Source organism: Aedes albopictus, chromosome 3, assembly GCF_035046485.1.
Source record: "Aedes albopictus strain Foshan chromosome 3, AalbF5, whole genome shotgun sequence".
In the NCBI taxonomy this organism is placed as follows: Eukaryota; Metazoa; Arthropoda; class Insecta; order Diptera; family Culicidae; genus Aedes; species Aedes albopictus.
This window is the reverse complement of record NC_085138.1, coordinates 146,738,975-146,980,788: the sequence shown is the minus strand read 5'-3', so window position 1 is coordinate 146,980,788 and position 241,814 is coordinate 146,738,975. Positions and strand designations below refer to the sequence as shown.

Genomic DNA, 241,814 nt, shown 5'->3' with positions numbered 1-241,814 from the left:
TGTTCATAGAACAAAGCTGAGAAGCAGGTCTTGTCCCAGTAGGGATATTTCGTTAAGAAGAAGAACAGAGGAAACGAGGTAGCTGCAAAATCAAGCTCTTATGTAATGTGACCACTATATAGATATTTTTAAAATGTACACAATTGACTGCGTACCGCCTCACAGTGGGATCATTCTGAAAAAAGACGATCAAAACCTCTAAGAGCCGTTAGATGACATTTTAGCATATAGGTGTCTTTGGAAGATATGTTCAGAAAAATCTTCTCTATTTTTATGCATATTCACTGTATGGTAAAACTGTAGGGTGAACCCGAGCAAAAAAATATTTTTTCAAATTATTTTTTTAGAGGGTAGATGTCTTCAGCAAAGTTGTAGAACAAGTAATTTCAAGTCACTTTGCTGAAGACACCATATAGATTGGACTTCATTTTTTGGGAGAAAATATGAAAGTTTAAAAAACAACCTCAAAATCAGTTTTTTGAACTTTTCCATGATTATATCGTAAAATTTTAACGTGATATGTTCTACAAGTTTGTAGGTACTGCTGAAATACACTATATTGCCGAAGACACCAACTCTGTAAAATTGAAAATTGCTCCAGTAAAGCAATTTTTTTGAAATTTTTTCACTATTTTCACTATTGAATATTTTTTGAATAGGCACTTTTTGGCAGCCGTGCTATCAAAATTTCAATGCTTTATCATGTCCAGAATAGACCAAAAGTAATTTAACAATCGGGTCTGATAAGACACTTTCATTTCTGATGCTATTTTATTAGTCATTTTTCAAAGAAAATATTCACAAATTTTATACAAATCATTTAATACAAACTGAATACTATTTGTTAAAATATTTGTTAATCAAAATAGTATTCTTGTTGAAATAGTCTATATTTCTAACACTGTGGTTGACTTAACATTGAATACCCGACAAAAAATATCGCCTTTTTAATTTTTAGATGAGTTAAAAACTCACTGTTGAATATTTTTTGAGTAGGCACTTTTTGGCAGCCGTGCTGTCAAAATTTCTATGGTTCATTATGTCCAGAATAGACTAAAATTTACTTAACAATCGAGTCTGATTAGGCTCTTTGATATCTGAAGCTATTTTAATAGTAATTTTCAAAGAAAATATTCACAAATCCCATACAACCTTTCGATATTATTTTTAGCTCATCAGAGTAGTAATTCTGAATAAAAAAAAACAAGTTAAATAAATGTAGACTATTTCAACTGTCAGTGTCATTTATTTTTAACTACAAATTTTGAAAGAGGGAAAAGCCTCTTTGAGTGATTTCTTCATCTACGAAATCATTCTCAAAAAGGCACAAACTATCTTTTCAAAAAATCGTTATAATATAAACTTAAAACTAAAGGCTCCTCCGGAAAAGTATCCATAATCGAGCCGTGATCTTGATTCGGATTTGTCAAGGAATTTCGAAAATCATGGACAGGAATCGACCTAATGGACGCAGTTCTTGAAAACTGGAAAAAATAAATATTAAAGAGTATCAAACAGCATAACCAATTTCAATAAAATATCTGTGAAGAATTTTCATCATGACGTAAGATTTACAACCTAGAATATCTCTTACAGATACTGGCTATTTCAATGTGATGTAACAATGTTTCATTCGTTTTATTTTATTTTTTTTTTATTTTCAACACAAAACTTGTAGAGCCATTCATTATATTTTCGTCTTTTTAGTTTTTCAACCGAAGTTATAATGTTAACATAGCAAATGAAAAAAAATATTATCATTGTTTAAGTTGATTAATTAATGTATGTATTTTAACATAAACAAATGCATTGGGAATTACAATAAAAAATTACAGAAAAAACACAGTTTTTAACTGGTATTAAAAACTCATTAAAAATTTTAGAAGCGATATTTGTTGTCGTATATTCAATGTAAAGTCAACCACAGTGTTAGAAATGTAGACTATTTTAACAAGAATATTATTTGGATTAACAAGTCAGGCCAAACATGTCTAAAGGTCCAATCTGCAGAAGAGAGGCTCTCTTTGGTTTCTCTCTCTTTCGTTAATATCTCAGCTGTTTATTTGTATTTTGATTGCCTCCTTGCATTGAACGTTGGTCAAAACAATCGTCTTTTGATTTGTACTGCAAAAATAGTTGAAAAGTGTACCTTTACATTGCAATAATTGAAAGAGAAAGTAAACAAAGAGAGCCTCTCAAATGCAGATAGGACCTATTGAAATGTTTGGCCTGAAATATTAATGACGAAAAGTTTTCGTGAGTTTTCCGTTTGTATTAATTGATTTGTATAAAATTTGTGAATATTTTCTTTGAAAAATGACTAATAAAATAGCATCAGAAATCAAAGTGCCTTATCAGACCCGATTGTTAAATTACTTTTGGTCTATTCTGGACATGATAAAGCATTTAAATTTTGATAGCACGGCTGCCAAAAAGTGCCTATTCAAAAAATATTCAATAGTGAAAATAGTGAAAAAATTTCAAAAAAATTGGTTTACTGAAGCAATTTTCAATTTTACAGAGTTGGTGTCTTCGGCAAGATAGTGTATTCCAGTAGTACCTACAAACTTGTAGAACATATCACGTTGAAATTTTACGATATAATCATGAAAAGTTCAAAAAACTGATTTTGAGGTTGTTTTTTAAACTTTCATATTTTCTCCCAAAAAATGAAGTCCAAACTATATGGTGTCTTCAGCAAAGATACTTGAAATTACTTGTTCTACAACTTTGCTGAAGACATCTACCCTTTAAAAAAATATTTTGAAAAAATATTTTTTTGCTCGGGTTCACCCTACAGTTTTACCATACAGTGAATATGCATAAAAATAGAGACGATATTTCTGAACACATCTTCCATAGACACCTATATGCTAAAATGTCATCTAACGACTCCTAGAGGTTTTGATCGTCTTTTTTCAGAATGATCCCACTGTGCGCCTTCCATCTATCAACGTCCTTGATGTTTTCAAATTTGATAATGGGCTTCCGCAAAAACAGGTTGCCTGTGGATCATTATTCAAAATATATGAAATCCACTTGCTCATACAATAGAATTATTTTGACATCAATCACGATACCAAACATATGATTCTGTCTGGTTCGCAAGTTTGTTGCACACGTCGAAGAGAAAAACGATTCTCTACAGCTGACTGGATTTGTATGTGGTTTATTTTCGTACCGTTCTGTTTTTCTTTCTTCCCTTAAAAATCCCTAAACGGTTAAGTGTAGTTGTTCGAGCATAGATTCCCGTCCAAACACAAACGCGTGCGTCTTCATCTACTAGTAGAGCAGAGCCCTTCACAATTAGATAAAGGCCGGCCACTATACACACATTCCTACGCTTTTCGAAGGGTAAAGTTATTCATTTCGTTTCAGATATTTCTCTGTAAGAAGGTATGTGGTGCGCATAAAGTGGCTCACACGCTGCTTCATATATGTAATATCTACCATGCGTCGAAGTAGAATTTTTCTCGTCTCTTACGAGCGGCAAAGCTATCTTCTGTGTAGCAAGTTGCGTTACGTTACACGTGGAGTGTGGAGGGCGGGGTTGTTATACACAGTCTATTAAGACGATATGAACAAACCACGTTACAGTAGCAGTTACTCGGTAGAGTTGGCCGTGGCGTAAAGGTCATTCGAGTCAAACTGATAATTGTTTTGTTCTATTTGTTTCCGTTGTTGGGGAATCCAATCAGAAGTTGTCATGCAAATATGCTAAAGTTATTCTGAGGAGAACAGGGTAAATTAGGCTGAATCTTGAGTAAATACCAAAAATATTTTATAACTGCTCATACACGAAACTGCATATCAACCCAAATGTAAATCATTTGACGCAATCCTGAAGTCGAACTTGTGCCACGACATAACAGTAATTAAAAATTTACCACTGTATTGCACCTAACATCCAAAAATCTGCAAACCCAAGTTAAACGATGATCTTCCACTTACAAGTAATGTACGTATAAACACTGGCTTTAACAGTTATAATTACAGATTGTAATGGACGAGCGAATGCATCATCAATTCCTCCCTTTACCCACATCAACCAGCATTGTGACCATGGCGAACTATGGCAATCAATCGACTATTGTTTTTTACGCAACCAAATGCTTTCTAGGCTGGTAGTGTTAGGGTGGGTGTATCAACTATAGCACTACCTAAGGAAAACTATTTATACAAAAACAACGAAAAGACCAACGAATGTCATCAACAATTTAAAGGACAGCTTAGTTTCCATACTTTACTGGAAAAATATAGAAACGGAGCCAAAACTACTTTTAGTATTGATAACAGCGTGTGCCAATGATAGGAACCCTGTACCAGTTATGGTTACATTTTATAACTTCGGTTCCTTTTCGCGCTATTTGCATGCATTCCTTATGGGGTTAGCCATAACTGGTACACTATGGCGAAGAAGCGTGCAAGGAAGCCGAAATTTTAAGGAAAACGATTTGTTTCTACCATGATTTGAGGAAAATGTGGAATTTAAATGAGTGCGACTATCTTTTGTGAACGTGATCTGTTGTTCACAAAATTTTTCTTGTTGATTTACATCGTTAAAGGATGAAAATTAACTATGGCGAATAATTGGTACTATAGCCATAATTGGTACACTTACCCTATTAGCAAACAAAAATAACACATTTTTTTCAAAATTGTATGACACTGATACCTACAGCTCAAAGTCAAGAATGGAAAAAATGTTTTAAGCCTTTATAAAAACTCATTATCATGATCACAACTTTCCTCATTAGCATTATCATCAATTATCACCCAATCCAAAACAATCCTCTAACGAGTTTACCTTTTGCATCTCGCACCCTTTTGCCACTGATTAGACAACAGTCGCGAATCAATTGGCAAAATACCGTTCCGTTATCAAGTGCAGCGCAATGATTGTGTGATCGTTCAGATTCACGTTCAGTGTGATCGAATGAGAGAGAAAGAGACAAATCAAGTGCCAATTTGTTCTATTAGGCAAACGGGCGGTACGTTCTCTTGCAGTTCCAGCAGTACACCTCCAACATCGCCGTTTTCTCTGATACCGACTGATTGATGTGCATGGGGATGTAATTATCAGCAAGTAGCATGCAGATAGTCATGCCTTATAGAACAGTAACGTGATCATTTGAATGCGAAATGTAGACCGAGTCTACGTGACAAATGACGTTGACTGGTTTGATGAAACAATTTGCGTGAAACTTATTGCACTGCAAAATTGAGTCCGATGTTCGAGTGTCATTTAACAGCTTTCGGCATGTCTCCGATAGACATCCGCAATGCAATACCAAGTAACACAGCTCACGGTTACCAGTCTTACTACTTACTTTCAGTCCTGAGCACCCATGGTGGTGCAGAGGGCCGAATTGAAAGATCTCCATCAGGGGCAATGAGTTAACTACATCGGCTGTTTTCCTACTATCCGCTGTCCTACTAGCTTCTATGCGCGAAAAATCGCTAAAAGTAAATCGCAAAAATATTGTATGGCGAATAGCATCTAAAGGCAAATTTATCGAAGTGGAATACATTATTCGAAAAAATATTTGGTAGTGGTTGTGCACAATGGTGACTACTATTAAGCCTACCAAATTTTTTTTCAGTAAAAGCTTTCTATTTCAAGTAATTGAAGTTTAGATGCTTTTCACCATACAAAATAAAATTGATTTACTCCTGCTGATCAACTGTGGGTGTGCGCCAAGCGGGTAGTCCATTGCCAGCCATCGCCTTGACCTGTGGCCAGGTAAAATTTCTGTCGACTTGCTTGATTGGTTGCGCCGCCATGAGCCTCCGGGTCTGCCTCTGCTGCGATGTCCTACTGAGTTCCAATCTAACGCATGTTTGCAGATTTGGTTCCCGTCCCTGCGTAGAATGTGCCCGACCCACCTCCACTTTCGCTCCCGAATTTCTGTCGGTATGATATTCGACGAGGCAGCTCCACGTTGGAGGTCCAATTGTGAGGCCACCATGCACGAATTATATACCGCTGAAATGTATCGATGAAGACCTGCAGCCGTTGAGTATTCTCTACTGATACGCACCAAGTTTCGCTGGCGTATAACAAGCAGCACAGATTTCACGTTAGAGTTGAAAATTTCGGTTGGTGATTGTTTTTCCATACATATTTTTAAACTCGCAAAGGCAGCCGTCGCCTTCTTGATCCGTGGACCTATGTCGATCTTGGTCCTACCATCACTACCCCTTGGCCTTTACTACCAAGATATTGAAATGAAAGCTTTCAACATTTTCCACTGCTTGCCCAGCTACCGTGAACCTGGAAGGGTTGACTATGTTAGCATCCAACGATTTGGTCTTGTTGACGTTGATGGTGTTCGGGCTCGTTTGGAAGTTAGCCATCAATGTTACTTCTTTTCCGATCAGCCTAGATAGCTGTGTAGTGTCCGTAGCGGTTGTCTAAATTGGCTAAGAATAACACTACGGACCGCCTGATCCAGTGGTAAGAGTCCACTAAACAGGTGACCCCTAATTCATGGTGTTATGCGGCTTTATGCTTACAGTGCCAAGGAATGAATAGTTAGGGGGGTCTAATAAAAACCTAACCATCTTTTGTGCTGTGATTGTGTACAGTGTAATCCTGTCTAGTTTGGGTAGTGGCTACGACTAGGAAACCTCAGATCAATTTTCAGCGTAAGAAGCGTGCGTAGTCCAAGTGGCTCTACTTCAAAAAGTTCATTTTCGTACCCAGTTTTGCTTCTTCGTTCGTCGTAATGCCGCCGATTTTGATGACGTGTACGCTCTCAAAACCTTGTATAGCTGTTTTGTGCGTAGTGTACTCGAATATGCTGTGCCGGTATGGGCACCATATCATGAAACTCAGATACAACGTTTAGAAAGAGTTCAACGCAGTTTTTTGAGGTTTGCGCTAAGAAGGCTTCCATGGAATGACCCGCGGAGACTACCACAATACGAACAACGATGTCAGCTGATACGACTGGAAACTCTTTGTGAAAGACGTAAGGGAGCATCCATTAAGTACGTCACGCTATATTAGGGAATTTTCGACCTCCCCTCCTCCCCCTTCATACGGGTTTTACCTACACATAATACATTGCTTGTCACTCTTTCAAGCCCCCCCAAACCCCCCCCCCCCCCCTACGACCATTACATACTTAATGGATGGCCCCTAAGCTCCTACAGATATTTTATGTGATCGTTTAGACTGTCCAGATCTTCTGCATCAAGTCAATTTCTATGCTCCGGCTCGTCGTTTACGTCACCGACAATTGTTCTGGGTTGCTCGGCATTCCACAGCGTATGGTCAGCATCACCCGTTTGAGAGATGTGTTTACTTATTAAACAGTGTACCATTTTTTGATTTTAATTTAACTAGAACGAGTTTCAAAACTAGGATTAGGCAATTAATTTAAGTAACCAAACAATCTGTACAGCTATAGCTGAAGATGAAGTTAACCCTCTAATACCCAAATTTTTGATTTTGATCTAAATATCATTTTTCGTCATCTAAAATCGATTTAAACATGTTTTGGAAGATGATTCTTTTCAATTCTCGATTTCGTGAATTTCAGTTTTTGATTTTTCTAGTTTTTATTTTTGAACATCCCCACACTTTTATATTTTTCCTGGAAGCCAATTTGGGGAACGGATTTTTTGAGATGAAAACATTTTGAGATTTTATGATTATTGTCGAAATATAATTATTTTAAATTTTTTTCACAGAAAATTTTATTTTCCGTGTAATTTTAAGGAAAATAATTTTAGAGTGTATTCGATTTCCTAAAACTATTAAACAAGGATAGAATGATTTGGGAAAAATTTAAAATATGTTAATTGTAGCGATTTAATACAAAATAAACAATGACTTCTAAAGGGTGACTAAAACAACAATTTTTCAATGATTTTTAAAAAATATAAAAACGCTTTAAAATACACCAAAAACCATTTTAAGATATACAGAACAGTCCTAAATATCCGCCAAAAATATAAAAAAAATGATTTTCCACGAAACAAAATTTACAAAAATGCTCAAACTATACCCCGTCTAAAGGCGGGATTGGGTATTAGAGGGTTAATAAATAAAAATAAATAGATGAAATGTTGTGCCTCGAGCATACTATATTTTAGAGTAACGTTAACCCTTTATAAGGCCGAGAGAACCAGGCACGGAATCCACTCGTTCTACATTGGAATATAAAGTACATGTGGTGTAATGAACAAAAACGTTTTTATTTTCAAAAAATTCGATGGTCGATTTTGTATGAAAAAAATTGGTCTAAATTTCAACTTTTTGTCAACAAAGTTGAAAATGTTGTAATTTTGTGATGCGTTAATCAATCATGCTGATTTTTTGACTGGTTATTGCCCTAATATTCATGAGTTACTTGTGTGGATTTGAGCTCGATTGGTCAATTATTTTGGAAGTTATGGCAATTTTAGTACATGTCCATTTATTATAGTACATTTTTTCAAAAGGCTGAGTTTCTAAAAATAATAAAGCAATCAAGTTGAAATTTTGTCCACAAGTAAAAGGAACATAGGCCTTTTATTTCTCATCATGCGATTTTCAATTCGCTCACCATAACAGAATTTCGAGCTTATAAACCTTCATGCACTCAAAAATGGATGTTTTTGGAGAGACACTTTGTTCTAAAAAAGCCCATTCATATTTGTTATGGCTCAAAAAAATCATGAGTGTTCACAAAGACCTAATGTGCCCATCAGTTAAAACAGAAGTTGTAAAAATTTTCTAAACGAACAGAAAAAAATATGTGTATAAGGTGGCAATATAGTTGCCACTGCCTTATAAAGGGTTAACAGTATAGACTGTTTCAGAAATTATAAATAGGGGGATTAGGGGCATAATGGACACCCGGGGCGAAATGGACACCCCTGTTTTTACCGAAACCGTTGACTTTTATGTAAAACTTTCAATGCATAAGTGTAAAGGAACAAGTCATTGTTCTATTTTTGAAAAGTATCGTTTATATTCCTTCAAAATAATCAAAATATCATTGAAATTGAAGTATGTTTTTCATATGGTGGATTTCTTATAATTTCGAAGCAGCAGCAAATAAGGTATTACGAGTGATTGAGTGTGTCCACCATACAAATAAGTGAATTGTTAGCTTATCTACATGTATACGTAGATTTAGCAATGGATGAAGTATTATATTTCTGATCAGAACACACTGAAAATAGCAATTTCAATGTTGTAGTCTATTCGGGGCGAAATGAACACTGGCAATTATGAATGGATGTACGCGCGTTGCATACTGTTAGGCGTTTTAAAGAGTTTGAAAATATTCAATCCGATTATGTCAGCCTAAAATTTATTTTATTAACTTTGAAGTTATGTAAACTCGTCTAAGATGGAGTATTATATCTGTGGTATTGATCTCCGTTGGCAAATTACTTAACTGGTCGATATTCTCAAAGATACAGCATAAAATATGCAGGGGTGTCCATTATGCCCCGATGGGTGTCCATTTCGCCCCGTACCTTTCCTGCCAGCCCCAAAAAACACACGGTTTTCAATTCATTATTTCTGCACAATAATGACATTGTAGCAGCTGTAAATGATTGAAATACGTAGGAAACAAGTTAAAGTTGTAAGCCAACTGATAATATGTCAAGTTTTTGTCTGTTATACAGCCCTAACATACTCATTTGCTTAGGGTGTCCATTATGCCCCTAATCCCCCTACACTAACGATTAACTGCCATTTCAATTTGAGCAGAATATCCAAAAAAGTTACTTCTAGCTCTTATAGTAAACATGATAACGAAGCAAATAATACCAATTTTGTGGATGTTTCTGGTAAAAGTTAAAAAATAGGGCTCTGTAAACTAGATGATTAAAATTTGAAGTTGCACAAAGTCGTCAAAAAACGTAGCATAGTAGAAAAGAAAAGAATCACACAGGTAAAATATTTAATTTCCAAACACAATAAAAATTGCTGTATCGATAATTAAAGATATTTCTCGATTGGTAAGAGTAATTTTTACTGGAATATTCAATCAAGAACCACCATTACGGGCCTTCTCAATACAATTTTTTTTGTTTCAAATTTCTCAACAACACCAGTAGCAACAAATGCTAAGCAAACGAATATCGTAATTACTGCATTCGTTTTTATGGTATGACAAGCTTTGGCATCTGGAGGATCGAATGAGCTGAAAAAAATAAGTTTGTTTAGATTAAATGCGTTCAGGAAAGCTAAGAAACTGTATGGTACTTCTTATGTTCCATAGAAAACCTTCAAAAATAAGAAACTTGATCTCCGAAAAAATGTTGTGGAAATGCCTTTATCGATTTTTTCCAAATTTTGATCAAAACAACTTGTTGAGAAAGCGAATGTGACAAAAATTTAGATAATTTTTGGTATTTAGTGATCAAAAATGTTGAAATCATCAAAAAACACCTTTGTGCAAATGCAAATTTGAAAAATTAAGTTATTTGTTAGAGAACTCGTCTGGTCTTTACAATATCAAGACAGTTGAAAGGAAATATAAAAATATAGAGTACAATTTGCTATACTCTGAAAGAAGTTGGTACAAATCATAAAAACAGTTCATTTAATTTAATAAACAAAGTGTATTTATAATTTCTGAAACAGTCTATACGTTTCAACCTTTTCTTATGCTCTCGTTGCGCTGATGCGTTCATTCCATCTTCTAGGGTTGAAATAGGAAGTTCATCACCTTTCCCTTTCCCAATTCCCATTCCTTATTCCATTCTCTCCAGGTAAATGATGAAATAGGTTTATATGTATAGCGAAGGCACAATTGCCCCAAATGGAGGATAACGTGCCTCTGGGAGCCGGCCTTCTGATACCTGATATGTCGATCTTGGGTCCTACCATCGCCATCCTTTGGCTACCAAGATATTGAAAGCTTTCAACATTTTTCACTGCTTGCCCAGCTACCGCACGGAAACTAACCATAGGGAGTTTGGTGAAAACCATTCCTACACCATACAGTGTACCAGCTACAATAATGTATATTGTAATGAAATGGTTCGCAGATTGTAGCTACTATACATTTACATTAGATTTTTATGTAACAATTTATTATACTGTTTTTCTTACGTTTGAATAATTCACTTTTCCGAAACATTATTTTTCCGTGCATTTTTAATTATTTATTCAGTTTTAGATTTTTTCCGTGCTTTGTTTTGTTGATGTTTGTGACTTTTTTTATACAAAGGAAAGGAAAGAAAAAAGTGAATAAGTTGAAACATCAATTTAAAGTCAATTAAATGCTGAACTGCAGATCCAAGAGATATGACGGGCTAGGTATGTAGAGTGCGATGAGAGGAATACGATTGACGAACTTTATCTTTGACGTAGAGCCATCTTTAACATATGGACTGGACTGAATACTGAAAGAAATTCTAATATAGGTTCGTCAGTGGATTCGCTTTTTAACCTAACTCATACTTAAATCGAACTTGACAGTTTTCTCATGAGTTGTTATGTATTTCCCCGTGTATTTCAAACTTTGGTCAAACTGGAGCCTCAATATTGCAATAACGGTTAACCACGCTGTAGTGATACTTATGTACCTCGTCACCCACTTCATGCAACTACATTAGTGGTCTAATAACGCGCTCGGCATAGTTCCATCATGCCGCTCAAAGTGTTGCCACAAATAATGCTTAGTTTGCGAAACCCGGTTATCTGTCTGGTGGGGCATGGGAGCCTAAGCTTCAACTGTTAATGCAATCAGAGACTACTCAGACCTCGACTCAGACTTAGACGTGGGCGATCCAATATATGAAGGGTTATCCAAAACGCTCTGGATAATTCCCAAAGCGCATTCTCATAATGCTAGTAAGCCTAAGATACCATTAACAGGAGGAAAATGACAAGATAATATAACATTTAATGGTTTATGTAATGTAAAACAATACAACATAACAAAAGAGAACCATTCCAAACCATTTAAATAAATGTATAATCAGTAGTGAAATTACAATTAAAAACAATATATTTACGGTACATTTTATTGTTTGAAACCATACGTGTACCATACAATGTACGGTTTATTAAAACCCACGTATCAGTATTTATAACAATTCATTTACAATATAATGTATGGTTTTGCAAAAAAATATATATGGAGAAAAAATATGTTTTTATATTGTTACGATACTTAACAACCCGTATAGTATATTGTAAAAATCTTATTTACAATTTACTGTATGGTGTCTACATTACATTTTATTGTTTTTGTATTTTTATTTTTACAGTGGTGTCTATTGTAAAAATATGGTTTTAAATAGTACTGTTACAATACAACGTTCGATTTTTCTACTGTATTTTTTATTCGGGCGTGAATCTGGAAGGGTTGGCTGTGTTTACATCCAACGATTTGGTCTTGTTAACGTAGATGGTGAGACCTGTCGCCGAAGAGCGATCGGCAAGATCATCGAGCTTACTCTGCATATCAAAGCGCTCGATGCGGGCTGCCACAGCACCCCACGATTGAGTTTACGATCAATCACACCTACCGGGATCTCGTCGATTACGATGAGGAATAGTAGCAGTGATAGGATACATCCTTGCCTCACTGCAGCAACGAAAAATCGTAAAATTTCCTTTACGTAATTAATGGACAGCCCCTTATCCTTTGTCATCCTTTGTGTCGAAGGATAAGCAATAGCGTGGTTCAAAAAATCATGTTTGCTCCACACCGCTTATTCGATTCCTAACCAGATTATATGCCTTCTCACAAAATTTGAGCTCATTTGGTTGAAAATTGAGACTGCACAAGCCTGTCAAAGTTTGTATGGGAATTACTATGGGAAAACGATTTTTTTCATTCAATCGACCGTAGCATTTCCACAAATGCCCTATTGGGTTAGTCGACCCTTGGTAATACTAGGCTACTCTATCAGCTACAACTTTGCCGAAGACCGCATTCAAATCGGACGCCTCATTAATTAGTTATCGATTTGTATCCAACTGGGCAAACTTTAGCTATGATCCTCCAGCTTCCCAGCAGGCAACATTGCTGCATATGGCGCCGAAGATAGCACACTGAAATCATGGCTACTATGTTCCACTGCAGAATGCAGTGATGCCCACCGAATAATTTAACCATCATGAGTAAAGATTTCGATTCTGGATAAAAATCGGTAACTAATTAATGAGGCGTCCGATTTGAATGCGGTCTTCGGCAAAGTTGTAGCTGATAGAGTAGCCTAGTATTACCAAGGGTCGACTAACCCAATAGGGCATTTGTGGAAATGCTACGGTCGATTGAATGAAAAACATCGTTTTCCCATAGTAATTCCCATACAAACTTTGACAGGCTTGTGCAGTCTCAATTTTCAACCAAATGAGCTCAAATTTTGTGAGAAGGCATATAATCTGGTTAGGAATCGAATAAGCGGTGTGGAGCAAAAACGATTTTTTGAACCACGCTAATAAGCAACATAAGGCGGAATTATTACGAAACTGATTACACTCATTCGAAGAGGGTATTCTGCTTAGAGGGTTCGAAAAGTCGGTACAAGATCGTTGCCTTTGGTTGAATCATTTCGTAATCTTTCATTTTCAGTTTCTGTAACGGTTTTTGGGTTTCAAGAACAGTAAATTGTTGGCATAAGCTTCCCTATCCACCGTGGTGGGGCTGCCTCCTTCCGGTTGAGGTGCATTTCATACTCAGCCACTGGATGACAGAACAGACGCTGTTCGAGCCGCACCTCCTTGATGAACAGACGCTTGGGACCAGAGCTATGTTGGACGCTCTCCTTATCAACTCACCGTTTTGCAGCACAGGAATGAGTGATCGAGGAGGTGCAAAAGTTGCTTGATCGTTAATGGAGTCAGTGGTGTACCTGATCCCCCCCCCCGTATTTTGCCACTCACCTCGTTAATGCACAGCTCTGGCGGCGCAGACCATTTTTCTGGTGCTACTCATGGGATCAGCGGGGAGCAGTAGGGAGCTGTGCAATTAATGCCAGCATTGGTTCCATAAACAAAAAAAAAAACAAACAAATAAACGGTAGCCAAGTAAGACCGTGTGAAACTCATGGAAACTGCAGCAGCGGCTGAATCCGCGAAGACAAAGGTAACAAGGTTTACCTAGACGAAGGCCGGGTAGCCCAAAGGGTGCGGCGGAAGCACGTATATGACATCCCTATTCCCACCCAATAGGATTGTTTGCAGCCAACATCAATTGGGTTCCCCCATTGAAAATGCATTTGAGTTCCCTAAACATTGGTACAAGATGCGGGAATCGAAAACGTAACGTCATCGCACCCTGGTGGGCGGAAGCGTCTGCTTTTGTGGCGCGCGAGGAGCTACCGGGAGGTGCCCGCAAGGCTAAGCGGTTATTAATCCCGAAAGGCGACAATAATGCTGATAAGTCGGACCCTAGCCAGGCGTTCCGGAAAGCTGGGAAGGGTGGACCTGAGAAGGCTGGCCCGTCCAGGATTCAAGAGAACAAAGGGTTTCCACCATTGATAGGCCCTCTAGCAACTATAAAGTAGGGCGAGTTAGGGGAGAACCCTCATTGGACCATAGTTGAGCTGAAGAGGAAGAAAGAGAAACTAACAGATGTGTAGGAACGTAGGTGTTTAGCGTAGGTATACTAAACCTAGGAGGCGCAGGAGTGTACGTGCCAATTGCGAGGAGGGCAACGCGCTTGTCATCAAGACCGAACAGTCTAAGTACTCGGACGTATTGAAGGCGATGCGAAGCGAAGCCAAGTTTGTGGATCTGGAAGTCGACGTGCGCAGTATACGGCGACTGCTTTGTTGGGCAGTTTCTGAGTGGGGGACGGATATTGCCATTATAGCGGCGGACCCATACCGAGAACCCGCCGGCAACGGCAATTGAGTAGCGGATAGATCATTGGCGTAGCTAGGGGGGGTTCCAGGGGTGCCTGGCACCCCCTAGAACAAATTTGGCACCCCCTAGAATCTTTTCTTGACAGACACCTAATCTAATCTAATCTAATCTAATCTAATACAAACGCAGCCAGTACGAGAAAGCATCCTGGAAAGTAATTAGATAAGATTAGGCCCAATTACTTTTCTTGTCAATATTGAGGCTTGCAGCATATCAAAGATATGTCACAAGCGTCAAAGCGGCCAGGCCTACTGCGTTGTATTTGCCGCAAAGATGATTCTTCGAAGTGCCTCGAGTTTTGAACGTTTGTTCTTTCGTCGAAACAATTCTCGAATCTACAGGGGAGGAAGGATGCGTGGACATACCGTACCAAACGCTCCAGATGTTAGTATGATATAAGATATATACAAATGTACATTGAATGTCAAATAATGAATATAGGAAAGATCTCGCCTATTTGCTTTTCCAATCCGTTTTGGAGTCTCCGACTTTGAGTGTCTTGTTGTTCCTCACGATGAGCCTTGAATAGTTTTCATTTGTTTATATTCGTACCATTACAGTTATTCCTGGCAAAATCTTGGATAATGTTCACGTTTTCTTCTTATAACTCCATCCACTTTCTTAAAAATGCACGAGACATTTCGGAGTGACTGGCCATTGTCGAACCAAAATGATTCAAGAAACAAAACACTGACAAAAACAAATTTTCCTCTGCTCCCCACTTCTTCAAAACCGGCACGTATTTAGTATATGACCCTTGTTATGAAAATAATCAATTTCACAAAAATCCTCCTATCAGTGTGGAATTCTCCAAACAACTATTTGAGTTGGCAGCTATCTTCATTGAAAAAAAAACTTTTCTGCTGATGCGGCACTAAGAAAATGTACCACAACTTTGCGAGAAGCCACTGAATTCGGATGGTGTATCACCGACCGAAAAACCAGCGGATCGATAAATGCTGGCTACTGATAAAACGCAAATTCTGATTCCGAGTCACTTTTAACACACTTTTCATTGAAAACCCTCCGGATGGCGTAACACTACTAACCGTTTTCAATTGGCGGCCGATTCGCGAGACCGAAGAAAAACGTGACAGACGACGTGTCTCTTTTCTTGACAGACACCTAAAATTTAAAACTTAACATAATAATTCTAATATTTTTTAATGGTACATTTCAACAAAACTTAAGCACACTCAGAATTACTTAAATACTTGCTGTACGTTTTGGCGTTTAGGATATTCAGGCCAAACATTTCTATAGGTCCTAAGTGCATATAAGAGGCTCTCTTTAAGTCATCTCTCTTTCGATTATAACGTGCTTGTATTTATAAAATTTGATTTACTTCTTGCATCGGAAGGTAGATTAAACACTCCTTTGCCGATCTTTACATCCCAAATTGTCAAAATGTTCACAGTGACATCGAAATAATTTAAAGAGAACCGGAACAAAGAGAGCCTCTATTTTGCAGATTGGACCTTTAGATAATTGTCAAAATTTGAGATTTTTCGATGCACTCTATGAAATTTTATAGCATGTTGAACTTTATTGTGAGAGAAAAAAAAGTTGCCTATCCCAAACATTTTGGCCACCCCCTGTATTAGAAATTTCTGCAGAGATTGGTCCAGCATTTTCTCCTAGGAATTCTTAGGAAATTCTCGGAATTCTTCTAGGGATTCCTCTAAAAAATTCTATTGGGACTCCTTCAGGAATTTCTTGAGGGATTATTCAAGACAATCTTCCTGGGATCCTTTCAGAAGTTTCTCCGGTGATTCTTTCAGAAATTCCTTCAGAGATTTTATTCAGATATTCTTCCAGAAATTTCTCATGGAATTCCTCCAGGAGCCTATATTGGCCTTCCTCCGGGAATTGTGGCTAGGATTCCTCAAGCAACTCCTGCTGCGATTCTTGCAGAAATTTCTCTTAGAACTCCTCCAGAAATTCTCAATGGTACCTTCAGGTATTCTACTAAGGAAGTTCCAGAAATTCTTCCGGAAAATCTCCCTTGGATTTTTCTAAAAATCCCTTCGGTGATTCTTCCAGATATTTCTTCAAGGATTTATCCAGGACTTCCTCCAGAGTTTCTTCCAGAAATTCCAAATTCCAGAAATACTCTCTCCATGAAGTTCTATTGCCCTTCCTCCATGAATTCCAGCTGGAATTTTTCAAGCAATTCCCATTAGAACTCCTTCAGAAATACTTCTAGGGAATTCTCCTGGCATACTTACTTGCTGCAATACTTTCGGGAAATCCTCCTGAGATTTCCAGGCATCCTCCAGGCATTTTAGGGGAACTACTTTTAGGATACCCCCGGTATTCCTGATTCTAAGAATTCCTCCAGATATTCCAGCTGGGATTCCTCAAGCTATTCCTGCGGTTATTCCAGCTATTCTTCCTCCAGAAATTCTAACTGTGGAACTTTAGAAATTATGCTACGGATTCTTCTAGAGCTTTCTCCTGTTTTTTTTTTGCCGGGATCTTTCCAGGCAAACTTCCTGGAATTCTTGCGGAAATTTCTTTGATTGTTCTACCACGGATTTCTCCAAGCACTCATCCAGGAATTCCTTCAGAGATTTTATCCAAAGATTACTCCAGAAATTCCTGCATAAACTCCTTTGGCCTTCCTTCAAGGATGCCTCAAACAATTTTCCTGCGGTTCTTCCTGCAATTCCTCCATAAATTCTTACTAGAATACGTCCAGAAATTCTTCTAGTGATCCCTATACGAATTTATCCTAGCATTGTAATTGAAATTTTTCCGGAAAATCTTCCTGAGATTCCTTTAAAAATTCCTTCTGCGATTCAATCAGGGCCTTCGTTATAAATTCTTTCAAAATACTTTTATCGGTTTTTTTTTTTTTTTTTTTTTTTTTTTTTTTTAATAATGTTTATTAGTATCTCAATCAATTTTTACATTCTTCAACTTAATCTAGGTGTTCTGTGTATTATAACACACTATCATCCTAATTTGGTGAAATAAATTTAAGCTATTATCAATACTAATTAATAACATATTACATTTCATTTGCTGTAGCAGTTAAGATTTTTTGCAGGCTTTATTTTTCACCTGCGTGTCAGAAATACATTTCAACTTATCCTAACCCTAACCCACCTTAAACTAATTATACAAAGAGCTAATCGTAGCAATAGAAGACTGCAACGATTTTTGACGAAAGTTGGCAATGATTTTAGTTGACATCTGTTCCAATGTTTCAATATTAGAAATTTGATGCAACTCATTAGTGCTATACCAGGGAGGCAACTTCAGAATCATTTTCAAAATTTTATTTTGATTCCTCTGAAGTTGCTTCTTTCTGGTATTGCAACAGCTCGACCATATTGGGACAGCGTACAACATGGCCGGTCTGAAAATTTGTTTATAAATCAAAAATTTGTTTTTGCGACAAAGTTTTGATTTTCTATTAATAAGTGGGTATAAACACTTAATGTATTTATTGCACTTAGTTTGAATACTTTCTATGTGGTTTTTAAAAGTTAAGTTTTTATCTAGTAAGAGCCCTAGATACTTAACTTCTTCCGACCAATTTATTGGAGTTCCCCTCATAGTGACAACATGTCTACTTGAGGGTTTCAAATAAAGAGCTCTTGGCTTATGTGGGAATATGATAAGTTGAGTTTTGGAAGCATTTGGAGAAATCTTCCATTTGTGCAAATAAGAAGAAAAAATATCTAAACTTTTTTGCAATCTACTACAAATGACACGCAAACTTCGCCCCTTGGCTGAGATTCCTGTGTCATCTGCAAATAATGATTTTTGACATCCCTGTGGCAAATCAGGTAAGTCGGAGGTAAAAATATTGTATAAGACTGGTCCCAGTATGCTGCCTTGTGGAACACCAGCTCTTACAGGTAATCTATCTGACTTGGAATTTTGATAATTTACCTGAAGTGTTCGATCCGATAAATAGTTTTGAATAATTTTAATAATGTATAGTGGAAAATTAAAATGTTTCAATTTTACGATCAAGCCTTCGTGCCAAACACTATCGAATGCTTTTTCTATGTCAAGAAGTGCTACACCAGTGGAGTAACCTTCAGATTTATTGGAACGAATGAAATTCGTTACCCGTAAAAGTTGATGAGTAGTCGAATGACCATGGCGGAATCCGAACTGCTCATTGGCAAAAATAGAATTTTCATCGATATGAATCATCATTCTATTTAAAATAAGTTTTTCAAAAAGTTTACTGATAGATGACAGTAAGCTAATTGGACGATAACTAGAAGCTTCGGCAGGATTTTTGTCAGGCTTCAAAATTGGAACAACTTTAGCATTTTTCCATTTTTCAGGAAAATATGCTAACTGAAAACATTTGTTAAATATATTAACCAAAAATGATAAGCAACTTTCTGGAAGTTTTTTGATGAGAATATAGAAAATTCCGTCATCACCCGGAGCTTTCATATTCTTAAACTTCTTCATAATAGATCTCACTTCGTCCAAATCAGTGCCCAATGAATTGTCGAAAATGTTCTCATGATTGAGAATGTTTTCGAATTCGCGGGCAACCTGATGTTCTATTGGACTAGTGAGACCTATACTGAAATTATGCGCACTTTCAAACTGTTTGGCAAGTTTTTGTGCTTTTTCAGAATTAGTTAATAATATTTTGTTATCCTCTTTCAGCGCAGGAATAGGCTTCTGAGGTTTTTTCAAAATTTTTGTCAATTTCCAAAACGGCTTAGAGCCGGGGTTTAATTGAGAAACTTTATTTGCAAAATTTTTGTTTCTCAATTCGGTGAAACGTTTTTTAATTTCCTTCTGAAGATCCTGCCAGATTACTTTCAAAGCAGGATCTCGAGTTCGTTGGAATTGTCTTCTTCTCACGTTTTTAAGACGGATCAGAAGTTTCAGATCGTCGTCAATAATAACTGAGTCGAATTTGACTTCACACTTTGGTATTGATGCGTTTCTAGCTTCGACTATAGTACTAGTCAAAGTTTCGAGGGCATTGTCAATATCAAAATGTGTTTCCAATGAAACATTAACATCTAAATGGCTATCGATGTATGTTTTATATGTATCCCAGTCAGCTCTGTGATAATTGAAAGTAGAGCTGATGGGATTAAAAATCGCTTCATGGGAAATTTGAAATGTTACAGGAAGATGATCAGAATCAAAGTCAGCATGAGTAATCAATTGGCTACAATGCTGACTTGAGTCAGTTAAGACCAAATCAATTGTTGAGGGATTTCTAGCAGAAGAAAAACAAGTGGGGCTATCGGGATATAGAATAGAAAAATATCCTGAAGAGCACTGATCAAATAAAATCCTGCCGTTTGAATTGGACTGAAGATTATTCCACGAGCGGTGTTTTGCATTAAAATCACCAATTATGAAAAATTTGGACCTGTTGCGAGTTAATTTTCGCAAATCAGATTTAAGAAAATCTATTTGCTGGCCAGTGCATTGAAAAGGCAAGTAGGCCGCAATGAAAGTATGTTTACCAAAATTTGTTTCAACAGAAACACCCAAAGTTTCAAAAACTTTGGTTTCGAATGATGAAAAAATTTGGTGCTTGATGCGCCTGTCGACGATGATAGCAACTCCACCACATGCTCCATCTAGGCGATCATTTCTATAAATATAATAGTTTGGGTTTCGTTTGATTGAAGACCCAGGTTTTAGATAAGTTTCAGTAATAACTGCAATATGCACATTATTAACTGTTAAAAAATGGAATAGCTCATCCTCTTTACCATTTAGAGAACGAGCATTCCAATTTAAAATGTTCAAAAATTTATTTGGATCCATTACCAAAACGTAATCCAATTACTATTTTATTTGTAAATTTAACTCCAACTTGGACTGCTTCAGCCATAGTTTGAGTTTTGAACATTGCATCAATCATTTGTTGCAATTGTTCAGATAAAAAGTCAAAATCGGAAGCAGACATGCCTGAATCACGTGCATTTTCCGTATTTGATGTTTGGTGATAGGAATTATTTGAATTTTGTTTACCCGCAGCCACATGGGCATAGGTAGCTCGATTCGTTTGAACAAAATTAGAAATATTACTCACTCCACTGCTGGAGGGTAGATTATTCGCTCGAAGGTTTGTTTGGTGGTTAACTACCTCCGGCGAATAGGTACGAGCGGTATGAAAATTATTCAACCGATCGTTGATGGAAGAATTTGTGTTGTTAGAAATTCTACCTGCAGAGTTTCGGGTACGACTAGCGTTCCCATTCATCTGCCGGGCACGTGATTCGACAACTTTTTTGCGGATAGGGCAATCCCAAAAGTTTGACTTATGGTTGCCACCGCAATTCGTACATTTAAACTTTTTGGTATCTTCCCTTACCGGACAGTTGTCCTTGGCGTGAGAAGAACCTCCACAAATCATGCATTTAGCATCCATGTGGCAATGTTTCGTTCCGTGCCCCCAACCTTGGCACTGACGGCACTGAGTTGGGTTCTGGAAATTTCCCCCAGGCTTACGAAAATGTTCCCATGTCACTTGGACAAGAAACATTTTCTTCGCCTTTTCCAAATATTTCAAGTTATTTAGATCACTTTTGTTGAAGTGAACTAAATAAAATTCTTGAGAGATACCCTGCCGAGGATTCTCAGAGCGGGTTCTCTTTTTCATTTTTATTACTTGGACTGGAGTGAATCCAAGTAATAAGTTGAGTTCAGTTTTGATCTCATCAGGTGATTTGTCATCACTAGAGAGACCTTTTAATACGACTTTGAACAAGCGTGCAGACCTGTCGTCGTATGTGAAAAATTTATGCTTCTTCTCAGTAAGGTACTTGAGAAGAAGATCCCGATCTTTCAGGGTTTCCGGCAATACGCGGCAGTCTCCTTTTCTGGCAATTTGGAAGGAAACCTTGATCCCCCTTATGGAGTTCAAGATCTCCTGCCTAAAACCAGCAAATTCACAGACGCTGACCACGATTGGCGGCACCCGTTGTTTTTTAGCAGAAATTGAAGTACCTGGGCTAGAGGCATCCTCAATTTGCTGTTCCGAAAAATTGTTCAGCGTTTCATAAGGATTACCCAAGTAACAATTTTACTTTTGTGGCAATCCTGAAGTAATTTCGAAGATAGAATCATAAAACTTAGCAATAAAGCTCTTTGTTCTGCAAATCTCAGATAAAATAGGTATAAAACATCCATAAGACTAATCTGGCCCACTCTTCAGGAGATCTTCAAAGCTGCTTTTGAAGACTGCTTTGAAACTAGTTGTATTTATGTACATGCGCTGATGATTGATTATAAGAACTTCATTAAACTTTAACAAGAATATCTTGAGGCATGTTGTTCTTTTAGCTGTCTTTCTCAAAAGTGTCAACAGTGCATAATAAATGAAATCTTTTACCTAAGCATTATGCAGATGCAAACAAGTTTTGTTTCATGGATGAAATATTAATTGAACTGCGAATTAATTTTCATCAAATTGAAATGGATAAATCATTTAAATTGCCTGACAGATCACTGATGACAGGGAATCGAAATTTTCCGTGCCATACCCACTTTTTCGTTGATATGCCACCCAAAACATACGAAAATTACAAAGCGCCTCAAAAATAATATCAATCATTAATATACGAAGACATAAATTTCCTTTAAAAACAAAAGGCTACGCCACTTTTTCAATTCTTTCTAAGCATGGCTGCCGTTCCAAGCGAACAAAACTCATGCAGCCGCCATCAATTGTTATTACCTTCAATCCAAACCCCCTCAAAACAATGATGGAACCAAGTCACCTTGCATGAACGCTACAGCCTTTATTGAAGATTGTTTTTACTAGTTATGATCTTAAGGCAGATTTGTTCGCCTTAAATGAAACTTATTCGTTTTATACAAGAGTAACAGCCTTTGACAATTGTTTGTTTACGTTTTCGATGCTAGAAAGTTGTCTCGGTACATTTCGCGGTGTTTCGCGTCAAGATGTGCCAATTCTATTTTGTTTCCCTGTATTTTTGCTATTAATAATGAAGTGCAACTTACTACAATTACACTATTTGGCATAAGCTTGAGCAGAGTCACAGTAAGTACCCATTTCATTTCCGATTCGCATAGCTATGGCCTGTGTGAGAAACTGGTTGAAGGCAGGACGACAGCAGCCAGCTACTCGCATTTTTGATTGGCCGTAAAATCATTATTTCGTTGACATGATTACTTTTTAGCACAAGAATGGCTAAATTATCAGTGAGCAAACATGTTTATGTGTTTATATTTGCATGAGAACGCGGTTTTTCAACCAATTTGTTACATTCATTATTTGGATTGAAAATTAGTTCGTTGTTTTATCATTATTTCGCTTAGTTCTTGTTCCAGAGTAATGGCTCTAGCTCAAGAATAGAAGGCTTCAAGAAGTTTTTAAAGGAGGATTGGCCAGATGAAATGCACTTGAATAAACGAAGCATAAACTTTTAATAAAATATGTTGATGTTATGTGTTGAAAATAACTTCAAATACGCCTTAAAACTTATTATAAGATTTAATGCTCTTGTAAATTCAGTTGTTTTATGCGCAAATTTCAAAATTAACTTGAAGACAACTTAAAAACCGCAAACGAACGAAGATTGTTTTCTCTTGATAAAAACAACTATAAATGTTTCATGACTTGGTCATGCTGTGATAAAGCTTCCATAAAAATAATCAAATCAAAAAGGAATTGAAATTGTTACTTGGGTACTCATTTCAACGAAATTTTCATCCGAAACAATTGTTTTTGTAGAAGGAAGCGGAGAAGCTGAAAGTTCTCCTTTCCTTCTAACTTTGCCGCGTTTAGCGACAGTTTTGAAACCGACTTTTTTGGAAGGAAGCGGTGAATTCAAGGATTCACCCTTCCTTTTGTTCGATGATGCAACCATGATTTAATTTGAAGCGACCTTCCAGGAGGTTTTTTCCCTAATCGGTGTCCAAGTAGGATTACCACCGTTTCACGGAATTTGACTTCCGTAAACGGGTCCAACGAATAATCGAAGGCACGGGTCCAGGCAAGGATCGAAAAGGAATCAGTAGGTATAAATTTAGCGCTGAAAAGTGCTATTGTGGGTAGTACTGAGAAGTACTGTTGAATTGCTTTAGGTAGTAAAACTTCCTGCAGCAGAGAGAGCTTACGTCCGCACAGCACAAGAGTACGATGCGAACTGGCGACTTTTATCGGTTCTTGCAGGGACTTCTCTAGGTATTCCAAGGATTTTTTGTTTGGATTCTCCCAGGCATTTCCTGTGTAGTTTCCTCCAGCAATTACTCCTAGGATTTATGCTGAGATTTCTACAATGATACATCCCAGAATCCTGCAAATAATACCTCTTGAGATTTTTCCTGTGATTTCTTCAGAAGCTTTCCGGTGATTCCTCCAGGAATTTTTAACCAAGGATTCTCTCATAAGTTTCTCATGCTCTTCCTCCAGGAATTTCAGCTGGATTTCTCAAGATATTCCTGCTGTGGTTTTTCCAGCAATTCCTCCAAGGACTCCTCCTGAAATACTTACTGAAATACCTCACGGAATTCTTCTGGGGATTCTTCAGAGAATTTCTCCAGGGATTCCTCCAAAACCTTGCTGAGATTATTCAAGGCAATTTTCATAGGAGCATTGCCTTCAGTGTTTCTTCCTGGAAATCTTAAAGGATTTTTTCCTGGGATTTCTCCAAATATTTATCATTGGATTCCTCCAGGAACCCCTCTTGACTTTCATCCAGGAACTCCTCCTGGGATTCCATAAGCGATTACTGCTGCCTCTAATGTGTCAGCAATGCTTCCTAGGTCTCCTCCAGAAATTCTTATTGTGATACCTGCAGGAACCCCTCTAGGGATTTCTTCTGGTATTCTTGCTGGGATTCTTTTAGGCAATTTTCCTTGGATACTTTCAGAAATGTTTTTGATTCTTCCAGGGATTTTTCTAAGGACTCATCCCGGAGATCCTCTAGAGTTTTTATTCATGGATTGCTCTAGCAATTAATCATGATATTACTCCTGGAACTCCTCTTCAAGGAATTCCAGCTGAAGAAATTCCAACATAAATCTCTACAGAATTCCCTAAACGAATTTCGGGAATAGTTGGAATTTCCTGAGAAATTCCAGGAGGTATTACTGGAAAAATCTCTAGTGAAATCGTTTAGGGATGTACGGGAAAAACTTATAATTAATTAGAAGCACAGAGACGAGACGCGACATGGGACAAGACATAACACTTATCGTTCTTACAATCATCAAGAAAAGATTAAAATTGCCGGTTTCGGGCGTGATCTAGCCCATCTACAGGACAATGTCCGACTGATCGCATTGATTTTTGTACGTTGTTCGAACACGAGTTCATCTCGGGACCCATGCTTTACTTCCCTTCCGAAGGAAGAACTCACATTGTTTTGTAAGTTTGTCGGGAGTGGGATTCGATCCCAGGTCCACGGCGTGATAGTCAAATGATCTTACCATCACACCAGGTCCACTCCACAACTTCGAAAGTTCTAAGGTAATTTTGATGGAAATTTTTCCAGTAATTTCTTTTGGAATTTGTCGGAAGTTTTCCGTGAATTTCATAGGATTTTCTTCAAGCAAGCCCAGTTTAGAATTTCTGATTTTTCAATTCAGCAATTTTCGGAAGCAATAGATAGAACTAGCATTAAATCATAAAGAATTGCAAAAGTAATCACGATGAAATTGCCTGAGAAATTTGCAAAACAACTGGAAAAAATTGCTAAAATAATTTCAGAAGAATAGCTATTGAAATTATAAAAAAAAACTACAGAAAATAAATAAATAAAATTCCAATGAAACTACCACAACAATTAAAAAGAATGGGCTAAACATCTATAGATAAAAAAAAAATCGTTCAAAGTAGTTGCAAAGGAATTCATTACCGGTGGAATTCCTAAAGAAAACATCAAGGCTTTTTTTTAATTGGCTGAATGCAATCACAAAATAAATTGCCGAAATATATTCTTTAAAAAATAACACAAACATTCACAAAAAAATTTCGTAGAAATCCTCAAAGAATTTTCCGAAATCATCAAAGGAGTTCCTGAATAAAATTTTGAAAGAATTCCAAAAGTAATTGCCGTAGTATCACCGTGACAGAATTTTTGAAGAACCATTAAAGATTTATTTTTTTCAAATAATGCAAGTAATATCGGGATTGCCGAAGGTATTCCAAAACTATCTGCTGCAGGAATTCCTTAAATAATTACAGAAGAAATCTAAAAGAAATTTTCTAAAGAATTTTTATTACAATTATTGGAGCGATTTATAAAAGAATTTTCCAATAAATTTTCAAAGTTATTGCCGATAAAATTTTCAAAAGATGCGTGAAAGGTGTTTAGTGTCAATTTCTAAACATATTATCAAATAAATTCTTAAAGATTTTTTCGAAGGGGATCCAAAGTTATTTCCGAAGAAATTTGCCAAATCCAAAGGAATTTCTGAGAGATTTGCAAAAGAAGTCTAGAGACGAAGCCAAGGGCTGAAAGTCTCTTTAATAAAGACAAATCAATCAATCAATCAAAAGAAGTCTTAGTTGAAATAAATTGCAAAACAATTTCTAAAATACAAATTCCATGTACCTATTATACGCAATCAAGTTTCCAAACCTCACATCAGTACAACGATTTGGATTTTCAAAAAAAAAAAACAGTTCTTTAAAATATAGCGCGTTTAAGTTTACGATCTATTTTTTTCCGCGACGCAGTATATCATTATACTAAGAAATTGAGGGTGGATCGGTACTTCCTTTTACAAATCACGCCGAGGACCTGGGATCGAATCCCACTCCCGACAAACTCGCAAAATGTGAGTTCTTCCTTAGGAAGGGAAGTAAAGCGTGGGTCCCGAGATGAACTAGCCTAGGGCTAAAAATCTCGTTAATACAGATAAAAAAAAATACTTCCTTTTACAAAAAAAAAAGCAAAATAACCTAGAAGCCACTGAAACTGGCACCCCCTAGGCACCCCCTAGGAAGAAATCCTAGATACGCCAATGGGATAGATCCGGACAAATTGTGGTAATATGGGCCGACGAGTAGATACCCGTCCAGGAGTTTGTGTCTACTACCTATGAGAGCTTCGAGGTCGGCAAAATAAACGAGGTCTTCTTCTGTAGCTATTATACGCATCCGCGGTGGTCGATGACAATGCCTAGGCAAGTCCACTCTAGAAATGGGAGACCACCGGCTTACTGGGGGCGACGGATTCAATTCCCAGCCGGTCCAGGAATTTTTCGCAACGGAAATTGCCTTGACTTCCTTGGGCACAGAGTAGTTGTAAAACAGGTTTTTTCCCTGTTGGAAGGTTACGTCAAGAAGAAGAAAATTTGCTCAACATGAAACTTTAAGCCTGTAACTTGATATATTTCGACTATCACTTGCAAGGGCGATACACCTCTACTTTCAATGGAAAGCATTTCTCATCCGGAACTTCCTGTCCAACGACTAAGGAAACATCACCTGGAAAAAGAATACCATACAATGAAACATGGATTAATATTTAAGCTACGACAGAATGTAATACCTTGAGGGCAGGCACTCAGTGCAACCAACAAGTCCATGTCGGCAATGAATTCAATAAAATCTCCCATCCTGGCGGGACTTGGCTTGCAGAAATATTGTTGAGTATCCTGAAAAATACAAATCTTTCACAAATTATACTTGTGAACATACTATGATGTCACAGCAGCACTATCTAACCCTAGTAAATCCCGTGCACATAAAGATATTCCACACATCGTGCACATCCGACTCCAACAAGCCAAATTCCTTGACAGCTTCCGTGAGGTAACTGTGGCAACTCCCAACGCGATCCCTTCCCGTTATCAGCTAGTACGTGTAGTCGTCACAGCGCGTCCCAATCACGTCATGCAGCGCTCCACCGTCCTTATCGATGCCGTAATCAGCGAGCGAATCCGTCACAAAGGTTGCCATCGGACGCAAGTACGGAAAACTGCTCCACAGCCGGTCATATGTCTTCAGGTGCGATGCGTGCAGTTGTCGTGTTTTTCCCGAGTAGAAGCGTTCCTTTGGGTTGTGCAGATTCCAGAAGTTCATATCTCCCACCTGGGAACCTTCGTTGAGGGTGACTCGGCACAGGTCACCGGCCAGCAGTTTCCATGCTCGGCCGGATTTTTTCGGTACTATCAGCTCTTGCACCAGGGAGCCAGCCAAGGCCGAGGACCGCCGGGTTTGGCACCATTCCGGAGACACCACCGACGCAGGTGCTTTGTTGTAGCAGATTGTAGGTTCGTAATCGTTGAAAGTGCGTTTCATGGCTGTGGCTACTCTAGCGCTGCTGGCTCTTCTGTGCAGAACTGTCCCTGTCGAAGTGATAAGAACAACTGAATGGTTTGAAGAGTGTGTCTAGTCAATCGAACTTGATTAGTCATTGTGCATTGCTTCCCGATTAATACTCATATGGGCGGTTTTGTGCAAAAGCGGAATAAGTACAAAAAGCAACTCACGCTATGTCTGAACCAGCAGATTAAAAAAAATTGAATGTACATCGGGTTTCTTTCCATAAAACATCAGTATTCAAGCTATATTTTCATTTGCAGAAGGTTTCAAAATATTCTATCGGTGAAATTGACCGAAAATGAGGATTTCAAGCAAATTTGTATGAAAAACAGTCAAAAAGAGGGAAAAATCAAAATTTCCCCGATAGAATATTTTGAAACCTTCTGCAAATGAAAATATAACTTGAATTCTGATGTTTTATGGAAAGAAACCCGATGTACATTCAATTTTTATAATCTGTTGTGAACGATTGTTGGCCATTCCTTATCCGAACGTAGAGACACAAATCGGCTGATGACTGCACGAATACAGTTTGCTTGAACACATCGTCGATCGCTTTGTTCCAGACCCGTTCCAGAAGCGCAAACTTCTGGCTAGTGTCACTACGTCCATACTAAGGTATGGCGGCCCAGCGTGGGGTACTGCGCTAAGTACTGAATCAAAGATATCCGATTAACTGAATGCTACCGTCATATGCTGGAAACTACTTACAGGCTGTGTGTCTGAGGGTGGCGAGCGCGTACCATACCGTGTCACACGACGAGCTCTGCGTCATCACTGGTATGGTGCCTATCTGCATCCTTATCAGGGAGAACACGGCGTGATTTGAAATGCGTGGCACAAGAGGCATACGTAGGACTGCCAGGATGGCCTCTGTGGTCAAATGACAGCGCACGTGGGACAGTTCCACCAAAGGAATGTGGACCCATAGGTTGATACCGAGAGTAGATAATGGGCGCCATGGGGAAGTAACATTCCACCTGACACCGGTTCTTTCAGGGCATGGCTGCTTCCGACAGTATCTACACCGTTTCGGGCATGCGGATTCTCACGAATACCCTGTTTGTGCCGGTTTAGAGGAAACGGTGGAACATGCTTTGTTCGTGTGCCCGCGTTTTCGCACAATGCGTTATAGCATGCTTGCCAAATGCGGAAAGGACACAACTCCGGGCAATCTTGTAAAGAGGATGTATGTGTAGAAATGAGTTTGACTGGAACGCCGGTTCAACGGCTATCACCCATAACGTATGGGAGCTACAGAGGAGGTGGCGCGTGGACTCGGAGAATGGCTAGTTCAGATGCGATACAAGAGGTGGTCCAGGGGTTCGAAGACGGCTTCGTAGGTCATACCGATGCCCTACGGTCGAAATCGATCCTTACAGCGATTCAGTGACCGTGGAGAGGAAGTCCTGGTGGCGTTGCTGTCGTGTCGTCGGTTTACTGGGTTGGATCCGAGCCCGCGGTTGGAAAGGGGTCCCCGGCAAGGGCCGGGGCAGGTGGAGACCCTGCTGTCAGCAACCTTCTGGTGCATCTGATAGGTCCAGAAGAGTAGTGACAGCCTTTCTTGCGGACAATTCAGATCGGGTTGCACGTAGGCATCAGTTCTTGATGTCTGCAAAACAGTTGGGCGCGGGCGGGGTTGACCCTGCCCGCCTTCCGAGGACAAAGTGGTGAGGGCCACTTGGGAAACTAGCAAAGCGCCAGCATGCTACCGTAATGGACTCTCCAAAGCGAGTCATCGCTGTTCGTTGCTGCAGGCTACCTTGAATATGGCGACCATAGGAATGTGTTGGTCGAGGAGAGAGTAGTTCTGGCTTTTACATTTGTTGTAGCAGACGGTCTTAACCCCACACTACCCTAACCTTCCTGTTAGGGTGTCTGTTGAGCAGATTCTCCCCCTATAGTTTAAATGGAAAAAAGAGCCGTGCCGCTTGTTCGAGCCCATACAGACTCCACTCGAGGTGAAACACACCAGCGGGGTTGTCGGTCTAGTACCCAGGAGGCTGCTTCATAAAGACCTTTTCATTCAACTTACCATGCAAGTAGGCCACACGGGCGAAGACCTCGTCTTAGTCGCATCCGAAGTTTTGTGAAAAACCGGGCTTTATACCGCACGACGTTGCCAGTTTGATCCTCCTTGAGCTTGAAACCCCACTTGCAACCAACCTTCTTGCGGCAACGTGATGATGTCCCACGTATCGTTTTCCGTCAGGGAACGGATTTCCTCGTCCATCGCTGTCTTCCAGAATACACTTTCCGGACTGACCATTGCTTCTTCGTAGCCTCGTGGTTCCGAACGCGAAACCATGCCAATCGTTTCGCGGTAGCGCACTGGAGGCATACCCTTGGTTTGATGGATCGATCTCCGGGAAACGCAGCGCCTTCATCCACCATAGATTTGTCTGCAGTTTTGTAACCGTAATTTTCATCGTCCAGGTGATCATTATTGCTGTCCAAATCATCCAACGGGTCTTGATTGACCGCCGGCGTAGCTTCGACTTCGACTGGCCTTGATACAAGCTCGAAATCAGCGACATTTTCCGCTTCCTGATGTCTACTGATGCTGACGCTCTCGGCCTGCTCAAGACTGACTGATGACCACCTGGTCGATGCTGGTCGATGGAAGATTCTTCGTTTTTCAGTATTTTTTGAGTTGGATACCAAAATATGACATTTTTTTTCAAATATCTCGGAAACCAATGGAGATATCGCAATTTTGAGCATAAATTTGGTCCAATTGGGTTCTAGAATCACCAATTTAGTCTAGAAAAAATAAGTTTGAAAATAAAATTTGAAATGTTTTTTGAAAGTTTGTTCTAGCAAAAATTTCACTTGAACCCTTTGCGCCACCCCTAAATATCAACCGAAATCGCTCATTTTTGTACAGCTCACTTATTTCGGCTAGTAGATCACTTTCCACTTGGGAAATCATATATCGGAGAGATTTTTTGAAATTAGCCCCACCCTAATGGAAGAAGGTGTATGATCTGTGGTCCGTGTGGTATCCTGATGTTTGTGTATGTCAGACTGCGAGGCAGTTGAGTTGAGTACCTGAACGAAGAAGGGTGTACGTAAAAACAGAGAGGATCTTGTAAGTGTTTTCCAGTGGATTTTGTCCGGTTTTGGTGATCCTAGGTACCACTGAACCAGTGGACATCACATTGGCGATCCTGCCATGATATTGGCAAGTGTTTTGTGGTGCAAAAACATTAAAAAACACGAATTTCCAAAGCCAAAAACATGCTGAATTGTGTATTGAAAATGAGTACCTAGAAGTTTTCAGTTTTGCAGAGGGTAAGATGGATACGGCAAAGTTGCCAGTAAAAATAATTTGTGTGAATATGGAATGAAAACCTTGCGCAGAGTTTAAGCTCATTGCCAAGTTTTTAAATGTTGCGTCGGGTTAAGCCCATGGCCAACATATGTATTGCGTCGAGTATAGCTCATGGCCAATACGATAGAAACAAAGAAATGAATGCTTGAGTAGAGTATCGGCTCATTGCCAAGCATTTGATATGTTGCGTCGGGTCAAGCCCATGGCCAACATATGTATTGCGCCGAGTGAAGCTCATGGCCAATGCAGTAATTAAAACAATAACGCTCATGTTAAAGCAAAATACTAAACATTTTGGAAGTAGAGTGAGAAAAACGAAGACCAAACCATGAATTGAGTCAATTCTGACTCAAGGACAATTCAAAAATGATTGCAAGGAAGCGCTTGAGTAGAGTCCCAGCTCATTACCAAGCATTCAATCAGTTCATTATGTTGAAGCTAAGACCATAAAATGTGTAATGCATCGAAAAAAAAAACCTTAAAACAGCAACAAGATGTTACTATAGATGACGCGATTTAACCACCTGAATTTTTGGGAGCACTGTCACGGTTTTGGAACTATGCAAGTGTGAGTCACCTCATCATCGCATGTTCTCGAGTGCTGCGTCGTGGTAGTGGGGATGTTTTGTTTTGACTACTCCCGTTCGCCAGTTGTTGGTTGGGTTTCGTTCGTTGCCGTCGCAGTTGGAAAAAAAATCGAAGTGTGCGAAAATCTTATCGGAATTCGATTTCGCATGCTGCATTGGAGTTCGTGCTTCGGCTCACTAATCGTCAGTCGGTCAAATGATGAGAAATAACGGCAGATTTTTAGTAACTAAACTGTTGGGTGTGTGTTTGCCGGGGTGGGTAAGTTAACAGTAGGGAGAGTGCGTGACCATCCAGCCATCGAGCAGAGATAGAGAAAGCTGAGTGGGTGGTAATGATTAGGTACACGACGACTGTGACACGGTGCTCATTTCTGTGGTGGCTTGTTTGTGTAAATGGAAACACACTGTGTAGGTATTACTAGCGCGGTACGATGTGTGCGTTTGTTGACTCCTGGAGGAGATACATACTTGGATACATAGGGTAAGTGCACCAGCTTTTACTGAGGACTTACAAATTGTACATCATTTACTAAAAGTATTTTCAGTAACCGTAAATATTGGAATGGATGCAGTGATAGTCAAACACTTTGAATTTTTTCAATCAAATCAAATCAAAGCAACAACATGATAAACTCTTTTGATTATTTATGATTAAATATATTTAAAGTTAAAATGCCAAGAAGGTTTTCTCAGATTCCTATATTGATGATCTTATTGGAGGTTTTGTGTAAGAATATTATGAAAAATCATGAATTTCTGGAAGTACAGTTATTCTTAGTTTACTACCGAAATCGTGCAGTTTTTAAACACTATTATAGACGGTGGTATCACATTTCCCGGAATGCCATCTCCCGGAATGCCATTTCCCGGAGTAACATTTCCCGGAATGACACATTTCCCGGTATGCCATTTTCCGGAGTGACATTTCCCGGAGTGACATTTCCCGGAATGATACTCGATCATTAGGGCTGAAGTATGTTAAGCCAAGGTACATCAGAACGAAAGTGTCAATAGGCCGAATAGGTCATTATAGGTCTTATGACTTTTGTGGTGAGTTGCGTGTTATCTTCTTGGCAGTTGAACTGGCAATGAATTCAATCATAATTCTCAGCCAACTTGATTAGCACAAAAACACCACATACCTATCCTTTTCATTATAATTGAAAGAGCTTTTAATCAAGCTTTTAATATATAAAATGGTGGATATTAATTCTATCGTGCCGTCATGATTGTCCGTGAGGGAATTTGATTGGCATGTCCTCATTGGACCAACCATCCGGTTGTCCGTGAAGGACTTCGTTTGTCGTGCTCTCATCGGACCAACAAGCCGGTTGTCCGTGATAAATCGAAGATGTTTTAGTCGAAAGCCCTCAGACCTCCACCATGGCAAAGTACATACAAAAAAAAACAAATGCAACTAACCCATCATCATGTACTTCATTTTGAAGCAAACTACCACAGCTTTACAAGGACGGCCACTGGGCAGCCTAATGGAATGGTTTTATTTTGAAACTGTATACACCTCGAAAGAACAGCCTATTTTTAAAAGAAGGAAAAATCTCTGATGGGAGAGTTAGTAGAGTGGTCGCCAATAGTACAGTATAGCAGCCGAGTTGAATTGTTTGATTATCATAAATGCATATACATACTACCGTCCCTACACAGTTATGGATCACACACAGTAACGGTTCACTTTTGATGTTTAAAGTCGAATATCTTGCTACTAACTCTCTCATCAGAATTTTTTTTCCTTCTTTTAAAGATAGGCTGTTCTTTCATATGTATACAGCATTAGCACTTCATTTAATTAGGATGCTATGATGCTGTAATATTGACCACATCACAAACTCTCCCATCAGAGATTTTTCCTTCTTTTGAAAATAGGCTGTTCTTCCAAGGTGCACATACCTCGAGCACATATCGAAATCAAACTATTCGACTAGGCTGCCCAATGTCCGTCCTTAGAATTTAAGTCATTCAGCTAAGGGGCTAGCTCCCTAATGACTTAAAACACAATTTCGCAAAAATAGTGATTCCGGGAAATGTCACTCCGGGATATGGTATTCCGGGAAATGGCATTCCGGGAAAATGATCATTCCGGGAAGTGGCATTCCGGGAAAATGATCATTCCGGGAAATGTGTCATTATGGCAAATGTCATTCCGGGAAATGTCACTCCGGGAAATGGCATTCCGGGAAGTGGCATTCCGGGAAATGTGATACCACCTTATAGACTAATAGTACCCTCAAGGGTACTGTACAAGATAGCTGTGACAAGTAATGACATAAGTCGTTTTTCATTTTCATCTTAAAAAAAAATAACAATAGTTTTGAGATTTGAGGCTCTTTTGTTTTGAATGTAAATTATTTATACCCCTTGCGCTTTCAAATTGTGAAAGTTTTAGAATTCCTCATCATTTCCTTTTTTTTCAAGTGGGCAGAGGGAGAGTGAGAATGAATACCTGGTAGTTTTTCAAATATTGCAATATTATATTAAAATCTTTGTTATTAGTTTGCACAAAGTATACTCGATGCTAATCCATAAGCATGAGCATAGATGATCGCACAATTCGTAGTTGCTACTCCGTATTTGACCGGAGCCATCGAAATTGCAAAGAGAACCATTGAATGGGGCTTGCTATACTCGATGCCGATTCAAAGTGTTCAAATATTTTCTGCAAGGGGAGGATGTGGTATCCTGATGTTTGTGTATGTCAGACTGCGAGGCAGTTGAGTTGAGTACCTGAACGAAGAAGGGTGTACGTAAAAACAGAGAGGATCTTGTAAGTGTTTTCCAGTGGATTTTGTCCGGTTTTGGTGATCCTAGGTACCACTGAACCAGAGGACATCACAGTCCGGTGAGTAAATACCCAACGAACGTTATCTTCAAGGACGTCGGGCTCACTTTCTTCCCCTTTTGCTTTGGGGTGTGGACGTGCGCAGCACTACCGAAGACCTTCAGATGCGCCACATTCGGCTTCCTTCCGTGTCAGTGCTCCAACAACTCGACTTCGAAGATAAAATATTCTGCACATGGTTCTATAAATATACGGCAGTACTTACCATCCCAGTCCAGTCGAAAAGCATTCGACTCATTTCGACCAGATACCGGTTCTTCCTCTCGGCGACGCAATTCTGCTGAGGAGAGTAACTTACAGTGAATTGTGCCCGAATACCTTCTTGCCTGTAGAACTTTCTCAGCGCACTTCCGGTGCATTCGTACAAGGCGCAAAACCTACTCTGCCGTAATTCTGCAAAGTGACGTAAGCGCCATTCAAAACTTTTTTTTTGGTATATTATATATAATATCTGGTGTAAGAATGACACTGTGGTATTCCTGCTGTATTAGAATACAAGATCTAGTCGTAATCAATCATCTATGGAAAGAAACTTAGAGAATGAGCAAGAGCTTTATGCCTAATGACCAAAAAACGGACCAAAACTATCAATGCCACTTACGTCACTTTGCAGAATTACGGCAGTACTGTAGTCGTCGATGATAGTCATGAAATATCGGCACCCTGACACCGACACGTTTTTACGGTGCCGCAAACATGGATGTGCACGAGGTCGAGCACAATAGTGGATTTCCTTTTCACCGATTTCGGAAACGATTTCCGACTCATCGCCGATGCCACACGTGTTGGCAGTCCACGTTGTGGTGATCCTTCGGAGCCATCGTCTTTCATTATGCTCGCCTTGTAGAGTCCACCGGCTTTGATCGCAGCCGCTGCTAGTTGGCCACCGACGAGAATCGGGCACTCTAACTCATCAAATATCACAGCACTTCTCTCAACGAGCTTGGATACAGAGAGGAGGTTGATTTCCAAGCTTGGAACGTGTAGGAAGTTTGTTTCCTAGCTTGGTACGTTGCCTAGGGTTACAGTGGTTGTTTTTCCGTCGTCATGGTAACACAGAAACCACCCTCAGCCGACGCCATCCACCTTCGCAATTCTTATTCCTCGAACAATTGGCCTTCAATCTTCCACTGGCACACATTGGATAACTGACACTGAGGAAGATTACAAGTGGTAGTAAAAATACGCGTTTCTGTCAAAGGATAAGCAACATATGGCGGAATTAAAAGGTACGAAACTGATTATACTCATTTGAAGAGGGTATTCTGCTTAGAGGGTTCGAAAAGTCGGTACAAGATGGCCTTCAATGCTGAATCCCCCGGTCCGTGGTGTCGTTTTGTCGTTTCATCCAACAGCTTGCTTTTGACCAGCTCCAATTTTAACTCGTCATCGGAACGGCTCTCGAGAGCCGTCGAAGGAATCCGGTAGGCTCGTCAGCACCAGTGCAACCATCAGTGGTTCACCCAGGTCCAGTCCAGCGCACGACAGCTTTCCAAACAGCTCTTCCAGCTCGAACAAATGGTTCTGCATATCGTCCCCGTCCTTGTACGTTTTGTTGTAGATTATCTGAAGGGCCGCAATTTTCGAACAGAGGTACGTCTTCTGGTAGTGCTTCTGGATGTTTTCTCATGATTCCTTGGCCGTCTTCGCATCACAAATCAGGGGGCGTTGCTGGTCCTCCACCAGAAGCGCAATCGTTGTCGCTCTGGCTTTTCCTCTCTTCTGTAGGGTCTAGCTCGACTCCAACGTAAGATTCAATAAACCAAGATCAGTAGATTAACAGACAATACCTAATTCTTCAACTACTTGCGCTCTGAAACAGCGTCTTTATCTCACCACATCTCAGCCGATTCTCCTTTCCTAGATGATTTCCGATTACTATGACCGATTCTTCTCGTTGTCCCTAACAACGAGCAGTGTCTCGAAACACCGAAGCAAATCATCTACTCATTATTTTATAATAACATTCTCAATTTCTTACACCTTCCAGGCGTCCGTCAGGGGCTCCGGGACTTCGTCCTCGATGTACTTCCACATGTTCTATCGAGTTTGCAACATTTCCGCCTTGAATTTCCATACCGATTAGTTGGAATTGTTCAGCCTCATAATTGATACCTTTCTTTCTTCCTTGAAGCTTCTGGAATCTTCCACGCTGCGTTTGCTTCGGACCCATATCCTATAGGGTATTTGGAGGTTTGACTGAACTGGTTAACGGTTTACTTTAGACTTATTTATTTCATGCTAATGACAAGTACATAATAGATTGCTACGATTCGTAATATCTTCGACCGGGATTGCTCTTTTCACATCAGCACGTTGTTATTTTCTGAGAATAATATCTTTAATTTACTACTGAAGCATCGTTATCACATCATATCTAACTTTTTTTAGGCTCAATTAAATCTCATGCAATTTTCAAGTATCAAGTTTGAGGATGTTCCAAACTCAATTTCTATAGATAGTACTCTTAGGGCCAATTTCTTCACCTCGGCTTAACTGGTAAGCCAGGCTTACCCATATAGTTAAACCTGGTTTAACGCTTAAGCCAAGGTGAAGAAATCGGCCCTTAGATATTTAAATTCTCATTCAATCAAACCAATATCACGCAGTGATCGTCAGTACTTCACCTCTACTCAAGAAAATGGCAACACTCTGTAGTTTTAGTCATCATTTTCTAGCCAAGGCTCAAACCTTCGCTACTATAAAACTCAAATTCGCCCGATATGAGCCTCTGTACGAATTTGCCCTGTCCTGCTCACTCCCACAGAAAATTTGAAAACATCGCGCACAGTAAAAGTCACATTTGACTTTTACTGTGCGCGCTGTTTTCAAATTTTCTGTAAGAGTGAGCAGTACACCAGATTCGTGCAGAGGCTCATGTACCGAGCAATAATCATTCGTCTTTTAGTCAGGGGTAGCAGATTGTAATGTATGACTTGCAGTTATAAGAGATGAGTGATTAATCATTTTTAAATGTAGAATTTAAAATCAATCGGTCACTGATAAAACTATTATATTTTTAAACTGATAATATATATCAGAACAAAGAACAACACATTTTAGAAAATACATTCTAAGAAGTAATTGTATTTTTTACTTATGTGAATCGATTGTGTTTCATGTTACCAATTATATTTCTTAATGTGCTGTTTATTACATTAAAATATATGGTTTTCAGATATTGATTATATGTAATAAATGTTTGGAGTATTGGTTTTATAAACATGAAATCAATAAAATTCCCTAATATCTAAATAAATCAAAAGGCCTAACATGCTTCCACCAGGCATCACTGCTATGCCCCCAGTACTAAACATCATCAGCTCTAGCGAGCGGTTGTCAACTCAGCAGTCCAAAATATCTACGTGTTCGGCAAGCTGTAAAGTGGTGTGCACTGCTGGCTGGCGGCGCGGTGACAAGACAGTTCGCTATCCCGTCCCGACGAAGAAAACGACCCGCCTGCAAGTGGATGTGATGTTGTGAGTGCGTGCGAGAACGATCCGAAAGTAGTGAAAGTGGCGAAAGAATTTTTCCCCTGCATCAAAAATTCGCGCTCCAGAGTCCTGACGCTCGTGTGCAACCAGCCGAGGGAAGCAACGTAGGATCTAGAAGCGGCCACTACACGACGACGACGACGACGACTAGGACGATCAGATCATGGCATCCCGCGGTGGCCCAATGGTGATCGGCACCGACGGTGCCGACTTCGAGCACAGGCAACGTGTGGCCGCTCATTACCAAATCAGGTGAAATATTCTTTTTTGCTTCTCTTCATTGCACCAGCCTAGGGTCTGGGGACTTCTGCGTGAGATGTGGGGTAAGCGCATCTTAGATCGAATGTTGATCAGCCATCTAGATCGATTCAAACCAGGGTCGCATCGCTAGAAATGGTTCAGGATCGGTTCAGTGAATGGTTCAATTCAGCAAATTGCTCGAATAAAAATAGACAAGCCAGCCAGCCAGCCGATCAATGAAATTTGTGAGGAAGATATTTTTGCATAAGTGTCGTATTACGAGAGTGACAGTATCGTTAATGCATATAAATATTGGTAGTTATGTTATGCGGCGAGGAATGTATATGTAGCTATGTACATTTTATAGCAAGTACAAACGAAGCGTAGCCAGCTGTCATGTTGCTATATTTTTTCGCCGGCTTACAAATACCACCGCTACCCAGTTTTGGTCGCACGTGTGCGGCATATGCTTTAGTATGAGTTTGTATATTTCTCTCTGATAATGTTTGGATGTCGGTTTGGCTGTGAGTAACAGTTAAATCATCGTTTTGTTTACAACGCAGACGAATTGGTATACGCAAACCAGATATAGCGCGAAGCATAAACATGATGTGGCTTTGCCTATGTAGGATTGCACATGTTGTCAATATATACTATTTTATTTGAAATTTGATTTGGTCAATGTGTAAGCGAAATTAAATGCAAATCAATGTGCCTGATATGTTGAACAATAAATAAATAAAGCCTGTATCCACAATAATTAGGAATGGTAAATACCGTAATCCGGGGTCAAATTGATCACTTTAAAACAACTTTTGCGGATAACATCAGTGACAATTCAAATATTGCCAAAAAAAACCATGTGACACAATTTTGTTCAACAAATTTTAACTTTAAGTTAAATTACTTCAAAAATTTAAAAATTGGAAATGCCACTTTGGGGCGAAATTGATCAGTATACAATTAAGCATCGGTTGGAAAGGAAAATCTGGCGTACGATTTGCATAGGTCGAATCTACATAGGAATCACAGCAAACATACGACCTATTCAAATCGAACGCCAGAAATATCCTTCTCCGCTTAATTTTGCTCTTCTAAAACCGAATAACGCGTTTAAAATCTTACAACTAGTGAATATCATACTTTAAATGCAAAATTAAATTTTGAAATTTCCCCTTAAACGCCTAAAGGTAGGCAATTTTTTTTATATAAGTAATTTATATCACAATAAATGACTATTTCATCATAAAATGATTTTTTTTAACTATTTAATGTTCTGATTAGCTACATAACTTCCCAACCAAGGCTCCAAAAAAATGTTAAAACAGAGACTTTACGGGATGTCCTATTAGCAATCGATTGTTTAGTAGCAATGATTTCAGCAAAATGAGAAATACATTGCAAATTCATCAGAAAAATAAAGCAAAACTAACTTTTTATCTAAAAAATAAAAGTCTACATTCATCTCTAGATATCTACGAACCAGACGACGTAAAAAGTTTAAGATCATTACGACGCTTAAGAGTTCGTAGTATGAGATTACAATATAGTACCCGAATGATCAATTTGACCCCGGTTTACGGTACGTTCGAAATTATGCAAAGTATACATCAAAATTGCAATACTTTTTGTTGTAGCACTGCAACAGTAGAACGTGATCAAATGAATTTTGTACAACTATTTTAGCTTGTAACGCTATAGATTTCGAAAAATTGTCGGAGAGCAATGGCTGAAAATTCGAACTTAAACTTCTTAATATGCATTTTTGCATCGGCAATCACTATTAACAATTTTATGGGCAAAACATGTATTGGAATTAACCGTTTAAACACTTTAGACAGCATTTAGAGCGAACCCTTTATTGTTCCGATTGTGCTGTTGAAAGTACTTTTGAAATTATCATGCAATTTTGCTGGCATAGTAGATTCATAATGAAGTATCTTCTTTAAAAAAATCGTACAAAAAGGCAGAGACATTCAAAAGTTATGAATAAATATACATTGCATATGTGGAGCGGACCTGGTGTGATGGTTAGAACACTTGACTATCACGCCGAGGACCTAGGATCGAATCCCACTCCCGACAAACTTGCAAAATGTGAGTTCTTTCTTCGGAAGGGAAATAAAGCGTGGGTCCCGAGATAAACTAGCCTACACTGCAAAATATTTTTGCTGGTAATCAGCAAACTTTGCTGATTTTTGGTGTGCTGATTGCATTCAGCAATACAAATTACTGAATATCAGCAATTATTTTTCAACTTGCTGAACCATCCAGCAGTTTTGACAGTTGATTAGCAAAGTTGTGCTGAAATTCAGCAAAAATGTTGCTGAAACTCAGCAATTTCTTTTGCTGATTTTTGGCGTGCTGGAAGCATTTCAAAAATTTTGGTGTGTAGGGCTAAAAATCTCGTTAATACAGATAAAAAAAAAAATACATTGCATATGAAAATCATGCATTATTGTCAACATCTTCTTTGTTAGAGCAGGCCCGAATGTGCTAATCAAAATAAATTTGGGCCCGAAATATGTCTCCTGACATTTGATATAGGCGTGCCTATTTTTCACAATTGAAAAATAACATTTTCACTAATGCTCACCCACATCTTAACTTTCAAATCAGTTTTCCGAAAAATTGCAATAATTTTCATTTGAAGTATTATAATAGCTTACACACATAATTTTGATTACCGAGTTCGGTAATTTTTTGACGAGATTAAAACTGCTGAGCACCGAACTCGTTCAGCAAAAATGCATTGTTTACCTTTTCCATACGATTTTGACAGTTGTTTTACTGAGCCTCAGTAAAATCGATTACCGAAACTACCGAGATCGTACTGCTGTTATAATCTCGTCAAAAAAGTACCGAACAGACAATTCAGAAATAAGTGTGTACAAATTTCCAGTGTAGCGGAAATGAACCATCCAAAATGCTTGAATTAATCTCTTTTTGCCTCCAGTTTGCCAAATTGAGCACTAACAATAATTATAATCAGACATCAAAGTGTTTTAATCAAAATTTTGACCTATTTTATTGATCAATAGGAAGCAATCAGTGAAGTACTAGATTGAAAGTAGTGAGCTGGATTTTTGTATGGTGAGATGATCAGTTCTCCATTTCTGTAATGAAATGGTACAAACAGCATAGGTTATATGATTTCTTGACTAATTTGATGCTATTTGAGCACAAGTTTGGGTAACTGTGTAGTTGTATTATTTATTTCTTGCATCTTCAACAACACAGTTACCCATACTTTTGCTCAAACAACATTAAATTAGGCAAGAATCCATATAACCCATGCTGTTTGCACCATTTCATTGCAGAAATGGAGAACTGATCATCTCACCATACAAAAATCCAGCTCACTACTTTCAATCTAGTACTTCACTGATTGCTTCCTATTGAAGAGTTCAGGCGTATTTCTGTGTCCAGGTTTTCGTGGATACATGCTTTAATAGGTCTCCAGTTAGCCTAGTGGTTAAGGCTATAGAACGCCAATCCGGAGACGGCGGGCTCGATTCCCGTTCCGGTCGGGAAAATTTTCTCGACTCCCTGGGCATAGTGTATCATTGTACTTGCCTCACAATATACAAATTCATGCAATGACAGGCAAAGGAAGCCCTTCAATTAGTAACTGTGGAAGTGCTCGAAGAACACTAAGTTGAAGAGAGGCAGGCCAAGTCCCAGTGGGGACCTAGAGCCAAAAAGAAGAAGAAGATGCTTTAATACAATTTTTGTTTTTCAATTATACAGTTCGCTATTTGTTGCAATGAAGTGTTTGATTGGTGTTTGATGAAATTTAAAACTAAGGTCGACTTTTTGATTCGATTTTGTCAGCCTTTTTTGAGCGAAGAAAATAGAAGTGTGTGGCACTCAGCATGGCTCTTCTATAATCAATATCAATTCAGTCATTCGCATACTTGCCGATGTACTGAAGGACCACGTTTTCGGCATCGTACCGCTGCAGTAGGGGTGTTGGACAGGATCAACAATGGTTCGAACGCTTAGAGGTAACGACGTCAAGAACATCATAGCCTATGATTCATAGGAGATTAAACGCTCAGGAAGGCCAAGAGGAGGAATTCAGACCGATGATTTAAAAGTTCAACGCCCACCAGCTGTCAAACGAAAACGGCCTACGACTCATCGATTTCGCCGCCTCCAAGAACATGGCCATACGTAGCATCTTTTTTTCAACACAGCCTCCCTTATCGTTACACCTGGAGTTACACCACAGCACAGCAGCCAGAATCGCAAATCGACCACGTTCTGATTGACGGACGGCACTTCTCCGACATTATCGACGTCAGGACCTATCGTGGCGCCAACATCGACTCCGACGACTATCTGATGGTGGTCAAAATGCGCCCAAAATTTTCCTTTCTTAATAATTTACGGTACCGGCAACCGCCACGGTAGGTATAACCTTGAGCAACTGAAGCAACCAGATGTCGCCTCAGCATACGTGCAGAATCTCGAGGCCGCGTTGCCAGACGAGGGTGAACTTTATGTGGCTCCTCTAAAGGACTGTTGGAGAACAGTATAAGCAGCCATCAACGACGCAGCCGAGAGCACCATCGGGTACGTGGAAAGAGTAAAGATGAAGCGAATGGGTCGACGCGGAGATTAGAGCGGTTTTGGAGGAAATGAATGCAGCACGGGCGGTAATGCTGCAGCAAGGAATCCGGCAGAACGTGGAATGTTACAAACAGAAGCGAAAGCAGCAGACCCGCCTCTTTCGGGGGAAAAAGCATCGCCTGGAAGAAGCGAAGTGCGAAGAAATGGAACTGCTGTGCCGTTCCCAAGAAACACGGAAATTCTACGAGAAGCTCAACGCATTCCGCAACGGCTTCGTGCCGCGAGCCGAAATATGCAGGGATATGGACGGAGGCCTCTTGATCAAAACCTGGTGAGGATGGTATCGCAGCTGAATTCATAAGATATGGGCCCAGAAAAATTGGTCCCCTATCTGCACCAGCTGGATCTGGTATACCGAACAGCTACTGGAGGAATGGAAGGAAAGGGTAATCTGCCCCATTCACAAGAAAGGCGACCATTTGGAACGTGAAAACTTCAGAGCGATCACTGTTATGAATACTGCCCACTAAGTGCTATCCCAGATCACCTTCCGTCGCCTGTCACCTAATACAAATGAGTTCGTGGGAAGTAATCAAGCCGCCTTCATCGACGGTCGGTCGACAACGGACCAGAAATGCCATGAATACCAGGTCTCAACGCATCACCTGTTCATCGAGTTCAAATTGGCATACGACAGTATCGACCGCGCAGAGAATCATGGACGAAAACGGCTTTCCTCGGAAGGTGACCAGACTATTAAAGCAACGATATAAGGTGTGCAAAACTGCGTAAGGGTTTCGGGTGAACTATCCATTTCATTCGAATCTCACCGGGGACTAAGACAAGGTGATGGACTCTCATGCCTACTCAACATCGCTCTGAAAGGTATGATACGACGAGCCGGGCTCAACAGTCGGGGAACGATTTTCTAAAAATCCGGTTAATTTGTGTGCTTTGCGGACGACATGGACATTATTGCCAGAACATTTGGACGATGGCAGAGCTGTACACCCGCCTGAAACGTGAAGCAGCAAAGGTCGGACTGGTGATGAATACGTCAAAAACAAAGGACATCATGGTAGGCAGAACCGAACAGGACCGGTTCAGTCTAGGTAGTAATGTCACGATAGACGCTAATACCAGCGGCGTCATGGTCGCGATTTTTTCCGCAGTCAAGTTCGCGGATTGGGAACAATGCTCGGTATCCAATTACGTAACTTATTCGCGATTTCGAAGATGCAGAATGTGCGTGAAGGTAGAAAAAACGAGAGGGAAATATTTTTTGCTTTTTTTCACACACATTCTGACAGTTCCTTACGAGGTTATTCATTAGTGCGACAAAGAGTTGGAATCTTTTCAACTGCGTAGTCGCGAATTTCTGGTCCTTTACTGTCAGATCGGCGTAACACGCTAAATATAACTTTCATAAAATGCAATCTACACAGAAAAAAAAAATACACGGTAATGAATTTTATTGGGTACCGAACTGGACACACAAAATTTAATGGTTTTCTTTGGTACATCGGGGTTTTGAAATTAATCTGTGCTAATACCTTCGAGGTGGCAAAGGAATTCGTCTACCTAGGGTTCTTACTGACGGCTGACAAAAATGTGAGTCGAGAAATTTTAAGGCGAGCACGTGCTACAGAAGAAGCTGCGGTCTGAAAAGATTTACCCCCGCACCAAACGTACCATGTTCAAAACGCTTTTCAGACCGGTGGTCCTCTACGAATACATAACATGGACCATGCTCAAAGAGAACCTGCAAGCACTCGGGGTTTTCGAGCGACGCGTGCTAAGGACGATCTTCTGTGGTGTGCATGAGAACAGTATGTGGCGGCAAAGGATGAATCATGTGCTCCCGGCACGTTACGGCCATCCCAGCATCCGGAAGGTAACCACAGTGTATCACCCTTTGTCGGACTTTTCACAGGGCAGAGCTGTCATGATGCCCAGATGTCAAAAAGGGATTTAAAAAATCTCTTTAATAGTTATTTATGTAACGAGTTGCAAAAAGATGATGTTTTCAGCACGAGTACGAAGAGTGCTGAAAAAATCGAGTTTTGCTACGAGTTCCATACAAAATTTCATGCAATGATTTTTTTCATAATGCAACTCATTTGAGTTGTATAATGTTCATAATGCAACTCAAATGAATTGCATTATGAACATTATACAACTATTTTTCATTATGCAACTTATTTCAGTTGCATAATGAGCCAGTTCGTAAAAATTGGCCATTGTGATACCAAAATGAATTATATAAAATGTAAATTGTGATACTGAATTGCATAAAATTTATTTAGGTATAAAAATAAGTTTCTAAAAATCTGGAAAAAAATATAGTGGCTCAGAAAAATGTGCTCTTTCGTATAAAATAAAAAAAAATCAATATTTTTTTCAAAATTTGAAAACCCAGTTTCAAAATATCTTTTCATTTTTTTTCAGCGCACTCAACAAGGCCCGGTTAAAATACTGCATTTTCTTCCACTACCTGCTGTTCTTCGTAATGCTAGTCAAACTGTCCGCCGACATTCTAGACCGTTTGGATATATTTATCCTGGAAATTGAGGAACTTCAGATTCCCCAACCGCTCTGGTGGGAATACTTCTGGTGTCTGTCCGTTTTCCTGTCCTACTTTGGCCTGACGGCAGCTCGCCGCAATCGGATAAACGACATGAAGAAGTACATGGTTGGTATCAGCACCGTTGCCTTCGTTCCGCTGTTGTACTGCCTCATCTACTACCTGAACGACGTGAGTGAGTACATCAGCTTGGAGAAGGGCACCGAGCTGGAAGACACGGACATCTTCGTCTGGCAGGTAATTGTTAGTACCAATTTGCAACCTCACTAGCCTTTCTGTAGATCCCACTAATCGGACTTCAAAACTCTGCTCTTATAATCCTTGCACTACTGCTGCTTTGTTGTGTGTTGTGTGTTGTTATACTTGCTTTCTCGCACATCTAGGGCTACCCGTATGGACTGTTGTGGTACGGATTCGTCCTGCTGGCTCTGCAGGTGCATTTCTTCTCGCTGTACTTCGCCTGGAACCTAATCAAGGCTTGGAGAGCACGCGGAACTTTGAGGAAGGAGCAGTAAACAGGGAAGGCCATCGGTTGCAGGAATTCAACATTGAAAGACAATATTCTTCGACAACAATGTAATGTGCTTCGAAGCGAACAATACATACTTTTTCATGTCAGTTTCACTACTCAAAACATTACGGTAGAAAGATCATTCTCTTAAACTACATAGCGAACTCAATAACTCTGCCCCTCAGATTAGTAATATCAAGAAATTTTTTGTAGATGTATGGGAATATGCTATTTAGCTTAGCTAAATTTCTTATTGGCATATTTGAAAGAACAGAGTTGACACAAAAAAATCACAAAAGCTAGTTTTCAATTTATTGAAACTTTACAGATTAGATACTTCACAAAAAAGACTCCGGTGTGAAAAGTTATTCAAAATTAGAAAAGTGAACCACTCGCCCTCTTTACACTAGCCGAAAATACTGAAACGAACGAATGTTAAGTCTGTCTTAGGCCTTCTACAGAGTAAAACTAATTTTGACATTTTTTTTTTATTTAACGTATAGAATTATTTTTTAGAACTCGTGATTTGAACTTAAATAAGTTGTACGGAGTTTTTCATTATTTTCTACGATGACAAAACAATGCAATATAGCCATTACTGACAACGCTCAAACAAATGAATCCTGAAAAGAGCTTACCAAAGTTGGGTCACTGCCGGAAAAAAAAGTGCTCCAACTAGAACACAAACGGACTAAAGCAGCTGATAGCGAGGACTAAAACGATCCCACAGACAGGAAGAGTTCACCGAAGCGCAGCCCCGTGGTGCGCCTGATGGATATATTTTCACAACAAAACGCAAAAGAAAGAGGCGACATTATATTCTACTGGAAGGCAGGAAACATGCTCGAAGCAAGAGGAAACCAAACGGAAAATGTTAAAATGATATTTATTGTGAGTAATGTTATTCAAGTAATGTTCTTATGATTGAAGTAGAAAACTTAAAAATCGTTAAGAGGGAGGACAAATAAAGTTGTTGTAATGAAACAGAACTTTATTGAACTTTTGAGAGAACTCCAAAGCAGCGGATTTTCTGGACAGTCAAGTGTTCAATAGCTGATAAAAAATATGATGGATCCCTGTTGTACTCTTCCTCAACGTGGTAGCAGTATCAGTCCTAACTCAAATGAGAATTTCTTAACCATCAACAATCCCAAAGGTTTGGTTAGGATGTCATCCGTCATATTTTTTTGTAGCACAGCATTTCAGGTCGGTCTTCCCAGATGCACCCAGGTCCTTTGTGTAATGCAGTTCAGTATCGATGTGTTTCGGTAGTCGTGAGAGACGGAATCCAAACAGCTTTTGTAATCCTCTTACTGGGACTGACTGGATTTACGGTAACTCTGGTGTTTTTTCGGCTTTCAGTCACAGAAAAAGCATTGATTATTCTAAATCATTGCCTACGTTTCGATCCTGTGGTAAGGAACTTCATCAGGGCTTGATATGAATCAACTTGTGAAGATCGTGTTGATCACACGGAGCATTGTCGTTTTCATGAGGGTTGAATATCGCACTTGTAACATTGGACCAACTAGTACCCTGGTTGAGATGGTAGGTGGGTGGTACGTTTAACCGTTCGAGTCGCAACACTTGACACTTTGGGAATTAAAGTTCTGTTCTTGTTTACCGGATTAGAGTTACCTCTATATTACTGTAGCATTGAGTTGTGACTGATCCATTTCGTCCAACAACTATTGTAGCCTCACTGCCTGATGAACAGCCTGCGGTGTAGTTATTGCGACATTTGTACCCATTTAGACTCGGCCGAAACTCATTATCATCACAGTCGAATTTCGCACACGACTTCGCAGCGGCTGGCATACACAAGTTCGGTTGAGTTCATGACAGGGGCGTCGGATGCACAACAGGTAAACAAAATTAGTTTGATTAGTGTGAAGTTTCGCTGGGAAATGATGATTCAGTGGATTCTCAAATAATCACAGTAGTCTAAACATTAATGAGAAACCCAATATGTACTCTGCCTCCATCTGCCTTAACAAGGCAAAGCATCCCTGATTTCAGCTCGTCCTTGATACTATCGCTTTTCAGGAATCCGCTGCAAGACTTTTTATGAGCGGTATCACCCTGAGACGAGACTCGCGAAGACGGTCTTCTTTTTCTCCACTTTGTTATTTTTTTCTTCTTCCTATCTGTGTTGACATTATGTTTTGGGCTGGTGGTTCAAACACGTACGTGACCGCATCACCTCACATGCAGTGTGACTGAATCCCATTCACGCACAAAATCATGTTGAGGTGAAATTTTGAATCGCCAACAATCGCCAAGCAAAGTAATCATTGGAATATTTTGTTTTGAATTTATTTTTGACAGTACAGGAGAAGAAAATGCTGCTCGGAGTGAATTTTGGCTTCAGAATTTATCTCGGATAGCAATACTTTACTCGTTTTAGGTAACGTAATCAAACGGGCTACAACTGACAGCTCAGTTGGGCTGCACTTGACGTTGCTTTTTTTCCTCTTCGCGAGTCTCGTCTCAGGTATCACCCGCCCAATTGGCGTCACAGCTGTTCGTTCGTTTTTCGTTCCCAATCCTAATTAGATCAATCCAATACAGTGACGATTCGTTCGTTGAGAGCTCGATAGTTGGACTGTCTCGATGGTTGAATGTTCACTGGTTGGGGCAAAACCCAACTAAAAAGCACTGTCAATGTCAAAATAGATGTCAAAACGAGTTTGACGTCTGACCGCTGTCGCATCACAGCACCTGTATATAAAACGTTTGCGCAAGTATGTGAGTGTTCCGTGACGTATTTCTCGTCACTTGCGTGTGTCTAGAGCATTTTGATCAGTTGTCAGTTGCCCCAACGAACGAACACGATTCGCTAATCGATGCGTAGTCGTGACTCAACCAGCGAATCCGGACTGTAATCCGTAGTCAATAGTAGAGATCCAGTAACGGACAAATCTTTTAGCCTCCATCCATCACGGAGACAATGCAGTTCATTCACCGATTCAGGATATCTACACAAACGGTCAGAAAATTCACACAAAACTGAGCTAAACTGGAACAGCTCAAAAAATGAGTAAATTACATTTCCAGCGATAGCGCTGGCCAAAGTGCGTAAATCTCATCAGTTTAAGTCGTATAATATTCTTGCCGATATAAAGAATGTTATACAGCTTAAATTGGTTGGAATTTTGCACTTGGGCCAGCGCTATCGATGGAAATGCAATTGCTTCCACGGGTCAAGCGATGACAAAGACCGCCAGCTAAGAGTTGTGTGCTTAGCTGGTAGTGCAGCCTGGGCACTGTTGTCCTTCTGACTTTAGCTAGGTGCGGCTCAAACAGCGTCGGTTCTGGCATCCAGCTGTTGAGTAAGAAACGCTGCACCACGCCCAGCTAGATCCAAGGTGGTAGCCCCATCAGCGTGGTCGTCCCAGTGTTGGTTGGGACGTTAAACAGAACTGGCACGATGGCCCTCCGGCGAGACAGGAGTGTTGGCGTAGGCCCAATAAGCCACCCGTAAAAATCCCCATTGCGAATAACATAGGAGAAAATACGACTCGATACAATCGACAAAGACCCACGCGACGAAATAAGGACTACGATTGGAAACTTGGAACATGGAATTGCAAGTCACTAGGTTTCGCAGGATGTGACAGGATAATCTACGACGAAGTACATCCCCGCAACTTCGACATCGTGGCGTTGCAGGAACTCTGTTGGACTGGACAGAAAGTGTGGAAAAGCGGGCATCGAGCGGCTACCTTCTACCAAAGCTGTGGCACCACCAATGAACTGGGAACAGGGTTTATAGTGTTGTGCAAGATGCGACAACGTGTGATCGGGTGGCAGCCGATCAACGCAAGGATGTGCATGTTGAGAGTTAAGGGCCGTTTCTTCAACTACAGCATCATCAACGTGCACTGCCCACACGAAGGGAGACCTGATGACGACAAAGAAGCGTTCTACGCGCAGTTAGAGCAAACATACGATGGTTGCTCGCCGCGTGACGTGAAAATCGTTGTCGGCGACATGAACGCACAGGTAGGAAAAGAGGAAATGTACAGACCGGTAATCGGGCGAAACAGCCTGCACGTCGTATCGAATGATAACGGCCAGCGATGCGTAAACTTTGCAGCCTCCCGTGGTATGGTAGTTCGAAGCACCTTCTTCCCCCGCAAAGATATCAACAAAGCCACCTGGAGATCACCCGACCATCAAACAGAAAACCAAATCGACCACGATCTAATCGACGGAAAATTCTTCTCAGATATAACCAACGTCCGCACATACCGCAGTGCGAATATAGACTCGGATCACTACTTAGTCGCTGTATGCATGCACTCAAAACTTTCGACAATTATCACCACGTGTCGAAGTCGAACGCCGCGGCTCAACATCGAGCAACTTCGTAACGTAGAAGTGGCTCAAGACTACGCGCAGCAGTTAGCAGTGGCCCTACCAACGGAAGAGCAGCTTGGCGCAGCTACACTTGAAGATGGCTGGAGGGACATCCGATCCGCCATAGGTAGTACCTCGGCTACAGCACTAGGCTTCGCGACTCTGAATCACAGAAACGACAGGTACGACGGCGAATGTGAACAGTTGAAAAACGAGAAGAATGCAGCATGGGCGAGAATGCTGCAACACCGTACGAGAGCGAATGAGGCACGTTACAAACAGGCGCGGAACAGGCAGAACTCAGTCTTCCGGATGAAGAAGCACTAGCAGGAAGAACGAGATCGCGAAGCGATGGAAGAGCTGTACCGCGCTAAGGACACACGAAAGTTCTACGAGAAGCTGAACCGCTCGCGCAGAGGCTTTGTGCCACAAGCCGACATGTGCCGAGATAATCACGGGAATATTCTCACGAGCGAGCGTTAGGTGGTCGAGTGGTGGCGGCAGCATTACGATGAGCATCTCAATGGCGACGTTGCAAGTACCGAAGGTGGCGTGGTAACAGATCTAGGAGTATGTGCACAGGACGAAAGACTTCCGGCCCCTGACCTTCAAGAGATTGAGGAGGAGGTTGGCCGGTTGAAAAACAACAAAGCCGCTGGAGCAGATCAACTACCAAGCGAGCTTCTAAAATACGGTGGAGAAGGACTGGTGAGAGCACTACACTGGGTCATTACCAAGATTTGGGAGGAGGAAGTATTACCGGAGGAATGGATGGAAGGTATCGTGTGTCCCATCTACAGAAAGGGCGACAAGTTGGATTGCGGGAACTACCGCGCGATCACACTACTGAGCGCTGCCTACAAGATACTCTCTCAAATTTTATGCCGCCGTCTATCACCGATTGCAAGAGAGTTTGTGGGGCAATATCAGGCTGGATTTATGGGTGAACGCGCTACAACGGACCAGATGTTCGCCATCCGCCAGGTGTTGCAGAAATGCCGCGAATACAACGTGCCCACACATCACTTGTTCATCGATTTCAAATCGGCGTATGATACAATCGATCGAGAACAGCTATGGCAGATTATGCACGAATACGGATTCCCGGATAAACTGATACGGTTGATCAAGGCGACGATGGATCGAGTGATGTGCGTAGTTCGAGTATCAGGGACACTCTCGAGTCCCTTCGAATCTCGTAGAGGGTTACGGCAAGGTGATGGTCTTTCGTGCTTACTGTTCAACATTGCTTTGGAAGGTGTAATAAGAAGAGCGGGGATAAACACGAGTGGGACGATTTTCACGAAGTCCGTTCAGCTGCTTGGTTTCGCCGATGATATTGATATTATTGCTCGTAAATTTGAGACGATGGCGGAAACGTACATCCGACTAAAGAGTGAAGCCAGGCGAATCGGACTAGTCATTAATGTGTCGAAGACAAAGTACATGATGGCAAAGGGCTCCAGGGAGGAATCACCGCGCCCGCCACCCCGAATTCATATCGACGGTGATGAAATCGAGGCGGTTGAAGAATTCGTGTACTTGGGCTCACTGGTGACCGACGACAACGACACCAGCAGAGAAATTCAGAGGCGCATTGTGGCAGGAAATCGTGCCTACTTTGGACTCCGCAGAACTCTACGATCGAATAAAGTTCGCCGTAACACGAAGTTAACCATCTACAAAACGTTGATTAGACCGGTCGTCCTCTATGGGCACGAAACATGGACCCTACGTGCAGAGGACCAACGCGCCCTTGGAGTTTTCGAACGGAAGGTGTTGCGTACCATCTACGGCGGAGTGCAGATGGAAGACGGGACTTGGAGAAGGCGAATGAACCACGAGCTGCATCAGCTGCTGGGAGAATCAACCATCGTCCATACCGCGAAAATCGGGAGGCTTCGGTGGGCGGGTCACGTCATCAGGATGTCGGATAGCAACCCGACTAAAATGGTTCTCGAGAGTCATCCGACCGGTACAAGAAGACGTGGAGCGCAGCGAGGTAGGTGGGTCGACCAAGTGGAGGACGATCTGCGGACCCTACGCAGAGTGCGGAACTGGAGACAAACAGCCATGGACCGAGTGGAATGGAGGCGGCTACTATGTACAGCAGAGGCCACCCCGGCCTTAGCCTGACCGCTGCTGCTGCTGCCCTTTTCAAATGGAGGTACCCAAATGAACCAGTGACATATTGTAGAATCCAGCACTGTTTTTCGTGATCCAGATTCCCAAGATTCAGTTGATACCGTCGAGTTGTCGCCGAAGAGCTTCTCGTGCTTTCTTGATCCTCTCACAGGTAACTGACACGTCTACATGTGTATACAAGTAGAAATACGACTACATGTGTATACAAGGGAAATGTGACCTGTTTCAGTACATTACATGCATAGTAAGTATTATTTACTCTTGTGGAGTCTGCTGACCTGGCGGAACCACGAATCCTTGTGGCTACCGCATGTGAATCACTTCATTCAACGTCATATATAAATACGATACGCGGTTCTGATATTCTGAAACTTCATCTGTCCACCTGTGGTCAATAATACACGGAAAGGCGACTGCATGGCAACGTACGCCGAAACTTTCTCGTAGTCTCAACCGTACCGTTACCCGAACCTTTAGGTGTCGGGTCAAGCCTTGAGCCGATCAACGTTAACGTACCGGCATCATCCAGCTTCTTTTAAGATAACAACCTTACTCCTGATCATGTTGCAGCCTTCCGGAAGGACTACTTGGAGAAATCTCATCGAGAATTTCCCATCAGACTTTTGTGAAGGAATTCCAAAAGATTTTTTTTTTGCTTTCTCCATGGATTCCTCCAAAAGTTCTCCTTGGCATTTCTTCAAGAGTTCCTTCAGGAATTCCTTTAGGTAATCCTCTAGAAATGTCCACCGGGATTCTAACACAAATTTATTCTGTGATTTGTATGATTTCCACAAGCATTTTTCAAAGATTTTTACACAAAATCCGCTTGGAAAATCCCCAAGAATGCCTGATGGGTTTCTTCCAAAAAATCCTCATGTGCTACCTCCAGAGACTTTCCCAAGGATTCCTCTAGGAATTCCTTTTGAAATTCATCCATCAACTCCCCTGCGATTACCTCTCTTAAAAAGTCCAATTATTTTCCAATTTAAGTCCAATTATAATCCCTGCTTTAAATTTTCGTTGGATAACACTTGAAATACTGCCAGGACTTACCCAGGCATTCCTCCAAGAAGTCTTGCTGAGATTCGTGAAGCAATTCCTGCTGGAATTCCTCCAGGAAAACCTGAAAGAGTTCTTAGCGTTAGCGTAGTTACGGTATACTTTGTAGATTGGATACTAACAACATTCATGTACTTTACATGTGTTTACTTGGTTAAAATTTAATCTTTTGGAAGCCGGCAATCAAAAGAGATTTTTTTCTATTTATTGTTTAAATAATTATGTTTCTGCTCAGTGAGAGGCCAAAGCAGATCCGATCCCTCCAGGGTCAACGGAACATTACAATAAATGTTTGAAACGCGTGAAACAACAGTTGTCGATCCGAGAAAAAAATCTTCAATTGACATAAAAAAAAACGCGAAAACTATAAAAAATTATAAAAAAAATCACGTAAAACGATGTTTTGTCGTCCCGAATGCAGGGTTGCCCGCTTGTACATCTGAAATAGAAAATAGTGTTAAATGGTGATAGGCTCACAACAGTTACATAATTTTCGGAAATAAATCTCTCTAGACATAGACAAAAAGGGCCCATATAGCCGAGGTGGTAAACGCACGGGTATTCAGCATGACCATGCTGAGGGTGACGGGTTCGATTCCCAGTCGGTCCAGGATCTTTTCGGAAAGGAAATTTCCTTGACTTCCTTGGGCATAGAGTATCTTCGTGCCTGCCATACGATATACGCATGCAAAATGATCATTGGCAGAGGAAGCTCCCAGTTAATAACTGTGGATGTGCTCATAGAACACTAAGCTGAGAAGCAAGCTTTGTCACAATGAGGACGTTACACCAAGAAGAGAGAGAGAGACATAGACAAAAAATTACCTGAATCCTCCTGAAACAAATGGTTTATTAACAATGAAAATAATAATACAAAAAAAGTAGAACAAGTTGTGATCTTGGAATTTTCCTGAATTTAAATTAACAAAGCTAAAAAAATACAAGATCAACACTTGTTATGGTAGATCTTACGACGTAACGCACCATTATAAGGTGATCTACCCACGTTACTGGACCAGGAAAACCTGAAAGAGTTCTTGAGCAATTACTGCAGATAAACCATCTGGAAATGTTTGAGAAATCTCAGCAAGAATGCTTGGAGAAATCGTGGCAGTAGTTCATGAATGAAACCCAGCAAGAATTGCTGGAGGTATTCCGAGAGGTATTCCTAGTGGAATCCTTGAAGACATTTTTAAAGAAACCACCGGAGGAATTTACCGAAGAATCCTTGGTGAAATCTATAGAGGAATCCCAGCAGAACCCCATCAGGCATTCCTGGAGAAATTTCAAGAGCAATCACTTTTGGAATTCCTCTAGAGATGCTTGCCCGGGTTCCTCCCCAAATTTATTCTATAGAATAGAAAATTCTGGAGGAGTCATATATGATTTTCTCCTTCCAGCTATGCTATTCTTCAGAGCTATGCTTCCAGTTATGCTTTCTTCAGAGTTTTTCTTTACGGATTTCCCGCTCTTTGTAATTCAATAATTACTGCTGGGTTTCCTTCAAGAAATCCTACTAGAATTTCATCGGGAATTCAGAGATTCCAAATTAAGTAAGGGTTTTTTTTTCAACACAAACGAACATTGATCAAAAAAATGATCATTGATCAATGCTAGCTCAAATCAACAAAATCAAAAATTATATTAAAAAGCCTATTTAAACATGTATTGAAGTTTCACAATACTTTTTGGAGTAGCTTAACATACACTCAGAGGACCAGTACTTGTTTTAAAAATATAAAATATATAACGCTTGCTTTAACAAGAGAATTATTCAAGAAAGATCGAAAATTTTGATCAATGTTACCCCGGATTATGGTATTCATCCTACGTGATCAAGATCAAGAAAATTTCTTTCAAATTTAAATACGCCACCATTATTTGTGAATTCATTTATCTATTCCACTGACAAAATCAACATTGTACTCTTAATAATAGCTGTTCCTTTTTCATTACGTAGTTTTGAGATCGTAATACAACTTATAGTTTACCAACGCTTATTTAGATTGAGATTAGTGGTCGAATTTTATTTCACTCCATTAAGCATCAATATGGTAACAAATTTATATGGTATTTTAAGATTTGGGTTAAATCATTAGGTTGGAAATGAACACAACAGATGTATGGAGTTTAAAGCGGTCGTGAATGTCTTGTAAATTGGGCGTTATTACTGAATGTGCTGTTTTTTGTAGTGATCTGGAAATCTGTCATATCCCGAAAGTTTCCTTTGAGCTTATATGTAGCACTAGCATGACCCGTACTCATCCATCCACGTCTCATAACGCGCGACATCGTTGGCCGACACCGACTTGCGCGTTTTGGCCATCGCATCCTGGAAGTCCTGTGCCGTAACCGGTAGGTCCACCTCCTCTCTTCGGATCATCTTAATTTCCGACGGCGTCAGACCGTTGATGTGCCTCCGCATTGCCATCATGGCGGCATCGCTGGAAACGGAATCATTCTCTGTAAAAATGCTACTTTGTATTTGGTGGAAATCTAGGTACCTACCGACAAACATTGGCGATGTCCGAACCGGTATAACCTCGTAACTGGTCAGCTATGGTTTCGGTTTCCAAATCGGGTGACATGTTGACACCCTTCAGGCAAAGTTCCAGCAGGGCCTTTCTAGTGTTGTCGTTGGGAAGACCGATGTAGACTCGCTTCTCGAATCGTCTCCGGAAGGCTTCATCGATGTCCCACGGGTGGTTGGTTGCCGCCAGGACCATGATGATTTTTTCATCACTGGAAAAAAAATAATTCGATGCATACCAATTAGGAGCGATACTTCACAAAATACTCTATAGCTAAGCCGGTTAACACCCTGGTTTTTTGCAGGGTCTTCGATAATGTAAATATCTTTACTTAAACTAATAACCATCTTAGCGCCAACGAACGATGAACCCTTGAAGGATAAATTCTATGAGAACCACACCCGGTCAACGGGCGTCCATTACCGGACGTCATAGATGCGAGTACCTGTACGTGTGAAGACCTGCCAGATTTAGTTTATGCGGTCGGGCACGATAATCCAGCATAACGAGTTCAAGAAATGATACAACAATACGTTTATATATCAAATGACCGACAAGGCCGAAGATGATGCTGCACAGCAATATACCATCAGAATTGTGTCTCAGTTACTGCAGGGCCACTCTAGATAAGAAGTCCATAAGCTTTCTCCATCCGAAAACTTCTCCAGGGCTTCTCTTCTTGAATAAGCCACCCCTCTCCCCCCTCCAAGGCTTTTCCAGAGGAGAAGCCCTATAAAATAAGAGGATAAGCCCTCCAAGACTTCTACAGAAGAGAAATCCTTGGGTGATACTGTACAAAAGAAGTTCTCCTCCAAAGAAAAGGAGAAGTTTTCCTTTTTTTCAAAGAATCCTACAAATCTTCACTGGGGAATAAGTAATCCAAGGAATTTCTAGAAGAAAAGCCCTCCAAGAAAGCTTTCCAAACCTTCTGCAGAGAAAAATCCTTCAATGATCCTGTTTTCAAGAAATGTCAGCCGGAGGGGCTTCTCTAGATGAGTAGTCCACAAGTATTCTCTATAAAAAAAAGTTCTCTAGAGATTATATGGAGGAGTAATCCTCCGGGCTTTTTCTAGAGAAGTAATCCTCCAAATCGTCACTAGAAGAGAAGTTACCCTGTGAATTCCTAGAGGAGAAGCCCTCAAGCAACTTTAGGGGGCTTTCTATGTTTTATCTAGAGAGAAATTCTCCAGAGATTCTTCAATGGAGCAGTCGACGATCGAAGGATGCCGCCAGGCAACAAATGCTAGTAGTTGAGACCTGGCTCAACAGAATGCTATGCAACGTGAAAGAGTATAAGAGAAATTAAATCATCGCAGCAAAAAAAACGACAGCACGAAGATAGTGTAATTGATTACTAAAGCACTTTAATGAATGCATTAATCGGAACGATATGCGGTGGTTTTGTTCAATTTTCAATGGTACGCGGTACAAAACTATACCAGTACCCACCATGTGCAATGGTTGAAAAGGTATTTTGCAGACACTACAGGCAGCCAAAGGGAAGGAGCTTATCGAAGATTTGTTAAACGGTATCACATGGGGTATCAACAAAGATGTTACCAGGAACAATATTAACACCCGTCATCAAGGTGAAGCATTGGAACCATTAACATTGGATAAGGCTCAGAAGAGCTTAAATGAACTGAAAAACAGTACGGTTGTTTGAAAGGACAATAACCCGGTTGTATTTATGAAGCGTAGAAGTGAGTAGCTACATCAATCAGCCCACCACATTCTAGTGAATATTATTATTATATAGATCTTCGGAAATTCTTCCAGGCATTCCTTCAGAAATTCCTCCAAAGAGACTTCCAGAAAGATTTCCAAATCGAATTCTTTCAGAAAATCTGGCGTTCAATAAGAGCTTATCGAGGAAGTGTGTAAGAAAACCATCCTTGCTTGCTTGGATTGCGTTAGGAATTTCTCCATGATTTTCTTCCGATATTTCTTAAGAGCATATCTTCCGGGGGATTTTATAAGGAAATTCATTCAACAACCGTTCTCAAAGATTTTTCGGAGAGTTCCTTCGTAAATTTTTCCAGAGATTTCTCCAGAAAATCCTGCAGTGAGGATCTCAAAAGGTTTCGCAAATATTTGTTCAAAAGTTAGTCCATGAATTTATTTAGGTGTTTCTCCACAGATTCCGTTAGAATCTGATATTTCTTCACAGATTCCGTTAGAAAAACATCAATATTTTTTTTAACAAATCTTTTAAGGGACCTTATAGTAAATTTTTCAGAGAATCCTTGAGAGGTTCCTCCAGAACTCTTTCAAGAGAATCTCTTTGATAATTGTCTACAGATTTCTTCAGAAATTCCTCTTACTATTCCTTTTTAAAAATTCATCCTCGGATTTTCATAGAAAACCTTCTATGGAATTATATTGAAATTTGTCTAAGGATTCTTTCAGAAATTAGTCTGAGGATTTCTCTAAATATTTCATCAAGCTTTCTGTTAGAAAATCATCTAAAAATTCCTTAAAAATTCCTCCACGGATTCTTTCGAAAGATGATGTTCAAGGTTTTTTCATCATTCCTATATGGATTCTTTCACAACTTTCTGGAGGAATTATGTTAGAAAACCTTGCTTGGATTACTCCAGCAGCTCCTTCAAGAATTTCACAGAGTTTCCTTCGGAAATTATACTAGAAATTCCTTCAGAATGTTGTCCAAGGATTGCTTTTTAAACACTTTCATAGATTTCCTCAGTTATTTCTCCAAGGATATTTTTAGAGAATTCTCAACAGAATAATTAAAAAATCTTGCCAAAGGTTCTCTTTGACGATTTTTTAGGAATTACTTCAGAAATTCCCCTGAATATTTCTTAGGGAATTCTTCCTGAGATATCATTAAAAAATCTTAGATAATTTCCTTTTGCAATTCGCTTCTTTCATAAAAATGTCAAAGTATTCCTTCAGAAAAGTTTTCTAAGAGTTTATTAGAGAATTCCTTTCTAAAATAATTCCGACATTTCTCTGAAAATTCCTTCTAAAAGATTCCTCTGAGAGTTCCTTCGGAAATTCTTCCAGCGATTTCTCCAGAAATTTCTCCAGAGAGACATTCGGGAAGTTTTCGAAATACATGTTCAGAAAATTGTCTTAGAATATTTCAGGATATTCCTCCTAGGATTCCATTAGAATTTCAGAAAAAAAAACTCCATGTTTTTTTTTGTATCAAATGCCTTAAGTATTTTTTTATGGATTCCTTTGGAAAATCTTCCTAGGATTCGTACTGAAATTCCTTTGAAAATTCCTTTGGAAATTCTTCCATGTATATCTTTCTTATCTTCCATGGGTTCCTACAAAAAATCATCCAGCATTTCATGCAGGAAATTGGAAACTTGGAATTCATTCAGAAACTTCTTCAAAAATTCATTTAAAATCTCTTCCGAAGATTCCTTTAAAAATAGCTTCAAAACTGACTTCAGACATTTTCATTATACAATTTCAGTTTTGCTTTTTAGCATTTCCTACAGGGTTTATTTTTCAGAAAATCTTGTGCAGAGATTTTTCAATAACTCTCCCTTGGATGCCTTCACAAATTTATCAGAAAATCTGTCATGGCTTGCTTCAGAAATGCTTCTAGTTTATTTTGGAACTCCTTCCAGGGATTCCCCAAGAAATTTCTGCAAGGATTATTTAAGAAAAAAATACAGAGATTTCATCAAAGGAAATTAAAAAAAATCCTCCTTTTTTAATCTTTCCAGGGCAGGGGTTCTTTTGGAAAATCAACCAGGGATTTGTTGAGAAAGTCCTCAGAAATTTTTCTTTAGAAATTTTTCCAAGGATTCCTTGAGAAAAACCTCTAAGAGTTCATAACAAAAAAAAATATATATAAAAAAAATTCTAGTGATTCCTTTAGAAATCCTCAAAAATTTTGCTTTATTTTATCCTTTGAAAAATCTTCCATAGATTTCTTTAAAAATTGCTCCATTGAGAAAATCCTCCATGAATCCTTTCAGAAAATCTTCCTCGAATTCCTACAGAGATTTAAAAAACATCCATAGCTTCATATAATTCTGTATGAACTTCCCCAGAAGTTACACCAAAGTTTGCTTCAAAAATTCCTCTAAAGATTCCTCCAAAAATGACTCCTGTAGAAAGCCTTCCATGGATTTCCTCAGAAATTGCAGCGTGATTTTTTTTCAGAAACCCCTACAGGAACTAATCCGAAAAATCTTCCACGCATGCCTCCAAGAACTCATCCAGTGATTCCTAAAAAAACAGAAAATCTGATTTCCTTCAGAAATTTCTACAAGGATTCCTTTAAAAGCTCTTCCAAAGATTCCTTTGGAAAATTGTCTTCAGAAATTTACATTGAACAATTCCAGTACTGCTTAATAACTTCCTATATTCTGTTTTTTTTTTTAAGAAAACCCTTTAAAGCTTTCTTCAATAATCCTCACATGAATTCCTACACAAATTTCTCAGAATATATTCCATGGTTTGCTTAATAAATTCCTCCATAAACACATTCAAAAATTTCTCTAGAGTTTTTTTAAGTTCTTCTAGAGCTCCCCCAGAAATTTCTCCAAAGAATATTTTAGAAAAAAAAAACCAACGATTTCCTATGAATCCTCTATGTATTTTTAAGAAAATCGTAATAAGATATCAGGAGTCTCTGAAGAGGACTTGGTCAGAAAGTCGCCTGAAAATTTTATTTATAAATTTATTCAGTGATTCCTCAAGAAAAACTTCTAGGGATTCATTAAGAAATCCTTCACAAGGTATTTCTTAGATTTCTTAAAAAATTACAGCATTCTTTAGAAAATCCCAGAAATCCTTTCAGAAAATTCTCCTCGAATTGCTTCTAAAATTGTCACAGAGATATTTGAAAAAAATCATTCATTGCTTCATATTTTTTCTATGAACTTACTCAAAAATTTCACCAGAGTTTGCTTCCGAAATTCTTCTACAGATTCCTCATGGACTTCTCTAGAAAGCCTTCCATTGATTTCCTCAGAAATTCCTTCGTGGATTTGTTCAGAAATCTCTCAAGGTATTCATTCAAAATATCTTTCACAGATTCCTTCAAAAATTTATCTAGTGATTTGCTGCAGAAAATCAGAAATTCAAACTTCCTTTATAAACTTCTCCAAGTATTCCTTCAAAAGCGCTTCGAAACATTTCTTTGGAAATTGCTCCAAAATTGTCTTCAGAAATTTACATTGAGCAATTCCAATATTGCATAAAAATTTCCTCCAAAGATGTTTGAGAGAATCTTATTCAAAGATTTTTCAAAAAATCCCACATGTATTCCTTAACAAATTTATCAGCAAATGTTTCATGGCTTGCTACAGAAATTGCTCCATAAATATCGTCAAACTTCCAAAATAAACTCTGTAGGTGTTTACCTACAGAGTTCATTTTGGAAGTTTTTCTTAAGATTGCCCAAGAAATTTGATAGATTTTCATAGATTTCCTCAGGGGAAACCTCAATGGATTTTTAAGAAAAACCTCATAAAATATCTTGAGAAATCTCTTTAAGGGTTCTTTTTAAAAATCTTCCCAGGATTTATTCTGAATGTCCTCTGAAAATTTACTCTACATTTTTTTTCCAGGAATTCCTGGAGAAAAATCTCTAGGGACTCGTTAAGAAAATGCATTCAGAAATTTTGTCAAAAAAACTTCGAGTAATTCCTTTAAAAATCCACAAAAGTTTTATTTTTTTTTCCTAAAAAATTTTTCATTCTTTCTTAAAAATTGCTCCATAGATTTATTGAGGAATCCTTTCAGAAAATCTTCCTTGAATTCCTTCAGAAATCTCTACAGAGATATTTAAACATACATCAATTGCTTCATATATTTCTCTATGGACTGCCTCAGAATTTCTACCAGAGTGGGCTTCAGAAATTCCTCTACAGATTATTGCTTGGACTTCTCTAAAAAGTCTTCCATTGATTTCCTCAGAAATTCTATCATGGATTTTTGTTTTCAGAAATCTTGTGCAGAGATTTCTTTAATAATGCCCACATGCATTCCTTAACCAATTTCTCAGAAAATCTTTCATGACTTGCTTCAGAAATTCAATAAAAAATACTTCAAGAACCCCTCCAGAGTTTCGATAGAAAGTTCTTCTAGAGATTCCCCAAGAAATTTCTCCAAGGATTATTTTTGAAAATCTGCCATAAATTTCGTAACAGAAAAGCTCCATGGATGTTTAGGAAAATGTTCAAGAGATTCCTTTGGAAATCTCTCCGAGGGTTCTTTTGGAAAATCTACCAGGGAATTTCAGAAATTCCTCTAAGAATTCCTTTTGAAATTCTTACGCGGATTTCCATAGATTCGTATTGAAATTCCTTCAAGGTTTCCTTTAGAAACTCTTTCTGGAATAGCTCAAGAATATTTTCAAGGGATTCTCTGGGAAATTTGTTCAGAGATTCTTCCAAAAAATCTTCTAGAGATTTCATAATAAATTATACAAAGATTTAAATTTCTAGAAAATCTTTCAGAGATTTCTACAGAAAACGCTCCATGAACTACAGGAAACCCTTTCAGCAAATGTACCTCAACTTTATTCAGAAGTTTCTACAGAGCTTTTTGGAAAAAAAAATTTATTACTTCGTAACTCCTCTACAGATTCCTCCAGAAATTTCTCTAGAGAGTCTTCCATGGAGTTCCGCAGAAATACCTCCATGGATTGTTCAGAAATCTCTTCAGGGATTCATCAGGGAAATCTTCCACGGATTCTTTCAGAAATTCTTCCAGTTATTCCTCCAGAAAATCAGAAATTATAAAATCTAAATTCTCCAAGAATCCATTCCAAAAAAAAGCTCTTCCAAAGATTTCTTTAGAAATTGCTTCAAAATTTCCTTCAGAATTTTCGAAACACTTTTTTCGGTGGGAAAATTCTCCAATATTTCCTTCAGAAATTCTTTCAGGAATCCCTATAGAAACTGCTCCAAGAAATTTCTCGGGTATTCCTTCAAAAAATATCTAGGATTTCGAATTCTTTCAATTTCCAGGGTAGAGATTCTTTCAAAGATTCTTGCAAAATTTAAACCAGCTGTTTCTAGAGAAATACTTCTAGAGTGTCTTTCCGGAATGCATAGAGCTACTTCTTCACGAACTCCTTCAGAAATTCCTTCGTGAATTTCTCCAGGGAATCTATTGGAAATTCTCCTGTTCCAGGAATTCTCCCAGAAATTTCTGAACTCTTACCGATATTATTTTGGGAGTATTATTAGTTATTCCTTCGTTTTTCTCAGAAATTTCTCCAAGAATGCCTCCAAGGATACATTCAAGAGTTTTCCCAAGGTTTTGTTGTTTCAGGAATAATTTCATAGAAATTTCTTCAGTAAATAAGTTTTTCAAGAGATTTTGCTGGGTATATAAGAGAAATGGCTTATTCGTGTGCTCCTCCAGAGATAACTGCAGAAATACGTTCACGAATATCTCAAGTAATTGAATAAGATAATCATCTAGCAATTTCTTCAGGACTTCTTTTAAAAAAATGCTAAAGAGTAATTTCTCCAGGGCCTTGTAGGGGTTTCCAAGGAAATTCCTCTAGGTATTCTTCAGGAATTTCTCCCGGGATTGCTAGTGTAGAATGAGCTTTAAGTTAAAATACACGTTATTGGATATCAAAAAAAATCCCGGGATTCTATCGGATAATCGTTGAGGAACTCTCTCAAAATTTTCTCCAGGGATTTTAACAAGAATTAAACAAGGGATTTCTCCAAGCGTTCTTTCAAAAGTTTTACCACGTAATCCTTCTGCGATTACTCCAGAGATTGCGTCAGACATATCTCCAGAGACTTTTTCAAAAAATATTCTCAGGAATTGCATCAAGGATTTCTTTTGATTTTTTTTCTATGGATTTTTTAGATATCTTCTAGGGGTATCTGCAAACAAAACTTCCAGGAATTCCTTAATATTTTTTCCAAGAATTTCTCTAGGAATTTCTTCAGAAATTCTTTTGAGAATTCCTTCAGAAATTACATCAAGAGTTCCTTCTGAACCATATCCTGAAATTTTTCAAAAATATTTCTCTAGGAATTATTTCAGATAGGGTCTGGGACCATTTGGGCAGGAGCACCTATTTTGGGCACTTGTGTCTATAAATCAGACAATTTAGAACCGATTGACTTGATTTTTGAGACACGATCAAATACGCACAGTATCTAGCTATGTGCAACAATTCAAGTCAATCGGTTTGGAATTGACTGAGTTATAGCAGTCCTGCCCAAATGGTCCCAGACCCTATTTCTTTTCAATTCAATGTGGGTGTCAAAGATTAAAAACCATGGGTAGTCTTCACTTATTTTGCCTAACCTTGCAACATCTTGCAAATGCAAACAAAATTCTCGGATTCTTCCGATGGCCTTCTAGGGGTGGACGTTAAAGGATGCAAACACAATTGCTTTCTGAGTGTTTGAGCGTAAACTACTGCGGGTAATTCTCGGTGGGAATCTATTGAATGTGACGCAAACGCATGGTATCAAGTGTATCAAATAAGCGAATATTATGAAACTTTTAAAATACGGAAGATATCTTTGGTTTGGTATTTAGTATGAATCAACTTTTATGAAATATCTTACTTGGCAGCATTCAATCCGTCCATCTGTATGAGCAACTCCGCCTTGAAACGCCGGCTAGCCTCGTGCTCGGAATCGTTTCCCCGGCAGGCACACAGCGAATCGATTTCATCAATGAAAATCGTACTGGGAGCGTAGAACCGCGCCATTTCAAACAGCAATCGCACGAGCTTTTCGCTCTCTCCGCGATACTTGGACGTCAGGGTGCTCGACGATACGTTGAAAAACGTTGTGCCGCATTCCGTCGCTACGGCCTTCGCCAGCATGGTTTTCCCCGTTCCAGGCGGTCCCACCATCAGAACACCCTTCCAGGGGCGTCGGATTCCGCGGAAGAAATCCGGCAAGATAACTGGAAGCACTACCGCCTCCTGAAGAATTGCCTTCGCTTCATTCAAACCGGCCACATCATTCCACTGAACATTCGGGTTCTTCTGTAGCATGTCCTTTTCCAGCGTATCCACCAGATGCGTTTCATATCCAATAGGCGAGAATATCTTGGACTTGTCGATCCGTTTCACCGGCGAGTGCTGCTGTTGCGGGGAGTTCTCTTCCACCGATGTGGCTTCTTGGTCGTCTGATCCTCCGCCTTCCTCTGAGGAAGATTTTTTCGGGCGTTCCTTGATCTTCGAAGTGGCCAGCTTTCGCGCTCGGATTCGTTCTACCGATCGGCTTTTGCGCAACGAGGACTTCTGGCCGCTGGTTCTACTGCTTCGCCGTTCCGTCGGCGTCGCATTGGTTGAGCTAGTGTACCCGACACTGTGTTGGTGCGTAAGCGATGAGGTACTGTTGTGGTGATTGGAGTTATTGATTGAAGGCAGTGTTGGTTGCAGTTCTGGGTCCCGACGGCGAAGCGAGGAAATCCAGCGGGAGTCCGTTGCCGTTGGAGGTGAGGCGGCGTTGGAAGCCATAGCGGCATGGCGAGGGTTTGGGTGAACTTCTGGAAAGATAAATATGATAAGAAGAGTTGAGGTAAAAACGTTATAGTATAGCCAAGATATTAGGGGAGACTAAGGAGACTTGATCCCTTTTTCTAAATTTACCTGAATCTTCAAGAAAAAACACAAAACTAGATCCGATTTCCGTACAAAATCTATTATCTATTACAAGTTAATACACAACAGAAGGCCTCTAAATTATGGTTAAAGTTGTCAAAACTGTGTTTTATGGAGACATGTCTTATGATGTATTTTTCAAAAATGGGTGACACTTGATCCCCCTTTGAGCACATGGTTTATTTAAAGGGAAAATCATTCCAGAGTCTTCCTATTCATTTTCTTTTCAAGTTTTCTTGTATTTTCGATGCATTTGGAGTGTTTGAAATTGTAAGATTTCCTTAAATTTTTAAGGATATGCCGTATTTTCAAAATGGGGAGACTTGATCCCCCTTTTCTTGGTTTGTACTAAAGTTATAATTATCTGACACATTTTATCGTTGAATAGACTAGAATTCCAAGTAAATAGAAGCTTCCGAATAGAATTTTATTTTTCACATGTATAATGTGTGTGTAATCCTCGAGGGATCAAGTCTCCCCATGTCACTGTTGTCTATACTAAGCTGAATTAATTGAAATATGTTAACAACAGCCTTATTTGGATAAATAAGTTTGAAAATATTCTATTTAAACTATGTGCTGTGAAATTTTGACACGATTTGGTTTAATTATCACAAAGTTATTGAGATTTTTCCGAATCGCCTAAAAGATTTCTGAAGGACTGAAAACAAACCATCTGCCGTTATAAAATAATGCAATGTACAATCGAAATCACTTGTAGCCAAAACATAGTCGTTTGTCCAGGAGTAGTTTTGGAAAAATTATGCTAGAAGAAAAATGTTTTTAATTCCGAGCAAATATGGGGGGAACAAGTCTCCCCAGGGATCAAGTCTCCTCAGTCTCCCCTATAAATACTAGACACAAACGCCAGTGAATATCTTAATTTCGGTTAAAATTCACATTGCAAAGTTTAAAAAAAAATTAAGGGAAAATTAAGTCTATTTTGACAAGCTTGTTGCTAAGAACTAAACAAATTGACCGCGAAAAAAAAATTCATTCAAACTTCCTTAAGTGTTCCAGGAATTCTTATAGTGCATTGTAGAAAACCGCATAAAGGTTCTATAGACATTCTATTGGAAATTATTTCTGAAACTGCTCATTGTATTAATGGAAATTGCTTCATAGGAATTTCGCCAGAATTTTCAGTATTACAATATTCAATTATTCTACCAACCACAAATTTATTAATTATTGTTGAATTATTTCTATTGATCATTTTTTTTATCACAAATACTTTCTGGATATTTCGTTGTAGTATTTCGTTATTCCAAGAATATTTCGTTGTAAAATGCTTCAGACATACCAAAGAGTTCCAGAAAAGTAATTTCAAATAAGGCTGCTACAAATATTTATTTCACTTTTTGTCCCACCATGCTTTCATGCTTTGGCTGGTCGAGGGGGGGAATAAATATAATAAAGTATTTAATCAGAAAAATAATAAAAACTCATCGTATTTGTTAAAGAATTTTCAGCAAGACCCGATTTTTTGATAAATATTTTTTATCTGCCCCCTCAAAAAGCAAAATTCTGCCAAACAAACATTTTTGAAGGGGGGGGGTGCAAAAAGTCAAAATAAAATTTGTATCAGTCTAAGATACTCTAAAATACTCTAATGTCACAAAAGTTCAGCTTATTGGACGCAGTGGCTTAAATTCCCCAACAGGGGAGGAAAAAAAAAGATACTCTAAGAATTACATATTCATTTTCCCCAAACTGGTCTTATTCAGAAATAAGATAGAAATTTCTTCACAGCTGTTGAAAAGTTATTTGGCCCTAATTAAAATGTTGAATAAAAAGTGGATTTTTTTCAATCTTAGAAAAATCATAATTTGTGAAAATTTTAACGTTCTACAAACTTTATATAAAAATCTATTTTGAATAGATTCATTCAACAATATTGAAAATTAGATGAAAATTAAAAAAGTTGTGACTTAAGGCAATTAAATTGAAAGCATCTTTTTATTATTCGAGAATTCATTTATTAAGCCACTTAAATTATATGTAACATTTTCTAGCTTAGATGGCGCAACCCGTACGATCGGGGCGTTGATCGCTGACGGTCACAGATAGTCGCTGGAGGTGGTACTGACGGTGGACTTTAGATTCGCCGGGTACAGCTCGTCGTAGTCCGTGGGGACTCCTGCCGCTTCAACGTCGTCCTGAATCTCAGAAGTATTAACGTATGTAGGATCATCATCTTCTGGCCAATCTCGGTCAACTCACCCAGAAGACCCATATTTTCAGAACTTCTGGAAAAGAGCGTGGCCTGCAGTGATAGGATACTCGACCCGAGCAAAGGCGGATAACAAAGTGATATCACTTTGATAATAAACTGTGTTATCGGTGTTATCGTTTTGTTATTTTTATTATGATCTTTTTCAATTGATGATAACCAGATGATAACAAATTTAGTTATCGATAATTTTGGTCTATCGCGATACCTTATAAATACTAAACGATAACAAAATATGTTATCTGTTTCCAAACGCATATTTCAAAGCTTTCCCAAAACTGAGAGTCTGATGAAGCTCGATTTTTTTTAAAATAGATTCCGCTTCCCACCCAATGCGACTGTTGTACGAAAGCGTAGCCTTTTATCGGGGCTATCGGCTGCGACTGACAATCACTCGATCAGGGTTCAAGACCCGCCTGGGTGCAATAGTTGACAACATTGGTTGTAAATTATAAGACACTTTGAAGAAATAATGAATTGTAAACCATGTGTTTTTCAGGGCTGGCAGGAAAAGTACGGGGCGGAATGGACACCCCTGCATATTTTATGCTAATTTTTAGTAACATCGACCAGTTAAGTAATTTGTCTACGGAGATCAAATACTCCATAATACTCCATCTTAAACGAGTTTACATAACATCAAAGGAAATTAAATGAACTTTAGGGTAAAATAATAGGATTGTTTTTTATTCAAAACTCTCTAAAACACCCAACAGTATGCAATGCACGTACATCCATTCGTAATTGCCAGTGTTCATTTCGCCCCTAATCGATTACAACATGAAAATTGCTATTTTAAGAAAATTTTTATCAAAAATAAAATACTTCATCCATTGCTAAATCATCGTATACATGTAGATAAGGTAACAATTCACTTGTTTTTTAGTGGACACACTCGAAAACGCGTAATATCTTATTTGATGCTGCTTCGAAATTATAAGAATTTTACGTTTGTAAAAACATATTTCAATTTCAATGATATTTTGGTTGTTCTGGAGCAATATAAATGGTACTTTTGAAAAATAAAACCATGACTTGTTCCTTTACGCTTATGCATTAAAAGTTTTACATAAAAGTCAACGATTTCGGCAGAAACAGGGGTGCCCATTTCGCCCCGGGTGTCCATTATGCCCCTAATCCCCCTAAGTGACAATTAGGTCCATTTTGAGCTGAGCATATCAAAACAGTCAATTTTCCGGATATTTTTAATATTATTTTTATGTGATAAGGAAAATTATACTAAATCGGCAAAAACTGGATTGATTTTGAAACTCCATACATTTTATATAGAATGAAAAATTGATGGAAAACTTTGAAGCTCATTCACTCGAAAATAGGTTTTTGTAACATACACCCCTTTACTTCTAGCCCTAATTTTTGATAAATAAAATTTTCTTTCTACTGTGTACACATTCATCACATAGTCCCATGAATTGCCTAAAATATTGTCGTACACACCTCATCAATCGCACAAACTGTTTCTAAGATTATCTGTATTTGTCAATGGATTTTTGTTCAAGTTTTTCTCAAACATGAGGCTAGGATCAATATGACGGACTGATTATGAAAATTGTCAATAAAAATGCTAAAATAAAACACAAATAAAACATACAAACAAAGATACCATCCAATTTGTGAAGTTGCTCTAAAAAATATTACGAATTTTGACCCTTTCTCCCCACCAAAAATTGATTCAGGTATTACTTGAGTTCCCTGTAAAAATTGCTTCAGCCTTCATTCAGAAATACATTCAGGAGTTTTTCTGATAATTTTTCCACGAATCCTTGCCGAAATTTTTCAAGGAGTTTCCAAAAAAAAATCCATTTGTAACTTCAGAAATTCCTCGTTCGGATAATTCAATTGAGGAACACATCGTAAAATATTTCGAAAACGCTCCAAGTTTAATTTTTGAAGAAACTTCAAAAGAAAGTCCAGAAGAAACACAAAGTGGATTTGTAGAAGAAACTCTAGAAAATTCAAGTAACAACTACATACTACAGATGTTTCTAGAAAAACACATAGATAAAGTTTTGAAGGAATTGCCAGAAAAACTATTGCAAAAATCCTTGAAAAATTCCCGAGGGGGAATTATCTACTAGAACTTGTGTAGGCATATCTGCAATAACTCCTGGAGGCATCCTTGCATTAACTACTTGAGAAATTTCTGAAGTTAACTCTGCATGATTCTTTAGAAAAAAAAAAACTCCTGAATGAATCCCTGCAGCAACTTTCGGAGTAGTTCGTGGAAGAATTTCTAAAGCAAGTAGAGCCTGGGACCATTTGGCAGGGGGGCCTATTTTGGGCACTTGCTGCTATAACACAGTCAATTTTGATCAAATTCGCATGATTTTTTGGGACACAGTGAGATACGTACAGTATCTAGCCATGTACAGAAATTCAAGTCCATTGCTTTGAAATGATTGAGTTAAGGTACCCCGGGGCAAGTGAGAATCCGGGGCAAGTGAGACCTACGGCTATAATTTTATCTATTTTTTTTATTTTTAAGGCAAACATTCTTCATGGAAAACATAGGTATCACACCAACGGATACTTTGAATTCAAAAATTGTTATTGTTCCCACCATAAAGAGACCATATATGTTATTGTTGTTCATATGTATTTTTCAATTCACTTAGTGAGATTTCCGTACTCTACTATATTCGTCGTTTAAAAATAGGATAACAAATGAAGTAAAACTTTTTCGATTGCAGGATAATATTTGAAGTGCTTCCAGGTTATTTTAATCGAGAAAGCTGTAATTTATTATCATCTATTACCTTTAGTTAACTGCTCTCACTTGCATTTCAGCATCTGGGGCAAGTGAGACCTATGAGAGTAAACAAACACATTTTCATAGTTTGATCTCGCTTTCTTCAGCCTAAGTCGAAATTCCACAAAAGTGAAGTAAACATCGGTGCCTTAAGTAATCAATCGTTGAATTATACTTAATTACTTCTGTTCTGATGATGAGGCTATTGTTTAAAATGATTAAGTCTTGGAAATAACATATTTTTTTTCCAAACCATCTATTTTTCATATTTTCGTCTAAGCAAATTCCATTATTTTATCGTTTTTCGCTGCATAATGAGTTTTTGTGAATGTTAAGGAATTGGCCATATGTACAGTATAAAAAAAATGGAAAACGACTTATTCTAAGTTCACGATTAAAAAGTCTTTTAATGATTTAATGATCGTAAAATTATGTAAGCGAAAACATAACATCTGTGAATCTTGAAAAACCTTTTGGCGAGATACATCAACTACGTAATATGAATAACAAGTTTGAAAATCTTTCGGCATTTAACTTTATGGTGCTTTTTGTATAAATGAAATCTATTTGTTTTGCACGAGCTGCTAGAGTTCAATCATTTTTTTTTTCTCAGTGATTCGTTATTATATGTGTTACGTAATTTATGCACGATACCACAAAATTCTTCCAACATAAATCGCTAAACGTAGTTATTCGCTTAAGATATTTATAATTTATGCTACCTTACATACAGGGTGTTAGGTTCCTGAGTGCAAACTTTTTAAAGGGTGAAAGAGGACCATAAATGGTGCAAAAAATTGTTCTACGCATATGGTCAAATCTCAACCGTTACGTAGTTATTGAACTCCCCATGTTTTTGACTCTTATTGCCTTAACTAGCTATAACTTTAAAACGGTCAAACTTATTGCACTTTTTTAACCCTTATTCGAAAGATTATTAAATTTTCTATCAAATGGCATCTTTGAACCGATCGGTTCAGTTAAATAACTAAGTTTTCTAGATCAAATAGCCTAAAAGTTGTGTGTTTTAATTTGTTTTTGTCAATTATCTTTGAAAAATGCGTAATAATTTAAAATTCTTTCTTTGGCAAAGTTGTGGCCCCTGTTTTACTCTACAATTTGTTTTTTGACATCGAACTTCTATCTCTTATCGTTTTCTTGAAATTTTGATTTAAACGACGCATTTCAGATCAGAAATTTGCAATCGTCATGGTAAGCACTTTTTTGCGCATTGTGCTGCACATTTAAATCAAAATTGCAAGAAAACGATAAGAGTTAGAAGTTTGGCGTCAAAAAACAAATTGTAGAGTGGAACAGGGGCCACAACTTTCCCAAAGAAAGAATTTTAATTTATTACGTATGTTTTAAAGATAATGGACATAAACAAATAAAAACACGCTATTTTTAGCTATTTTGCTCTAGAAAACTTAGTTATTTAGCTAAACCAATGGGTTCAAAGATGCCATTTGATAGAAAATTCAATAATCTTTCGAATAAGAGTAAGAAAACTGCGATAAGTTTGACCATTTAAAAGTTATAGCCAGTTAAGGCAATAAGAGTCAAAAACATGGGGAGTCCAATAACTACGTAACGGTTGAGATTTGACCATATGCGTAGAACAATTTTTTTCATCATTTATGATCCTCTATCACCCTTTAAAAAGTTTGCACTCATGAACCTAACACCCTGTATATGCAGCAACTATACTAAGCCATTTGTACAAAAATTCCAAATAGGTCCCACTTGCCCCGTGATACGGAGTAAATGAAGATCTGCTCCAATTTTCATTATATGCATAATATACAGAATGTAAAATAATTGAAACAGTTTTAATGCCCGTTAATAAGAAGAAATATACCAACAATGTCTTTTAGAATCATTGGAATTATAAAATTATTTATGTTTAGATTTTTATGGCTTGACAAAACCAAACTAGCATTTTTTAGGTCCCACTTGCCCCGGGGTACCTTATAGCAGCAAGTGGCCAAAATAAAACCCCCTGTCCAAATGGTGGAGCAATTGCTGATGAAACTCCATCTTGAATTAATTCCCAGAATTATTGCATAAAGAAAACCTGCAGCAATATTAACGAATTATTGGGATAATTTCTGAAGAAAATCCTATAGGAATGGGGCACGTTCGGTGTAGTACTAGATTTGTAGTAATGAGCTGAATTTTAGTATGGTGAGAAGGTCAATTCTGCGTTTCTGCAATCAAATGGTCCAAAAAGCGTGGGTATTATGATTCCTTGCCTAATTTGATGCTGTTTGAGCAAAACTTCGAATAACTATGTCGTTTATGTTGCAAGAAATGGAGAAAACAACAACACTGTTACCCAAAGTTTTGCTCAAACAGCATCAAATTAGGCAAGGAAACATAATACCCACGCTTTTTGGACCATTTCATTGCAGAAACGCAGAATTGACCTTCTCACCATACTAAAATTCAGCTCATTACTACAAATCTAGTACTTCACCGATCTGTCCTATTCCTGCAGTAACTTTCATAAAGATTAGTAGCAAAGTTTAGTATTAAGGGTGAAGACATTTGAAAAGTTCATCTGATATTCCTACTTGGGGGTTCCAGGCATAATAGTTAAAATGTGCCAAAATGTACAGTGCACCTAGGAGCTAGCTAAGCAAGATTCCCAATCTAGGCAAATTGAAATCTTTCTAGATTTTCCGCAGCAAAACACCAACGTCGCATTACTCAACCCTCGGTCCTTGAAAAAGTAGCACAAGTAATCAAAACAAACCAACAACATTCAAATGTACGAATGGTTGTTTGAATTAATGGAGTAAGAAATTAAGAAATTGGGGTTAATGTTATCGAAGCCAAAAGGTGGAAAATTCTGTCTCAAGAACACTCCAACACACTGTGGTACATTGCTTACGGCCAGTTAATTTAGGTAATTGGGTCAACGACGACGACGTCTGTGAAATCTTAGCAGATAGATGTAAATTAACCCTCCTTTCGACCCCATACAAATTCGCCACGCACACAACACTCGAATAACACACACAGTACCCTCACCCTGTAAGCCCGCTGTAGAAGTAGCATAATCAGTATGCTGACCTTGTGTGGGAATTTTATTCTTATGCAGGTTGACACGTATCGAGCCGCCACCGCCACTAGCGCCGAGTCCTCCCGGACCACAGCTGGCCGCCACGTTGGACGTGCTGGTTGCCTTCTTAACACCTCCACCAATTATGGGACCTCCCATTCTTCCGCCGTGGCCACCCATTCGCGATCCACTTTCGACGCCCATCGGGGCACCTCCCGGGCCGTCGCCGTTCGAGCCAGATATCCTTGACGGCCGATGGGTGGTGGTAATTTTGGTGAACGCAAACGGCGCTAAATTATCCAGTATCAGCGTGTCCATCATCCGGGCCATATGCTGGAAACTGGACGTGGAAGGTTGCGAGCTGCAAAAGAAAGGAGAACAAAGCAATTTTTGAAATAATGGCTTCTAGGCAGGCAGTCGAGCGGGAAATTGGAATGATTTTGGCCGGAGGACACCTCACACGTTATGCTAAATAAGGAATCATTTGGGAAGAGACTTGTTTCTGTAGTAGGGCCTAAAAATAAATTTGGTGATACAAATTTCAAGAAATATTTTTTAGACACTGGTCATAGTTTCATGGATATAACATCATCTCTGACCATAAAAACATTCAATTTCAGTGTTTGTAAATCAATACTGTATTTTAATAAATTCAATGATATTTTAATGTTTCTTTCAGTTAATGAGCAAAGATGATCTACAATTCGTAGTTGCAACTCCGTGATTGACCAGAACAATCGAAATTGCACAAGGAACCAACAAGCAACATTTTTATCGCTTCAATATTAGGCCTGCACCAGAACTACAAGATTAATTTACAGATATTACAGACTCCAGGAGTCTTCATGAAAACGCATTGGCAAAATTACCCCAACTTCTTCTAGTATGTAAAGAAAAAAAAAACTCGGAATTATCTCACCCAGTTCCATGTCGAGGGATGATCGCAACCACTCCTTAACTCTTTCAACTTTCTGCAAAACTGTTTGCTGTCAAGTGTACATCCATTTTTATCACTTCACTAGGAAGGACAATGTGCACCTGCCCCAAACACGCGTCATTTTTCACTTTTTCCTTGAAACAATTCCACCCGATCGCGATCCTAACCGCTTCTGCTCCGAACACGCGTCATTTTTTACTTTTTCCTTCGAACAATGCAATGCGACCGAGATCCCCATCGTAACTCTGTATTCCAACATTTCATGACATGGGAGAATAACATTCCTTGTAGGTCGGGGCCCGTGGCGCAAGTGGTCACACGTTTGCCTCATAAGTAGATGGTCATGGGTTCGATCCCAGCCCCAGCACTTTCGTCAGATGCTCTTTCCCCTCTGAGAGTAGGTAACACTGACTCTCTTTTGAGCCCATGGCTCAAACGGACCCGGTTACTTGGATATCGGTGAACGGCAACTCATAATTGACCCACAATCGGACTGGAAAAGGAACAAGAGCCACACATCAACATCCTCGTGCTCATCATTCTACCACGAACAGGGTAGAAAAGTGGCAGCAGCGCATAGGCAACCAGTTCGATATAGTAGAATTAGAATAGAATACTTGTAGGTGCTGTACAAAGTATTGTTAGTGCAGCTGCCAATTGGAATCGCTCACGTAGTGCTCTGGTGGACAAAAGAGCTATAAATTAGGTTGAGTGGTTGAAAAATAAAAAAAAATACACATTCCTTGAAACTTTCACAAACAAACAACACAAACAAACAATTCACAACAACATAAAACGAGCTCACTAAAAAAAAGCCAATCATATCGGCACACACAAGGGAGAAACTTCTCACTTGCTCGAGTCTCTTCTTCGCGCTTTTAATGTTTCATTCAATAAATACATAAATTCTAAAATCTTGCAATATCCTAGAGATCTCCTTGGAATCTCAGATTAAAAAACTACACAGATAAAAATAATGAGGTTTACACGTCATGTAAACTTCATTTTAGTCATATAAACTTAGTGTTATGATGGTTTACATGATATATCATGTATATTTGTGTTATATGTCATGTAAACTTTCAGAGTCATGCTGAATTACATGACATATAATGGAAGTTTACATGATATTTCATGAACTTCTGCGATATCCCATGCTCCAGTTATGTGCATCATATGTCACAGAATTTTACACTCTTTTTTCGATCTGTGTACAATCTTTGTGGATTTTTTTCCAAAAAAAATCAAGAAAAAAATAAGGATTTTTTTATAAGAAGAATCCTCCAAATACTTGGTCATAAATTCCTCCAGCGTTTTTTTTTGTCAGGAAGTATTCCAGGTAATTTTAAGGAGTTCCTTCAGAAATTCTTAAAGGGTTTTCTTTAGAAAACTTATAGTTACCTTTAGGTTTACTCACCAAAGTTTTCAAAAAAATTGCACAAGGAATTAATTTAATTACTCCTTTAAAAAACCTTGACTGTGTTTCTTTCGCAATTGTTCCATGGATTTCTTCAGATAATCCTTCAGAAATTGCTTTAAGAAAGTCCTCTACGGATTCCTTTTCAAAATTCTTTTAGAACATCTTCCATGGATTGCTGCACAAATTCTCTCAGAAGATTCTCCAGACGGTTTTTACAAAAATTCCTTTACATAAGCATCCATCGATTTTCTCAGAAATTCCTCTTTAGCTCCAAGAATTTCTCCACGGTTTCTATAGAAATTTCTACAGGAATTTCGATACAAATATCTCATTTTTTTCTAAATATCCTTACAGAAACTTATCTAGGCGTATTTTTTCAGACATTCTTGCAGGAATTCCTCCAGGAATACGTCCACCAACTGCTCCAGAAAGTATTGAAAGTCTTCAAGAATTTTATTGAAGAACATTTCATGGAATTTTCAAGAAAATATCAGAAAACTCTTCTATACATTTTATTAACAATGAAGTTTCTCCTGGAATGTCTTCAGAAAACTTTTCAGAAATTTCTGCATGGATATCTTAAAAAAATTTGGAGCTCTTCAGATATTTCTCTAAAGATTCATTCAAGTGTACATTGTAAGATTTCTACAGGGATTCTACTGGAGATTTCTTTACAAATTCTTCCAGGAGTTCTTCCAAAAATTCTCACTCGGATTCCTTCTGAAATTCTTTTGGGTATTCTTTCGAAAATATCTACGTAGACTGCTCAAGAACTTAGCGTATTTTTCAGTAAATCAGCAAGGAATTTCTTCAAAAGTTCTTCCGTGGATTTTTTCTGATTTTTCTTCAAAAACCCTACAGCGATTTTTTCGGAAATTTTCAGTAAGGTTTTTTCTACAAATATCTCCTGAGATTGCTCCAGAGATTCGTACAGGAATTGCTTCAAATTTTCCTCCACAGATTTTTTTTCAAAGTGTCTCTCAAAAAAACCCCTGGTGTTCAAGATGAATTCATGGAGAAAAATTGTTAAAGCAATTTCTGAAGTTATCTTTGCAGAAACTTCAGCAGAACATGTGAAGAAACTACTAAAGATACATCCTGAATTTATTTAAAAAAAAACTGATGGAGAAACTCTACAAGTTATTCCAGAGAAAATAGCTAGATAAATAAATGGAGAGATGCCTGGAGAAATTTCTGCAGGCATCTATTAACAATGTCTACACAAAATTGCCAGAATTCCTTCACAAAATTGCAGGCAAAGTACTGATAGATTTCTCGAAGGAATTCCTCCTTATATCTCGGGAGAAATTTAGAAAAACTTTTGGAAATGCCTCTGGAGAAATTCTTAGAAGAATTTGTATGCGATTTTTGCAATTCTGCAGAGACGCATTATTTTTTAATGATTTTTTGAATCGAATCATTGAAAGAAAATAAGAGAAATTGGAAAACCCCTTTGCCTATTCATGTAAAAATTTCTTTAGAAACCGGAAGAAATTTTGAGAATATTCTGAATAAATCCGTGGCCATCTCTGCAATAAAACTTATGGAGAAACGCCAGAAGGAATTTCAGAAGAGTCTCTAAGTAATTTTTTGCAGGGAATTTTGTAATTTTAACCTGATAGAATCTTTAAATATATGAAGTAATACCGGAAGAAATCTCAGGAAAAAATCAAACATTAATTTCTGAAAAATTACTGGAAAATTTCGGAAACTCTTAAAGAAAAAGTTAGATGAATTAATGAAAAAAAAATCTGAATATTTGTGAAAGAAAATCTCTTAGAATTGCATCTTTTGCAGAAATTTATGAAGAGTTACCTGGAGAAACCACCGAACAAATTCCTAGAAGCATTTCTGGAGAAATCCCAACAAAAAACTCCTGGAGTAAATTCTGATAAAATGCCAAAATCATTTTTTTTTTATAAATTATTGAAAAACATGTGAAAGAATACATGCAAATACTTCTGTAGCAATAATCATTGAAGGAATTCATCATAAATCCCTGAAAGAATCCCAGGAGGATTTTTTGAAGGAATTTCGGAAGAAAAAACGTCAAAATGAATCTGTTGCATGATCTTTTGAAAAATTTCTTTTAAAAAAAACTCCTGAAGAAGACCCTATAAAAATTCCTGGGAAACTCCTGAAAGATTATCTAAAGGAATCCCAGAAAAAAATTTTCAAAGAAACACATGGACAGTCTCAAAAATTCAAGGAAAATTTTGAACAAAAAAAACAGAAAAATCTCCAAAGGAAGTTCTGCTGGTAATCGTGAAAAAAAAATTCTAAACATTTTCAAAGAAATCTGGTAAAACAATTCATGGAGGGGTTTCCCCGGAATAATTCTTGTTTAGGTAAAGCTTGAGTAAGCTTGATTTTATAGTCGTGCGATGCGCTTAAGCTACTTAAAACAGCCATGTTCTTAAATTGTGGGTCGCCAAATTAGGGTCGCCATCTCGGATATACGGACTACGGGCATCTTCTCCATACAAAATATACCCATATTGCATGATTTTACAGCCCAACAATCCCTAATATAGTCGCCTTTTTAATTGTAGGTCACCACCTTGGATTTCAGGTCGCCATCTTGCATTTTGGAAATCTACTTTGGACTCCGCAGAACTCTTCGATCGAATAAAGTTCGCCGTAACACGAAGTTAACCATCTACAAAACGTTGATTAGACCGGTCGTCCTCTATGGGCACGAAACATGGACCCTACGTGCAGAGGACCAACGCGCCCTTGGAGTTTTTGAACGAAAGGTGTTGCGTACCATCTACGACGGAGTGCAGATGGAAGACGGAACTTGGAGAAGGCGAATGAACCACGAGCTGCATCAGCTGCTGGGAGAACCAACCATCGTTCATACCGCGAAAATCGGGAGGCTACGGTGGGCGGGTCAAGTCATCAGGATGTCGGATAGCAACCCGACTAAAATGGTTCTCGAGAGTCATCCGACCGGTATAAGAAGACGTGGAGCGCAGCGAGCTAGGTGGGTCGACCAAGTGGAGGACGATCTGCGGACCCTACGCAGAGTGCGGAACTGGAGACAAACAGCCATGGACCGAGTGGAATGGAGACGGCTACTATGAACAGCAGAGGCCATCCCGGCCTTAGCCTGACCGGTAAGTAAGTAAGCATCTTGCATTTTGGGCCGACATGGTGAATCTTCTGATCTCCATTGATAAATTCCGCAAAAAAAAATCGACAACTCTGCTCAAGGTTATAAAAATCGGCGCAATTTGATGTGTCCTATAATGGGGTTTGGTTCAGTTTTATATAACCAGTTCAACCGGTGCTGATCCAGATCACTAAAACGACCATAGCTCCGGAACGCCTTTACCGATCCGGACGATTTTTAATAGCAGATGCACAGTGGGAAAAAATAGGTATAATACACGAATAAATTCAATATATCTCGGAGTGGATGGATACGAATGAATTTTTGACGCAAACTGCAAAAATCTCAACAGTTTCAGATAAGCAGGTCAACACGATGCTGGAAATCAGTTTAGTGAGCTCGTTTTACCCCGCTCTCTCTCTCACACACACACCTTTTTAAAAAAATCCTCATCTATTCCCGACTGGCGTGCAAAATAAATGACTCATTTAACTCGTATTTGCGTAAAAACTTCCGTAGAATCGTCAATTCTACGTAAGGTTGATCCTGCTCTCACAGATTGCGTTCCACTCCGGGCGGAGATGCATGTGAAAGTTTAATGAAATAGGGGGTATCAGGGTTATTTGAAGATATTTCAATTTTTGAGGCCGTGCGGTGAGCCAAACCAGTTCCATTCGATACTACGGAAGTATTTACACATACACCAATTAAAAATTTTTTTTTTTTTGCACTTCAGGAGTTTTTCAATAAGGCGAAAAAGAGAGAAGGTTGGGTAAAACGGGCCCGATACACTGATTTCCAGTATTGTGCGGCTAATAACACCATCCTTATATGAAACTGTAGATATTTTTGCAGTTTGTGTCAAAAATTCATTCGAATCCATCCACTCCGAGCAGAGATATTGAGTATATATTCGCGTTTCATACCTATTTTTCCCATTGCGCAATGGGGTGAAATTCTCGTTCTATTCCTGCTAAAATGGGAAGTGACTTGGAAATGAGCCAATGGGAAGTGACTTAGAAATGACTTTTTTGCACACCGACATACATAACATACACACACAGATTGTGCGATATTTGCCAGAAAACCGTTCGCCAGAAAACCATTCGCCAGAATGACAAACGCCAGAAAACCATTTGCCAGATTGTACCATTTGCCAGAATACTATTTGCCCGAAAGTACCATTTGCCAGAATGTACCAATCCCCAGAATTTAATATTAAATATTAAATTCTGGGGATTGGTACATTCTGGCAAATGATACTTTCGGGCAAATAGAAATTTTCTTCATTTCCTAAGAAATAATTTCAGTCCATTAACATAAAAAATGTCGCCAGTTACAATCTTTCACAAAAATTTGATATGTTCACTGCTAGGATGATCTCTTGATTTGTTTCGATAAAGGACGACTAGGGCTAGAACAACGAAAACAACTGGAAATGATTCACCGGTAGTTATTGAACAAAGAGAAAATCGATGAAGAGAAATCGATCGTTACAGATACGCCTGTATGATACTGAGCGCGAGACTTCGATGTAACTAGGCTATAAGTGCATAGGTCCACAAACGCAGATTGGTCAATGGATAGAATGGTGATAACGAATCGCAATTCAGTGATTCAGTGAGGAACGGTTTCTTAAATTTGTTCGCTTTTCCAATAATTAGCTGATACTTCAATAATAGGGGTACTCACTAAACAGATTAAATTGCTGCGTAAGCCATGATTTTCTGCTTATTTGAAATGTTTCATGATTTTGCGAGTGAAACAATCAAAGATTGCCTTGGTGGTCGCGACGTTTAATCAGTTTAATCAGTTTACGCTGTTAAGTGAATCCCCCTAATATTAATATTTCCGTATTGTTTTACCGCAATCAACAATTAATGTCAAAATCTAGTCTTACTAACTAAGAAGAACAGCCTATGTTTAAAAGAAGGCAACATTCACTAGTTGAACATCAACGGTTTCGATGCAAAAAAAACTAGTTTTCTACAACTAAACTATTCTCTCCCCAATTAATCATGGTGCTGAACCCTTTTTGCATGCAGATATACGATGTATTTAGAGCAATCATTACTTTATATGCAACTTTAAGGTTGATTTAAAATGGAAATGTTACATTATAACATCAAATTAAGATTATACTGGTATAATCTTAGTTCAGTCGCATAATTGCCAAATCAACCTGAAATGTTCATGTAAAGTATGATTGTTCTAAATATACCGTATATCTGCATGCAATAAGGCTTCAGCACCGTGGTTACTTGGCTAGTTCAAATAGTAAAAAAGACACGGACAACGTCTTCAGCTTTCGGCTGTACACAGACTGTTTTAAACTTAACACTAGACAACGGACAACGGAGCATGCACTAATGGAAACGGGAAAGAAACTATTCTCACGAAAAGTTTCAACGCCCGAAGCGGGAATCGAACCCTCACCCCATAGCATGGTGCGATTATAAGCTTGGTGACTCTAACCGCACGGCTACGAGGCTCCACAAATAGTGAATTTTTCCTTCTTCTAAACACAGGCTGTTCTTTCTAGTTTCATTGTAAGACTAGTTTTTGGCATAAATTATTGATTATGTTAGAACCATAATGCAATATTGGTATTGCGGAACTAATAGTTAAATTATTGAAAAAAAAATAACGGATCTTAAACCCGCTTAATGTTCTTATATTTAAAAGAAGGAAAGATTTAACAGCATAAAAGGAGAAAACAACAAAATATAGCCATTCAGCAAAATAACTTTTTGACCAAATGACATTCAACCCAACGGACTTCAGACGAATGCCCTAACACCATTGATATTAAGATTATGCAACAGTAGGGGTCTCCAGTTAGCCTGGTGGTTAAGGCTATGGATCGCCAATCCAGAGACGGCGGGTTCGATTCCCGTTCCAGTCGGGAAAATTTTCTCGACTCCTTGGGCATAGTGTATCATTGTACTTGCCTCACAATATACAAATTCATGCAATGGCAGGCAAAGAAAGCCCATCAATTAATAACCGTGGAAGTGCTCAAAGAACACTAAGTTGAAGCGAGGCAGGCCAAGTCCCAGTGGGGACGTCGAGCCATAAAAAAGAAAAAAGAAAAAAAAATGCAACAGTAGCCGGAGCGCCATTAGCCATAATACCAAAGCCCAAATATGTTAAGCTCACATGTTACAATTACCGTGATAAGGGAATATATTGGTTAGAAATGGCGCAAATAAACTAAGAAGTTCATTTAGAAGGAACAGCAGATGATTAAAAGAAGGAAAAAACTCTGCTGGAATTATTAGAATTTATTTTTTCAAGAACAAGCTTTTTATAGCATTTGATCAAGTGATATTCGGCCTAATGGTTATGGCTTTCGGGCAGTGACAGTCAGGCTAATGGTAAAGGTAAAACCGTCATTTAAGTTATTAATTCTGTGTATTTTACTCGTTGCTTCCAAAAGGTGTGTGATCAACAATTCCGGGTAATTTTGCTGTTTGGCACAAAAATTATTATTTAAAGAGATCATGTTATTGTCAAAAAAAGGCTTAAAAATACTTTCAATTAAAAGCAGGGAATCTTTGAAAAATATAAGTAAAGCCAAAAATTCCATATCAGTAAAAGCTGGGAAGAACATCCTATGTGTTGAGGAAAGGAAAATCTTTGATGAGTATTGATCAAATTTCGTCAAAATAATATTTGATCAATTGGATCCACATCATGATCAACTTGTCCACAAGACAAATTTGTGGAAATGTTCTAATTGAAAAAATAAGCTGTTGTGCCAAATATAATATTTGGATAACATAAAAGATTTAATGTATTGTGAAGTTTGAAAGGTTTGAATTCACATCATTTTTTTGTTTCAGCGTGATTTGCCTTTCTTCAAACTATAGGCTTTTCTTTAAAAGTTACTCTAAAATCATTTCTTGTTCGCTCTTACATCAATTCCGATAATTTATTTAACTTTCCCATATAAATTTGAGCAAAATTTAAATTTTACGTTTTTACAATCGTTATTGTGGGCTAATCGATCCCAAACAAATAAAAAACACGATTTTTTTTCAATAAGAATTTTTAAATTATCATTAGACTGGGAACACTTCTGGATTGAGAGCTATGTAAAATTTCTGGGAAATGGTACTTTCTGGGGAACGATACATTCTGGCAAATGTTTTTCTGAGAAATGGTTCTTTCTGGCAAACGGTTTTCTGGGAAATGGTATTTTCTGGCAAATGTCTTTCTGGTCAATGGCATTCTGGCGAATGGTTTTCTGGCAAATATCGCACAATCCACACACATACATAACGAAGCTATGCTGCATGGATCTCACATATGCAAAGTATAATTTTTTACTGTGTGTGAATCTTGGAAATTGTAGCTAAAATACAAGCATTTTATTTGCTTTGTAAAGAATCGTGTTGTAATGATCGATGAATAATAGTTTGGTATCTAATCTTAATCTAAGTTTAATAGAAGATGCATGTTTTAAATGAATGTGGAGCTGGTGGAATTAAGAATCTCTTCATTGGAAGTTTAAAATAATGGTCTGCAATAAGGGATTGTTGGTGACAGTAGTGCGCTAATGTTAGCATCCAGGAAGGACTCTTGTGCTAACCTTTGAATAGCCCTATTTATTTTCTGAACATGCTCACTCGTGAAAGTTTCCCAGTATTCCTCCAATTTTATCCTGAGGCCTGATCAAAATCACAGTTAGCATGAAATACTGATTGACTAAGTCGGTTAAGATCAAATCAAGTGGATCTGTTGAAATAGCGCACTGTTTAATAAGTAAAAATCAAAATACAGCCATATTAATTTCGTTGTTTTATCGATATTCATGTACAGTGTACTATGCCCACCATAAAAAACAAACGAAGTGTCCTCGATTAAACATTTTCCGCTACCAACATACATTTAGTCCCAGCACACCTTTGTCGTTGAAAGAAAATTCCCCCAAGAATTGTTCATTGGCACACATCACGCACCACCTAAACCGGATCGATATAGGATCATAAATTATACCGCTCTTCCAGAAGTCAACAAATAACTTCAGCGTCTTGCTATTTTAGACACAGCAACAAGTAGTTGCAGAAGTAGTGGAAATGGTGCACCTTTTTGCCTTTTGCATTTCCTATAATGTATAGTTAGTGTGTCAATGGGTCCGTAACCAGAAATATTTCACGGGGTAGCGACCTTGCAGCACGTGCTGCAGCATACCATACGTTTGTTGTGACTAACGTAGCGCAATAAATCTAGCATCTGCTGCATGCATGCATACATGCATGCATGGCCGGAATGCAGTTCATAAAGAATGTATTTTTGGATGGGAAGCAATATTTATACAAATGGGAGATTGGAAGAGTGTAGTTCACTTTCTTTTATTTCTGTTAGTTCCGATCAAAAATTAAGAGGTTGAAGCTTAGGAGAAAATTTTTGTGATCTCCTATGCAACACTTAATAACAATAATGTACTTCATGAATTTGGCAAAAAATATCCACTCTACAGAATTTCTCTCAAAGCCATGAATTTCAGTTAACAAAGCATTGCTTCCAGCATAGGGTACTGAGCCACTTGGGAACTGGCTGGTATTTTGAACAGTTTTTCGTCAGTCGACACAAAACCAACTGAATTGAAATTTCGCACACGGCTAGATACTATACGTATCTCACTGCGATCCAAAAATTATGTCAAATAGCTTGAAATTGACTGAGTTACAGGGGATGGCCAAAATGCTCGGGATAGGCAACTTTTTTTTCTCTCACAAAAAAGTTCAACATGCTGTAACTCTTCATAGAGTGCGTCAAATATTCTCAAATTTTGACTGTTATTATATGTGCATCATTGGTACACATTTGAGCTCGATTGATTAATCTTTCGCAAAGTTATAACCGTTCTGGTAGAACACTATTTTTTAGACTACTAATTTTTGAGCTGTCATATCTCGGAGACCAGTGAACTGAAATGAATGAAATTTAGAACTTCTATCCACAATATATTAATGCTTGAAAATCATTTAAAACATGAGTACTTTTTAAACGTTGAAAAAAGTTATGATGGATTGACACTTTTTTGATCTTTTTCGAAAAAATGCATTTTTTGCCTTTCTCGTACACTAATGGTGATAAGCTCCATCGTAGTTAATACGCGTTTTAATCTGGATTTCGTAAAATCCAGGATTAAAATTGATACCTTGTTTGATAAGCACCAAAGTCGGATACTACAGCACAGAACGCAGCCACTTTTGAAAACTCGCAGAAATGTGAGAAAGTATGCGTGTGCGAAGGTCTGCTGAAAAAGAACGTCAAAAATAATATTTTTCTCTGTTGTGGTTCCTAAATTTTGTCAACAAACATCTTTAGCCAGATTTTGTGAGGAGTTAATCCGTAGTTTTACTTGAAAATTTAATCATTTTCACTAGTCACAGTAGTTTTTAGCAGTCAGCGATGTGTTTTGGGAACCTCAGCGAGCAGGAAGAGAGACGATATGAGCGGCGAGGTAGGTAATGCATGAAATTACGGAGATAAGAAAAGGTCTCCATATTCACACTCGTTCCGATTCCAGCTACGAGAAATCTTCCATATTCCGAAGTTTGCCACAAGAGTTTACCACGATGAAGGAATCTAACCATCTGAAGCTTTCGGATTGCATTTGTCTGCAAAACGTGAAAGTGGCTATCGATCGCAGACGATGGAATTGTGATGCAGTTTCCCACCCGAAACAATCAATCCAAACGGAGCAACCATTCCGCTGTGATGTGTATTACCGCATGAATTCACTAGCACGAAAGGACACTTCAACTTCCCGCCCAGGTAGCATCACCCCTGAATAATGCTAGATCAATAAGTGCCATTTACACTTATCAATAAGTTGATTCAACCAAGAGGTTCAATCTTTCCTTCAACTTCATCAAGAAGCACAATTTGATGGAAATATTGCTAAATGTATTGCATGCATTTTAATTGAGGAAAGCATGGATGATAATGTTGAATCTTGATGTAAATACTGACCAACCTGCAAAAGCGAGGATTGAGGCTGGTGATCATATCCTCAATATTTCCCCTCCGAAAGATTGATCCAACCCCCGCTATCATCCAGTTTGACCAAACCATCAAGATCATCCAAGTCCGTCAAACTTTCCCCTGGAGTTGTTTTATTCGATCAATCCAGCAGGGTAAAAGAGTCAGCAGATTGAGCGAAGACCATTCCATCAGTGAGGAAGAGATAGCAATTCACCAACATTCAGCGCGTGGTTTACGGCGTTCATGGTGGCCAGCTCAATTGAATTTTATGGAATGCTTTGGAAGCAAATTTTTAGAAATAAATAAAGTGTCACGTTTTTGCATTGTAAATAAAATAAAGACTTGATCATTATAAAAGTGCAAATTTCGATATTTCACTTGCTTATTCAATTCCATTAAAGATTATGAAAAAATAATGTTTTGATAATTTTTTTATTTACCACGTCATATTCGATTTTTTGTAAGCATTCATTAAGAGTTTATGAATGCTTACAAAAAATTGAACCCAATCTCTCGGATAAGTATGATGAATTGGTAAGTGGATCTATTTACTAATTCATCATGCTATTTTTCCTAATTTCTTGAGAAGGTTGATGTTTTTTAATTTCTAACACAAGTTATGAACTTCTACCGGTGAACCAAAATACTTCATACAAAATGGAGCTTAAACAATAAGTATTAACAGTTAGGTTCGAACTTCAACCTGTAAATTTGGACATCACTCAAAGGGGCTTTTCCCTCTTACAAAATTTAAAGTTAAAAATAAATATACCGCATTTAGTTCACTACTGGACTGCGAACTACGACTTTATAAGTGCGAAAACGTAAATAAAAGTGCGCGATTGCATCAAATCAAGTTGATGTCTTCGCCGCACTATTTCTTCAATCTATGGAGAACAAGTGCTCTGAAGACACCGAGTTGATTTGATGCAATCGCGCACTTTTATTAGCGTTTTCGCACTCGTGAAAACTAGTGCGATAGTCCAGTGGTGAACTAAATGCGCTATAAATAAATAAATAATAGTTAGGTTCGAACAAGTTTTGATTTTTGCTAATGTCATAGTAAATATGTAAAGCAGTAGAGGTTTGAAAAACAAAGGCTGATAAGAGGTTATTGCCATATTGATTTGTTTGTTTCGGCTATAATTGAAAATGTTTGCTTTATCCGTTATTAACAGGTTTATCTATAGCTAGATTGATTACTGCACTATGATTAAATTATATGCCTTGAGAGTGACTGTGTGTATTATTGGCAGTGCTTCTCTCTTTGCCATAAGAGTTTTTTGTCGTCCAAATATCTTGAAACTTAGTTGTAAACAGTTTGATTGGCAAAGATGTGACGCCAACTTTCAGTTCATCAGACTTTAGATAACACCCCATGACGAAAAGAATAAAGCTGTCGAAAATATGCTGAGTTTTCTAGCATTTTATACTAAAGGCACTAGAAAATCGCATATACGTCAGTGGAAATTAAAAATGTGATATAAAACATAATGAACCAATATTAAATATTAAACATTATTCCTAAATAATCTAATGAAAATTTACGATGCGCAACTTGTGCTTGAAAATGTTTATTTGGCAGTGCTTTCTTGTTTCCTTTATTCCACCATTCCATCAATTATTTCTTTCTCAAGGATTATTGATGAAATCACGAGGATCAAACCAAGTATCAATCCAATATCTTCGACATTACCCCTTTCCAGAGAGACAGATCAAGCCGAGGCTCGAGCAGAGAGAAAATCTCCCGGCAGTATGAGAGAAGTTAATGCATAAAGAGAAAAAAAACAAGTATCCGTGAATGCTTATCATACGTGCACAGCTAGCAAAGCAAAGCCTTTTATTGAATCAATGCGTCGTCGGTGGGTGTGCGGTTGATTTTCAGTCCTACCAATCCCAAAGCCAATAATGCGGAAGATCATGTATACAATGCATTTCTGTCACATTTTTATTTATGTTTTTTAAATGAATTTTCTATTCATATTAATTCTTCTTCTAACCATTTCTACATAATCAAACATTTTACATATTTTTTTATTACGAAAAGTTTTTGGACAGCCCATGGGATGGGACTCGAAACACCTTCAGTGCCGTCTTGCTGAATTACCTTTATATTTCGACATTACACAAAATTACTACTGAAGGGTGTTATTTGTCAGAAGGGGGTATTTCTAATTTATAGGTAACGCAGCTAAGCATGTTACCACCATAATGTGCAAATTATTAATTAACTGGTGTTAGAGACCGCCAGTGCACCAGTAATTTTTAGCAAAGTTCGGTGGGACACGAACCGAGTTAGAAGATTACACAAAAAATGTTGTGAACTGTTTATTATCATTAATGCATTGTAATAGTTGGGTTCATTACATTTACCTCTGCATAAATTACTTTACATAAACTTTGCATAAATTTACTACATTACTTCTGCATAAATTGTTTTTTTTTTTGTTCGATGATTTATTACATCTGAATTCAGTTTTTTTTTGTATATTATATTTAGCTATTGAAATTTATTTAAATTTAAAAAAATACGGCAACACGGCAGAATGCTCTGCAATGATGACGCTCTCGTTCACGCGCTGCTGCATTGAAAGAATGATAGGTTGATCTGGAGGGGAAATATTGAACCAATCAATTGATCCATGGAATAATTTGACCCATGGTTTGAACAATCTTCGAGAGGATTGATGTAACAATTTTGAAGGTGGGGAAATATTGTAGAGAAAATTGAAGAAAAATGCGCTATGGAGGGGAAATATTGCTGTGTGGTTGATCAAACGGAAGATAGGGGAAAAGTTTAATGATTGATGTCAATCTATTTTTGAACAATATTATACATTCAATGCATCCATAAAACGGCCAACTATTGATCAATATATGCACCGTGTGACTGGCGCTATAGAGTTAAAGATATTCACAACTGTAGCAGTATAAGGAAATTATATCGGAAGAGTTCTCGCGACTTTAGAGAAAGGATATATAAGCATTTTTTATGAAATCAAAGGATTTTTTTTTTTTTACTTTATAAAATGTGTTTATTTCTTGTTGTATTTTGTGTAAAACTATATAAAATTTAGATAGTTACAATTCAACTCTTAAATAGAAATCTAATTCGCTAATATCTACTGCATTATCACAGCTCATGATAAAGGAGACATATTTTATGAAGAGTTTGAGAATTTCAATTTTGTTCCTATTTGTTATTCCATTCAATACAGGATAAATTAATTCATCGTATGAGAGCCGCCGGTTATTACCGACGATCGTCGCCAAAACTCTCTGAAGATGCGTCCAAGCGGCAGTCACACGTCGGCAATCACTCAACTTGTGTTTGAGTGTTTCCACCGCTATATTGCAATGCAGACACTGCTCACTATCGCAACGTCGTATGGTGTACCACAGTTGCCGGTGCTCCAGCTTCCCATTGACGAGCAGGTACCATTTGCTACGCTCAGCCGAAGTCATTTCTCTGCTGCCTACGTTGAGCCAAACACGCTTCCAGTTGATGGCTGGGTGGTGTAGTTCTACTTTCGGTCGGTCGGTCTGGTCGATGAAGTAACTGTGGATTAGATCGGAGGAGGGGGATTGTTGGATTTGGATAGGCAAACGGTGGTATGTTTGCAGGATCAGTTTTAGGCAAGGAAGATCTGCTGGTGGTGGGGGAGGATTTGCTTGGGAGAGAAAGGATTGATAATAGGGAATGGAACCGATCTCCTGGGTGTGGCGGTTGATCAATAAAGCCTTTGCTTTGAAACCAGGGAGTTGCAGCTTTAACCCTCCTTGGTCTTTGGGTCTCGCCAGTTGTTGAATTGGGACGCGGGCTGGCTGTCCTCGCCACAGAAACGATCCAATAGTGGCGGTCATTTTTGCAGTATGCACGTTGTACTGCGGAAGTACGGAAGACAAATACCATACTTTGGATGTAATGAAGGTGTTGAGAAGAATCACCTTCTGATGAAGGGTTAGAGTGCGCAGCGAATACATCCAAATCTGTTGCGCCACCTTTCCTACCATTGAGTCCCAATTAATGGTGATCATACGACGGATAGAGTTGGTGAATCTCACACCCAAAATTTTTATTTCGTCTTCCGTTCTCAACCAGTCCACATTGATCGGATTCCCATTGACGAAACCGACATCGATGGACGTAGTTTTTCGGAGGTTCAATACTGCTCCGGAAACTCTACCGAAGCGTACGAATAAGTCACGCATCGCATGAACCTTCTGTGCCGATGTGGTGATAACGCTGATGTCATCAGCGTATGCGACAACCAAGTCTCCACCACATTCTCGCTCCAGAGCCGCCAATAAGGGGTGTAGGTACAACACAAACAGGTGCATCGAGATCGGGTCGCCTTGTCGTACCGAACGCTGGATGGGAAACGATGTCGTCAGATGCCCGTTTATCAGCAGGCGAGAAGACGAGAGAGCCGAGATCCGTGAGAGAAGGTCTACCAGCTGAGGATTGAACCCGAGGGACCGCATGTTGCCAAACAGAAATGAGTGCCTTACCCGATCGAACGCATGGTCGAAGTCATAGCTCACGAGTTTCCCCACTTGCTTCCGCGCCGCCAGTTGAGCGATCCTATCCTTCAGCGCCAACGTCGCCTGGAAAATGTTGTTGTCCCCGTTGGAGCATTTTTGGGCGCTGCTGAGAATTCGGTGTTCTCTCATTACATTCTCCAGTCGAGATTTCAAAACACGAGAGAGTAGCTTGTAGTCGTAGTTGAGAAGGGAGATGGGGCGGTAGGAACCGACAGTGTCGCCAGATCCCCGCTTCTTGACTAGAACAATTATTCCATCGACGAACCTTGTTGGAAAATTGGATGCTAGGGCCTCATTGAGGACCAGGTTTAGCTCTCGGTGGACGATATTAAAGGCACGAAGGTAGAATTCTTTCGGAATTCCATCCGGTCCTGGGGATTTTTTCGATGCGCTCGTTTTGATTGCCATCAAAATTTCTGCAGTGGTGATCGGCTCCATGCAAGCGTCATTCATTGCATCATTTTCTGGAACAATCCGGCCGCACTGAAAATCATCAGGCGGCTCGCCTTCCCTTTCTGGCTCCGAATACAGCTCGGAGAAATAGCGTAGCATGTGGTCTTGGATGGTGCGAGAGTCATTGATCACCTCGCCTTGTTCAACATCTAGTCGCGCTATCGTTGTACGTTTCCGTCTTCGATCGCCCAGCTGAAACACAGAGAGCGGCTCTCCAGCCACGATCGGCGTGTTTATATGTACGAAGGCTTGAGTGAATCTTCGCTGAAGCGCTAACATTTCTCCCTTTAGTCGGTTGATGGTTGACAACATTGCCGGGTTCTGGTAGAAGCCATCGTATGCTCGCCGCAGCTGGTTGTGGAGAGCTTGCTGGGCATGGTGAAATTCGTCGAACGTTTGTTTTGACTGCCAGCGAAAAAAACTGGCGATTTTTGGCTTACCATGTTCGAGCCACCAGTCCATCCAGCTACGATAGTTTCGCTTTTGACGCGTCCAAAACTGCCATCGAATCTGGAGTTCTCCTAGCGCTTCTTCGGTAAGGAGATGTGGCCGCAGAGACCAAAACCCACGTCCTGGTGCTGGGCCTAGATCGGGAAGACATAGACGTGACGTCACGGCCATGTGATCGGTGAATGAGCAGGCGTGCGTGTGGATGTTTCGCAGCTGCTGACACAGACCACCGGAGACGTAGATGCGGTCCAGTCGAGAGGATGAGTTGGCAGTAATGAAAGTGTGGCCAGCTTCTCTTGAGCGGAGTTTCAGCCACACATCATGCAGCTGCAGTTGCTGTAGGGTGGCTTGGAGAGACGGACTCATGTTGTACCCCGTCGCATCGCATTGTCGCACCACGCTGTTGAAGTCTCCCGCAAGAATTGTATTCTCAGTGGGATGCCGAAGGTAGAATGCCAGCGTGTTGTTAAAAAACCTCTCCCGTTGGGCGCGTAAAGCCGAGCCGGACGGAGCGTAGACACAACAGAGAGTAGTGTTCTGTACGCGTACAGCTACAAGACGGCCATCCAAACTTTTCTCCACATGCGAGAATTGGATGTGTTCTTTTAAAGCGATAGCCGTTCCTCTTCTTGAGTGGTCAACGTTGGCGATTACGTTGAAGCCCGGCAGCGAGAGCTGCTCGTTTTCCACTTCCTGAATGAACAGAATATCCAGATCCATGGTTCGGATAAACGTTCGGAACGCTTCGAGTTTTGTCGTGTTCGTGATTGTGTTCACGTTTACCGTCGCGATATTGTAGCTAGTGAAGAGGGCGATTTAAGAGAGAAGGTCGATTGTGTTGTCGTCGTCGTCGCAGCGCATTTTTTTCGCTTGCTTGTGCGATCGTTTGCTGGATGTGGAAGAATCGGTTTCGTTGCCGTCCGTTTTTTTCTGCTGTCCCGTTTTGCTACGAGTAACTCTCGTCCATTGGTCGCCTTCCTGTTCACCTTGCTGACCGTTCGTTGTTGCCGAGGAGTCGTTGACTCCAGCCGGCGGGGGCATTGAACCGCTCGATGATGGCACGACGGCGGTTTGTGGTTGTTGTGGTGGCTTTCCACTCGGCTTCAAAGCGACGATTTTCGGAGGGAGCATTTGCTTGGCTGCGACAGTCTTGGGGCGTGTTGACTGTGGATTCTTGGTCACGTCAGCGTACGAAGCGTTGTTCGCTGCCAGCTTTTGGACTAGCAGCTTTTTGTTCTGTACACACGATACACCGTTGTGCACAAACTCGCTACAGTACCGACATGTTTGGTGCTGGCCATAATACGTGAGATGGGTCGATTCAGAGTCGATCGTGACGTACGAGGCAATGTTCCTCTTCACGATCATTCGTACGACACGAACACCGGTAGGTAGCCCGGCGAACAGATGTTTCTCGTCCCACAACTCCTCGCGTATGGACAACACCTCGCCGTAGGCACCGAGGAATTTGACGATTTTCTCATTCGTTACGTCCTCTGAGAGGTTGAAGAGCTTCACTTCCACCGCCCCGTCTTCCATCTCCAAATGAAGCTTGTATACCTTCCCATCCACTGTCAGCTCGTGTTTGTCGTCGTTATCGTCGACGATTTTCTGTGCCACCTCTAGGCAAGTGGTCTTGACGAACGCGATGCCGAGGTTGCGGCTGTATTGAATCCGCAATACCTCCCCGCGCTTCAGGCCCAGCGTCGCACCAACAAACTGGTGGACCTCTTCGGACGATGGCTTCTTCGGCACATTCGCATAGTCAATGCGAAATGTGTTTTCGCGTCGTTTTATCGCGGACATCACACGCGACGGCAATAAAACGCCCACGAAACTAGCGATATATTTCACTCACGGAAACACGCTTTCCCGAGAAAACTACTATATGCCGGCGATTGGCTTCCGCAGACGACTACCGTGCTCAAACGCGTCTGATCGGCTCGGAAGTTGAGCGCTAACTAAATCAAAGGATAGGAATTTGCCTAAATAAACAAACACTTTCTGATTCCTTCTTTTTTTTATTATTTGATACTACAGTTCTTCTTCCTGGAAAAATGCGTTACTCTCGTGTCAACAGTACTGATCATCTTCTGGAGCTCACCGGTGGTACAGGCGGTAGAAATGAAGACTCGTCCGTCTTCTTCGACGCTACATCGGCCGATCTGTCTGCTTCCTCACGTTGTTAATCTTCCACACTACACCGCTGACGATCTCAATACCTGATATGTCCAGAAATCACTTCTCCAATCTCCGAATCGGCCATCTCAATGTCCGAGGACTCGAAAATCACATTGACGGCGTAAAAGTATTGCTAAATAGTAACCAATACCACATTTTTGCGGTTACAGAAACCAAACTCAAGACATCTAGTCCAGCAGGTCCAATACGCATCCCAGCGTATAATTTTGTCAAGCACTCATTGCCATGCGGAAGGGGTCGAGGAACTAGAACCTGCGGTGGGATAGGAATTTATGTCCGAAAGGGCTTAAAAGCCAAACCTATTCTTAAATCAAGCTTCGACCCAACGATACCATTAGCTCAGAGGATCGAGTTTCTTGCTGTTCAAGTTAACATCAACCAGTCGAATATTTGCATAGTTGCTTTCTATAACCCGCTCTGCTCCAATCCCTGTTTCAGTCAAGTATACGAAAAGATTCTCATTGATCTGCTTGACTTTGGCTTCGACAGATTGTTCATCGTGGGGGATTTCAATATCAACATTAAGTCATGCCAACCAACAGCAAACTTAGCAGCTCTCTCTCGCGTTAACTCTACGTTCAACTTGACAATCCTCCCAACCGGTCCCACGCGCATTACGGAAAATTCTACAACGACAATAGATCTGCTTATCACTGACTCTCCTGAGACTGTGATCAAATCGAATACATCTACCGGTAACACAATTTCCGATCATGAGGTAGTCTATTTGCTGACCAACATAAGGATGCAGAGAACAAATCCTCAGACCATTCGCGTGAGAAACATGCAGGCCATTGACTCCCTGCAACTACAAGCCGATTTCCAAGCAAAAGACCTGCGGCAGTTCTACGCTGCTCCGGACCCTACAACGAAAACCGAACTGCTGACCATGGAACTTAAGTGTCTGCTCGAGCGCCATGCTCCAGAACGTTCAATCGTTGTACGCGATGAGCAAACCCCTTGGATGTCCAACGAAATAAAAAGAGCGATTGAACTGAGGAATATGGCGTACACTCTATACTCCCGTAACCCCAATAGAGTGCGCGGCGATAATCAATGGCTCGATTACACCAGACTGAGAGATAGGGCAAACTCCCTTATTTTTGCAGCTAAGAAGCGGTATGCAGAGCGACACTTCGACCATAACTTGCCAGCCAAAAAGTTGTGGTGCAACCTGCGTAGAGAAGGGATACACAACGCAAAGAAAAACACCCCTGCAGAGGAGATCAACGCAGAAGAACTCAATCTCTTCTTTAGTGAAGGGCACAGACAACTGCCACGTGAAGACCAGCCCGGTAGCCAAGCCGAACCAGCACATCGTACTGAAGTAGATCATGGAGGACCAGAATTCAGCTTTCGTCATACGAACGTCGACGATGTCTGCCGTAAGATCTTCGATATTCATAGCAACGCAACTGGCTCAGACGAAATTCCGATTTCTTTCATCAAACTTCTCTGTCCCTTCATACTACCTGCACTCTGTCACCTCTTCAACACAATAATTGACGCAAAAAGGTTTCCTTCCAGTTGGAAGAAGGCAATCATTACGCCTATCCCTAAGGTTGCCAACCCTACACAACCCAAAGACTATCGCCCTATTAGTGTACTACCCGCAATCTCGAAGGTACTTGAAAAAATCTTGCTGGCTCAAATCACTGATCACCTTGAAAACCCAAATGCTCCATTGCTCGCTGAATACCAATCCGGATATCGTAAGGGATACAGCACGACCACAGCACTAGCGAAAGTCGTTCACGATATTTACGAGGGCTTCGGTAAAAATCACTGCACCGTTATGGTTTTAGTTGATTTCTCTTTGGCTTTCAACTGCGTGAGCCATAGGATTCTAGAAGCAAAGCTGCGCAACGAGTTTCGCTTTTCACAAGCTGCTTGTAGTTTGATCTCTGCGTTCCTTGGACACCGAAAGCAATCAGTGCGTTCAGCGAATGGTTTGTCGGCTGAATATGACGTTCCTGATGGTACTCCACAAGGGTCATCTTTAAGCGCGATGTTGTTCAGCTTGTACATCAACAGCCTGCCGTTGTCCTTAAAGTGCAGCTATCACCTCTACGCCGACGATCTTCAGGTGTACATTTCCGGACCTGCGGCAGACATTGACGTACTTGTGCAATGCATCAATGAGGACCTTCAAGCGATAACCAATTGGGCCAACATCAACAAGCTCGCCCCTAATCCGAAGAAAACTCAAGCAATTGTCTTCACGAAAACAGGAAGCGTAATCCCCCAGTCCGACATTACATTCTGTGGCGAAACAGTACCGCTATCCAACAAGGTGACCAACCTCGGATTGCTGCTCGACCATAACTTGCGGTGGTCTCCCCATGTGAACGACGTAGTCATGAAGACATTCAACATTTTGCGTACCTTTCGTCGGTTCGCTGCAGTTCTTTCATTACCGACACGAAAAAAGTTAGTACATGCAATAGTGGTACCCATATTCACATATGCTGATGTTGTGTACTACCCCGGACTCGCTGCCAACCTCAAAGCTCAACTACATCGATGCTATAAAGCTGCTATACGGTTTGTATTTAATCTCCGGCGTCGAGACAGTACGACGACTGTACGAAACTCGATTCTGGGTCACGATCTTCCATTCAACTACCAGCTACGTATCTGCACGTTTATGAGGCAGGCATACTACGGTAATCAACCCGGTTACATCCTTCAACACCTTCAGCGAGGACAACAAGAGCGTACTCGCTGCTTTATCATCCCGAGGCACACATCATCAAGTGGTAAAAGTCTGCTGGTGTATGGGTCAACCTGTTGGAACGGTTTGCCTCTCGACACGAAACAGAAACCAACTTTAACATCATTTAAAACAGCTATGAAAAGTTTAATTTAAGTAGTTATTGACTTACTTGTAATCTACATTTAGAAATTTGCCTATTCACTTTTGTATTGTCAAACTCGTAATTCTGTTAATTTATTACTCTGTCACAATGTTTAATATCCAAACTGAAATTTCCTTGACCTTATATATGGTACATCCAATAGGTTATCGTTATGAATAAATAAAACAATTACAATTACAATAGATAAGGCGAATGTGTTCTAACACCTTGCCTACCTTAATTCCTTGATACTGCAGTTCCGAGCGCATAGAATAGCGCTATCTTCATCGCTTTTGGGCGATTCCTCTAGTTTTCCTTAACGTTTAGGGATCTCAGGGCCATTTCAATTATGTGCGCACTGGTGGCCCACAAAACCGTCGACCATCACTTGATTCCCAACTGAATTTGTATTGATTTCGCAATTCTGTTTTCCGACATTTGCACTACGTGACCAGCCTACTGAAGTCGACCGCATTCTATGTGTTTCACAATATTCGCTTTTTTGTACATTTGTCCGACACCGTAAAGGCCTCAAGTTTCTGAAGTATATTGAAAACATTCCTAAAGTATTTTTTTCATCTTCGAAGGCTTCGAATGTCATACAAATTGAAAGATATTTCCAAAAAGATTTATCGAAAAAAAAACCCTCCAGAGTAGCTACATACTTTTTCGATCAAATTTTTGCAGAAGTTAGTCCAATTTTTTTTGTAAATCTACAAATTTAAATTTGTAGATAATTAACAATAACATAACCTGTTACCTGTCCCTATTAACAGAACGGTTGTCGTTCGACTGCCCCAGATCGGAAGGAATAGAGCCAAGTGTCATGATTACCTAGTTGAATTGTGGTAAAGGATAGCGTAATGTCGTTGGACTGAAAAATATGATGGTTATCGAAGTGTTTATAAATCTTCAATATTGACCGAAATCCTCAAGAAATTTCCTCTGGGATTACTCAATGAGTTTCCTCAGCGATTCCTCAAGAAATTTCCACAGAGAATCCTCAAGGAATTCCCTCAGGGATTCCTTATAAAGTTTGCTAAGAGAATATTTGAGGAATTTCCTCAGGGATCTTTCAAGATATTTTCTCAGCGATTCCTTAAGACATTTACTCAGAGAATCGTCAAGAAATTTCCTCAGGGATCACTCAAGGGATTTCCTCAGGGAATTCATAAGGAATTCCCTCAGGGAATCCTCAAGAAATTTCTTCAGAGAACCGTCAGAAAATTCCCACAGGGCTTTCTTCAAATCAAATCCTCATTGATTTCTCTAGGAATTTCCTCTGGGAATCGTCAGGGAATTCTTTCAGGGCATTTCCTCAGCATTACTAATTTAAGAATAGAAATGTAGAAATTTCCTAAGGGATCACGCAAGAAACTTCCTCAGGGATTTCAAGAATAACTTCTTTAGGGATTCCTTAGGATATTTCCTCAGGGTTTCCTCAAGAAATTTCCTCAGGAATTACTCAAGGAATTTCCTCAGTGATTCTTCAAGAATCTTCAAGAAACTACCTCTGTGAATTCTCAAGAAATTTCCTCAGATAATCCTCAAAGTATTTCCACAGAGAATAAACAAGAGATTATCTCAGCGATTTCTTAAGGAATTTCCTCAGAGAATCCTCAAAGAATTTCCTCAAGGAATCCTCAAGAAATTTCCTCTGGGGTTACTCAAGAAATTTTCTGAAAAAAATTTAAAGGAATTCCTCAAGAAATTTCTTCAGGGATTCCTCGAGAAATTTCCTCAGGAATTACTCAAGGAATTTCCTCAGAGAATCCTAAAGAAATTTTCTAAGGGATTACTCAAGGAATCTCCATAGGGATTCTGCATAAAATTTCCTCAAAAAATCCTTAAGGAATTTCCTCAGGAATTCCTCAAGAAATTTCCTCAGACAAACTTCAAGAAACTCCCTCTGTAAATACTCGAGAAATTTCCTCATAGAATCCTCAAAGAATTTCCTCAGAAAATAATCAAAAGATTAGAATTCCTCACGAAATTTCTTCAAGGATTACTCAAGGAGTGTTCTCAGAGAATCATTTAAGAATTACCTCAGGGATTACTCAAGGAAATTCCTCAGAAAAACCTCAAGAAATTTCCTAAGGGATTACTCAAGGAATTTTCTCAGCGATCCAGCATGAAATTTCCTCAGAGAATCCTCAAGGAATTTCCTCATGGGTTTTACAAGAAATTTCCTCAGACTATTTCCAAGAAATTCCCTCTGGGAATCCTCAAGATATTTCCACAGGAAAAACTCAAGGAATTTTCTCAAAAAATTTCCTAAGGGATAACACAAGGAATTTCCTCAATAATGCCCCATGAAATTTCCTCAGAAAACCCTCAGGTTATTTCCTCAGAAAATACTAAAGAAATTTCTTCAGGAATTCCTCGAGAAATTTCCGTAGGGATTCTTTAAGAAAATTTCCTCAGGGATTACACACGGAATTTTCTCAGAGAATCCTCAAGACATTTCCTAAGGTATTACTCAAAATTTCTCAGGGATTCCGCATGAAATTTCTTCAGAGAATCCTCAATGAATATCCTCAGGGATTTCTCAAATTATTTCATCAGGATTTTCTCTAATAATTTCTTCAGCGATTCCTCGAGAAATTTCCTCAGGGATTACTCAAGGAATTTCCTCAGGAATTGCCCAAGGTATTTTCTCAGACAATCTTCAAGAAACTCTCTCTGTGAATCCTCAAGAAATATCCTCAGAGAATTCTCAAAGATTTCCTCAGAAAATAATCAAGAGAATATCTCAGATAATCCTTAAGGAATTTCCTCAGATAATCCTCGAAGAATTCCCTCAAAGAATCCTCAAGAATTTTCCTCTGGGTTAGTCAAGAAATTTTCTGAAAAAATCTGCAAGGAATTCCTCAAAAAATTTCTTCAGCAATTACTGAAGGAGTTTTCTCAGAGAATCCTTTAGGAATTACCTCAGGGATTACTCAAGCAATTTCCTCAGAAAATCCTCAAGAAATTTCCTAAGGGATCACACAAGTAATTTCCTCAAAGAATCCTCAAGGAATTTCCGCAGGGATTCCTCAAGAAATTCCCACATGAATAACTAAAGAAATTTTCCAGGAGTTCCTGGAGGAATCCTTGAAGGAGTTCCTGAAGGAATCCTTGAAGGAGTTCCTGAAGGAATCCTTGAAGGAGTTCCTGAAGGAATCCTTGAAGGAGTTCCTGAAGGAATCCTTGAAGGAGTTCCTGAAGGAATCCTTGAAGGAGTTCCTGAAGGAATCCTTGAAGGAGTTCCTGAAGGAATCCTTGAAGGAGTTCCTGAAGGAATCCTTGAAGGAGTTCCTGAAGGAATCCTTGAAGGAGTTCCTGAAGGAATCCTTGAAGGAGTTCCTGAAGGAATCCTTGAAGGAGTTCCTGAAGGAATCCTTGAAGGAGTTCCTGAAGGAATCCTTGAAGGAGTTCCTGAAGGAATCCTTGAAGGAGTTCCTGAAGGAATCCTTGAAGGAGTTTCTGAAGGAATCTCTGGAGGAGTTCCTGAAGGAATCTCTGGAGGAGTTCCTGAAGGAATCTCTGGAGGAGTTCCTGAAGGAATCTCTGGAGGAGTTCCTGAAGGAATCTCTGGAGGAGTTCCTGAAGGAATCTCTGGAGGAGTTCCTGAAGGAATCTCTGGAGGAGTTCCTGAAGGAATCTCTGGAGGAGTTCCTGAAGGAATCTCTGGAGGAGTTCCTGAAGGAATCTCTGGAGGAGTTCCTGAAGGAATCTCTGGAGGAGTTCCTGAAGGAATCTCTGGAGGAGTTCCTGAAGGAATCTCTGGAGGAGCTCCTGAAGGAATCTCTGGAGGAGTTCCTGAAGGAATCTCTGGAGGAGTTCCTGAAGGAATCTCTGGAGGAGTTCCTGAAGGAATCTCTGGAGGAGTTCCTGAAGGAATCTCTGGAGGAGTTCCTGAAGGAATCTCTGGAGGAGTTCCTGAAGGAATCTCTGGAGGAGTTCCTGAAGGAATCTCTGGAGGAGTTCCTGAAGGAATCTCTGGAGGAGTTCCTGAAGGAATCTCTGGAGGAGTTCCTGAAGGAATCTCTGGAGGAGTTCCTGAAGGAATCTCTGGAGGAGTTCCTGAAGGAATCTCTGGAGGAGTTCCTGAAGGAATCTCTGGAGGAGTTCCTGAAGGAATCTCTGGAGGAGTTCCTGAAGGAATCTCTGGAGGAGTTCCTGAAGGAATCTCTGGAGGAGTTCCTGAAGGAATCTCTGGAGGAGTTCCTGAAGGAATCTCTGGAGGAGTTCCTGAAGGAATCTCTGAAGGAGTTCCTGAAGGAATCTCTGAAGGAGTTCCTGAAGGAATCTCTGAAGGAGTTCCTGAAGGAATCTCTGAAGGAGTTCCTGAAGGAATCCCTGAAGGAGTTCCTGAAGGAATCCCTGAAGGAGTTCCTGAAGGAATCCCTGAAGGAGTTCCTGAAGGAATCCCTGAAGGAGTTCCTGAAGGAATCCCTGAAGGAGTTCCTGAAGGAATCCCTGAAGGAGTTCCTGAAGGAATCCCTGAAGGAGTTCCTGAAGGAATCCCTGAAGGAGTTCCTGAAGGAATCCCTGAAGGAGTTCCTGAAGGAATCCCTGAAGGAGTTCCTGAAGGAATCCCTGAAGGAGTTCCTGAAGGAATCCCTGAAGGAGTTCCTGAAGGAATCCCTGAAGGAGTTCCTGAAGGAATCCCTGAAGGAGTTCCTGAAGGAATCCCTGAAGGAGTTCCTGAAGGAATCCCTGAAGGAGTTCCTGAAGGAATCCCTGAAGGAGTTCCTGAAGGAATCCCTGAAGGAGTTCCTGAAGGAATCCCTGAAGGAGTTCCTGAAGGAATCCCTGAAGGAGTTCCTGAAGGAATCCCTGAAGGAGTTCCTGAAGGAATCCCTGAAGGAGTTCCTGAAGGAATCCCTGAAGGAGTTCCTGAAGGAATCCCTGAAGGAGTTCCTGAAGGAATCCCTGAAGGAGTTCCTGAAGGAATCCCTGAAGGAGTTCCTGAAGGAATCCCTGAAGGAGTTCCTGAAGGAATCCCTGAAGGAGTTCCTGAAGGAATCCCTGAAGGAGTTCCTGAAGGAATCCCTGAAGGAGTTCCTGAAGGAATCCCTGAGGAGGACTTCCTGAAGGAATCCCTGAAGGACTTCCTGAAGGAATCCCTGAAGGAGTTCCTGAAGGAATCCCTGAAGGAGTTCCTGAAGGAATCCCTGAAGGAGTTCCTGAAGGAATCCCTGAAGGAGTTCCTGAAGGAATCCCTGAAGGAGTTCCTGAAGGAATCCCTGAAGGAGTTCCTGAAGGAATCCCTGAAGGAGTTCCTGAAGGAATCCCTGAAGGAGTTCCTGAAGGAATCCCTGAAGGAGTTCCTGAAGGAATCCCTGAAGGAGTTCCTGAAGGAATCCCTGAAAGAGTTCCTGAAGGAATCCCTGAAGGAGTTCCTGAAGGAATCCCTGAAGGAGTTCCTGAAGGAATCCCTGAAGGAGTTCCTGAAGGAATCCCTGAAGGAGTTCCTGAAGGAATCCCTGAGGAGGACTTCCTGAAGGAATCCCTGAAGGACTTCCTGAAGGAATCCCTGAAGGACTTCCTGAAGGAATCCCTGAAGGACTTCCTGAAGGAATCCCTGAAGGACTTCCTGAAGGAATCCCTGAAGGACTTCCTGAAGGAATCCCTGAAGGACTTCCTGAAGGAATCCCTGAAGGACTTCCTGAAGGAATCCCTGAAGGACTTCCTGAAGGAATCCCTGAAGGACTTCCTGAAGGAATCCCTGAAGGACTTCCTGAAGGAATCCCTGAAGGACTTCCTGAAGGAATCCCTGAAGGACTTCCTGAAGGAATCCCTGAAGGACTTCCTGAAGGAATCCCTGAAGGACTTCCTGAAGGAATCCCTGAAGGACTTCCTGAAGGAATCCCTGAAGGACTTCCTGAAGGAATCCCTGAAGGACTTCCTGAAGGAATCCCTGAAGGACTTCCTGAAGGAATCCCTGAAGGACTTCCTGAAGGAATCCCTGAAGGACTTCCTGAAGGAATCCCTGAAGGACTTCCTGAAGGAATCCCTGAAGGACTTCCTGAAGGAATCCCTGAAGGACTTCCTGAAGGAATCCCTGAAGGACTTCCTGAAGGAATCCCTGAAGGACTTCCTGAAGGAATCCCTGAAGGACTTCCTGAAGGAATCCCTGAAGGACTTCCTGAAGGAATCCCTGAAGGACTTCCTGAAGGAATCCCTGAAGGGCTTCCTGAAGGAATCCCTGAAGGACTTCCTGAAGGAATCCCTGAAGGACTTCCTGAAGGAATCCCTGAAGGACTTCCTGAAGGAATCCCTGAAGGAATCCCTGAAGGACTTCCTGAAGGAATCCCTGAAGGACTTCCTGAAGGAATCCCTGAAGGACTTCCTGAAGGAATCCCTGAAGGACTTCCTGAAGGAATCCCTGAAGGACTTCCTGAAGGAATCCCTGAAGGACTTCCTGAAGGAATCCCTGAAGGACTTCCTGAAGGAATCCCTGAAGGACTTCCTGAAGGAATCCCTGAAGGACTTCCTGAAGGAATCCCTGAAGGACTTCCTGAAGGAATCCCTGAAGGACTTCCTGAAGGAATCCCTGAAGGACTTCCTGAAGGAATCCCTGAAGGACTTCCTGAAGGAATCCCTGAAGGACTTCCTGAAGGAATCCCTGAAGGACTTCCTGAAGGAATCCCTGAAGGACTTCCTGAAGGAATCCCTGAAGGACTTCCTGAAGGAATCCCTTAAGGACTTCCTGAAGGAATCCCTGAAGGACTTCCTGAAGGAATCCCTGAAGGAGTTCCTGAAGGAATCCCTGAAGGAGTTCCTGGAGGATTCCCTGAATGAGTTCCTGGAGCAATTCCTGTTGAAGTTCCTGAAGGAATCTCTGGAGGAGTTCCTGAAGGAATCTCTGGAGGAGTTCCTGAAGGAATCTCTGGAGGAGTTCCTGAAGGAATCTCTGGAGGAGTTCCTGAAGGAATCTCTGGAGGAGTTCCTGAAGGAATCTCTGGAGGAGTTCCTGAAGGAATCTCTGGAGGAGTTCCTGAAGGAATCTCTGGAGGAGTTCCTGAAGGAATCTCTGGAGGAGTTCCTGAAAGAATCTCTGGAGGAGTTCCTGAAGGAGGGTATCTCTGAAGGAGTTCCTGAAGGAATCTCTGAAGGAGTTCCTAAGGGTATCTCTGAAGGAGTTCCTGAAGGAATCTCTGAAGGAGTTCCTGAAGGAATCTCTGAAGGAGTTCCTGAAGGAATCTCTGAAGGAGTTCCTGAAGGAATCTCTGAAGGAGTTCCTGAAGGAATCTCTGAAGGAGTTCCTGAAGGAATCTCTGAAGGAGTTCCTGAAGGAATCTCTGAAGGAGTTCCTGAAGGAATCTCTGAAGGAGTTCCTGAAGGAATCTCTGAAGGAGTTCCTGAAGTAATCTGTAAAGGAGTTCCTGGAGGATTCTCTGGAGGAGTTCCTGAAGGAATCTCTGGAGGAGTTCCTGAAGGAATCTCTGGAGGAGTTCCTGAAGGAATCTCTGGAGGAGTTCCTGAAGGAATCTCTGGAGGAGTTCCTGAAGGAATCTCTGGAGGAGTTCCTGAAGGAATCTCTGGAGGAGTTCCTGAAGGAATCTCTGGAGGAGTTCCTGAAGGAATCTCTGGAGGAGTTCCTGAAGGAATCTCTGGAGGAGTTCCTGAAGGAATCTCTGGAGGAGTTCCTGAAGGAATCTCTGGAGGAGTTCCTGAAGGAATCTCTGGAGGAGTTCCTGAAGGAATCTCTGGAGGAGTTCCTGAAGGAATCTCTGGAGGAGTTCCTGAAGGAATCTCTGGAGGAGTTCCTGAAGGAATCTCTGGAGGAATTCCTGAAGGAATCTCTGGAGGAGTTCCTGAAGGAATCTCTGGAGGAGTTCCTGAAGGAATCTCTGAAGGAGTTCCTGAAGGAATCTCTGGAGGAGTTCCTGAAGGAATCTCTGAAGGAGTTCCTGAAGGAATCTCTGAAGGAGTTCCTGAAGGAATCTCTGAAGGAGTTCCTGAAGGAATCTCTGAAGGAGTTCCTGAAGGAATCTCTGAAGGAGTTCCTGAAGGAATCTCTGAAAGAGTTCCTGAAGGAATCTCTGAAAGAGTTCCTGAAGGAATCTCTGAAAGAGTTCCTGAAGGAATCTCTGAAAGAGTTCCTGAAGGAATCTCTGAAAGAGTTCCTGAAGGAATCTCTGAAAGAGTTCCTGAAGGAATCTCTGAAGGAGTTCCTAAGGGTATCTCTGAAGGAGTTCCTGAAGGAATCTCTGAAGGAGTTCCTAAGGGTATCTCTGAAGGAGTTCCTGAAGGAATCTCTGAAGGAGTTCCTGAAGGAATCTCTGAAGGAGTTCCTGAAGGAATCTCTGAAGGAGTTCCTGAAGGAATCTCTGAAGGAGTTCCTGAAGGAATCTCTGAAGGAGTTCCTGAAGGAATCTCTGAAGGAGTTCCTGAAGGAATCTCTGAAGGAGTTCCTGAAGGAATCTCTGAAGGAGTTCCTGAAGGAATCTCTGAAGGAGTTCCTGAAGGAATCTCTGAAGGAGTTCCTGAAGGAATCTCTGAAGGAGTTCCTGAAGGAATCTCTGAAGGAGTTCCTGAAGGAATCTCTGAAGGAGTTCCTGAAGGAATCTCTGAAGGAGTTCCTGAAGGAATCTCTGAAGGAGTTCCTGAAGGAATCTCTGAAGGAGTTCCTGAAGGAATCTCTGAAGGAGTTCCTGAAGGAATCTCTGAAGGAGTTCCTGAAGGAATCTCTGAAGGAGTTCCTGAAGGAATCTCTGAAGGAGTTCCTGAAGGAATCTCTGAAGGAGTTCCTGAAGGAATCTCTGAAGGAGTTCCTGAAGGAATCTCTGAAGGAGTTCCTGAAGGAATCTCTGAAGGAGTTCCTGAAGGAATCTCTGAGGGAGTTCCTGAAGTAATCTGTAAAGGAGTTCCTGGAGGATTCTCTGAGGAAATTCCTTTTGCAATCCCTCAGCAAATTTCTTAAGAAATCCCTGCGGAAACTCCTTGAGTAATCCCTTAGGAAATTTCTTGAGGATTTTCTGAGGAAATTGCTTGAGTAATCCCTGAGGTAATTCCTCAAGGAGTTTTCTCAGAGAATCCTTGAGGAATTACCTCAGGGATTACTCAAGCAATTTCCTCAGAAAATCCTCAAGAAATTTCCTAAGGGATTACACAAGAAATTTCCTCAGAGAATCCTCAAGGTATTTCCACAGGGATTCCTCAAGGAATTTTCACAGGGATTCCTCAAGAAATTTCCACAGGAATAACTCATGCAATTTTCTCAAAAAAAATCCATAGGGATTTCAATAGAAATTTCCTCAGAGAATCCTCAGGTTATTTCCTCAGAGATTATTAACCCTCTAATACCCAATCCCGCCTTTAGACGGGGTATAGTTTGAGCATTTTTGTAATTTTTGTTTCGTGGCAAATCATTTTTTTTTATATTTTTGGCTGAAATTTAGGACTGTTCTGTATATCTCAAAATGGTTTTTGGTGCATTTAAAAGCGTATTGACATTTTTTAAAAATCATTGAAAAATTGATGTTTTAGTCACCATTTAGAAGTCATTGTTTATTTTGTATTAAATCGCTACAATTAACATATTTTAAATTTTTCCCAAATCATTCTATCCTTGTTTAATAGTTTAAGCGAATCGAATATACTCTAAAATTATTTTCCTTAAATATACACGGAAAATAAAATTTTCTGTGAAAAAAATTTAAAATAATAATTGAAATAATTGAAATAATTGAAATATAATAACCATAAAATCTCAAAATGTTTTTATCTCAAAAAATCCGTTCCCCAAGGGAACGTTCAAAAATTACGTCCAACATTTAGGGGAGGGGGGGGGTCTAGAAAAGTGTGACAGTACGTGTATCGGGTATAGGAAAAGTGCGTGACAGAGGGGGGAGGGGGGGGTCTAGAAATCCCAAAAAAAGATGGACGTAATATTTGAATCTTCCCCAAATTGGCTTCCAGGAAAAATATAAAAGTGTGGAGATGTTCAAAAATAAAAATTAGAAAAATCAAAAACTGAAATTCACGAAATCGAGAATTGAAAAGAATCATCTTCCAAAACATGCTTAAATCGATTTTAGATGACGAAAAATGATATTTAGATCAAAATCAAAAATTTGGGTGGTATTAGAGGGTTAAATAAATTTCTTCAGGTATTCCTCGAGAAATTTCCTTAGGGATTCTTCAAGAAAATTTCCTCAGGGATTATACACGGAAATTCTTCAGAGAATCCTTAAGAAATTTCCGCAGCGATTTCTCAAGAAATTTCCTCAGGGATTTCTCAAGTAATTTCTTCAGGGATTTCTCAAAGAATCCCCTCAAGGATTCCTCGAGAAATTTTCTCAGGGATTACACAAGGAATTTTTTTTAGAGTTAACAAATTTCCTAAGGGATTATTCAAGGAATTTCTTCAGGAAATTCGCATGAGATTTCCCTCGAGATTACCTCAGAGAATCCTCAAGAAATTTTCTACGGAATTGCTCATGGAATTTCTTCAGGTACTCCGCATGAAATTTCCTCAGAGAACCCTCAAGGAATTACCGCAGGGATTCCTCAAGAAATTCCTTAAGGGATTGCACAAGGAATTCCCTCATATAATCCTCAAGAAATTTCCTAAGTTATTGCTCACGGAATTTCCTTATGAATTTCGCATGAAATTTCCTCAGAGAATCCTCCAGAAATTCATTCAGGGATTTATTAAATAATTTCTTCAGGAATTCCTCAAGGAATTCCCCCAAGGATTCCTCGAGAAATTTCCTCAGGGATTACACAAGGAACTTCCTCAGAGAATCCTAAAGAAATTTCCTAAGGGATCAAGCAATTTTCTTAGGGATTCCGCATGAAATTTCCTCAGGAAATTCCTTCAGAGATTCCTTCAGGAACTCCTTCAGAGATTCCTTCAGGAACTCCTTCAGAGATTCCTTCAGGAACTCCTTCAGAGATTCCTTCAGGAACTCCTTCAGAGATTCCTTCAGGAACTCCTTCAGAGATTTCTTCAGGAACTTCTTCAGAGATTCCTTCAGGAACTCCTTCAGAGATTCCTTCGGGAACTCCTACAGGGATTGCTCCAGGAACTCATTCGGGGAATCCTCCAGGAACTCCTTCAGGGATTAGTGGGAGTTCGGCTTTGCAGTCTAAAGTTGTCTAGAACGACCGTTTAGGATTCGTCCCTACGTTTCGGCAATTGTTGGTGCCTTCTTCAGGGGAAAAATCATGAATATCGTTCACCGTCTAATGTCTTTGCTAATAGTGTTGTCGTGTTATGTTGTGGTAGGTTGTATATATGATTCGTTTTTGTGTTAAATTTGTCCATTTACTTAATATAATCACTGTTTTAATTTTTGCACTTTTGGATGGATCAGCTTTTTTCTTTAACTGTAGGGTTATTTTTATATTTCAAGGAGTTCCTCAGGAAATTCCAATAGGAAATCCGTCTAAAATACCTCAAGGAGTTCCGCCGTAAATTTCTTAAGGATTTCCGTAGCAAATTCCCCAAATAATTACTCCGGAAATTTATCAAGGAGTTCGTCAAGGAATTCGTCCCGTAATTCTTCCAGGAATTTCTCAGGAAATTCCTCAAGGAATTCCTCTGGAAATTCCTCAAGGAATTCCGCCAGAAATTCCTCAAGTTCCTCAAGGAGATTTCTCAAGGAATACCTCTGGAAATTTCTCGACAAATTCGTCCGAAAATTCCTCAAGCAAATCCGCTGGAAATTCCTCAAGCAAATCCGCCGGAAATTCTTCAAGGAATTCCACTTGAAACTCCTCAAGGAATTTCACTGGAAATTCCTCAAGGAATTTCACTGGAAATTCCTGAAGCAATTCCTGGAAAAAATGCCGGAAATTCCTCAAGGAATTACACCGCAAATTCTTCAAAAAATTTCAAAGGAAATTCCTCAAGAAATGTCACCGGAAATTCCTCAAGGAATTCCGCCGGAAATTCCTCACGGATTTACTCTGGAAATTCTTCAAGCAATTCCGCTGGAAATTCTTCAAGGAGTTCCGCAGGAAATTCCTGGAAGAAATTCCGCCGGAAATTCCTCAAGAAATTTGACCGGAAATCCCTCAATGAATTCGTCCGGATATTTTTCCAAGATTTCCTCCGGAAATTTCCTTAAGAATTCCTGGAAGAATTTCCGGACGAATTCCTTGAGGAATTTCCGGATTTTTTTCCAGGAATTGCTAAAGGAATTGCTTCGGAAATATGCGGCGGAATTCCTTGAGGAATTTCCGTAGGAATTCCCGGAAAAATTCCTTTAGAAGTTCCTCGGAGCAATTCCTTCAGGAATTCATGGAGGAATTCCCGATGCAATCCTTGAGGAATTTCAGGTGAAACTCCTTGAGGAATTTACAGAGAAATTCTTTGAGGCATTTCGAATGAAATTCTTTGAGGTTTTTTTTTTCTTTTCTTTTTTATGGCTCTACGTTCCCACTGGGACTTGGCCTGCCTCTCTCCAACTTAGTGTTCTTTTGAGCATTTCCACAGTTATTAATTGGAGGGCTTTCTTTGCCAGCCATTGCATGAATTAGTATATTGTGAGGCAAGCACAATGATACACTATGCCCAGGGAGTCGAGAAAATTTTCCCGACCGGAACGGGAATCGAACCCGCCATCTCCGCATTGGCGATCCATAGCCTTAACCACTAGGCTAACTGGAGATCCCAAATTCCTTGAGGTATTTCCAGTGAAATTCCTTGAGGAATTTTCGGTGGAATTTCTTGAGGAATTTCCGGTGAAATTTCTTGATAAATTTACGGTAAAATTCCTTGAGGAATTTCCGGTGAAATTCCTTGAGGAATTTTCAGTGAAATTCCTTGAGGAATTACCGGCGAAATTCCTGGAGGAATTTCCGGTGAAATTCCTTGAGGAATTTCCGGTGACATTTCTTGAGAAATTTCCGGTGAAATTCCTTGAAGAATTTTCACAAAAATTCCTTGAGGAATTTCCACAGAAATTCTTTGAGGAATTTCCACAGAAATTGCTTGAGGAAATTCAAGTGAAAATCCTTGAGGAATTTGTAGCGATTTTTTTTTGAGGAATTTCAAGTGGAATTTCTTAAGGAATTTCCAGTGGATTTCCTTGCGTATCCTTTGTGAAATTTTCGGACGAATTTCTCGAGGATTTTTCTGAGGAATTTCCGGCCAAATTCCTTGAGGAATTTCCGGCGGATTTCCTTGAGGAATGTCCGGCAAAAATGCTATGAGAAATTTCCTGGGGAATTCCTGGAAGAATTTCCCGATGGATTTCTTGAGGAATTTCCAGAGGAATTTCTTGAGAAATTTCCGGAGGAATTCCATGTGGAATTTGTTGAGGAATTTCCGGAGGAATTCCTTGACTATTTTGCAGAGGAACTCTCTGGGAATTAGCGGCGGAATTCTTTTACGAATTTCTGGTGGAATTTTCGGAGGAATTCCTTGATGATTTTCTGGAAGAATTCCTTGAGGAATTTTCTTAGGAATTCCTTGAGGAATTTTCGGAAGCTTTCCTGAAAGAATTTTGGAGGAATTCCTGGAAGCATTTCTAGAGGAATTCCTGGAGAAATTCCTAGAAGACCAGGAGGAATTCCTAGAAGACCAGGAGGAATTTCCGGAGGAGTTTGTTGAGGAATTTCCGGCAGAATTTCTGGAGGAATTTCCGGAGGATATCCGGGAAGGAGACCTGAAGGAATTTGTCAAAGAAAAAACTTGAGTAATTCCCGGAGAATTCCTTGAGGGGTTCCGGAGGAATTCATTAAGGAATTTCCGGAAGAATTTTTGGGAGGGATCTTCAAAGGAAATCCATGAGGAATTTCCGGAGGAGTTCCTGGAAGAATTCCGGGAGGTTTTTGCGGAGAAATTCCTGGAGGATTTTGCAGAGGAAATCCTGGGGAATTTTCTGGATGAGTTCCTGGAGAATTTTCCGGAGGAATTTCTGGAGGAATTCTTGGAGGAATTTCCGCAGGAATTCTTTGAGAAATTTGTGGAAGAAAAACTTGAGTAGTTCCCGGATAAATTCCTCGAAGAGCTTCCGGAGGAATTTCCGTAGGGATTCGTTAAGGTATTTCCAGAAGAATTTTTGGAAGAAAAACTGGAGGAATTGCCGGAGGAATTTGAGGTACAAATCCGTAAGGCATTTCTGGAAGAAATCTGGAAGGAATCCCTGGAAGAATTTTTTGAGGTATTCCCGGATTTCTCTGTGAAGAAAGTTCATATAGTTATCTCTGAGAAAATTTCTTGATGATTCCCCGGGGAAATTCGTTGCGGATTCTCTGACTAAATTCTTGAAGTAATCTCTGAAGGCATTTTTTGAGGAATACTTGAGCAAATTTCTTCAGTTATTCCTGAGGAAATTCCTTGGGAATTCACTAGGGACATTTCTTGAGGTATCCCCGAGTTTATTTCTGCGTAATCCCTTGAGGAATTTTCGGAGATATTCCTTGAGGAATTTTCGTATGAATTCTCGGAAGAATTTCTTTAGGAAGTCCTGGAGGAATTTTAGGAGGAATTCATTTAGGAATTCCTGAATGAATTTCTGGAGGAATTTCCGAAAGAGTTCCTGGAACAATTTCCGGAAGAATTCCTAAAACATTTCTGGAGGAATTCCTAGGGGAATTTCCGGGGGAGTTTGTTGAGGAATTTCTGGAGGAGTTCCTTGAGGAGTTTCTGGAGGAATTGCTGGAACAATTTCCGAAGGAATTGCTGAGGATTTTTCTGGGGAACTCCTGGAGGATTTTCCGGAGGAATTCGTGAAGGATTTTCAGAGAAATGCCTTAAGGAATCACTGTAGGAATTCCTGGACGGATTCCTGGAGGAATTTCTTGAGTAATTGTCGAAGGAATTCCTTGCGGATTTTCGGAGGAACATTCGGTGGAGATCCTTGAGGAATTTCCGGAGGAGTTCCTGGAGGAATTTCTGGAGAAATTCTGTGAGGTTTTTGCGGAAAAATTGCTGGAGAATTTCCCTGGGAAATTCTTGGGGAATTTTCCGGAGGAATTCCTAGAGGATTTTCCGTAGGAATTCCTTGAAGGAATGCAAGGAGAAATCACCGCAGAAATTACTGGAGGAATTCTAGGAGAAATGAAGGAATCTGTGGAGCAATTTTAGGCGGAATCCCCGAAGGAGTTCCTGCAGGAATCCACAAAGAAATTTCTGAAGGAATCCTCGATGCAATTCCTAGAGCATCTTTAAATATAACCCGGAAGAGTTTCGCAAATTTGCGTATCTGGAAAATTTGCTGAAAAAATCTACAGAAATCCTCGACTAAGTTCCTAAAGGAATCCTCGAAGGAGAAATCATCGAAAGAACTCCTGGAGGAATCGAAATTACTGCTGTAGGAATTTTGAATGCATTTTTTGAAGGCATCCCCGAAAGAATTCCTTGAAGCGAAAAAATAGAGAAATTTTGGAAACATTTCCTAGATAAGGTATTCCTGCAAGAATCCTACGAGAGACTGAAAAATAAAACTCCTGAAGAAATTCATGGAGAAGTCTGCGAATGAATGCCCAAAACATCTTGGAGTACTGCACGACGAAATTCCCGGAGAAATCCGCGAGAAAATTTCTGAATTCTCCGAGGGAATTCCCGGAGGAATACTGCAGCAATTTTTGCGGGAACCCAGATCAGAAATATGTCCGAAAAGGAGGCATCTCCGAAGGGAAATTTACAGAAATCCGGGCGAGATCCCCGAAAAAAGAACTATCACTCTTGGTTGAATTTTTACTAGAATTCTTGACATTTTCTGCTCAAAACTGCCACTTAACAAAATCTTTTGCATTGCGAGCAATATTATTATGGAATCACCTATCAACTTCCTGCAAACAAGGCACCGTTCCTTCGAAAATATCGCTGCAGTAGGATGTCTGCTATTCACGGTGGCGACTGGAGGGAGCAAGCGATCACCTGCACAAGTTTTCTACCACATGATTTCTTTGTAGCCGCGGCCGTTCTTTTCTTCAAGACACTTTCAAAGGGAGTGGCCTTCCTGGTTCCAGATCATCTCGTCCATAGTTCGAATCAATAAAACGGCGCGGGGAAGTTCTCCGGAATGCATGCTGCAGCTGAAGAGATTTTCTGCTGTTTGTTTTATTTGTTTTGTTTTGTTTATCTTTGACGTTTCTTCATGTGATTCCAGTGGTGTGAGTGTTGATTTCTCTCTGGTATGCAACAGCACGCAGCCATTTTTCTTAATCCGAGATTTAATTTTAGTGCGCCGAAATCGGCGCACTAAAGTTAAATCTCAGATTAAAATCAAGGATAATACCGTTTGGTGCTTAGAAAAATCGAGGATAATACGTGATTGGCGTCTAAGACGCCGTGGAGCTTACCGCCATAAGTGTACTGGAAAGGCTATATGTTCACTCCAAAAATGACTTTTTGATAGAAGGCCCTGAGGGTCAAATCACATATACCAATCGACTCAGCTCGACGAATTGAGGTGATGTCTGTGTGTGTGTATGTGTGTGTGTGTATGTGTGTGCGTGTGTGTGTGTCTGTATGTGTGTGTACAAAAAAACTCACATCACTTTTTGGCAGTAAACCTCATCCGATTTCAATGACCGACGGTTCATTCGACGCGGAATCTGGTCCCATTGTTTCCTATTGAAAATGGTTCGGATCGGTTCAGCCGTTCCGGAGATATGGCCATTTAGGTGTTCCGGAACGGTACCCCAGGAAGGGACCAGATATGAAAATGCATCAAACCTATGCATGCGACACATCAAACCACGACATTTTCGATAACCTGATGAGCGGTAAGCAGAAAAATAGTCTAAGACCATATCTGAACCGGTAGTGTTCCGGAACCGGTTCCGGGTGTCCCACCGGAAGTAGCAAATATCAAAGTGAACCAAACCCATGCATGAGACACATCAAACCACGGCATTTTCAATAACCTGATGAGCGGTAAGCAGGAAAATAGTCTCAGACCATATCTGAACCGGTAGTGTTCCCGAACCGGTTCTGGGCGTCCCGCTGGAAGTGGTCAAATATACAATTGTACCAAATCCATGCAAGCGACACATCAAACCACGGCATTTTAGATGACCTGATGGACAATGAGCAGGAAAATCATCTCAGACCATATCTGAACCGGTAGTGTTCCCGAACCGGTTCTAGGCGTTCCACTGGACGTGATCAAAAATACAATTGAACCAAACCCATGCATGCGACACATCAAACCACGGCATTTTCGATAACCTGATGAGCGGTAAGCAGGAAAATAGTCTCAGATCATATCTGAATCGGTAGTGTTCCGAAACCGGTTCTAGGCGTCCCGCTGGAAGTGGCCAAATATACAATTGAACCAAAACCATACATGCGACACATCAAACCACGGCATTTTCGATGACCTGATGGACAATGAGCAGGAAAACAATCTCAGACCATATCTGAACCAGTAGTGTCCCGGAACCCGTTCCGGGGTTCCCGCCGAAGTGGTCAAATCTGAAAGAGAAACAAACCCGTACATGCGGCTTTTTAGATTACCTAATGAACGGCCAGCAAGTGTTTCGGAATCGGTTTTGAGTGGCCGGGAGAGGCCGAATGTAAAAGTAAACCAAATCCAGGCATGTGACACATCAAATCGTGGCTTTTGCGATAACCTGATGAACAGTTAGCTAGAAAATAGCCTTACGTCACACTAAAGACAACTGGTAGTGTTCCGGAATTGGTTCCGAGAGTCCCGTCGAAATTGTCAAACCCTGCATGTGACACTTTCAATTTGCAGCGTTTTTGGTTAACCGATGAACAGTTAACAAGACAATAATGTTAGACCATATTTGGTTCAGCCGGTAGTTACCCGGAATCAGATCCGGGTAATAAAATGTAAAATTTAACCAAACCCATGGATGCGGTACATCAAATCACGACCAGTCTTGTAAACATTCGACACTTTTTACTACCTTCATTTCGTTGCCGCAGTCGGGTGTCAGTCAGCTTTGTTACATTCGTGCGCTATCGTTACCTCTTACCTACACACAACACGAGCAGTAGAACGAAGATCAAAAGAAAGGGTTAAATCGATGTCATCTGACACGATGACATGTGTCTAATTCTAGCTTTACGCATAGATTTTCAGCCAATTCCGATTATGTATGTTAATATTAGTTTATTATTACATGTTGCATTGAATACGACACACAGATGGGCAACATAGCTCTTATTATGGAAGAAGACAGGAATAACAAAAGCCGAACCGTCTCCCGAAGCCGCTATCGTGGTGAAGTGCATTCGTTTGACATTTTTGTTTCGAACAGTAGTTTGATTGCTTGTGTTGCGAATGTCGGAGACAAAGGAGGCCGAATATCGACGAAAAGGTTCAAATGACTGTGATCTCTAACAAGACTGATCACGACTTATCGACAACCTGATGGAAAAATAGGGTCAGACTACATTAGATTCCCGGTAGTGTTGCGGGTTCAGCTGTGGCTTCGGAAGTGGTTAGAAGTAAAAGTGAAGCAAACCCATTCATGCGATATATCAAATCGCGGTGATTAGGTAAAGGTGAATAAATAGCAATAAAATATTCTCAGACCATAATTGGGACAACCGGTAGTGTCATGGTCCATGACTCATGGAATCAGATCCGGCTATCCCACCGGAAATTACCAAATATAAAAATGAACCAAACCCATACATACGACACATCAGATCGCAGATTTTTTGATAATCTAATAAACGGTTAGCAAGAAAATAGCCTTAGATCACATTAGAGACTAGCTGTTGTGTAGCAGAACCAACGTTCATGTGAAAAATTAAATCGTGGCTTTGTTTAATGACCTGATAAACATTAGGTATGAACAACAGTGACGAATAGGTCTAAGTACTCATATATGAGAACAAAATATAGACAAAACTAAAGCGATCTCATCAAATCGTACCATTTCAGATTCCTAAGGTGTAAATTTATAGCAGTATGGGTCAACGTTGAATGGAAAAATAAGAATTTGATCGCGCCAACAGAAGATGGTGACTGTTTTAAGGAATTTTGAGCTCTAAAAATATGTAAAATAAGTGTATTTGGTATGGGAAATATGTTCGGAGTCCACCAGAGTATCCAAGATAGCGGTCCAAAGTCCAAGATAATTGCCCAGTATTCAAGTTAGTGCCTATTTTATAGGATTTTTAATTCTTGCATTATGGGCATATTTTGTATGAAAATATGTCCAGAATTCAAAATTTTTAATCAGAAAACCCAAGTTGTGCGCTGTTTCACAAGGTCTGCAATATGACTATAGTTTGAATGGGGAAGAATGCCGGTCTTCGCCCAAAACTGATAACCAGAAAATCATGCCAAAATTCAATACGGCGACTATTTTATGTAATTTTGAGTGCAAAGTCCAAAAATGAATACCAGAACATCCAAGATGGTGTCTCAATGTTCAAGATGGCGGTTAGTTTAGTTGGGGTAGATATCCGGAGTCATAAAATGATGACCGGAAAATCTAAAATGACGTTTCCAAATTTTGCGGCGTGGTCATGATTTGGTTTGAGTTTTGGATCGTTGTCTTGTATTTTCTGAATATTGGATGGTATGCTAATTTAAAATGTATCCATATTGGGTAGATTTAGCAAGCAGTTTTCATTTTGTATTTATGTCAATGTCATCAACATGTCGCTCGAGTTTTGTTGAAAGGATATTTTAAAGCACGAGAAAGGCACCATCACCGCTAGGTGGATTGATTAGGGTTTTTTAACATCAATGTCATAAAATTTTATTTTTAATATCCAAAGATTTTCTACTTCTGTTCATAAGATATCTATAAAAAGATATATTAGAGCATATTTGGATTGAAGGAAGAACACATTTAGTAATGTTTGTGCAGTACAGTAAATTTCACTCATTTTCCTCTAAATGGGTGAAAATGTCAAACTATCATAACTTTTTTCAACGTTTAAAAAATGTCTATGTTCTGATGAATTTTCAAGCACTACATATTATATTGATGATAATCGCTCAAAATTTTATTCAATTCGGTTCACTGGTCTCCGAGATATGACAGTTCAAAAATTGATACATAGTCTTAAAAACAGTGTTTAACTAGATCGGTTATAACTTCGCGAAAGATTTACCGATCGAGCTCAATTTTGTACCACTGATGCACCTATTATATGTCAAAATTTGAGAATATTCGATGCACTCTATGAAAAGTTACACCATGTTGAACTTTTTTGTGAGAGAAAAAAAGTTGCCTATCCCAAACATTTTGGCCTCCCCCTGTATATCCAGAAAGTGCCCAAAATAGAAGCCCTGCCGAGAGGGTTCAACTTCCCTATTTAATTTTTTAGTACAGTCATACCTCGATATAACGCAACTGCAATTTTATTTTCGTTACGTTATATCGAAGTTACGTTATATCGAAGCAAAAAATTTTTTTCATGAATATCGTTTTAAATACATATTTTGAAAAGAAAATTACCAAAAAGATTATGTTAATCACCCAACAGTGATTTCCTGCCTTTCTTATATATTTTTTTCATCATTGAATTTTATATATTTTTACATAATTCGAATACTTAGCATATCTTAATTCATAAAAATGAGTTTGAAGTTCCTTTGAGGCAACAAAACCCAAGAACGGATGAACCGATCAGCATGACTCTTGCACGGTTCGGTTCGTATTCGTGGTGGCTGTGTTTATATGTACAAAAAGTTACGAAAATCAACTAAAAAAGTAAGAAAATTGATAAAGTACTGATTTTTCATGAATTGGGAAGGAAATCAACACGATCGAAATGAAACCAATCTAGAGTGCGGTGCTATTTTGAGCTCAACAGTTGTCAAACCACCACAAGACGACAAGACAAATTTTGCCGGGACAGCTAGTCTCTTTATATTTTACTATTTAAGCCAATGTCACAAATATCAAGATTCTTCTCCTTTTTTGCATCTAGACCTGATCAAACGTCAAGCGTTATCTATTGATGTGATTATAAGTAAGACATCTATGTGACGCAGGCAAAATTATAATCCGATGATGCCTCCAGGAATTCCTCTCGGGATTCCTCTGGAAATAATTCGGGAATTCACCCAGGAGTTCCTGGTTGAGTACCTCATGAAATACCTCATGTGATTCATCTTGAAGTTCTCTAAGGATATTTATCCAAGGATCCTTCAATCTTCTATGATTCCTCCATGAATTCTTACTGAATTTTATATCTGCTATGATATATTTAGGAACGCCTGCCTTAATTGCTTCAGATGTTCTTGATATGATTCCTCCACGTGGTTTCTCAAGGGATTTCTGTAGGATTCCCCAAAGAGATTTGCTTTTCAAGATTTAATCTGTCCAAGATTTTTCCAAGGCTTAATTGTGTCGTTCCTCTTAAAATTTCTACTAGGATTTCCCCAGTAACTCCTGCAAGGATCCTCCAAAAAGTTACAATATTTCAACTATTCCTGTTCGAAGAGTCCCAAGTGACACATTTGTTGCAGAAGACTCACGGCGGCGCAGGTTTTGTTGCGCAGGAGCCACTGTGACTTACTTCTAACAAATGAATTCTTACTTGCTGGAAGTAAATCGCAGTGACTTCTTCTTCTTTATGGCTCGTCGTCCCCAATGGGACTTGGCCTGCCTCATTTCAACTTAATGTTCTTTGAGCACTTCCACAGTTATTAATTGAAGGGCTTTCTTTGCCTGCCATTGCATGAATTCGTACATTGTGTGGCAAGTACAATGATACACTATGCCCAGGGAGTCGAGAAAATTTTCCCGACCTGAACGGGAATCGAACCCGCCGTCTCCGGATTGGCGATCCATGGAATACTGCACGAATTTATTCTGGACTGCTTACTCTCACACGAAATCTGACGTTTGAGAGGTGTCGGCACCGCTCAAACGTCAAATTTTCTGTGAGAGTAAGCAGGCCAGCATAAATTCGTGCAGTGGACCATAGCCTTAACCACTAGGCTAACTGGAGACAGTGACTTCTGCGCCATAAAAACCTGCGCCGCTGTGACTCTTCTAAGACAAGTGTGTTACTTTGGGTATTCGCCAAGATTCACCCAGGTATTCTTGCTGCAACTCATCCAGCACAATGACGAAGTTTCCAAAAGATTTCCTCTTCAGATCCCGCTAGAAAAACTTCTGTGATTTCTCCAGAAGTTTCTCCAGTAATTCCTTGGAAATTTCCTTCTGAGATACAGAAGTAATTCTTTAAAAAAATATTGCAAGGATTTCCCCAAGAATAACAGATAGACTTCCACTAGAAATTTCTTCAAAGATTCCTCCAAATATTTCTTATTTGTTTTTTCCAGGAATTCTTCCTGGAATGCAGCGCGGATTTTTTTAAAATTACTTCAGGAATTCAACCTGAGTTTTTTTCCATGGATTCTCACTGTGACCTTTTTTGAAAATCCAACTAGGATTCCACCAGTGCACAAATTTCTCCAGAAGTTCCTGCTGAGATTCCTTATGTAATTAAGGACTGCCCCTGAATGTTACCAGGAATAACTGTGTTTATTGCGGTAGAAATTCCTCCGAGGATAAAGCACGATTTTTTTTCCAGGCATTCCTCCAGGAGTTCCACCATTTATTCAGGAATGTCTTTAGAAATTCCTTCAAGAGTTCTTCTGAGGATTTCTTCGCGAATTTCTCCAGTGATTTCTCAAGAAGTACCTCCAGAGAATTTCTCTAGTGATTTTCTGCAAAATTTACTCTAAGACAAAGCGGACCGTTACTGGCGTTCTTACACCCAGTATCACACGAAATCGAGTTCACTACCAATGCTGTCTACTGTCATCTCGTTTGGAGTTTAAAGGCTATGTTCCAGTAGGGATGTAATGTCAATAATGAGTAGAAGATGTAATGTTTGTTCCGTGAAAAGCTATATAACATTTCTTATCAACAGTAATACCGAAAAATCTTATAAAACTTTGAAATTTGTCATATAACCCATAACTGGATAGCAGGCTTGGTTCCAGGAGGGGTGTAACATCATATAGACAATTTTGTAAATCACTCTACTTATTTAAATAGTGAAAAGTTGCATCCAAAAAAAAAAGTTACGTTATATCGAGGTAAAAGTTACGTTATATCGAGTTACGTTATATCGAGGTTACGTTATATCGAGGTTACGTTATATCGAGGTATGTGTATTTTGCTGACAATAATATCGCTATGATTTTTTTCAGAATTTTTTTTTATTTTATTTTATTGATTTCCAAGAATTCACATCGTCCATAATACACCGCGGAATTTAAGAGTAGGCACTGTAACCTCTTTAGCCATGCGGCTTTCAAATTTTGCGTAGCCTTAAGGATTAGAAAAGGTGGGAGATTGATTTTGCGTGTTGAACTGCGAAAGAATGTGTTGATAATTAAATGGTCAATGTTATTTACCTTTGCGTATTTTCACACAAAATGAACAAGTTTGAATTTTCAGTGAACCATTTATGATAGTTCTTCTTGTGATTCTTGTTTTTGTGTCTTCTATTGGAAGCTTGGTCAATAATAATTTCAAAAATAGAAGGAAAAATTTTGTATCAACTTCTTTCCTGCTAATAGAAATCAAATAGGGTAGAAGCATCAGTTTTGACCAGTCAGGTGTTCAGCCAGTTGCAACCTAAATCGAAATAAATTTATTTTTTACTTGATGATTTTGTGGCTATATCGGTCTCTTTCTACTCATAGTATAAGGGAGTAGAGATCAAAGTGGATAATGTGGATATTTTTTACGGGTAGAACCTAATATGATTTGATGATTATAGCTGTGAAACCCATAGATTTTTATTGAAAAATGGGAGGAAAAAATAATTTTCCTTAAAAAATCAGCTCCCATTTATCTATTTCGGCCAGGGTGCTTCTATTTGGCCACTCCCATAAGAAAATACACGTGATTGACCAAAATATAAAACAAAGTTGAAAATATGGCCAATATAGCCGAAGCGGTAAACGCACGGGTATTCATCATGACCATGCTGAGGGTGACGGGTTCAATTCCCGGTCGGTCCAGGATCTTTTCGTAAAGGAAATTTCCTTGACTTCCTTGGGCATAGAGTATCTTCGTGCCTGCCACACGATATACACATGCAAAATGGTCATTGGCAGAGGAATCTCTCAGTTAATAACTGTGGAAGTGCTCATAGAACTCTAGCTGAGAAGCAGGCTTTGTCCCAGTGAGGACGTTACGCCAAGAAGAAGAATAAGAAGAAGAATATGGCCAAAACTGATGCTGAGCATCTATTTTGGCCAGTGCCATTTTTAATGCAAAAACCAAGTTTTAGCTTGATTTCTGTATTTTTCCTTCAAAATATAGATTGAAACCTTTCATTTGACACATTGGTAGTGATAATAAGATTATTAACTATTTTTAAAAAAATGATTGCCCTTTGACAGGCCAAAACCGGTGCTCGCACCCTATATCAAAAACAACAAAAAAGAACCGTGACGTTTCTTCGTTTGATCACGAAAAGTATCAGTTCTTATTGGCACCATGAGTGTGCATCTTTCTCTGCAGAGTAAGATTTGAATTTGCCGTAATCCTGATTTGTAATTATGGCAAAACTGGATTTATTTTTTTAATTTTTGATATTTCAATAAATAATTAAAAATAAATAAATGGAGCAACATTTTCAAATCTAGTGAGGTATTCTATTTTTTTTCCTGGTGGAAAATGTTATTCTGTGAAACTGAAAAACATTTTCCACCAGGAAAAATCAGAAAATACCTTGTTTGGAAAATAAGTAATAAAATAACAATTTAATAAAAAATCAAACCACAAAAAATGAGGAAATGCATCCAGTTCCGCCTTATTTTCAATATATAGGAAAAAATGTGAAACAATCAAGAACTTATATTGTTACCAAATATACTATATTTTGATGATTTTGTGGCTATATCGGTCTCTTTCTACTCATAGTATAAGGGAGTAGAGATCAAAGTGGATAATGAAAATGATGGATATGATAGAATTCGCTAGGTAGCGAACAAGTGTGAAAGTTTTATAGAAGGTGAAATTAGGCAAGTAGGCCATGTATTGAACGAATACATCGAATGCGTGAAACTTCTGCCAGGCCGCACGGCGGTGCTTTTAAACAGATCGGCTTGGTTGGTAGTTCATACCACCTTACCAAGACTGGCAAAAGTTTCAGGCACCCGACTACCTATGTATTGTTCTGTTTTCATCACAAATTCTATCGATCGGTAGCTTTTTCGGAATTCGCACTCCGTTCATAAGGGTATGCCTATATCGCGGCGTGTTCTTCCTATTAGCTTTTTCGATCTTATTGGATAGGACACTTTTCTTTTTAAGCCAAACTTTTAATATCGTATTCTGATTTATCGACCGTAATTTATTTATAACTTGATGATTTTGTGGCTATATCGGTCTCTTTCTACTCAAATATACTATATTAATAATATAACTCACTTCCAGCTATTTCTAGCGACCCTTTATCCTGTGCTTGTGGCGCCACTTGTTACGAACGTGGTAACTATTACACTCTAAAAACGTATGCCTAAACGTACCTTCTGTCAAAATGTCATTCATAAAATCGGCTCGTAAACTGGACTATTATGCAGGGCCGCACCACCAACCCCCTGAAGAAAGCGTTAGTTCTTGAAGCCGCCGCCTTTGGTGGGGCGCCACGGGTTTATTTACGAAATTTCAGTCTGCTGGCCAATCTGCAACGTGCGGATGCGAACTTTGTCGTACGAAGATAAATTCGTGATCTAGAAATGATTATTTACACATGTTGTTCAATGCATTTAGTGAACTATGTTAAATTTACAAGACGCACACATTTAGCCCATGTAAAACAACGCTAAAGCCAATTAAATGTGAATTTCGCGCCTGCTCCAACAGAAAAAATCATTATGTTTTCAGCTTTATGCAACCGCCCATTCAAATTAGCACCACGTCCAGCACCAAATTGTTAGCTTAAATCCAGTTGTATGTGGATAATCATGACAGCCGTTTTATGGGGTTGCGCACCACGGGTGTTCCAGGAGGTTTCAAGGGATCCTACGGGCATTCCAGAGGCGTTCGAGGGGGCCCCACGGGGTCTTAGAGGGTTTCATGAGCGTTCCAAGCGGTTTCCGTGGGGTTTTAGAGGTTATTGCGATTTCAAGGATATTTCATGGAGATTTCAAATGGCTCCAAGAGCATTTCAAGGATGTTCCATATGGTTTCATGAGCGTGCCATATAGTTTTCAAGAGATCCCAGAGGCATTCAGGAGTGTTTTAGGTCCTGGAATTTCAGGGACGTTCCAGGATGTTCCAACGGTTTTCAGGAGCATTCCAGGGATTTTCAACAGGTTTCAGGAGTGCTCTCGGAAGTTTCCGAGGGTTTCAGGGGTTTTCCATGTGGTTTTAGGGTTTTCCATGAGCGCTCACCTCGGTTTGACTGGTAAGCCAGGCTTACCCATACAGTTAAACCTGGCTTAACGCTTAAGCCAGGGTGAAGAAATCGCCCCTTAGCCTAGTGGTTAAGGCAATGGATCGCCAATCCGGAGATGGCGGGTTCGATTCCCGTTTCGATCGTGAAAATTTTCTCGACTCCCTGGGCATAGTGTATCATTGTACTTGCCTCACAATATACAAATTCATGCAATGGCAGGCAAAGAAAGCCCTTCAATTAATAAGTGTGGAAGTGCTCAAAAAACACTAAGTTGAAGCGAGGCGTAGAGCCATAAAGAAGAAGAAGAAAAAGAAGAAGAAATAAGAAGAATATAAACATTAAATGTGTTCCAGCGGGTTTCATGAGCGTACCATGGAGTCTGAGGAACGTCTCAGAGTGTTCAAATAGGTTTCAGGGGGTTCCATGAGCACTTCAGGTATTTTTAAGAGATTTCAACGGCGTTACATAGAGTTTCGGGGGATTCCAGGGGATTTCTAGTGTTTTCTGGTGTTCCTAAGCGGTTCAGGGGTGTTTCAGGCGGTGGCAGGGGCGTTCCATGGGGTTACAGTTACGTTCAAGGGTATTTCAGCGGGTTTCATAGAGTTTCAAGAGCATTCCAGAGTTTGTCAGTGGCTACCAGGTAGTTTCAGGGGCGTTCCAGGGGTGTTGACGGGGTTTCAGGGGTTTCTAAGGGCATAACATGTAGTTTCGCCAATTAGGGAAATGTTCCGGTTGATTGAATGAGAACCCCCGTTTTCCCATAGTAATTCCCGCATGAACTATACTGCCGTGAATAGCATATCAGTTCCATCTTTGCTGGTTTTCCTATGCAAATGGGACAAATATGCGATTCACGGCAGTATAGAGCGCAATCTCCATTTTCAACCAAATAAGTTCAAAATTTGGGAGGCATAGATGTGGTTACAAATCGAACAAGTGGTGTGGAGTAAAACGATTTTTTGAATCACGCTAATGCGGCCCAGCCTGTAAGATGCCATTTTCAAACTTTTACCGTTTTCATTGACAATTAGTCTTATTTGCTAGGCATTCAAAGTGGTAACAGCAACTAAACATAAACAATATTGGCTTGATACTCCAGCAGAAGTATTCAAAAGATGATTCGTAAAATGGAAGTGATGCTAATAGTCCATCTGCCATAGGGTAAGATGCCATTCAATGACGACATTTCAGACCGCATTCTCCTCTTCTGTTACGCAATTTTACAGACACCGCCACCTCCCACCCAACGAACGATAGTCATCATATCTGAATGACCCCTAACATGGATAGCGTAGGCATCAACAACCATGCGCCTCCATGTGTTTCTCAATCTACTTAGTTCTACTTGGAAGCGCATAGCTGATATCAAAATCACCCGAAAATCAAAAATAAAAAAAAACTGTGAGTTTGCCAGTCTGGCTTCTAGAAGCATGTATTACGCAATGTATACCATTCACCTATAGTAATGATCAAATCACATTCAGAAATGATTTTAAAAGTTGGATTTCAAAATCGCGAGGCATATTATTAGAAAAAGAGGGAAGATAGCATAAATAACACGTCGTCTCAAATCACTTTATAAGGGCTGAGTACTATTCGAACTTTGATTTTTGGGACAGTTGAGCTGAGGTTCGTATTGCAATCACATCATTCCAAAGTGCTACTATTCCACTACAACAAATTGAAAAGGTACAAAAATTTAATCCACTTATATTACGGATCAACAAGGAAGAACAATGTTTAGTATTCTCTATGATGAAAATCGATTGTCGTCATCATAATGCGTGATTTATTGCTAAATTAAAGCAAAATCTGATGAATTACAAGCGATGATGCCGTCAACATTGACGTCACTTTCGATTAGGTATTTTTCTTTTCTTTACGTGGTAACCTCACGCACCAAAAAAGGCCCTTTCGCATTCATTAGCATATAATTTGAGGTGCCACCTTGGCAACACGCACCCAAAAATAGGACGTCGTCGTCGTCAGTCGTCCAACTTGTGGGGCCATTGATTGGGTACTGCAATTGACCATGAGCCGCTTAGACTCGTGCCATACATTTGTTCTACAAACTCCTTGCTCCAAATAACAGCTGCTGCCCAGCGAAGTTAAAAAAAGGAAGGAAGCAACTACTACAGAACCGGAAGTCAATTCAACTGGAAATTTGTCGTTTTCCTTTCAATTTCAGTTTAATAACTCCAAACGACATAAACCAATCAACTCGCTGCCCTACATTCGATTGTCATATATTCATTGATCACTTTCCTTCCATCGCGGCACCATAGTTGAACATATGTATTGAAAAACATTTCTTTATGTTAAATAATTTATCCATGCTAGGTAAAAAAATCGTTCAGCATGTGGGTATGCTCTCCATTGTCCTTTGTGGACGGACGACAACAGAACTCGGGTCGTTGTCCCGAGGGCGATGGACTCCGGTCACTCAGGTACTATCCAAATGCTAGAAATTGGACAAACATTACGCTGAGGAATCAGCACCAAACGGCACAGCTCTGTAGAGCGAAAGCTGGTCAGTGGAGTTCCCCATACAGGCGGCAGGATGTACACGGATGAAGAGGAAGGGTTGTCCTGGCGGGTAATAAACTGACAACGTGGCGGTAAGTCATATGCAATACAACTGAATGCTAGGCTGTTCAGGAAATAACATACAGTGATTGAATAGCGGTAACGTTGAAAGCGGTTCAATTTATTATGGAGAGAGGATAGTGGAGAGAAATAAGGGATGACTTCAAAACTAGTTGTTTAAAGTAAAGGTACCCTAGGTACCTTATGCTAACAAGCGAGTTGTATAAAATTATGACTGCATATTTTTCGTTGCAAAACTCTTTTGTTTTCTGCACACGTCGTGTTTATGTCAATGCAGTAATTGTACTGGTCAAAAATCTTTCTACCCTTTGTGTTTATGTCGCGTTACAGGTAGTATGTTTTCACACTAAATTTCAGCTAGAAATAATGTTATACTTATTTAACATTTATCCTTGCTCTTGTTTCTGAAAATGCATGGCTTTTTAGCTTGATATTGCAGGAGCAGTAACACTTTACATACAATTTGTTATATCATCACGATCACCTCACAGGTAATATAGACTTTCAATGCCTAAGATTGCATTCTATTTAGAAAATATGGTTAAAAATTGCATCACAGAGTCAGTGACTCATTATAATTTACAGAATGACATTGAGTCATGACATTTTTGTCTCATTACTGGTTACACTCCCCTACATGTATTGCAATAGTAGAACAGAATTGAAATCGATTGACTCTCTGTCGTATCCACGCTCTACCAGCGATGATTGATGTGATAAGGAATATTTCCACCTATATGTAAGCTTGGCGCATTTCAGTTTAATGTATTCGTTTTTGTTCTCGAAAAATGGGCCAAAGGTTCATAGAGTTCAAAAACGCATTGTGCGACCATGACAGTAGTTACATTTATTTAGAACTATATCGAATAATGACAAAAGATAGTCAACGATTTGTCGATTTGACTTGCGGCAACAAATTTCCTAACTCAGCCCAGCCATGACCGATGCTTCGTCCATCATATGCTGGTTATCCTTCGCTACCAAAGACGGTCATTATCCTGCATCACTTTAACGCTCTGGGGCTCTGGAGTCCTCGAACGAATTGTAGAGTGGAACAGGGGCCACAACTTTGCCTAAGAAAGAATTTTAAATTATTACGCATTTTTCAAAGATAATTGACAGAAACGAATTCAAACACTACTTTTGAGCTATTTGCAAAGATGCCATTTGATAGAAATTTCAATAATCTTTCGAATAAGGGTAAAAAAACTGCGATTTTCAAGTTATAGCCAATTATGGCAATAAGAGTCAAAAACATGGAAAGTTCAATAACTACTTAACGGTTGAGATTTGACCATATGGGTAGAACATTTTTTTGCACCATTTATGGTCCTCTATCACTCTTTAAAAAGTTTGCACTCAGGAACCTAACACCCTGAATATGCACTTATTTCATCTAGTATGTAAAACTACATGGCTCTGGATCGGTGTGGCCTGGTTGTTCATCGAATTTAAGCTATTTTTTACTGTTATAGTCATTTTGTCTAATGACCATTGGGCGCGCAGTTTATTGATACCCGCTTATTAGGCTTACATTATCACATGGTTAACATCAAATATGTTCATTTTCATTTTGCATTGCTAGAATATAGACATTAACTGATACACTGTCATGAAAAAATAGTCATATGTGTCCCATATTTAGCGTGTAATAGTGCCTTGTACTTTTCGCATTTTTTCCTGCCGCACTCTTCACCCTCATCAGTGCGAGCAAGGTATTATTTACATATTCTAAGGTAGTCTTAGATGTCCAAACTGGCTGAGCGGCCATTATTTTTACACCGTGAGAAATTCTGAAAACAAATCCCCCGCCTCCTCAAACTCCTTTGAAATTTCGCTTCCTCTGCTTTTCTCCACAAACTAAACATCATGCTCAACCTTACAATATATAAAAACCTTGAGTGCGAGCTCTTTGCATCCTTCTTCTAGCTCTTAGGCAAGATGCGTGGGGTACTGCTATTTCTGGACACCAGCAGTATACCGGTTTGCGTCCTTTTCTGGTTAGGGATTGACTTGGCATTGCGGCGTCACATGCACGCGTGCATGCACAGCTAGATTCCGACTAGATTTTCGCTGGATAGATCGTCGGTCATAAGCAATCGCTCACCGATGACAGTCGATGACCTTCTTCTGTGGTCGTCTTCCTCTGTATTTCAACCTGTATTAAATCACCAGATGGTCACTGTGCGTGTATCCATCGTGGACCTTCCAGCCCAGGCTAGGGTCTAGACCCGGGCTCCAGAAGGTCACATCAATGATGGACCATGCCTCTCGCGTTAGTCATTCGCCCAGGCGTTGAAGTCTCCACCGATGACCACGGGACTTAATCCCACTAGTGCGCTTAGTAACGAATTCAGCATAGACGAAAGCTGCCATAGTAAACCCCGTTGATCTTCGCTATTGCGAAGCCCTCGTGCGATGTGGAAATCATTTGCTGGACCGGAAAACGACCGGTTGTGCAGATTGCCGCTAGCTTGGCCTTACCGCTACCCAGTTCCCATTATCGGGAGGGTTGCGGTATTGGTTCGATAGTAGGGCGATGTCTGTACCTAACTCCTAACTGTTGTGCGGCTTCACAGTGGTTCAGGTTTAGCTGTGTAACCTGCATTATTTTCGGTGGGTTCGACCATCTCGCGTGCCTGTACATTTGGGCCCGCCCGTCGTGTGACCCTTGCTCGTCGAGCTCCCTGGCGATATGGCCCTCTACTCCGCACTTTCTGCAGAGCTTTCTCATGTCGCTCACGACTTATGCACTTGCTCAAAGCACTTGAAGGCTTCAAGTTGATGCACGCCACTGATTAGCGGCTCGTATATCCCTTTCGTGACGAACCAGCACAATTGTGCTGTTGAGCGGTACCAGTTTTGCATATTTTTTTCATCTGTTTGGACTTTGTTTTATGTGATGTAAACTGTTTCAATAATTCAGCCATTACTTATATTTGTTTGTGTGTAAACAAACTTTTGTTTACGTTGCTTGTGAAATTTACCACAACAAGGTAAACAAAAAGTGGACAAAAACCGTAAAACATGAAAAAGTTTTGTCTGTCGCATAATTTTAATTTCCGATTTGTCTAGGTAGTCAAAGCTAGAAATCGAAAGATAAAGAGTAGTTCTTTCAAATGAGGTAAAATAATTGTTGTTTTGTAGGGAAATCTAAGAGTTCTGGAGAGCCATTTGTATGGAGATTTCATTTTTTTGCGCTCCGTCACGAAAGGGATATGCTGAGCGGGCACACTGACCAGCATACCCTGATCTACATACCCCTCGCACAGCTGTTTAAGTGCGGTTGCGAGCTCTTCTGCGGCGGTGATCTCGTCTAGGTTTTTACACTGGAAAGTTGGCTCCGCCGTTATGGCTTTTACACGCACTTTTTCACCCAATACCTCTTAAGCTAATGCTTTGTAGGAGGAGGTGCCTTTCTTGGTCGGGGGGCTTGGTTTCCCTACTCCTTGCGCGTTTACAACCGACTTGGCATCTTGGCTACTCGCGCTGGGCGTCCCTTTCTTCCTCCTGCCGGACGCTTCTTGGGCCGCGTCTCCTCGGCAGGCATCGACCATACAGCTCGAGCCGTAGCATAGAGGAAGCTGTCCGTTTGGGTGGATCGCTCCTCCCTGCTCGCATCAGCCGCACTCCGCTTTCCGAACAGGAGATCATACTCCTTCTTGGCCAGAGTCAGTGATTTACGGAGCTCCTTGGTTCCTATCGAACCTTTTGTTGCCTGCTCGCTGATGGGTACACCAGCCCTTTGTCGTGGCGATCGCGCCAGTTCTTCTCGCGCGAACAGGTTCAACGCCGTTCCCTCTGTCTCTCAACACTCGATCACATTGTTTTTCATGGATTTAGCAGTAGGTAGTCGTCATTTCTCTTCGGTCCCCCTTAGAGCCGCTATCCTTTACTGCCAATGAAGTAGTCGCCAATGATCCTGGTGGTTATCTATGCAAGCAGGGAGGTTACCCGAGGATTGGCACAGTCCCTTATGGGGATTGGGCTCCGAGCCGGATCAGCGCTAATTAGGAGTGTTCTAATCCTACTTCCACCCAGTTAGTTGCCTAAGCTGAGTACAGGTCAGGAACGTACTTTAAGGCCATGCCACGGTTTTAAGGGATGGAAGACAGCGTCGACATTAGCCCATCATCCGTTTCAAGTCAGTGCCACCCGACCTTACTAAGAGCTACCAGCTCACTTGTGCGGAGTTACCTATAAGCGATATGTACCATCTCAGTTACCAATTACAAAGCAAGACCAGTATGCTGTAATCAGGAACTTACTGGTGTCGTTCCTGATATGCCCGAAGCACTCCTAGCTGGGCTGTGACACTTTGGAAACGGTGACGCGTCGCTTATCCAGAGTTGCTTCCGGACGTGTGAAAATTATGAAGAAGAGGCTTAGCAGAGCCCACTCCACTGCTTATATCTCACGTTTAGTATCATACAGGCGTATCTACAATAATCGATTTCTCTTCATCGATTTTCTCTTCGGATTGTTCCGGGAAATACGGCCAGCATTCGGTGATCTCTAGGCGTATTTCGGTAAACGACATCTTGGAATAGCTTCTAAAACAACAAAAACAACCAAAAATGATTTTCCGGCCAAGTTATTAACCCCAGAGAAAATCGATGAAAAGAAATCAATTATTGTAGATAAGCCCGTATGATACTAAGTGCGAGATATGTATAGATCCCCTATGCAACACTTCCAAGTTTACGGAAGGTAAACCAAATTTCGAGCTTAATTTCTGAAAGTACTCATCAAAACTTGCATTTGAACATGTTTATGGTTTTGATAATTAACTTCAAATTTTTGATTATAATACTTTTAAGTTTCTGTCTAAAATTTGGTCACAACATTTGTTGGGGTCTCCAGTTAGCCTTGTGGATAAGGCTTCAGATCGCCAACCCGGAGACGGTGGGTTCAATTCCCGTTTCGGTCGGAAACTTTTCTCGACTTCCCTGGGCATAGTGTACCATTGCATTGTACAAATTCGTGCAATGACAGGCAAAGGAAGCCCTTCAATTAATAACTGTGGAGATGCTCAAAGAACACTAAGTTGAAGAGAGGCAGACCAAGTTCCAGTGGGAACGTAGAACCACATAGCAGAAGAGGAAGATGTTTTAATATTTCGAGAGCAAATGTTTTATTTTATTGTGTCTTACGGCTAAAAGCTGTAAAGATAACGCTTTTTTTTCGAATGAGTGTAATCAGTTTCGTATCTTTTAATTCCGCCCTATTTTGCGTATTTCGATTACCACTTGTAATCTTACTCAGTGTCAGTTATCCAAGTGGACATCCAAGTGGATAACTGACACTGAGGAAGATTACAAGTGGTAGTCGAAATACGCGTATCTGTCAAAGGGTAAGCAAAAAAGTGCGGAATTGAAAGATACGAAACTGATTACCCTCATTCAAAGAGGGTATTCTGCTTAGAGGGTTCGAAAAGTCGGTACAAGTTAATTAATAGTTTCGTGATTATTTTTCAATAGTTGTTCTATTGAAACAGATTATTGATGTTATCGTGCTATATTAGCTAAAAATCTTAGTGTACCATGGTAAATTAAGTCGATTTTAGTAGTGATCGCTAAAAAATGGGTGTATCACCTGTGCAACCATGTGAGAGAGTTGAATAATCACAAGAAGAAATTTGAAGAGTGTGCAACTCTAACTCAGTTTACGGTACCAAACATTTGAAAATATATGTATCACAAAGCAACATGGAACCGCTTCATTTTTCCGTACATATATAGGGTGTCCCAGAAAGTATGGGCACAACTTTGCAGTTCTGTCATTCGGGAATGGATGCATACACAAACTTGATTTTCACACATGTCATGCCTTTATATATCAACATCAAATGCCAATTATTAAAATTTGCATTTAACACTTCGTTTGAATGCGGTAGAACATTCCATAAAGGACCTTTTAAAGCTTCAGCACAAATTGCTAAATTTTTCAATAACATCGCTTAACAAATTGTTTTCTAGGCATGAAATTAAGCTTGATAAAAATTTCAAAAAATATATCCGAGTATTTCTACATGTGTATCTATTATACGACCCTTAATTTGAATTGAAAAGAAATACTTTTGAACCTGAAAAATGGATTGAAACACCAAAATCAATATTTTTGAAAACCCGTTTTTCAAATAGTTGAAAACAAGCTTCTGAATTTATATCACGACATGCATAAAATTACATTTTAATTTTACTATAAGTAAAATAAATGCTCCAGCTTTATAAATTGTGGATTGAATTATTTTTATTCTCGTTAAAACATGTTTTGAAACTCGAATGTCTGTGGGCATGTCTTATCCAGAAATAGAAAAGACGAATTTTTCAGTTTTCTCAAAATTCTGAAATGCTCGTACGCACAGGTAAAACATATTTTTATAAAAAAATTCAATCAACCAGCTGAGAAAACATGTTTTTGAATATATCATGTGAAACAAATTCGAAAAATATGTTTCGAATTTGGATGTTTGGCAAAACCGTAAAAAAGTAGTTTGTGCAGAAGTTTTGAGAGATATTTTTTCATTTTAAATATTCTGCATACAAAAACCCTTTTTATGTATAAACTCTTTATAGGAATCAATTAAAATACTTTGAATAAAAATACAAAAATATAAAAATTGTTGTTTGTTGAGAAAATTGGGTTTTTAAATTAAGGAAAATGTATTGATTTTTTGATTTTATACGAAAGAGCACCTTTTTCTGAACCACCATGATTTTTTTCAGATTTTTAAAACTTCATTTTGGTACCAAAAATCGCTTTCGAAGAGATTTTTCGAAATCACCTTTTGACAGCTGGCCAACTGCTTGACAGCTCCGCCCAGTACAAAATGCGACGAGGGGTGATTCGACAAATCGCTCCCATACAAACTTCAAACTGATTTTTAAATAGGTTCCCGGGCACCAAAATTCATGAAAATTTGGATTTCGGCTCAGTTTTGCATGCAGATTCTGAATATGGAATTATCTAAACACCTCTAAAGAAGCCAATTATTGTGTTTTCGCTATACAAAGTTGTGCCCATACTTTCTGGGACACCCTATAGCTACGAAATAAAATCGCAGTAATCGAATATTAATATCGCAACATAGGCCTACGCTGTTGCTCCATGAGAGACTACCACTATTACACCAGAAATCCTGCTCAGGATTAGTGTGGCACGATCCGAGCCACATGTATGCACTATACAGGACCAACGGAACATCGAAAATCACCGAACGCCACCCCCAATAAAATCCAATCGTGCCCAGCGAAATCCCTGGGGTCATCAAACTCGCGCCCCACTAGACGACTACTCATACTGTGAAACATGCTGCCAGGATCCATCATTCGGTCAGTTAGTTTGGGGAGGAGACGGCACTTTTGCCCCAACTTCGGATTAGAGAAAAATATTTTGCGACAATTGTTTGGCTAAAATGCATTATATGTATATTACTATTTATATGGTCGGCTGTATTGCAGAGATTTTTAGTATTTCCATGTTTCAGCCAACTTTCTTTCCCTTGGCGTAGCGTTCCAACTGGGACAGAGCCTGCTTCCTAGCTCAGAAATGTGTAAGCACAATTGCATTCGTAAATCGTGTGATACTTACGAATGTACCGTACGCCTAAAAGGTCCATATCCCTTTCGTGACGAATAAGCACAATTGCGCTGTTGAGCGATAACAGTTTTGTGTATTTTTTCAGCTGTTTAGTCTTTGTTCTAAGTTATGTAAACTGTTTCAATAATGCCTGGTTTACATTGCTCAACTGAAACGAACATTCCACTTGCTAACTTCTCAAAGATGTTCAATCCAATGGAATGGTGTGTTTAGACTGGGCAAATGACTTGAGTGTTCACTTGAATGCTCTTGTTGAATGCATCTCAGTTGAAGCAAGTGTTTACATTGTTCAACTCGTGCGGAGCGTAAGCAAACTGAATTGAATTCATCTCACTGACAGATGACTTGAATTCAGCTCACAGGAATCGCGGGTTTAGACGGGGCGATTTCGTTTGACTTGAATGAAAAAGTTCAACATGTTCAACTTTCATTCAAGTCAAGTGAGTTGCTCATGTGAGATGAATGGTGGTGTTTACACGTTCAATTCGCATTCAATTGGACATTTTCCATTGACTTGAATCAAGTCACTTGCACTGTCTAAACCAGGCATAATTCAGCCATTACTTATACTTGCATGTGTGCAAACAAACTTTTGTTCACGTTGCCTGTAAGATTTACCACAACAAGGTAAACAAAAAGTGGATAAAAATCGTCAAAACATGAGAAAGTTTTATCTGTCGCATATTTTTTATTTCCGATTTATCGAGGTAGTCATAGCCAGCGATGGAAAATGATGAAGATTGCAGCAAAGCAGACACAAACCAAAACAAACCTACTCGTGAACAACAGGGGCCCGAGAATACTCGCACTTCTTTATTCGTGAGTAAACGAAGCTGGCAAGCACTCGCATATGTATGATTCGCTAAGCTTCGCTGAGTTTTTTTGCATTTTGACGAAAAACGCATTTTCACGACTGGCAGTCTTGTTGTTCAGGAACAATGAAGCATAAAGCATTAGTTTATGATGGATAATCACTGGATTTGCTATTGAAACCACAAAATGTATTTCTCGCACCTCCATTACTTCTTCACGAATAAAAACTCATGAGCGTTTTTATTTTCGTTTTGCTTCTTACTCACGAAGCAGGCGGTGCGAATAAACTCCAACACTGTGTACTCTCGGAATCGTGAGTAAGCGTTGTGTTGACTTTTCACTCGCGAATTGCTTCATGAGGAGTGTAATTCCATCACTAATCATAGCTAGAAATCGTAAAATAAAGAGTAGTTCTTTCAAATGAGAAAAAATAATTGTTGTTTTGTTTTGAAATCTAAGAGCTATGGGGAGTCAAAGTTGAGTCATTTGTATGGAAATTTCACTTTTTTTCGCTCTGTCCCGAAAGGGATATGCATACATACTTAGCTGATGTGGTAAGCGCACGGGTATTCTGCATGACCATGCAAAGGGTGACGGATTCTATTGCTAATCGATTCAGGAACTTTTCGTAAAGGAAATTTCCTTAACTCCCTTGGGCATTAGAATATTCGTGCCTGCCAAACGATGTGCACATACAAAATGGTCATTGGCAGGAGAAGCTCTCAGTTAACAATATTGGAGGTGTTCAAAGAACACTAAACTGAGCAGCAGGTTTTGTACAGCTCTGGCTGTATTAGCCCATTATTTATTACTAGCAATATTATCAAATGATAAACCTTTTGATAAAAATCGAGAATTTCCCTTAAGGAACACCTAAAAATGTTATCTAAATTATTTTCGTATGTATCCACAAAGTCACTATTTTACTGTGATAGTATTGTAAGAACATGCTTTCGCAATTCTTCAAATCATTTGGCTATTACCAAATGGTGTTTTGATGAACTAGCTCGAAAGCCCTATTGACCACGAAACACTATAATTCACCTGGAGGCGAATATAATGCTATTAAATAAGGAGCTGTCACGATCTATATTGGCCGCTTAATAGCCCTGAGAGCTAAAAGTGGCGAAATATAGTGCTAATTGTTACTAGGGAATACACATTTCAGATTGAAGAAATTCAAATTCAGTGCACATATTCATTTCTGTGTACTCTATAGGTGCATCTCACAGGCTGCCCCTTGACGGCACTTGGAAGTTGGAAATAATTCGCCTGTAGTAGGTATAGCGTGCGTCCGGTCATTAGGTGAGTTTCGAGTTTCGTCCGGTGTCGGTCCGGTGCTGCTGGTCGGCGGCATCGGTCGCCGTTTTTCCTCTTCGGAGAGTGAACGTTTTCCCTCCATTGTGGAACACTTTCCACTACTATTTGCCACCCTGGAATTTCCTTTCGAGTTGCTTGAACTTTGCACCATCGGTTAGCTACTTTTTTCTATTTTTGGGTCAGGTATTCCCCTTATCAGTTACTGGAGTGGTAGTCCGAAGAATTCAAACTATGTATGAGCTTTGTCTGAGAGAAACAATGATGGTTATTCTTTTTGCACGACAGTCTAAAATTAGCTTCGCACTTCTAGGTAGATAGTTCATTGAGGCTCTGAAAGCTATCCTTACGTCTTCAGAGTTTTTTGTATGGAATAAAGTCTACTTCTGTAATGGATATCGATTTGAATATAAAGTAGCTCGTGTTGAATAGGCAAATGCGATTATGACTAAAGAAAACTTTAACATGGGTTGACGAGTCTTGGAAATGTCCCTTACCATTCATGTAAATTCCACAAGGAATGATACGGCGTGTGTCTGATGGACTCGATACTGTGAATCGGAACGGCCACCTCGTATTCCACGTGAACATCGGATCGCTCCAGGGCTGGATGAGAGTTGGACACATTCCGCGACATTTTGTACGAACTGTTCGAGTTATGATTATAGTGTTCAACCAAATTGTTGCCGGTTGTTCCCCCGGAACTTTCGTACTGCTGATTGTAACAGCCGTAACTGTTCATTTCACTACCCCGCGAAGCGTATTGGAGCATTGGTTATCACGTTAGTCACTCAAATCTTCAAAAGCACCTATCACTTCACATGTCTTCAGGATTTCATCAATCACACCCAATAACTCCCAAATAATATCCAACCAATCCAGCACGAGGGACGACCACCAGAGCGAAGGCACAACTTTCGACGACCACGAGCAAACTTAAACTGACCGATACCGACGTGACGCTCAACGGCGACACCGTGGTCAAACGGAAAAAATAAGAACAAACTGCCCAACCTAGACCACCACCCTCCAACACACACCGGTCTCGGAAGAACCATTTCTCACTCCACCGCAGGGGGGAAAATATAGAAATCAGAAAGGATCCCCTCAGTGCCTCTAGCACATTACAGTACTGAACAGAAGTATAGGGTGCGAAGCTAAATAGTTTACTATTCCTTTAATTCCCATATATATACTACAATGATCTCAAAGTTTTAACATCTTATTAAAGTTATTTCGACATATTTTGTCTACATTTCTGTCGAGTACTGTACTAATAGTACAGCGTACTCAACTGACCACCACCGCCAACCAACGGGTTGTCCTGTTTTGGTCCCCAGGCCCGATCAGAAAGGCATAACAAAATTATAATCAATAAGTTATTTATTTCAAAGATTTTTCATAACAGAATGAGTTATAAAATTCGCCGGTTAGGTGTTAAAATAACAAAAATTATAACTGAAATTGCTCTAGTTTTAACATAATTATAACAGGTCTTGATACAATTATAACAAGCTTATAACAAAATGAGATATAAAAATCAATCAAATTATATCACATGTTGATATGAAGCAGATATAAATATATTGGGTAAAAATTAAATAGTGTAAAAATTAACTCATTTTTGGGTAATCAATTTTTAGAGTGAAATTTTATTTTTAGTAAAAAGTTACTGGCATCAAAAAACTTCTCCACATAGTATACATAAAACCCAGGGATCCGATCCTACGACGGCTAGAACCTAGAACAGGAGCTCGTCGTTTTTACCAGTGAGGCCATCACAGCACTTGAAGTGAGGGGCGATATATGCTGAAATGGTTCTTCATATTGGTAGCTCCTCTATAAATAGACTCGCTGATCCAACTTACCGGAGAGGGAAAGTATGACGTCATCATACCTAGTTCTGACGTCACCATGCACGTTACTACAGCCTATTTAGTCCCTCAGCTTCAATGTCGTGTGCGCTCGTTGTGCACTAGAGCCAGCGTTCACTACTTCGGAGCTGGAGCCCACATCGCTGTACCTACGCGAATGGACATCACACGAAACTGTTTTAATACAGTTGATAGCAATTATATCTTCGAAAAGAAAAAAGTGCCTAAACAAATACCATTGCTAGTTGTCTTAATTTTTCCAAATCAACGAACAAAGATTTATTGTGAATCAATATTTTTTTTATATTCATTTTTTTTTATTGCTTATCAATAGTTCTACTCTTGAAACAAGTAGTTGGCATTTATGTTTACCCAATTAGGTAATAATAATATTCTAAAAACAATTGCATCATATTCATCTAATTTAATTTGTTTTGAGTTCGACGAAAAACGTTGATGCTCAATTTAATATAAACAAAACATAATATACCAATTCTGGGGGGATCATTTGGTAGTGTAATGTTAATTTTAATGTTATAGTTTTTGATAATTTTCGTTTCAGAGAGCGAGTAAAGGCGCTTAAGCCTAGGCATAAGGGCCAGGGCATCAGGGGTAAATACCTATGTCCCATCCCAGGATTCCAAGCACCAAGGAGTGACATTAACCTTCTTAGCAACTTCACTCCCACCGTTAATATTTCATATTCATGCTTCGTATACGGAACGGTTGGTACGAGATGTCCCCGTTCTTTGATTTCAATAACAATAACAACGCTGCACAGTAGGCCTGGCCGCTTTAATGTTTGTAATACATCTCAGATGTGCTGCAAGGATTAATAATGACAAGAAAAATGATGGAATTAGTCGATTCCATCATTTTCCAGGATTCTTTCAATGTATGGCTGTGTATGTGTAGACTAGACTAGACTAGACTAGACTAGTTGATAGCAATTATATCTTCGTGTTTTTAACTAAGTTGAACAGATAGCTAATGACTTTCAAATAGTGAAAAGTGTGGAACTAAGCACTCGTTGCGCCAGCGTTTATTTAAATGTTTAAAGCATTTTTTGGCATGTTTTTTTTTTTCATTATTATTAATTAACGATATTCATTCTGCAAAGTTGTTCAGTAGTATTATGACGCTTAAGTTGTTCCACCGCAAATTCTTGCAGGAATATTCCCTTGGAGGAACTTATGAATGAATTTTTTAAAAGGATAGAAAAAAGCATTTCCATTATGAGTCATTGGTGTAATTGTCAATAAAATTTGTAAAGAAACCTTTTGGTAAATACTTGAAGTAATTTGTTTTCGAACACAGAGCGTTCAGGAAGTCCAAAGGTATATCAAAACACTTCGTTTCGCTGTTGAACCGAATATTTCATTAACTCTAACAAAACAACTACACTTCATTTGCTAGAACATAACTATTTCGATCGGCAGATATGCATACACAGATTATCTATGCGGAAAAAAGCTGTAGTTAATTGTAGTGATATTCACAACAGAGACTGAGTGACCAGACCACATACTAAGAAATTTCGAAGAAATTGGAATTGGATTGAAAAGTTTAACTTTGAAACTAGAACTTAATTAATGACTGAGATCCTTCAGAATTTCTGATGGATTTTTCCTAATGGAGAATCCTTTAAGGAATTTGTGATGCATAGGCTGAAGTAATTTGCTAAGAATGTCTTAAAGAATCTCCCTTTTGGATTCTCTGAAGAAATTCTCAAGGGACGAAATGTATGTTGGATCTTAAACTTAAGTTAAACCTTGCGGGAAATCCCTTCCACGAATGATCTGTATACTGTACAATTGAAATCATATTAGTAGTTTAAGTTGAGAGCTCCGATAGATCAAAGGCGACGTGATCTGGTCGGTGAAAAATAATTGGTGAATTGGAATGTGTTTTCGTGTTCTATGATCAGAGATGATGGTTCATAGGAGTGGTTTACTTGGGATCCCAACATGTATATAACATGTATATATAAATAATCTTCCATCAAATCCTTTGTTCTTTGAAGAATTCAAAGAGGAGGTCCTGGAAAAAGTCATGGAGGAATTGTTGAAGAATTCCTTACAGGATTACCCGGAAGAATACGAGGAGGAATTTCTTATGCTTTTTTTTCCAGAAATTCCTGAAGGAATCCTTTGAAAATCATTGAAAAAAATCTCTAGAGGAATTCCTTGGTATTTCCTCCAAGGAATTTTTAGAGGAATTTTTAGAGTATTTTTTGTAGGAATCATCGGAAGCCTTTCTTAAGAAATCCTCGGAGAAGTTGCTGAAGAATTCTACAACCACAATTTCTAGAGGAACTCTAGGGGAAATCTCTTTAAGGACTTTTGGAGAAATATTTGAATATTTGACTGGAGGATCGTCAGTAAGGATTCACGTAGGTATAGTTGAGAAAACTCTCGGAGAGATCTCTGGAAGAACTTCTAGTGAGCTCCCTAGAAGACCTACAAGAGAAATACTTTTTATATCTCTAGAAATATTCCCTGAATGTACTCCGTAGCCACCCATAATAAACATACAACCTGTAAGACATGTACAAAATCCTCTAAGCAAATGTAAACGCTGCGGTTCAATTACACATAACATTTTCCACTTGAGAGCCAAAGACTTCTCGACATCTTCGCTGATGAGTGATGATCCGAACTTCCTAGGACAGCAGAATAATGAGATTTAACATATCAAATAGCTCGTAGTAGTGAAATTGTGCATACAATTTTACACCATTCGAGAATTTCAAGAATCATGAACAACCTTGCTCAACATACGAACTGTGCAGGTGATCTGGATCATAATAATAACATTTAAAATTACTCAATATCATCACGTAAAGGTGGAGTTGCTTAGCTCATTTTCCACCTACTAAAGTCATAAGCTTTCTATACAAATTTGATGAAGACATGAGCTTTTTTGGTACCGTCAATGGGGGTGACAATGGGTCTGGGGGGTGAGATTGGGTCAAAACGGAGAAACATAAAATTTGAAATAGCTCATCAACTATCGCTAATTTGTATTGAAACTTTATATTATTTCAAAGAGGAGATGTTCTTACACCTTATGATGCAGAATAAGATATTGAGCAATAATCGTTTATTGTTAAATTTGTGGCTAAACTTATATGATGAAACTATACTAGTAAATCACTCTGAAAAAATTTCTCCTTCGTAATGTTTAACACAAGTACATACCTAACTATAAATTTTCTTATAAGTGATTGACTGTAGGTATTACCTGGTTGATGAAATGAAAAAAGCGGGATGTCATTGCTCTTTTTATTGAGAAATTCAATATTTTTGACCCTATGTCTAAATATTAAGAATGGGGGTGAGATTGGGTCAAGCAAGTTATCGAGTGCACATAACCTCACTAAAAATTCAACTTGTTATCCAGTCCACATTTGACGTTAGAGTGGTGCCATGTTTACCGTATCTTCATAAAAGCACGCTTTCTTTCCAAAATATGTCGAGAAGTGTCAAACGAGTGTGTTAATACGTTTAGTGCCAAAAATCATTTATAACAATACACCCATGCATTTGGACAGCTCCTCTTATCATCAGCTAATCTTTAGAGTACTGCAATATCGTTAGCTCACAAAATAGACTTAATAGCGATCCTCTATCTCAAGATGGAGTGATTTGCTTTAGCAATATAGAGGCCAATGATGTACATAAGTGTTTATAACGGAGGGTTTGGTTAAACATTTCTTATGCAGTATACTAAAACTATCATGTTTTTTTTTACAATAAATCTTTCAATGCGCATTCCCTCATTGTAATCCCCCTCCTCTGATGGAGGTTGAAACTCTAAATGAGGATGATTATGATGGCTAAAAATGGCGATACAGCAAATAAACGTTGTTCTATCAAATTTCAACCATTTTTTCGGTTGTGTTAGGCCTTTTAGGTGAATTATTCTTCTTTTAAAATTACCTAAATATTTATTCGTTATGATAACATTGTGTTTCAAGTAGGGTTACTAGATATCATCAATAAAATTAACTTATATTCTCAGAGAGCCGATTTCGAATACTTTGACCCATTCTCACCCCCTCTAAGGGGTGAGATTGGGTCAATTTTCAATGATTTTTAGTTTAGTAAGCAATTCATATAACGTGATACTTTCTTGCTAAACTATCATTACCACATAGAAGAGTATACATACCAAATAAAAAGTTATTCCGATTTCATTTTTATTTGTTATTTAACAAACAATCTTTGAGTATCCTTTGTTGACCCATTCTCACCCCCAACGACGGTAGTTCATATAATAAAGGATATCAACAATTGTGTATTTTCTAAACACAATGGCGCCATACAGCGGTTAATTTAGGCACTAAACACTACCAAAAAATATAGATCAGTTGCACATTGCATTTTAAAAATTATTACTGAGTTTGTTATAATGTTGATGTAATGATGATCAAATCACATATTCATTTATTGTAACTGACTTTGTTATAACCTAGAAATAATACAAACTTGTTTTCGTACCGATTCCAACAATTATATCTAAATATAAAAACATTAATATAGATATCAACCGTTGATATAATTATGTTATGTTTTTGTTATGCCTTTCTGATCGGGTTAGGATTAGAAATTCCTACACCAAACTCAAGCTATGAAAGCAACTACACACTTCGAAAAAATCTTGTAATTTTGTGTCATATAAGTCCGACATATAAAAGCAACACATTTGACGCAAAATTGTGTGCGATCTTATTTTTACAGGAAACGGAAAATGTTTGACTCATGTAATTTTACCGCAACAGCTCAGCGCGTCGGCTGCTTGTCTACATGATTGAGAACTGTGCTATTGAATGCGAATATTGAAAAAAAAATACAAAAAGTTCCATTCGGGAATCGAACTTCGATCCTCAGAGTGTCAGTTTTCGATCTTGCTCTCTCGGCTGACTTACCACGTTGAAGAGATGGCAGTCGAAGATGAACAACTTCTACCATAAACGAACTTGCCAGTTCGGCTGTCGCGTCGTCACTGCGTGTATGTATGTACTGAGACAGCCGTCATCGCAGCCAAGTAGACAAAGCCGCCTTCTGATTGACTGAGCGTGGCTGTTTTCGTTTAGGGGCTGTCCATAAACCACGTGGTCATGAGGGGGCGGCCAATGACCATTTTGTATGGACAAATAAAAATTTTTGTATGGACTAATGACCACGCGGGGGGGGGGGAGGGGTAGGGTTTGAAAAGTCCCAAAAAATAACCACGTGGTTTATGGACAGCCCCTTACCACTGCATCGGCTGATGGCAACGGATTGTCATTTGCAAGTTTGTGGCTCAACTCGGTGTTAAATTTATGATCGGTTTTCATGCTGTTTCACCTTCGTAATAAACAAATTTCCAATCGACTGCAGTCTTATTCTATGATTTTGTAAGGTGCTGTTTGACAGTTCAACATCAGTAATCATTATGTTTCTGTAACATATCGCGTAAATTTACAGCAAAGAGAACTAAATTATCAGTTCTGTGATTTAAAATTATGGCTGGAAGAACTCAAACAATATAAACTTAATACGTACGTCACAAAAAGTGTAAAAATGTGGCACATTTATGTTTATGTCAAAGCTTTTTCAGGCAGTTCGATCAATTGTGTCACTATTAAAATTGAGATTTTTTTAGTGTGTAGGGTCAAGTAGGGTAAAATGCCATTTATCAAACTTTCATCGTTTTCAATGATAAATAGCCTCACTTGTTAGGCTTTCAAGGTGGCAACAGCAACTAGACAATATTTGCTCGATACTTCAGCAAAAATATTCACTAAACTAACGCATTTTCATCGCTTTATAGCGATTTCAAAAACTGGTTCGTAAAACGGAAGTGGTGCAAAAAGGCCATCTGCCATGGGGTAAGATGCCACTTCATGAAAACGTTCAAAAATTACGTCCATCATTTTTCGGACATGTCTGACTCCCTTTGCTCCTCTGGTCCGCTATTTTCGTATGCTCAATACATGGAGTGTCACCCCTCTCCCCGCTAAACGATGGTCGTCATATTTGAATGACCCCTAACATGAAAATCGTAGACATCAACAACCAGGCGCCTCCATGTGTGTCTCAATCTGCTTGGAAACACTTGGCTGGTAATAAAATCACCAGGAAACCTTAATTGCAAGTACGAAAAACCGGAAGTTGATAGTTTTCATTGGGAAATCGAAAGATTTTCCATGGGTATCGCGGCCTAGCTTCTAGAAGAATGTTTTATGTAAACATATCTTGACACCATTCACCGATAGTTATGGTCAAATCACATCGAGGAATGATTTTATGAGTTGGGCCATTTTACCCCATCTTGGCATTTTGGGCTCTGTTCCCCTAATGCTGCGAACAAAAGGAAACCTGCCAGAGAAAATACGATTACAGGATTGACCAACAACCAACAACATTAAAGAAACCTCGTCATCCTGTCATTGGAAATTATTATCCAATAGAGCAACAGAGCAAAATATCTGTTCTGTGTTGTATTTGTCCAAGTTTGATGTCCTAATTTATCACGCATCACAAGGTTCCACTACAAGATGTTATATTTGAATATGCATTTGTAGTGCTCCATTTTTTTCGTTATAATATTTTAGGATCACAATTTGATTGCACTCCTATACCTTTGTTTTCTATAAAAATGAGTTTGAAGTTCCTTTGAGGCAACAAAACTTACGAACGGCTGAACCGATCAGGATGACTCTTGCATGGTTAGATTCGTATTCATGGTGGCTGTGTTTATATGTACAAAAAGTTACGAAAATCCACTAAAAAAGTAAGAAAATTGATAAAGTACTGATTTTGCATGAGCTGGGCAGAAAATCAACACGATCGAAATAAAACCAATCTAGAGTGCGGTGCTATTTTGAGCTCAACAGCTGTCAAACCATCACAAGACGGCAAGACAAAGTTTGCCGGGACAGCTAGTAGTAAAATAAACAGAATTAAATAGACATCAAAAATATCTTCTAAACATATTACTATTCCTTTAATCCTAGAAGGATGTTGGGGTCAATATGACCCAGACAGGCACGCTAATCGTCCACTACGCCGTCGTGGTGCGAAAAACCTAACATCTTTGGAGTGTTAAAAGTAATTTCTACTGCTTTTGTCTACATTTCTGTCGAGTACTGTACTAATAGTACAGCGTACTACACTGACCACCACCGCCAACCAACGGCTTGTTCTGTTTTGGTCCCCAGGCAGCCCTAGTGTGGTGCTCCGCAAACACGCAAACACAGTCACTCTACCTAAAACACTCACTGTGGTGGAAGGTGTTGGATACCAACCAACATGTACCTATGCACAGGGAGGCAGTTTTCTCTATGTATCGCATCGCTCCGATTTACCACCCTCCCTCAAGAGGTTGACCAATTTTATATAAAACGATGACCCCCAGCGCAGCACTACTATAGTCGTGCTTTCGGGTAGCTGCACGCACTCTATGAACCCGCGATTGCCCTACTCGTCCTTTCATCTACTAACATCTAGTGAAGTTCCGTTTCGAGCTCTATACAGCGAGCGCGTTCCACTAAGATCGAAGGAACCAGATTAGCACACGAGCGACAGCGTGCAAAGAAGCCTCGAGGGGGATTCCTAATGGTAGGCACCAAAAAGTAAGTCAAGATTCTTTCTGGTGGCGGGCGACCAATAGTAACAAAACAATCAGTAAGTGTGACTTGATTTGTTTTGCCCGCTACTGTCTCTCAGGGCGAAGAAGGTAGTGTGGAAAAGAACTTCCAGTAGGTACTGAGGGAAAATCGCTGAATGGAACGAAATCAACTGCTTTGCAATGGGTTAACCGGGTTAATCGAATCAAAGTAAAACAGATGAGCGACAATCGCACACCTAATAAATTAAACGCATATTTTCATGCAATAACACACATCGAAAATATTGGATACCTCCCCAGCGTTCTACGCTATTGGACAAAGAGTATCTTCGAGTCCACCAACAAGGAACCGTATATTCGTCTAATTCCATCCGTATTCACTCCTGTTTGCTGAAGTGAGTAGACAAAGATGCAGCAAGGGTTGTCCTGAGCGAATACACAATCTCATCATCAGTGTGATGCGCAAGTTGCTTGGTATTGTTATTCGTTGCTGTTCAATTGCAGTTTGGATCGGAAGCGGATGAATGAATGATGAATTGTGAAGAAGGATAGGGACCGCTTCGATCAGCCATTTATCATAAGTAGAAGAAAACTTCTACATGTAATGCATACATTTTTAGTGTATTGCCGTTGAAATGCTGAATTACTCTACTCTGAGGACAAGTGGTATCACGCTCCCAATGATCTCCCAACGGTCAAAACCCCGCGAAAAGTACCACCACAAGTGGCTATCTCCAAGCCTCATCAGCTCGTCTTCATGTGTTATGAATACGGCACTATTGCTCCTCGGTCGCCGCCCATCTGTCAACCTTCACTGAACCCTTCGGTGGCCCTAAAATCAACCTCACCGGAAAGTTCTTATTCCGGATCTGACCAAGCCTTCCTCGCCAACACCGAAGTCGTCAGCTCTACAAAACTACGTGGTTTTTTGCCACGCTTCCCTTCACATACCGCCTAACTACGAATGATTCCTTTTGAGGTTGCTTCAGGAATGCCGACAGGAGTTCCTTCGCGAACTGTTCTTAGAATTCCTTCAGGATATCACCAAGAATTTCTTTTGTGATTTTTTCAGTTCCTCCTCCAGTGCATTCTTCAAAAACTTTTCTTGGGATACCCTCACGAATTCTTCCTGGGATTCCTCCAAGAATAACTCTAGGGATTCCTGCGCAAATTTAAGAATTCTTCTAGGAATTCCTCTGGGAATTCTTGCAGGGATACCTCTGAAAATCACTCCAGAAATTCCAATGGAGATTCCTTCAGAAGTTCTTCTAGAGATTCTTCCAAGAATTCCTACAGGACTTCCTCCAGAAATATCTTCAGGGGTTCCTCAAAGAGTTCCTCCATGGATTCCTCTTGGAATTGCTCCAGTAAATTTTCAAGAAATTCATCCAGGGATTTCTGTAGGGATTCCTCTGCGAATTCCTCCAGGGATTTCTCCAAGGATTCCCTGAGAATTTATGCAGGGATTCCTCCAGGAATTTCTCTACATATTCCTCCAGGAAATCTTACAGGCATATCTCCAGGAAGTCTCCAAGCATTATTATACCCTAGGGAATCCTTTGGTGATTGCACTAAGGCTCCCTCCAGGAATACCACCAGGCATTCCCCCAGAAGTTTCTCCAAGAATTCCTCCAGGGATTTCTATTGGCTTGCCTCCAGGCATTGCACAAGGAAATCTTACAGGAATTCCTACAGTGACTCCCCCAAGATTTTTGCCGAGAATTCATCGAGGGATTACCCCAGGAATTGCTCCAGGGATTCCTTCAGAAATCCCTCCAGGAATTGATCAAGGAATTCTTGCAGAAATTCCTCCAGAAATTCCTACAGGAGTTTCTCCCGAAATTTCTCCAGAATGTAACTGAGCAAGAGCCGTGTTACTCCCAGCAAGGATGAAACCCCCGTCTTCAAGCCTCAGGGTCGGCAAGACGCTCGTGACACTCCGCGAAAGAAAACACTTTTAGGTCGGCTAAGGAAACTCCCTCTATATTCGTGGTCTAGCTACACTTTTATTGCACTTCCTTCTTGACTACTTTCCTACCACTCTACTCCTACCTTATTCGCACTTCGTTCTCACTTTTCTTCGGGACCCCGCGCACTATACTGCCTTCGCTCCGCTCCTTTCGCCTGTCCACTGGCTCCTTCTCTCCTTCATGGGCCAGGGGGCGGGCAATTCTTCTCCTTTCTTCTCTCTCTCGTTGCTGCAGCCTCTCGCGGACCTTCCTCCTGTCCCGTGCGCCCCTCGAGTGTGTTGACGGACTCGAGGCTTCAGTGATTTGTAGAGTCACTGGAAAAAGCCCGGGTTACAGGGATGCTGCGGACACACTACTAATCAGCAGGTAGTGTCTACGCTGCGGTGTGGCTTCTAACGATACCGCAAATTTCGGGTTTAAAATAAAAACCGCGAGGTCCTGGATGTCCAGTTTCTCCTTCACACTTCCTTTTCTCCTAATCCTTCACAACGTCTTTCTTATACTCCAACTCTTAACTTCTACACTTTCTTAAATTTCTCCGGATGTCTTTCTACTTTAAAAAAATGCATTTCTACTTTAAAAAAATGATCTATTGTAATGGAGCTCGTTGACCCCAAACCTTTGGCCGTTGACCCGTCGTGTATCCTCCTCATGATGGCCACCCAGTTCGCCTCCCATGGCCGCCCATTCGTGCAGTCCTGTGCAGCATGGTGGTGGTTAGCAGAACAACCGTCGTCCTTGTCGTGCAGTGCAGTGATGGCTGCGTTCGTGGGATTTTTGGGACGTTACACTTAACCTAACTTCAAACGTTTTCTTTTTTTATACAAAATACGACGGATACTACACGCGACAAATCTCATCAATACTGGATGTGTTACAAGAAAATTTTCTAAGAAACTCTCCAGGGATTCCTTCAGCGATTTGCCCAGGAATTCGTCCCGGAATTTATCTAGAAATCCTCCCAAGAATTCATCCAGGAATCTGGATCTCCAAGATCTCCTCCAGAGATTCCTTCAGGAATTTCATCCAGACACTCCTCTAGAAAGGGTAGCGAGCCACTTCGCAATAACTCAGTCAATTTCAAACCAATTGACTTGAAATTTTGTACACGGCTAGATACTATACGTATCTCACCTCGTTCCAAAAATTGTGAAAATTGGTTTAAAATTGGCTGAGTTATAGCAGAAAAGTGCCCAAAATAGGAGCCCTGCCGAGATGGTTCCACTTCCCTATTCCTACAGGAATCCTCCTGAAATTTCTCCAAGAGTTTTTGTAGGAGTTCTCCTAGGAATTCCACAAGGGATTTCTCTAGGCATTCCTCCAGGAATTCATCCTGAACTTTCTCCAGGAACTCCTCCAGGAGTTCCTCCAGGATTTACCCCACAAATTTCTTCAGGAATTCTTCCAGGGATATCTTCATGAATTCCTCCAGAAAATTCCTCAAAAAATTCCTTTAGGGATTTCTTTAGGAACTCCTCTTCAAATTCCTTAAATGATTCTGCCAGGAATTTGTCCAGTACTTCCTCCAGAGATTCTTCCAGGAATTTCTCCTGGGATTTTTTAAAGTGTTACTGCACAGCTTCTTCCAGGGATCACTTCAGGTATTCCTCGAAGGGTTCCTCCAGAAAAAATCTAAAGATTAATTAAGAAATTTCTCCAGGGATTCCTCCAGGAATTTCTTTAGGGAATCTTCCAGGAATTCATCCAGGGACTCCTCCAAGAATTCTTCCAGGAACTTATTCAGGAATATCTCTAGGTATTTCCAAGAATTCCTCCAGGTATACTTTCAGAAATTTCCCCGGGATTCCTCCAAGGATTCTTTCAGAGATTCCTCCAAGAACTGTTTCAGAGATTCATCCAGAAATTCCGATGATTCCTCCAGGAATTCTTTTAGTAATGCCTCTAAGGATTTCTCTATGAATTCATCCAAGGTTTTCTCCAGGAAATACTACAGGTAGACCTTCAAAAATTCCTCCAGAGATTCCTCCAAGAATTTCTCTAAGGATTTCTCCATGAAAACTGCAGAAATTCCTCCAGTGATGTATCCAGGCATTCCTCTTGGGATTTCTGCAATAATTTTACTAGCCGTTGCTCCGGAAACTCTTCAACGGATTGCTCCAGGAATTCACAAGTAACAGAACTAGCTGAATAGCAGTTTCTTAAGTTAAAGTTTGCTGAAGAGTGGTTTGTTCCACTCTTATACAGCAAAAATGTTTGTTGGGTTCCTCTGGTGTTTTTTTTAGAAATTCGTCTCGGAATCTCTTCAAAAAAATATTAAGGGGTTCCTTCAGAAATTTCAGAAATTTTTTCATCATGTTTTCCAGAAATGCAATAATTTCTTCAGGATTACCTGAAGATTTCGAGGAACTCTTCCAGCGGTTAGTATGGGGTCGTTCATAAACCACGTGGACTTTTTGGGGGGAGGGGGGGGTCTGACCGAAGTCTACGCTCCATACAAATTTCAAATTTTTTGTATGGACAAAAGTCTACGAGGGGGGAGGGGGGGGGTCTGAGATGGCCAAATTTTGGTCTACGTGGTTTATGAACAGCCCCTATTGGAATTCTTTAAGATAATTTAAAGGGAATGCATACAGAAACCAACAAAACCAAAAAATCTTCTAGGTATTCATCCATGGATTTGTTCAGGAATCCATCCATGATTTTTTTTTTCAATGCTACCCTCTGCTGCATCTGCAAAGGAATTCCTTCAGAAATTCGTCCTGTGATTCTTTAAGAAATATATCCTGATATTGTTTTAGTTGTCCATTGTTTTTTTTTTGCAGGAACTCCTCTAGGAGTTTTCCAGTGATATTTCTTCCTTTAGAAAGCCCTTCAGGAATTCTTCCAACAATACCCCCGGGAATGCCTCAAGGGTTTCCTCCAACGCTTGTGTTTGGACTTATCCTAGGATTTCATTAGGAATTTTATCAAAGATCTTCTATCAAAGGATTCCCTGCAGCATTTTCTTTGGGAGTTTGTTAAGGGATTCCATAAGGATTTTTTACAATAAGTCCCCCAGGGGTTCTTTCACACATTTCAACACACATTTCAAATTAGAGTCATGGCAGCGCAGGTTTTGGCGCAGAAGTCACTGTGAACAAAAAAGTTCTAACATGCTAGAAACGTTACCAAACAGTTGGGTTCATTAGGGGTATCCGGATTATTTCAGAATCAGATTCTCCGCCCATAAATTAGTCGAAATCCGAAATTTAATAATTCTTGGAATCCGGGAACTATTTTTAAAATCCATTTAAAGTTTGTATGGGGAATTTTTTTATTCGGGTCGAACTGTCACTTTATCGATGGAACTGTCGTTCTATCCACGAAAATTAAAACTGTTTTGTTAATTTAACCATCAAAACAAAGGTATTGGAATCCAATAAAATCACCTTACACTCAGAAAAATGAGCTCTTTCGATTAGGCTATAGAAAATAGCAATATATTTGTTTTAACGTTAATTAAACACGGGTTCGATTAGTTCAAAACGATTTATTGTACTGATTCACGGAGCGCACTCTGCTCCCTTGGCTCGCCTATATTCTACTGGCTATTCACTGTGCTGTTCCCTTCAGCTCCGTGTGAGGGTATATCAATGTGTGTGTGTAACGAAAGAGAATGAACCACCGAGGGGCGCGTGCATACTGCAACATCCTCCCCACAATAAAATCTATGTTCAAAGTTGGTAGTCCAACAACCGGGTCGGCAGTCGCGTCTCACGCTTCGGACGGCCGGCTTTGATGTTAAGTCCTTTTCTTGTCGATGAAAATGATGACGAAGAAACCACGGGTGCATCCGCCGGATTCACAATCTCAGCAAGCGAATTTCCTTCTGGGACCTTTTCGAATGTTTCGCTTGAAACCGCATCTGTCGGTCGAACGTCATTTCGATGATTGTTTTGATTTGGTCCTACTGATGATTCTTCTGCTGACGGCAACATCGGTAGAACGGGTGGAACCGGTGGAACACTTTTTGACGTCGTGCTCGTCGTGCTGATTTGCGAGCTGGTTTGTTCTTCACGCGGTTTGAGATGAACGAGACTGCGACGATACTTGCTTCCTGCAGCATCCACCAAATACGAGCGCTCGCTCAAGCGGGTGGCAACGGTACCTGGTGTCCACAGTTTGGAAGTCGCGGGATCTAGTTGGACGTACACGGGAGATCCAACTTGAAGATCAGGTAGGTAACGTACTTTCTTGTCATAGCTGCTTTTGTTGTACTGACGTTGTTTTTCTATTGAAGCTGGTACGTTTTCCACCACCTTCGGCAGCAGTCGGCTTGCGCTGGATGGAACTCCACACCTTGTTGACCGGGAGAACAGACGTGCCACCGGGCTTGAACCTATCTTGTTCGGGATGTTGCGCCAATGAAGCAACGCGTACCAGAACTCCGACCCGCTTTCTTCCGCCTTCTTCAGTAATCGTTTGGCAATCTTCACTGCAGCTTCGGATTTACCGTTGGCTTGTTGATGGTGTGGTGCTGACGTTGTTTGTTTGAACCCCCACTCTGAGGCAAACTGGAGCATTTTCTGGTTAACGAAGTTAGTTCCGTTGTCCGATAGCACAAGTTGCGGAATGCCGTGGCGAGCGAAATTTTCTTTACAGACCGAAATGACGGACTCCGGTGTCAAATCCTTCAGCAAACTTACTTCAAAAAAATCGGAGTAATGATCCACCATCACCAAAAACTTGCGCTTTGACCCCTTGTAGTCGGCAAAAAACACGTCCAACGATACCATCTGAAACGGATACACCGGGATTTGATGGCTCCTCATTGGTGGATTTGTCTGCGACGCGGCGAATTTTGCACAAACTGGACACTGCTTCACGACGTCCTTCACTTGCGAGCTCATGCCTGGCCAGAACAGGTTCGATCGAGCCAGCTTCAACGTTGCTTCCATACCGTTATGACTTGCGTGACAGCTGTCTACAAGATTTCTTCTCAAGGTGTGCGGAACGACGATTTGGTCACCCCGGAACACAATGCCGTCTTGAGTAGACAACTCATGACGGTGGCCGAAGTAGATTTTAGCACCGTCGGGTACTCGATCGACCGTTGTCGGCCAACCCTGAAGTATGTAGCCGATGATGATCTGCAACGTCACGTCCTTCGCAGTATGCTCCACAATTTCGGTGAGTCGTGCATCCGAGACGTTGAGAAAATTGCTGAGCTTCACCTGTGACATCTCCGTTAGTACTTCGTAGACATTCAATTTCTCATACGGATCCAAATCCTTCTCGTTCTCAAGTGGAGCCCGTGATAGAGCGTCAGCTACCACGTTGTTTTTCCCTGTGACGAACTCCAGATTCAAACTGTATCGCTGCAATTTCAGAAGCATGTGCTGTAGGCGCTTCGGTGCTGACAGCAAAGGCTTGTTGAAGACACTTAGGAGGGGCTTGTGATCCGTCTTTATGGTAGTTCTGGGGTTGCCTACGATCAGTTGGTCGAATCTGGTGCAAGCAAAAACGATGGCCAGGAGCTCCTTCTCTATTTGGGCATAATTTCGCTCAGTGGATGTCAATGTACGTGACGCGTATCCAATGATGCCGTCTCCTTGGTAGACAGCAACACCCAAACCGTAGCAGCTCGCATCGCATTCCACTGTTAGAGGCTTGGTCACGTCATAGTACTTCAAGGTATCGATACTGGATACCAGAGATTTCACCTTCTCAAACTCCTTCTGCTCCACCGTAGTCCACTGCCAGGGTATGGTTTCCAGAATCAGCTTACGAAGATTGGTTAGGTTCATGCTTAGGTTTGGAATGAATCGGCTAAGATAGTTGACCATGCCGACGAATCTGTGTACTTCCTTTCTGTTACCTGGAGTCGGGTAACTTTTTATCGCTGAAAGTTTGGAAACATCCGGTCGTAGTCCTTGGTTGGTCAGAACGTGGCCGTAAAACCCAACCGTCGTTCGGCAGATGTTCAGCTTAGCGCGATTGAGCTTGACGTTGTTTTCCTTCAATCGCTGAAGCAGTTTCTTCAGACAGCGGTTGTGATTCTGCAACGCTTCCTCCAGCGTATCTCCTACTCCGTAGATGAGCATGTCGTCAGCGATGCACTCCACACCTTCCAAATCCTGGATCACCTGCTGCAACTTTAATTGAAAGATCTCCGGAGCTGACGCAATTCCGAAAGGCAGACGAGTCCAGCGATATCTACCAAACGGTGTCCAAAATGTGGTCAACTTACTGCTATCGTCGTCCAGAACCACATGCCAGAATCCTTTCTTCGCGTCCATCGTCGAAAACACACGTGCTTTGCCCAGTTCCGGGAGAATCTCGTCCAACGTTGTGGATTGCAAATTTGGTCGACGCAGAGCCTTATTTAGCATTATCGGATCCAGGCAAATTCGTATGCCCGAATTCGGTCCACCTCGTTGTACTAGGACTAGGTTACTTACCCAGTTGGTGTGATTAGGCTCCTTCACGATTATGCCGCTTTGTTCCAGCGACTCTAGCTCCTTTTTCAAATCACTTCGTAAAGCGATTGGGACTCGTCGTGGAGATTGGATCGTCGGGACTACACTGTCGTCGAGTTCGAGCGTAACTACTCCTGGAAACTTCCCGTAACCTTCGAATAATTCTTGATGCTCGTTGATAATCCGTTGAGCTTGCACGCGATAGATCTTCAGCAGTTTCTCATTTGACGCGTTGACTCCTGACGCATTGAACTCGACCGTTTTACAAAACTTGACGAACCCCAACTCACGAGATGCATTAGCTGATAGTAGGGGTCGGTGGTCCACATCGACGACTTGTAGCACCAAACGGTATTTGCGACCCTCACGACGACACTTCACTTTCACCTGCCCCAGAACCTTAATCGGATTGCCACCGAAGCTTTGTAAGCGCAGCGTCGATGGCTGCAGCGATGGATTCCGTTCTCCTGTAAGCTCCACCAAATGCCTGAACCCTATCAGGCTTGTGTTGGCGCCTGTGTCGAGATCGCAAAGGACCGACTTCCACGACCTAGAGAAACGCATGTCCAATTCTGCTGCTACACCGCCTCCGTTGTCCGAGTTGTCGTAAACCTTGCCTATTTCATATTCTTGTTCGCTTTCTTCCGATGATTCATCTGTAGTAGTAGATTCGTTTTCTGAACTGCTTTCTTCCTTGACTTCACGAACTCTACGGGACCGTCGGCTGGTTCTGCGTCCTGCTGCTCGGCATACTCTCTCGAAATGATTTTTCCCGTTGCACTTATGACATCGTTTGCCGAGAGCCGGGCATGCTCCTTTCGAGAATTCATGAGTATCTCGCAAAACTTACACCTTTGAGAGTGCGACTGCTTCGAACGAGATTTTCCTTTCGTGATTTTGTTGACATCTGACTCCGGAATGGTGTAGTTCAGCTCTTGAGACCTCTTCTCCGTGATTTCCTCTGCGCGACAGAGATCTACTGCTTTTTCCAATGTTATGTCGGGTATGGTCAACATTTTTGTTCGCAAACTCTGCCACTTGTTGGCGGTGACCAGCTTGTACGCAATGAGTTCCGACTCGAGATTACCCAGCTTGGAAATTTTGGCCAAACCTTTGAGGCGAGAGCAGAAGTCATCCACCGTTTCTCGAGATGCTTGGACAGCGGAGAAAAAATCCAATCTGTCGACGATTATGTTTCGTTTTGACACCACCTTCGACTTGATGGCCTGAAGTGCTGATTGCGTATTCGCTGCCTCAGCTGTGGTGAGCTCGAAGTTGTAATACTTCTTCCTGGCTGGTTCACCAATAATGGCCAGCAGAAAGCTGACTTTTTTTGCTTCGTCACCGCGGGGCCACTCGTCCATGCCGATCGCCTTGGAATAGTCGTTCCAACTCTTCACAAAAAAATCAAAATTGTCCTCCATATCACCTTCAAGAGCCAGAGGCGATGGCTGTGGGACGTGCACGTTCGCCGCGCATGGACGCTGGTCGGCTTGGCGCTGCTGCTGCAAAGACGACGTCGCTGCTGCTGCCGCTGACGATGCCGTCGAATTCACTGACTGCATGAACTGCTGGAAAATGTTGTTCTGGTGCTCCAGAAACATCTTGAACTGATTGGGATCCATGTCGAGGAGGATCCACCACTTTTTTCCACTGAAAACAAAATGGCGGCTGTCTTGCCGCAGACCGATTCACCGCGAGTTTTTCACACTCGAGTCTTTTTTTCCGCACCAATTTTCCGCGATATACACCAATGACGCCGGAAAACACTATTCGAATCGCGAACCGACTTCTGACACCATGTTTTAACGTTAATTAAACACGAGTTCGATTAGTTCAAAACGATTTATTGTACTGATTCACGGAGCGCACTCTGCTCCCTTGGCTCGCCTATATTCTACTGGCTATTCACTGTGCTGTTCCCTTCAGCTCCGTGTGAGGGTATATCAATGTGTGTGTGTAACGAAAGAGAATGAACCACCGAGGGGCGCGTGCATACTGCAACAATATTATTCACTAAACAACCCTATTCTCCAGGGAATCCTTTAGGAACTCATCTAGGGAATACTCTTAAGGATTTCTCCCAGGGCCCCAGGGTTTTCTCTCGGAATTTATATAGAAAATGCACAATGGATTTCTCCTGGAATTCCTTCTTAAATTCCTCCAGATATTTCTTTTTGCATACATTCCATCGATTTTGTCCAGGAATTCCTTCAGGTGAATTCCAGATTTTTTCCTAGAACTTATTTGAGAGTTCTCCCAAAATTCCTACAGAATATTATTCAAGAATTTCTCCACGGTTCTACAGCGATTCCTCGAGGATTTTCTCCAGTAATAGTTTAAAGGCTTTTACGAGAACACCTTTAAGAATTCTTTCAAGGATCCTTTCGAAATACATCATTTGACATTACTACAGGATTATGTTCAGTGATGAGTATATGCAGTATATGATCATAGAACTGTCTTTAGGGAAATTCCGGCAAAGGCGTACTCGGAGGAGTATAACTGAAGGTTTATTTTCAAGGAATGGAGATCCAAGACATTCAAAGATTGCTAATAAGCATAGTCAAACAAGATGATTAATTACTGAAAGAACTCCAGTTAGTCATAGAAGTCATCATGTAGACATTTTCAAAAATTCTTCTGATGGGTTTCCATTATGTTGGAGAAACTGTTGAAGGAAAATTCTGGTTTAGTTCAAAACAGAGTTCGTAATTTCCAAAAGAGGATTAGAATTTCATACTTCGTAATTTCTTACGAAAGTTTTGTAGATTTTAAAATGAACTCAGAAGAAATAATGCACAATTAAAGAATCCCTTATCTTCCAGAAAATGGTCACTCCTGCAAGCCTCATCGTGATTCATATAGAACAAGCGAACGTTTTGTACAAAATAGAACAACGAAACTGTTGAAGGGTTAAATAATGCTTTTATGAATATAATGTTATTATATTCAATTTTCTCGTATTGTGTTTAGTTATAAAAGAACCAAAGAACTGGTTGATATTAATATGCTGAGGGTGCTCGCCACCCCCCCCATGACTAAAAAGTTGGCTACGCTCTTGGCTATAGATCGCCACTCTGCAGACGACGGGTTCGATTCCCGTTCCGGTCGGGAAATTTTTCTCGACTCCTGGGCATAGCGATTAATTGCACTTGCAACACAATGTACAAATGCATGCAATGGTTGGCAAAGAAAGCCCTTCAATTAATAACTGTGGAAGTGCTCAAAGAACACTAATTTGAAAAAAAAAAAAAAAAGCAGGCCAAGTTCTAATGCGAACGTCGAGCCATAGAGAAGAAGAATATATAAAACAATAGTGGCGCCAGGTGGAGCGAGCACTTCGACTTTCGAGGTATTGTTGAACGGTGGAAATAAAAATGAGACAGACATAATTCGAATTTACTGTGGGAATTTAGCTGATGGTTCTCGATGAGAATCGCCCAGCGCAGCAAGAGTCGCGGCTTGCTATGATCTCGTCAGCAGTTGTCACTCGATAGCGTGGGCGTTACCTCGGATGGTCAATGTGCGTGCGTTATCAATTGTCTGTTGACATATTGAGGGATAAGACTCTTAACACACTGAGAGATGCACATTGTCAGATATAAACCCCACATTTACGACGACTGACAGGCTGTGGAACCTCTAACGCTAGACGAGATCAAGACAGTCATTAGAGAACTGAAGAACAACAAGGTAATCTCGTACAACGCCTTTGAACCCCTCGTAAGCTTCCTTGAAAGTCCTCTAAAACACCACGAATCCCCCGGAAACCCCTTGAAATGCCTCTGAGACATCCCTGAAACTCTTTTGGGAGCCACCATGGAACCTTCAGAAGCCACTCTCGATCCCCCTCAAAACCAGCTTTAAATGCTCTGATACTCCCTGAAATACTTTGAAACACCTTGACAGCTGTCTGAAACCTGTCTGTAATTCTCTTGACAGTTGACAACCCCTGAAGCCCTCACAAGACCCCGCGAAACCCAATGAAATCCCCTGAAATACCTTGATTCCCTTAAAAAAACCACCTGAAACTCCCTTTAGAGGTTCCTAGAATTCTCTTAACCCGCGGTTTGGCTCCGAAATCTGTATAACCATTACAAATGTTGAATGAATTATTCAAAGAAAATCGGGATCCAGGAATGAATATGTAAGAAAATTTGACGCATAAAATATTCGAACTTGATTTTTTTCTTAACTTCTGCCTTTTTTTACAGAAGGGAAGCATCATTAAATATGTATGCACCATTGGGGGATACCAGAAATTCAATTTAGGAAAGGCGAGTCTAGTAAATTATGTATAAACAACAACTTGACTAGCATTTCGTAAGACGAGTGGAACAGCATTAAAGGAGTGGAACAAGTTTATAATATTCGATATTATCGAATGCATCATGAAGGGAGTTTTACTTACGATTCAACGATAGGCAAAAACGATACGGTGGAATCGAGTGTCCTGATGGTCGTATTTCCTCGAACCACCACCTTCTCCCGCGTGATACGCCTGTAAGTTTCGTCGCGTCGCATATTGGTTAGTATGTTACTAACTGGTTCTTTACTATGTCACTCTAATCAAATTAATGTGTCTCAGTTTTCTTAATGCTGAGTAAAATCACTCTTTTTTTAGACAGCTCGCCGCACCACAAATGAGCATTGACAATCTGACACGCAAAAAAATGACAAGACACTGCCGGTATTAATCCTTCAATCACTATCTTCTGGTTCAGCGTAAATCTCCAACGATTTAGCACAATACATTTAATTTACTGAACAGAAATCCTCACAACTGAACTTGACACCAGCTAGACATTCAATATCTTCATCTCGCGTTAGTCAGTAAACTAAATTTAGAAACGCTTAAACTATCATCGGATAACATCCCGATGCTTATCTCATAGCATGACAACAATCCAGAATCACTGTCTATCTTCTTCGATTTTCCCTTCACTTGCACTTCCGACACTATTAATTTACTTCTTCGTCCGTCACGGGTGTCGCGTATCAGGTCGAGATGATCCAAGAGAATAATGTCTACGACGACGTGCAATCCGATTCTTTACGCGAAGCCGATATCTTGGTCATTCATGCACCACGAAATACAGATGACAATATGTACCCACTCTATGTCAGGTTTGCTGGAGTCTGAGATCTCATCTCGCTTCATCGCCGCAACAACGGGATGCCTGTGTGGTGCCAAACCAATAACATATCATCCGGCCTGTTGGCTATACATGCATATGGAAAGGACATGCGCATAAACGGATGGAGCCGCGCCAGCAGCCGTTGACCGTCTGTCTGTGTGTTGACTGTGTCGGTTTTGGGCTCGGGCCATCCACCACAGGCTGTGCTTCGATGCACCGGGAATGGCATAGCAAAAGGAAGTATAGAATGTATGCGCTCTGAAGAGTTGGATGGCCGGTAGGTAGCATTCCGCTGGTCCCCCTGTCTAGTAGTTCGAAGAATGTACAGTATTTTCCCAATAGCACGGTTTAACAAGGGAGGACGCTCGACAAAACATGAATGAGCTGTGGGGTTGTGGGGTTTTAGCTACCATGCGTCTCCATAGGTTTATAAAAGCCTAAACATGCACACAATTTATATATTTTATAATAACAATAACACATGTTGTTTTGAAGCTATGTACTTCAAACTCAACATGTGCAGTGTTCGAAAATCAACGGTATTTGTACAGTCGCATCAATGGAACCAATACTGTATACACTAGTACCAATAAAGTATGCATAATGAATGAAGCTACAGGAAGTTAAGTAGGACGAAGGCATGTGCAACAAACATCTAACTTATGGATATATTGACTGAAGCAACTAGAATATTGATATTGCTTACATTTGTATACAAGACTTACTGCAAACACGAAAACGAATCCGAAAGCATAACAAAGAAACACTATTGCAATATATTTATTAAAACTTTTGAATTACCTATTTGATATTTTTACTATTTTTCACACAAAATAGCAACTACCCAATATCCATATCTTCTTCTTCTTCTTGATGTAACGCCCCACTGCAGACTGGATCCAGCCCCATATAAGGCCGGTCATAAATATGATTTTCTCGAATTTTATAATCAAACCGCTAAATTTGATACATATTTGCTTTCCAAGTGTGTTTTTCTATTGTTTATTGAAAATGTGCTCAATCGATTTTTGGCTTTACGGAGCCGAACATTATTATTTTGCTGTTTCGATTACCAACTCATTTGGATAAACTAATATTAGTTTAAGCGGTCCACGGTAGTCAAAACTGCTCAAGAATACACATAATGTAATGGATAGAGAGGATAAAAGTTGGAAAAAAGTGTTCCCTGCGAAGCAATACGGGAGGTATTTGTTAGTTTTTGAGTACATTGAAGGTACGACGCATAAGTGACTACCACCAATCTGGTCGCAAACGGTAGCAGCTAAATTCGCCAGTGGAAGCAATTGTTTGAGATTATAGGAAAGTTTTATAGAAGAACGTCGGATGGGGAAACATTTTTTCCGGCTTGTTGAAAATTTTCAGTTTTTTATACTTTGAGGAAAAAGCATCTATTTCAGTCACACTTGTTCAAATAAAATGATAATTCTGTAAATTTTGTAGAATTGTGATAAACGTCGACTTCAACTATGTAAGAATCGAACACAATCAACCAAATACATGTCGAATGGTTCAGACTTTTTAATAGATTGATGAATGCATTGGGCTGAAGTTAGAAAAATTCAAATAAAATGTCTACTCAAGAACATCCACTTCCATAAGCTGTGTTGAAAAGTTTCGGCACACATTTGATAAAAGTAATGATTGATCCTAGTTATTAAAGCATTAAACTTCATGTTACCGTAATGATATCACAGTTTCATTGAGGTCAAACTTTTGGATTAATGACCACTTTGCACTGGGACAAAACCTGCTTTTCAACTTAGTGTTATATGATCGCTTCCATTGTACAGTCAAAACTGTAAAACAGAACACTGATCGTGGGGCGTAGTCTGCAAACGGTGAGTCGATAAGGAGGGCGTCCAACATAGCTCATCTGGTCCTCACAAGCTTCTATCTATGCTTCCACGGGTCAAGCTATGAAAAAACCGCCAGCTAAGAGTTGTGTGCTTAGCTGGTAGTCCAGCCTGGGCACTGTTGCCCTTCTGACTTCAGCTAGATTGAGAAGGTACGACCCGAGCGTCGTACTCTTCACCAAGGAGGTGCGGCTCAAACAGCGTTTGTTCCGGCATCCAGCGGCTGAGTAAGAAACGCTGCATCACAGACAAACAGACGTAACACTTGCGAAATTTCCATCGACCACGCTTTTAACGATCATTTTAAATTTTCATAGTTGAGGCTTTCACAACCAGAGGCACGCGCATCGTTTTTCTATGCGTTTGACGTTTCACACTAGCGTCTTCTGTTGACGATATTGCACAACACAGTGATTTGTGCAACTTTTCCACCAGGTGATGGTAGTGTGAACTGGGCGATGGATTTCCATGAAAATCGTTCAAGGTGTTACGTCTGTTTGTCTGTGGCTGCATCACGCCCAGCTAGATCAAAGGTGGTAGCCCCATCAGCGTGGTCGTCCCAGTCAAGCGCGTAGCCAGCTTTTCGGTCAGGGGGTGGGGGGGGAGGAAGCCCCCTGAGAAAATGTTTACCTACTAGCTTTCATAACTACACAAACGCATCACGATGAAATTGAATGTAATAACATTTTAAGGTACACCGGGGCAAGTTGAAACGGGTGGGGCAAGATGAAACACGAAGTTTTGAAATAGATTTCAGTAAAATTTTGAAATTTATTCTTCGCTAAAAGATTGTTTGAATAAAAAACTATGTGTTATGGCAATCAAATTGTTTATCATCATCAGAAAACATCATGTTAACCCGGTGTATCTTATTCAAAAGCATTGTCACGCTGTTGTATTTTGTACAATACGCTGTAAAAAGCTCGCCTGTTCTACACAAATCAGTGTGATGCTGGTAGCGGTGGCAAATGTTTTTCAGTAATTAATCATCCAGTTTGTCTATGCTTATTAGCAATCTTGAAAAATCTAGGAGAAATTTCTGGGAGAATTTCGAAAGAGTCTTCCCTGAGAGAATGTCTAAAATTGACATTTTTTGGAAGAATCCCTGAATGGCTTTCTGAAGGAACACCCTCAAGACATCACTGAAAAAAACACGTCTAGAGGAATCTCTGGAGGAGTTCCTGGAGAAATCCATGGATGACTTCTTGGATTAAAAAATGAATCTCAATATATAGTCTTGAAAGAATCGAAGCACGAATTTCTGAAGGAATTCTTTTGCAGGTGCTGTAGGGGGTATTCCTGAACAAATCCGTAGATAAACTTCTAAGGGATTTGTTGGAGCAAATTGTGAAAGAACTCCTGCATGACTTCTTGGAGAACATCCGGGCTCCTGTATGCATTCCTCTAAAATTATCTTAAAAAATTCCTTTACTAATCACTGGAAAAAATTCTCTAGAATTCCTTGAAGTAAACCAAAAAAGTCTTCACGTATTCAGTCAGTGGATAAATTCTTGGATGGAAGGATTTTTGCAATTCCTGAACTAATCGCTGAAGGCATTTTTGAAAAGAAGTTCCTGTACGAATTCTCGGATGACTGCCTGGAGTAGTTTCTGAAAGAATTCCTGGAGAAATCATTGGAAAAACTCCTGAAGAAATTCTTGAAGGAATTCTAGAGCAATTCCTGGAGGAATCACTGGAAGAATTTCTGAATGAATATCTGGAGGAATTTCCGCTTTTTTCCTGAAGGAATTCCTGGGTGAATCTCTTGAGAAATACCTGGATAAATTCCTGGGACAATACCTAGAAGAATTCCTGGAAAAAATTCTGATTGATTTCCTGAAGAAATCCTCAGAGTAATGCTCAGAGAAATTCTGAAGGACTCCCTTGAGGATTTCCTAGTAGAATTAATGTAGGAATCCCTAGAGGAATGCCTGGATAAATTTTTGGATTAATTGCTATAGAAATTTCTGGAGGAATCCCTGAAACAATTCTTGGAGAAATCTCTGGAATAATAGCTGAAGAAATTCCTTGATAAATTCTTGGAGAAATTCGTGGAGGAATGCCTGGAGGAATTACTGGGGGCATGCCTGAAGGAATGCCTGGAGGATTTTCTGAAGGAACTCCTAGAGGACTGCCTGTAGGAATACCTGAAAAAATTCTCGGAGGAATTTCTGAAGGAATTCCTACAATAATGCCTGGACGAATTTATGAGAAAATTCCTGGAGAAATTCATGAAGGATTTTTTGAATGAGTGCCTGGAGGAAACCTTGCAAAAATATCTTGACAAATCCCTGGAGCAATTCCTGGCGGAATTCCTGGGAAAACCACTGGAGAAATCTCTGTGAGAAACTTCTGGAGAAATACGTGGATGAATTCTTGAAGCAATCTTCAATAGAATACTAGCTGTCCCGGCAAACTTAGTCTTGCCAAGCTGTGGCGGTTTGACAACTGTTAGATTCATTGCAGCACGGCACTCTAGATCGGTGTGATTGCGATCGTGTTGATTTTCTTCCTAGTTCATTAAAAATAGGGTTTTTATCAAATTTTTTACTTTTCTAGTGGATTTTCGTAGCTTTTTATACATATAAACACAGTCATGTGGAGCGGACCTGGTGTGATGGTTAGAACACTTGACTATCACGCCGAGGACCTGGGATCGAATCCCACTCCCGACAAACTCGCAAAATGTGAGTTCTTCCTTCGGAAGGGAAGTAAAGCGTGGGTCCCGAGATGAACTAGCCCAGGGTTAAAAATCTCGTTAATACAGATAAAAAAAAAAAAAAAAAAAAAAAAAAAAAAGAAAAATAAATAAATAAAAACACAGTCATCACGAATACGAATTAAACCATGGAAGAGTCATCCTTATCGGTTCAGCTGTTCTTGATTTTTGTTGCCTCAAAGGAACTTTAAACTCATTTTTATATATATAGATAGATAACACCCGGAGGATCCTAGGAGGTAACCCAAGAGGATTTTCGGAAAAAAAATCCCATGAGGAAGAATTGAATAAATAGCAGAAGGAATTCTTCGAAAATCCTAAAAGAATCCTAAGAAAAAACATGGGGGAACTCCTAGAAAATCCATGTAGCAGTTCCTGAAGAAAACCAGGATGCATCCTAGAAGCAATCTCAAGAGGGAATTCCTTAACAATTCCAGTAGGAACTCCTGTATGAGTTCCTAGAAGAATTCCTGAACGAATTCCAAGCAGAGTTCCTGGAGGAATTTTTAGACAAGCGGTCTAATGGCTCCCACAGATCAGTCTGCATAAATGTTGGTGCAGATCATCGAGGGGCTCTTTCCGCGTCGTGATCCTAGTCCTTGGCTTCCTTTAGTAGGACCGCTGGGGACTGGGGCTGGCGATGAGGGGAGGGTCACCGACGAGGATCCTGCTCCAACATCTCTGGAGACTGCTCTGCCCTGTAGGAACCATTACACCCCTTGTCTTGGTCATCACGATCCTGTAGGCTGTTGAAGATTTTATGCAGTGGACAGGGTACACTATATCTACCGGACAACACCCTTCCCGGGGCTTGCGTGACGATGAAGAAACACGAAACAAACTCGGATACTTTTCACATCTTTAATGGTCAACTTTCGGGTACGGATTGTGTGAAGAAACTGCATTGCTATTGTGTGAAATAGGCTGTATGGACTGATCGAGTGCGTCGATGCTATCGCAGTGGAAGCAGGTCTTGGCCCATAACCTGTTGAAGACTTTATGTCAGTCGGCAGCCGTCTAGTTTGTTGAAAGGTGTCTTGCGTTCTTTTTTCATTGTAATTAAGAAACAATCATCGACGGAGCTAGCCTCGCTATGGCCTTCATGGCTATGGTGGACTATAGCTTCCAACATAGGCATCACCCCACGGAATTGCATTGATACTCTTACAGAGGCCCTCAAAGCAGGCATTTTTGCTTGCTCTTATCTCATGGTGAATCGTCTCCCTAAATACCTCGTCGTTGATAGTATCATGTCTTCCATCTACGAGGGCTTGGCTTTGGCAAAGTCTCCTCTTCCTCCACCCGCTGCATGCTGTTGTTACATACATTTATTTCACAGAGAAACAGACGTCACACTCTCATCGCTTCCCATCGATCACCTATTTAACGGTTGATTCAAATATTCAGTAGTAGGTCGATTGACCACTCGCGGCGCTGGCATCGTTTTTGCTCCTGTTTGATGTTTGCTCACTTCCGCCACCTAGTGATGGCCCGGCCAAACACAGTACGTTTAGCATTGGGCGATTTCGTTTTCGTGACGATGTTTTTCAATGAATTTTGTTCCAAGTATTGCGTCTGTTTCTCTGTGTTTATTTGTTCAATATTCACATTAAGGACAAGACATAATCAACAATAGTACGCCACAATACTCGGTTTGTGGCTGCCGCTCTCCATCCTCGGTCGCGCCCAATGCTCGCCAGGTCACGCTCCACCTGGTCTGCCCATCGTGCTCTCTGCGCTCCACGCCTTCTTGTACCAACCGGATCAGTTGCAAACACCAGCTTTGCAGGGTTGTTGTCCGGCATTCTTGCAACATGCCCTGCCCATCGTATCCTTCCGGCTTTGGCCACCTTCTGGATGCTGGGTTCGCCGTAAAGTGCAGCGAGCTCGTGGTTCATCCTTCCCGCCACACACCGTTCTCCTGCACACCGCCGAAGATCGTCCTTAGCACGCGTCCTTCTCGAGCATGGTGCATGTCTCGTGCCCGTAGAGGACCACCGGTCTTATAAGCGTTTTGTCCATGGTGCATTTGGTGCGTGGGTGAATCTTTATAGATCCCAGTTTCTTCTGGAGCCCGTAGTAGGCCCGACTTCCACTGATGATGCGCCTCCGAATTTCACGGCTCACGTTGTTGTCAGCCGTCAGTAAGGATCCGAGGTAGATGAATTCCTCCACCACCTCGAATGTATCCCCGTCTATCGTAACATTACTACCCAGACGGATCAGGTCGTGTTCGTTCTGCATACTGTTCTTGTAGTCAATATTGTAGCGAACCGCCAAATGATCGCTGTAAGTGTGGTACACCTGCACCTCGCACTGTTGCCGCAGTTTAGTGGCGAGCGCTTCCGTGTCAGTGATCTCGTCTAGGTGTTTTACCTTCAGAGAGTCGCCTCCGCTGTAAGAGCCCTGACCGAAACACCCTCGCCAAGGATCTCTTCCGCCAGACTTTTGTAGACGGCGCCTTTGCGTTTCTTGACGCGCTTGAGCTCGAGGATCATTTCACCTGTACGAGTACGTTGGCTCTCAGATCTACAAGCTTGGCGTCGCTCCTCATCGCCTCTAAGACTTTCGAGTACTTGAACTGTTCAGTCTTGATGACGAGCGTGTCGCCCTTATCACGTTTGGCACTTGCCCTCCTACGTTTCCTAGGCATGGTATCCCTACGCTTCTGCATATCCTGCGGTTTCTTCTTCTTTTTCTTCCGCTCTACTTTGGTCCAGGGGGAGCCCTACCCCTATCCACTCTAACATGTGATTACTGAAGACGCAACCCCCTGCTCCCTTCGATCAACGCCGGCCGGTTTTTTCCAGGCCCATCCTTCCCGTCCTTCCGGGACGCCTTGCTGGGGTCAGACTTGCCGGCTCTGCTACTGACCTTATGGATTTAACAGTCGCCTAGCCTTGCGGGTGCCATCTGGTAGAGCTCGTCACCTTATGGCAAGCTTCTACTTTTTCTTGTCGTAAGCAATACCCAGCAAACATTTTAGCTGCTTAAAAGTTGAACAAACAATTCTTCAGAAAACTTCAGCTTAAGAAACTGTTATTCAACTATCAGATAGAGATTCTCTATTTCTTGGGATAGCATTCGCCACACTTTTGGGGCTACCCGCAAAATCGAAGGCCTCCGTCTGGGTAGACTTCGGAACCTTTGACTTCACGGATTTCATCACTGCCGCATTTGCCACGATTATCTCGTGGTCCTGCCTGGCCACCATTATTGACTCAAGAAGTCTAATAAGAGACTACTTGAGGTCCTTAGATTTTGCGGGCGTAAAGCCAATGCACAATGGTCCATGAACCAGATTTACGAGGAAAGATGCATGCAACGCCTTCAAATGATATTTTAGACAAATATGATCTTCTACAAAGTTGTTCCTAATAATATTGTCACGCTTATCTTTTATTAGAGTACTGCGGCGGTCGTACGCTCGCAAGGCATACCGCCGCATGACAGTCGCGAGGCAAAACAAAAGAAAAAGTGTTGCCGCCCAAAACAAAAGCACGTGGGTTTCGCGAAGTGACAGATGTTTTTGAATGTATTTGTGACGAACGGCAAGAGTGGCTCAGTGGAATGAGTGTTCTTGCTGTCAAACCCCATATAATGGAATTATGTACTTTTAAACCTGGTGACGCTGTTATGATTAGTGACTGTCGCGCTTATATCAGAAACCAGAGGCAAATAATCGCCATATTATGATTTTTCTTGAGAGGCATAATAAGGCCCTCTTTCAAATGTACATGAAAATTACGGTGGTCCATATTTTCACAGAAATTGGAAACCAAATTTTCTTATTTGCAAGAATAGCTAGGGTGCGGGCATCGGTTTTGGCCAGTCTAAGGGAAATCATTTTTATAAAAATAACCAATATTCCTATGAAAACAACCAATGGGTCAAATGAAAGGTTTCAATCTATATTTTGAAGGAAAAATGCAGAAATCAAGCCAATACTTGATTTTTGTATTAAAAGTGGCACTGGCCAAAATAGAAGCACTGCCGCAGTTTTGGCCATATTCTTAAGTTTGGTTTCTATTTTGGCCAATCACGTGTATTTCTTATGGGAGTGGCCAAATTAGAAGCACCCTGGCCAAAATAGATATATGGGAGCTGATCTTTTAAGGAAATATATATTTTTCTTCCTGTTTTTAATCAAAATGTATGGTTTTCACAGCTGTAATCATCATATTGTATTAGGATCTACTAGTAAAAAATAAATTACGCCGATTTAGATCGCAACAGGCTCAATACCACACTATGGCCAAAACTCCGGACTGGCCAAAACTGAAGCTTCTACCCTATATACATTCTTCGGAAAAGTTGTAGATCTATCAATTTTGAGCAAGTTTGCTGAAGACAGTTTTTATGTAGCTTTAAAATAGACTGATCTAGAGATAGTTTTCTAAATTGCTTAGGGTGATTCAATAAAAACCGGTTTTCTGGCTCTAACTTTTTCAGTTTCAATTTTTCATTTATCTTTTTCATTTCAAATTTCTCATCAAAGTCGTCAAAGAACCACTTTTAGAGCTTCCAAAAACGCACATTTTCGTGCGCTGAGAATGTTGCTACGTCATTCCGTTCAAAAGATATTGACGATTTTCTAGAACAAATAGGCACTTTTCTACTATTTTTTTCTTGAGTTACAAAAATAACACCTCTCTAATTTTTTATATGTTTTGTAGCAATATTTTTTTCTTTTGAATGCTGGAAAAAGATATTTTCTGTATCTTTGCCCCAACCTGTAATATCGCCTTTTGAATAAATTATAGTTTTTGAAGAAAAACGCTCATAACTTTTAAACCAAAAGAGATAATGATCGTCTCAGCGCACGAAACGACGCGTTTTCAAATGCTCTACAAGTGTTTCTAGGAGACTTTGATAAAAAATTGAAACTGAAAAAGTTAGAGCCAGAAAACCGGTTTTTTTTTTAATCACCCTAAGAAATTTAGAAAAATATCTCTAGATCAGTCAATTTTAAAGCTACATAAAAACTGTCCCCGAAGACGTTCACCGAGATACCTTCCGACCTCAGAAATAACCGTCAACGGATCGACAGTTCCCTGGAAGGAGGAAGTTGAGTATCTGGGACTGACTCTGGACAAGAAGCTTCTGTTTGATAAGCACATAAACCGCGCAATCAACAAAGTCAACTGCTTATCCCGTTCTCTGTACTCGCTGATTCATCGTAGATCATCGCTTCAGATAGCCAACAAGCTTCTTCTCTATAAATGCGTATTCAGGCCTGTTCTCACATACGGGTGCCCAATATGGGAAAAGTGTGCGTTGTCCCACCTTCGACGACTGCAAATTAAGCAGAACAAGCTCCTGAAAATGATGTTAGATTTAAGTCCTTGGTATCCAACAGAAGAACTACACGAAATAGCTGAAATCGACACAATATTTAGCTTTGTAGAGATATCATCAGCAAAATTCAGATTATCTTGCGAAATGTCAAATAATCCACTTATTGTTGCCATCTTCCCCCAGATAAATCTGTGACACGTTAGTTGTAGGAATTAGGAAATAATAAAAGCTGAATGCAGGTTTTTTTTTTGTAAATTTTTCCCTTTGTAGAATAATTAAATACTTGTAATAATTTCCTTGAAAAGTAAACGATTAATCGCAGCTGTAAGTGAAACAAATCTCTGCTAAGGTTTTTGAATTTGTAAAAAAAAAAGTTTAATGAAGTGAAAATAAATAATAAATAAATAAAAAAAAATAAATAAATAAAAACTGTCTTCAGCAAACTTGCTCAAAATTGATAGATCTTCAACTTTTCCGAAGAATGTATATAGCTACTCTTGCAAATAAGAAAGTTTGATTTCCAATTTCTGTGAAAATATGGACCACCCTAATTTTCATATTCATTGGAAGGAGGGCCTTATTATTAGGAACAACTTTGTAGAAGATCATATTTGTCTAAAATATCATTTGAAGGCGCTGCATGCATCTTTCCTCGTAAATCTGGTTCGTGGACCACTGTGCAATGAGGAGTGAAGCTGCTGCGCAAACAACCCCATGTATTGTATTGTATTGTATTGTATTGTATTGTATTGTATTGTATTGTATTGTATTGTATTGTATTGTATTGTATTGTATTGTATTGTATTGTATTGTATTGTATTGTATTGTATTGTATTGTATTGTATTGTATTGTATTGTATTGTATTGTATTGTATTGTATTGTATTGTATTGTATTGTATTGTATTGTATTGTATTGTATTGTATTGTATTGTATTGTATTGTATTGTATTGTATTGTATTGTATTGTATTGTATTGTATTGTATTGTATTGTATTGTATTGTATTGTATTGTATTGTATTGTATTGTATTGTATTGTATTGTATTGTATTGTATTGTATTGTATTGTATTGTATTGTATTGTATTGTATTGTATTGTATTGTATTGTATTGTATTGTATTGTATTGTATTGTATTGTATTGTATTGTATTGTATTGTATTGTATTGTATTGTATTGTATTGTATTGTATTGTATTGTATTGTATTGTATTGTATTGTATTGTATTGTATTGTATTGTATTGTATTGTATTGTATTGTATTGTATTGTATTGTATTGTATTGTATTGTATTGTATTGTATTGTATTGTATTGTATTGTATTGTATTGTATTGTATTGTATTGTATTGTATTGTATTGTATTGTATTGTATTGTATTGTATTGTATTGTATTGTATTGTATTGTATTGTATTGTATTGTATTGTATTGTATTGTATTGTATTGTATTGTATTGTATTGTATTGTATTGTATTGTATTGTATTGTATTGTATTGTATTGTATTGTATTGTATTGTATTGTATTGTATTGTATTGTATTGTATTGTATTGTATTGTATTGTATTGTATTGTATTGTATTGTATTGTATTGTATTGTATTGTATTGTATTGTATTGTATTGTATTGTATTGTATTGTATTGTATTGTATTGTATTGTATTGTATTGTATTGTATTGTATTGTATTGTATTGTATTGTATTGTATTGTATTGTATTGTATTGTATTGTATTGTATTGTATTGTATTGTATTGTATTGTATTGTATTGTATTGTATTGTATTGTATTGTATTGTATTGTATTGTATTGTATTGTATTGTATTGTATTGTATTGTATTGTATTGTATTGTATTGTATTGTATTGTATTGTATTGTATTGTATTGTATTGTATTGTATTGTATTGTATTGTATTGTATTGTATTGTATTGTATTGTATTGTATTGTATTGTATTGTATTGTATTGTATTGTATTGTATTGTATTGTATTGTATTGTATTGTATTGTATTGTATTGTATTGTATTGTATTGTATTGTATTGTATTGTATTGTATTGTATTGTATTGTATTGTATTGTATTGTATTGTATTGTATTGTATTGTATTGTATTGTATTGTATTGTATTGTATTGTATTGTATTGTATTGTATTGTATTGTATTGTATTGTATTGTATTGTATTGTATTGTATTGTATTGTATTGTATTGTATTGTATTGTATTGTATTGTATTGTATTGTATTGTATTGTATTGTATTGTATTGTATTGTATTGTATTGTATTGTATTGTATTGTATTGTATTGTATTGTATTGTATTGTATTGTATTGTATTGTATTGTATTGTATTGTATTGTATTGTATTGTATTGTATTGTATTGTATTGTATTGTATTGTATTGTATTGTATTGTATTGTATTGTATTGTATTGTATTGTATTGTATTGTATTGTATTGTATTGTATTGTATTGTATTGTATTGTATTGTATTGTATTGTATTGTATTGTATTGTATTGTATTGTATTGTATTGTATTGTATTGTATTGTATTGTATTGTATTGTATTGTATTGTATTGTATTGTATTGTATTGTATTGTATTGTATTGTATTGTATTGTATTGTATTGTATTGTATTGTATTGTATTGTATTGTATTGTATTGTATTGTATTGTATTGTATTGTATTGTATTGTATTGTATTGTATTGTATTGTATTGTATTGTATTGTATTGTATTGTATTGTATTGTATTGTATTGTATTGTATTGTATTGTATTGTATTGTATTGTATTGTATTGTATTGTATTGTATTGTATTGTATTGTATTGTATTGTATTGTATTGTATTGTATTGTGTTGTGGTCTGTCACAAATACCTGAACTGCCCTACTTTTGTGAACGAAAATTCTACCCGAAACTCAAACGGGCCTCTACAGAGAATATGCTATCATTGTACTGTAAATCTGCAAACACCACGCACAACTCATCTTAAGTAAAATGAATAGCATTTTTTTTTTGTTTGAGCAGGAAATGGATTCTAAATTGCTTCTCACCTGTGCTATATACCTCCTTTACCAATTTGCACAATCATCCAGCAAGCAACAGTCACTGACCAGCCTTGGTAAATAAGATCGAAAGTGACCAGCCACTAAAAAAGGATAATCATCGAGACAGGAGGACACCGCACCGCCACCGAGACCTTGACACACTTTTGAGGTTCTTTTTCGGGAGGAGGTGAAATTCTACACTCGTGTATTATTTCCATATGGTGGGCGGGCAGATTGGAAATCGAAAACGATTTCCATCCTGCCTATTCTTCTATGGGGGAATGTAATCGATATGTGATCGACCTTCACATCTTACACATTATTATTAGAGAAACATGTGGACTCCGAGGGCTACATAAGTGTGGATAGGTTATTGTACTTACCATAGTGTCCTTCGTATAATTACGGAATTGTCGTCGGTGAAACTGCTGAGGATTGACGGCAGCGATGGTATTGATGAAAGAAACATTATTATTTTTTTTGAAACACCTTCAACGAAACAAACGTTAACTAGTATTCAACAGTAGTTTCAACATGAATGATAAATTTTAAGTATACATAGGTATTTTTATAAAACTGTTATGCTAAAAACACACATTTTATTCTAAATTATCACATATCGATGAACGTAAGTCAGAACATTGTCTGCAATGGATCTAGTTTGTGGTGGCGAACCGCAGCAGATAGGAATTGTGAGAGACACGTTTGTGTAGAAGGTTATCATGACAACTATTTATGACGAGTCAACAAGTTATCATGTTGCATTCAACCAATTACCGTAGTCTACATGTTTCCGGAAATTATCATTTAAAATACGAATGGGATAACACATATAAAAATGTTCGAGATTGTTCTGTTGATGGGCGACATCGCGCTCGAAGCCGGTCGACGAAAGATAAATTTTAAAAAGAAACCACACCGTCTTCAACCAAATGTTGCACAGACTAAACGATCACAAACGTAAGACAACGCACAACGTACCGGAATCGTGTGTTGCCCCGGTATCCCCTATTTTGTTGTAGCAAAGGTGACATTGGTCTTTCACAATAAAAACGTACTGAATATGCACCGACTAATAAACATCAAATGCAGGAACAGGCCCTGTCCACCCGAGACGTTATGCCAGAATGAAGTAGAAGAAGATTACAAAGAATTGCTGGTAACTAAATAATGAAACTGAAGGTAATTATCAGTACAGTTGAGTTTTATTTACGCATAACATAGAGTTAGGAGCTACAAATTTGAAAATTAAAACAAAAGACCCTTAAAATATACGAAACAGGTGAGATGTGATAGACTCCTCGGAAGGAAGAGAGATGCATGTGGGGTGCATGACTGCACTGTGCTTACTCCCGAATGGATTGAATTTTCTTCAACACCTGATGATAGACTTGTTCCACTTCCTGTAATTTAATGTATAGAAATTTTATCAATTAAATCATTTCAAGAAAACAAGAAATGTACCTTGTAACCAGCATGAAGTTGTTCCATTCGATCTTCCAGGGACGGGAGAATACTGAAAGCTCCACTCACATCAACTCCCTTCTTCTGCAGCCGCATCAGCTCCCGGCGATTCTTGCTATCGTTCAAATTCAACCGTTTCTTCACCTCCACCCTGTACTTTCGGTACTCGACTTCGTTCTTAAGATCGGTCACGCCCAACCGGAGAATCTCGTAAATAACCCGGCACTGCTTGGGGTTGATCTTGAACTTTTCCTTGGCATCGCGGAGCATGCTCTTTGAGAACCCGGCCAGCAGCTGTTCCTTGGCGAACGACGGCAGGACCATACAGCGCTTGGCATCTGCCACCGATCGGATGTGCTGGACGACGTCGGTCGGTTGTTCGTAGGTAATATCGGCGACGTTTTCCTTCGGTACAAAGTACTTGAAAATCGTATCCTCGATCAAGTGGGAAGCAATGCCCAATTTCTGGAATGGAGGCAGCACCAGGATCTGACTGACCCGAGGCCTGATGAATTGCGGATACGAGAAATACTGATAAACGGTGAAATACGCTGCTGTAGCATAACGAGTCTCATTATTGTTGTTTGAGTATTTCTCATAGACCATGAAGAACAGCCACAAGGGATCGTGTTCGACCCGGCTGAAAGCATCGATAAACCAGAAGGAAAAAGACTCCAGTCTCGAATGGTACTTCAGGAATTCTTTATCGTTGACGTCACTGACGTAAACCTCGAACGTTCTGGTGGCGCCGTCCGAAGTCCCGGCACTGATTTGGAACTCATCGACCTTCTCTCCGAACGGCTTGAACGAATCGGTTTTAACCTTCACCACTTTCTTGTATTCCTCCAGATTGGTGTAATAGCAGCCATCTTCCACAATTTCAGCGAGAGCTTTTTCCACGTCGTCGGCTTTGACTCCTTCGGAGCAAACATCATCAACCTGCGCAAATAATGCAAAGTTAGATTAGAATGAAGTGGTCAGAATTCGTATCAGAGCATAGAAAGATTGTACTCGACAAAAACCTAAGATATCCACTATCAGCAAAACTACCCTGCATTTCGTCCCTAAAACCTCACTTACCTTCTTCGAATATTTTATGTTAAAATAAATATCCAAAGAGCTGGCCGCAAAGCACACGTCAATCTGCAGATCCCGGTACCCGAAGATGCTTTCCTGTTCCCCGAAAATCTGGTGAGCCATCTCCGGGTGGAACACGACCGACTCGTCCTCGAAATCGGCCTCATCCCGAATCAGCCGGAACCGAGTGCACTCGAGCGCATCGGTAACAAAGTTTTGCAAACTGGAAATAGCGGTCATTTTGCGACTGCGATGCCGACGTTCCTGTTTGGGGCGAAAGATGCGGCCGGAATAATCCGTCAGTAAAATTCGTAAAATTGCGCCAAATTTTGTTTGGGACTCCGTAACCTCAACCCCGACCGACGGCAGCCCGATCGTTTTGCTGCGGTTTAGTATTGAAACATTCCATTTGCAGACTTACCGTATGTTGGAAGTTGAATCTGATCAGATCAGCTCGTTATTAGATTAAAACATGTACGAAGTCCCAGAAAAATCACTTATAACAATCTTTTTTAAAATTGCGACACCAAACAAAAATTCGCGCACAAAGGTCATCGAGTGTTGATTTTTCAATGACAGCTTGGTGGAGAACTGTGTTGCCAGATTTCTGTGTGGGCCTTGAAGGGCTCGCTTGGCGCACAGCACTTTCTTATTATCATATATAGGTGGCAGCAAGGTAAGTAAAAGGAAGGCTAATCCAGATCACCCCCAATTGTAGAGGCGCTTGGTGAGATAAGGAGGAAATCGTTTGTTTACATAAAAAGTCAATTTTTTGTCGTCAAATTTTACTCAAATTTTGCTCTAGAAGTTACTATTTTCCATTTGCAATGGCTTCCATTATCATCATTCTTGATGCCCACGCCGACAGACATCGGATTGGCAAGCTAACAAATAATCTGGAAGATCGCTCTCCGGAGGCATAGCAAGAGCTCCTCCTCCTGTTATGATTTCTATGTTTTTCACAACAAGTACCAGATGGGAAAAACTCTCCTCTTTCCGACAACCACGGTGGTTGAGTGTAAGGGAGGCAGTACGTCCTACAGCTTTGAAAGAAGGTATTACTTCCAAATGCAGTTACGCCCTTTTGAAATGTTGGTGCCGAAGTTGTTCGTAAGTACCTACCGGATCTAAGGCATCATGCACTTTTTTTCACTTTTTCATATCGAATTCCGCATCGTAGAGAAACAAACGAGCACTTTTTGAAAAGAAAATCTAAATTATCTTTCAGATGCGCTTAGATCCGGTAGGTATTTACCAGGCCTCTGACACGGCCTATATCAATGCATTGGAATCATGGTAGACAGGATGTCCTGGGCGCTAATAAATAGCGCCCACTGTCAAATGCGAAAACATCAACATTTTTTTGTTTAACGTTTATTTTGGGTTGTTGATCAGTTTTTGGAATCATTTTTTCCACCTGTTATGATCACAAAACACGTCAAACTCGCTTTAATATTAATGTACGGTAAGAGGAGCATGCGATTAGTTGAATAAAGCAACCCAACAAACACGCATTGTGAATGTGATTTCGTGTATGGCTCACAACATCAAACAAAAACTGCGTTTGTTGATTACACGCTCGTTTTAATTTGCACGAATATGAGTATAAGGCAGTTAGATGTTGGCTACGGAGTATTGTGTTGTTCTTTGCTGAGTATTGTGTTGTTCTTTACAGAGAAGAACATTAATCAAGGCAATTAGATGATCGGCATTGAACCACAAAAACCCCACAACAATTGGTGAGATCTTTTCAATATTATTTATTTATAAATAATTCTACTTCAGTATATTTACTTTATAACTGCATATAAGTTGAAAATTCGCTATTTTCAACATCCTTTCATCTATTGGAAGATGCTTCAGTTCTGGGCTCTTTCTAAGTTGATGAAGGGATTTATAAATGCTTGCAAGGACTTGGCCAGGTGTGTGGAGCTGAGTGAATCTATGGCATTGTAGATAGTAGCGACATCAGCAATATCAATGGAAATATTCAACTTTGCAACTCCATCCAAGATTTGTGCAAGTATTCATGCTATGCTATGCTATGCTAAGGCAGTTAGATGTTGGCTACGATATATTTCATTCATGCCAGGGGCCTGGTATTTACTTACGAACACAAGGGGTAGTCACTCTACACACTTCATTTGTGCCAACTTTTTTTTTCAATGTGCCTACCAGTGTGCTCTGGTGTGCCCTAGTGTGCCGAGATGCTGAGGTGCCGAGGCTTCAAAATGTATTATGGTAGCTGCTATAAAGAAGCGACGCCGCACTGGCATTATTTTCTTAGCAAGCGTAGAATTTATAGCACCGACGAACCGACGTGACAGCTAGAACAAATAAATTCAAATTTGTTGTCCGCGACGCCATGATGAAAAATAGCCGAAAACTATCGCCACCTCTATAACGGCTCGCGATGATTTGATAGCTCGACACCGAACCCCCGTGTGTTTATATAGGAAACGGTTCGCGTCTGCGCTGATTTGACAGAAGCGATCGCTCGCTTCGGTGGTCGACCGTTAAATTTGGGGGGGACACTTTTGAATCGCCACTGTCACGTCGGTTCGTCGGTGTTTATAGTACTTCATTGTTTTTGCTTATTCCTGAGAATGTCAACGAAAATATTCTCTGGATATTTTTTACAACTTCGAAGAGAACATTTTGCATTAGGATTGAAATTCTTTAAAAATGAATGCTATCTACATTGGAAACACTCTGGTGGGAATCTAAAATGTCGGGTGGGTATAAATGTCTGTGATTCCGGAAGTAAATATTTCCATTGAAATTCTGGAATGGATCCGGGATGTAATTTTAAGTAGTTTTGTGCTTGGTTTTGGGGGACATTTCAGTGAAATTAGAGAAAAAAACCTGGAGGAATTTCGGTAATTATGTCTGATGGAGGATTTGATTAAAATTTAATTTTCATGAAATTTCATTTAATTTGACGACGTGAGTATCGGTACATATGAGCTCCCTGGGAAAGAATAAACAGGTTCTTAAGAGCAGCAAAGTTGTGATCATTATTATCGATGCTAAAATTCTAAGGACACCGGCAATTTTCGATAAATATATTTTGAGACATTGTTGGTAGGGCTCATGGAAGAAAATTGTATTTATCGCTTCTTGTAAAAACACATCCACATTATATTTCGTTGACAAACTTTCGATTAAAATCACAGCAGCTTCTGCAGCAGTTATCGATCTGAAACAAAAGGGATTTGTTTAATTGGAATTTAGGAATAATTTACAAAAAAAAAAACTTTTGCACTTATTGTAAATACATTCCGTTGAATTGACAGTACACAAAAACAAATCGACGATTGCTACGACCCAAAAGTCGTCCTTTTATAGCATATTTATTATGCGAATCTGTGCCAGCCGGTGCCACTGGTGTACCCGGTGTGCCCAAGGCACACTGTGTAGAGTGACTATCCCTTGTACGAACAACTTATGTGATAAATTTGAGGAGCTCTTGCTATGCCTCCGGCTGGCAATCTTCCGGATTTTTTGTTAGCTGGTCAATCCGGTGTCTGTCGCCGTGGGCATCGAGATTGATGATAATAGAAGCCATTACCAATGGAAAATAGCAACTTCTAGATCAAAAAATGAGTAAAATTTGACGACAAAAAATTGACTTTTTATGTAATATGTTTTTGTTTTGATTTCCGACTTTCATCAAATATTGTGGTGGTGCGAATGAAAAGCTCGCTCTTTCTACAATAGGCTCCTAAAGTCCTATCGGGATTCTTGTTTTAAACCACAATATATGGTTCAAGAGTACATATTTACTCATTTTTTGACGTTTTTATTAACCGTAGTTGAAAATATATAATTTTTATTATTTTAGCCTTTTGTCTCGTCCCTAGCTTATAACACATACTTTGAGTGATTTTTTTTCACCGTGTATGTCAGATAGGAACATTTTTGAAATCCCAGTGCGAAAAATGTCGAGCTCAGTCACATAAGGTTGACCTCAAATGTCAAAGTACAGTAGACGTTCGATAACTGCAACATGTTTACGTTTCACTTAGCGAACGAAATTCGATAACTGCAACGACTGACAAATGTCAACAAGTTGTCAAACGACAAAAAATAACCGTGAACGTGATCCGACCAAGGATCCGACTGTTTATTTGGGCTAACATGGCGCACCATTTTGACGTTTGGCGGTGCGATAACTGCAAATTTGTTGCACTTACCGGACTTGCAGTTAAAAAGCATTGCAGTTAAACCATTTGCACCGACCGAACGTCTACTGTAGAACTATTTACCATTTTACTTATTTCGAATTTTGTCATTATTCCTTTGTTTTTCAAGTTCGAGTAAAGTACAATTCCGATTAGAATACCATGCTTGATCGTATTATTCAATATTAGCGAGATTTCGTCTTTAATTTTAGGACCCTATTGGCTTCTTTAGTGGTGTTGAGATAATTCCATATTCCGAATCTACATGCCAAACTGAGCCGAAATCCAAATTTTCATGAATTTTGGTGCCCGCGAACCAATTTAAAAATCGATTCAAAGTTTGTATGGGAGCGATTTGTCGAATCACCCCTCGTTACATTTTGTACTGGGCGGAGCTGTCAAGCAGTTGCCCAGCTGTCAAAAGGTGATTTCAAAAAATCTCTTTGTAATTGAATTTAGGTATCAAAATGAAGTTCTAAAAATCTGAAAAAAATCATACTGGCTTAGAAAAAGGTGCTCTTTCGTATAAAATCAAAAAATCAATACATTAAATATTCTTAACTCGATTCTTAATTTAAAAACCCAATTGTTGCCTTCCGCAGTTCATTCCGGTTGGTCCCCAGGTGGTTTGGGTGTCGAATAGCACCTGTTGCTGTGACTGGGCACACTGGTACGTGAGTCTGCCAGCCACTCCCTCGGACGAACGTCAGATGTAAAGAGAAGAAGAGGAGAAAAGGGAAGAAAACTGAAAGTCAACAGCGGTGATTAATTTACTAAGAGTAAAACTGTATCTTCTAGTTAAGTTATTAGTTATTTGCCCTAAATTCCACAGCGATTGAACTAAAGTAGAGTAGTAATAGTGCAAGGTAAGAGTTAATGCGGGAAAACTCGAGAGTGTTCGCTAATTTCTTTATTTCCCTCGAATTAGATTGAGTCCTGCGAGGCTCGGAGAAAAAACACACGTTGCGTACCGATTTGCAAGAAATACTGAAATGTACGTATAATTGAACTGAAAACAACGAAACATACTAATTATAATAAACATTTTAGCTTTGAAGCTGCTCAAACGCAACTACAAAACGGTGTTTTTAATCGGGAACCGCAACAAACTTCAAAGATTTCATCCCGCGAAGGAATGAAAACCTAACCTCCAAGGAAAATGCCACGAAAACCCAACCAAGAGTCGGCCAGTTGTCAGAAATGCGAGAGACCCGACAGCGCAGAGGACATGGTCGGATGCGATAAGTGTAACGTGTGGCAACACTTTGGATGTGCTGGCGTAGCAGATTCAATTGCCGATACGAAACGATCCTGGACGTGCGAGAAATGCCGAGAGGAAGCCCTAAAAGACCCGGCTTCCAGAATATCGGTTTACACATCCGCGTCAAGTAAGAAGTCTCGTCAAGCGAAGCTGCGGTTGGAGCTATTGGAACAACAAAACCAGCTCAAAATGAAGAAGCTCGAGGAAGAAGAGAAATATCTCAAGGAGAAGTTCGAGATCTTGATGCAGCTCGAAGACGACGATGATTCGGTGAGCGAAAGGAGTAATGTCAGTGCGCATTCGAAACAGAAGAGATTGGAGAAATGGCTCGATGAAGATGTGATGGTCACAGCCACGGAAGCGGAAGTGCAGTTTGCTCCCAACGCGAGAACAGTGGCTTTTCCTACCTCTGAAACACAGTCGGTTTCGAGGAAGTTGGAGAACTTTCGCAACGGACCAAACGCAGCTTCTACCCCGAATAATCCTAATTTGGCGTTAGCAATTCCCACCACCAGTTATCGAAGCACTCCTATTGCAGCCCCTCGAGCAACACGACGACCTGTGGCAACGATGTGTGTACTACAAAATCAACTTTGCGACCGATCATTCACTGGTTTCGAGGAGGAGCAAGCAAGCGACACCGCTCAGAGCGCATTATCAAGGCGAGCTTCTAATTCGGTGACGATTCCAACGATGGCTACCATGAATGCAACGGTGCAGTCGCCGATGCCTTACAAAAACGAGCCATCTACAAAAGTAACCCCTCCACGGATCGGCCTTCCTGCTGCATCCCGACCGGATACCGAGTATGTCAAGTATCATGCCAACCCGACGGCGTCATTTCTCCCCTTCCCCTCGGGACAAATGTTCGTGGGTGCCGATTGCGCAGTGGAACCACCTTCACCCCCTGCGAGAACTCGAGTGGATCCAGTTCTGCCGTGGGATCACCAGCCCGCAAAACAGAACCCATACGAAGCTGCCTTGATTCATCAACCAACACCAACGTCGACTCAACTAGCAGCCCGACAGGTCATGCCGCGGGATCTACCCGTGTTCACGGGAAGCCCGGAAGAGTGGCCAATATTCTACAGCAGCTACAAAAACTCGACGGAAGTTTGTGGCTACAGCGATGCCGAAAATCTCGCTCGGCTCCAGCGCTGCTTACGGGGAAACGCCCTCGAGGCTGTCAGAAGTCGCTTGCTGCTACCGAGCTCCGTCCCGTACATCATCGACACACTTCGAATGCTTTTCGGACGGCCTGAAGCCCTGATAAATTCATTGCTTAGGCGCGTGCGTTCCTGTCCTCCACCGAAAGCAGACAACCTTAAGTCCATAGTCGACTATGGGCTCGCTGTGCAAAACATGATTGATCACATGATTATCTCCGAACAACTAAATCAGCTCAACAATCCGATGCTCCTCAATGAACTTGTCGACAAACTGCCCACAAGTCTGAAATTGCAGTGGGGTGCCTACAAACAATCACAAGCTGATGTCAACCTGGCGACTTTCAATCATTTCGTTGCGAATCTAGTAGGACTGGCGTCCGATCTAATGATCAGTTCCGAATCATTCCATGGTTCCCCAAAAGTCGCGGCGAATCGCTACGAGAAAAACAAGGAAAAGTTGTTCGTTCACTCACAGCAACCGGCCAACGACGTCGATGAGACCGAAACCTGCCCAGACGTCAATTCAGGTCACCCATCTAAAATGTGTATCTACTGCGAAGAGGAGGCTCACCAGATAGCATCGTGCCAATTGTTCAAAAACCTGACTATGGATGCTCGCTGGAAAGTTGTACGCCAAAGGAACCTCTGTCGAACCTGTTTGGTGCCTCATCGTAAATGGCCATGTCGATCGAAAAAGGAGTGTGGTATTCGAGGTTGCCAATCGCGTCACCACCAGCTTCTGCATGGTCAGTACACACCGCCAGCCGAAACAGTTCCAGCCCAAGCTTCGGTTCCTAGTCCCAGTCGAGAAGGCCACCAGAACCATCACGGCGGTATGCCGTACACGTTGTTCCGATACGTGCCGGTTAAGCTCTCCGGAAATGGGAAATCTGTAGATATTTTCGCATTCCTAGATGAAGGATCTAGCACAACAATGCTCGAGACAGAAGTTGCCGAGCAACTCGGTATTGAAGGGCCCTCCGCGTCATTGTGGTTATCCTGGACCGGTAAAATTTCAAGAGAGGAAAAGGATTCTAAATGCATCTGTGTATCCATCGCCGGGCAAAAGTCAACGAAACAGTACACTATCGAGAATGTACACACCGTAGACGAATTGAACCTTCCACAGCAATCGTTCAACTATGAAGAGCTGTGCACTCGATATCCGCGCATGAAAGGATTGCCCCTGGAAAGCTATTCGGCTATTACTCCTCGAATGATAATCGGCTTAGAACATGTGCGGCTGCTTACGGCACTGAAGACAAAAGAAGGCGGAGCGCTCGGTCCAGTGGCTGTCAAAACAAGGCTGGGCTGGTGCGCATTTGGAAAGGAAGCAGAAGGCGTGAATCAATCAGGGCAGATACATTACCATAATGCGACAGATCCGGATGACAGCAACCAATCATTTCACGACTTAATGAGGACCTACTTTGCAGTCGAGGAGAGCACTGTCACCAAAGGACTGGACAGCGTAGACGACCAGCGTGCGCTTAACATTCTACGACGTACCACTGTCAAATTGGATTCCAACTATGAGGCAGGTCTGATATGGAAAGTAGATGATCCGACATTCCCAGATAGCCTGCCGATGGCGAAGAGTAGGCTAAAAGGACTAGAAAGACGTCTTGCACGTGACCCAACGCTGGCGGCAAAAGTGCAGGAGCAGATCGAGAGTTACCTTCGCAAGGGCTATGCGCACAAATTGACGTCAGAGGAACTATCGTATACGGATCCCCATAGGGTATGGTATCTCCCTTTAGGAGTCGTCGTTAGCCCTACAAAACCCGGAAAAATTCGTCTCATCTGGGACGCCGCGGCGAAGGTGAATGGCGTCAGCCTCAATGACCTCCTACTTAAGGGGCCGGACCTACTCGTTCCATTGGTAGCGGTTATTTTACGATTCAGGGAGCGAAACATTGCGATCAGTGGAGATATATCCGAAATGTTCCACCAGATCAGCATTAGGAAACAGGACAGGAACTTTCAACGATTTTTGTGGAGGAGCCCGAATGGAGAAATCGAGACCTACGTTATGGACGTCGCCACCTTCGGCGCATCCTGTTCGCCGTGTACTGCTCAGTTTATTAAAAATCAAAACGCAGAAGGATTTTCGCAAACGTTCCCCAGAGCTGCAAGTGCTATCACTAAGAGTCATTATGTCGATGACTTCCTCGACAGCACGGACACAGTGGAGGAAGCTATCCAGCTTGTGAACCAAGTAAAGGTCATACACCGAGAGGCAGGATTCGACATCAGGAAGTTCAAGTCAAACGCTCCGGAAGTGCTCGTCGCGGCAGATGAAGCGAACATGTCTGCTGAGAAGTCCATCAACTGCGAAAAGCACACAGTCTCCGATCGGGTACTTGGACTCGTATGGAACCCCACCGAAGATGTTTTCTCGTTCGACGTGTCAAGCTTAATTGTGGAAAGGATTCTCAGTGGAGGAGTAATCCCAACGAAACGCCAAGTTCTTCAAGTGGTGATTGTCGTATTCATCATAAAATAACAATGATTTTATTAGATTAATTTCTCAACGATTTTTATTTTTTTTCCAAAATCGGACATAAAACTTTATTCGCGCTCATCGACAACCGTTCGCGTCAAAAACCGTTACAAAACTGATGGGGCCAAGCGACTCGTCCGATCGCGAACCCAACTCTCTCACCTCCTTCTCTTTTCTTCCTTCGCTCCATTGATCGCCAGCCGTCATTCAGTAGACGAATTCTGCATACGCTCATTCAGCCGCGTCGCGGATGTTTTCTCCAAACATCTTCCACTCGCATTCGCCTTCCATCACACTGAGCGCACTCGTGTTTGCAAATTTCCGTTACACTGAAGAAAATTCAATACCGAATCTTATGTACAATGTTAATCAATGTGGAATACAAAAGAACATAACTAAAATTGATGATTTTAATTTTAATTTAAATTTATTTACTCTATAATGCCACATATACTACATTCGCTTCCTTCTCTACAGATAAAATGATAAATGCCAGATTGTGTTTTAACATGAGAAATTTGATATGAAATATTCGGGATTATTAGATATAATAATATCAATTGCCATTAGGCTACATTTTTATATACTGAGTGAATATAAGTCAAACTAAACTTAAAGTTCACGTATAGTCTTATGATAAGTGAAAAAAATTCAATAGTAATATGTGAAATTTAAAGTCAAAATATATTCTTGCGTCTACAAAGTATATGCATCACTTTCAGTTATTATATTATGCGTTTAATATTCAGAATATAGTTACAGTGTAAGTATAGAGAAGCTAAGAAGTAGGAATACCCCAAACTACTTAAAGTTGAAAGCCTTATAAATATATCTAATTTAAAAGACAAAAATATATCACGCTTCATAACTGCTCCCGAACAAGGCATCGAAACCAGAAAATTTCCGAATAACTTTTTTTTTTTGCTATTGAAAATTTCCTATCAACCTTTTTCTCATCACGACTTACATCTTCTACCTATCAATGTTCAATACTAGCTGATTCCAATTGCTTTTCTTGGCTGGAGCTTACAAGCATAGACTATTTTCAAGACCTCGATGTACCAAAGAAAACAATTGAATTTTTGTGTCCAGTCCGGTACCTAATAAATATTCATTACCGTGTAGTTTTTTTCCGTGTGAATTGCCTTTTGTGTAAATTATATTTAGCGTGTTACAGCGATCTGACAGCTCTGACAGTAAGGGACTAAACATAAATTACGTAAGTGGGTATCGAGGATTGTTCACAATCTGCGAACTCGACTGCGGAAAAAAATCGCGACCATGACGCCGCTACAAGGCTCTTCAAAACTATACTAAGCATCGAAACAAGAAAATTTCAAATAATTATTGCCCACGATTTACATTGCTTTTCTTGGTAGGAGCTTACCAGGCTCCCGAAAAATATACCAAGCATCGAAACCAGACAATTTCAAATCAATTTTCTTTTTCTCACGATTTACATGTTCTACCTTTCAATGTTAAAGACTAGCTGATTCAAATTACTTTTCAAGGTTGGAGCTTACAAGGCTCCTCAAAATATACTAAGCATCGGAACCAGAAAATTTTCTATCAACTTTTTTCTCATCACGATTTTCATCTTCTACCTTTCAATGTTCAATACTAGTTGATTCCAATTGCTTTTCTTGGTAGGAGCTTACCAGGCTCCCGAAAAATATACTAAGCATCGAAACCAGACAATTTCAAATCATTTTTTTTTCTCACGATTTACCTGTTCTACCTTTCAATGTTAAAGACTAGCTGATTCCAATTGCTTTTCGTGGTTGGAGCTTACAAGGCACCTCAAAATATACGAAGCATCGAAACCAGAAAATTTCCTATCAACTTTTCCTAATCACGATTAACATCTTCTATCTTTCAATGTTCAATACTAGCTGATTCCAATTGCTTTTCTTGGTAGGAGCTTACCAGGCTCCCGAAAAATATACTAAGCATCGAAACCAGACAATTTCAAATCAATTTTCTTCTTCTCACGATTTACATGTTCTACCTTTCAATGTTAAAGACTAGCTGATTCCAATTGCTTTTCATGGTTGGAGCTTACAAGGCTCCTCAAAATATACTAAGCATCGAAACCAGAAAATTTCCTATCAACTTTTTTTCGCATCATGATTTACATCTTCTATCTTTTAATGATCAATACTAGCTACTTCCAATTGCTTTTCTTGGTTGGAGCTTACCAGGCTCCCGAAAAATATACTAAGCATTGAAACCAGAAAATTTCCTTTCAATGATTTTTCGATTCACATGTTCTACCTTTCAGTGGTCAATACTAGCTTATTCCTATGGCTTTCCTTGTTTGGAGCTTACAAGGCTACTCAAAAATATACCAATCATCGAAACCAGAAAATTTCCTATCAACTTTTTTTCTCATCACGATTTTCATCTTCTACCTTTCAATGTTCAATACTAGCTGATTCCAACTGCTTTTCTTGGTAGGAGCTTACCAGGCTCCCGAAAAATATACCAAGCATCGAAACCAGACAATTTCAAATCAATTTTCTTTTTCTCACGATTTACATGTTCTACCTTTCAATGTTAAAGACTAGCTGATTCCAATTACTTTTCAAGATTGGAGCTTACAAGGCTCCTCAAAATATACTAAGCATCGGAACCAGAAAATTTTCTATCAACTTTTTTCTCATCACGATTTTCATCTTCTACCTTTCAATGTTCAATACTAGCTGATTCCAATTGCTTTTCTTGGTTGGAGCTTACCAGGCTCCCGAAAAATATACTAAGCATAGAAACCTGACAATTTCAAATCAATTTTCTTTTTCTCACGATTTACATGTTCTACCTTTCAATGTTAAAGACTAGCTGATTCCAATTGCTTTTCATGGTTGGAGCTTACAAGGCTCCTGAAAAGTTTACTAAACATCGAAACCAGAAAAATTCCAAACAACTTCTAAGTTTTCACATATTACATATTCTATCTTTCTATGTACATCAAAAGCAAATTTCAAATGTTTTTTTTTGTTTGTTAAAGACTAGCTGATTCCAATTGCTTTTCATGGTTGGAGCTTACAAGGCTCCACAAAATATACTAAGCATCGAAACCAGAAAATTTCCTATCAACTTTTTTTTTCATCACGATTTACATCTTCTACCTTTCAATGTTCAATACTAGTTGATTCCAATTGCTTTTCTTGGTAGGAGCTTACCAGGCTCCCGAAAAATATACTCAGCATCGAAACCAGACAATTTCAAATCATTTTTTTTCTCACGATTTACCTGTTCTACCTTTCAATGTTAAAGACTAGCTGATTCCAATTGCTTTTCATGGATGGAGCTTACAAGGCACCTCAAAATATACGAAGCATCGAAACCAGAAAATTTCCTATCAACTTTTCCTAATCACGATTAACATCTTCTATCTTTCAATGTTCAATACTAGCTGATTCCAATTGCTTTTCTTGGTAGGAGCTTACCAGGCTCCCGAAAAATATACTAAGCATCGAAACCAGACAATTTCAAATCAATTTTCTTCTTCTCACGATTTACATGTTCTACCTTTCAATGTTAAAGACTAGCTGATTCCAATTGCTTTTCATGGTTGGAGCTTACAAGGCTCCTCAAAATATACTAAGCATCGAAACCAGAAAATTTCCTATCAACTTTTTTTCGCATCATGATTTACATCTTCTATCTTTTAATGATCAATACTAGCTACTTCCAATTGCTTTTCTTGGTTGGAGCTTACCAGGCTCCCGAAAAATATACTAAGCATTGAAACCAGAAAATTTCCTTTCAATGATTTTTCGATTCACATGTTCTACCTTTCAGTGGTCAATACTAGCTTATTCCTATGGTTTTCCTTGTTTGGAGCTTACAAGGCTACTCAAAAATATACCAATCATCGAAACCAGAAAATTTCCTATCAACTTTTTTTCTCATCACGATTTTCATCTTCTACCTTTCAATGTTCAATACTAGCTGATTCCAACTGCTTTTCTTGGTAGGAGCTTACCAGGCTCCCGAAAAATATACCAAGCATCGAAACCAGACAATTTCAAATCAATTTTCTTTTTCTCACGATTTACATGTTCTACCTTTCAATGTTAAAGACTAGCTGATTCCAATTACTTTTCAAGATTGGAGCTTACAAGGCTCCTCAAAATATACTAAGCATCGGAACCAGAAAATTTTCTATCAACTTTTTTCTCATCACGATTTTCATCTTCTACCCTTCAATGTTCAATACTAGCTGATTCCAACTGCTTTTCTGGGTAGGAGCTTACCAGGCTTCCGAAAAATATACTAAGCATCGAAACCAGACAATTTCAAATCATTTTTTTTTCTCACGATTTACATGTTCTACCTTTCAATGATTTTTTTTTGTTTTTATTAATGTGTATTTTAACTTATAGCTAATTCTACACTTCCCTTCCAATGTTAAAGACATAGGAATTATGACTTCCACCCATGACCTCTCCCATGGGAATTGCAAAAACATCGTTGGTCCACCTATGCTTCGTGCATAGGAATTATGACTTCCACCCATGACCTCTCGCATGGGAATTGCAAAGTACATCGTTGGTCCACCTATGCTTCGTGCATAGGAATTATGACTTTCACCCATGACCTCTCGCATGGGAATTGCAAAAACATCGTTGGTCCACCTATGCTTCGTGCATAGGAATTATGACTTCCACCCATGAACTCTCGCATGGGAATTGCAAAAAACATCGTTGGTCCACCTATGCTTCGTGCATAGGAATTATGACTTCCACCCATGACCTCTCGCATGGGAATTGCAAAGAACATCGTTGGTCCACCTATGCTTCGTGCATAGGAATTATGACTTTCACCCATGACCTCTCGCATGGGAATTGCAAAAACATCGTTGGTCCACCTATGCTTCGTGCATAGGAATTATGACTTCCACCCATGACCTCTCGCATGGGAATTGCAAAAACATCGTTGGTCCACCTATGCTTCGTGCATAGGAATTATGACTTCCACCCATGACCTCTCGCATGGGAATTGCAAAAAACATCGTTGGTCCACCTATGCTTCGTGCATAGGAATTATGACTTCTATCCATGACCTCTTGCATGGGAATTAGAAAAAAATCTTTGATGGAGCTTACCAGGCTCCTGAACTAAGAAATTAATTCAGAAATATTTCCATCAACTTTCTTATCTTTCAGAATTCACTTATTCTACTTTTCAATAAACATTTAAAGCTTTCAAATGGCTGCTCTCTTGAATGACTTACCAGACTCCTGAACATTAGACAATAGACATTTTACTTTGTAGAACAATCGATAATTTTAAAATTGAAGGTACGATAAATTTAAATTGAAGTTTAATTATTTCTTTTTGTACACCTATAAACAATGTGCGAGAAATTTGTTAGGTTCAGTGTCCTACCTAGTCCACCTATGCCATCGGGCATAAGAATTGTGACTTCAACCGATGATCTCTTACATAGGAATGGATTATTAAAATAGCTAAAACGAACGAAATTAACAGATAGCGCCACCGTAGCCTGTTTGACATAACTCGACTGCTGTCACAATGTTAAAGCCCATATACGGTGTCTCCTATACATGTTTTGCTGCGGCAATATCCCGAAAAAATGAGCTTCAATGCTTCATTAAGAAAATTAAATCGTTGGTCACAACGTTTAACTACATTGCCTTTACCAGAAGATCAGGCGCTCCAATGCTGTACTTTTTTTTTGTGTTCGCAGTCATAGAACTATTCGCTCCTCCATTAAGTTGACGAAATCATGCAAAAACTCCATCATAACCAACCAATTCATGCAAACCCACTTCCTAGCAATTGTAAACGCAATGTCTCAAATCTGTGTACATTTTAATGAATACGTACAGGCTCATAAATCAGTACACATCCAATGAATTTCTTTTTTTTTTTAATCCAACCAAACACAAACCCTCATAATTGAAAATGTTCTGCAGCTTGGTTCGAATCGGCGTTCAATCAGACTGCTATTATTCTAGAAATCTTTCATGTATAATTGAGGTACGAATGTTTTCCGTAAATATCATATAGATCATTGCATGCAAGATGACGAAACTGCTGAAATACACCGTATTTTTCATTTACCATGAATAATATTTACCTGATGATCCCGAAAACTTAAGTGATTAAATCATTAATCAATAAATGTCGACGACGCGCTGCGCCGGTGGCACCTCCACACAATTCACTTGACAAGTCACCCAACGAGCACCGAAACACTATCTGTTCAGAAATTGCGCCACCTTTGCGCTTTGATCCGCAGGAAAAAACCTCAAACTTCACTAAACTTCAAGCCCTGGCAGGCCTCACGCAACCGGAACGCAACAGTCGAGATCACTAACCAAGTACCTATCTTTCCACCTTTCTGAGAAAAATATCAATAAACTATCTACCGACTGCGCCATGTCGTATTCATCATAAAATAACAATGATTTTATTAGATTAATTTCTCAACGATTTTTATTTTTTTTTCCAAAATCGGACATAAAACTTTATTCGCGCTCATCGACAACCGTTCGCGTCAAAAACCGTTACAAAACTGATGGGGCCAAGCGACTCGTCCGATCGCGAACCCAACTCTCTCACCTCCTTCTCTTTTCTTCCTTCGCTCCATTGATCGCCAGCCGTCATTCAGTAGACGAATTCTGCATACGCTCATTCAGCCGCGTCGCGGATGTTTTCTCCAAACATCTTCCACTCGCATTCGCCTTCCATCACACTGAGCGCACTCGTGTTTGCAAATTTCCGTTACACTGAAGAAAATTCAATACCGAATCTTATGTACAATGTTAATCAATGTGGAATACAAAAGAACATAACTAAAATTGATGATTTTAATTTTAATTTAAATTTATTTACTCTATAATGCCACATATACTACAGTGATGAAACTGTTCGACCCACTCGGATTTGTTTCGCACTTCACGGTCCATGGTAAAATTTTGATGCAGGAGATATGGAGGACTGGAACCAACTGGGACGAACCTATCGATCAGAATTTGCTTGACATGTGGTACCGCTGGACCGAACTTTTGCCGTTACTTGGAGAGGTTAAAATACCACGGTGCTACTTTGGAACACTGTCATCGAAATCTCTACAAAACCTCCAAGTGCACATATTCGTGGATGCAAGCGAGGTAGCATATGCCTGTGTAGCATATCTTCGCCTGCGTTGTACTGAGGGAATACGATGTGCCTTTGTAGCGTCGAAGACAAAAGTCGCCCCCCTAAAACCGCTTTCCATTCCGCGGCTGGAGCTGCAGGCAGCTATGATCGGGGCTCGGCTGATGCAAACCATATGCTCGTCCCTCACACTACCAATCAGCAAACGCGTTCTATGGTCAGATTCTACGACCGTATTAGCATGGCTTCGGTCGGATAGCCGGCGATACCACCAATTCATCGGATTTCGTGTAGGCGAAATACTATCTCTTACTGCCATGGACGAGTGGAGATACGTACCATCTAACGACAACGTAGCGGACGAAGCGACGAAGTGGGCGGCGGGACCGAACTTCAACCCCGACTCCCGCTGGTACACAGGCCCAGAGTTCCTGGCAAACCCCGAAAGTGAATGGCCAACGAAAGAAGAACGATCCAGCACGACTACTGAAGAACTGAGACCGGTATATTTGCACCGTCACCTGTTGATGGAGAAACTGATCGACGAGACCCGCTTCTCTAATTGGAACCGGATGGTACGGGCTATGGCCTACGTGTATCGAGCAGTCGCAATATGGAGGAAACGAATTTCAGCAATGCATCGTGGAGCACCTTTAACGCGCGTAGAACTGCAGGCAGCGGAGAATGCAGTATTTCGTCAGGCACAGGCTGAAACATATCCTGATGAGCTGGCATTACTGAGTAATCAAGCGACAATGACGAAAGCAAGCCCGCTGTACACCTTGACCCCTTTCTTGGATGACCACGGAGTTGTTCGAATGGGAAGTCGAATCGAGGCAGCTCCCGAAGCCAGTTACTCTGCAAAATACCCGATAATATTATCTAAACATCATCCCACTACGGCACTGCTGACGGAGGGTTTCCACCGACGATACCTGCATGGAAATAATGAAACGGTCCACAATGAAATGAGACAGCAATATTACATCTCCGGTCTGCGTGCCCTGATTCGTAAGACCTCCCGAGGATGTCAGGTATGTAAGATCAAAAAGGCGATCCCTCAGCCTCCAATCATGGCTCCACTGCCCAGGGTTAGGCTCACACCGTTTGTGCGGGCCTTCACGTACGTTGGTGTTGACTATTTCGGTCCGTTGGAGGTGAAGGTTGGGCGAAGCATAGTGAAGAGATGGGCAGCTCTATTCACTTGTTTGACGGTTAGAGCTGTCCATTTGGAGCTTACCCATAGTCTCTCGGCGAAATCGTGTATTATGGCCTTTCGCCGGTTTGTGGTCAGGCGAGGAGCCCCTCTCGAAGTATATTCGGACAATGGGACCAATTTCGTTGGGGCTAGCCGTCAACTGTCTGAGGAATTGAAAACAATTCAGGATATCAACTCGCAGTGTGCTTCGACCTTCACCAACACCTACACCACGTGGCATTTCAACGCCCCCGCTGCTCCCCACATGGGTGGGCCGTGGGAACGTTTAGTGAGGTCGGTGAAAACAGCGATGAAGGCCATCTTGGACTGTCCCCAGTACCTTAGCGACGAAGTTCTCGAAACTGTTCTGCTAGAAGCCGAAGGAATAGTGAATTCTCGACCACTTACATACGTACCCTTGGAACAAGCCGACGACGAGGCCTTAACCCCGAATCATTTTCTTTTGTACGGGTCAACCGGGGTGAACCAGCCAGAAGGGCCATTATCAATTGACGGAGAACATCTACGAGAAGGACGAGCGTTAACACAGCGTATTGCAAACGATTTCTGGCGTAGGTGGGTACTTGAATATCTGCCCATGCTCACAAGGCGCACCAAATGGTTCGAAAAAGTAAAACCTCTTGAACCCGGTGATCTAGTCGTAGTAATCGATGAGAAAGTAAGGAACAGTTGGACCAGAGGGCGCATTCTAGACGTCGTGAAGGGAGCTGATGGTCAAGTACGGCGGGCAACAGTGCAAACCGCTAAAGGAATTCTCTCCAGGGGTGCTGTGAAGCTCGCTTTGCTTGATGTGAAGCCTGGAAGTACATCGGTTACTGGAGACGATCATCCGGCTAATGGGACAGCTCACGGGCGGGGGGATGTTGCTGTGACTGGGCACACTGGTACGTGAGTCTGCCAGCCACTCCCTCGGACGAACGTCAGATGTAAAGAGAAGAAGAGGAGAAAAGGGAAGAAAACTGAAAGTCAACAGCGGTGATTAATTTACTAAGAGTAAAACTGTATCTTCTAGTTAAGTTATTAGTTATTTGCCCTAAATTCCACAGCGATTGAACTAAAGTAGAGTAGTAATAGTGCAAGGTAAGAGTTAATGCGGGAAAACTCGAGAGTGTTCGCTAATTTCTTTATTTCCCTCGAATTAGATTGAGTCCTGCGAGGCTCGGAGAAAAAACACACGTTGCGTACCGATTTGCAAGAAATACTGAAATGTACGTATAATTGAACTGAAAACAACGAAACATACTAATTATAATAAACATTTTAGCTTTGAAGCTGCTCAAACGCAACTGCAAAACGGTGTTTTTAATCGGGAACCGCAACAGCACCAACTCAGAACTTCCGAAAGTAGCGGCTGCAAGAGGAGCTGCAGTGGGTACGGGTATAAATGCAATATCAAACTGTTTTACATTTACAGTGTATGGTATGTGGGGGCAAGATGGGTCAGGGGGCAAGATGGGTCAGTACCGTTTTCAATCGCACAATATAAGTTTTGAATCTTTCAATAATTTTCCCAGATGAACGACGGGGATACACAAAAAAGTGGTATATTGTTTTGAAAATTCTATACGTTCCTCGCACAGAAAAAAATAAAATATTTTTTCGTTAAACTCCTTATGCTATACATTCCATATGACTACGTGTATTGTGTAGACGGGGCAAGATGGGTCACCCTAATTTTTCGGTATATTTGCATAGTTTTTGAAAATGTTTTATTTTTCATGGAAAGGCTATTCTGTGACCTACATTATCGAAGCGATGAGAGCACTGAAAGTTTGAGAACATATTTTTTAAATTTTCCTTCAAAAAATATAGGTTTTCAAAGTCCGTTTATGGCTACCCGAACAAAAATCTTCTAGTTCTGAGAATAATCTACCTGTAGTATTCACCTCCGCGCCCGTCTGTCACTGACTAATCTCCTCTCTCTCTACCTTTCGCTACCTGTCAATGTATCAATCAAGGTCTTCTATATAAGGTAGGAACATCTGGTATCTTTACCAGTATTGGTGTTGTATAATTTAGTATGACGTAACATGCCAGAAAGTCGGGACGGTTCGTGTTAATACGCTACAATCCCCCCTCAACAATAAATAAAGTGCTCGCTACTATAGCCGAATATTAATACATAAATCTTGGCCAAAAGCACCGTACAACATGTTAGAGTAACTCATTTATACCGAAGAAAAGTTGCAATTATTTCGAGTCCCATATGATTGACTACATATTCTTAAATAACTTCAGATCAGTTAAAATCTGAATAATCTAACGTATACGATCATCCAAGAAGCATGTGATTCCTTTAACAACAAGTCCAACCTTTGACCTATCCTCCTCATTATCTCGATCATTAAACAACGTAAACATGTTACAGTTATTTTACGTCTACTGTACGTTGATTCTGCCATAATCTCCCTTACTTTTTTATTTTAGTTTAGAGACGTCTGTAGCTATCTATGCAGTAACTATTTTCTTCATACCACTTCGAATTCCTTCTCTTCATCTAAATGTCACGTGCGATATAACCAAACTTAGCCTAAACGATGGCAATACCATTTCAATTCAAAACATTAGTTCATGTTACGTTGCACCTACACGAATCCGTTTTATTTTCATTTATCGAGTTTCATTGCTCCGTGTAATTATTATTTTTAACATCGGAGACATCAATACTATTGTAACGCTTGTAAGCTCAATCCACATACGCGTACGCCAAATTAACTCTATCTCTATCATCGAAACATCTCGAAGTTTACATACATGTGGATCAGCTGTTCATTCGGAAAAAGGGAATTTCATCTTGTCTAAAGTAGATATATGTTGAAATTCATTTATATTTCAAACATACCAAACATTTTGCCTTGCTTTTCTTTATCTGAAGAATATAACAGTTCTTATTTCCGGTTATTCGCTACAGCGCTTGCCGGCAAAACATGATCAGAATTGGGCTTCACAAGTACTTCGATACTTAGGATTGACACCTAATAATCAATCTCACAGTGACGGCCTCCAAATAATTCATTGAAACACTCTTTGAATTCAAACTTTCTAAATTAGTAATCGGATGCTATATTGAAGTTTGTCTCCAGTGTACGGGAAAACGAGAACAGCGTTTCCCAAGAAAGATTATTCCAGTCGCTAGTTACTGAAATTATTAAGAATGTGACCAGAATAAACGCATCCACAGCAATCAGATATTCAAATCCATGCTGATTTTTCGTTTAACTTATGATTAGTTTGTGAATTAGTTAAATAGGCCGTAAAGTTTTCAAAGTGTAATTCACCTCTGTGGGTCACATACCTATAATACACTCACTCAACCTTTCGGTTGTTATGCGGTCAGCAGCAACACGTTAGAGCTGCGTTTAATACTTTGATTTTTTTTATTGAGTAGTACAAAACACAACAGTAGGACAACCAAAAGTGTATTCTGTGATTCTCGACATTTTCACTCAGAACTAAACGAATCAATTAATTAGTTGATGCTTTTGCTTCTTTTGAAATCCTGACTCTCACTAGAGCCCGACCTGTCTTTCTTCAACCCGGTTCTCTTTGTGCACTATCAGAGTTATTATTTGAAGTGCCTCCTCCCACCTGCCATTGCGTGAAATTGTATATTGTGTTGTAAGCACAATGAAACCGGAAATCTTTTTTTTTTTCGACCGGAACGGGAATGTAACTTGCAGTCTCCAATTTGACAAAACGAATGAGGCGAGCATGTATGACAATAAGGTATGTTGACCGTCACGATTCTCAACTCTCAACTCTCCATATCAGTTGGGACACTGATCCGTCCTGTTCATCTTCATCTCTCACACAGCAAAAAATAAATGCAACCTGCCCGATGTAACTCATTCCGATGTACTAAATAACCGATGTAATCACGATTCCTATGTACGATTACATCGTTTTGATGTAAAATCTTTTGTTCTTATGTGTACATCGTCCTGTGTAATATTCATGCAATCGATGTATTGATCGGGTTGCAGCAGTTCAGATGAAATATTACACAACAGTTTTTTCTGTGCACTATTTCACACAACTCAACTGACTCCATTCTTCTGGATATTTTTTTTATTTCATCCTTTTCAAATCAGCTGATTCATATACCGTTCAGCAATTCCACCGAAATCTCACCACATGATTATTAGCTACTCCATGTTGCAAAGCTACACAGACATCATGTGCAGGCCATCATCTTATAAACCACTTCCCTTAGACTCATCAACGATCCAATCTTAGCACTATCGTTCATTGCCTCTATCTTTCCTCGAATTCGGCAGCTTCTTTCAGCTTCAGTTACACGAATACTTAGTATTTTTGTAAACACGAACAATTAGTATTTACGTAAATATAAAACAATCACAAACGTACAACTCCTTGCTAATTCCCAAAAATGCAGTGAATCCTTACTTCGATTCCTTTTCTAAATGGCGTGACGGTCCTATTGGGACCAAACTTGTTTCTCAGTTCAGTATAACATGAACATTGCGACTATTATGCTGTTGCATGGAATCCGAAGTAATCTGGGGTGCGAAAATTGAGTTTTTACTCACTTTAATGTGTCACTACTCGATTCGGATGAGTGCATGTAGTAGCTCTTAACTAGCTGAATGATGCGCAATGCTAACCATTTGTTCAAATTTACTTCGCATCTATAACTTCACATGTCGATTCACATGAGACCTCTCTTCGCCAATCACTTTTTTTTTTTTTGCATTCTCCCATCGTGTAACATGCCACATTATTGTGTGATGGATACACTTTACGTTCAAGAATGTCAAGTTAAATTCCATATTAAAAGTTACTTGAATATTCTGCAATAAACCCCAGGCACTCTCAGTGTAGTTAAATACTCCAGCGTTTACCCCATCGACTATATGGATCCTCCAGTATAACCACGATTATCTTAACTGGAACATTCTTCTTTTTTTTTCGACTGTTGGTTATATAGTGACCGAAACGTCGGATGAAATCTTAAGAATTCGTTTTTGAGTTATTATCTTGTATCTTTGCCACCCAATGACGTTCTTTGTATTGAATTTTTCTTAACGAGGAGGCTCCTCAAGTTTCTCACAAATGGAAGGTCCTTCATATCTTAGCAACCTTGAAACACTGAGGATCCCCGAAACACTCGCTACTGAAAGATCCTTTCGATTTTCGCAACACAAGAAAGTCCTCCTGATTTTCTTAACACGTAGAATCGCTATGATACATGCGATTGGAAGATCCTTCCGATTTCCACTACCCGGGTATCTTCCAGATTTCCTGAATTTAGTGAATCCTTGTGATTCTCGCAACTGGAAGATCCTTCCGATCTGCGCAACTTAAGAAAATCCTCCTGATTTTGTGAACACGAAGAATCCTCACAATTCTTGCAACTGAAACATCCTTTCAAACTTCGTAACCCAAGAAAATTCTCCAGATTTTCTGAACACGGAGAATCTAAATAATTCTCACAACTGGAAGATCCTTTTGATCTTCGAAACCCATAAAAATCCTCCTGGTATTCTAAACACGAAGAATCCTTACGGTTCTCGCCACTGGAAGATTCTTATGATCTTCGAAACCCAAGAAAATCCTCCTGATTTTCTGAACACGGAGAATCCTTACGATTCTCGCATTTGGAAGATCTTTCCGATCTTTGCAACCCATGAAAATCCTCCTGATTTTCTTAACACAGCGAATCCTTACGATTCTCGCTACTGGAAGATCCTTCCGATCTTCGCAATCCGAGAAAATCCTCCTGATTTTCTGAACACGGAGAACCCTTGCGATTCTCGCTACTGGAAGATCTTTCCGATCTTCGCAATCCGAGAAAATCCTCCTGATTTTCTGAACACGGAGAATCCTTACGATTCTCGCTACTGGAAGATCCTTCCGATCTTCGCAATCCGAGAAAATCCTCCTGATTTTCTGAACACGGAAAATCCTTACGATCCTCGCTACTGGAAGATCCTTCCGATCTTCGCAATCCGAGAAAATCCTCCTGATTTTCTGAACACGGAGAATCCTTACGATTCTCGCAACTGGAAGATCCTTCCGATCTTCGCAACCCAAGAAAATCCTAATGATTTTCTAAACGCGGAGAATCCTTACGATTCTCGCAACTACGATATAATCAAAAGATGCGCAGCAATAAGACGCTCAAAAGGTATCGTTGCGCACACTTGACCACTTCTCCCTTTTCATTCAAATGCATGCAATCTTCTCTTCCTTGCATGCAAGCCACACAATGAGTAAAAATAAACACTTTACTGGGTAACTTCCGCTCATCGTGCAAATCACGAGCATCAAAATAAACATTTCTCCACCGGCTACCGAAAACCGTCCATTCTTGGTCAAATCCAAATCATGCAAACGGATTCCTTACCTGGCCGTTCCTCCACTTGATCCGGAAACTGTTCACTAAGAAGAAAAACAACAACAACCTTCCGTGCTGTTTAGAATCCCATCCTCGTCGCCAGTTGTAGTATTCACCTCCGCGCCCGTCTGTCACTGACTAATCTCCTCTCTCTCTACCTTTCGCTACCTGTCAATGTATCAATCAAGGTCTTCTATATAAGGTAGGAACATCTGGTATCTTTACCAGTATTGGTGTTGTATAATTTAGTATGACGTAACATGCCAGAAAGTCGGGACGGTTCGTGTTAATACGCTACACTACCGATATGTTTCAACACTTTCTTCATGTAATCTGTACGTCTATGAAGCTTAGATGTATAGAGAAAAACTAGAAGATATAGTATTTTTTGTTGGAGGAAAATCGAGTTTTCTTATAGCTGACCCATCTTGCCCCCATTAAAATGAGGTGGAGCAAGATGGGTCATGTTTTGAAAATTGTTTGTCAAGACGCAGGTTTCAAACTTTATAACCTTTTTATATTCTTATATCATAGCTGACTAATGTATCTGAGAGTCGTGGTAGAATACAGAGAAATGCGATTTATATTCAGAAAGTTATAGGGATCCATTTCTTAGGTGACCCATCCTGCCCCCACTTACCATACATGGCTGCGACGTTTGAACACTTTTTAATTCGACATATGTCGTATAAGCGGGGTACGAATTAAAAAGTGTCCTATTAAAACGTGTCGAATAAACGGGGTAAGACGGTACGTCGTTTTCAAAATTTGTTACTGAATTGATTCATGAGCCATTTTACGAAGTGACAACAATGTTGATGATGATATGGTCCACTGCACGAATTTATGCTGGCCTGCTTACTATCACGCGAAATTTGACGTTTGAGCGGTGCCGACACCGCTCAAACGTCAAATTTCGCGTGAGAGTAAGCAGGCCGGAATAAATTCGTGCAGTGGGCCATTGCACACTCGCGTCAGAATACCCATTTTTTCATTGCTATCTCTGTCGCTCTTCAAGCGTCTCCATTTAAAAATACCCATTTATGAGTTGAGCCGCCCAACTTGAAAATGGGTATTTTTAAATGGAGCCTCTTGAAGAGCGACAGAGATAGCAATGAAAAAATGGGTTTTCTGACGGGAGCGTGTGGTTTTCACGGGTTATTGGACACTACCTCCTGTCAAAATTCATTCATAAAATCCGCTCGTAACATAGACTATTGCAGCGCCACCTCAGACTCATTTCAATGAAGATGGTCCACTGCACGAATTTATTCTGGCCTGCTTATTGTCGTCGCGGTTGAAACCCGAAGATTCCCCACACCCGACAATCGAATTTTCTCAAAATCCATACGTGAAACCTAACGTCGGACGTAGTGCGCTGGACAGCGGACCTGGGCCTCTATCCAGCGCACTGTGCCCGACGTACGTCCGACACATGGTTTAGGAGAAAAATCAATTTTCGCGTGTCAAAAATTCCGATTTTCAACTGCACGAACAATACTCTCACGCGAAATTTGACGTTTGAGCGGTGCCGACATTGGGCCATAGTGGTTTCGCAGCGCGGTGTCACGAACACTAATGCAAATCTACTGGTTGAAAATATGCCCATTTGATTTTGCTGGGAACAGCTGATCTTTGTTTACTATTTTCAACCAGTAACTCAAGTGGTGTTCGTGTAATGCAGCGTGTACGTACACGCAACACTACTAAAAGCAGAAACCACTATTTGCCAATATTGCCAAGTTAGCCCTTTGATGTTGATGACAGTTATTCGACTGTCAAACGACCGGTTCCTTTTGCCGTGTGTTTACATAATTTCGTCAGAACATCCGAGCAGTGGTTCAATTTATCCAGGAATATCTCGGAACTCCTAAAATGCCTCCCCAGCTTACGGAAATTCCTCCTCAGCCAAAGACTCCCGAAGAGGAAGAAGTATTCAAAAACCTGTGGTCGGTAAGTTTCTATCGGATATTCCTACCCTTTTCATTGAATTCAAATTCGAACGCATTTCGCATTCTAGATACGACCTTGCTATCTTTACAACGAGGAATATGATGATTGTACGAGCATTCGGGCACGATTCCATCAATACTTTATCCATGGGGACAGCATCGATTGCAATCAGTGGAAGCGAGATTTCGACAACTGCATCCGGTTCGAGCGGAATCCGAATGACACAAAGAGTGCACTTGAGCTGATTGAGAGCGAAAAAGTGAGGCGTACCGAACGACTTGGAGCGCACTACGGAAACGATGTGTGGAAGAAACGAGACAAGGTGCCGGATGATTGGGCTAAACCTCTGCCGGAGAACCTGCAGAAAGAGTATGAGAATTCGTATTTAGAGCTGAAAGCTAAGGAACTTAGAGGGGAAGTCGAGCCTTCTAAAGATGACGGTCGAACAATGTGTGTAATAATGTAGTTTTGTGGATGAATAAGATCTAGCTTTATTGAATTCTTAGCGTATTAGAATTGATACAAAGATGTAATTTCTTTTGAATTACTCGTCACTTTCATCACCGCCACCTCCACCAGATTTTTCTCCTCCACTTTTCTCGCTGCCTGATCCGGCCTCTGAACCAGAACCGGAGCCAGATCCACGATCAGAACCAGAGCCCGAACCGGATCCGGAACCAGAATGGGCTGAACCTTCGTCGCTGTCATCGGAATCTCCCAGCGCCTTAAGCACCTTCTTCTTGTCAACGTTCTTTTTCTTGCGACCCATGTCCAGGTCGGAGCCATCTTCGTCCGACGAATAGATCGCGGCTCCCTGTTTCGGTTTCGAGCGGTCATCCTTGTATTTGTTCTTGATGGCAGCGATTGAAATGCCACCCTCGTCATCCGAACCTTCATCGTGTTGATATGAGCTGTTTGCATTGGCACCGGAATCCCGCTTCCGGCTGCTTGATTTGCTCGTTCCAGTGGGTTTCGCTCGCATGGCCATTCGGAGTTTTTCCTCTTCCTTACGGATGTTTTCTTTCCGATTTGCATCCGGATCGAACCCGACCTGGGTGAGGATTTTGATTCCGGACGTTTTGGTCGACCGATCGGCGAGCGACATGGTCATCTTCTTGTGAGTGAACGATTCCGTCGAATGTGGTCGGAAGGTGAGCTTGGTCCGGAACACTGACTGACCTTGCAGACCAGTACCCTGGCGAATGAAGAGATGATTGTGGTCACCTTGCAGTGGCTGCTTGTAGACGTCGAAAATTTCAGACCCTAGATGCAGACTCATACTTCCGTCGGACCACCGAACCAAGCGGGCATTAGTTTCCCGAATTCCATTTCCTTCATCGTCGATATTGTTCCGCCAACGGATTGTGTTTCCTACCTTCAGCTTCAAACGTTGTCGACCTTCCTCATCCAAGGTTTCCTCTTCGTCAATTTCATCTTCGTAAGTCTCCACATCGAATGGACGAGTTTCCACGGAAAGGAAATTGGGAAGCTTTACGAAATGCAAGTCTCGACCAAGATCTGTGACAATTCTTGGAATTTCAACATCGATTCTGGTCTCTGGGATTGGCTCTGGTTCTGGTTCCGGTTCTTTTGGCTCGTCAAATCTTGCCAATCCTTCACCTCTTTCCTCATCGGAGGATCGCCGATCACTGCCTCGACTTCGCGATCTGGATCTGGATCTCGATCGTGATCTGCTCCGACTCCGTGACCGCTCCCGATCGCTTTCCTTCTTCTGGTCATCTTCCAAATCGTCTAGCTCATCCCGTTCCCGTTCGGAAGCTTCATCCGAACTGATGTCATCGGCGTCACCGAAAAGAGCATCGGCGGTCACGCTATCCTTTGCCTTCTCCGGCTCACCACCACCTCGATCAGATGCCTCATCGGAGTCGGAATCGATAAGCTTGTTTTTCTTTTTTGTCTGTACCTTCTCTCCTTCGGAACCAGAATCGCTGGAAATCACGGCTCGTTTGCGTTTTTCTCCCACATCTGAGTCGGCGGAACCGGAACGACTTCGGCCACTTTTCGACGGGGAACGGGATCCGGATTTGGATCTCTGGGACTTGGCTTGTGACGGCGAGCGAGAGCCAGATTTGCGTGATCGGGAACGGGATCTACGACTCGATTGGGATTTTGCCTAGAAATGGAAAAAGTAAGAGGCGTTATAATTTAAAAAAAAAAGGAATGAAGTCGTTATAACTAAATTCTAATTAAGTTCAAATCTGTATCCTGTTATATTCGGTTCCACTATTTTCCATAACAAGAGTTCTCAGAAGAATCATCAATGGGTAGGTAGGTACGCCCTAAAAAGGGCATTGCAATATTTAACACATAAATCGTAAAGAGAGCCTATATCACTTCACCACAGCGGGTCAAGAACAAAAGAACGTCCCGAAGTTTCAGGTTTCTGAAGTCAATTTCACTTAATAAGTGCTGACCGAGTACTCTTAAACGCAGTTTAGCATAAACTGGATAATTACCTACATATCAAATGATACGAAGTTCCATAATCAGATTCACAGCTATCGCATGCAAATGAATCAGCTTGCTGAATATTCGCCATGTGATAGCTGCGTCGGCAGTGGTCAGTCAATGCTTTGACCAGAATGCTGCAATTTGACAGATTTGTAAGATACTTCGCCACCCTTGAAGATTGCTCAGTACAATACAATTTGGTTTGACGACATGACTCCAAACTATTCCAGTATTGTCTTTGTTGAGTAGCAGCCCAGGGCCAATGAAGTTATGTGATGCTTCAGTGCGAGCTAACTCATCAGCCATTTCATTTCCAGCGATGTAAGAATGGCCGGGTACCCATACAAGATGAACAGCATTTGCTAAATTCAGCTCCTCGATTTGATCTCGACAAGCGATAACTAACTTTGACCTAGAGTTAGCCGAAGCAAGTGCTTTAATAGCAGCCTGGCTAATATGACTTTGCCGATTACGTGCTGCTGAAGTGCTGATTGCACTCCGCACATACATAAGAGCAAAGATTTCAGCCCGAAAAACGGCACAGTGTCTACCAAGTGAGTAAGACTGATGTAGCTTTTGCTTACGAGAGAAGACACCATATCCTGCTCGACCTTCCAGAAGGGAGCCATAATTGCAACATACGATGCTGTATGAAATACTTCTCTCCGTATAATCAGATGTCCACTCTTCCCGGGAAGGAAATTTCGTGGAAAATGTCTTATAAGGAAAATTACAAGCAATTGTGACATCACTTGGAGCAATGACAACTTTGTCCCAATCCACTAAAAATGAAAGCAACGAGGTGTGTGTTGACCTGCGATTCACAGGATTTTCCTCTAGTAAACCGAGTACCGATAGGCGGTAAGTGCAAGAAAGTGCTTCTTGTTTAAGGTGAATGTGTAGTAGAGCAACATCAAAGAGAATTTCGAGCGCTGCCGTGGGAGTTGAATAGAACGATCCCGACATCACCATTAAGCACATCCTTTGAAGATGGTCTCATTTTGATGGGCCATCTCCATCACTTCGCCCTTTTACTCCCACCAAGACATCCATAGGCCTATATTGGCCAAACAACAGTTGTGTAAATCCATTTGATATACTTGGGTTTAAGACCCCAGGTTTTACCAAAGGTATTCCGGCATGGCCTTTAGGCAATACAAGCTTTCTTAATTCCGAACTCATTGTGTGAGGTGTTCAGGAAACCTTGGAATAACTTCAACGTACTTTACCTGATCAGTCACATTGATTCCAGAATCAAAGAGACGCAAAGGTCGAACGCCATTACGGTTTCGCCTTTCCGTGAAAAGAACAATAGATGTTTACTCGGATTTACCGAAAGGCCATATTGGTTACACCACCCCTCAATTACCTGAAGGGTGCTTTGCATCAGATCGAAAAGGGTGCTGATGCACATACCGACTAACAATGTTAGGTAGTCGTCGGCAAAACCATAAATAGGAAAACCGCTATTATTGAGTTGCCTCAATAGCGTATCTGCTTCGAGATTCTACAAAAGTGGTGACAAGACTCCCCCTTTGGGCCATCCACAAACACTCAATTTCCTAATCCCTGCTTGACGCAATGTCGAAAAGAGAGTCGGTTCTTGAGCATTTGATAAATCCAATTGAAAATTCATTGGAGATATACCATGACTCCGTATGCGGCTTCCAATATGGCATCGAAAGGCACGTTGTCCAAAAGCACCCTCGATCCACACTGGGGCAGAACGCAGTTATGGACAGACAAAACCTCTAGTGTTTTGGATATCCATCCAAGAGTTTTGGTGTCTTTAAAGCAGTGTCTTGTAAGATTTTTGACTAAAATCTGGTGACTCAATAATTGATCTAGATAAGTTGCAACTGATCTAGATCAGTTTTAGCTTCTTATAGAAGCATCATAGAAGAAAACTTAAAAAAACAATCGGAAAATTGCTTTACATCATGTTTGGAGTTCAAAAAATAGATTTAATGGTCAATTTTCATTTATTTTCGTGGTGATTTCATATTAGTATATAGCAAAAGCCACGAGTTACCCCACTTTTCTTTCCCCACTGTATCGATGCTAGTGGTATTGACATGTTTTAGCCATAAAATTAGCTGCCTCCGCCTGCTTCTTTATGAGTTATCAAATAAATTGTTAATCATCTTTTTTTTGTTACTTTAATAAGAAAAACCTCCAATTTCCGTGATTATGTAAGTTTTTGTTATGGGCCACTGGGTGTTGTCCGTTGTCATATGTTAGTGCTTGTTCAGTCTGTACAACCTCTGGTTGAAGACGGTGCAGTTTTTTTTAAATAATCTATTTCTTATATATTTTTGCTAACCTAACGTTCGAAATTTTTTTCTGATTTTTTTTACTTCAAAATGTTGATCAAAATCGATTTTTTCGACTTTTTCAGTAAAGCAGCCCTCTGTGACTTTCGTGTGCATTATAGAGTATAAGTGTCTTCGGAAGAAATGTCAAAAATATCAGAATGAACAACTTTGCAGAAGAAAGTTTTCTTCTATGACGCTTCTATAAAAAGGTAAAACTGATCTAGATCAGTTGTAACTTATCTAGATCAATTATTGAGTCACCAGATTTTAGTCAAAACTCTTACAAGACACTTCTCTAAAGACATAAAATCTCTAGGGTGCATATCCAGAGCACTAGAGGTTTTGTCTGTCCATAACTGCGTTCTGCCCCAGTGTGTGTCGTCCGCAAAGCACACAAATTGACCGGATTTTGTGAAAATCGTTCCCCGGCTGTTGAGCCCGGCTCGTCGCATCACACCTTCCAGAGCGATGTTGAAGAGTAGGCATGAGAGTCCGTCACCTTGTCTCAGTCCCCGGCGAGATTCGAATGAACTGGATAGTTCACCGGAAACCCTTACGCAGTTTTGCACACCGTTCATCGTTGCTTTAATCAGTCTAGTCAGCTTCCCAGGAAAGCCGTTTTCGTCCATGATTCTCCATAGCTCTGCGCGGTCGATACTGTCGTATGCCGCTTTGAAGTCGATGAACAGGTGATGCGTTGGGACCTGGTATTCACGGCATTTCAGGAGGATTTGCCGTACGGTAAAGATCTGGTCCGTTGTCGACCGGCCGTACTGAATAAACATTCCTAAACTTCCTCGTCAGAGGAAGTGAAGTCGTCATTTGGCAAACGAAGTTCGTTCAATTGGAAATCCTTGGATTTCGCAAGGATTTTGTTCAACCGACTGACTTCACTCAAAATGGAAACATTTGTACAAAGGTATTTCCTGCCGGATCGTTCAGCAGGTCAAAGAGCTTTCTGGTAGGCCTTGCGAGCTGTCCTGAACGCCTCCGATCCAGCCGAACGTCGTCTGTTTCAATTCTTTTTACATTGTTTCATGAGCTTGGCCAGATCAGAGTTCCACCAAGGATCTCGTTAATACAGACAAAAAAAAAGTTCCACCAAGGGGTTCCCCTTGTAGTCTTCACAGACCGTAGAGGGCAAGCTTCTTTAAAAGCTATCATAAAAACTCAAAACATTGCCAGCAACGAATTGAAGTTATGATCCATTAATATTGAAGAGGCCTTGGATGTTCTTTTCCAAACCGAACCGAAGACCATTTTTTGAAAAAATGAGTTTTATTAATCATTGGATGAAGAAAATGATGATCTTCCTGTAATGAAAAATTTCTAAGATCCCTGTGATTCCTCAGGGAAATTCTTTTTGGGGTTCCTTCTGAAGTTCCCTCTGAGATCCTTCCAGGATTCCAGCTGTGATTCCCTCTGGGAATTCAAGGAATTGATTTGATTGATTTATCTTTATTTGAGAGACTTTCAGCCCTTGGCTGGTTCGTCTCTAAATTCAAGGAATTTCTTCCGGGATTTCTCATGGAGTTCCGGGAATCCTCCAGGATTCCAGGCTTCTGAGGAACTTGTTGGAGTACTTCATCAAGTTAGTCCTGTAGGAACTTCATGAGAAATTCTATAAACAAATACTGCAGGAGAAATTTGTCAAAATACTTCTAATAAACTTCTGAAAGATATCCATTAGTAACATCTTAAAGAATCTCAGAATGCACTTCCAAAAAAGTTCCAGAAGGATCTGCAGGAATTCCAAACGGAAGTCTTGGAGGAAACCAGAAAAGAGTTCCTAGATGAATCCAGGAAAGAGTTCCTTAAGCAATCCTGGAAGTAGTTTCTTCCCGGAATAGGTTCCGAAAGTTTCCGCAGAAATCCACGAAGGAGCAATCCTGAAGAAATTCCAGAAGCAATCCCTGACAGAAGCCCAGAAAAAAAACCCGAAGCTATCCCTGATGGAGCTCCCCGAAGGAGTTCCCGAAAAAATCCTGGAAATAGTTCCTGGAGGAATTCCGGAAGAGGTTCTTGAAGGAATCCCGGAAGAAGTTCCCGGAGAAATTACCGTAGAAAGTTGTTGGAGGAATACTGAAAGAAATTCTTCTTGGAAGGAATCCCTGACAGAATGTTGGAAGGAGTTTCTGAAGAATCTCGGAACGAATTCCTGAAGCTATCCCCGAGAGAACTTTTGAAGGATACCTGAAAAAAATCCCGAAATGATCGAAAACTTAAATCATTCAGTATCAGTAGGAGGCACTGACACTTTACGCCGTAAATATTCTCAATTTAGTTGAAAATCGGAGTTTTCGACTAGCGAAGTTGGATTTTTCTCCAAATCCGTGCGTCGGACCTAACTTCGGAAGTGGTGCGCTGTATAGCAAACCTGGTCTGCTATACAGCGCACCACTTCCGAAGTTAGGTCCGACGCACGGATTTGGAGAAAACTCCAACTTCGCTAGTCGAAAATTTCGAGTTTCAGCTGCACGTACAATAAGGACTGTTCAATTTACAAAACGGACAACTTTATAAGGCTATAAAAAGAAGACGCGAAGTTCAAATTTAACCACCCTTGCTTCGTTATTCAGTACATCATCTGTCATTATAGTGATCATTTTTGAATGGAATAAAAATAGTTTTATTTTATAGAAAATCGGCCAGTTGTTAAATAAGGTGAATTTTTCGATTGCTGAAAATTGAATATAAATATAAAATTACTGTTCACATATGGTATATCGTTTTTAATACCTGAAAAGTATGTGCCATGCTGCAGCAGCATGAGTAATAAACATTCTGGCAAAATTTAAACTCAATCGGAAAATTAAGTGTTGAGATATTAAAGTCTCAAGTGAGATTCGATTTTTTCAATAAAATTCAATTGTAAAGCAAAAAGGGCATGAAAATATTAAATAATCAATTTTCTTATACATCCAGTCGGAAGTGTGAATAATGTGGTTTTACATGCAGAAAACTACTTCTTAATAGCAGTGCAGGTTTGGTTACTGTGCGCTATTGCAGACACAGTAATCAAAACAGTTTCGTTCTTTGAAGGTTCTTAAAAATAACAATGCAACCTAATGCAAATTTTGCATAACAATAATGTTGGAAATAAAAACTTTGCATCCGATTATTATTAAATAAGGTGTACAATAACATAGGATTAACTTTGCTGAAAAAAATAATAACAAGATTCGCTAGAGTCGAAAATCTGCATCAATGGAGCAAAAAGTATGCAATTTTTTAATATGGCCATCTTTATAAATTAAATTTTTGATGAAAAATGCAATTATAAGTAAATTTTTCTTCTGTATCATTCAGAGAGCAATATTCTGCTACTCTGGACAAGTTTTTAGCCGAATCCGTGATGTTATTGCAGCACAGGACTTAAATGAACATTTTTTCATAATTTCTATGAAAATAAGGCAACTCACCATATCAAGCCGGAGACTACTTGGTGCATTATTACTGACCAACTTTTAAGCTTTACCTTCAGTAGAATAGTATAAGAATTCAATGCATTTAAAACTTCATAAAAATGTGCATATTAAGTATGTGGAAAGTTCTGTCGAATTTTGAGAAATGGGTTTTTATAGATGTTTTACGAAAACCGCTTTAGTTACACAATAAAGAACATTTTGCTTAATATTATATTTTTCCTACATTTGAGAATAGCTATAGAAAGTTATGCAAAAAACTGCTAATGGTTTTATTGAAAAATAAAAAGATATCGCACAAGCAAGCTGTCCGTTTTATAAATTGAACAGTCCTTATAAGAGTTTGTTAGAATATGGCGTCCTTGGTGATAGTTGTAGGAAAAACACTGTAGGGTAGTGCTTGTCGATAGCTTGCCGAGCATCACATTGTAGTAACAAGTTTTTTACTAAGTTATAGACAAATGAGTTAAACGATTGCCAGGCGAATGAAGGCGAAGATATGACGAAGCCACATTTCAAACTTTCAAGAGCACAAATCTCAAGTACCAAATGTCGGATTGTGCTAAAAGTTGATCGATTGGCCACCATTAGCGGGACACCAATCGATCAAACTTTCAGCACAAACCGACATTCGGATTTTTAGATTTGTGCTCTTGAAAATCCGATGTGTGGCTTCGTCATATCTTACCCTGAAACGCTCCTGTAGAATTGACAAACAAGCGTGGGCGGACTCGCTAGCCGACGAAGGCGAGAAAGCCGCAAATACCATCAGGGTACCAGATTCCGCTCATCTAAGGCCAGTTTCGCAGAAAAACATCATCAGTTGAATGACTGTTAAGCCAATTTGTAATGTTTTTCCATTTTATGTTAGCTCAATCTAAGTGCAATCAGATACAAATCAAGACTTATGTAAAACTTTTCATAAAAGTATGATTTTATTACATTTGGTGTGAGACCAAAGTGGTCCTAATTCCGCTCACGCACAAATTTATGCCATCTTTCAAATAGACTTTTGCGGAAAAGTGCATTATTTTTGCAACTCTATGTTTTTACAATTATTTTTTCCTGTTCCGTAGAAGTGTATAATAGGGATTAAACACACTGTGTACTAAAATCGGCAGATTTTACTATTTTTACGTATTTTTTTGCGTGAGCGGTTATTGGAACACATGAAATTAGCTACAGCTTTTTTGGGCCCAATAGCCGCTCAAAAAATTTCATTGTTTTGTTTTTAAAATTTATGTTATCCGGTAAATGTTGCATAAAATGGCTTTGCTCTCGTCTAATTTATATTGTCTAAGAATATCAGCACCGAAAAAAGTGTATTTATGCGTGTAAACTTGATTTTTGCAACAGTGAGCGGCTATTGGGTCATGAGCGGCTACTGGTACACTGACGGTACTGACGATATTCGTCTCCTCTACGGTAGCTCACGTAGTCGCCTTAGTGGAACTAAGATTAATGCTTTGATACCCGTTAGTTGTAGAAATTAGGAAATAATAAAAGCTGAATGCAGGGTTTTTTTTTTGTAAATTTTTCCCTTTGGGGCTGTTCATAAACCACGTAGACCAAAATGTGGTCATCTCAGACCCCCCCCCCTCCCCCCTCGTAGACTTTTGTCCATACAATAATTTTGAAATTTGTATGGAGCGTAGACTTTGGCCAGACCCCCCCTCCCCCCAAAAAGTCTACGTGGTTTATGAACGGCCCCTTTGTAGAATAATTAAATACCTGTAATAATTTCCTTGAAAAGTAAACGATTAATCGCAGCTGTAAGTGAAACAAATCTCTGCTAGGGTTTTTAAATGTGTGAAAAAAAAATTGAATGAAGTGAAAATAAATAATGAAATAATAATAATAACATGTCTGGACAGTTATTGGGCCGAGCTGAAACGCTGGTTCGAGCACTTTGAAAACCTTTTTAAAGTATCGGCCACGCCACCAACACCTCAGCATGATCCGCCAAGGGTTCGACGCATTACCCGTGCCAGCACCGAAGCTCCATCAGTTCAGGAGATGCAACCAGCCATCCGTAACAAGAAATCGCACTGAGTTTTGGGGGTAGATCGCATATCAGCCGAGATGCTCAAAGCTTACCACGTAGTATGTGTGCAACTGCTGTATCAAGTATTCTGTAATACATATATGAGAAACCACCCACGGTTTTTGCATCGTTTTATTACAGAAACGGACCTTCTCCCCATACAAAAAATCAGCTCATTACAGGTCGGACTCGATTATCCGGAGTATTGATTTTTATTTCACTCCGGATAATCGAATTCTCCGGATAATCGAATCACGAAAAAAAATATTAAATTTTGATTTAAAAAGTATATGTTTTTGTTATTTTATGTGCATGAAGCTGTGACGTAGCCAGAAATTTAAATTAGGGGACGTCCATAAATTACGTAACACATTTTTTTTTCTTTCCTCCTAGTCATATTGCTTTAATGAAACCCCTGAAGTTTTCGTATTGGTCATCACACAATATTGAATTCCTCTTCTCCTCGTAATGCGTGACGTAAGTTATAGGAGTTCCTTTAGAATATTGTATATAGTGGAACCTTGATTGTATTTTAGGCTGACAAAATCGACATAGTTTTTTTTTGTGAATTTTGAACTCCATAAAAAGGTTCTGATTCTATCAAAGGAAACAATACAGTTAGAGGGGAATTGTGAAAGGATGTGGTTTATGTTAATTTTTGTCAGTTTTGATGAACGAGAAAAAATGTAATGAATAGGGCTGTAGTATTAGAAATGTACTTTTGCTATTTATAGCGGAACAATTTTATCTTCTAATTTTTGTTGGCATGATATGCCTACTGCAACACAGTCTTCTCGGAGCTTATAATAATTGGCTTCTTCAACGATATTGAGATAATTCGATATTCTGAATCTGCACGTCAAACAGAGCCAAAATTCGAAATTAATACATTTTTATAGATGAAGTGAAACAGGTGTAGACAGCTTGAATAATAATTCATAATTGAGCGACAAATCAAAATAAACATTACAAGAGCGGTGATGTCAATTCCGCAAAAACACGCTTAACGATCACAATCTCCCTAAAGGAATCCTTATGTAAATCTTTAGAAGAATTTCTTGATTTGCCCCTGGAAAAATCACCGGAAGAATCTTTAGAGATGTTTGAAAGCAGTTTCTGGATCAATACGAAAATTACTGTAATTCATAGAAGGTTTCTGCAAAAAATTCTTGAAAAATCCCCAGAGGAATCCATGGATAACATCCTGAAGGTCTATACCTGAGCAGGAACGAATTAGATATCATACCAAGACAAGGTATTGAGTCATCGACAAAAATACCTCAAAAGCTATTGGTTTGGTATTGAGGACTGCTTGAGGTTCTATTGAATTATAGAACATGTACCATTTATTGATTTAGGTTTTGCATATCTCAGTTCAATATTCTACACCTATTCTCTCCTGCACGGGTATATGCAGGGCCGGATCTAAGGGGGGCCGGGGGGCCAGGGCCCCGGGCTCTCACATTTTAGGGGTTCCCACGAAACCGTTTATGCTTGCTATACATTAACTTTATTGTTCAAAAACAAAGAAAAACTATTTTGCTCATCACATTTGTACCTCCGAAGGGCATCCACATTCGCTCCGGCCCCGGGCCCCCACAATCCTTAATCTGGGCCTGGGTATATGGGAGTTCCTGGAGAAATCCCTAAAAATATCCTGAGGAATATATAGAAGAAACTCTTCAGAAATCCAAAGAAAAGAAGCTCCTGGAATAATCCGTGGAGAAACTCCAGTAGTACTTTTGGAACTTCCTAAAGGACTTCTTTTGCTCCACCAACAGAAAATTCTGGAGGAAACTAGAAAAATCCTTGGAGAAATCTTTCCAAGAATAGCAAGAATAATTCCTAGGAAATTTATAGAGAAAACCTTGGTGGTATTGTAGGTAAAGAAAGGTAAGGAAGAATCTGCAGTAGTAATTCTTAAAGAAATCCCAGGCGGACAAAAGGATTCCATACGGAATTATTGGAGGAATATCAATTGATACCAAGAAGACATCATCTTATTTGAATGCTTCCAACTGCTGGATGTTTGTATCGGGAATTCATCATTAAAAAAATCTCTGGAGGATTTTTTCATGGAAATTCTAGAGGAATCCCAGCAGTAATATCCGAAGGAATCTCTACAGGCATTGTTTGGGAAATTCCTGGATTGACGTTTGTTACCGTAAACTATATTTTGAAAACAGTCGCATAGTTGGCATTTTTATTGCTGAATCGAAATTTTAAATGGTTTGGCCCTTTTCAAATATAACGGGAGATTTGTTTGTTACGTAATTTGTATATGTTTCCTGAACATATCAACTGATATAAATATATTGATTGTTAAACGGTATGTTAACACAATCGGATCAGAAAATCGATAATATCTGGAGAAAACGCAATCGAGGCCTCCCAAAATCGGGTCAGCACAGTATTATAATATTAAACGATTTTGAATTTCTGCATTAAAGATAAAAAAAAATCTCAATAAAAAATACTCCGGATAATCGAGTCTAAAATTCCGGATAATCGAACCCCGGATAATCGAGTCTCCGGATAATCGAGTCTCCGGATAATCGAGTCCGACCTGTACTACAAATCTAGTACTGCATCGATCATGTCCTATTAGGTGATGTCGCGGTAATCGAAATAAAGTAATTCATCATTAAAAGTTTTTAAATAACAAGAAATAAACGTTGCAAGTGAAGTTAATAAAACATAAATTTCAAATTCAAATTAAAGCTCAATTTAGTCCCCGATTTCAACCCGCTGATCAATTTGACCCCGATTTACGGTACCCATTATTAAATTGGAACTTACCGGAGAAGCCGACCTCGATCGCGATCCACTCCGAGACCGAGCAGGGCTTCCGCTGCGCGATCTATTCACTGGCGTACCGCTTCTGGACCGGTTTGCAGGAGTGCCACTGCGAGACCGGGACTTGGCACTGCCGGCCGATGCCTGCGAACGGGAACGAGATCTTCCGGAGCGCTGCGATCCGGCGGGGCTTTTCGATCCCGAACGCGATCTGGCCGAACCGGACCGGGACCGTTGCGATCCTGCCGGCGATTGTGAGCGTGAAGCGGAACGCGATTTACCGGACTGCCGGGATCCCGAACGGGACCGATTTGAGCCGGCCGAGTTGGATCGACTGCGATTCTGTGGCGTTCCGGACCGGGAACGATTGGCCTGCGGCGAGTTGGATCTGGAATCGTGGTGGTCCAGAGAGTAGCCCGGAGTGGGAGCGACCTGTGGTGTGCCGCTACGGCTTCGGCTGCCACGACTCGAGTCGGAATCGGAGCCTGGTGGGAGAAACGACGCAATACGGGTGGGGAGTGAGATGTGAAAGCTTTATTTTTATCGGGAATTCATGGTTACTTACCAGATCCTTCACTGTCCCGCTTTCGCCCCATGTCGCAGGAAACCTAAATTAGTTTTTCTGTACTCCAAATCAACGAAATTTCAGAAAAAAATGAGAAAATTTAGTAGTTTGGAACAACAATTCTACCACCGCGTAGCTTGCACACAGTTTTCCGTCAAAATCGACGCCGAAACGTCAAACGCGAAACGTTACGCACTGATCAGTAACACCATGGGTGTTACGATAGTTAGGAGCGAAGTTAGCCCATTCGATAATTTTTCAGCAAGTCTCACTTCTAGGTGGCTTTTCGATCTGAAAAATGATATTGCATCATACACGATAAACGTTTAATTTGTTTTAAGCAAAAGATGAGCTGAAGTTTACATAATTATAATTACTAAAATTTACATAATTAATAATTACTTTGCTTGAATTTTACTTCAATGCGCATGGATTTTTATTTAGATCACTCAAATACCATGTATAATACCCAAGGTAACTGTTAAGCTGCTAGTACACAGGGTCAAATATTTGTCCGAAAAGAAACCAATGCTCAAACATCTTGTTTGACTCGATCAAATTTTCATTAGTGTCAAACTGATGTTGTTTCTTGAGTTCTTTTCTTGTCAAATATTTGACCCTGTGTACTACTGGCCTTAAATCTAGGGAAATGAGTAAAATTCAGTGCGTGGAAAGCAAATAATCTTCAAGTGTGAATAAGCTATTTTACGAGACGTTCTACCGGTGGGCCGCTCATTGTTAGTGTTTACATTTGATATTTGTGTTTTCGCGAAAAGTATTGTGCGTTTAGCACTAAATTGATTTCCGAAAAAACTTCATCGACTTCCGCTGCCTTTCCTATGCGTTAAACATAACGTCGGAAGTAGTGCGCTGTACAGTAAATCTGGTTTTCTATACAGCGCACTACTTCCGACGTTATGTTTAACCGAAGACGGCTAATAACAAGACAGACATCTACCCTGTTGCTCCATATACTTTGGGAGCTACAAGCACACTAGCGCCGCGAACGACTTCAGGGAACAACATCATGCATGAGTGTGCGTGTGATACTACAATTTATGTGTACGTATTAGCATGTAGGGTGGGGCGGGGCAAGATGGGTCGCATAAGGATGGATCACCATAACTTTGTAAATACAAATCGTATTGGTTTGTATTCATCCGCTACTCTTTAATACACTAGTTAGCTATGCTAAAAGTCGATAAAAAGTTTATTAAATACAAAATATGATGTTAAACGAGCAATTTTAAAAAGTGATCGATTTTGCACCGTGAAAAAAGTGCGGGGCAAGATGGGTCACCTTTTAAGTAATTCACATTTTCTCAACGAAAAACGTCAAAATATAAGATTTGTTCCGCATTCATATATGCTCCATATCCATACTGAATAAACAAGAGCTACTAGTAAACATTTTATAGATTTATTTGGAATTTAAAAAACTTTACGATTTGAGTGGTCCTAAGGCGTCTTGAAAATCGATGTTTTCACTAAAAAATTATCATAATTTTATGTTATAATTTTGAGTGTTCATTCCGCTTGATTGAAGTCATTTATGAGATAGTCTTGTAATAAAAAATAAATAACTTTTGAATGCTCCAAAAATACGTTCAAAATTGAAGGTGACTCATCTTGCCCCGCGGCCGTTTATATGGAGATTATATGGAATGTATCGCATAAGAAAAATGGCTAAAAACCATTTTATTTTTTATTTCCAATGAGAGTGAATAATTTTTCAATCAATGCCCCAAACTTTTGTATATTCATGCTGGTCATCTAACAAAATTATTAATCTAAACAAAACATGAGCAATGCGCCCAAAAATGGCACTGACCCATCTTGCCCCGTGACCCATCTTGCCCCGCCCCACCCTACACGCACACAATCATGTTTTAATGTTCCTGTGAATCGTTGAGGGCGTTCCAACCATGTCGCCTGCGACAGAGTGGGAGCTGGCTGTCTTGTTATTAGCCGTCTGCGGTTTAACGCATAGGAAAGGCAGCGGAAGTCGATGAAGTTTTTTCGGAAATCAATTTAGTGCTAAACGCACAATAGCATAACATGTGGTGAGCGCTAATCAGATTTTTGCTGGCAGAGATGTTTCGGTTTCTAATGCGGCATGTATGAATCCCCCGAGCTGTATGATGTCACTAGTAGATGAAAAAACATCCCCACGGTCTACGGATATTAATTATAGTGGGCCGATTGACGCATTTTTGCAGATAAATGAACCCCGTTTATTGGATGGGCCCGTATCACATGTTATGCTAACGAAAATGTAAATAAATGGGCCCACCGGTTGGACTTCAAAGCTGGTAAACATTCAAAAAACAGCTGATTTGAAACGTCTCATAAAATGCCTTATTACGAAAAACTTCATGTGCAACTTTTTGTATGACGGATGTTTAGCGTGATCCTTTGGCTGGCTGTCAAACGCCAGGAGTCAAACCAAAACAAAAATGCAAATGGTCGCAACGCAAGTTCGCCACTATTTTGCTCCGCGCTTCAAATTTTTGAAAAATTACCCTTGCAAAGTGTCCGCCAGACCCCGGGAATAGATGTGGAAGTATGTCTCGCGTCGTATCCGTGATGTGTGCGATCGAACCTACAACACCGTACTAGACGTTCGCCGGCCGTGGCAGTGCGGCGGAGAACGTTTGTGCAACGAAGGAAACCATTCGGGAGGAGGAGATGGACAACAGCAGCAGCAGCAGCAACAACAACAACCCCAGCAGGATGACAAGGTTCCCCAGCAGCAGCTGGGACGTGCCACTGTTGGTGGTACCCGTAATGGGTCCTACTGTTTGCTGAATGTGGTCCGCAATCAGTTGGAGTTGAATCGTGAGAAGCAGAAACACTATGGAGCTGGCGGATCCCGGAAGGAGGGATTCCGTCGGAAGGAATTCTGTCCGTTTCAGCCCAGCTGGCTCGGGGCGATTACTTGGGTAAGTTTAAAGGTCAAGCGATCTTTCGAGGTAAAAGCAACAAAGAGCGGAGATTTATTGTTGCTGACCTCGATATTGAGATGAGGAGAAAATGTGACGACTTAAGGATCGAAGAGTGAATTTGCACTTTGGTGCTAATCGTTTGATAATTAACATTTGTAAATTAGCAAAAATAATTGTTACATTTTACGGAGTAGAGTTTCAAAGATGGACAAAATCATTTTGTGAATGTGTTTACATATTACTAAAATTTGATAAACATTATTTTTATTGTCTTGTTTATCAGTTTACCGTGATATGGCATAGCTTTGTACAAATACAAGTATGTTCCGTTTTTGTCACTAGGGGACCCCGGAGCAAAAATGACACCGGGGTAAAAAGGAAACCCTTTGATCTCTCTATGAACCGTAATGATATAGGCATAATTGATTACTGCTGAACCTTTTCCACAGCCTTGTAATGTAATATTTAGTGATGTACCGAATATTCGGCTGGCAATTTTTTTTCTCCCACAAAAAAAATTCAACATGCTGCAACTTTTCATAGAATGCATCAAAAAATCTCAAATTTTGACTGTTTGTCAACCTATTATATGTGCATCATTGGTACAAATTTGGGCTCGGTTGGGTCACCTTTCGCAAAATTAGAACCGTTCGGGTAAAACACTATTTTTTAGACAACTCATTTTTGAGCTGTCATATTTCGGAAGCCAGTAAACCGAATTGAATGAAATTTTGAACGTAAACGAATAATATGTATATGCTTCACAAACGATTAAAACATCGGTACTTTTTAAACTTTGAAAAAAGTTATCATGGATTGACACTTTTTGGATTTTTCTCGAAAAAATATAATTTTTTTACATCAATGTCAATAAATTTTAGTGTTGATATCCAAAGATTTTCCACTTCTGTTCTCAAGTTATCTCTAATCAGATATATTAGAGCCTATTTAGATTGAAGAAAGAACACATTTAGTAATTTTTGTGTGGTATTGTAAATTTGACTTATTTTCCTCTATATGGGTAACAATTTCAATCCGGTATAACATAATTCGCCGTGAGAAAATATAACATTTTATAGCGTCGTATTAAGTATCAATATATTGTTGATAAACGTTAAAAATTTCGTTCAATTCGGTTCACTGGTTTCCGAGATATGACAGTTCAAAAATAAGTTGTCTAAAAAATGGTGTTTTACCTGAACGGTTCTAACTTTGCGATACATTAATCAATCGTGCCCAAATTTGTACCAATGATGCACATATAATAGTAGAGTGGGTCATCGTTTATATGGAAAAGTGAAAAATTCAATGGTATCCCATCAGATCAAAGCTTTTTTGATACCATTTCAGGACTCAAATAAGTGTGCAAAATTTGGGCACGATCGGTTATGTCTACGTTTTGCGCATCGCGATTGAAGTTTGTATGGGGTTTTACATGAGAAAACACACTTTTTTGCATTTCTCTCATAACAAGCCCGAATTTTTCTAAAACCGTGTAACCGTTAAAGTGAAAACATAGCCTAGGGTGTCCTGAAAAACTTTGTCGAAGACTGCAAAGTGATCTGATGCTTATAAAAAAAATTATAGCGTTGGCATTGCTTGGTGAAACATCATGATTTTGTTGCTATTGTTATTCCTTTACATGTTAAAACATAAACACATGCATGCGGTTCGTTGGTTATAACTATTTTCACAAGCATCGGATCGCTTTGCGGTCTTCAACAAAGTTCTTCAGAACATCCTAGGCTTTCAATTTACACTATCGGTTAAAAAATTTCAGACAAACTTTTTCAACATATGGCTAAAATGCAAAAAAGTATGTTTTCCCATACAAAATCCCATACAAATTTCAGTTGCAATGCGCAAAGTGTAGACGCAGCCGATCGTGCTCAAATTTTGCACAGATACTCAGGACCCGAAACGGAACCAAAAAAGCTTTGATCTGAGAAAACGCTTCGGATGACCCACACTAATATAATAGGTTGACAAACAGTCAAAATTTGAGATTTTTTGATGCACTCTATGAAAAGTTGCTGCATGTTGAATTATTTTGTGGGAGAAAAAAAGTTGCCTATCACAAACATTTTGGCCATCCCCTGTATGTTCCGTTTATGTCATTATCCGTTTTTGTAACTAGGAGACCCCGCAGCAAAAATGACACCGGGGTAAGAAGGACACCCTTTGATCTCTCTATGAAACGTAATGGTGGGTAGTTGACCAACTTTCATTTTTTTAAATATGCCGTTAAATCAGTGTCCGATGGGAATCATCAGAGTGTTATCGTCTGTTTGTCTGTGATACACTATTTTCAGGGAGTCGAGAAAATTTTCTCGACCGGAACGGGAATCGAACCCGCCATCTCCGGATTGGCGATTCATAGCCCTAACCACTAGGCTAATTGGAGTTAAATCTGTGAGGAACAGGACTTTAGTCTAGAATCCTGAAAAAAAAAACTAACGATTCCCGTAAAAGAGACTCCAAGGAATCCCATCCATTCTGAAGGCTTCCACAAAGCAGAGATGGCATTTCACCGTAGCGATTCACTGCGGCGTCAGTTTATCGACCACACTGGGGATAGGAACATTTTTCACCACACCAAGAAGCCAGTTTCTCTTGTTTTGGGTGGTAGGTAGACCAAGCGCTAGTGCGTGCTCTTGCTCGTCCGCCTTGGATCGAGTGTGGCTCACTCTTTCGCGCGCATCGCTCTCCGGCGCTCTCCCGTGTTTTCACCCAGCAGTCACCGAATTATCACCATGGTGTCGCCGGGGCGAGAACTCTCCGGCGTTTCACCGCAGCGCGCACTCTGGCGCAAAAACCTCACTGGAGCGCGCACCCGGGTGATTTTTTACACTTTCACCGAAGAGAATCTGAAATCGCTCTCGCCGCACTGTTGTGTGGCCTAGTGCTCAGGGAGATTTATTTCTACCCACCAAGCTTGCGTGCATCCGAATCGCAGTGGTGGATCCACATATAAGAGAAGGGCTCCTGTTCAGATGCACAGCGTGAGTGGTGTATTTTCTATTTCTCTTTCCCACACTGAGGATATGGACATCTCTGCCACAAAGAGCTCTTGAAAGAGTTTCTGCAGGATTTCTATGTGCGTAACTACTGCGCATTTGTCCCCTAAGCTTCAATGTCGTGCATGCTCGTTATGTACTCTAGCCTGCGTGCACGGTATTGGTATTGGAGGGAGCAAACCGCTGTAGTTACGTGCACGAGGACTCCTAGAAGGAAATTGTGAAGAATTCACACACGGAATTTATGAATGATTCAGACAAAGAAATTCTTGATGATTTTTGAAGGAACTTCTGCAGGATCCCAGAAATAACTCCCGGAAGATTTCTATAGAGAACACCAGGGGGCTCCAGGAGGAGCTTCTGGACAATTTGCCGAAGAAATCCCTGGAGGAATTAGGGTTACCATCCGTCCTGATTTAGCAGGACATGTCCTGATTTTCGACTAATTTTGGCCAAAATTTCTTAACAAATCCGATGAGTAAATTGCTTGGGACTTGACAAATCTTTCATTTGACGAACTCTTTGTTCGACATCTCCCTATCAACTAGATTCGGATTTCCCTTGGGATTTGCTTTATAGTGCTTTATCTGACGATAGCGATCACCATCGATTCAAAACAAATCGATATAGCATAGCATAGCATAGCATAGCCGACCGTACACATCCTGGGGTGGCTGTCGATAGAGACGTTCAATGCGCCAGAAAAGATGCCTGGGACTTGACAAACCTTTCATTGAACGACCTCGACACCTGGCCAGGTCCTTACGATCAGCGGGGATGGGGAGGAAATGTTGATTAGATATCTACTCAGAATATGTCCAAGAACTTGGCCCACTTCATAGATATCTGGAGTTGGATTTTGGATAGGAATTTATGGGACGCTTTCCTTGGCGAGAAAGCAAACTTTTGGCATATTTACGAATATAGTAGGTTATTGAAATTTTCATTTACCTGAATAGATCTGAAAGTAATAATTAGTTATACTAATAAAATGGCTAGATCTCACCAAACTGGATCATTTTTCTGCTGATTGCTTCCAAAAATTCCATTTTCTTATGATGAGACCTTCTTCCTTCTTCCTCAACAGGCCATGTCGTCTCAGCAGGGGGTATTACCGGTCTCAACTGGAAAATTTCCTCCCAGGAATAGAGATTGTTGAACTTCAGAGTTAAGCTTTCCAATTGGTCGGGAACCTTGCAGTTTGCCGTTGACGCCGATCCGCAGCAGCATTAAAATTTTAATTCAGCCAAATCTAATATCTTCAAGTTGAGTAGAAAATGACGGACGCGAAAAAACTGGCTGCCGAAATTTTCGACACGTCAACACACGCGCACAGACTACTTCGATCCTTTTTTCACATTTAGTTGTTTTTGACTTCACCATCGATTCAAAACAAATCGATATCGATAAATATCGAAAATCTCTCCCTGGTTGACCGGTCAGACTTAAATAAATTATACCCAACTAGCTGTCCCGGCAAACTTTGTCTTGCCAAGTTGTGGTGGTTTGACAATTGTCAAGGTCATTGCAGCATGGCACTCTAGATTGGTTTCATTTCGATCGTGTCGGTTTTCTTCCCCGGTCATAAAAAGCAGTACTTTATCAATTTTCTTACTTTTTCAGTTATTTTTCGTAACTTTTTTTACAGCCACCATGAATACGAATCAAACCATGCAAGAGTCATGCTGATCGGTTTATCCGTTCTTGAGTTTTGTTGCCTCAAAGGAACTTCAAACTCATTTTTATATATATAGATTATTTGTTTTTCATATTGAAAATCTGATGGCATATGTACAATGTGCATTTAGTAAAAAGAGTAGTACACGGAAAACCGATTTTACTCAATTTTGGGTTGTTTTGACTCAACACCGCACTACGGCCCAATAAGCCAATTTTGGGTATAAGTGGATTTACCTAATTTTGAGTAAACTGCCGATAGTCTCCGATGGGTAAATTTGATCGCTCGAAAAAAAGTTTAAAGATAGTAAAATATACCTACCTTTGGGTAAAATTTATCCACCAAGAAAAATGCATTTTTTCATCATTTTTGTCAAAATCTAATGAAATAAATGATTTATCGTTTAGTAAAGTGTTGCGTGTAGTTAAACAAGCTTCACTAAGAGTGAATTCGGAAGCGCTTTATAAAACTCGAGCAGGTTTTGGAAGTGGGATACGGTGTTTATTGTAGATTAGAAAGTTTTGTAGCCCCTCTTCTCGGGAATTTTGAGTTGGCATTGAATTTTTAATGAAAAAAATGGCCCAACTGGTATACGACCAGTTGGGCATCATTTATTTTTTGGTGGCACTTTTTCACTATAACTCATATAATTTTCTACAAATTGACCTAATTTTGTGTACATCCATTTCTAAGGCAAACGACTTCGTAAATCAATCAACAGCATCATTAACTATAGCCATCACAGTTTCATACAGGTTTCCTTATTGAAAATAAAAGACATAATTTGAAATATCTTACATACTAGGTAGACGGATTAATGTTTTTGTTTTTATGTTTATTTTACAGTTTCAATACCATTGAGTACAAATGCATTAACAACATAAGTTTTGATGAGTCAGTTGAAAATTGTAACAAAACAAGAAATTCATTATAACAATGAAAATGTCCCTCATGTTTCAATTCAAGTTTCGGGATTATTGAGAAATTCCTCAAACCGCTGGGTCAAATCTGTAACAGCTTTGTATTTGCTGCTGTTTGCGGTTCGCCATACATTTGTTGCGATGATTGAATCAAGTTTTCGCAACAAAACTGGTACTTTCACTCCGAAGACACGAAATGATTTGAAAAAGATTTCAACTGCTCTAACGGACGAGTTTCCGCAGGGCACAACAGTTCTATCAATAACGAAATAATAATTTCCCTTCTTGAAGCGTTCGGCAACGCAGATCATATGCGGTTCTCCAGATACTGTTTGCGACTGCTTAACCGCCAGCAGCTCGTCGAATCCTGGTTGCGTCTCAGTGAAGGTGATCCACCTAATTAGGGGTTCTGCAGCCAGTTCTCCGAGGGTAGCATTTTGTAAAGACGAAGATCGTTTCACGCCCTTGTTCGACAACACCTTCAGAAGCCTCAATGCTCCTCTGATAACATCTACATAGGAGAAATATTAAAAGTAAACAATAATACTACATACTTCATTGCTTTTACATTGCTTACCATCTTCGACCTCGGAACAGCTAGTCTTGTCGCACAATAACCCCATGCGGAGCACCGTGTTTAAAGAAGGTCCATCCGCTGGTTCCTCGTTGAGCCGATTGTATGCCTGAAGGATCTATAGAAACGAATTATTTAATTGGGATGCCTATAATATGCGAGAATTATACTTACCATTTCACCCTCATAAGAGAGAAAGTGTGGCAACGTCTTGATGATGTTATGGAATTTGCTTTCAGCCTTTTTTTGCAACATTGACTCATGCAAATCGTGGACTTGAGCCATGCCATCAGCGATTGCCTTAGCATTTGTAGGAGTTGGACTCAGAGCAGAAATATGGGCGGCAATATTGATGTGGTCATCAGTAACGACTATGTGCTTTTTCTTCCCGCGTCGAAACTTGCGGTCCTCGGGTGGTACGTCTTTACGCATATTTGCTACCCTTGTTTCGATCAGTCCTGTGTGACAGCCGGTGACCAATCCGCCGTGAATCCAAAAGAAGTATGACTGAAATAATAATATATTTATTTATGCTCATTATATTATTATATACAAACAAAAAAAAAAAAATACCTCAGCCGGTGCATTTTCCGAAACACGAGTGTTTTTCAAATGGGGAAATTCTTCCAGGATTCGTACAGCCAGCTGCTGCTTTTCATGGCGCGAGGGATACCTTAAATCAAACCATTTATTTGTTTACGAAACAATGCTATTGAAGCTTAATGGCAACTTTTATCTCAAAATTTGGCCACATGAAATTAAAAAAAAAACTGAATTCAGGAGTGGCGATACTAGTTTTACCAAGCCAAAATAAATATCAAAAAAAAAAACGCAAAAAGACTAAAAAACACGATAAAACCCACAATAGCTATGGGATATTTCAGGTTGGAAAGAGGGCGAACGACCCCCAGCCTAAATTCATTTGGTTAATTCTTAGAAAACAATACAACTGTTTCCGCATGATTTTACTTAGTTTTTCAAAGATTTCGACACAAATTTGCAATCATATGACCATTGAAGTGCCGTGCTTTGTTAATTCTAATTTTTTATCACAAACCTACCTCTTTCCGTGAAATATCATATCACCAAAGAAATGATCGGTTAGTATGCGGTTCATCTGAAGCAGCTTCTTAGAGTTAGGAACCGATCCACAGTCCAGCTCTTTCGTCAGAGTCTTCAGGAATTTTCCATTTTTTTCAAGAACAGATCGAACTGATTCCGCTCTTAACTCGTGCAGAGATTCGTTTTGATCGTTATTCGCAACATTCTCGTCCTGGCTTTCAGCAAACTCACGGTTACGATCAATAAAATTAAGGATGATCCGGCGTGGGCCAACTTCTGTTATATCCATCATCGTGAGGTCTTCTGCGCTTAAATCCCACAACGAGATATCATTGACGAGGTTGCCTAAAAAGATATAAAATTGAAACAAAACACAAGTTCGTATATTTTGTTAAGTACAGTCAACTTTCGGTCGTTGGGCTACGTTTAGGTGGGCTACGTTTTAACTGGGCGCCCGTTAGGATAGCCCAGTTAAAACGAAGTTAAACATCACTTTTTGACGAGAAGCATGATTTGTCAAGGTTGGTAGCCCTGAATCTCTATCGTTAGAGATTATTTGGCAGCTCAAAACTCAGCCCACCTAGTGAAAGTCTTTCACTAACTGGGCTACGAGTTTAGTGCAACGAACGAAAGTTGACTGTAATGGAAAAAGTGCTCAGAAAAATTATTATGGTAAGATTTTCTGGAGGAATACCTAAAGAAATTCCTGGAGTTATCCCAGGAGAAATTGCTGGTGAAATTTAAAAAAAACATCCTGAACAAATACCTGTGGAACTCCATGGAGGAATTCCTGGAGGAATTTCTCGATGAATTCCTGGAGTAATTCCTGGAAGAGTGCCGCTAGAAATTTCTTTAGAATTCCTAGAAATTTCTTTGGAATTCCTTTAGGAATCCCTGTAGAAATTCCAGAAGGTATTTCAAAAAGAAATTCTGAAGGATTTTTTGGAGGAATTCCTGGATGTATTCCCGAAGGAATTCTTTGAAGTATTTTTGGAGAAATATTTTAGGCTACCAGAAGGAATTCCTGGTGAAATCCGCGGAGGATTTTCTGGAGGAATACTTGAAGAATTCCTTAAGAAATCCTTAGAGAAATTCTTGAGAACTTCCTGGAGGAATTTCTCGAGGAATTCCTGGAAGAGTTCCGTGAGAAATTTCTTTAGGATTTTTTGGAGGAATCTGTGGAGCTATTCCTAGAGGAATCCCTGGAGGAAATACTGCAGAAATTCTGGCAGACATTTCTAAAACATTTTTCCTAGAAGAATTTTCAGGAGGAATTCTTAGAGTATTTACTAGAGGAATTCCTGGAGGAATTATTTGAAGAATTTCTGGAAAAATATATATTAGTCTTCCTGGAGAAATTTCTGGAGGAATGTCTAAAGCAACTTCTGGAGGAATTTTTGGAGATTTTTTTTGATGAATTTCTGAAGAAATTTTTTAATGAATCCCAGAAATTCTTGGAAAAGTTCCGGGAGACATTCCTTTAGGATTCTCTAGAGCAGTTCTAGCAGAAATTCCTAGCGGATTTTCTGAAGGCATCCTTGGAGGAATTCCTGTAAGAATTTCAGAAGGAATTCCTGTAGTTCTTCCTCGAGAAATTACTGAAACAATTTCTGGAGGAATTTCTGAAGGAATTTTACAAGGATTATCTGAAGAAATTCATGGATGAATCCTCGGAGGAATTCCTGAAGAAATTCCTTGAGAGTTTCCTGGATAATTTTCTGGAAAAATCCATGGAGGAACCCCTGCAGGAATTTCCCGAGCAATTCCAGAAGGAATTTCTCGAGGAATTCCAGGAGGAATTTCTGGAAGACATCCGTAATTCCTTTAGGATTTTTGGAGGAATCCGTGGAACAATTGCTGGAGGAATCCCTGGAGAAAATATTGGAGGAAATCTGGCAGACATTCCTAGAGGATTTTTCCTAGAAGAAATTTCATGAGGAATTTCTGGAGTATTCACTGGAGGAATTATTTGAGGCATTTCTGGAGAAATATATGAGGCTTCCCAGAGAAATTACTGGAGGAATTTCTGAGGGAACTTCTCGAGGAATTTCTGGAGATTTATTTTGAGGAATTCCAGAAGAAATTCATTAATGAATACCTGGAGGAATTCCTGAAGAAATTCCTGTAAAAAATCCTGGAGAAATTCCTGGAGGATTCCCTAGAGGAATTGCTCGCGGAATTCTTCGACGAATTCTAGGAAGGGTTCCGGGAGAAATTTCTTTAGGATTTTCTGGAGAAATATGTAGAGGAGTTTTTGGAAATCCCTGGAGGCATCTTGGAGAAATTTCTGGAGGAATTCTTCGAAGAATTTTTGGCGTCTTGGAGGAATTCATGCACAAATCCTTGAAGGAATCTCTGTCGAGATAATGATATTAAAGTTTCGCATTGCCTTGAAATGTCACCATCCGAAGCCTTCTCCAGAATCCCAATATGAAGTACTAGGCGGTGTTAGCACCATAGCATGTTGAAACCTTGTTCTTGTGAATTGAGTTTTTAAATTTTGAAAAACTTATTGATTTTATAATTTTATACGAAAGAGCACCGTTTTCCGAGCCAGTGTGATTTTTTTCAGATTTTTAGAACTTCATTTTGATACCTAAAATCAATTTTGAAGAAATTTTGCTGTCAAACATTTGACAGACGGGCAAATGTTTGACAGCACCTCCCAGTACAAAATCCGTCAAGGGGTGATTCATCAAATCGTTCCCATACAAACTTCAAAATGGGTTTTAAATAGGTTCCCAGGCTTCAATTAAAGAAGCCAATTCATATTGCATGTAACACTATGATTCTATTTTGCACCATAACTATATATTGCACCCTATTGCACCATAATTGTAGTGCCCCCCTCTAAGCAAGAACCCTGCGCACGCTAGTGCACATGAATAAATTCAAAATGAAATTTACAATGCAATACAAATTCTCCCAGAAACTGGCAATGGCATTTCTCAACACAAGGAATCCTCACAAGAATTGCCGAAGTAAAATAATAAACTTCGCAATGATTTTTCATTGGGCCAAACTGAATCGATTTCGTTTCATCGATAATCTCTTTCACTAATAACTTGGTCTAAAGCTAAATCATTATTCTTCTTGTTTCGGTAGCTAGAAGTAGTAGTTTCTTTCGTATTTTAACTAAAAAAACATTGGAAAACTTAACCCCTATATGTATATGATTCTATGGAACATAAAACAGAGTTTGGGACCACGTGGGCAGAGGGGCCTATTTTGAGAACTTCCCATATCCGTTTAACATGAATTTTTGTACACTAACTAGATACCGTACGTGTACATGTAAATCGTGCGAAAAATTTTCAAAAGTTTTAAATAGGTAAAAAAATAAAAATAGAATAATCTTGAAAAATACCCCAACAAATAGAATAACAGAAAGTAATGGTTTCTGGCACATGTAACAGTAGAAATTATATGGTAATTAATAACAGTTACCTGTGAGTTTTGCGTAGGTTCCACCATCCAATTTTTTTTTTAAGTCGATCCATTTTGTATGGTGATACTTTCAGTCCGGTATTGTAAAATCACTAGCAGATGTGCACCGGTCGCAAATATCGACACGCAGTAGCTGAAGCTAAAAAAGAAAACAAAAAACAGTATATGATCATTGAAATGGCATTGACACAATGATGACATGACTAACCTGGTAATGTAGAACAGGGGAAGACCCTGCAGAGTCAGGCTGGTACCACTCTACGGCTGCTTGTAGTGACCGATAATAACCGGGCTGAGCGGATGACTTTTTTTCCGGAAGCACGATGGTGGAGATGATTCTTTTGCCGGCTGATATTGACTACTGTTGAGGTTGTCTGCAGTGGCTGACCCCGATGGTACCGGGCCCTCAAAGCCGGACCTGCTCGCTTTGCTTGATCAGCGGTGATGGGTCCTGATGGAGGTTCGTATAATTCGACGGATACAGGATGAGGCTACTCGCCGACAGCTGATGGAGGCCCTCAATGCCGGAAAGGGCTGAGCGGACGACTTTTTATTCGGAAACAACAGCAGATGGATGCCAAGGACACGCCGGAGAGTACAATGTTTCGTCTGCTCAATCAGTAGTGACGAGGACGGAGGAGCCTAGTGACGAGGACGGAGGAGCCGAGGCAGATTTGGCCGTTGGTTGTTGCTGCTGGCAGATTAACGGATAAAAAATCAGTTGTGACTTGAATTAGCCTTAGAGGGATTTGACTTACCTGCTAAATAAGATATGTTTGATGAGTCACGCCGAAACCAGCCTGGGGTTGCTTGGTGTAGATGGAAGCCGTGACGGATCTGAATGACCAGCGCTATTGGACGTGATGATATTGGGTTTTGTCAAGGTTACATACACCCCGATAACATCGGAGACAACAAAGCTGGGCCTGTTTACTTCGTGGCGGTGACGGTGACGAAGGATCCGATACTTCAGCGGATTGTTGTTGCTGACGGAGAATCGAATTCAGCGGAGACAGGCTGAGGTTGCTCGTCGGCAGCTCATGGAAGCTCCGAAAACACCGGCGACTTGGCGATTCCTGTCCTGTTCTCCTAGCTAGTCCCAGATCGGAATCGACTCCCGAAGAATTATAACCGAAACGCCGGACCGATCAAATACGAACCGGTTCCCAAGTTGTTTTTTTATTTTTATTGCCGAAAAACGCCGCGGCAAACACTCGCGATCCACTTGGTTTGAAAACAAAAACTACAATGGCAGCGTCGTGACCAAGCTGAAAACACTGAGAGAATTTTCAACCAAAATTAAGTATTTTTCACCTAATTTGAAGAATAATCGATATAGTTCAATTTGGGTAGTTTTGAACTTCTAACCTTTTATAATGCAACTAAACAAAAATAAATCGAAAAATTACGAGCTGTTTATATGCTTTAACAATAAATCGTTCTTCCTATTATGTATGCATAAATGTTTATTTGACTTTTCTTTTTAGATATATTATGTCTTACAAACATGTTCAATATGACCAAAGTCCATTTTAACCTAATTTTGGGTAAAGGTCGATATACTCAAAAATTAAGTAAAATTGACATAATTGACATTTTTATTTTTACCCAAAATGGCACTATAATCAATATACTTAATTTTGAGTTTTTTATACTTATTTTTTGGGTATTTTTTTTTCTCCGTGTACACGCTATGTCCAAAGGGAAGTATTATGAATTCGTTTCTGAATCTTTTTGTACTATCAATGAATTGTTTGTTAAATAATATGCACAGCGTTCCACACTCCACACAATCGCCAAGACCACGTTTGGTCTTGTTAGCATTTCGTATCTGCTTCCGTCAATGCCTTCTATGCGCATGTGATCAGTCTCGGCGTTTCTTTAGATCACTTTGAACAAGTACTGCTCCCAAAACCAGTAGGAAAAGCATCAACGTACAATTCTATGTCATTGTTATAGTTGAAATGATCGAGCTTCGTTATAGATTTCAAAGCCTCGGTCAACAGATAATTAAATGCTTCTTTATCCTAATTCGTCTAATACAAATTGTACCTCAATTCCCGTAACTTTACGGTCTTGTCTGATCCTTGGGAAATGCACCTTTAGAAGAAATATTTAAATTAATGATATTCTTTATTTAGGAAGAATATTTGAAGGGGTCTCCAGTTAGCCTAGTGGTTAAGGTTACGGATCGCCAATCGGGGACGGCGGGTTCGATTCCCGTTCCGGTCGTGAAAATTTTCTCGACTCCCTGGGAATAGTGTATCATTGTACTTGCCTCACAATATACAAATTCATGCAATGTCAGGCAAAGAAAGCCCTTCAATTAATAACTGAGGAAGTGCTCAAAAAGAACACTAAGTTGAAATGGGGCAGGCCAAGTCCCAGTGGGGACGTAGAGCAATAAAGAAGAAGAAGAATTTGAAGGCTTGTGCTACTTTTCCCCGAATGTCGTTTCCCCGAAAAGACTATACATTACATTATTGTTCGAAATGACCACTTATCACAATCGTTAGTGTCAACTCTGTTCTTAAAAAACGAGCAGCAATGCGAAGGAGTCATATTACCGTTCTTCATTAAGCAGTTTTTCTTGAAGGTCTGAGGAGAAAAAATACAGCTTAAAAGAATTTCCAAAAAATAAAGAAGGGTGTGATTCGGCGAAATAGGCCATTCGAGCAAACGGCATTCGGGAAAAAATAGCACTGTCTTTCGAATCGCCCTAATAGTTTGTGGCTTGAACGTAATGCTATTTAACTTTCATCATATGTTGATGCTTGATGCTTGATAACCAATCATCGATCCCATCACTCGAAGACAGCAAGAACAGATTGGCCTCCAGCAAATCGCTTATATAGAACAAATCCGGTCAACATGAATAATCGAGTGACTCACAACAAGCAGGAGACACAAATTTAGCGAGTGCTGATAACGTTTATCGCCTGTCGTGGTGTTTATTTTCTTAAAGCATGTGAGAAGCCGATACATGCGTCACAAAGATGCTTCGCTACAACGCAAAACAAAAATACATCTGGATTGCACCGGAAGAGCTGGCTCTGAATGGAAGAATATCACGCTCAACGACGGTGTTCGAAGTTTCGTGAGATATTAATTTTCATATCGTTCAAAGATCATTCTTCTGATGGTTGATGGTCCGCAGGCCCTCGATTAAAGTTGAGCAGATGTATAACTGTTCCACCGAAACAATTTCCCAAGTTTTTTTTTTTTTCGAGGAAATATATGAACCCTTCTTTTTACATCATTGAAAATTTTCGGTGGAATGATTTTATTCTTGCGATGTTTCAGAATAAGTTGAGTTTTATTAATGAGAGCATTACAAATCTAAAAATATAAAAATAACCACAACTCATTTTAAAGCACTTCAACACTCCTGCGTTATATATATATATTTTTTTTCAAGAAAACTATTTCTGCGACAGAGAGTTTTCTTCTATTGAGTTTTCTTCAATCACTCTTCGAATGGTCGGATCATGCTTTTGAAATTCTCAATGATTTGGAATTTGTTTGCTCAAAATTAAAGAAGAATTCCAAAACAAAACGGATTTTTTTATGTCTTTATTATCGAGACTTTCAGCCCAAGGCTGGTTCGTCTCCAAGTAACAAAACGGAATTAGATATACTTAAATTGAATAGAAAGTCATCGTCAATTATGTAGGTGCGGCTGTTATTTTTATGGATTACACAAATCTGCTTCTAGCTACGCCACTGCTTACATGTTCAAATGTTTTCAAAAATTGTACTTCAATTAATTTTTAAATATTTAGGTGTTATTTATGTACTTGACACAAATGAACCATAAGGAACGAAAGTTTTCATCGAATTATAAACCGAGGCAGTTTTATCAAAACGATGTAAAAAAGTCAACATTCAATGGACATTTTATGATAACGAAATAAATCGTAAGTTGGTCACATTTTCTCCTATCAATATTTGAATTGGATAACACTGCGAATTTTGCACCTTTACATCACTATATTCCAGCAAGGTGTAGAATGCGCAAACATTATTACATTTAAGTACTCACTAACTGTTCCATCCACAGACTGGTGCCATTATTTGCGGTTGGTACACAAGCCAGCTGATTTGTCTGAATCGTCGTACCCACCCCTGGGAAGGGCCCAAATGCCTTCCGTATCTGATTTCGTCCGCCCACAAACTTCCCCGCGATTTGCAAAACGGTCGCTTTTCGAATTGCTTCCCTTTTTCTACCCCACCGTCCCCATCACTCGAATCAGTCCCTGAGGCCCAGCAGCAATCCACCGTCCCCAGTTTCCTAGGGTTGCCCATACCCACGGCCAAACCCAGCCGGCTGTCGGAGTATGACTTTGACGAATATTGCCGAATTTTTGAAATCAACAACGATGGCCAAGCACAGTCCAAACAGCAATTGGATGAGCACGTTACGGTACATCAACTTCGTCCGGAGCCGAAAGCTCCCACAATCGAAACGGCTATGGAAAATCTGGTGTCCATAATCGGCGAAATCGAGTACCAACTGGGAGTTCAGAATCAGGAGCTCGGGGACTACAGGACCGCGGTTTCCCATTGGAAGCTGGGCACATCCCACCAGCATGCCGGTGCTGCCTTCAATCTGGGAATCTGCTATGAGCAAGGGTTCGGAGTCAAGAAAAATGCTCGTGTGGTAAGATCCTTTAGCTTTCACTAAAACCCGTGTGACACAGTCCCACTAACTTCGGTTTATCCCGTAGGCGATGGAATGCTACCATTTGGCGTCAACCTTGGGTCATGCTCAAGCCATGTACAACCTGGGCGTTTACTATGCTCGTGGTCTCGGTGGACTGCGTCGCAGTCGCTCCATGGCGAAAAAGTGCTTTACGGCGGCCGCCGATTTGGGTCTGGAGGATGCAATCGTTGCCCTGGGTTCCAGGTACAACAAGCAACCGTCAAGACGTAGTTCCGTGTTCGTTGGTTCGCCACCGGGCTCTCCACAGTCGATGACCGGTGGCGGTTTGAACGATTTCAAGTTTGACTATGAGATAATCGAACGTATTGCCGGCTTTGATGTGGTCAAAGCGCCCGAGCAACCGGAACGACCGGAACTGCGTTTGGTGTCGGCAATGGCCTAATTATTGTTAGAAGGTGGAGCCCACATAATTATTATCATTATGATTTATCTTTATTGTTTATAAAACATGGTGTGAGCATTACTGATGAATACAAATAGTAACACAATACTTAATAAAAATGAATCAATTCGAATTGATAGCCTTTTATTTAATCCGAAACCCATGAGCATACGTATTTTACACAAGGAAATGGATGCAAAGTAGAACGCGAGTTCAAAGCGGTGGATTCCATCGCCAACACTCCATTCAAGTGCAACTTCACATCTATTATAGCGGCGGCGATAACATACAATAAACCTTGACTTGACTTGAAGGATGAGTTCTATGAGAGCTTTGACAAAGCCGTCTATAGACATAGGGTGGGGCGGGGCAAGATGGGTCACCTAAGGATGGATCACCATAACTTTGTAAATACAAATTGTATTGGTTTGAATTTGTCCGCTACTATTTAATACACTAGTATGCTATGCTAAATTCGATAAAAAGTTCATTAAATACAAAATATGATGTTAAACAAGCAGTTTTGAAAAGTGATCGAGTTTGCGCCGTGAAAAAAGATGGGTCACCTTTTAAGTAATTCACATTTTCTCAACGAAAAACGTCAAAATATAAGATTTGTTCCGCATTCATATATGCTCCATATCCATACTGAGTAAACAAGAGCTACTAGTAAACATTTTATAAATTTATTTGGAATATAAACAACTTTACGATTTGAGTGGTCCTAAGGCGGCTTGAAAACCGCTGTTTTCACTAAAAAATTATCATAATTTTATGTTATGATTTTGAGCGTCCATTCCTCTTGATTGAAGTCATTGATGAGATAGTCTTGTAATAAAAAATAAATAACCTTTGAATGCTCCAAAAATACGTTCAAAATTGAAGGTGACCCATCTTGCCCCGCGGCTGTTTATATGGAGATTATATGGAATGTATCGCATAAGAAAAATGGCTAAAAACCTTTTTATTTTTTATTTCCAATGAAAGTGAATAATTTTTCAATCAATGCCCCAAACTTTTGTATATTCATGCTGGTCATCTAACAAAATTATTAACATAATCAAAACATGAGTAATGCGCCCGAAAATGGCACTGACCCGTCTTGCCCCGCCCCACCCTATATACACCTTAAACAAGAAAGTCATAGGCAAGGATGGGAACACTCACTTGGAAAGAGTTACACTCACTTGCAGTTTTCTCAGCTCAGAAGCGTGCAATCAAAAAACGATGTATGGACGACTTTTGTCTTGTGATTTTGTATAATAGTTTACCGAATAGAGTAGGGGTCGCACATGCATACTAAATTCGTGACAGAGCTGAGAAGGCAACTCTCCACGAGGTGAATGTAAATTACACTCACCTCGTGGAGAGTCGCTTTCACAGCTCTTTCACGACTTTGAGATTCGTGAACGACACCTACTCTATTCGATAAAGTTTGAGACAAAATCACAAGGCAAAAGTCGTCCATACATCGTTTCTTGATTGCGCGCTTCTGAGCTGAGTAAATAGCAAGTGAGTGTAATTCTTTGCAAGTGAGTGTTCCCATCCCTAGTCATAGGAGATGACAGGACGGGACATCAAGCCCTAAACCGGTCGGCGAAAAAGGTATATTTAAAACCCTTTAAATCGTACAAAAGAATTATAGGGAGCCCTACGCTACAGCTGTAAAGGCGTTGGTGACCATGATGAGGGTGATGGGTTCGATTCCTGGACGGTCCAGAAGCTTTTCGAGATTTACCTTGACTACCTTGGGCATAGAGTATCTCTTTGCCTTACATGCAAAATAGTCGTTGGTAGAGGAATTTTTCAGTTAATAAATGTGGAAGTGCTCACAGAAACAGAACACTAGCTGAGAAATAGGTTTTGTCCTAGTTGCGACGTTACGCTAAGAAGAAGAATAGGGGTTGTGTCCGTTCTCGCGTTGCGTTCCGTGGATGTGCGTATATTCCTCTGAAGAAACAGCAAAGATAATCTTGACGATAAACTCGATCAATACGAAGTAGGGTAGGACGGGGCAAGATGAGCACCCCTCTGTTTTACTACTTTTATGATGAATTTTGTCCAAACAACTTCATAATCCGTTAGAATAAAGTTCATCCTGTTTGTAGACCTGATAAAAGGTGCCTCATAACGAACGAATTGAAGAATATCCTCAAATTAGTCAATAGCATGTATGTTTAGCATTTCCTTATAAGAAATCATCAAAATAATATAAGGTTTTTATCACAGAGAAACAGACGTCACACTCTCATCGCTTCCCATCGATCACCTATTTAAGGTTGAAGGATTCGTCATTGACATAGGGGTGATCGGGGCAATATGGGCCACCTAAGGAAATCGTTCTGAAATGCACAGAAAAACTCAATAAATAACTATTTTAATATAATTGAACCATGCTTAGGGGTGTTTCCCTTCATATTGCGTCGATAAGTTATGAAAACAACTTTTTGTTAATTGTTGGGAAATACTTTTGAAAACCATTGATTTTCATGTGTTTCCCAGCTATACGGGGCAATATGAGCCATCAGGCGGGGCAATATGAGCCACCATTTAAAACTTGTTCGTTTTTTTTGGACAATGTTTCGTAAGGAGTGAGAAATAGAAAAATATGATTATTTAACAACAATTCAATGTATTTTATACAAATTCGATTGTTTTCGTTTCACTACAAAACCATAGGCACATTTCATCACATTTTACTATTAAATGCAATGTTTCATTCAACATAGGCACCTGTTTCCATCACAGCCATGAATCCAAGAATGGCAACGATGGCATTGGTTCCATCTCTCACACTCTGAGGATGAACGGGCGAGGGGAGACACAGTAAGGGAGCACTTACAAATTACGTAGCATTTTTGGCCAATTTTCTATACTCCCTCCCTTGCTCCCTCCCCACTCGTAATTTTTTTTTCCCATACCTAAAACATGGCTCGTAGTAATATCAAGAACTTCCTCCTTCCCCTCCAATGCTACGTCATTTATGAACGATTCCTAAAACAACCTTCCTTGGCCGTTGCCAAAGAGGATATCGTTCCAAGCGAAGACCGCAAATATCCGCTTTCATTGAACTTTTCAGATTGGGATGTAATCTGTAGTGGCGCCTGTGTCTTGGCGGTGTTCAGGCTGCTATGTGATCAATTTTTTCGTTCCGATCGCCGCTTGTAACCTCACACCAGTAATGAACCATGTTTTTGCAGATAATATTAATGTTTTGACAGCAAAATTTTGAGATTAGGTTACAAAATAAAACCGATCATGTTGGTCCGAGCAGGTTTGACCATATTGCCCCGTAGAGACTAGTTTCGAAAAATTCTTGTTTTGTTGTAATTTCAGTTTCGAAAAAATGCAGACTTGTCTACAAACTGCTCAGTAATAGTAGCAGTATCAACTGTAATGGAATTTTTACCTGGGCAGTAGGGAGTTATCCACGCAGAAAAATGTCGCATATTTGAAACAAATGCATAACCACTTTGATTCAAATTCATTACTGCTTTTAAATCAAAGCAAATTAATATTTAATTCTAATACCAAGCGACTTTGATTCTAAAATAAATGTATTAGAAACAAAGTCGTTGTGTTTTTTATTTAAAAAAGTTACTACTTTGAAAAAAATATAGCATTTTGCACAAGTATATCCGCCGACATTTTGTTTTTGTTAAAACGATAAAAGACTCGCCGGACGAAATTGTTAAAATAGAGGTCGTAGTAAGAACACTAAAAACATTCAATTTATTTTAACCGTTTGGTTTGTCGTATGACACAGTGACTGCCTTCTTTGGTAAGTACAATGAAGTGAAACTTATTGTTTATTTCTAAAATTCATTTCTCCTTCTAAATATCGGCTACACAGCTAACCTGTTCAGCATAATCGAGCGCAAGGATCTCGAGGAACTCAATCTGTAGCTGATTCTAGCGGATACAAAGAAAGTGCATGTTGCCGTAATGGAGAAAAGACCTGGTAAGCATCTACTGTTCATAAAATTATGTTTACTAAGGAAACTTTTTCTGATTGACAGATTCTTCCTCCGCTATTCCACCGAACCTTCCGTCGAATCTGCGTCTGCAACTACGCTGCCTCCACCTCCACCGGCTGTTGCTGATGCAACAAGGGACAACTGCACAACAACTTACTTGCTACGAACAGCAAAAGACATGTCGATGTTCGAAAAGTATAAAACTGCAAAATTCTGAAAACTATTGTTAAGATTATATATTTAGCTCAATCTAGTAAATATGATTCCCCAAAAGTCTTATCCATCTTTATTGGATTATCTACTTTGATTGAATACGATCTTATAATTAATGGGAGCATTTTGATCACATGCTCTCAGTATTTATTAGATCGCAATCAATCAAAGCAGATAATCCATTACGAATATATTTTAATGGTCTTTTTGAAATATATTAGTATCAAATAATATTATTTTTAAAACGAAAAAAATATGTATTTGATTCAAAAATATGTCTTTTTTGAATCAAAAATAAATATTTTTGAAATAAAGTAGAAATATATTTGTTTCAATGAAATTGAATATTAGAATCAAATATTTTTCACTTTGAATTACATTCAGGCTTATGGCAGCTAGACTTAAAAACAACAAAATAAATGCTTTGAAGCAAATACTTGCTGTTGTTGATTCAATAAAAATCGCACTTAGGCCGTGGATCAATGGTATTTTATTTTTGTTTCAAAGTCGTTTATTTTAGAATTTAATATATATTTTTCTGCGTGTCTGTTAAAAGCTTATTTTGGAGTTTTAAATCTTATAACATTTCTGCGTTCGTAGCAAAAAAATAAATTTTTATTAATATTTGCATTTCAGAATCGAATTTTGCTACGGTTTTTACAGTGAAACATGATTGAAGCATTCTATAAAAGATCCTAAGGCTTTGAACAGAACAAAACTTGATAATAAAACCAAATTCAGGGTGGCTCATATTGCCCCGTATGGTCACATTGCCCCTACTACCCCTAATCGTCATCATTGAAAATTGGAAAGCAGTTTTCTCGTTCAAAACTGAAAATTCCGCAGTGAAAATGTATTCACTGTATTGCGGATACCGAATGGAGTACAGTGAATACATTTTCAATCTAAACATTCATGTTTTGAGCGAGAAAACTGCTTTTGAATTTTCAATGATGACGATTATGTCAATGACGAATCCTTCAACTTTAACGGGTAATTCAAATATTCAGTAGTAGGTGCACTCGCGGTGCTGGTATCGTTTTTGCTCCTGTTTGACGTTTGCGCACTACCGCCATCTAGTGGCGGCCCGGCCTAACACAGTACATTTAGCATTGGGCGATTACGTTTTCAGGACGATGTTTTTTAATGAAATTTGTTCTAAGTATTACGTCTGTTTCTCTGTGGTTTTTATGTTAGAATCAAATTTTTACCATAATTTTGATTATCAGTGAATATTACTAGCTTACTGCAGAGCATTATTACTTGCATTAGGAAATATTTTCTTAAAACAAACGTTAAAATTTATTCAATTTTAGTTATTTCCCTATAGTGGGGCAAGATGAGCACCCTTGATGGGAATATAGAAAATATTTTGAAATTATTGTAATTCACTCAATAGTGCCAAACATAGGTTTCCGTATTCTCTGCAACTATTTGGTTGCGTCAATTTCTAAAAATAAGCCACTTAATAATCGTTCATTGCTTTTCGGGCCATTTTGGGGTGCTCGTCTTGCCCCGCAGCATGTTTGAACTGACCATAAAACATTTTTTTGTTTAGTCAAATAAATCATCCTTATTGTTATTGTGAATCAGCATGCCTTGAAGGTTTATTCATGTTTTATCCTGGTTTTATACGAGCATGTGAAAAAGCCAGTTGTTCTATATTAGTTTTATGTGTTTTTTTTACTTTGCACCTTTGGCATTCCATAAAACTATCATATAACTTCTGCTATAAACATCGTCAGTTAAAGACTTGCAAGTGGTCATGATTTGGTTTTATCACTTATTATATGCCATTTCGATAAAACTTGCATTTGTTATTGTTGTCAGAGAGATTTTTTTGTAAACAAATATACAAAACTGTGAGGCAATGCTTAAAACCAACAAAAGATTTCGTGGCCGTATCATAGGCCAAGAAATGCTGTGATAAAACCGTTAGTTCTATCATGAACTCGCAGTTATGACCACCTCATAAGGGTTAGCCCTATTGGAGAAATCATCAGGAACACAGAGTTTTATCAGAAAAAACATGTCGCCTAGCCGGGATAATTTATGTAAATACTGAAAAATCATTACTCAATTTTATGATTTCTCGAACAGCTTAAGATCAAACTTGGGCTGCAAAACGGTGAGTCGATAAGGAGAGCGTCCAACATAGCTCTGGTCCTCACAAGTTTCTACCTCACGCTTCCACGGGTCAAGCGATGACAAAAACCGCCAGCTAAGAGTTGTGTGCTTAGCTAGTAGTGCAGCCTGGACACTGTTGTCCTTCTGACTTCAGCTAGATTGAGGAGGTACGACCCGAGCGTCTGTTCACCAAGAAGGTGCGGCTCAAACAGCGTCTGTTCTGGCATCCAGCGGCTGAGTAAGAAACGCTGCACCACACCCAGCTAGATCCAAGGTGGTAGCCCCATCAGCCTGGTCGTCCCAGTGTTTGTTGGGACGTTAAACAGAACTGGTACGATGGCCCTCCGGCGAGACAGCAGTGTTGGCGTAGGCCCAATAAGCCACCCGTAAAAATCCCCATTGCGAATATCATAGGAAAAAATACGACTCGATACAATCGGCAAAGACCCACGCGACGAAATAAGGACTACGATTGGAAACTTGGTACATGGAATTGCAAGTCACTTGGTTTCGCAAGATGTGACAGGATAATCTACGACGAACTACATCCCCGCAACTTCGACATCGTGGCGTTGTAGGAACTTTGTTGAACTGAACAGAAAGTGTGCAGGCATCGAGCGGCTACCTTCTACTAAAGCAGGCAGCCGATCAACGCAAGGATGTGCACCAGGGCCGTTTCTTCAACTACAGCATCATCAACGTCCACTGCTAACACGAAGGGACACCTGATGACGAGAAAGAAGCGTTCTACGCGCAGTTAGAGCAAACGTACGATGGTTGCTCGCCGCGTGACGTGAAAATTGTTGTCAGCGACATGAACGCGCAGGTAGGAATAGAGGAAATGTACAGACCGGTAATCAGGCGAAGCAGCCTGCACGTAGGCTGACCAGATTTGTCCCGTTTAAATACGGGACACATTTCGGAAACTCAACAAAAAGCAAATCAATGTCCAAAAAAAGACCTGCATGTTGTTAATAATGCTATTTTAGCTAGAAAGAACAAATAATTGAGTCAAAAACGTTAACTATGCTCCAGTGACGAATATTTGAAAATTTTGTTGTCCCGTTAAATACGGGACGGATGGTCAGCCTACCTGCACGCAGTATCGAATGATAACGGCCAGCGATGCGTAAACTTTGCAGCCTCCCGTGGTATGGTAGTCCGAAGCACCTTCTTCCCCCGCAAAGATATCTACAAAGCCACCTGGAGATCACCCGACCATCAAGCAGAAAACCAAATCGTCGATAAATTCTTCTCGGATAGGTATAACCAATGTCCGCACATACCGCAGTGCGAACATAGATTTGGATCACTATTTAGTTGCTTTATGCATGCGCTCAAAACTTTCGACAGTTATCACCACGCGTAGAAGTCGAAAGCCGCGGCTCAACATCGAGCAGCTGCGTAACGTAGAAGTGGCTCAAGACTACGCGCAACAGTAAGCAGTGGCCCTACCAACGGAAGAGCAGCTTGGCGCAGCTACACTTGAAGATGGCTGGAGGGACATCCGATCCGCCATAGGTAGTACCTCGGCTACAGCACTAGGCTTCGCGACTCCGAATCACAGAAACGACTTGTACGACGGCGAACGAGAAGAATGCAGCATGGGCGAGAATGCTGCAACACCGTACGAGAGCGAATGAGGCACGTTACAGACAGGCACGGAACAGGCAGAACTCAGTCTTCCGGATGAAGAAGCGCCAGCAGGAAGAACGAGATCGCGAAGCGATGGAAGAGCTGTACCGCGCTAAGGACACACGAAAGTTCTACGAGAAACTGAACCGCTCGTGCAGAGCTGTGCAGAGGCTTCGTGCCACAAGCCGACATGTGCCGAAATAATCACGGGAATATTCTCACGAGCGAGCGTGAGGTGGCGGCAGCATTACGATGACCACCTCAATGGCGACGTTGGAAGTACCGAAGGTGGCGTGGTAACAGATCTAGGAGTATGTGCACAAGACGAAAGACTTCCGGCCCCTGACCTCCAAGAGATTGAGGAGAAGGTTAGCCGGTTGAAAAACAACAAAGCCGTTGGAGCAGATCAACTACCAAGCGAGCTTCTAAAATACGGCGGAGAAATCACTACACTGGGTCATTACCAAGATTTGGGAGAAGGATGATGTATACCGGAGGAATGGATGGAAGGTATTGTGTGTCCCATCTACAAAAAGGGCGACAAGTTGGATTGCGGAAACTACCGCGCGATCACACTAATGAGCGCGGCCTACAAGATACTCTCTCAAATTGTATGCCGTCGTCTATCACCGATTGCAAGAGATTTCGTGGGGCAATATCAGGCTGGATTCATGGGTAAACGCGCTACAACGGACCAGATGTTCGTCATCCGCCAAGTGTTGCAGAAATGCCGCGAATACAACGTGTCCACATATCAATTGTTCATCGATTTCAAATCGGCGTATGATACAATCGATTGAGAACAGCTATGGCAGATTATGCACGAATACGGATTCCCGGATTAACTGATACGATTGATCAAGGCGACGATGGATCGAGTGATGTGCGTAGTTCGAGTATCAGGGACACTCTCGAGTCCCTTTGAATCTCGCAGAGGTTTACGGCAAGATAATGGTCTTTCGTGCTTGCTGTTCAACATTGCATTGGAAGGTGTAATAAGGAGAGCGGGGATAAGCACGAGTGGGACGATTTTCACGAAGTCCGTTCAGCTGCTTGGTTTCGCTGATGATTGATATTATTGCTCGTAAATCGGACTAAAGAGTGAAGTCAGGCGAATCGGATTAGTCATTAATGTGTCGAAGACAAAGTACATGACGGCAAAGGGCTCCAGGGAGGAATCACCGCGCCCACCACCCTGAATTTATATCGACGGTGATGAAATCGAGGCGGTTGAAGAATTCGTGGACTTGGGCTCATTGGTGACCGCCGACAACGACACCAGCAGAGAAATTCAGAGGCGCATTGTGGCAGGAAATCGTGCTTACTTTGGATTCCGCAGAACTCTACGATCGAACAAAGTTCGCCGTCACACGAAGTTAACTATTTACAAAACGCTGATTTAACTGGTAGTCATCTATGGGCACGAAACATGGACCCTAACGTGCAGAGAACCAACGGAAGGTGTTGCGTGTCATCTACGGCGGGATGCAGATGGAAGACGGGACTTGGAGAAGGTGAATGAACCACGAGCTGCATCAGCTGCTGAGAGAATCAACCATCGTCCACACCACGAAAATCGGGAGGCTACCGTGGACGGGTCACGTCATCAGGATGCCGGATAGCAACC

At 40.1% G+C, this 241,814-nt stretch overlaps 10 protein-coding genes across 15 annotated transcripts; 5 read left to right on the top strand and 5 right to left on the bottom strand.

The window, feature by feature from the left end:
* Window positions 1–27,128: 27,128 nt before the first annotated feature.
* On the bottom strand, window positions 27,129–28,146 carry LOC109424044 (uncharacterized). Its single transcript, XM_019699106.3, is given in 3 exon segments — window positions 27,129–27,251; window positions 27,316–27,421; window positions 27,492–28,146. Coding segments are annotated over 3 exon segments (768 nt in total). The 5' UTR covers window positions 28,068–28,146; the 3' UTR covers window positions 27,129–27,165.
* Window positions 28,147–38,212: 10,066 nt separating this feature from the next.
* On the top strand, window positions 38,213–47,262 carry LOC109426230 (protein jagunal). Of its 2 annotated transcripts, none has more exons than XM_019701692.3 (3): window positions 38,213–38,615; window positions 45,627–45,999; window positions 46,146–47,262. In XM_019701692.3, the coding sequence occupies exons 1-3, from the start codon at window positions 38,527–38,529 to the stop codon at window positions 46,275–46,277; spliced, it is 594 nt and encodes a 197-aa protein (XP_019557237.1). In that variant the 5' UTR covers window positions 38,213–38,526; the 3' UTR covers window positions 46,278–47,262. The 2 variants fall into 2 exon arrangements, with proteins under 2 accessions (XP_019557237.1, XP_019557236.1); XM_019701691.3 differs by having other exon boundaries at window positions 45,627–46,005.
* Window positions 47,263–55,716: 8,454 nt separating this feature from the next.
* Window positions 55,717–172,598, bottom strand: LOC109424046 (katanin p60 ATPase-containing subunit A1). Of its 4 annotated transcripts, none has more exons than XM_062860104.1 (5): window positions 171,936–172,598; window positions 73,993–74,384; window positions 64,908–65,841; window positions 56,348–56,581; window positions 55,717–56,283 (listed from the first exon to the last, which is right to left on the bottom strand). In XM_062860104.1, exons 1-5 carry the CDS (start codon window positions 172,019–172,021, stop codon window positions 56,085–56,087), a joined length of 1,845 nt encoding a protein of 614 aa, XP_062716088.1. In that variant the 5' UTR covers window positions 172,022–172,598; the 3' UTR covers window positions 55,717–56,084. The 4 variants fall into 4 exon arrangements, with proteins under 4 accessions (XP_062716088.1, XP_062716087.1, XP_029727731.2 ...); XM_062860103.1 differs by lacking the exon at window positions 171,936–172,598 and adding an exon at window positions 157,905–158,899; XM_029871871.2 differs by lacking the exon at window positions 171,936–172,598 and adding an exon at window positions 136,108–136,738.
* A 140-nt stretch (window positions 172,599–172,738) lies between these two features.
* Window positions 172,739–174,677, bottom strand: LOC109426228 (histone acetyltransferase type B catalytic subunit). The gene is made up of 4 exons (XM_019701686.3): window positions 174,515–174,677; window positions 174,097–174,357; window positions 173,017–173,955; window positions 172,739–172,955 (listed from the first exon to the last, which is right to left on the bottom strand). The coding sequence occupies exons 2-4, from the start codon at window positions 174,331–174,333 to the stop codon at window positions 172,899–172,901; spliced, it is 1,233 nt and encodes a 410-aa protein (XP_019557231.3). The 5' UTR covers window positions 174,334–174,357; window positions 174,515–174,677; the 3' UTR covers window positions 172,739–172,898.
* Window positions 174,678–178,922: 4,245 nt separating this feature from the next.
* On the top strand, window positions 178,923–183,213 carry LOC109424128 (uncharacterized). The gene is made up of 2 exons (XM_062857527.1): window positions 178,923–179,271; window positions 179,328–183,213. The coding sequence occupies exon 2, from the start codon at window positions 179,437–179,439 to the stop codon at window positions 183,211–183,213; it is 3,777 nt and encodes a 1,258-aa protein (XP_062713511.1). The 5' UTR covers window positions 178,923–179,271; window positions 179,328–179,436.
* Window positions 183,214–190,102: 6,889 nt separating this feature from the next.
* LOC134290392 (uncharacterized) lies at window positions 190,103–192,885 on the top strand. The gene is made up of 3 exons (XM_062857526.1): window positions 190,103–192,639; window positions 192,702–192,767; window positions 192,824–192,885. The coding sequence occupies exon 1, from the start codon at window positions 190,103–190,105 to the stop codon at window positions 192,449–192,451; it is 2,349 nt and encodes a 782-aa protein (XP_062713510.1). The 3' UTR covers window positions 192,452–192,639; window positions 192,702–192,767; window positions 192,824–192,885.
* A 6,808-nt stretch (window positions 192,886–199,693) lies between these two features.
* Window positions 199,694–200,403, top strand: LOC109424049 (UPF0545 protein C22orf39 homolog). Its single transcript, XM_019699117.3, has 2 exons — window positions 199,694–199,870; window positions 199,938–200,403. The coding sequence occupies exons 1-2, from the start codon at window positions 199,793–199,795 to the stop codon at window positions 200,334–200,336; spliced, it is 477 nt and encodes a 158-aa protein (XP_019554662.2). The 5' UTR covers window positions 199,694–199,792; the 3' UTR covers window positions 200,337–200,403.
* On the bottom strand, window positions 200,334–213,650 carry LOC109426226 (another transcription unit protein). Its single transcript, XM_019701683.3, has 3 exons — window positions 213,488–213,650; window positions 212,926–213,407; window positions 200,334–202,004 (listed from the first exon to the last, which is right to left on the bottom strand). Exons 1-3 carry the CDS (start codon window positions 213,516–213,518, stop codon window positions 200,415–200,417), a joined length of 2,103 nt encoding a protein of 700 aa, XP_019557228.3. The 5' UTR covers window positions 213,519–213,650; the 3' UTR covers window positions 200,334–200,414.
* Window positions 213,651–215,921: 2,271 nt separating this feature from the next.
* On the top strand, window positions 215,922–232,368 carry LOC109424051 (uncharacterized). The gene is made up of 3 exons (XM_019699118.3): window positions 215,922–216,429; window positions 231,191–231,790; window positions 231,858–232,368. The coding sequence occupies exons 1-3, from the start codon at window positions 216,043–216,045 to the stop codon at window positions 232,233–232,235; spliced, it is 1,365 nt and encodes a 454-aa protein (XP_019554663.3). The 5' UTR covers window positions 215,922–216,042; the 3' UTR covers window positions 232,236–232,368.
* LOC115261199 (uncharacterized) lies at window positions 219,030–227,770 on the bottom strand. Of its 2 annotated transcripts, XM_062857043.1 has the most exons (7): window positions 227,339–227,770; window positions 227,131–227,269; window positions 223,683–224,028; window positions 223,195–223,294; window positions 222,796–223,128; window positions 222,625–222,739; window positions 219,030–222,558 (listed from the first exon to the last, which is right to left on the bottom strand). In XM_062857043.1, exons 3-7 carry the CDS (start codon window positions 223,973–223,975, stop codon window positions 222,089–222,091), a joined length of 1,311 nt encoding a protein of 436 aa, XP_062713027.1. In that variant the 5' UTR covers window positions 223,976–224,028; window positions 227,131–227,269; window positions 227,339–227,770; the 3' UTR covers window positions 219,030–222,088. The 2 variants fall into 2 exon arrangements, with proteins under 2 accessions (XP_062713027.1, XP_062713026.1); XM_062857042.1 differs by having other exon boundaries at window positions 223,683–227,269.
* Window positions 232,369–241,814: the final 9,446 nt, after the last annotated feature.

Coding starts and splice junctions, on each gene's coding strand:
- LOC109426230 (XM_019701691.3), top strand. CDS start 38,527: ATGGCATCCCGCGGTGGCCCAATGGTGATCGGCACCGACGGTGCCGAC. Junction 38,616..45,626: donor GCCGCTCATTACCAAATCAG/GTGAAATATTCT, acceptor ATTTTTTTTCAG/CGCACTCAACAAGGCCCGGT. Junction 46,006..46,145: donor TCTTCGTCTGGCAGGTAATT/GTTAGTACCAAT, acceptor TCGCACATCTAG/GGCTACCCGTATGGACTGTT.
- LOC109424046 (XM_029871871.2), bottom strand. CDS start 136,382: ATGCTCCAATACGCTTCGCGGGGTAGTGAAATGAACAGTTACGGCTGT. Junction 56,582..64,907: donor GACGGATTGAATGCTGCCAA/GTAAGATATTTC, acceptor TTTTTTTTCCAG/TGATGAAAAAATCATCATGG. Junction 56,284..56,347: donor GACATCGCCAATGTTTGTCG/GTAGGTACCTAG, acceptor TTCCGTTTCCAG/CGATGCCGCCATGATGGCAA.
- LOC109426228 (XM_019701686.3), bottom strand. CDS start 174,333: ATGACCGCTATTTCCAGTTTGCAAAACTTTGTTACCGATGCGCTCGAG. Junction 173,956..174,096: donor ACATAAAATATTCGAAGAAG/GTAAGTGAGGTT, acceptor TTATTTGCGCAG/GTTGATGATGTTTGCTCCGA. Junction 172,956..173,016: donor AACTTCATGCTGGTTACAAG/GTACATTTCTTG, acceptor ATTAAATTACAG/GAAGTGGAACAAGTCTATCA.
- LOC109424128 (XM_062857527.1), top strand. CDS start 179,437: ATGCCACGAAAACCCAACCAAGAGTCGGCCAGTTGTCAGAAATGCGAG.
- LOC134290392 (XM_062857526.1), top strand. CDS start 190,103: ATGAAACTGTTCGACCCACTCGGATTTGTTTCGCACTTCACGGTCCAT.
- LOC109424049 (XM_019699117.3), top strand. CDS start 199,793: ATGCCTCCCCAGCTTACGGAAATTCCTCCTCAGCCAAAGACTCCCGAA. Junction 199,871..199,937: donor TATTCAAAAACCTGTGGTCG/GTAAGTTTCTAT, acceptor TTCGCATTCTAG/ATACGACCTTGCTATCTTTA.
- LOC109426226 (XM_019701683.3), bottom strand. CDS start 213,518: ATGGGGCGAAAGCGGGACAGTGAAGGATCTG. Junction 213,408..213,487: donor GCGGGACAGTGAAGGATCTG/GTAAGTAACCAT, acceptor TTCTCCCACCAG/GCTCCGATTCCGACTCGAGT. Junction 202,005..212,925: donor GATCGAGGTCGGCTTCTCCG/GTAAGTTCCAAT, acceptor TTCCATTTCTAG/GCAAAATCCCAATCGAGTCG.
- LOC109424051 (XM_019699118.3), top strand. CDS start 216,043: ATGTGGAAGTATGTCTCGCGTCGTATCCGTGATGTGTGCGATCGAACC. Junction 216,430..231,190: donor GGCTCGGGGCGATTACTTGG/GTAAGTTTAAAG, acceptor TTCCATCCACAG/ACTGGTGCCATTATTTGCGG. Junction 231,791..231,857: donor TCAAGAAAAATGCTCGTGTG/GTAAGATCCTTT, acceptor TTTATCCCGTAG/GCGATGGAATGCTACCATTT.
- LOC115261199 (XM_062857042.1), bottom strand. CDS start 223,975: ATGATGGATATAACAGAAGTTGGCCCACGCCGGATCATCCTTAATTTT. Junction 223,295..223,682: donor ATGATATTTCACGGAAAGAG/GTAGGTTTGTGA, acceptor GTTTGATTTAAG/GTATCCCTCGCGCCATGAAA. Junction 223,129..223,194: donor CGGAAAATGCACCGGCTGAG/GTATTTTTTTTT, acceptor TTATTATTTCAG/TCATACTTCTTTTGGATTCA.